General features: G+C 39.2%; 1 protein-coding gene across 1 annotated transcript; it reads right to left on the bottom strand.

Moving 5' to 3' along the window:
• Nucleotides 1-35261: 35261 nt before the first annotated feature.
• TLL1 (tolloid like 1) lies at nt 35262-240015 on the bottom strand. The gene is made up of 22 exons (XM_007067044.4): nt 239118-240015; nt 238253-238866; nt 150244-150354; nt 144070-144150; nt 140614-140766; nt 138419-138536; nt 123212-123390; nt 118166-118271; nt 115090-115214; nt 102863-102978; nt 95548-95650; nt 93710-93826; nt 92269-92414; nt 86045-86240; nt 84839-84964; nt 80202-80362; nt 77122-77302; nt 66213-66338; nt 65147-65274; nt 57515-57728; nt 49617-49867; nt 35262-46184 (listed from the first exon to the last, which is right to left on the bottom strand). The coding sequence occupies exons 2-22, from the start codon at nt 238407-238409 to the stop codon at nt 46050-46052; spliced, it is 3030 nt and encodes a 1009-aa protein (XP_007067106.1). The 5' UTR covers nt 238410-238866; nt 239118-240015; the 3' UTR covers nt 35262-46049.
• Nucleotides 240016-268940: the final 28925 nt, after the last annotated feature.

Genomic DNA, 268940 nt, shown 5'->3' with positions numbered 1-268940 from the left:
GCCCTCTTCAGCTACAGCATTGCACAGAGAGCTCATATTCAGATGGTTATCTAACATGACCCTAAACTCCTTTTTAGGGTCACTGAATTCCAGGATACTCTATCCCATCTTGAATGACCTACACTCTTTGTTCATAAATATATTACATGGCATTTAGATTCATTAAAACACATATTGCTAAATGAGCCCCCCTTACAAGCAATCCAGACTGTAAATCCAGACCTTATTATTACTGGTCATTATTTGCCAATGCACCATTTTTTTTGTCATCTGCAAAATTTACCAGTAATTATTTTATATTTTTTTCCAGATCATAGATAAAGATATTGAATAGCATTGAAACAAAACAGAACCCTGTGAGACCCCACTAGAAACACTCCAGTATGGTGATGATTCCCCATTTAAAATTATTTTTTAGATGTATTGGTCAGCCAGTTTTTAATCCATTTAATATGGGTTATATTGTTTTTATATGGTGTTAACTTTAAAAACAAATCACTGGCATAGAATCATAGAAGATCAGGGTTGGAAGAGACCTCAGGAGATCATCTAGTCCACCCCCATGCTCAAAGCAGGATCAACCCCAACTAAATCATCCCAATCAAGGCTTTCTCAAGCTGGGTCTTAAAAACCATTAAGGATGGAGATTCCACCACCTCCCTAGGTAACCCATTCCAGTGTTTCACCACCCTCCTAGTGAAAAAGTTTTTCCTAATATCCAACCTAGATCTCCCCCACTGAAACTTGAGACCATTGCTCCTTATTCTGTCATCTGTCACCACTGAGAACAGCCTAGCTCCATCCTCTTTGGAATCCCTCTTTCAGGTAGTTGAAGGCTGCTGTCAAATCCCCCCTCACTCTTCTCGTCCACAGACTAAATAAGCCCAGTTCCCTGAGTTTCTCCTCATAAGTCATGTGCTCCAGCCCCTTGTTACCCGGGGTTCTTTCAACCCAAAACTCTCGGTAACTTTTACTCTATGAGAGGTGGTGTCAGGAAATAAATCAGGGGAGACACGGCCGTCCGACTGATAGATGGCTGGCACAAATAGGACAACACAAGCGTGCTTTCACTTAAAGCTGCACTTTACTTAGTCTCAAGCACTTACACACATGTCTGCAACAGGTTAGTAAAACACCCCCAACCCTTGATAATTACCAAAGCTGATCATGGCTCTCAAGTGGCACAACAGCAGCCCATCTGCTGCTGGGGACTGCAAGATGTATCCAGAGGGAGAGTCCAGAAGAGTCCAACTACCTCAAACTTTCCCCCCTTATTTGTACATTAGTAATAGAATGACATGTCCCTTAAAGAAAACTTGTTAAGCAAGCAGTTCCAATGGTCAAGCAAGAGGTTCCTTCTGATTATTGATTAACCAGATGTGGGTTTGTCCCAGAGTTTGCAGCCTTGAGATCCTGTTAGACACATTCCTGAGGAAACATCCTGCTCTTCTAAGATGCATGTATCAGCAACTTCAACACAATTCTTATGAGGAAGGACGCAGGGTTAAGCTGCCCTATCTGTGGCACCCAAAACCCCCTCCCCTCCTGCCTTGGTCAAGTTGAGGCTGCGGCATGGCCAATTTACAGCATGCTGACTTGGCTGCTTTTAGCAATAAGCAATGGTTGGTTTCAGGCACTTTACTGGTTTGCTGACATCTCCCTGTACACCCTAATCATTTTTGTTGCCCTCCGCTGGACTCTCTCCAATTTGCCTACTTCCTTTCTGTAGCGGGGGCCCAAAACTAGATGCAATACTCCAGATGTGGCCTCACCAGTGCCAAATAGAGGGGAATAATCACTTCCCTCAATTTGTTGGCAATACTCCTACTAATGCTGCCCAATATGCCATTAGACTTCTTGGCAACAAGGGGACACTGTTGACTCATATCCAGCTTCTCATCCACTGTAATCCTCAGGTCCTTTTCTGCAGAACTGCCGCTTAGCCAGTTGGTCCCCAGCCTGTAGCAGTGCATGGGATACTTCCACCCTAAGTGCAGGACTCTGCACTTGTCCTTGTTGAACCTCATCAGATTTCTTTTGGCCCAATCCTCCAATTTGTCTAGGTTACTTTGGACCCTATCTCTACCCTCCAGAGTATGTACCTCTCCCCGCAGCATAGTGTCATCCGCAAACTTGCTGAGGATGCAATTCATCCCATCATCCAGATCATTAATGAAGATGTTGAACAAAACCGACTCCAGGACCGATCCCAGGGCATTCCACTTGATAATGGCTGCCAACTAGACATCGAGCCATCGATCACTACCCGTTGAGCCCCACTATCTAGCCAGCTGTCTATCCACCTTATCGTCCTTTCACCCAATCCATACTTCTTAAACTTGCTGGCAAGAATACAGTGGGAGACCGTATCAAAAGCTTTGCTGAAGTCAAGGTGTATCACATCCACTGCTTTCCCCATATTCACAGAGCCAGTTATCTCATCACAGAAGGCAATCAGGTGTGTCAGTCATGACTTACCCTTCGTGAATCCATGTTGACTTTTCCTGATCACCTTCTTCTTCTCCAAGTGCTTCAAAATGGATTCCTCGAGGAACTGCTCCATGATTTTTCTGGGGACTGAGGTGAGGCTGACCGGTCTATAGTTCCCTGGATACTCCTCCTTCCCATTTTAAAAGATGGGCACTACATTAGCCTTTTTCCAGTCATCTGGGACTTTCCCCAGTCGCCATGAGTTTTCAAAGATAATGGCCAATGGCTCAGGAATCACATCAGCCAACTCCCTCAGCATCCTCGGATGCATTGCATCCGGTCCCATGCAGGGCTAAGTCAAATACCTTACAGAAACCTAAGTATATTATAGTCACATAGTTATCTTTATCAAACTGGAATTTCACTGAAAAACAATATCAAGTTTGTTTGAAAAGACGCATTTCTCCATAAATCTATGTGGACTAGTATTAATTATGCTACCATCCTTTAATCTTTTACACATTCTGTCCCATATCAGCCTATGATATTCTTTTAATACTCTTGTGTGTACACTATCTGGTTCTCATGATTTTAAAATGTTTAATAGTTGCTGTTTAGCATCCTCCTGTTGTTACTGATGGAAAAGAAAGTATTTCTGAATCACTGGATGATCTGACTACACCATCCTGATTCTTTCCAAATACAGAATAGAAATATTTATAGACTTCTTGTCCCTTTTCTGCATGGTAATTGACAATTTTACCATCCTTATCTAGTATCAGACCTACAGGATTTTTATAGTAGATTAGTATTTCATTAGTTCCCAGATATTAAAATAATTCATTGTCCTTAATCTTACTGGCCATATACTTTCATTGATGCCTTTAGCTTATCAATTCTCTGCATTTCCGAATTGGCAATTTGTACTCATGACTATCAACTATGCCTTTTTTACATTTGTTATATATATATATATATTTTAAATAATTGCTGTATTCTCTTCCCTTCTTTGCCAAAATATTCTATTCATTTTTAATAGACGACTTCTTATATGATTGCTGAATTGTGTTTTTATTTTCCCCTGGAATCTAATAAAACACTCTTAATCAATTTCCAATTATCACTCACATTTTTGTTTAAACATTTCCTCCTATTTAGTTTTACTAATGATTGTTTTCAGATTTGGGAAATTGGCCCTTTTAAAATATCTAGTATCTCTATTATGGGTTGGAGTATATTCTGTTTGCACATAAGAAATGAAACTAGGCCATGATTAAGGCTATGGTTTAGTCACGGGTAGTTTTAAAAGTCATGGACAGGTCACGTGCAATAAACAAAAATTCATGGCCCGTGACCTGTCCATGACTTTTACTAAAAGTACCTGTGTTTAAATGGGAGGGGGCACTGTATGTGTGTGTGGGGGCTTCTGCTGGAGGGCATGTCATGGGGGGCAATGCTGGGGGAGGGGTGCCTGGGGCCATCGGCTCTAGCTGCCGGGGCCCACAGACTGCAGCTGCTCCAGCTGTCTGGGAGGGGATTGCTGCCCAGAGCCATGGTTGCTCCGGCCAACTGGCTGGGGACCACTGCCCAGGGCTGTGGATGCTCTCGTCAGGGACCGCTGCCTGGGGACACAGACCGCGGCTGCTCTGGCCAGCCGGCTGGGAACTGCTGCCCGGGGCTGTGGACTGCGGCTGCTCCAGCCATCCAGGAACTGCTGCCCCGCCCCCCTTTATTTTCAGAATGTTTTGTCCACTCTTCTGAATGTCACAAGCTCTGAATGTAAAAAAAGAAAAAAGAAAACATGAATTCAGTTGCAGAGAGAATCTAGAGAAATAGTGAGCATGTATCTTCTTAGCTGATACCTTTTTAAACAACCTTTCAGTACATTAAGTTGTTAGCATGCTTTCTTTCATATTAGACTGGACAGAACATTACTTTGTGGGATTTTAATGAGTCTTGGATTTTAGCTTGAAAAATTATTGAGATTTGGCATCAGCATGCTATTCAGGGCCAGCTCCACATTCTGAAAACTGCCAAAATTCGGGGTGTTTGGATCTGTGGGGTTTGTTTGAGCCAACATTGAATGAAGACTTGGTATTTTCTACAGTAACATTCACAACTGGAGGTAAGCAGATATCAGCATGAATACTCCATAGTATATACTAAGTCAGAGTGATTTACAGGCCTGAAAAATTAGGCTTTCAGTTTTTGCACTGAACTAAAGGAGAAGCTCCTGTAGTTGACACCAAGAAACACTTGTCTCTTTTGCACTCAGCTCCTCATAAAATGACAAGGTATAAAGACAAGGCTGAATCTTTCAGGAAGATCTCAGTCCATGGGAGGGAGTTACATCTCTAACTAAACAGTTCAGGATTCCAGTGTGACCCTGATAAAATGTCATGAAAATAATTAACGGTGTAATATGTGTCTTTTAAAATTAAACTTTCAATCATGTTTAATTCCTGTGTAATCCTGGTATTTAGACATGAATTCGTGAAATTATCTTTAGAAATACAAATGCAGATTTTCATTACAAATTATCTTATTACATATAGTTTATAGTGATAGAAATTCATGCACTATGTTTTCCTTTGTTTACATGTAAATTGATCACCATGCTTAGCCTATTTAAGTATCACTAAATCTCTGTTCTATTAGCTGGAATTCTTCATGATGACCTTCCTTCTAATAACACCTCTAACTATGACATATTCTGAGGGCATGTCTACACTTGCCATTTCAAGTGGAAAAAGTCCCTTTTTTGCACAAAAACCGTGGGAGCGTCTACACTTGTCAATGACTGTTTGGGGTGAAACTCAGAAGTTTCACCGCAACAAGAAAACCACCTCAACGAGAGGTGTGCAGCCATTACCGGTGATGCTTTTGCAGTGATATGCAAGTGTAGACACGTTCTTCCTGTTTACACAGCTTTTAGCCTCCTGAAAATATCCCCACAGTGCCTAGGTGACCACTCTGGCCAGCAGCTCTGCTGCTCTGATGCCAGGTAAACAGACACTCCCCCTGTAAAGCCCCAGGAACTTTGAAACGCCCCTTCCTGTTTTCTTGGCAAGTGCTCACTTATCCGGCCAGGTGACAATGCCTGCTCCATAGAGCTAACGATCCCCTGCTTGGAGCAATGCTGAGCTACTGGCAGGGGTGAAAGTAAAATGTGTCTCTTACTGGTATGGGGGGCCTAGGGTGGAAGGGGTGGAGGCGGGGCGGGAGGGTGAGTGTCTCCCAGCCAGCCCACTTGTGCCGCCCGGGACTCCAGCCCGGGCCCTTTAAAATCGCAAGCCCTGAGGTAGCTGCTCCTTTTGCCCCCACTCCCGTTGGCAGCCCGGGGCGGGGAGGGGGGCAAAAGGGGCAGGGATGTTAAAGTAATTCTGCAGCAGTGCTTTAAGCAGAGTCCTTTTGCCACAGTAGCGTTTTAAAGGACCCTGCTTATAGCGCTGCCACGGCAGTGCTTTAATGTCGCTGCCCCTTTTGCACCCCTCTTCAGCGGCCCTGCCAGTAGGGACCCAGCAAGGCCGCCGACAGGGGGGCGCAAAAAGAGCAGCAATGTTAAAGCTGCCATGGCAGCACTTTAAAGTCAGTAGTACGGGCCAGTACAGGAGGCCACTTTTTACCGGTACGCTGTACCGGCCCATACCGCCTTACTTTCACCCCTGGCTACTGGAGCTAACCAGCGTTTGGGGAGAGGAGACTGTGCAGGGACCCAGGATGCCCTGTGATCATCCCTCACTTCCCACAAGACCCATTATCAAAATGGAGAGAGCTGCACCGTGAGATAAGCTGCCCTCAGTGCACTGCTCTCATCCAGGATGGAAGTGCTGCAAATGTAAACACCCTCTGACGCCTGTGGAAGCAAGTGAGTACACAAACCAGCTTTTCTTTCACAGGCTCACTATCACCGTTGAAACTGACAGCACAAAAACTCTGCAAGTGTAGACATAGCCTAAGTCATTTGTTGCCAAAGAGTTTAATTAAACTTTCTGAGGTCAACAAGAAATATGTAATTTAACACCCGACATCAGCTCAGATTTCTAGGTTTCAAAGTTCTCACCATCAAGCATACATTCAGTACTTTAACTTGAAAGTTAAGATTCAGACTCTTCAACATCAAAGGCAAATACTTCAGAGAGCTTTTAGTTTGTCACATATGCTCTGGCTGACACAGCTAGAACAAAGACTTTTTTCTTGCTTTTCTAGCTCACCTGAATTTGTTTGAATACTGCAATTCAGTAACAACAATCTTCCTCTCTTAAGCACCCCAGCTGTCTCTTCTATTTTACTCTAGCTTTTGCTATTTCTTATGTTCACACAGAGAAGTTAGATAATATACTATACTCTGGCTGAAAGGTTGCAAGGTAACACTACTTTATTTCTTACAATTCAGAGTGATAAGACACAAGACCCCCAAAACAAAGAGACACACACTCTACCTTACTGTAGGCTGTCAGTCTGCAAAACGACTGCTGTTTACACAATTCCCTACAAAGCCCCCTGACTGCAAGCAGGACCAGGAAAAAAGCCCTGAGAATTTAAAGTGATAGATCATAAATTTTAACATGGTTTTCAACACAATTAACTATTCCTTGCCCATTTCCATTTATGATCTTGAATAGTCAGCAAAGCCATTTAGCGAATGCTAGGTCAAAGTGAATGTGTCACATAACATACCTTGTTAGCATAACATTTTATTCAGTAACTTTTTCTGGTAGACATGTGGTCCCCTGTGTTACACAGTCTGCACTTACAAGCGTGAGGCTGGCATGGGCACTACTCAGAAAAGAGATCTCAGCTAAAAGTCACACAACTAGATTCACCAAAGCTCACTAGAGGGATGACATACAGTGAAAAGGGGCATAAGTGACAGGGACAGCATTCACTAAAGTTAGGCTTGGAAGGACTAGATTTGTATTGGTAAATGTTAGTCAGTTTCACCACACACACAAACCAACAAAAAAATATTTCCATCGACAATAAGAGAAATTTACAGATAGGCAATGAAGAAAAATGCTGCATGAGAACTTATTAGAGTTGATGTAAGGATATCTACTTCATATATTTTTGACATGTGATATTGACAATTCGTGTCTTAATAGCATAAAGTTTTAACTTTTTGAATCGCAACATCTGTCATTAAATAACTCGTCTGACTCTCCCATTGTTTGTTCCGCCAATAATTTCCCACAACTATAAAAATTTAAATTTCATTTTAAAAAATCTACAAAAGTGCTTAAAAATATTATCAGTCAAAAATCATAAAACAATACAATTCTGCCAAGCCTAACTAAAGTATTGATGAAACTGTAGGCCTATTAAAGCATTGTGCTTGTTGAAGCAATTGTCTGCATTCTTCACTCCCGTAAGTATGTTTTCTCCCTCTGACATACACTGCTGTTTTTACACTAAATAACATCTTAGCACATGAACAGAGTAGAATTTTAACATAAAGTGATGTTCAGAGCCACGTTCTGGCTTCAGATACATGTGCATCGCATTCTCTGACTTCACTGAGAGCCGTGTATGTATCCAAAGCCAGAATATAATCCTCTCTCTTTTTAGGTCTGAATATATTACTCAGACTGGACATCTCTTATTGAGAGAGCTCTGTACTGGGTGATGAATCTCCAATTGGATATTTTAAGCCCTAAAAATTGATAGGGAAATATCCTAAACACTAGTCTAACCCAGCATGATTGTACAAGGGCAGCAAGGAAGATTCTATAGGGTCTTCCCTTATACATTTTCTTAGCCTGCCATAATCTCAGTGAGAAATGCAGGCTGCATTAGGATAATGCCAAAACCGGTTGCCTCTGCAAGAGGAGTGTGTGTCATATACAATGGCTCGTGGTTCCTCCATCCTCTCTTGCCTCCAATCCCCACATGCAAAACAGGGCTGAAGCTAAGCTCCTAAATTCTGGAGGAATGGCGTTCTGGTCTATGTTGAATACCAGATGAGAGGACTCAGCTAATGGAGTTGATTCAGCTGGTTCTAGGGGCAACACTGTACACTAGCCCTATTCCTATTCCCCCTCCTCTTTGCCAGGACCCATCTGGTTCTCCCCCTCCTCAGCACCTTGCTCTGTCCTGGATACTGAAGCTCTACTTCATATCAGGTTATCAACTGTGCAGGACACCTAAGTTGTGCAGAAGTAAAGTTCTCATGTAGCTGAACCCCTGTTTACTGAAAAGTTTTGGATGACGGCAGATACCATCAGATAAACAGGGTTCACCTGCACCAGCCTTGAAACAGAGCAACTGTGCAAGCTTCTCTGTGGTATGGTAGTTGCACTAACTGCTCTAGAAGCTGGGAAGCCAGAGTCAAAGTCCCATCTCTGCCAATATCTCACTGCATGTCCAAGCTTCTTAATCACTTTATGCATCAGTTATATCAACTTTGGTAAAGCACTTGAAGTTCTTTAGATGAAACACTATCAAAACTGAAAGTATTATAATAAGAACGTCTTAAGTAGATTAGAATATATAGCGGGAGAAGCTGGAGCAGGAAGCTACATTACAAGGAAACATCTTAGACTGCGCATTGATTAAATAACTTGCCTGTCATTAGTAAAAGAAATACCTCTTTGTGTTTGGTACTGAATCCTTCTGGTACAGGTCAAATATGATTTTCTTTAGGACATTATTTTCTGTCACTGAACAGAACATTTCTGCTTGAGAAAATCCATCTCCCTGCTGTGTATCATTTCTATTTCCACAAATAAAAAGAACATTTCTTATCCTGGTTAAATGTTCTTACTACAAGATTATGTGTTCTTAACAGCCTGTACTGCATGTTATTGATTCATCAAGAACTATGCCTACCTTCTACTGTGGGAGTCATTTTTTAAAAAGCAGAATTTCTCTCTGGTAAAAAGCATACAGTGCAGGTTTTTGACTGTATTTTCCACCTCCTTGTTTCCTTATTTCTGCTGTTTAATAAGAAAAAGGTTGAGATGCTGTTTCTCATTTATTTTGTTATTAGGCTACCCCCCTCCCCTCCTCACCTCACCCCACGTGCAAGCTCCACAAACAGCATTTTTCTCCAGAGAATGGAATTTAATAGGCAAAAAGTACTCAGTGCCACTGCTGAGCCCCACACACATAGAATGGCTTGTGTTTAGACAATATCACTCTTATCAATTAGCACTTTGACAATTAGCCAAGAGCAGGGTGCAGGCCCCCTGCAGCAGCTGATGCAAAACTTTCAATTAAATCTTTCTATTTCCCACAGCCCAGTGATGAATTAGTTATTCACTCCGAGAATGCCGGTGGCAGCAGTGATAGAAACAAAGATATGGATTAGATTTTAGTAATGAAAAGATTAGTCTGAAAGGGAAACCTATCAGGGAACAACAAAACAGGACAGCCCACAAACTTCTTGAGATGCAGGGCTGGCTCCAAGGTATAGGCTGCCCTGGGCAAATTAGAAAACACTGGGTTTGATTTACAAACCACCTTACATCTACTCATGGCTAGATGCGGGCCTTTAGAGTACTGTGCTCTTGCAAGTCCAAGTTTCTGTATGTATATATATAGTGGAGTGTACACAAAGTAGGTGCACATTTTCTGACTGAAAATCAGGCCTTATTTTATATATAAAGTATATATAATACATAATCTGTACCTGTAAGCCCTTGCTGTCATTCACACACTAAACATATTCTGCAATTATGGTAGAGCTAGTTTTGGTCCCTTAGACAGAACCAGGCTGATGTTTGTTGTCAAGGCCTTTGACCATTTTAATCCCAAAGACATAAATGGTTAGTAAGGACAAGAGCACCTTTGAATGTTTGAAGAGCACCTAGCATAGCTCAGGCTCCTAGGTGCTTTGGTAATACAAATAAAGACATAATAATAATTGTTTATTTTAGAGAAGGTCAGGTACATGTATTATAGGGGGAATTACTGCACAATCTCTTCTTTTCCTCACAAATGCGAGAGTGATGGAGCCCTTAGGTATAAATAAGTAGGAATGGCCAATCCAATCAGGGTCCATCTGAGTTCACTCCCTTTGTCATAGGATTTCACTCAGCACTGCTGGCAGCCATTTCACTACGTCTGTGCTCATGAGAGGCAGCATCACAAGTTAGCGCTGGGTAGAAAACGAAAAAAAAACCTCTTGAAAAACAATCCTCAGAACTTGTAAAAAATATCACAAAATGAATATGAAAGTGTCATTTAAAGGTGATTTTTGAAAGTCTGGGAGAAGTTTGAAGTAGAGGAGGCTGTGTGTAGTGAAAGGCACTCCTGCCAAAAGGTACTCAAGGTGAATAGCATTTGAAGGGGGGGAAAGGAGAAAATAAAGATAAATAATTTAGCATTCTGAGTGAGGGAGTTATTGGATATTTTTGTTTCTTTGTTTTCTGTACAACTTGAGACTTCTGGGTTTGTCGGGTATTGACCGATTCTTTTTCCGCTACCCAGAATGCACAGGTTCACAGACTCTGGAGCTGAAGAAGTATGTTGTTTATTTGCTGCTCCAGTGAGTGATCAGTCCACTGAAACAGGGCACAGCACAGGGTTAAACACAAGCACACACCCACATTCAGATGTGTGCCTTAAATACAGTGTGACAAAGTTATTCACTATATATTGTATAAACACTTTTCTGCCTAACACCAAGCTTAGTTTGCTAACTCAGTTGTTTACCCGATCAGGTTGCTGACCCAATTCACCAGGCTGTTCTCTTTCCTTGCCAGAGAAGCACACATCTTTTCACATGTTCCCAAACACAAAATATACATTCTACATATCACATCCTACACGGGGCTGTTCTGATTGCAACAAACCTGAATATTACAACAAGGAGCCCATCTGCAAACAGTTTGTATGGAACCTTCCACATTTTTCCTGTATGGTAGTTAGAATTTTTAATTTCAGATAAAAAGAAAAGGAGTACTAGTGGCACCTTAGAGACTAACCAATTTATTTGAGCATAAGCTTTCGTAAGCTACAGCTCACTTCATCGGATGCTCAAATAAATTAGTTAGTCTCTAAGGTGCCACTAGTACTCTTTTTCTTTTTGCAAATACAGACTAACATGGCTGCTACTCTGAAACCCTTAATTTCAGATGAAATTTTACAACAATTAGATGACTCCACCAATTTAGCTGGTCTAGAGTGAACACAGAGAATGAGTAGGGGAGGGGAGAGCATAAGTCTAGATAGTCCCAGGAATACATCTTTGATCATTCGCATCACATGCATGTCTCTCATAAAGGGAAAGTATTGAGAAGCATTCAATGAAGGTTACAAAGATCAGAGTAAATGCAAGGAAGGAAGGTCTTACTGTTAAGGCACTGGAGTAGAACTTGATCCTTGTGTGCACCTGGGCACATCACTCACCTCTCTCTGGCGCTCAGTCCGGTATCTGTAAAATGAGCATAAAACTTCCTTGCAACCACTCTTTGTCCATCATGGCTATTTAGCCTCTAAGCTTCTCAGACAGGGACCATTTTTTACTATGCATTTGTACAGTACTTAGCATAATGGAGCCCCAATATCTGTAAGAGTCTCTAGAATCTGGCATCATCACTGGAAGCCAATTAAATAATAATAATAAATGCATCTTCTTTTTGCTTATGAAGCTCTTCTCTTTTCATAAAGATTGATTTTACTCATTCTTTTCATTCAGGCAACCACAAATTAGTGGGCTCACTCATTTTATCCCCCGAGTTTACCATCCCAGCTTTCATGCCTGTCTGTCTCCCGGTCCTATACTGAGAAAACTTCTCTTCAGATTGAAAAGAACAATTTCCAGAGTCATCAGTGCCATTGTTAAGTCAGAAGCGTCACTGCAGAAGGTTCTTCCCATCCCCCAGCACTGGAGGGTCATTTACTGAACTACACAAATCCCCGGTGAAAAATTTGAGGCATGCCAAAAGAATGTTTGCTCTCTTAGCTGGAGATGCAGAATGGCTGCTTTCCTCTTAAAAGCACTCAGGGAAGTGACGCTGTCCATGCAGAATCCAAGAAGCATATTTGGGAAAAAATCTCACATTGTAATTTATATAACTCAAAAAACAACCCATGCACTTTATTACTTAAAACATTTGTTTTTGATTAAGACTACAATAATAAAAATGTAATTAATCCTCATCTAGCTTTCTTGAAATGCTTCAACCTCAACATTAGCAAAAGAATTGCCAAGTAAAATGGGAAACAGCAGGTGGCATTTTAGAGCATGATTTTAATACAATCTTGCATATATACAGGCATGCTATAGTGAAATGGTAATCATGGGCCATTTAGCAGGATAAAGCAATAACTTACTCCCTGTATTCTATCCTAGCTCAGCTAACTCAACAAGCCACTTACCTCAGCGACCAGAAAGAAGCGTGCTATCAGGATAGCTTTGTCATTTCAATTTTTCATACAGTGAGGGTGTGTGTTCTGTATCTCGATACAGTCTAATCTCCCCAGTCTCCTGCCCTATACATTAGTTTGTAGCAAATCCCTGTATATCAAAAATGTCAAACATAATGAAAAAGCGGGGGGGGGGGGGAACACTAAAGAGAAAATTAGCCACAGACTCTCTTAACGGTTTCCATTCTCCCAGGCTTTGTAGGCTCTTTTGGTCACCAACCAAACTCAAGTAAAAGCTAGTGGTAAGAATTCTTCTCTGTCAGTTATTGTTATTCTGTCCTACTTTAAGCGTTTTTATATTGCTGGAATAAAAAGACCAAGGGTTATTGTTCAGATAAAAAAAATCAAACAAAAATCAGGAAGTGCCAAATAGACTAGTCAAATAATAAGAGGCAGCAATACTTGTTGCTGCATTTGTTCCATTTCAAAATGCTTTACAGCATATTGGTAGCTTGGGGAAATTCTCTTCCCTCCGGAAGGCAGCAGGACTGCCTAGGCAAAAATCAATCTCTCTGAATTGGTGAAGAAATATATAAACACTATGAAAGGTCTATGTATTCAAGAAGAGATCTCTGTCTACCTAGGTATGTTTACACTGTTGAGAGAGAACTGGGTTTGACATAATCTGCAGCCATCTTCTGCATTTAACCCCCCACTTAAGCTGGAAGCAAGGACACCACAGAGTCAGGAGAAAAATCTGGCCTTGCTTAGGCAGAAAAAACAGCTGCAAGCTGCAGTTTTTCTGACTGGGATAGATAAAGTGAAAGAACAGATTCATGAGAAGGAGGGGAAATGTGGAAAACTGACCTTGATTCTGGTTGTCTGTGTTTATAAGTTTTTTTGCTGAACCCGCTCTGCTGATAAGGAGAATAATGAACTGTTACTGGCTGTTGCTAGGGAAATTGTTAGCCTATTAGGGGCTATTTTGAGTTATGTGCTTTGTTCAGAGAAATTCTATAATGAGTTTAATTAGAAAGTGTGCTTTGAAGCAGTCCGAAGGAACTTTTCTTTGGGCAAGAAACTGACACCTATACTCCCCAGCAGCTGGACAGAAGGAGGGCCTCCAGGAAGCCTGGCTGTTGATCACTCTAAACCATCTCAGACTTTGGGTAATTATAAATATTTGGGGTGCTCTGAACCTACTGCTACAGAATATATGTGTGTGTGCGCTTGAGATCTAATAAAAGAGGTGTTTTTAGGTAAAAGCCCTGTGTTTGTACCAATCATTTATCAGACAGAGGAGCTGTGTTCCCATTGATTTATTCCTGACACCATATGGAGAGAAACTGTTAAGTTCCCACTGCTTTGGGTCCAGGAAACACGAGGTAACAATACAATGCCCAGCACCCTGGCATGTGAGCATCTAAAAATGGCTTTGTTTCACTAAAACTCTGAAGAATATCGTTAACATTAAGCATGAGCTTCTGTCCATCCCTATTCAGGAAACCATTTAAGCACATGCATAACTTTAAGCACATGCCTGAGTCCCATTGGAGTTCTAAAGGTCCACCTCTACTTAAGAGGTGTAGTTAAAGTTGTAAACCCATTCATTAATTTAAAGCAACATTATTAGATTATTGATTGTAGTTATCCAAGAAATTCCCCAACAACCCTAACTGTGAACCTGAATTCCCCTTCTCTGTCTGTATGTAGGGATATTGCTATTTTATAAGTATAGTAACAGTTTTAGAACCTGGTCCTACCATTAACATTAAATGAAAATGTAACATTCTATTCACATCCCACAGTAAATTGCAGTGATTGCTATACTCTGCCACCTGGCGATTCAGATTTGAAATCTCCCTTCCAATCTCTGTTGGAATTTGGATTAGAGGTTTGGATTTGAGCTTCCAATTTTGACCTTTGACTAGTTCTAATATGAAGGTAAAAAATGTGTAGTTTGGCCAAAGTCATCATTTTGTAACAAAACAGCAAATTATATCAGGCTTTCCTGAGAACTACTTTAAATGCAGGGTAAAAATGAGCCTAAATAATTATAAAAGTATGCTACATATATTGATTATGGGAAATTACCATCAAATGATTGGATCTGGCACACACTACATGTGATTCACCCTACCTGTTCACTTTAGATGAGTTTCAAGTAATTCTAATGATAAGAGATTTATTAGGGACTTTATTTTTTTTTTTACTCTGTGTGTGTGTGTGTGTGAGAGAGAGAGAGAGAGAGATGTACTGTAAATCATTTTATTAAAACTTGTGGCATATTTACTTCATCAGCAACATACTCTGTTTATTCTTCCAATCCTAGTCTGTTTTAAATATGACTATGACTACTGAACTGATTCATTGCCTGATGCATGTGCCATCTGGTCTCTGGGCATGAAGAAAGAACATACACGTTTAGGGACACACACTGCCCTACATCCATGTGTACAATTCCCACTGACCTCCATGACAGTTCTTGCACTGGATGCAGGGCAGTTATAAGTCTTGGGAGTCATTATCCCATACAGATTGTGGAGTGAAAATATATTCACAAAGCAGTGTAATTTTAAGCCTGTAGAAGTTGAATTTTGTACTCTATAAAATACGATGGTAAAAAGTACTATATTAGATCAAGTTTGTACAACTACCAACTGAAGAGGGTGCCCTCTTTTGGATCACAGGTGATGCTTCGTGTATTTGAAATGGCTGGGGGCTCATGGATCTTAACTGAGCTGAAACAGTTTGGATAGAAAGCTCTTTTGTGCCACCTTGTCTAGGAAATCCTCAAATAATTTTTGAAACTCTTCCCCTTCTACAGAAATAAAAACTACATATGATGAGCAAGAAATAGATGACCTAACCAACTAAAAGGCATGCTTTCTGGCTCTTGCCTGTGCACTTGGCTGGCTAAGTAATAAAGAAACCGTCCACTTGCAGTGATTTGTATTTTGTAATGTTGAAAAGCCTTCAGCTCAGAGCGTATGAGAAGAAAGTCGAGTTTAATTCACTGCAGTTAGTTATTGTTCAGGATAATTGCTGCAGTGGAATAGCACCTTTGGGATGTGTGTGTGGAGGTAGCTGCCTGATCCTCGCTAGGAATGCAACTTCCCATCTTGTATATTACAGTTAAGAGGAGGAAAAAGCTCTTAAAAGTCCAGATCTGTGAAATCTTAATTGTAAAAGAATCATTCTGAATGAAAGCAACAACCAGACATTGTTAAACAGGATCTCCACTACAGGTTTGGTCAATACTCATTGCATTGCAGTATTTTCTGTTTTTATTTGAAAAGATCAAAGGACAATTTTGCCTAATGACTACATCCACGAACCCTGCAAACTCAGTATTCCATTCGACTGCGGAGCTTTTGGCACTGAACCTTACCCTGGCACTGTCTCTATGTCGGCAAAGGAACCTACACTTTAGTACCTGTTGTTTAGCTGGAAGCAAATGGTTCCCCAAGACAAGCCTCCCAGTTTATCTGGAAGAAAAAAAAAAAAAAAAAAAAAAAAGCATGGCCTGGACTGCCTTTGGCCCCACTTAGCAGCTGTCTTGAGATACTATTAACAGCTTTCTGTGCTTCAAATGTACAGTAATGTAGGTGCATTAGTAACAACTGAGAGAGCATGGAGGGACTCTGTGGGTAATCTAACATCATCCCCTTTTAAGCAGTATAGGCAATCACTTTATGTGACTGTGTGAGATCAGAACATCCCAGTGTGGAGGCTACTGAGCTAACTGAAGAAAACAAATCAGCCTATGAAAGAGAGAGGAATTTCGAGAGAAATACTGGCCATGGCCACTAATGCCCTGGGATAGCTGGAGGAAGAACTAAGTTATATGCCTGTGAAGGAGCAGATGCAAAGGCTTTAGGTAGATTTGGAAAGGTACTAAAGGAGGACAGGAGGCATGTCAGAGATGGTCATGTAAAATACTATACAGGTTTGGCAGGTGTGTATGCAAAATGGACTCTCATCTTTTCAAGTCAGGAACCTCAACTCACGGCAGAATTCAGGAAACATTTTGGGACTACCTCTTCTCATTCCAAGCTCCCCTTTCTGCATTAACATACTAGAGGTGCTACAAATCTATCTATCCAGTATTTATATGCTGTTTATCCTGCCAGAAGACTCAGACAAACAGGATTTCTGTCAAGTGCACAATATAAACAGAATAGACGAGATGGTCTAGGACCTCACCACCTGCAGAGCTCAATGCGAAACTAATACCTTTGACGTAGCTTGCCCCCCACAATAAGTTCTTTCCCCTTTCACATAGACACACACACACATACTAATTCCAAGCTACCTGATAAACTACTCAAGCCACTTCTCTTACAGGCTGGAAAGAAAGAAAGACAGAGAGAGATTGTTACTGTTATTTATGCTTTTAATACCTGGGAGGTGCTTATATACTGGAGTGATGGAGACCACATAAATAGATAGATGGCTGGATGCCTGGGGAGAATTTGGGGTGAAAATCAAAGAAACCCAGAGAGGAGTGGGGGGAAACGGGTTATTTGAGAAGCCAGGTGGGAAATCAAAGCAGATGATTTTCTCAAAGGCAGGAAGCCCATTAGTTTGAACTTGTCATCAGGATGAACAGTTTGCCACAGCGGTAGCACGTGCATGGAGAAAACAGGATTTGGAATGAAGCAGCAAGTGTTTTCTTGTATCTTAGTTCCCTGCCTCAGGGAGAAGAGAGCTCATTTGGAACACACACTTTCCTACAAAGAAAGCAGATTCTGGAATTTCCACCAAACCTCTTCAGCCTTAAAGTAACTATTTTTAATGCATATCTCATAAATGCAATTTATTTCTCAAACAAAAGGAAGCACCTTTCATTCCAGTTCTGTCATCCTCCATTCATTTGCACACACTTTTAGAGTGGTTAGTCTAAGACAGACAAAGGTATAGGTGTTCATCTACTTGCCTAATAGTAGCTTCACTGATACTATGATTTTTATTTCTTTTGACATACTTATTCTTTCGCAGCACGTAGAGACATGAAGCAGAGCTCCTACCTTCCTTCAGCTAGATTCCCCATCACTGCACTATTTCTATACAGCTCTGTATACTACAAATCTTCTAATGTTAGATTAGCTTTGAAAATATTCATGACTACAAAGATAAGGATATCTTTGCGCCTTTCTGTTTTCAATACAGATGCAATGGCTTAAATGTAAAAATTTTTAAAGGAAAAATGCATCATTCTATGATATACTCACACAGCAGTGTCTTTTCATACAAAACAGTTTCTCATCATGGATTAGGGTGACCAGATGTCCTGATTTTACAGGGACAGTCCCAATTTTGGGGGCTTTTTCTTATAGGCTCCTATTACCCCCCCAACCCCTGTCCCGATTTTTCACACTTGCTGTCTGGTCACCCTAGCATGGGTAGAGCATGATTTAGCTGTCATCATGAGATAGCCACTTCTTTTGAGGAAGAAAGAGCAATAGTGACATCTAGTGCAGTAGTGCTGCATGGCAGGGTTTGGAATTTTCTTCCAGGTTTTTATTTATTCTATAGTGGAGGCAAAAGTTAGGGCAGGAAACTTGTCAAGATCCAAACTGCACCAGCAGTGCAGATTAAAAGATCTGATCCAGAATTAAACTGCTAAGTGATACATTGGGAAATTATCCCAGATTTTTAAATCTCTCCTCTTCCATTAGAAGAATGAAGTGACTATTAAAAAAAAATATTATGCCTGAATATGTCATGATTTCCTAGCAATGGTGCAAAGACTGAAAAGATTCGTTGATTCCAAGGCCAAAAGGGACTGTTGTGATCATCTAGTCCGACCCCCTGTATAAGTTCTCTTGGGTCAGAGAACTTCCCCAAAAGGTGCTGAGATCTCTCACTGGATAGCCCTCAATTCCACAAGTGATAATTGTAAACTTTCCAATGAACTGTTAATCCTAGTCGGATGGTATTATTGAAGATGGCCCTTTCTGAAGGGTATCTTTGTAATAAAAGGGTGTCTAAACCAAAACCTCCTTAACAATGGATGGGGGAACAAAAGTATCAAAGCTCTCCAAGTTTTTAAGAGCAAGGAAAGGTACACTCCATCTCTACCCCAACAGAAAGGACAGGCAGTGGTGGAGTCTTCAGGACCCTTTCCCTTCCCCCAGACCCTGCCTGCAGAAGAGGAAGCATTGTCTTGTGATTACAGCCATTGTAACGCTTCACTGTAGGCATTACTTACATTGATGGGAGGGGTTCAGCTGTGTGCATAGTTAATTGACCTCCCCAAGAGGCTGCAGCTAAGTTGATGGAAGAATTCTTCCATCCACCTTGTGCTGTCTACATGGGGATTTAGGTCAGTTTAACTACACCACTAATAGGGGGTGTGTGAATTTTTCAGGCCCCTGATTGACGTACTTAAATTGACCTAATTTTCTAGTGTAGCCCAGGTGTAAAAGTCAGAAGTTCTGTATTGAATTCCTTGCTCTGCTACAGGCTCCCTGAATGATCCTGGGCGAGTGACTTAATCTCTCTGTACCTCAATTCCACACCTGTAAAATGGAGAGTGCTTCCTCCGACACCTTTTGGCTTGTCTAGTTAGATTGAGGTCTGCTCTACATCTAAAACTTCTATTGACTTAGTTATGTTGCTCAGGGATGTGAAAAATTCACACTGCTTGGAGTAGGGTGACCAGACGTCCCGATAAAATTGGGATTGTCCCGATATTTAGTTGTTTGTCCTGATATTTTGCTTCGGCGGCACTCCGGCTTTTTTTTTTTTGCTGGGGCGGCAAAAAACCTAGAGCTGGCCCTGGTGGCAGAGCAAGCCTGTGGCTGGCCCCCCCATGTGTCCTGATACTTTGTTCTTGTCATCTGGTCACCCTACCTTGGAGACATAGTTAAGCTGATCTCAGCCCAAGTATAAACACTGCTAAGTCAACAGAAGACTTCCTCCATCGACCTACCTTCCACACCTCAATGGAGTGGATTTACTACAGTGACAGAAAAACTCCTTGTCACTACAGCAAGTGTCGGCACCACGGCGCTGTAGTGTAACACCGTAGCTGTCCACTGTAGCGTCTATAACGTAGATAAGCCCTGAAGCTCTTTGGGACGGGGACTGTCTCTTACAACAGCATCTAGCACAGTGGAGCCCTGCTCTCAGCTGGGGCCTCTAGGCACAACTGTTATACAAATAACAACAACAACATAGAAATTTCACAGCCCCAGCAAGGGGAGCAGGAAAACATTTATGGAAGTGTCACCCAAGGGGAGGCAGAATTCCCTGTCAAGCACCTCGTGCTAGTGTGGTGTGGAGTCGAGAATGCACTACTGCATGTAGAGCTGGAAGTTGTTGTAGCAGCCACGGGTAGCAGTGCTTCACTTCAGGGGATTGGGATGCAGCCTAGGGAGTCTCTCTTTAGCACTGGGGTTCTGCAGGGAGAAAGGGAAAGGCAGCGCTCACCTCTCCTCCTCCCCATTCCCAGCAGGTGTCATCTTTTCATTAGCAGAGCACCACTTCCACCCCCATACCCCCCAATTCAGTCTCCACTATATTTAAACCTTTCACTGCCACAACTTATGCACCTTCTACCTAGTCACCCAGTATACATAATCCTGGCAGTGTCAGAGCACAGGCATAACCTTCCCTCCTCCATTCACTCCCCAGAAGATCAGCACACTGGCCCTGGGTCACTGGCCATTTGAAAAGACACTCTTGTTAACCTCCAGGATTGGTGTGTGCTAAACACCACTAGGAAGCTAGGATGCTCAGGTGTCTCATGATGTAAGGGAGTATTTTCCCGCACATATGTTTTGTGAGGGTATTAAATATTAAGGTCATACAATTTCTACTAACTTTAATTGGGAGTTTTAATAGTCACCCTACAACTGATAGAGCTAGAACCAATGCTGTGAACTAGCTGAAATGTTGTAGTCCCAGTTTGCTATTAAGTATTTATCTATAATTCTATAAGGAAGAGGGTTTTATTTGTTTTATTTTGGTTAATTATTTTATTTCAAAAGTACAAGCTAGAAAAGAAAATGATCTGCTTTCAAAGTGAGGGTGCTAGCTAATTCATTACCTCCTTTTTTCATCTGGTATTTTTGTAATTTGAGATTGACAGTGTAAAACTTTTTAGAAGTGTCACAGACCTTCCTTGTTCACCCTTAGCTGTGAAGTGACTCCCTCTCCCAGCAAAGTCTGAGAGGTTGTCCAAATCCCAGGCTGTTGCTGTTGGCATTGCAAGCAGGTCCTGTCTCCATGTTCAACATGCACTACAACTGCCACCATGACAAGTGTCACACAGCATTCAGGAACAAAAATACTGAAAATAATAATAAATTAGCTGTCACTGATGCTTTAAGGGTTAATCTTTTGTGACATGCCAGGTACAGAGAAGCACTTTGGCAAACCACATATCCCTGCAGGGGCAACACAGTTGTTTAAGCATTGCTCATTTGCTGCCACCCAACAAACTTTGAAAGGGGAAAGCGTGAATTGAAAGCTTTGTAGGTGTGTGGAAAGTGTGGATGGAAAAGAGCAAGACAGAACGGAGCAGACTGAAAGAGTGAGGGAGTGATATGACAAAGATAAAGAGAAAATAAGGATTGTGAGAAAATCACGGAAGGGAGGAACAAATACAAACCAGGTAAAGAAAGACAGGAAAAGAAGGGGAGAGAGGAAATGATCATTTAATATTACAGGGAAAATATACCGGAGAAAGTAGGAGGAAAAAAAGACACCAAAATATACAGTAGAAGATAAGAAAATATAATAAAACACTAGAAATGGAGGAGAGATACAAGGAGTGAAAAAGGAAGGGAGACATAGTAAATCTCATTGTTTAATGCCAAAAAATATTACATTGAAATGTTCAGAAATGTTATATACCGATGGTGAGATGTTCACCCTGGCTCCAGTCCCTGTACACTGCTATGAAGGGCCAGAGAAGGGTAAGGAGGGCCCAAAAGCCCTGGTTGTGAGCAATAGAGTGTTCCCTGGCAAAGCAGAGAGAGCTGAAAGGCTGCTTCCAAGGAACCCCTGACAAGCATGCCTGGGTCAAAGGGGAAATGTTGAGCTGAAAATAAAAGTGTAAAATGATTCTGAAAAGGAGGAGAAAATCCCCTTTGAAAAGTAATAAATTAAAACACATTTTAAAAGGATGTATTTTGCGTGTCGTGCGGGAAGGGGAAGGAAGGGAACCAGACTTTGACCTTGATAAATACTGATGGGTATATTAATGCCAAGAATAATGTAGTGTAAAAGCATTTATGGTCAATGCTGTATTTCTCTTTCATGCTGCTGCTTCTGCAATCTGTATGCTGCCGGAATAGGAGTGGCTGTGAAAATTTCTAAAAATTCACCTTTGGGGCTGAAACTTTCCAGCACAAATATGAGATTTTTTAAATTAAAGTTTGAACAAAAATGTTCAGTCATTTTTTAAAGCAGGGAGTGTGAAGAACATGCTTGCTCCATTTTAACAGAAATATTTGTGATTTTTTTGAAGTGCTTTAATGACAACATGGTAGAAAGCTGAAATTTTGAAGAGCGACTGGAAAGATTGGAAGTGTTTAACTTAGGGAGGAGATGAATTAATGGAAGACTGAAAGAAGTCTACAAATAAATGGGAAGGTAAATGAGGAGTTTCTACATTCTGTTTCATAATTCAAGAACAAGCTGATATTCAGGAGAATTAGCTTTGAAAACTCCCATGTAAATAGGACTGAAGAGCTAAATAAAGGGATCATGTGACTGTCTGATTTTTTAATATTCTGACAAGTTTGTCACCCTAGTTATAAAAATCTGTGCCCCAAGCAAAATTAAAAGCAGGCTCTGTTTAACAGCACAACAAGTAGTAAATCATAGGACAGCTATAACAAACCCAGGGTATGTGTTTCCCTAAATTGTATGCAAGGTACCATGCACACATGCTTGCCAGCTGGTCAATAACCTCTCTCCTCAACCAGAACCTTACTGCTTAATGGAATTCTAAATTAAATCCTCAGCATCCTCTCGCTGATTTCACCATAGCAGCCGCCTTTCACTGCTCGTGACTCGTTAAATCTGCTCACAGCAGGAAGCAAGGCAGGCAGACATAGAAACCTTTGCACAGGCCCCTCGATGTTTAACGAGTGTGAAGCTTTCACTTTTTTCCTTTTTATAATTGATTGTTTAAAGCTTTCACTTTTAAATCCTGCTGTGCCTGAGATTGTGACAGTTTTTAAAATGTGGGTTTCTCTTGTCGAGTGTGGTATGCGCTAATGGTTCAAGTTATACATGACTGCTTCACACAACACACAACCTCTTCCCCTCCTTGATACTTTTTTCAGTTTCCTTTGATGTCACTGTGATCCCCTTTGCCAACCATGCTCACAATCTGGGCTCATATTTTACGAGACACTTTCTTCCTCCCACTTCCAGGCTTTTGTCATATGCTGTTGTATTCTTCTGCTACATCTGTCAGGTTGATGCTTTCATCTCCATCCCTGCCGCCAACCCTTTACCCACATCTTGGACATCTCCTGCCACAACTACAACTTCCTTAATCTTTCTGGTTTCCTTACATCTCATTTTAACCTCTCCAGTGTACAAAGACACACAGACTTACATAGCTAAATTCCATCTTCCTTTCTCATCACTGTGATCGTATAACTCTTTCCAATAACTTCCCTTTCACTTTCTGCGTCAAATTCAAGGGTCTCATTTTCTCCTTAAAGGCTCTGTGCATATCTGTCCCACCTCACAGCAAAAATGCAATGAAACCCTCACCTTCCCTCAGTTTTGGATGGGGGTTGCTTCACTTCCAGTACTGTCCAGGAATGTGGGAGCATTGTGGGACTTTGTGCCCAATCACCTCTTTTTAAGGCTGTAACACTTTCACCACTTGAGTGTTATACAGCAATTAACAGTGTTTCATGACAGTCTGTATCAACAGTTCCACTATTTGTGGACTCTTAGCTGATAAAGGTGCCTTCCTGCTTCAGGGTGTGATGTAGTGTCAAGCCCCACTGTATGCCAACATGATTTTATTTTCCTGAGGACCAAACATTACTCCAGAATAAGCCCATTTTGCCAGGACAACTCTCTTACATGACATTGGGCAAACTGCTCAAGGCTATTGCACGCTAAAGGAGGCTATAGCTGTGTTGACAAAGGCAAGCTGGAGGTACTCTGAATACAAGAACTGCATGCAGTGCAGCTCTGCAACTAGGGATGTGCTATCATTGCTTCCATTATGAAACACATTTATTGGGAACATAATACATTGTATGGGTAGTGTACCAGGATGGAACTTGGCATTAAAATTATGGGCTGGGGGTCTAAATTGTTGTGCCAAATTTCAAAAAGACTATTTTGGCCCTTTTGAGTTAAACAACAGTAAAGACCGTATATATCTAATACCTTCAGATGGCTGGTTCTTACATGCTCACTGTCTTTTTTTTGTTTTTTTTTTTTAATGGCTATTTTTCAGGACATTAGCTTACAATGAGGAGTTGCATTTCTGAATTAATGCAAGTTGTGTCATTTAAAAATGTACTTTACTCTGCATGTGTACCCATCTGATTTCTAATCAAATCTTATAAAGGCTTTTCTGCACAGACAATTCCTCTGATCTCTCTGATTCTCAGACATACAGGATCTTGGCTTAGACAACACATCACACTCTGCCTGCTACTCTGACCTGCCCTTATACAGAATGTGGGGTGTCAGAGAATTGATTGCATAGGGTAACATTTTGAAAAAATGCATAAGTGGCCTGGGAGGCTAAGCCTCACTGCTAGTAGAGAGGATTTAGGCTCTTGACTCATGTAAGCATTTTTGAATTTTTTTTACTCACAATACTTCGCAGGAAGGATTTGATGTGGCTGTGTATTTCAATGATTTACTGCTCGGAGTTTTTGGAAATTCCAAAATATTTACCTCTCCTCTTGTAACAAATGCATATCCCCCGAGAGTGTCGCTGTGGTCCCAGTGCTGCATGCGCTGGCCATTTGGAACTTTGCTGTGGTTGCTGGGCTAAAACCTCAGACGCTTTTGCTGCAGAAGCTTACCACTTAAGCTAAAGGCAAAGCTCAGTTAGATGTCTGAGGTTTATGAAACCTAGTCAAGCAGTTCTGATTCTAACCAGTAGTATGTACACCACCAGCTCATTTACTACAGGTTACTGCATATCTACTGCAACTGTGCAGGTAGGGGATGATTTGAAAAGATCCTAGATTCACAGGCATGATGCATGTATTTAAAATGATCCAGCCAACACCTAAGGTAAGTAGTTAGTGCAAGTCCCTATTTTACAAGTGTGCTTGAGTTTTCATTGCAGCCTAGCATTAAGAACAGAGACCAAACCCCCCAAATTCAACGCTGAAAAAATAAACCCTGAATTCATTTAATCTTTGATTAAACAAACACCTTAGTCAAACTAGCCCTAATCTCCTTCCTTAGATATTTTTAAGGTCAGGCTTGACAAAGCCCTGGCTGGGATGATTTAGTTGGGAATTGGTCCTGCTTTGAGCAGGGGGTTGGACTAGATGACCTCCTGAGATCCCTTCCAACCCTGAGATTCTATGATTCTATGACTGTGGGGGCGGGGGGGAATACTGTACTTTCAGATAGCTTTGCACCAATGGAAAAATCAGGCCCTTGGTTTTAAGAGGTACTTAATTATCGGTAGAGCCATTCACAGTCATTATATATATGAGGAAAGTGTCTTGTATACTTTGGATATAAGCAAGGGACAACTTCTCTATTTATTGCATTGTATTATATTTATTTATTTAAGAGCTGTTATTTGCTTTCAGTTCTCATTTATAAATCAATCTAAAGTTCTGATCTGAGTATGGTCATGAATCTGAGTAAGCCTTGGGATAAGCAGTTGTTTGTGTCTGAAGAAGGAAGAGAAATTTCTATTGAGCGTAAATGAAGATAGTTTGTTAAAGTAATGTAAAAGTGTGTACACATAACAGTATGCATTCATTCAACCTTTGGGCTCCCCGCCATTCCCTATCCTGCTTTTACACGCAGACAGAGAAACCCTGCTCATTTATAATAATCCCATTCTCCAACATAAAAAAGAAAACTCATTTAATTAACACTGAAGAGAAAAGGTGCCTGCGATGCAGAAACAGGATGAGAAATAGAGAGAGAACTTTTCAAAAGCAGCTTTTGAATTTTGGCTTACAATTTTACACATCTTGTTCTCTTGTTCCTTTACACATGAAAAGCACAAAACATGGGACAAAAATTTCCACATGCAAAAACTTGGACATGAAAAATTGTGAGTACAGTTTAAAAGCTGGTTTAAGGTCCTTTGCAAGATTGGGTGAGAAATGTATGTCGGGTTTACACAAACCACACACGACAAGCTGTGGACACCTAGGACTTCATGGTTACCACGCATCCATTTGGAATTTCATAGCAACAGCAGGAATATAAATCTGAACCTTCTGCTCCAACAGCACACGCTCTGCTACCATAACTAAACGAGAATCTTTATGTTGTAAGTAATATGATACACAACTCAAATTGTAATTGTATCCAGTAGAGCGCAGTAGTAAAAATGCACCTTAGCCAATCACTGTCGAATTATGCAGTGTTTTCCCTTTGGATTGCAAATTATTTTGGAATTTTTCCTTATCTTTTTTTCCTTCCCTGCAACTAAGTTGCTACATTTGAAGTGGCATTCACACCATCACAGAACACAGCTTTTAAAGGCCTTTATTATTTTTAAAGCAGTATTCATACCTTGACTTGGAGTGCCTTCGTTAAGGCCTTTTTGTGATATTGAAGAGTTAAACTATGGCTTTGTCCCAAGCAAGGGGCATGGTGTTGCTACACTGTCCCTGGAGCAGCTGAAGGAGGCGATTGTGATGTGGAACATCACAATTAGAGCTGGGTGAAATTTTTCATGCAAAATCTTTTTTTCAGTGAAAAAAAAAATACAGATTTGGGTAGGCTTCACTGAAGTGTTTAGAGAAAAATGAAAAAAAATCTGAAAAAAATCATGTTTGCAATGAAATGCTTCAATCTCAAATAACTTTTTTATTGTAATTTCACTGCAGTTTTGTACCAAAAAAAAAAGTGTTAAACTCTCCCAAATGAAACATAATATTTTGTTCTGGGTCAAACACATTTTTTTTCAACTTTTTCTGGAAAAAAATCAAAATCTTTGTTTCAGATCAATCCAAAACTAATTTAAAAAAATCAGTTTGGCCGTCAAACTGAAAAATAAGTTATTTGCACAGCTCAAATCACAGTGTTCCTCCGTGTCTCCTGGCTGTTGCAGGGAGAGTATGAATGGCACAGGGTACATACCCAATGCAGCAGATAGTGCCTGAGGCGCTCTCACAGCTCCAACTCTGGACATGGAGCCTGAAGGGAGTCAGGATGCCGCCCACTCTACCCATCTGTGAAAAAAGGAGGGAAATATGAGCTCTGCTGAGACTCTCCTGCATTGCTATCTGCAATGTGGGGAGCTGGTGTAGAGGGTGTCTTATGCCCCATTTCCACCATGCTTGTGGGTCACCATTTGGCTCTAAATCTTCAAATAATAAAAATCCTTCTTTACATTAATACTGCTAAAGCTGTATTAAAGTAACATGGAAACTAGTTGACAGTCTCTGATGTTAGGCTTCCATGTACTGTACCCTCAGAACAGATGGCTAGCACCCCAGCGAAATTCAGATTTGACACTTCAGCCAATGCTTACTTTTGAAATCTAATTATCAGGGGGCCACATTCCATTTTCAGTTATACCCAAGTACCTTTTGACTTCAGTGGGTTTGCACAGACCTAGCAAAGCCAAACTGGTTTCAGTATATTCCAAGGAAGTTCCCTTCACTGTGTGAACATTCAGTATCTGGTGCTGGGGAAAAATGGAGCTAGATTTCTCTTTCTGTATTGCAAATAAGTGATGCCTAAAAATTGGGTGGGAGGGGGGAATTCTGCCCTCCATTACTACAATGCAACTGAGTTGAAAGGAATTGGAATTTGGCCAGTGATACTAATTTTTAAATAAATACCAAGTAGATTATCTAAATTTCATAATCTCCAGACATAGGAGCCTCCAACAACTTTAATATTTCCCCAATTACAATATGCAATGTTGAAAATATTACGACAAAACTGTTCAACTGCAATGGGGCCCAGAGAATTTTGGAATAGGGTTTAAACCATTTCAGATAATAAATCAACAACAACAATTCCCTTTTCAATTCTACCCATCTGCTGTTTGTTATGGCACCAGGTACTGTACTCAGCTAACATAGTGCACACCACCATGGCAAAAAACAGCCAGGAGAACTATAAAGAAATCTGTACAACCACTTTCAGTTCTTTCAGTCCCTTCTTACTACCTTGTATTTGGGCTGAGAGGAATTTGGGTGACCTCAAATCCCCAGTAATCTCAGCTAGAAACATTTGAAAGTGTTAATTAAATTTATGAGACTCAATTTTAATTAACTTAGTTCAAACAGACTGTTTGATTCCTTTTTCCCAATGTCCCTTCTTTCTCCACTACACCTGTGGGAGATGATCACTGTATTAGCGATTCTTAATCCAGCTGGCTTTACCAACTGATCCCCAATGTGTCTAGTGTAAAGCTGGCTGAGCCACTGTCCTAGCAACTTGCTCTGCTTTCCTGAAATACCCTTGATTAACTCCCCGCCGCAACCCATAGAAAACAATTAGGCACGAACAGCAGGGCATTCAGGCCACTTGGACATCATCCAGCACAGCTTCACATCTAGAATGGGGAAGCAGTCACCATATTAATCTGAAGACTAGCTATCTCAAAGATTATAACAAGATGCTTGTTTAACTGAAGACTTCAAGAAAAATTGGAGGTTACAGAAATTGGAGGGGTGTGTGTGTGTGTTTGAATTGGGTAAACTGTATTCTTTCATCACTGAGGAAGAAATGCATTCCAAAGTTATTTAAACACATTCATCTTAAGCCTGAAGTGATTATTTATGGATTTGTAATAGCATTACACACAGGATTATGAGTTAACTGATGGGAGGACTGCAAATTTCCAAGTTCTTCTGTTAAAAAACATTTCATCTATTCCTTCACCACTCACCAAAGTGGCATTTATATGTTAAACGACTTCAGACCTGATCCTGCAGTCCTCACTCAGTTAAAAATCCCTGAGTTTATAAACCCACATTGCGGCATGCCTACCTGTTTAACTGATACGCAAGTATAAATATCAAGCAGAAACATCTCAAAACTGCCTTCAAGTCTGATCACAAAGGTATTCATTCCACACATGAGCCCAAACTACCTCCTTGAAATGCATGGCTCTCATTGGCTCCCTATGGGAGCAAGAGGGAGCCCCAGATCACTAACAAGGAAAAGTCCAAATCTCAATTAACAGTTTTATGCTATTTGCAGACTATGGCGAGCCTTTACTGAGGGATTTTTTTCTTTAACTTGGGTGATGATTTAGGAGAGTGACCAATGAGATCAAATCCTCATGCAGAGGTAATTGTCACTTTCTATGTTGTATTGCTTTAAACTCTTAACAAAATTGAAACTGGTGCTTCATGAAAGCAAATCTCAGTAAAGATGTTCTCTTTCCAGCCCACTCCACTTAATAAAATGGGAAATGACTGGCACTAAAAGAATAACTAGAAGTATGTGTTTGGGAGATTTAAGAAATATTTCTTGGAATTAGTTTACAAGTCAGTAGTGGGTTTGTTTTGGCTTATTTGGCTTTTACAATTTATTCTATTGTGTTGCTGGAGTACGATCAGCTAATTATGAAACCCCTGAAGAATTACATATCTGTGGTTTGTGTTTTAATCCAAGCTTTCTGCACACACAGTACAGTGCTCTAAAAACTATTCCAAACTAAAGCCCAGCACAGGCAAACAAGGTGAGTCCATCGTGATTTAAAAGGTTGAGTGAGTCAGGTGGTGAAAAAATGTCCAAACATTTTAGTTCCCGCAGAGCTTCAGCAATAGTCTATACTGCATCCAAGAGTCTGAAAGCAAAACATTAGCTTCCTATTCAGTCCCTTTCAAAGTTCTTAAGTATACCTCGTGCTTTTTGGAAAGACAGGATAAATGAAAGAAAATTGGGAATAAGTACAAATAACATCTCTAACAATAAATACAACACAACACAATAAATAGAAGGGTTTATCCTTGCTTATAAGTTATATCCAAAGCAGGCAAGATACATTCCTCATACATATAATGTCTGTGGATGGCTCTGTAGATCATTAAGTACCTCTTAAAACAAAAATGAAGTGTGCAAAGAGAAGAGAGACACCTAAAAAAACCCAAGACCCTTGTTTTGAATTTTGAAATACACACTTTACAAGAAAGGGGTGTGGGCTAGTGGTTACATGAGGTCAGGAAACTTGGGTACTATACTGCTCTCTGCCACTGCCTTGCTGCTTCACCTTGAAATAATCCCAACCTCTCTGTGCCTCGGGGCATATGACAGACCCCTCTCAGGGTTTCGCTAGGCTTAATGAACTAATAGTAAAACACAGATCCTCAGACAAAAATCTTATAGAAACATAAACTGTAGTTACAATTGTGCACATGGTTGAGCTTGACAGACTAAGATACGGAAGCATAGAAATGTAGGGCTGGAATGGACCTTGAGAGGTCATCTAGGCCATCCCCCTGAGCTGAGGCAGGACCAATTAAACCTAGATCATCTGTGACAAGTGGTTGTCCAACCTGTTCTTAAAATCCTCCAATGATGGGGATTCCAAAACCTCCCTTGGAAGCCTATTCAAGTGCTTAACTACCTTATAGTTAGAAAGTTTTTCCTAATAGCTAACCTAAATCTCCTTTGCTGCAGTTTAAGCCTATTGCTTTTTGTCCTCCTTCAGCAGATATAGAGAACTATTGCTCCCTGTCCTCTTTATAACAGCCCTTAACATATTTAAAGTCTATCAGGTCCCCCACTCGCTCTTCTTTTCATAAGACTAAATATGCCCAGTATTTTCAGCCTTCTCTTATAGATCATGTTTTCTAAACCTTTTATCATTTTTGTTGCTCTCCTCTGAACTCGCTGTTTAGCTACATCTTTCTTGAAGCGTGGTGCCCACAGTAATCCAGCAGAGGCCTCACCGCTGCAGAGTACAGCAGGGCAATTGCCACTTATGTGTTAAGTAACTACTCCTGCTAATACATCCCAGAATATTAGCCTTTTTAGGAACTGTATCACATTGTTGACTCTCATTCAATCTGTGAGCCAGCAGGACTATTGCCTAGCCAGGTACCATCTTGTAGCTGGGCATTTAATTTTTTCTTCCTGAGTATAGTATTTTGTATTTCTCTTTAGTGAATTTCATCTTGTTGATATCAGACCAATTCTCCAATTTGTTCTGAATTCTTAACTTGTCCTCCAGTGTGCTTGAGACCCTTCCTAACTTGGTGTCATCCACAAATTGTATAGGCATACCCTGCACTCTTTTATCCACGTCATCAATGAAAACATTGAATAGTACTGGAACCAGGACAGACCGTTGCAGGACCCCACTAGATACTTGCCCCCAGTTTAACAGTGAACTATTAATAACTACTCTTTACATATGGTCTTTCAAGCAGACCAATTATGCACCCATTGTCTAGTAATTTAATCTAGACCACATTTCCCTAGTTTGCTTATGAAAATGTCCTATGGGACTGTGTCAAAAGCCTTTACTAAAATCAAGATAAAGCATGTCTTCAGTTTCCCCCCGTTCCACTAGTACAGTAATTCTGTCAAAGAATGCAGGGCTGGAAGGGCATCTCAAGAGGTCATCATCATCTTCCTTTGCTAAGGCAGGATTAGGCCTGCATCTGAAACCTTATGGTTGTCAGCTCTTCAGAGAAGAAATGTCTTTTCCTTTTTGGTCAAAATGTTAAAGCCCTGCTTTCCTTCTTGTGTATATGCCAATATATATTCTTGTGCATTTTGTCATGAGCATTTTCAAAAGTTTTCTTTGTTGTTTATATTTTTAACGAAAATTAGATCAGATATATGCACATGCAGGTCAAGTGCTGTGCCTTCTGGGGACTGTGAGGGTGACCTAACTTGGATTTTCAAGAGGGTTGTGAGGAATCATGTATCCTTTCCAAATTCTCAGTATTGCTCCATCTTTCTGTTTCTTTGCAGCTGGTTTGTGAAGTTCTGTTTGATACAACTAAAGTAACACTAACTTAGCTTGCATCTGTTCTGCTGCAAGTATAGGAACATGTTCTCAGATAATTTATCTGAATTTTTATTTGCTGTGTAAAATCAATTCTTTTAATCAGAAATTCCCAGTAATGTTTTAATGGAAGCTATGCAGACAGGACTCTGGAGTGTGATCAAGCACTGCTATGGGAAAACAATTTTTTTTTCTGGTTTGTATGCTACATGCTAAAAGAAATCACTGGCTGATGGGAGGGGAGTCTGGGTTCACTGGAAGGCTGTTTGCTATGCAGGATCTAAATCCACAAATACTGTATGTTTCTTTACAGACCAGCCAGGCCAGCAAAAACAGAAACCCACTAGTTGTTGCCTTCACCAGCAGTGGAGTTATCTTACCAAACAAGAGATCTTATACAATACAATGAATGGTTGTCTAATATAATATGCCCTGGAGCTCTTTGAAAGGATAAGTGGAGATATTAATGTCAGATGGTGTGGGTGCACAAAAGCTCACTGGTAATCAGGGACTTCGACAAGGGGCATTCTTGTAGCAGATGGCAGTGTAGGATGTTTAAGAGGCCACAGGAGGGTGCTGGTGGATATTAAGAAGATGTGGAGAGCACTCCAACCAGGATGTCAAGAAGAGTGTGGCCAACAAGGCTGTGGCTAGGAAGGCAGTTTTGACCACAAATTAAGGCCCAGGGCTCTTTCAGAAGAGGAGACAATGGAGGTCCAGACTGTCCATGGAGAAAACGTCCGTGGGAAAGGAGTATTGGACCCCACTCATGCTGTCAGTGAGGTGGCAAGAGTTCAGAAATTGTTGTGCTATGATGTAATTTGTGCACTGGATTGTGTGCTTTGCATTTGAAAACTGTTTTATTCCAATAGCTTCTCCTTATCCTGCTCCAGGACACACAGTGGATGGGTTCTTTCAGATTTGGTTATGGGATAGGAGGTGGTGGAGAGTTAGTTCATTTACACAAAAGAAAAAAGTTCTCAGAATGCAAATGTATCTCTATTAAGATTACAATTTACTCTTAGCCTGTAAATGACTTGGCATCTATTTCCTTTGATAGTTAAAGATTACACTGAATGTCAGAGATGTGTTATTAGTCGATTCGTGGTGTTGAAAAACAAGCCAATGAACAGTAATGAACCCTTTTAATTCAGGAAGGAAATTGGGTTATAAACTGTAAGGATCAAATTCTGGCCTATACAACTCCTTTGGACTTCTGTGTAGCACCTCATCTTGACAGCTGTCCAAAAGACTATGAAAACTGATTTCCTCATGATCCCCAGGCAAATAGAATGATTGACAGGTAGATAAATAAAGAACTAGAGTTCTGAGAAATATGGACTAGACTATCTGAATTACAGGCATCGAGAAACACAGAAGAAGGCCCATTCCTAGCCTGGCTGAAATAGTAATAAATCCTTAGATTAAATAAACATCAGAAGGAAGGGAGAAGAGTAAATTATTCTAAATCATAGTGTTCCCCAAACTCTGATTAGGAACCAGTAGTCTTCAGGCAAGAGCACAGATCTTCTCTAAAATTGGGCTTCAGTAAAATTAGAACAGAGAAGGGTAGGCTGCCAATGAGAAAAATATTTGTTTCTTGGTTCTGAAGATAATAAGGTGGTCTAACAAATAAATTGCACGTGGGAAAAAAAGGATGATGTGCTCAGAGTACTGAGACACATTCCTTAAATGAAGCCCCTTGGGCATAAAAAGTCCTCAGTCCCTAGATGAATATTTATGAATTCATTTAGATTTCTCTGAATATGTACAAAAATACTTTTCCATTCACAGTAGCTTTGAAGACTAAGAAGTGTGGTAGGGAAAGGCATAAAAGGACTTCTTTTTGAGCACCTTCAAAGAAAAATTAACCACAAAACAACATTCTATTGTTGAGTTTTCATAGAATAGAGATCACAATGACCATAGAACATCTGTGGAAGGTACTGCTGCATTTTTCACTGGCATATACTTCAGTCATGACATAATGATTGCATGTAGAAAAATCCACAATGTCCAAGATACGGTATTTCCAAAGGCAGTTTTATATTTTAAGTAAAGATTTCTAAGGGAGTCTAATTATCCTGGTGTCTACAGTATGTTTCACAACTGATTTTGTTTGCTTGCTTTTGTTTGTTTTGGTTTGATTTAACCATGTCTGTTTTTCCTCAATAAATTTGAGGAATAATAACTATACTGTTGTGTGGAAGCATTTCAGGTAATTATTTTTTGAATTTTCTATTGTTAATACTAACACCCTGCTATACTTCTAGTAAATATAAATTTAATTTCATATTTGTAGATTATATTTTCTTTTTAAGGGACACCCAGCAAGAAGAACAAAAATCAAAGTTGAGCATGATCCCTGGGGTAAGTCCACCACATTTTCTGTAATAATTTTTGATGTATATTTGTTTACAATGTAGAGGAGTAAGATAGTTAAAATGGTTTTCTTCAGTGATAGTGCAAATAGCTGAAGCTACACCTCTACTCCATATTTGTAACCACTGAGCTTCCATTATCACCCATCAGGACCTCTGCTGTGTGTGTGTATACAGGATAGGGTTGTTGTCCTGGATCCAGATGAGAAAGAGATCAGGGGGAAAAACTCCAGGCCTATGGTGCTTGCACTTAATCACACACCTCTCAAATGGATGACATATGGAATGGTGCCCTGGCATGGGCCATGAGTGTCTGTGATATATTGATGTCTCTATATTATCATCGAGGGAAATCTGAATTCACTGGATTTAGAACAAAAGCAAATAAGTATATGATGTTAAAGCCTGACTTTTGAATTCTGGCAGGCTTTGCCATCCGTCCACCAAAGACTACAAGATTTAGAAAAAGGTAATGGATAATGAATGTCTCATGAGTAGAAAAGGGAAGAATAATGTACTAATTTCCCAGAAAACGTCTGCAAAATTATTTTCTCACTGTCTGAATGTCTATGGAAATATGGGAAGGGAGCCCATTAGTGTGCTAGAGGGAGCATGGTTGAGTGGACTGACAACAGGACTTTACTTGCCTTGTCTAAGATCAGTCCTGTCAAATTGTTTCAAGCTGTGAGGAGGCTTGATGATGCGGACAAAAGCTGTGTGGTGGTTTAAGATGCCCTCCACATTCATTTGATTTGTTACTTGAGCCATACCATAAACCAGAATGCCAGCAGTGAAAGGTTGGCACATTGTGAACACATTGTACCAGTTAGCCCAGAAAAGAATTATTTAGTTTTTACATGTATATGATGCATCTATCTATAATCTCCAGGTGGATTTAAAACAGTTAAAAACAGTTCAGGGCATCAGTGAACCAGTGCTACAGTAACTACTGCACAAATAGGTCTCCCCAACCCCTTACTGCTTCAGACACACACATCCCCCCACCCAAAAAACAGTCCAGGTAAACAGATTGGTATGATCTGCAGTTCAAGAAAACTGAGTTTTCTTAGGAGCAAAATAAAGAGTTGTGACCTACCCCTGCCTCACCCTTCAAAACAAACATATCTGAGGACTATCGGATCAGATGTCTCAGATAATCTCAACTATCCAGGCAGGGAATGAAGAGAGAGAGAGAGAGAGAGAGAGAGGCAGATGGTCTTTAAAGTGCACTGGAACCAGACCATAAAAGGAATTTATAGATCAACTTCTTGAATTATTGATTTACGCCCTGATCCTACAAACAAATACTTAACTATAAGCATGTGAGTAGCTCCAGGAAGTACTCTTTCTTAAAGTGAAACATGTGCAATAAGAGTTTGCAAGGGCAGAGCCTTAATGGAGAATGAAGTGCTGCTGCTGTTGTTTTTTTAAAAAAAGTTAAATAAAAACCATTGTACTGAAAGTTCCCAGGCATGTAAAAGCAGAACAGAGGCAATTCTCAAAATTTCAATGTGATCTTAATGAAATAAGATGAGGCAGCTAATTGCATTAAAACTAACTCATGTTTGGTGAATCTGTCCCAGAATACCCTCCCCAAAACACAGATACTTTGTTTCAGACATTAAGGCAATACACAGAAGCAGCAAAGCCAAAAAAAAAAAAAAAAAACCCACCATGCTACCTACCATAATTTTGTTCAAAGATTTAATCACTTAGTTGGTATGAACAAGATCTCATTTCCCCAAGCCCACTTTTGCAGAATTAAATACAGCTGTATGGAGAAGATCATTTCACTCAAAGGTGATTTCTATTTCTAATAGGATTTCTAATAGGAAAATAAAAGTAAGTTAAAAATGATAAATGCTTTTCTGCGCAGATGTGTAGTTCAGCAAAGATATATGACAAAATACAAACTAAGCAAGGGTGGGGATGTAGTTTGGAGAATACTCTAGTTCCTTGACAAAAGTGTATTATTTGTGCCAAAGGTTCATTTCATTAAGTACCTCTGATGTGATGAGTTTAACTGCAAACTCGCGTCTGATTTTCACAACTTTTTTTTTTAATGTAAAGAAAGAAAACAGGAAACTAAAACAACAAATATTAAGTATTCCCAAGTCACAAGTATTTGAACCAGGAGTATTTAACATGGGTCTATAAGAGGCATATACATCGCTTCTTTCTGGATGTACAGCAGACAGTAAGGGTGATGGCAGTAGTGAACATTTTTCATTTGAACGCTATTTCCAGAGACCATTTCACTTGAAACAATCCATCTCGCTTAGGATGCACACAGCTGTTCTTCATTCAACAGCTTCACCACCACAAGGGATTTTCGAACAACCATTGGGATATTTTCCATGATCATACAGCAATGAAAAGCATGAACAAAAAGAAAAAAGACTTTCTCTTGTCTTCCAGAATTGATGACACCACCACATTTAATCACCGCTCTTTCATTCTTCAGCTTTTTCTCTCTCTCTCAACAGTGCTTCTTGTTTTCAAATTCTGCTTTGACGTGTTCAGCCTCAAGTGTTTTTTTTAAAAGATAGATCAAGACAAATCCAAATAATTTACAACAGCAAAATATGAGACTCGAAAGCTGTTTTTCTTGCCACTTGCTCTTTTTCAAGGTAATTTGTTTTCAAATTTCAGATAAAAGTACTGAATTTGTATCTTCCCTAGTCAGCCTCTTTCAGTAGATGGAATATATATATATATATATCATATTCAAGAAAGGGAATACTGGCAAATTCTTTCACTGTATATTTCATTTTAAATAAATGAGGCTCTTTATAGCAAACACTCTGAGGTCTGTTTTAAATGACCACTCAAAAGAGGGACAGATAAAACATTGCTTGTCTAATACAGCAGGTCACTCATAAGCAAGATACTGGGATCTGGCCAAGAAGCAGTAAATGCAAGTTGGGGGGAGTGGTACAAAGGTGGCTTACTGCACTCCCAGCTCATAGTGCCACTCTGTGCCGGTCATTACCAACTGTTCTAACTTGGGCTGGCTTCCAGAGGCTTGAAAGGGCAGTTACAACAGCCTAGCAGAGGGATACCCTGCCCAGACTCTTTTCTCCCCATCCACAAACCCTGCAGCGGCTACAGGGAATGGGGTGGGGATCGGAGTCATTAGGGTGAGCCTATCACAGGAGCTTCCACTGGGGGATCCTCTGACATCTGGTTATGGTGGCTGTTGGTCTACCAAGAATGAGCAGGGTGGCACAAAGTTATCTTAACAGTAAACATTGGAGGATCTGGCCTAATATGTGTTAGGGGAAACTTTGATGTTGTCTCTTAAGACAGGATGATGCCTAATAAAGTTTCACTGCATTTTAAATGATATCAAACATTAATCTCTCTGTATCTTGTAATTATGTAAAGAAAACATTCTTATATGACTAATAAAGCAAGTCATTATTTATTATCTGGGTATGCATTTTCCTGCTTTAAGTATAATCTGAATGCTACTTTAGCTAAAGATCCACTTTGACAGTCAAAGCAAGATTTACTAACTGCTGATTATCCATATGAAAAGGTGATAACTGTCACCAGAACAGCTTAACATTTGAAATTTGATAAATAAGTAAGAATGCCATTTATTCAAAATTATACAAACAAAAAGCACCAAACCTTTACTGGTCATGACATATGCTTCAGGGATATCTGAAAAACTAATGCTTTTTAAAAAGTGTGCATCTGAAGGGTGTCTAATTCCAGAAGTAACACTATAATAGTGACTCGCAAAGTGAATGCAAAGTGTATGATTCTGTGTCTTTCATGGTATACATCAACATATCTAAGAATTATGCACTTTATGAAGTCACTTTAATGTATAACTCTGCTCTACAAATGACTCTTCTAGGATAGAAAAAATAAAAACCCTTAAGAGACATAGAATACCTACTTTGTTATTAATAGTACACTAGATTATATATTAACAATATTTCCTGAAATTTGCTTCTAGACACTACTTTACAGCACAACACTGTTTCCCTTAGTATGCCTCATGCTAGTCCAAAGAGTTCTGACAAATAAGTTAAGGTAGAAGTCCCTTTCACAACGTCTAGCATTTCTTCTATTCTTCTCACATACATTTTTTAAAAAATCAAAGATACTCTTAATTTGTCTAATGCATTTTGAAGTCTTTTCTTAGTTTTTACTCATTGTAAATTCTCAGTCAGGGTTTCCAGTTTAACATCATTGGCCTTTGTGTGGTACAACATCCCTTCCTCAAATTTCAGAGTTTCATGCTTCTGACAGTTCTGTGATACCCAAGTGTTGGATCCACCTATAACCCCCACTGCCACAGCAAACTGAAGAAATGGTGTGTGTGTGTGGGGGGGGGGATAGTTAAATAAACACAGAATTAAAAATAAATTACAAGACTGCGTGGCAGATTCTGCAGTTTTCAGAAAAATGCACTGATAATTAAGAAATGTTAACTGAAAGTGTGATAAACTTTGAATAGAAATGAATAAAAATAACCTTATATTGAGTAATTTGGTCTATAACATGTTATTAGTGGGCAGCATTTGATGCTACACCTCGCATATTGTTGTCTAGTAACAGAACTTAGGCAAAATCTGTACCATTGGGGATAAGGGTTCCATTAACTGATGAACTGGAACAGAAGGATGGACCAATGTGGGAGCTGTGAATGGATATAAAGTGTTTGAATAACTGATAGTGTTTCATGTGTACAAAGCACTCCAAAGATTTCACTTACCTTGGACTACATTACTCACAGGCAATTTCAGGATCTTTTCTTTGAGAATAAAAATAGTGTTAAAATTTCTCACAAGGCTTTCTATGCTTTACAGATAAATATCATACAAATGTATACTTAAAATGTGGAGACTTTAAAGGGTAAATTTTCAGTGACTAATAGTGGGAGGCAACAACCTCCAATTATTAATAGGTATTGTACAGTTATGTTACCACACACTAAGCTAAATATGTACTCATAAAATTTCCCCAATATAAAGGTTCTCTTCACATCATGAGAAAGGTCTTTTAGCTGTACAGCTAAAGCCCATTTCTGAAGGATTTATGAGTTCAGATTAGCATGTTAATGACCATTTTATGTGCCATTAGAGTCAATCTGATGATCAAATGCATGATTTGGACATCCTTTTTAAGTCCCCACATTTGAAAGTTGGGCCCATGGTGTTGCAGTCCAAAGGAAGTCACAGGGTGAAATAGTGCTCTGATAGTACAGCAGCACTCTTACAGCACCATGTTCTCCTTAAAGTCCCATCATGTAAGCTAGAGTACAGCCATCTATATACTCTGAGGCAGACTACTGGCAGTAGCTGAGAGTAGGGAGAAGGGCTGCCTCAGCAACCCATTCCTCTCTCCAGCACCCACCACCTCTCTTAGCAGAGTCCCTACACAGCCACAGCACTGAAAATGAAGGTGATGTAAAACAGTAACTTTGCACGGCTGTCCCAAACACTCAACAGGTTAGCAAAAATTTTAAATCAAGTTTAGCAGGTTCAACCATTTTTTTCTTTTACCTGGAGAATGTCATTTTTAAGGTAGGCATAGTACACTGTAATGTTCCTAGCCTGAAGTGGCTACTGAAAATCATATCGCTTTTAAAGTTTGGCCCTTAACTTAACCCTATGATGCTGAGGTGACTTGCAACCACTTGCTGTACTACAGGATTTGGGTTTTTTTTATTCTCAGTACTAAGATGGTTGAAATCTTAAAAGCTGTATTGTGTTCTCTTTAAAATACCTTATGCAAAAGAGTCTTTTTTTAAAGGGAGTCAGAATTTTCCTACAGAGCTCAACATGGCTTTATGATTAAGGCGGAGACTGGGGAAAGGAATTCTATTCATGGCTCTACCTTAAATGTACTATGTGGCCTTGAGCAAGTCAGAAAGAGCCAAATTAATACAAAAATGTGTCCTTTAATTTAGAATGCCTCAGGTTTTGGATCCCCAAATTGAGACACTGAAGGCCTGATTTCCAGAGGTGCTGATAACCTGGATATCCCTTTGACTTCACCTCCTTATGCCTGTTTTCTCATTTGTAAAATGGGGCAAATAAGACTTATCTCCCTTATGGGGATCTTCTGAAGCTTAAGTTCGTTAATTTGTAAAGCATGTGAAGAGTCAAAAATGAAAAGTGCTATATGAATTTAATCCTGCACCACTCAATAAATGGAAGCTTTGCCATTAAATTGATCAGGTGCAGGATTGAGCCCTATAAGTCCAAACTATTACTATTGTCATTATTTAATATACTAACAGCTTGATAACTAGAGCTGGGCAGAGAAAGACAATTCTGATTCCCAGAAGATTTTGTTATTCAAAATCTGGTTTCATGATGATTAGGAACAAAACGTACTTAGTGGGTCAGGAGAGCTAAAGAGTAAGGTATTTAATTTCCCTTTTGCTTCAGTCTTCATTAAAAAGGTTACTTGTGACTAAATGCTGAATATGAGAACATAAGAACGGCCATACTGGGTCAGACCAAAGGTCCATCTAGCCCAGTATCCTGTCTTCTGACAGTGGCCAATGCCAGGTGCCCCAGAGGGAATGAACAGAACAGGTAATCATCAAGTGATCCATCCCTTGTCGCCCATTCCCAGCTTCTGGCAAACACAGGCTAGGGACACTATCCCTGCCCATCCTGGCTAATAGCCATTGATTGACCTATCCTCCATGAACACAATGAATATTAACAACAAAGGGTAAGGAACATAAGCCAGAATAGAGAAAGAACAGGTTAAAGAATATTTAGCTAAATTAGATGTATTCGGGTCAGCAGGGCTGGATGACGTTCATCCTACAGTTCGTAAGAACCAAACTGAAACAATCTTGGACCCATAAGAGACAATCTTTGAGAATTCATGGAGGAGAATGATGTCCCAGGGGACTTGAAAAGGGCATAGTTTAAGCATCTTTAAAAGGGGAGACTAAATGGACACAGGGAATTAAAGATCAGTCAGCCTAACCTGCATACCTGGAAAGATACTGGAACACAATTACATAATCAATTTGTAAGCATCTACAGGTTAAGAGGATGACAAGTAACAACTAACATGAATTTGTCAAGAACAAATCTCGCCAACCTAACCTAATTTCCTTCTTTGACGGGGTTACTGACTTTGATTACCTTAATTACAACATGCATAAGAACATCTGTGTTACTTCAACTATCTCTATATATATTTGTCCCATGAGCTAAAATTGAGATTTCTAAGGGGAAAAACTGAAGAATTGCATTATGGCATTAGTTATGCTAGTAAGCAAAAGGTAAGTCAGGATAAGCCATTTTTCTTTTCTTTTTCTTTTGCACATGGGTTGGGTTGCAAGAACTTAGCTCACCATACAATTCACTGACTTGAAAACAGATCACTTTTATGTTGTCTAGAGTTCAGATGTAGTTTCAGGGATGACAAAGAGTAGTGACTACCCTACACATCTAGCTAATTCCATAAGCCTTCTTTAGCATAGATGGAAGCAATATAGTACAAAGCATTCTAATGCATATGAAAGATTAATTGGAGGATTAGCACATCTGTTACACAAGTGTTGGTTTTAAACTGTACATGCCTTCACTCAGCCTCTGTGAAATAAAATACTTATAATGTAATTCAGCCAAATTCCATTCATCATTGCATCACTGCAACCCCATAGGCTTTGAAAAAAGCCAATGGTGTTGCCAGGGTAAACAGAGGGAAGAACTTAGCCCACTAAGATCTCTTTCTTTTTATAAATTAACTATGTATCTCTTCATTCTGGTGTAATTATATTTTTAATCCTCTGTTCAGTTTTTTTGCTCCTGTCATTGCAATAACTTTTTTATGTTCAGATTTCATTCTTCACATTTATATCTAATTAATTTTACAAGCATCTAAATGAAAAACAGCAGTGATGCTTTAATTTCAGCCAATTACTAACTTATGAAATCACATGTCTTCATTACCTTACTCCGCCACCCTTACTCATGGGGCTTGATCCAACATCACTGAAGTCAATGGAACAGTTACCATTGAGTGCAGTGGACATTTGATCAGTATTGTCTGTACCCAGCTCTCTGGAGCAGGGTCTATGCTATTTGTTTGTACAGTGCCAAGTACAGTGGGATCCTAACCCCAATATGGGATCCATAAATCCTACCACAACAAAAATATTAATAAATAATAACAACAACAACAGAAGGGCTGGGTGACCACTCTCAAACTGTGGCCACACTCAAATTGTAATGAGAAGGTGTGGCACAGGGACTACAGGGCCAATATATAATGCTTCATCTTGAGCTGAACAGAAATCGGTCAGTTCAAGAGTTAGCATGGCTTTTATTTTATAAGGTCAACAGCAATTTCCTCCATTTTATAAAAATTAAGCTTGGCCCTTGCTCTCCTGAAAAATTGCCAATGTAGCCCTCCAGTGCAACAAAGTTTGCACTCAATTATTTTAATTATTTAAGCTTAAAAAATTTCAGCTTTTTTAAATACAAAACCAAAGTTATAGTAATGTTAAACATCTGATCTGGCTGTCACCCCACGCGTAGGTCACCATACAGTAGTTAGCCGTTTCATGGTTCTCAGAACAATGTGGAATTATTCACCAAATGTGTAATAATACAAGGACAAATTGAGGACAGAATAACTACCTCACCCCAGACTAACCTCACTTTTGTTAGTTTCTGTGAGATCTTGAAGACCGACGTAATAAAATAGGTTGAATTTAATTGCCACTGGTTGTGTATTATATATATAATAAATTAAGAGGTGAAAACCTTCCAGGGATATACTCCCCCTGCTTATTTGGATATAGTGTTAACTTGACCAATTATAATTCTTTTACAGGAGGACAGGGCCAAGGCCCAAAGCCTAAGTGTTTGGGCTCTATTTAGGAAGAGCAAGGAGGGGCTAGGGAAGTGAAATTACTGCCCTAACTCCAATGTCCAATGTACTCCAATGTCAAGAACCATAACAGCCCTCTTTCCCCTCCTACACACACAGTTGCTATTCCAGTATGTGTTTCAGCCCCTCTGTGCCAAGTATGCACAGAGATGGAGCTACTGGATATGTGGAAACATAGCTCCTGGGGCTGCTCCAAGACTGTACCCCAGCCCTTGCATATTGCAGCTTTCTGGATGGACCCATCTGAGTTTGCTCACTTCTCTCCTCAACTTGCCCAGTCTAAGCTGTCTTCCTCAGAATGGAGGTGACTGACCACCCCAATTGCCCACTGGAGATTCAGACATGAAGGAGCCCCTCCCTACATAAACTGGGATGAGCCTACCAAATAATCATCCTCATCATGGGCCAAATTCTGTGGTCAGAAGAAACTTCACCAAGTGGGAAAATGTATAGCATGTTGGGGGAGGAAGAAAGGATTGAAATTCTCCTGTGTGGTTAGGGCAAATGTTGTTCAGTTTGCACTACACTGAACTTAGTAAGAAAATATTGTGATGGGACCAGAGGGCAAAAGTTAATAAGGGAAAAAAGATTACATGCAATGATGTGGTGTGAAAAGAGCCCAGCAACCCTGCCCTTTATCCCCTCCTCAAACCCTTCTTCTACCCCTTTAAATATGTTATTTTAATAAAATGTTTTCTTAAGCCATTCCAGAATAGAACAAGCTATGCCAGTATATTGTGCATTGAAGTTAAAGCATAGTTTTCTGCTGCGTTAAGTTTTATGACAGGAGTTTGTACGGAAAGATTTTGGAGCAACTCTGCTCCACTCTGCCAGTTTATGTTGTTCATTTCTTCTTGTGCAAGTACCCTGAAAAACGATCCATAGAAAAGTAAAGCCATGCAATATTAGAAAAGTACAATTATATCCAAAGGAGGAATAAAAATGATTCATTCTTTGAACTTCACTTGTGAGAGTTTTTTGGAAGGGAAAAGGGAGATACAGCAACATAAATCAGTGGTTAATACAGCCAAAGACGCCTACACATGTGTTTAGTTTTTATTTTTGTAAAAAAACCAAAAAAAAAAAAAAAACCCACCAGATTTATTAGTGCCAATGAATGTTCATGGTAAGGTAACAGGAACTAAGCTAATCTGGGTAGCAACTTACATCAAAGGATATCAAGATAATATTTCTTGTAAGTGAACCATAACATTTCATTTTAATTCTGTTCTTGCTGACTAGAAGTCCCACTTACCTGCCTATGAAACCTTTAAAGAAAAGTTGCTACAGTAAAGCAGGGTTCTGGTAGAACTTGGCACAATTTAACCGTTCATCCATACAACACCTCTCACCTGTCTGGAGCACTCATTCATACATACTGACATAATGCATATACATCATGACTAAAGCCATGTATGGCCTAAAGCACATAGAATAGTTCATTCTAAAAGTAACATATTTCTACATCAAAAGCAGGTCACTGTATTTACAGCAGATGATCTAAGCTCTGCAGATGGGTTTTTGCTTGAAGATCTTTTCGTTGACATACATTAAAATGTTCAAGTTGTCAAATTATTTATCAAATTAAAGATGTATCTACAGGAAGATCTGTTTGATCATGTGCAAGAATTCTAAGGCAATAGTAGTAGTTGTTCCACAGGACTAGTGCTGCCATTGCAATGATCTCGTCATACGCGTATTAAGTCTTTATTCTTCAGATGCAGCCAGGCATAGTGAGACATTCATGATCTGCAGGTTGTTGGCTCAAACGTCTAAAACGTCTTCATTGTGTGTTTAATGTTCATGGAATAGCACCAAAGAAATTCTCTTTCAACAACAAATCCTGTTTGTTTTTTGCCATTATAGAAATTCTTATTTCCAGAAAACAAATTATATTGTTCTGTCAATGGGTTGAGAAACGTTTCTTTTGGATACTACTTTCAGCTTTGTTTCTGATTAGCTAAAACGGATAATTAGCTCATTCATAAAATGTTCCAAGGAAATACGAGTTAGCAGCAGTTATGATTTTACTACTGAAAATGAAATCAGTAATTGGAGTTTCAGATGATTCTTTTCATGATTATTTCTGTTTCCCAGTGGATAAAGATTGATTTACAACAGGTCTGTTAAACATTAACTCAGTCTCTTATCGGGCTCAGTGCAAAATAAGAGCACATCATCAGTTATACCTTACTTAACCAATACACTTGACATTTTCAATTACTTACTATCCAAATTCTGAGTGTACTAATAATGGCGATGAATAAAATGTTTCAGACTTTTCAATATGCTGGTAAAACGAAATCAATTACGTTTCAGGAGATGTGATTTTCCAGTTTCAAAATATTGGTAAACTAACAGGAGAGATGAATCCCTACAAAAGTACAGACCAACTCAGAAGACTTTCCCATTTCATATCTCCTTTTATGGTCTTTGCATGCACTGTATCCTTGATACAAAGCCAAAGCAATTTCAATAAGATATAAGGACAGTTTTCTGAGTGTGTGACCTGAAGGAGCATTTTTTCTCCTGGACCAGATAATTTTCAGAAGGAAGAACAGTCTGCAAGGTCACTTCCACTGAATTTAAGTGATTGAATCTGCAAGCATCTATACAAACATCAAGCTGGAAACAAAAGCTTTTATAGTTTCCCTGGAAGCATGCAATGCTTTTTCACCAGCTTTGCAGAGACAGTCAAGCATGGAGCCCACATGTCATCACCATGTCCATTCCATTGGGATGGGTGAAAGTTTCATTGTGAACTAAAATGTTTCTGATCATATACATTTTGCTTCCAACTGAACCTCTTATATAAAACATTTGTGCTAATAATGTCAGTAAAAAAATACGGCTTCCTTCCTCTCCATCACACTAACTCTCTCTCTTTCTTATTTTCTGGCATAGAGGTTCTTGCGTTATTTTTTGGTGTGAACACTATCTTGATATTTTATACTTCTGTATCGTATATGAAATCCTTTCTTGCTGATTGTATCATCAGTATGAAAATGGAGTAAAACGGCATCCCCAGCTGAATAAATTTCTTCTGGTGGCTAGGATAAATAAGTACATAAATAAAGTTATTTTTTCACCTTTGACTCTATTAGTTCTTTTTCAGTTAAGATATTTTCTTATATGGATTATTTTATTCCTCTTTAAGCAGTATAATTTAATAGCACCATTCACAGTGGATAGAACCAATACCACCATTCAAGGTGGATGAAACACCTTTACACAGGCAGCCCTTGGTCTTAGTCTAGGTCTTAGTCTAACATTATAAAACAATGGAGCAACACATTTCAGAGACTCATACAGCATTTTTCCAGAACAACATAGTGAAAAATGTAATAGGACTATACATACTGGAACAGACCCATAGTCTATCTTGTTCAGTAGCCTGTCTTTAACAGTGGTCAGAACCAGATGCTTTAGAGGAAGATGGAAGAAACCCCACAGTAGCCAGAGGTGATATAATCTCCACTCCAAGAAGACTCATCCTAGCCCCCAAGAGGATAACCCTGAAGTATGAGGTTTTAACCTTTTTTTAGTATTAACTATTATAACTGGATATTCTTGTTATCCGTCCAGTCCCTCTTTGAATCTTAAATTCCTGGCATAAATGACATCATGTGGCAATGAGTTCCACAGCCTAGCTATGTTTTGTGTAAAAAAGTATTTCCGTTATCAGTTTTGAATTTGCCACCTTTCCATTCTATTGACCATTTCCTTGATTTAGTATTAGGAGGCTGGCAGAACTGAAGCTCCCAATATATCTTCTCTATACCACTGATCATTTTATGTACTTTTATCATGTCTCATTTTATTCATCTCCTTTTCAAAAGTAAACAATCCCAATCTTTTTCATTACTCTTCACGTGAAAGTTTTTCCATGCCTCAAATCATTCTCATCACCTTTCCTGGACTCCTTCTATTCTGCTGGTCACCCTTTATGGGGTGACCAGTAATATACACAGTATTCCACATGAAGATTAAATACTGGTTTATATAATGGCATTATGTAATTTTCTGTATTATTCTCTACCCCATTCTTATGGCAGCCTAACATTTTGTTTCCTTTTCTCACTGCAGTTGCACCATGATCAGAGGCCTTTGTTGAGCTGTCCACAATGATGTTCAGGTCCTTTTTCCTAAGATGATACTGTAATATAGAACACTAAGGGTATTAGTAGATTGTGTTTTTTCCTCCAATGTTATTACTTTCCATTACTTTGCATCAGTACTGAATTTCATCTGCTATCATGTTTCCCATTCACCTAATTTGAGTAGGTCTCTCTGAAGTCTACTCTGGATAGACTAACCTATATAATGAAATTATAACAATTCAATACATCAAAACACAGTGGCCTAAATTCTGCTTTCCACTGTACTGGTACAAATCCAGAGTAACCTCACTGAAATCAGAGGGGATAGTCTGGAATTATACTGCCATAATGGACAGCAGAATATAGTCTAATTTGGATGCTCTGCTAAAAATCCATCCTAGTACAGTAAAGTCTAGAAAAGCCAGACAGCAACTAAATTGTGTAATGTAGACATGACAAACTAGTATTGCTGTCCTCAAGAAAACTAGCCATGGGTAAATTTTAAAAGGTTAAAACATTCAGTGCAGTTAGAATGCTTGTTTGGAGTGGATCCAAACTTTTATATGCCTACTCTTTCTATCTCCACAATGGCTCCTACTTACCACAATTAACATGACTACCCCTATCTTCTGATGATCCCATTGCTTAGCACCGCAGCTCTATTGGGATCTGGTTTATACTGAATTCAAATTTTGCCCCGCTTGGGGCTGTGCTCCCAGAGTGCCTGCAGTGCCCTTGACTGCATAAGATTTGTAATTATTGGTGGTCACACTAGCACTGCAAGGAGATCAACAACATGTGTCTAACTGTAAATGCAGACAATAGGGACAAGTGAGCAGAAGGCTGGGACCTACTAGAGGGTCATAGCTTAGGAAGGATTCTATTATCTATAGGAACATTGCAGCATAGGGAAGTGAGCTTCAGGTGTGTTGGGAGTCCAAAAGAAGAGTTAGAGTCCTCTGCAACCTGCATAAAAGGTTTGAAGCTAGGTCAACAGGTCTAGGCCATTTTTTTTTCTGAACCTCCTCTCCCCTTATTAAAGGGTGGTCTGTTTAATATAAACTAAATATAAAATCTGGAGCATGCCACTTGAAAAATATTTAAGATTTTTATTAATGTAGCCTGTGCTGTTCCTTGTACTGACAGGTCAGTTATACAAATGATGGACAACACCACATCTGGAGCTTATATACTACACTATGATGTGTAAATCAGATGGATCAGACAGTATCATTTTTATAGCAGGTAATAGCAAGAAGGATGAGATGAGTGAATTGCTTTAGAGAAAGCTAAAACAGTCAGAATATTCACCCATGTCATAAAACTATGAATTGTGTCACCCGGAGGGTGGAACAGGGCTCTGTTCTGCCACCTTTATTCATATTTTGGGTCTACTGGCAAAGGTACTGAGGTACTGCTTAGTGTAGAATGTCAGAATTGGGCCCCAGTAGTATTTTTGTTGTTTTGAGAGTTAGTTAGGGTTCTATCATTCTCTCCTTTCCTTTCCCTCAAGCCTAATATGCTTTAAAAGGGGTTGATTTGGCTCTGTTCAGAGCAAGTCAGCCTGAGGTGAGACATCTGGATCCTCATACTTCTTAGGGCTAGACTATTCTTGGTCCCAACATGGCCATACAGGGGAGTAAATGCTCCCTACCACCTCATGTCTGATCTTGTCAAATATTGGCTCTACGTGCAGTGAGACAAACAGAACAAGAAGCAAGAGCTGTACACCAGATACTTACCTTCTTCTCCTGTTAGGAAATGGGTGAAGCCCTGACTCCCCTTTCCTCAACACACTGGGCCTGCAGAGCTAGGCCAATTGAAAGGGAGACATAAGATGCACCCTTTTAGGGTGGCAGTAAGTTATCTTCTCCCAGGAGCCACAATTCCTTTTCAGAGATCCTACTTGGGTGGCACAGCTATGGAAAGCCTCCTACTTAAGCTAAAATTATTCTCTCATTCTAGGCCTATATTTCTTTAGAATCAGATTAGAAATTAGAAAGGAACAAGAGAACAAATCACATGACAGATGTTAGTCACATTGCTTAATGCAGTACTACAAAGTGCCCAGATACTTAAGTGACGAGTGCTATATATAGAACAGACTAAACAATTTTACTTTCAACTTCATATGCACTAGCATAATGATGCCATAATCTGGCTACAAAGACTACAGAATACTTATTGACTGAAAATATTTCAATGGAATATTTTTTGAAATCATAGAAACATGTCTATTGTTCCAAGATTTTGGTAAAATATTTTATTTATTTTTGACAAAACCTACAGTTTGGAGAAAACTACCTGACAGTGACCCTGTAAAAAATTTTATTTTGTAGCTTTTCTGTCCATAAATGTAAGCTTCAGTTACTGATTACTTACCCCTGATCCACAAAATCGACCAAGTCTCACACCTGTTGTATCATGGCCATCAAAGAGTTCAACATAGTCATAACCACAATCTGCCTCTTCTTCCACCTCAAATGTCTGAAATGTTAACTCTACTCGGTAGGCACGCTCTGATACTAACAACCATTCACAGTCCATCTGAACTGGGTAGTTGTTGTCACCAAACTGAGCATGAGAGTACAGATCTCTGGGCTTCATTTCAGCTTTCAGTCGACCACCACACTCTGCATGAAGGAAACAAAAAAAGAATAAGGAAAAGCTTTCTTCAGTACAGCTCATCATTCCCTTTTCCTGTAAGGTTAGCCTTGCTCAGGATGAGTAGTTCCTTACCCCACAGATAGATCTATGGAAGTTAATGGGACTACTTTGCAGAATGAGGTACTACTCTGAATAAGGGTGGCAGAACCTGGCCCATAATTTAAAATTTATTTTTTAAAAGTCATATGGATCTAATTCTGCTTACTGTCCCTAAGTAGTAATTTACAACTTTAATGGAACTTCTTGCCTATAAGGTACTAAAAGAGAGCAAGGAAACCCTTGTGCCCTGCTAAGGCCTAAATGTGGAACTGAATGTGCAGTGAAGAATCAAAATGAGAGTCCAACAAATTTAAATTGTAATAAAATGCTGCAGAATTCATTCCTTTCATCTTTTTATATCCTTAGATACATCATTTCCCATTATGTAAATAATTTTTAACAAAAGAGGACAGCAAATTTGCAGAGAATGTAAATGAACTGTGTGATATCCTTCAATATATATATTTGAGATGCACATAAGGGCAGCCAAATCAAGCTTTATGCTGGGGCATTACATACTGTATGTCAATATTTTCATAATATATCTATCTATACGAGTTAGTAAATTTCTAATTATATGGTTTACGATACATTTTGTTTTACAGATTCACTCAGGTGTAGCTCGTCAAAAAAAATTCCGAGTTTAAAAATATGTATATTACAACATTTTATAGAAAAAACTGTTTTGAATAATTTCACTTCATGAAAAGGAATGTTTAGACTGGGCTACAAACAGTTTGCTTGACAGAAGCAGCTATTATTGTATATTTGAAGAACAAAACATTAACTATTTTACTTCTTCTGTTCTAAACATTTTAACTAGTTTGCATTAATAAATATTTGCTCTTCGTTATACATTTTCATTGTGTTTAGCTTTCTATACTACATCAGTGAATTAGAGTTAAAGTTAAAGGCACTATTTAAAAGCAGCTAAGAACACATGTAAAACTATATTTTGAAAAAACACTGCATTGTTGTTTAGATTTCTAGGGGAGGTTTGGCTGGGATCTTTTAATTTTAACACCTATGGAGATTTCAATTAAAATAGATCACTTATTTTTACAGGTTCATCTGCTCCTTATTTCTCACCAGGCCAAATTCTTCTGCTTATGACATTCATTTCTATAGTAACTATACCAAAATCTATAAGGAGTTCAGTGGCACCTTAAAGACTAACAGATTTATTTGGTCATAAGCTTTTGTGGGTAAAAAACCACTTCTTCAGATGAGATTCCTTGTTGTTTTTGTGGAGTAACACGGCTACCCCAATACTTTATACCGAAATCTGTTTATGTTAGGCTCCTCTGCAGTGGCATTATATTTTATGATGAGCTAAAACAAATCCCAGAATCCAAACACATCTGAGCTCTGGAGGAGGGAGGAGCTGGTCATGAACTCTGTGGATCAGGCCCAACTTTAACAACAACAAATTGTGATGTCATATACTGAAGATTCTGAATTCAGGTAGGAAATAATAATAGGAACACATAGATGCTAAAACTGCACTTTATCGTATTCATGAAAATGTATCTATTAAGAATCAAGACAAGCAAAACAGAAAATATTATATAATATGTAAGTGGAATGATTCTATTAAACTTCATTTATAGCTCAGCATAGAATTTTAAATTCTTCTAGACAAGCATGTACCATTTTCTGACAAAAACAGAAATCCCCCCATAGCTGATTCACAGGATACCTTCATGAGGTTTCATACATGTGTACTTGTGTGCATTTTTCGCACTTCACAACTGCGCATTATCAAAGCTACAGATGAGATGCCTCACCTGGGTTCAGTTTACTGTTTATTCTAATTTACTGGCTACTTCACTTTTTGGTGAATTCAGTTAAGTTTTTGCTTTTGACTGGAATAAGAGGGTAGGTTGTAAGAGGGTTTACACATTTAAGGCATAGAACAGCTGTAAAAAAGGAATACTTTTAATCAACTGTATGTACTGTTTCCCCATATATGCTATGGTTTCTATGAGTTTAAAAGAAATCTCCATCCATATTACCAGCTGCAAAAATTTTAAAGCAAGAATTTCTCACATTTATAAAAAGAGAACCAATTTAAAAAATAGAGAGGAATTTTTCACAAGATCTTAAGTCCACTTTTCCAAAGTGACTGAAGCACTTAGGAACCTAAATCTCATTAGAAATCAATGGGATTTAGGGTCTAAAGTGCTTATATCACTTTTGAAAATGCACACCACCCCCCCGGTCAGCCTTTGAGATGGGGAGGCTTTGTTAGGGCCATTAGGGGAAAGAAAACACTTGGTTCCTGTAAGGATTGACCCTTTCTTGTTTCCTCCCCTTCCCATGGGCACTCAGCCTCCTTGTGAGCTTGAGGAGGGTAGGAAGGGGGGCTCCTTGACAGGCTGGATGCAAGGCCACAGCATAAGCCTATTGGCTCCCATGCACACAAGCGAAGGGCTTATAAACCCTTCTCCCTGCCCAGGGCACAATTCTGCACACTGATCGAAATACCCGCCCCCACTCACTGTGAGCATCATCCTAGTCACCTTTTTAGCCAGATTGGCCTGGGCAGTGTGGGTTTTTTTGCCTTCCTCTCAGCATCCCAGGAACCAGTCAATAGGTTGCACTGCAAAATTCATGTTGCAGCTCAGCAGGTGCCCAGTGCAGCTACTTGCTCAATGGAGGGTCCAGTTCCCCGATAAACTGGAATTGGAAGTGCACTACTAGAAGGCTTGTCCTAAAAAAGGTGGGGAACGGAACCAGGACTCCTAATGTCTGGGACAGCGAGGAGACAACCCCGCTTATATGAGAGAAGATGGTGGGTCCCAGCAATGGTGCTGGGACCAAGCTCACAGCGTGGAGGGTTGCCTGCAGCCCTCCCCTAGGTGGTATGGGTTACAGAAGGAAGAATGACCTGCACCAAAGGAGTTATTGCTGGATAGTTCCCAAGTGTGTTATTCAGTAAAACTGCAGCCTAGTGTCATTCCTGGTGTCTTGTCTTTCTTCTTGTGCCATCGAGGACAATGGGAGTTATACTATTCGGACACTGAGGTGCTTTTGAAAACTTTACTCTAGGACTCATCTATGTTATGTCAAAACTGTGGTAGAGAAACTGATTTTAAAAGTTGTTTAAAATGTGTTCAGGCTAATGTTTGTTCTAGAGTATGGAATTCACAACCATTTAAAAACAATGTTTAATCTCCTGGCAGATACATGCTTTTTAAAACATGCTTCTAAATAGTTTACACCCCTTTATTATGGGCAGGAATACATTAATTTTACATTATGAGTACATTAATTTTAGTTAAATACTAATTTTTAATCTGTGCTGCAGACATGCATTTTTAGTCTCAGGAAATTAATATTTTAAATCCACTGGAATTGTTTAAGAAATTTAACATATTCAGCTCCCAAAATATTCATCACTTCCCAAGTCTGATAAATGCAAACAAACAAAAAAAATCACACAACCGAAAAAAACCACCAACCACCAAAAAAACCAACTATGATTGGAAACCTTGCATCAATTCACAGGATCTTGGGAACTGGAAATTGAATATGAGTCAACAATGTGATGTAGTTTCAAAAAAGACTAATATCATTCAGAGATATACTAATAGGAGTGTTATATGTAAGGCATGGGAGGTAGTTGTCCCACTCTACTTTGCACTGGTAAAGCTTCACCCAGAGTACTGTGTCCAATTCTGTGTGCCACACTTGAGCAAAGATATGGATAAATTAGAGAGAGTCCAGAGGAGAGCGACAAAAATGATAAGAGGTTCAGAAAACCTGACCTATGAGAAAAGGTTAACACAACTGGGCATGTTTAGTCTTCGGAAATGAAGACTGAGTGGGAGGCCTGATAACAATCTTCAAATATGTTAAGGGCTAGTATAAAGAGTACAGTGATCAGTTGTTCTCTATTTCTACGGAAGGTAGGACTAGACACTCGTCTGTTAGATATTAGGGAAAACTTTCTAACTATAAGGGTAGTTGAGCTCTGGAATAGGTTTCCAAAATGGGCTGTGGAATTCCCATCAGTGGAGATTTTTAAGAACAGGTTGGACAAACACCTTTCCGGGATGGTCTGGGTTTACTTGCTCCTGCATAGGGGTTTGGACTAGATGAACTCTCAAGGTCCCTTCCACACCTACATTTCTATGATTCTATAATTGTCCAGAAAATCTGGAACGGAATACAAAGTTTAGTGGCATGATTCCGAATTCAGCTTTGGATTCCATATCAGGCTGCTCATTCTGGGATTACTAGGCTCATTCTGGCCTTGTGCCAGGAACTGTAAAGCCAGAAAATTGTGTCCAGTACAAGGAGAGAGGGGAATGGCTCCTTGAGCTCTTTCTGCCTGTCCTTGCAGTCATGTAGGGTTAGGTGTAATGCCGACAGATCCCGGTCATCGGCAGGTGAGATTAAACGAGGGACCTCTGGAGCTTAGTGCGTGAGCTTCTACCGCATGAGCTAAAAGCCAACTGGCTGTTAGCAAAGGCTGTAGAGAAGACTCATTTTATCTCTCTCTCTAAGTGGTCTCGATGCCACTAGATGGGACACAACACCACACCCAGAAGGTGTGTGGGTTACATAGGCACAAGCTTTTCACTACCACCCCTAATCTCACCCATGGAATCTAGCCTTTTAAAATGACATATTATGTATTACATTATGGAAGCAATAACATGAAGAAAAATAATATATGCTTTGAAAACTTTGATTATATATTCAAAATGCAATGTATATATGCAATGATTATATATTTGATTATATATTCATAAATGCAATGTCCATTCATTTGTGTCCATTCACAAAACTCCCACTAAAATTAATGGTTATGCTTTCATCAAGACTGCAGGATAAAGTCCTTATTCTGTACAAACTGTACATACAAACTGTATCCCTATGCTATCAATTGCTAGGCTCCTCAGTTACCTTAATGGACATTTTGTGAAACATTTTCCTTCAAAAATTCACTTTGAATCATACATGAGCAAAAATGCACATTTTTTCTCCTTCATTCTTAAAAAAGAATCAAGCAGATTTTGTTTTTCAACATTCTGAAGGAAAACACTGTACCTGTGCTGAGATATCATACACAAAGTTTCCACATTAAGTGGAACTTATAAACCTCTTCAAATAGACATTTATAAGGGAAATACCAGCAAGTCATTAACTGTACAAAATGACTAGGGGGCTGGGGCACATGACTTATAAGGAGAGGTTCAGGAAACTGGGCTTATTTAGTCTGCAGAAGAGAAGAGTGAGGGGGGATTTATTAGCAGCCTTCAACTACCTGAAGGGATGTTCCAAAGAGGATGGAGCTCGGCTATTCTCAGTGGTGGCAGATGACAGAACAAGGAGTAATGGTCTCAAGTTGCACTGGGGAGGTCTAGGTTGGATATTAGAAAAAAAACTATTTCACTAGGAGGGTGGTGAAGCACTGGAATGGGTTACCTTGGGAGGATCTCCATCCATAGAGGTTTTTAAGGTCCGGCTTGACAAAGCCCTGGCTGGGATGATTTAATTGGGATTGGTCCTGCTTTGAGCAGGGGATTGGACTAGATGACCTCCCGAGGTCTCTTCCAACCCTAATCTTCTATGATTCTGTGAGTTTATGTAGCAGTGTAACTGGTAACACTTAGAAATACTGCGGGCATAGATTTTAATTTCCTTTATGTAATGACTACTGCAATTGTGTAAATGGAAAGAAACTACATAAATCAGTAGTATTACAACACCCATCTTTACCAATAGTTTTGTTTTTTAATTATTTACTGTAAAATTGTAGTAAGGACCAATCAAACCTTTTATATATAATTTTGTGAAAATCATAATGGTCATTCTGAGGTAGAGAAGACTGGAGAGGGTAATACAAGTGATCTTGTAGGATTTGGAAAGGATGAAGTAAAGCACATGATAATGTTTTCAGTCCCTCTTAAGAGTTAAAATGTACATGTGACACATGTGGTTGTAGATGTACAATTGCAGCTGATACAAAGGGAGATAAGGAAGGGCCTGATCCAGCAAACACATCGTGAGTGTACTACTAAGTGTTTGCAAACCAGGTCTCATAACACGAAAGAGAAGTACACTGAATGTCAGGGTAAACAACTCTTTCATTTTCCAGCATCAGAACACAAATGGTGAGAAAGAGCCCAGGTTCTGATGTCCGGTGACTCTGCCAAAAGGAGAAATTAATCACACAAAGTATCAAGGATTATTTCTCTACAAAAATGCAAGGGGAAAAAACCTAATTTGAATTTTAATATTAATTTATAATGATTTGATAGTTGCACATGCACTTTTATGTTGCATGTGATGTTTTAGATAATGTTAAACTACATGGATAAAATATAGACTACTCATTCTTATAATCAAGATTAGGGATTTGTGTGCATCAGCAAAGCCTCAGTATGCTGGAAGTCATATTTATATAATATCCGCTTTAATATGCAGTTTGAAAAATAATCCCTGAGTAAGAATTGATTGTGGTAAATGAAGAAATATTATTTCTACTGTAGAGATTGGGGAAATATTATTCTATTCTACTCTGTAACATAGGTGCTGGAACTAGGGCTACTGCCACAACCCCTGGCTTGAAGTGGTTTCCATTATATATGGGATTTACAGCTTGGTTCAGTGGCTCTCAGAACCCCCACTATATAAATTGTTCCAGCACCCCTGCTCTCTAATATTTTTGAATGGCTTCTCTTCCCTTTCCAAATAACGTCTTGGAGGTTAACATTTTTAGAGTCACCACTAGGGGTCATTGTAAACCAAGCAACTTCAGAAAAATAATGTTTGTAACATGGAAAATGTCCTAAGCAACCGATTAATGGAATTTCAGAACATATTTTGAATGACAATAATTTCTATCAAGGACCAAAAGTAACTGCTAAGCCTGAAGGAGACTTTTTAAAACCTTGTTTATTTTAGCAAGACTGTCAGTTTTGTTTTGCTTACTTTTACCTTTGCTTACCATTCTTTTTTTACTGTAGACGAAATAGTGTTACCTGTTAACACAAATTCCCATGTTTTATTTAAAATCGTAGAAGACAAAAATCAGAGACTATTTTGGTACACAGCACACTACATTACAATAGGTCCACTGGAAATGAAATTAGAGGCCGTTGAATCTTTTATAAGTATAGTCAGCTATGGCATCAATTATAAGAATACAAATTTCTTGAAAACCTGTTTCCCAAATCTGCTGAATTTAAAAAGGAATCATAGCTTTCCTCAGGAAAGAATTCAGCATTGCCTTCCTTTTGGCTTTTACTAGATCTTTTTTCAAAGTAACTGATTACTTTTTAATGACTGTCCAGCAACAACATTAAGGTTAAAAAAGAAAAAAACCTTTCAAAAACAAAACAAAAAAAGTAATAAGATCGCAAAAAAGAGTTAATTCTAGAATCCTGGCAATATTTCCTTTCATCTCTGAGTTTAGATTTCATCTACTGCCTCGAAGGATTTGTTCAGCTTTATTGGTAGCACTGATTTATCTACTAAACAATTCTGCTCATAGAACATGAAAATCCTGAATGTCTCCATCAAGGAAAAATGATCAGTAAATAACATCCTGATTTCCTAACCTGTAGAGTGTGTGGCTTGGAAGCCTTTTCTTTGTACTGATGCATCAGAAACAAACCGGAGGAACATTTTATTTCCAGTAGCAACAAGAGGATCTGGTATCTTATTGCCACATAAACGTCCCAGAATTGGTGACTTTTCTGTTTCTCCATCAAACACTTCCAAGTGGTCATAAGCACATTCCTGATGTTGTTCAATCTCAAACTCATTAAAGGTCTGAAAAGAAAGCAAAATAGTGTGTTAAGAAGGACTCCAATACATATTATATCTTATACATATGTCATAAATATAAAGGGAAGGGTAAACCCCTTTAAAATCCCTCCTGGCCAGAGGAAAAATCCTCTCACCTGTAAAGGGTTAAGAAGCTAAAGGTAACCTCGCTGGCACCTGACCAAAATGACCAATGAGGAGACAAGATACTTTCAAAAGCTGGGGGGAGGGAGAGAAACAAAGGGTCTGTGTCTGTCTTTATGCTGCTTTTGCCGGGGATAGACCAGGAATGCAGTCTTAGAACTTTTAGTAAGTAATCTAGCTAGGTATGTGTTAGATTATGATTTCTTTAAATGGCTGAGAAAAGAATTGTGCTGAATAGAATAACTATTTCTGTCTATGTGTCTTTTTTGTAACTTAAGGTTTTGCCTAGAGGGATTCTCTATGTTTTGAATCTAACTACCCTGTAAGGTATTTACCATCCTGATTTTACAGAGGCGATTTCTTTACTTCTACTTACTTCTATTTCTATTAAAAGTCTTCTTGTAAGAAAACTGAATGCTTTTTTCATTGTTCTCAGTTCCAAGGGTTTGGGTCTGTGGTCACCTATGCAAATTGGTGAGGCTTTTTACCAAACCTTTCCCAGGAAGTGGGGTGCAAGGGTTGGGAGGATTTTGGGGGGAAAGACGTGTCCAAACTACGTTTCCCAGTAAACCCAGTTAGAGTTTGGTGGTGGCAGTGGATATTCCAAGGATAAAGGATAAAATTAATTTGTACCTTGGGGAAGTTTTAACCTAAGCTGGTAAAAGTAAGCTTAGGAGGTTTTCATGCAGGTCCCCACATCTGTACCCTAGAGTTCAGAGTGGGGGAGGAACCTTGACAACATAACAAACATTTACTTTATATAGGTTTCCAGCATACAGCCTGCATGCAATTGAGACAGCACATGTAATTTTGTTGCGGTTATAAGCTTGGACCTTTGAATGACAGACGCACTCTAAGGAAGAAGAGTAATAATAAAGACAGTGAATTTTAACGTTGGCAGGGCACTGCTTCACCTGAAAGGGACTAGGAGGACACTTGTGTCCAATGAATATCAATGGCAGAACAGAGCAAATCTGGAATATCATAGCCATTCCATTGAATTCATACAATTAGTTCCCAGGATTATTCCAAATCTCACAGATCATCCAAAACCAGCCAGAAAGTAGGAAATCTCTTGGTTCCTTTTATAACTGTGGCCCTGCAATATCTCTGAGATGTTGTGCTTTTATATATGTGCTTCTTCAATACACTTTAAACCAATGAAAACGACATTTCCACATGACCCTTGTAGGTAAAACATATACAGCACGGTCCTTTGAAAATTATGCCATACAAACCAATTTTTTATAACTACAATATTGGTTATATTTAAGGCTTCACTCAGCAAATTAAAATAATCTTTCTCGAGGAAATCAGTCTAAGAAAGCTGCAAAAAAGGTTTTTGAGTGAATTTGTAAATAAATCCCAACACAACTCACTTTTACTTGTCACCAACTCTCAAAGAGAGAGGAAAGTTGCAGAAGTTATCTTAAAGGTCACAAGTATTACTTACTTTCAGGTCCGTTGTATATTTCTTCTCCACACAGCAACATTTATTTAAGTGTTTATCTGAGCTCCTAGAGACTCAACTCTCCTCAATGCCCTGGAGAGTGGAGTCCAGTTGTCCAAGATTTTAAAAAGTGACTAGTGATTTTCAGTCCCTCAATTTTAGGGTACCCAGCTGAAGACACTTTGAAGGTGTCTGATTCCCTGAGTCTGGCCCCTACCCTCTGAAAATCAGGCCCTTTAAACTGTCTGAAGATTGGGGCACCCAAAAATCACAAGTCACTTTTTACAATCTTAAACTTATTTGTCCACAGAACAGGTAGCTCACAGGTAGTGGGAGTTTCTGAACCATATCATCAGAACCTAATCTTAAGGGACCACTTCCAGGAGCAAGGGATAGTTCAGTCTCCGGATCCTTCTTGTCTTCTCCACGGAGACTGCCACCTAGTGTTCCAACTCATGACAAGTGTGCTATTTATGTGATATATGGATGCTTCTCTATTCAGGAGTGGACTGAGATCACCAAGCTTATTACAAATGGGACATCAAACAGCCATGAGATATAACTTCTGGTCACTGTTGAACTGAGCTAGATTTGAACGAGAAGCCTAATGATGAAAGGTCATAGAGAATTATGTATAAGCACTGAGAGGCTGAAATACTTCTAGGCTTCTCTGAACATTTTCACAATTAACCTTAAATTGAAAGCTCATTCAGTGGAATTTATTTATTATTATTAATTAGTAATTTTATGGTTCTCAAGTTACTTTTTGTTAATACAATAAAATATCACAAAAGCACTCTAGGAATTAATGCTCCTAACTGTATGCAGTGTATTTCCAGCAAAGCAAGCTAAAAGATTAAGAAGCAATATTTAAAAGGAATAAAAGCAAACAGTCTAACTCTGAGCACACATAATAACTGATCATTCTGTCTGGTACACCAAAGCAAGTCTAATCTACTGAATCCCCGATGGAAGTCAGCCAATATAAAATGTGATGGCACTTTATATTACCAGCTGTCCTAAAGGAATTGCATATAGCTAAAGCATTGATGTTTTGGCAAATGAGAAAGAATACTCAGAATATCAGTTTTAGTTCACAAAGAACTGGAGAGTGAAAAGATAGTACTGAACGGACACAGATTCATTTTATAGGAAAAGCTGACATTTATATGAGCGGAAAGAAATCATTGATGCAATAAAAACAGGAGTGCAGCAATCCCCATTGCCACTCTAAAATTTCAATCAACCATCCTATCTTCAGACAGCCAGGTATGTGTTGTCATTGGGCCCTAAACAATATTTGATTAATTACAAAAACAAACAAACAGACAAAAACCACTGAGAGGCTGTAAGAGCTGGTTAAATATACAATTCAGTGAATCCACTGTGAATATCAATGGGAGTTCTATATGTGCTGTAAGAGCAGTCTATAGTTCTGAGTTTGATTTTTAATTTTTTGTTTTGTTTTTCAAAGGAAAATCACACTGTATTTTTTTCAGTTCTGCAATCTGAAAGGTCAGTAGTTCAGAAGCACTCCTTACAATCAATAATCTGTGAAAGCTATTATTTTAAATGTTTGAATTACAATTAGGATTTATGAGAACTAGAGGATTTAAGAAAAAGCAAATATTATATGTTAAACTATTTCAAACATTCAAACATTTCAAGAAATATTAAACAAATTAGAAATTGGCTTAAAGTTTTATCCATAGCATCCCCACATTTCGAGGGACACAAAGAATTTGCTTTTCAGCTGCCTTTACTATTAAGCTTGGTAATACAATTTTGAAATAAAAGAACTTTAAATACTCTTTGCATAATTTAAATCAGATGAATCATAATTTCTATCAAGATGAATAGAGATTAACAAGCATGTGGACAAGGAGGATCCAGTGGCTATAGTGTACTTAGATTTTCAGAAAGCCTTTGACAAGGTCCTTCACCAGAGGCTCTTAAGCAAAGTAAGCTGTCATGGGATAAGAGGGAAGGTCTTCTTGTGGATTGGTAACTGGTTAAAAGATAGGAAACAAAGGGTAGGAATAAATGGTCAGTTTTCAGAATGGAGAGAGGTAAATATTGTGTCCCCCAGGGGTCTGTACTGGAACCAGTCCTGTTCAACATATTAATAAATGATCTGGAGAAAGGGGTAAACAGTGAGGTGGCAAAATTTGCAGATGATACAAATCTATCAAGATAGTTAAGTCCCAGGCAGACTGCAAAGAGCTACAAAAGGATCTCTCAAAACTGGGTCACTGGGCAACAAAATGGCAGATGAAATTCAATGTTGATAAATGCAAAGTAATACACATTGGAAAACGTAATCCCAACCATACATATAAAATAATGTCGTCTAAATTAACTGTTACCACTCAAGAAAGAGATCTTGGAGTCACTGTGGATAATTTTCTGAAAACATCCACTCAATGTGCAGCAGCAGTCAAAAGAGCAAACAGAATGTTGGGAATCATTAAGAAAGGGATAGATAATAAGACAGAAAATATCATATTGCCTCTCTATAAATCCATGGTACGCTCACATCTTGAATACTGTGTGCAGATGTGGTAGCCCCATCTCAAAAAAGATACATTGGAATTGGAAAAAGTTCAGAAAAGGGCAACAAAAATTATTAGGGGTATGGAATGGCTTCCGTATAAGGAGAGATTAATAAAACTGGGAATTTTCAGCCTGGAAAAGAGATGACTAAGAACAGATATGATAGAGGTCTGTAAAATCATGACTGGTATGGAGAAAGTAGATAAGGAAGTGTTATTTACTCCTCATAACACAAGAACTAGGGGTCACCAAATGAAATTAATAGGCAGCAGGTTTAAAACAAACAAAAGGAAATACTTCTTCACACAACGCACAGTCAACCTCTGGAACTCTTTGTCACAGGATGTTGTGAAGGCCTAGTTCAAAAAAGAACTAGATACATTCATGGTGGATAGGTCCATCAATGGCTATTAGCCAGGATGGGCAGGGATGGTGTCCCTAGCCTCTGTTTGCTAGAAGCTGGGAATGAGCAACAGGGGATGGATCACTTGATGATTACATGTTCTGTTCATTCCCTCTGGGGCACCTTGAATTGGCCACTATTGGAAGACAGGATACTGGGCTAGATGGACCTTTGGTCTGATCCAGTATGGCCATTCTTATGAACTTTTAGGGGAATAGGCTGAGCAAAATTATTGCAGTTTTCTTTATCTCATTATTTTTTCTGTTATCTATATGCATTTCCAGGCATTTGTTTAAAAATCATCTTTATATATGCAATAGGGTGTTCCTCAAATTAAGCTTCACCTAGACTAATTTCCAAGTGTCAAGTGAGTTTTTAAAATCTCTCTCTCTCTCTCTCTCTCTGTGCCATATGTAGACAGTTTCAAAAGCATTTTTTTTCATCTGGACATCTAGTTTAAAAATTCCACAGTGCACTTCCATTGTTTCCTGGAACCCTTGATTACACAGAATTCTTCACTTTACTGTTACCAGGAAAAGACTTTGCAATGATTTATCAAAACTAAGAGCACTCACAGGAAAAGATTAGATACACTGAACTTCAAAAATAATGCACAGCTTCAGGACTCATATCTTTTCTGTTCATTAGGGCATAGTAAAAGTAGGAATGAACTTGAACTTAGTTTGGAAGCAAAATAGGAAATATTTATAAAATGGAAGTGTTGCATTAGTCTTGTTGGTATACGGGTCAAATACAAAATGAGTGATAAGCAGCTAACAAGACTGTGAACAAAATAATATAGTGTGTTATCTTCCCATACAAACATTTAGCACAGCTGGGAATTTCTAGCTGTGAAAAGTTTTGCTAATGAGTGTTATACTTGTCCACTATACTTGATGGTGAGATTTTCAAAAGAGCTTAAGGAAGTTAGGTGCGCCACTCTCATTAACTTTCAGTGGTTGCTGAACACTTCATTAGATAAATAAAGAATCCTGTTTTGTTTGATTAACAGAGTTTCACTATGCAGATCAGAATGGCTGTTAACCCTTTAGCTCTGTGATTTGTTCAAGGATGGAAGACAACATTTTTGAAAACAGCTAAGTGATTTAGGGGCCTAAACCCCATTTTCAAAAGTGATTAGGACCAGATTTTCAATAGTATTTAGGCACCCAAATATGCCGGTAGTACAGCCTAGTGGGATTCTCAAAAGCTCCTAGGCAGGTTAGGCACATAACTCTCACTGACATTCAACTCTCTCTTCCACTGACTTTCACTTTTGAAACTGGGCCTCTGGGGTGCTTTTGAAAATGTTTACCCAGATTCTATTTCAAATGAAAAAGGAACAGTTGATAAAGATTTAAGAATGGTTTCTTCTGGAAGACAGAAAACTAAAATTCAGCAAGGAAATCCAAATGCAAGTGCTTTCCTGCTGAGTTTACAGGCACTCAAAGTGCTTTTATAAAAATCCGTCTGTGCCTCTGGCTAGATAAGATATACACAAAATAAAAGTTGTTCATATGGGAGAAGTTCACTTGTTGGGAATGAGCCAGCACAGGCCCACCCTCCCTCTCCATTCAACTTGAACACTCACTGAACCCAGTGAATGGGCCGAGCATTCATCCCCTCTTTGCATGTAGAGTTTAAGCATTTAGAGCCAGATCCACAAAGGGACAGAGGCATTGCTTCTTTATGCCAGGGAAAAGGGTTGGAGCAGCATAAAGAGGTCCTAAGAGTTCAGTAACTGACTGAAGAACAATTCTCCTGGCACTAACACTGCAGAAGATGGCTGTAAGTACCTGAGTATCGTTTCACAAGCCTTACATATAGGGGACATCCCAAGGGTTGGAAGGGCATGTTGGGTTGGGGCCACAGCATGCAGAGCTGAGGAGATGCTGGGCAGTGCTATTCCCAGAGGGCAGTCCAGGGAATCTGCCATAACTTAAACAGGCCCCACGGCTGTTTCACCAGAGTCCTCTTCAGCGCCTGGAGCAGCTCAAGGTCAGGAGGGCACAAAGTTGGCTTAGGCTGTGTCTACATTGTATTCTGAGGTATGATTGCAGCACAGGTAGACATACCCACACTAGCTCAACCTGCACTAGCACAGCTAAAAATAGCAGTGTAGACACAAGGGCACGGGCTTCAGCACAGGCTAGTAGCACGAGTATGTGCCCAAGGGATATGTACCCAGGTATTTATATAGCCCACTCTGAAGCATCTGCTGCCATGTCTTCACTGTTATTTTTAGCCATGCTAGAATGGGGTAATGCTAGCGCAAGTATGTCTATCTGAGCTGCAATCAGACCTCAAATTGCAGTGTAGACACACCCTTAAATGCATCCCATCTCTCAAGCTCAGTGCTGTACAATAATAATGTGGGGAAATCTTAAAAAAGCTGAGAACCAAAGTGCAGAAACCTTGTATAGTGAATCTGGAATGTCCATGTGAATTATGTACATGAAAGTGTCCCAAGCCCCTGAACCAATTATATATAATCAGACAAAAATAATACTCCAAACCAATATTTGAGATAAAAGAAATCAGACTTTTTGAATTTTCATTTAAGTATTATGGAACACTTACTTAACACTCTTAAAATAATTCTTCACTGAAGGTTAAACTTCATATTAATCTTTGTTTTAAAACGTTGATATCTTTACAACACATTTTAGTAAATATTCATTATTTTAAAAATAATGGTTTTTATTTTAAAAGTCAGTGGATTCTTACTAACTAGTGTAACATAAAGGGCATATTTTTTGGCTGCCAATTGATCAGTGAACATAGATCAATCTTATTTTCATATAGTGGCCTGTGAAAGTAGCTGGTCAGCTCAGGAGGAAATTTGGTTAAAAAAAAAAAACTTAAATAACTTACTAATTTGACTCTGTGACCAGGAGTGGCACTGATTTCCCATGTGCATTCCTTCCTACTTGGGTATTTGTCTGGCCAGTTAGGACTTGTGATGACTCCAGTCGGACTGTGGATCTTCTGTTCACACTCAGCTGTGCCAACAATGATAGCATCAGTTAGTTTAGAAATCTATGTTAAGATGTAGTCGGAAAAGCAGACTTTTTTATCAACTGATTCATTGAAAGGAAAGCTAGCTAATTACCTCCTCAGTATCCAGTATCATGTTCATCACCTTTGGCAAATACATCATGGAGATTAATCTAGCACTGCTTGTTTACTGATTGACCATTACATTTACAGTGTTGTTTACAATGGATCACATAAACCTTCTATAAACAAACTATATATATGAATGATATGCCTAAACCTTTTATCTAAATGAAGTCAATATTTTGCTATTCCCTCTACTAAGCCTTCCCCACAAATAAAATTAAGTAGAAAAACCCAGAATGGAATTCCTGCCTGAAAATTTCATATTTTGCTTTTCTGCCCTCCCGCTAAAGCAGGCATTAAAGGCATTGAACCTTGATTCTGGTTGGTAAACCACGATTAATAGAAAGAGAGAGATACTGTTGTTGGCAAAAGACTGAGAATGAATTATGAATATCTACAGAGAAATGTCTGACTATACAAGGTCTTCTTTGTCCTAATGGAATTAGTATAAGTGCCTCTCATTAAATAAAAACTAACATTTAAATCTAAATAAAGCAAGGATAAAATGATAAAACTACTCCACCTTCTTAAGTACTTTCCCTTCAAGAATCTCAAAAGACTTTATAAACATCAGGGAATTAAGCCTCACAACACTCTCTGAAGGAAGGTAAGGGCTTGTCTAAATGGCACCACAGTACAGACTAGAGGGATGTGATTTGTAGAGTGCTCTAACTGTCCCATGTAGACCCTGCTGGTTTGCATTAAAAGGTATCTCCCTTTTCTACATGATGATAACTTTCTACAGAGTTGAAGAAAACTTTCTAAAAGACAGCCGGGTCGCCTCTACTACCCGCTGTTCAAATGCCCTAACCCTTACCTTCCTTGCAGTCATGTTTATTTTCATGTAGTACAAATCCATTGCGGCACTGACAGACATAGCTTCCTATAGTGTTGATGCATTCATGCTGGCAGCCACCGTTGTCCTTAGAACACTCGTCCTTGTCTAAGGGATACACAACATGGTTCTGTGAGCATCACATCTATAGCTTGTATAATGTAGACAACATTTTTATATTAATGTTTAAGTCCAGAAAAGGGTAAACTAAGGCACAGACCTTATTCTTCTCAGTATGGCAATTTAATTGTACCTTAGTTCTACCCATTCATTGTTCAGCCTGCAACCTTGCACCATGGCACTATTCTTTTAGTAAATTCCCATGGAAAGTGAGGTCTATTTCTCAAGAGAGAGAAAAAAGTTTCAAGAAAATAAAGGATATAGAACAAATGGCTAATATTACTTTTTCAGCTAGTTTTATTGATATAGATTTCATAAAGTATCTCTTCAGTGGCTACAGTTCCATGCACAACAAGGAGTTTTACTATCTGGACAAACACGTAAGGTATTCCCACCTCACACCAGTTCTACAACGTACGCAGATTGGATGTTCAGGCCAAACAAGGTTTCAAGCTCTGCACATGTTGATATTAAAAATAATTTACTCAGCATAAACTTTTATCAATTAGTTGTTTTGTTCCAGCGGAGCGAAAAATGTGCTTTGATTTTAATGAATCTGGACATTACAAAACATCTCAAAAAGGAAAATACATTGTTAAAAAGCAAAGAAAAGAAACGGATGTTAATTATTTCAGGGAGATCTGCCATATAGCATGCAGTCCTGTTTATTAACAAGTAATCCTCTCTAAAAGAGCTTTTAGTGTGTTAGAAATCAACCAGACGGTAGGGGAGAAAATATGAGCTACATTACACAGCCACCAAATTCACTGCAGGGAAAAAAGCCAAACTAGATTAACAGGCAGTCATTACAGCAAAAGGCATCAGCTGCCACCATTCTGTGTCATTTGGCTGTTGTCATTTTAGGTGGGGCTGATCCATTAAATCAAAACTGGCAGAGTGTTCCTGACATACATTTATAAAGCCATATCACACCGACCTCTGTCGTTTCAACATGCAAAAAAATGAGAACAAATTATGGTCATATCAGAAGTCAGACTGTTTCAGAACTGGAATGCAGAGCATGCATCTCATTTACTCTCAGATTTCCTAAGACATACGAAAGGGAGTGTTATTTCTTAACAAAATTAATATGCAACATTTCAGACCGTGTTTGGTTCAGTAGGAATTTCTACAAAAACACAAGCTGTCATATATAATTTAAGCTTCTTGTTACTATTTTACTCATATTGTATTACTTATCCCTACCTTTGTTGAAGCACATATATAGTAATACAGCAAAATGAATCTTTATCGTCTAAGTACTTACACATACCTGAGCTTTACCTGCCAAAATGTATGTGAAGCTTGACTTGTTGACTTGCAGGCTCTTCAATAAATTCTATTTGTACTTACAATACATTGCTGTACAGCAACATCATGATGATATATATTCATAGCAAAATCCTGCAAGTCAAAACCAAGTTTCCACTGCATTTTCATTTGTACTATAAATCTCAAATCTGTTTGCACTGAGAGTACGTGGGAGCTTCCTGCAGATGTGAACAGATTTGAATGTGGAGGAATAGTTTAAAAGTAAACACACTTCACAGAAGCGGTTTATATTTGTGATCATTTAGGAAAGCATAAAAACTCAGAAGGATACTTCTTGCAGGCTTTCTAATAGGAACACAAAGTCAACATCATGCATTATTTAATTTCAAGCAAAAGTTTTAATCTCTCATCTTTTCAAAAGCAAGCACTACCACATACTCCCTATTGCAAACTTAGAAGGATGACAAGCAAATGAGAAATTAGAATGCAACTGACAATAACAGAAACTCATTAGCATTTCCTCTCCTATATAACCGAGCGAAAAGAATGGAAGGTAAGCTCAAATGCTTTCATGAAAGGTAACAAACAGGGACATTCTAGTAAAGTTTTGTAATAAATAAAATAAAGGCCCTTTCCAGTTCCCCATCTACCAAATTATCTGAAACAGAAAAGTCTACCTCACATTAAATAAATATGTATTATTCTGAAGAATAATCGCAAAAAGGACGTGTGCATAAAGAAATGGGCCTATGATGGATCCTTTCAAAGATCAGCTCTGTAAAAAACAATAATCAAAAGGTAGAAGAGATAAGCCCAGTGACACTAGCATGGAAATAATTAATTGCACACTTAAAGAAGGATGCAGTTGTTGAACAAACCTGACAGATGTTGAATAAATCAGTATGGATTTTTCCATCAGATCTGTAGCTCAGTTTCAAAATTAGTCTGTATTAGTTACAGAAACAAATATTTTGCTTAGTAAAAACAAAATCATTTGTTGCGCTGACAGATTGAAATCAGTCTCCCAGTTTTGAATGGATGCTTTCTTCCTTTTTGTTTGTTTCAATACTCAGCATAGGGAAAGATCCATTCTCAACAAAATGTTAGATTTTAACAATTTAAAGGACATATGGTCGTACCTCTGAGACCCCCAGAGGCCACCAGTCTGTGAATAATACGTACTCGGCCTGAGGGGGAAACCTGTATCAAGTCCTTGCATGATTCAAAAACAAAAATTTTCTCTTTGCAGGCAGTTTTCTTGTCTGTGGAAAAAAATGTACCAGGATAGTGCCAGAGGTGAGTGTGTGCTCCAACATGAATCTGCTCAAGGGTAGAAACATTTAAGCTTTTCTTTTTAACTGCTCACTGAATCATAACCCACCAAAAAAAAAAAAAAAAAGACCCCTGTAATATTCATTCTTATCATGCATCAGACACAGTGACTGTTTTAAATGAGCATGCAAAATATCATATTTATTTAAAACCACAAAAATAACTCTAGAGCACATGATAAATGGAAGCAGTTTAACAACAGGTTGCTACCAGTGATTAATCATTCTATTGTTTAAGAGCCTTATTTAAAGAAATGATTATAGCAGCTCCCATGACCATCACCTTTCCTACAGAGAAAATCAAACATTGTTTTTTTCTGAAGCAAGGCCATGTTGAATGATTCAGTAGCCTATTTTTCCTTGTGTGCCCACAGCAGCTTGCAATAGGTTGCCCAATTATTCACATGAAGGGCACGAAACTTGTAATAGGAAGTTTTATGCTTAAAAACTTAATATTTAATTTTAAAAAAATTCCAAAAAATATCAGTTACCTGTAGCCCCAAGATGGTTTTAAATTATCCCTTCCCCCTCCTCAAGACACGACATTACATCTCTACAACATCTGTTCTGCTACTTATAGAAAATCGCCTTGAAACATCCCTCAAGTCACAGCACATGAATACACTCACACACAAGCATTCCTCGCTAAATTTGTGCGCCCTGGAACACGAGGAAAATTTGGATGCTGATTGGCTAGTGAAGAGATAAGAATTTATTATTAGAAAAAATGGATGTATGAATGGAATTCAGTGGTTGACTCAGTCTCTCTGATCCCCTAAAATGTATACTTTTCTATGACCATGTTAAACTTGGTGCATAAACCTTTGTTTTCAGAACTCTCCACTCACATTTTGTTATGCATCTACAAACACTTATTAACCATGGCAATCATGCAAGATTATCCTTTTATCTTGTGTTTCTGAGATTCCCAGACTCCAAAGCCAGACGGGACCATTGTAATCATATAGTTTGATCTCCTACATAACACAGGACAAAGAACTTCCCCAAATAATTCCTAGAGAATATCTTTTAGAAAAACATCCAATCTTGATTTAAAAATTGTCAGTGATGGAGATTCCACTAAGATCCTTGGTAAATTGTTTAAATGGTTAATTATTCTCACTATTAAAAATTTACACTTTATTTCCGGTCTGAATTTGGGTAGCTTCAACTTCCAGCCATTGGATCATTCTATACCCTTCTGGGCTAGATTGAAGAGCCAATTATTAAATATTTGTTCCCCATTTAGATACTAACAAACAGTAATCAAGTCACCCTTACTTAACATTCTCTTTTTTGTTACGCAAATAGATTGAGCTCTTTGATTCTGTCACTGTAAGGTATGTTTTCTAATCCTTTAATCATTCATGTAGCTCTTCTCTGAACCCTCTCCAATTTATCAGCATTCTTCTTGCATTGTGGGCACCAGAACCATACACTATTCCAGCAGCAGTCACAACCGTGCCAAATATAGGGGTAAAATAAACTCTCTGCCCCTACTAGAGTTCCTGTTTATGCATCCTAGGATTGCATTACCTCTTTTGGCCACAGCGTGACACTGGAAGTTCATATTCAGCTGATTATCTACCATGACCTCCAAATCTTTTTCCGAGTCACTGCTTCCCAGGATAGAGTCCCCCATCCTGTAAGTATGGCCTACATTCTTTGTTCCTAGATGTCTACACTTACATTTAGCCATAATCAAAGTCTTGTTTGCTTGAGACCAATTTACCAAGCAATCTGGATTGCTCTGAATCAGTGACCTGTCCTCTTATTTATTTACCACGTCCCCAATTTTTATGTCACCTGCAAACTTTATCAGTGATGGTTTTATATTTTCTTCCAAGTCATTGATACAAATGTTAAATAGCATATGGCGAACAATCAATCACTGTGGGACCCACTGGAAACATACCCACTCAGTGATAATTGCCCATTTACTATTATATTTTGTGACCTATCAGCCAGTTTTTAATCCATTTAATCTGTGCCATATTAATTTTATATTGTTTTTATTTTTAAAATCAAAATGTCACGTGGTACCAAGTCGAACACCTTAGAGAAATCTAAATATATTATTACCTTTATCGGCCAAACTGACAATCTCATAAAAAAAGGATATCAAGTCAGGTTGACAGGACTGATTTTCCATAAACCCATGTTGATTTGCATTAATTACATTACCTTCCCTTAATTCTTCATTAATTGAGTCCCAAATTAGCCACTCCATTATCTTACCCACAACTGATGTCAGGCTGGCATGCCTATAATTACCTGTCATCCCATTTACCCTTTTTTAAAACTGGCAGTTGAGACCTGACTGTAAGATGCTGAAAGGCTTGTACTGGCACAATTCACTGTGTCTGGGTTTTTGGATCAGTATCGGCTTAGCAAGAATTGTTTGTGGGATGTGATTGTCATAATTTTGTCCACCAAATTTGACTACATGAGATGTCTTATATAGAAACAGTCAATTTGTTGCTTGGCAATTCATAGGAACATCCTACTGGATCAGACTAATAGGCCATGTAGTCCTGTATTCTGTCTCCACTACTGTCCAGGATCAGCTGCTAAAGAGGAAGGTACAACAAAACCCCATAGTAGTCAGTTGTGGGATAAGCTGCCCCCAAGGAAATTTTCCTACCAAAGTCCAATAGTTAGAAATGGGTTTATGCCTTAAATAATGAGTGCTTACATCCCTTCCAAAACTTTTTCAAAAATATATTTACTAGTCTAACTGGATAACTCCACATAAATGTCTAATTTTTTTTAACTCTGCTCAGCTTTCAGTTATCAGTTAATATGTCATGGCAATAAGTTCCATCATCTAATCATGCATTGTGCAAACAAGTTTTTTTTTTTTATTATTTGCTTTGAATTTGCCATCTTTCAAATTCATTGAATGTCCCCTTGTTCTTGCATTTTAAAAAGGGAATAGAAGCTCCGGATCTACTTTCCCCAAACAATTCATTATTTTGTGTACCTTCATCATGATCCTTCTCATTCATCTCCTCTCTAAGGTAACCTGTCCCAATCTTTTCAGACCTAGAAGGTGTTGTGCAGTGTTGCTTTTCCACTTTGCTCATTCCTGGAGGGGAAGAACTCAAAGAAGGTGGCTGTGGATACTTACATATCTTCACCTAAGCATTCCATTAGATCCCATATATTTGTGAAGTGCTTGATGAGAACAAATGGAATGGTGGTATCACTGGAATGCTTATGTTTGAAAAGAAGGCATAATGCTGTGTATCTGCCCATTATGTAGTATTGTTCAGCTAAGACTGTTGAAATCATTCCAGGCACGACTGAGGTGTTGTTCCTGGGTAAGACTAAGTGTTCTGCGGAACCTATTGGCAGTATGTGCATGCCTGTTATTCTGACAGAATGATTAATACCTGTCAGACACAAACAAAAGTGTGTGTGTGTGTGTGTGTGTGTGTGTGTGTGTGTGTGTGGAGGGTCACACTCAAATATTTCTGATGGAGCTCAGTGTTTCCAGCTTGTATGGAAAGTTTCCTCAGACATAAACCTACCCCAGTCATACTAGACTTTGTCAACTCTAAGGTAGACTACTGTAATGTGCTTCTAATTGGACTTCCTTCAAATTTGTTCCATTGACGGGAAATGTTACAGAATATAGTTGCTTGTTTGTTCCTTCAGTTAGCACCTGGGAGTCTCTTACACCCAACTTCTAGCCAAAGGACACAATTAAAGTTGTAATATTAGACTATAAAAACCTTCATAATTTAGGTTGTCTCTTGCCCTGTACTCAACATTTACAATCCGTTGGGGTGGGGTCCACTCACAGAATTTAGGCTCAGCCAGTAATGAGCTAGAAGATAGGCAAAATTTTCATGGCTGAGGACTCCTGGTTATAAGAACATAAGAATGGCCATACTGGGTCAGACCAAAGGTCCATCAAGCCCAGTATCCTGTCTTCTGACAGTGACCAATGGCAGGTGCCCCAAAGGGAATGAACAGACAGGTTATCATCAGCTGATCCATGCCCTGTCACCCAATCCCAGCTTCTGGCAAACAGAGGCTAGGGACACCATGGACCTATCTTCCATGAATCTATCTAGCTCCCTTTTGAACCTTGTTATAGTATTGGCCTTCACAACACCCTCTGGCAAGGAGTTCCAGAGGTTAACAGTGCGTTCCGTGAAAAAATACTTTCTTGTGTTTGTTTTAAACCTGCTACCTATTAATTTTATTTGGTGGCCCCTTGTTCTTGTATTATGAGAAGGAGTAAATAACACTTCCTTATTTACTTTCTCTATACCACTCATGATTTTATAGACCTCTATCATATCTCCCCTTAGTTGCCTCTTTTCCAAGCTGAAAAGTCCTAGTCTTATTAATCTCTCCTCATATGGAAGCCGTTCCATATCCCTAATCATTTTTTTTGCCCTTTTCTGAACTTTTTCCAATTCCAATATATCTTTTTTGAGATGGGGCGACCACATCTGCACGCAGTATTCAAGGTGAGGGTGTACCATGGATTTATATAGAGGCAATATGATATTTTCTGTCTGATTATCTATCCTTTTCTTGATGATTCCCAACATTCTGTTTGCTTTTTTGACTGCCGCTGCACAGTCTTTGGCTAGCTGTTCTTCAAATTCTTTTTTGGTCTTTCTAATTATATTTTTACACTTCATTTGCCAGAGTTTATGCTCTTTTCCATTTTCCTCATTAGGATTTATCTTCCACTTTTTAAAGGATGCCTTTTTGCCTCTCTCTGCTTCTTTTACTTTGTTGTTTAACCACGGTGGCTGTTTTTTGATTCTCTTATTATGTTTTTTAAATTGGGGTATACATTTAAGTAGAGCATCTATATGGTGTCTTTAAAAAGTTTCCACGTAGCTTGCAGGGATTTTACTTTCGGTATTGTATCTTGGTTGTGGAATTCCCTCGCAAAGGAGTCCCAAAATAATCCCTTGGATATCTATAAGAATGTTATATAGGATGGTACCCTTTTTCTTTTTTAAATGTCTTGGCTCTCGCCCCCGTTTTGTTAATCTACTATCTTCTTGCTTAGCATTGTATGCACCTTTTGCTGGTGGGTGGATTGCCATACAGATATTGGGTTTGCCCTTTTGCTAGATTTTTGTGATGATGACGGGCAGTATAATTAGAATGGTGAAGTTTTTAAGAGGTTTTATTGATTCTATTATGATTTTAGTGCAATGCTTAAAGGCCTTCCAATACAACTTTTAAACTGAAAAATAATAATAAATACATGCCTAAATTCTCTAATCTATACATTGTTTAATTGTAAACTTTGCTAAATATAGTCTTGTATTTTTCATAAGGCATAATTAAATGAGGAATTAATGAAGAACATAGGGTCAGGCCAAATGATGATCTAATGTCAACTTTCAGAAGTCAAAATATATGTGCTGAAGATTTCAATACATATACTGCCCTCAATGCCTGGATCAAGAGCACATGTTGTCTATAATGATGGATTTCTAAATCTTACTCCTTTTTTTAGCAGTAATGAGAGAAGAGGGTGACTAACTGCTAGTGCACTGATAAAGAAAAAACCAAGCTTCTTTTATCTACTTTCAAACTCATTTGAGCATCTTGGATTCAAAAGTTTGACTTAGACTAAAAGATTAGAAGGTGGGTGTTCTGTGATAAAAGGAACAAAAGCAAGTCACATAGAAGAAAACAACTAAATGAAAAAGGATGGGGAAAATGGAACAGAATGGCAAACAGGGTGAAAAGTAAATACAGACAGACTGTGAAAAATGAGCAGGGAGCAGAATGGAAAAGAATTCCAATGAAAAATAAATGCATACTATACAGTGAATATGGAATACCCATGTGGGCCATCCAGTTCTTTTGAAGGGTCAGAGAGAGAGAGAGAGAGGGAGAGAGAGAGAGAGAGCTTTCTATCCCCACTATGCAAAACAGGTTTCCCTTTAACCAGAAAAACATTTTGGTTCAGGTTCATCCCTAGTATAAATTCCCTGACTTTAGTGAATTTAATCCAGAGATAAATTTAGCCCTTTAAAAGAATTGTGAGTTTAAATTACCAGGAAAAAATGGTTTGTGAACTAAGTTAGCTTTCAAAACAGAGACCAAAGAAAAATAATAAATAAATAAATTGTCACAGAGGTTGACAAGCCCATCCTTTGAACCCCATGAACAACAACCCTGGTCTCTCCCCACCACACACAGTTGTTCTGAGTTCTTTTTAGTACAAACTATGACTACTAATAGGGTTAACATTCTTTAAACAATTCATCAACACTTAAAATGCAGAAAAAGAGATTGCTTGTTAAACCGACTCTATATTCAATATGTTCATCATCCATAACTTTTGGGCTACAGCTAATAAGCAGATTACAGTGAATACCAGGGCTATTTTTGCTATATAGCACCCCTATAAAGGTATCAAAATAATAGGGCTTAACTCAGAAATATGTATACTGTGTACTAATATGTATACTGTGATCTGAAAATGTAGGACTAGATCATGCTAGCCACTAGCCCTTATTTACAGGATAATACACACTGCCTTTAATGGGTAACCCTTCAGCATGTAAATAAGGACCATTCACTCAAGGGTTCGCAGGATGGGACCCATACGTTTCATGTGCATAGATATTTAGGTACAAATACATAGTTAACCTTTAAAGCTTTATGACAATAATCTAAAATGGCATTTTACAAGGAAAAGTAACCTTCTGTGACCTTAAAAATGTCATTTACATAAACCAGAAACTGATCTCAATGTCTCTGCCTGCAGAAATGTGATTATCAGCAAATACAATATGTTTAAAGGTTTCAGGAAGTAAAACACGTGTTAATATCTTTGTCTGATATATGGGAAATATAATTTACTTTGCTCTTTCCTCACTGCTAGAATAAACCATCTGAGAAGCCATAAAAGAAAACATCAGACTTCCTTTTGAGGCTGCTAAACTTTAAACTTCTTGTCTATGTACATTATAGCTTCTGACAGATATTTTTCCCACTTTGTAAAAGATCTAAGCAACATCACTTACATAATATGCTGGACCATGCTGTTTAACTTTGCTACAAAATGTATCATGCATGCGTCAGTTACTGAAACTATCCAGAGCAGAAACTGCATTTACTTAGGCTTTTACAATATAACATTTAGCCAAAAGCACAATAATAAAGTAAGCTAGTAAAACATTTGTTACATACTAAACTTAAGTATATTTCTAGCTCTCAAGAACTTTAAATTCTTATCAGAAAATGAGAGGGTAAAATTCAACTCCTAGATATAGTAACTGATATTTTTAATTATACAAGAGTGCACAAGAAGAATTCTAGTACTATTAACAGAATGTCTCCTGCCACATGGAAACCTGGTTATAACAGAGTCCTAAGTGGGTGATTACTAGGGCTGTGATCCTCAAAACATTCGCGTACATGCTTTACTCATATGAATAGTCCTGGTATTCATTAAAGTCAACTATGCACATCCTCAGTTGGTGTAAAATGTCATAGCTCCATAGAAGTCAATGGAACTATGACAATTTATTCCAATTCTGATTTGCCACATGGAAGCTACCCATGTACTTAAAGATAAGCATGTTCCTAGATGTATGCAGAATCAGGGCCTGTTCTTCCACAAACCTTTAAAACATTCTAAATCAGGCAAGAAAGATTCTACAGTATTTAACAAATAACTAGCAAGAGACACATCATAAATAATGCAATTTAATAAGAAAAAGAGGTATCGAAAGCAAAACACAAATGTACTTATATTTTGTAACATATTATTTACATCACATTATGACAGGGATTGTAAACAAAGAAAGAAAGAAAGAAACTGGAGTAACAGAAGTCTGTTACGGTAAATTTTGGGCACATTCTGAGGTTTCCCTTCTCTTTTACCTACTAGCCTGTATATATCTGTAGAATATGGGTCTGGATTGTTAGGGAAAAACCCCCTCCTATTTCACAGATTTCCCACAATATACATATATTTCAATTCAAGATAACTATTGTTATATTTTATTAACTTATTAAATTGAACCGAAAATTAAAACTGTAATCAAAAGGAGATAGGCCTTTCACATTCATCACCTGTGCAATGAAGAACACAACCTGTGAAAAAGATTCACTGCATCTAGATATTCTATACTCAGAAGTATCCACAGTACAGGAGTGATTTTTAATACCTGAAAAGAAGTGAGCCTTGAAGCCTTTCTTTGAGACTGTGTTGTCAGATCTGAACTCAATTCTCATATTGTTGTATTGTGATGTGATAACTTCAGGCACTTCTGTACCACAAAATTTACCATGCAGTTTAGAGTCAGAAGAAAGGCCACTACGAAGCTCCACGTAATCATATTTGCAAACCTAGGAAAGCGAAAGATTTTTGTATTAGCCAAAAATAGATCAAAATTCCATATAAATGCCTCTACACTTAAAATGTAATATCTTCTGTTGATTTATGTTACAAAGTTAATATTTTATTGACTTTTCAATATTTAATATTTTTGCATCTTTTCTGATACTCCTTTATAAATGTTTGTTGATTTTGTTTTAATATAATTTTAAACACTACAACATATTTAAGTTCTTAAATTATATGTTTTAAGACAAAGTTCATGCATGAATATGGAGTATCTAAATTTTCTACATTTTAAAGTGTTTAATAGCTCAGCCATTTAAATTAAAAATGAAAAACTCTGAAGACATGAGACAATGTTCACTTTGAAGAATAAAGCCATCTCTGAATCATAAACATTTATGGGGTATGTATGTTTGTGGGTTTGGTTTTAACACCCTATAACCTAAAATATATTACCTTGAATACAGAAATTCTGCAAGCCAAGTCTTTCCCGTTCTAAATTTAAGACCACATTATTTTCTTATGAAAGTATAAATCTGCATTGTTAATAGTGTCACTTCCTTCTCAACAGTGGCACTGATATAAATTAGAGGACTAATTTGTGTCATTTTCATTAGGAGGTTTAAAAAAATTACCCCTTATGCAAGGCCTACAACCCAGGATAATACTTTCAGTGCATAATCCCATGTCTATATAAAACCTTCCACCCCAAAAACTTCTAAGCTTCTTAGGCTCAACTATCAATCATTTAATCAAAAATTTTCCAGTTGTATGCAATTAATAGTTTAAGAGAAAACAGTGGCCGGGGGATTCATACAAGGCTTAGATTGTGCATGAAATGAAAGCATGAGTTTTATAAATCACAATCTTTATTTTTTTAAACTACACAAAAATATTATTTTGGCTTTTGTTGCTATCTTTTTATGGACTATAAAAATGATTTCCAATGATATGATTTTTTGCTATAATGGAGGGAAAGGTTTAAAGTGCTTATAACTACTGGAATCACTTTCACATGTTACCGCTGTGGAATGCAGCTAATACATAATAACTCCACTTAAATAATATTAAGAGTCTTGCTTAATGTAACAGGCACAAGGAAATACTGAGTTACAACTGGACGTCTACTTTAACTCACCTGTGTTAAATTCTCATCTTGATACCTGGGATTTTCACATGCTAAGCCTATCAGCATGACTTAAGGTGAATTTTAATGCTTTTGTGGGTTTAAATTAGACATGTAATATTATTTGAATGTAGGCTTAGTGATATAATTTCCATTATATGGCAGTATATAAAACATTAATAGAAGTACAAGTATATTAAAATTGTATTGATTAGCAAAGATGTATACAAATATATCCAGCTAATTTAAAATTATTTATTCAGCAAAAACGATTTCATGGTTAACTAAGTCTCAAAATAAATAAGTATTTAAATCATTTCTAACATGTGGACTTTTAGTACCCATTTTATGTCTGTATTTTTAGACACTATATAAAATGTATTAGTGGCCTGATATACTATAAGAGTTTCTTCTGGATAACAAAAGTATTGAAATTCACAACTTCTGTTAGTACTATCTATCTAACATCTATTTTTAGCAACACAAGAGAGGAGAATGGTCTTATGATCAAAACACAGGGCTGAGAGTTAGGAGATCGACAATGTTTCCCCACAATCTGCCAGTCATATATCCTGTGTGACCTTGGACAACTGACTCAGTTTCCTCATCTGAAAAATGGAGACAAAAATTAGAGCTGGCTAGAAAACAAAGAAGTTTTTGAGGAAAAAAAGTTTCCTTCATTTATTTTTCTTCTAATAATGACATTGCTTTATTTCATAGAGATTTATGAGGTTTTAGTTATTAATGTGGGGGGGACATGATAAAAGTCTTCAAGTAAGTAGAAGGTTGTTATAAAATGGAGGAAGATAATTTTTTCTCCTTATCCACAGAGGACCAGATGAGAAATAATGGGCTTAAATTGCAGCAAGGGAGGCTTAGGTTGGACATTAGGAAACACCTCCTGTCAGGGTAGTTAAGCACTCGAACAAATTACATAGAGAGACTGTGGAATCTCCATCATCAGAGGGTTTTAAGAACAGATTAGACAAATGCCATGTTCTATGGGTATTATCAAGACCATTTAGAGATGATCTAGCCAATAGCTAGTCCTACCTCAGCGCAGACTAGATGACCTATTGAGGTCCCTTCCAGTCCTACATTTCAATGATTCTATGTCTGTAGACTAGACCATCTAAGACTGACATGCTGTATAATTAACTATCTGAAGCCAAGGAACTTAAAAAATAAAAACAAAAAATCATAGAGTTCATTCCACGATCCAAGTAGGAAGTTTATTTTGATATTCAGACTACATGCTTTTTCTTTACTTATTTCATTCCATTGCTCCTTATTATACTTCCTGTTCCACTCCAAAAGTTACTTTCCTTTCTTAGGATTCTCACCTTGAAATGGTTATAGATGGCTATAATGCTCCATTACTCCTCATTTAACCAAGTTATATATACTCAATACTTTTATTCTCTACACATAATTCAGTTCCTCCAGATTTTTGTCTTGTCTTGAATTCTCTCCAATTAATGGCTCATCCATTTGTTTTGTTTTAGTTTGTTTACAAAAAACCCAGCTGAAGTTCAGCAAAGGCATTTCTTTTAATACATATACATTATGATATTCATATCTTTAAAAGAGAGCAAGCCACGCTATGTATGTTTTGAAAGACTCTAGAAACAGTCCCAAACTCAAAGTCAATGAAAACAAGAAGTTCCATGGAAATTGCCAGTATTTGAAGCAGTGATGTTGTATGAGACAATTGCTATTTTTGAACAATCCTGCAACGGTTGACTAGTTTGTATAATTTTCAGTTCATGGTTACTTACTTCATTCCCTTCTAATTCAAAAAACTCAAACTTCATTGAAATTCTGTATTGAGTAGGAGCAACCACCTGCCACACACAGTTTTTGTTTGGAGGATATTCTTTGGGCCATCCTGGTGTGGTTATAGTCCCATTTAGCTTTGTCAGAAGTCCCCCACAAGCCGCTGTAATGTAAAATAAAAGGAAGAGCCTCACTGATTTGCAGACTCCCCTGAAACCACATTTTGTTATTAACAGAAACATATTAAGTAAGAGATTCAGGCCTCTCAGACATTATATGTATTACAGTAGCACCCAGAGATACCAATCATGATCGGGGCTCCATTGTACTATGATATGAACACAAAGAAAGAATAGTCCTTGACTTCAACATCTTACAATCTAATTTAAGACATTTGAGTGCACTGAAACACTACACAACACTTTATCACATTCACCCTTTTTTCTCTCACCCAGTTCCATATACCATAGAATCATAGAATCACAGAATATCAGGGTTGGAAGGGACCTCAGGAGGTCATCTAGTCCAACCCCCTGCTCAAAGCAGGACCAATCCCCAATTAAATCATCCCAGCCAGGGCTTTGTCAAGCCTGACCTTAAAAACTTCCAAGGAAGGAGATTCTACCACCTCCCTAGGTAACGCATTCCAGTGTTTCACCACCCTCCTAGTGAAAAAGTTTTTCCTAATATCCAACCTAAATCTCCCCCACTGTAACTTGAGACCATTACTCCTTGTCCTGTCCTCTTCTACCACTGAGAATAGTCTAGAACCATCCTCTCTGGAACCACCTCTCAGGTAGTTGAAAGCAGCTATCAAATCCCACCTCATTCTTCTCTTCTGCAGACTAAACAATCCCAGTTCCCTCAGCCTCTCCTCATAACTCATGTGTTCCAGACCCCTAATCATTTTTGTTGCCCTTCGCTGGACTCTCTCCAATTTATCCACATCCTTCTTGTAGTGTGGGGCCCAAAACTGGACACAGTACTCCAGATGAGGCCTCACCAATGTCGAATAGAGGGGAACGATCACGTCCCTCAATCTGCTCGCCATGCCCCTACTTATACATCCCAAAATGCCATTGGCCTTCTTGGCAACAAGGGCACACTGCTGACTCATATCCAGCTTCTCGTCCACTGTCACCCCTAGGTCCTTTTCCGCAGAACTGCTGCCTAGCCATTCGGTCCCTAGTCTGTAGCTGTGCATTGGGTTCTTCCGTCCTAAGTGCAGGACCCTGCACTTATCCTTATTGAACCTCATTAGATTTCAGTGTACCCCCACAATCCTCTCAGCTCCTGTCTCTTCATCTGTATTTCCCAGGCTCCATGGGATGCATCACTCTCTGCTTCCCTCACCCCTTCTCCTGAACACACTTTGTCCCTGATGCAGAATCTGAAAGGATGAAAGATTTCAGCTGTCCTTTCAGCATAGGTTATATAAATGTGCCTTCTCCTTACCAAAGGGTCACTTCCCCCAGGGATATTAATGATCTGAATGATGGGATGGATTGCACCCTCAGGATGTTCGCAGATGACACTAAGCTGGGGGGAGAGGTAGATACACTGGAGGGTAGGGATAGGGTCCAGAGTGACCTAGACAAATTGGAGGATTGGGCCAAAAGAAATCTGATGAGGTTCAACAAGGACAAGTGCAGAGTCCTGCACTTTGGATGGAAGAATCCCAAGCACTGCTACAGGCTGGGGACCAACTGGCTAAGTCTTTTCTGCAGAAAAGGACCTGGGAATTACAGTGGACGAGAAGCTAAATATGAGTCAACAGTGTACCCTTGTTGCCAAGAAGGCTAACGGCATACTGGGATGTGTTAAAGTAGGAGTATTGCCAACAGATGGAGGGAAAAAGAAAAGGAGTACTTGTGGCACCTTAAAGACTAACCAGTGATTATTCCCCTCTATTCAGCAACAGTATGGCCACATCTGGAGTATTGCATCGAGTTTTGGGCCCCTTGCTATAGAAAGAATGTGGACAAATTGGAGAGAGTCCAGCAGAGGGCAACAACGATTTGGGGGATGGGGCAACAACAATTAGGGGGATTTATGAGGAGAGGCTGAGGAAACTGGGCTTATTTAGTCTGAAGAAAAGAAGAGTGATGGGGATTTGATAGCAGCCTTCAATTACCTGAAGGGGGGTTCCAAAGAGGATGGAGCTAGGCTGTTCTCAGTGGTGGCAGATGACAGAATAAGGAACAATGGTCTCAAGTTGCAGTGGGGGAAGTCTAAGTTGGATATTAGGAAAAACTATTTAGCTAGGAGGGTGGTAAAGCACTGGAATGCTAGGGAAGTGGTGGAATCTGCATCCTTAGAGGTTTTTAAGGCCTGGCTTGACAAAGCCCTGCATGGTATGATTTAGTTGGGGCTGGTTCTGCTGTGAGCATGGGGTGGACTAGATGACCTCCTGAGGTCTCTTCCAACCCTAATCTATGATTCTACGGTGCCCAGGTATTATTCATGTACAAAGGTTACTTTTGTTAAAAATGCAGTTGTTCAAATAATATGGTGAAAAATTCAGAACATATCTGGGAATAAATTATCCAAATTCTGTTCTGCAGTCTCTCAGTCTTGGCAACATACTGAATACAGACAGTTTCATTGCTTCACCTTTTTTCAGAAGAATTTCTGCTAATCTCATTAGTCATTAATTATTCTCCCATTAAAAAAATTCAATCACCCAACCAGGCAGCAGAACTTTACTATATGACCAAACATACACCACAAATAGCAAGGAGTAACTCAATTTTCAGCCTGAGGGCCAAACTCCTATTTCAAAAAAGTCAACTCAAAGGGCATGAGCAATATTTTGGAGGCAGATTCTTTACCTTGCTTCACTCAATTTGTGAAACTCAGGCATTGCTAAGGGACCAGAAACCACCTATATGTACCTCCACCCCGCAACCCAGCATGAGGGTATAGAACCAGCGTGGTGCAGAAGGTGAGTTGAAAGCTGGATGTTGGCTGGAACATACTGCACTCTGGTTATTTCCATCTGGTTTATAGAGCTTTGGGGACCATGGCCAGTTGGCACAAGCGATACAGATCCCTAAGCTGCTCTAACAAGAATGAGGGAGCTGTAAGTGGCTGTTCATCCTCAAGTTCTCCTTTCTTTCCCCTCTCCTGGATTACCCTGCTTGGCTGTGTCGGGAAGGAGGCAATGGAGTAGCCAGAATTAGTCTCCTACCTTCTCTGAAATACAGTCAGAGGGGAAGTTGTTGAACAGGTACATCATGGAAAGGACAGCAGCTCTCATCGGAGCTGCTCCTGGCTCTGTACGGGAGCACTGGGAGGTAGTTTCTCCTGAACTGTCTGTTTAAGGGGGTTTTCTGCAAGACCCTCCTCTCTTCCCTAGTCTTTACTGATTGAGATAGGCACCCAGACAAAAAAACCCCCATTTTTTTACAATTGGATTGGGATACACCTATTCTGGCTTCCAGTATGAGTCGGCAGACAAGCCCTGCATCTCCATGCAGGATCCTGGAACCAGACAATGAGCTATGCATGTTCTCAGTATGCATGTCAATGAGCTATGCATACTGAGAATGTCTCATGCATTTCTAATACTATCTTTAAAATAAAGCTCAAGGAAACTAAATACAAAATACATAATGAAGGTTACTGTCATAATTCTGGTTTAATCCCACAATATCGTAGAATTCAGAGATAATACCTACTAACTATATCTAAACAGAACCACGTAACTGGGCAATGTTCTCAGACCACTAACAATACTTAGGCAAAATAGATTAAATAAGGATGGTCTAAAATGTCTCATGTCTGAATTTACTGGTATTTGTGAATTAGCATATGATTATCGCTATTTGAATGACCGCAGTACTGAGCTTCATTTAGTGTGCATATATTCAGTGTTATGGGCAACGAGATATCTTAATCCAATCCTAGTTTTGCAATATCTTCCATGTAAGGGCCTTTTTGATTTCTTCAGACGATTATAAAATCTAGTTTCTTTGCTTTTAATAAAAAGCTTTGATATCCGATTATACTTCAAACATGACTTTTTTAAATGAAATGATAAGTAAAAGGACACTTTAAAATAACAGTAGAAACCCATTGCAAATCATTAAATTTTGGCAAATGAGAGAGCAAGTCAACAAATGTAGTTATAAAAACAAGGATAACATATCACAAACTGGTATTTCATTCATTTGACAAGTGAAGCTTAGTTTTAATTACAATACATTGTAGCAATGTATATTTATGTATGTAGTAAATTTATGTCAGATAATTTTATAAGAATAATGAAGTCTTTGAAATATGAGATCTCACTGTGTTGCTATGCTGTTAAATCCTTCCTAATACACACACAGAAAATGCTCTTTTCTGAAGGCAAATTATGTAGTGTATGGATCAGTGAAGTGTGAATTAACAAGGTTCTACTGTATATAATTTTCCAGTTGACTAACAATAAAACTTGAACGGGATAAATTAGTAATTAATACTAAAATGAATAAAGACTATTATAGACAGACATTGTACAGTGGAGGATATTTTTCAAGCTATATGCCAATACCTATACTCACTAATGCATAAGCTTTAGTACACAAAACATGGCTTTATAAAATGACATACCTTATAAGTTTTAGGACTTCTTTAAATTAGCAGCATACTGTACCTTCACAACTCTTTTTGTCAGGCCCAAGTTCATAGCCAGGATCACAAGCACACTGATAACTGCCCAAGGTATTCACGCACCGCTGTTCACAGCCCCCCTTGTCAGGTTTGGCACATTCATCTTCCTCTATGAAGACATAAAAGAATGGAAAAGGCATTAATTAAAAGTCTTTATCGTCCTCATCTCTAATTGTTGAACAGATTGATATTACCTGCAGCAAGTGGTGTGCATGCCATTGAACTTGTCTGTATAGCACATCATCTCTACTGACTGGAGCATTTTTAAAATCTTAAAGACCTGAAACCGGGTCAATAAAAACTTTATGTTCTTCTTTTTCACTACAATAGCAACTGACAGCTACAGACCTAATTTATAAGCACTTTGTGGCCAGTATACAATGATTTAGGCAGCAGCAATCCAAAGGTTGTGTAAAGTACTGAGAGAATGATTGGAAATCCTCAGCAGGGTCACTTGAAGGGCACTTTTATCTCCAACAGAATGAATTTGTACATTATCCTGAATTCATACTCAAAACCAGATTAACAGAATCCTCAAATCCCAGTTTTCATTCTACTGATATTAAAGGAAACAAGATGCATCAGAAAAAACGGAATACGGCATTATCTTTGCTAGCCATGAAACATGCTCATAATATTCATGCTCAAATACGCCTGAGATGTAGTATTTAGCATTTCCTTGCACAGTGGCAAATATGAAGAATATTCTCATTTGAAATAAACACTGACAATTATCTTCTCCTCCCCCATATCTGTACAGAGTGAAAACTGATGGTAAGGGCAGATCATCACTAGCCCTTTGTGGCTGGGCAAGGGAATAAGGGGTAGTAGGTTACCTGTACCATGGGTTCCAGAGGGGAATCCAGGTCCACACAGCTTCTACATCCACACCCTGTGCATTTGTAGTCATTTACATGTGTGCACAGTGAGTGTAAAAACACTGCCATTTTGATTGGTTAACATTTTACACCCAGTTTGCCTAGGTACTGATGACTGAATAAGAAAGAGGAAGTGAAAGGTAGTGGAAAATCAGGCACCTCGACTCTAATCAGAACAGAAACTAAAATAATATTAATTTTTTATTCTACCAATATTACATCCTTAATGTTCTTTGTAACAGAGCAGACAAACATTGTAATTCTTCTATATTTCAATACTATATGAGAGTCAATCCCCATATAATACATACCTTTAAAAAAGTTAGCAGCAAACCCTGCTTTGTTAACTGTTCCATCAGAAACAAACTTCATCCACAGGGTATTAGAGGTAGATCTAATATCTTCTGGCTTATCATAGCCACAGAAATGGCCAATCAAACGACTATTTTCACTGGTTCCATCTCGGACTTCTAAGTAGTCATAGGCACAGTTGTCATGTCTTTCGATCTGTAAATATACAACAGTGCTCTGTTTAACCATGGACTAACACATAGCTAAATAAAATTCCTTTGTGTTAAATGGAATAGAAAATGTTCTTTCCTTTGGAAGTCCATATCTATTGTCAAAAAGAGTATAACAACTGATGGGAGAAAAAAGAAAGGTTCTTTATAGGTCTGCGTGTTACTACACTCACTTTCATGAACAGAAGCAAAATCTGTTGAGATGTTGAAAAGATACAATAGCTTAATTGCAAAAAAAAATTCTGTCTAAATAGCTACAAAGCAAGGCCCCATGTACTGCACCGTAAGCTTGATCTAAACTCTATGAAAGACCTGGTTTCTGCACAATTTAATGCAGAAGACTAGCGATGCAGTGGCAGTTTTTGACAAATGAAGTTTAAATTTTATTGAACTGAATATAAAAATGAACTATAATCAGGAAAGTATTATTTTTGTGTTCTTTAATTTGATGTTAAATTCAATTTATTTTATGCTGTCTCTTCATTTTCACTGTGGTGCAAAATTCTGCATTACTGCATTCACCCTGCATAACTACATTCTAGAATTTGATGTGGGAAGCTAGACGTATTGGCAGTGAATAGAGTTTTAGGCACCTAGACGGTGTGGGAGGCAGACTGGAATTACCCACATTTGCTGCTAAAAGGGTGAGCAGTGAAATAATTAATAGTAAAATGTCATCATTACATCTCTGAAGCTGTTAAGTTTCCTGTTTCACTTGGGAGACTCCTGATTTCAGGTGACATCTCTTGACTATTCCAGGCAGCTGACTGAACCTTTGCCATATAATGGGAGAACCCTAGCTGGACTAGAAATACGTGGGTAGAGCATCTCATCCACACATCCTGCCAGAAGACCTCAAAGCATAGAGACTATTTTGTGTAGGTCTTAGGTTAGAATGCTTCACACTCCTTACCTAGTAGTGTGTGGAGCACCAGTCAGAGTGGGAGTTGCAGCAGAAGGTAAAGCAGCAGCAGGACCTGGAGATGAGCCTTACGATCTTATATCTCAAGAACTGCAGTTATTAGATCTCAGATAGACTCCCAAAGAGAGAGAGAGAGACAATCTTCCCCCTAATGCAACCAGAATTCTTACGGCTGCTTTACCTTAGATTACCCCATGGTTTTAGAATTATGGAATACATGGAATCCTGCCTACAAATAAATTAACTAAATCCAGGAGAATAAAATTATATCTCTGAGAAAACCGGTTATACAAATAAATGGCAGGATTTCTGTTTTAAAAGGAAATTTCTTAGATAAGGAGAAGGCTGAAATCAAATCTATTAACAGAACCACGCTTTTAAAAAAATACAAGCAAACTAAATCTCATCCCCAAATGGAATTTTTTGTAATATGGAATTAAACCTATTAATATATTCTATGACAGTTTTGCTGTTCATTCATTGGTTGCTGAAATACTATACCTGCTGTGTATTATGAGCAGAACTAAGAAGCTTTTGCTTAGTACTTTAGGATTTCTGATTCTTTTATGCTCAGTTTTGTTTATTTCATTTTTTTTTAAGAAAAAAAATTGTCCCTCTTGTACAAAACTTGTCCATTTTCTTATCTAAGGCTCCAATATGGCATACACTTAAACATACATGTAATTTTCCCAGTGCAAGCAGTCCCATAAAAATGAGTGGGATTACTCACATGAGTAATGCTACAGGGGCTTTTGTGTTTCCAAGCTCAGGGCCTTAATTAATTACGAGATCCATCTAAACATTTTGATCATGAGTAGCATCAGAACCAGAGTTAGGATGGTGAGTAAGAAATATCATAACAACCTGGGGCACAATTATCACTGTACTGACTTCAGTAGGAGTTTCAAGTGCACAACTAATGTTGTGGTCATGCACATGTCTATCTGCGCACCAGTTTTTCAGAGGTTTAGAGGGTAAATTTTAAATGTACTTCACATTCCAATTTTTTGTTCAAGTTATTAAATTGAGAATTTTTTAATGTTAACAATTATAATCTGCAATTCTGCTAGCATTATTGTATTAACAGCAATAGAGTAAAAAGCTATTGCATTCAGACATAGGGGCTACTGCCTTGTTTCAAAGCCCATTAAAATCAATAAAGGGTCTAACTGTATTATTTTTTGTCCACAGTTCATTTTTACAGGAACATAAGGTCATTCAGAAATTCAATTTTTTTCTATGATAGAGGAACATTATTCCACTCTATAGGGGAGTTTGGAAAATATTTTTATGGGCCAAATTCAGCTCTAAATTATATGTTCCCAACTCTCATTGAAGTAAAACACAAGAATTTCCTTTCGGAGCATCACCTTTCATTTTTGGCAGAGGAAGAAAGATAAAAATCTATTTTGGGCAGTGGTAAGTTGCTAAACATCTAAGATTATAAAAATCAACCAACTTATAAAGTGTTATTGATTTACACCAAACATTCAAGTAAGGTGATCATTTGACTAATTTATTTTTAGTTCAATACCACTGCAAGTGGTTCCAATACTAATAATCTTCAGAGATTAACCTGAAATATAAACCAGAAGATAAATATAGTGTTTTTGGACAAGCAATAAGTAACTTTAAAACCCTTTGGCAACAAATAAAAAGAACTGATTTGAACTGTGTTTTCCTTATCTGAGTCTCATATTTTAGGACATTATGGTGTTGTGTTATCTGGCAGCGCAGCTATGCAAAGACCTGCTATGCTAAACTGCAAAAGTCTGCTATGCTTCCCAGTATAGAGTTTGATCCAACACCTATTTAAAGTAATGGAATGACTCTCACTGGGCCCATAAACCTTGTTTATTGGAGGGGTCAAATGTCATTCTTTCAGATGACATGTGGGTGAAAAACATGCAAATTGTTAGTAAATAAATAAAACATATTTTAATTTTTACAGCAAAAAAATGTAGCTGTGTTGGTAGCATCAGCAGCTGAAGGTTCCCGAAGAAAGTCAGGGCAGCATGACAGAACGAGGATGAAGGAAAGCCAGAGAAACCCTCTCGACGGAGGCAGCAGCAGTGGCCAGAATGGAGTCTCCAGGTTCAGGTGAGATTGCTTGAAGTGGCCATGGGGACCCAGAGAAAGTGGTTGGATATGGTCCAAAAGAGGTTACGACAGGTGGGAACTTGGCAGGACACTGACCCATCCTCCCAAACCAACCTATTCTATATTATCTCTTCCTCTCATGCTTAAATAGTGTCTCACAAGATGAGTTAGAGGAGGGTTCTTACCAGATCTAATAGTCTGGTGAGACAAGCAGGTCTCATCTTTATGAGCCACAGCTCAAGTCCAATTCACCTTTCTCACATTTGGGGATGCACAGAACTCCAACTTTCCTTCCCCATCTGGAGGTAACACGACTGGCAGAGCAGTCTAGATTCTTATTTTCAAAATTTTTACTGTCTCAGACAGTTTCTCAGAATTTATTTTTCAGTCCCAGAATAGTCAATAGCCTAGTGGTAGGGCTCTCACCTTGGATGTTGAAAATTCAGGTCCAAATCTTTGCTCTGCATGATTTGGACTAGCAACTTGGGACTCCCACATTGCAAGGTGAGTGCCCTACCACTGGGCTATAAAGTCTCTCTCTCTCTCTCTTCTGTCCCAATGAATAATTATTTATATAAAGTAGAATACCTCCAGCTGGAGAGACACAGAGAGATTGCGAGAGAGACTGATTAAGTGGAGTTAAGGATGCTAATATTTATGCTGCTCTGCCTAAACATCACATAGTCCAATTCCTCTATCAGTGAGCTAAAGAAGAGCAGGTAATCCTACACTCTGCAGAAGCTGCAATGCCCACAGCAGGCAAAACAAGATGACTCAGTGATAAAGTCTGAAGTTCTTGGCTTTTCTGGGGGTTTAATTATAGACTTGAGGTTATTTATAAAATTATTTCATTGCATTGTGTGCAATCAGAATTTCTGAAACATAAAAGCACCTTTCAAAGGACAATCAAATAATTTTCTCACAAACACACTGTAGTAACTTCTGTCTGCCCTTTACTATTTTTGGACACAAGGACTTCTGATTTTTAAATCACTTTTATGTTTTGCTGGGCAATGCACCAAGTATATAGAAATAAAGTGACACATTTGAACTCATATTTGAGATCATTTTGCTATCGTATTGTTAACTATTTAAGGATATTTGATACCTTTTGTCATTAACAACAGAACATTCCAAAATTTTCTTTTATGGATACATATGTTGACTACAATAAACCCTTAACGCTCATGAATTAATACATTTGGGGGGAGTGGATTACAGCTCAGCCATAAGTATATCCAATATTGATTACATTTCTTTTTTTTATTTTATCTATTTCTTTGAAATCTTTTCCAAACACTTGCTATCTCTTGAGTTTTCAGCACAAGAGGAGGTAAAGCAAAAGAAGGAGTGACACCAAGTTATCAGTGGCTTAGTAAACTTTGCTGCCAATATAAGCTTAAAGTTGGACATTGCTTGTTTCATTTATATGCAGCAAAGAGATAATCTAATTTTTTGCTATTTCAGAGAAGACAAACTGATTCCTCATAGGTATTAATAAATATCAGAACCACTGCTCTATATTTTTGTTAGTATAGCTATTGCAGGAAGGCATTCCTTGTCCATTAAACAAAGTAATCTTGTTTAACGTCAGATTTCATAGAGCTGTCCTAATCAATCCTGATCCATTATAACAGACTCTCTGTATTTTGATATAGAAAGGGATTGTTAAGAACTACAGAATTACTAAAAATACTGTCCATTTAAAACAATTTTCAACTCTGAGCCAGGACAGTGAAAGCCTAACTAGCATTCAAAATGATCCTTGGGCAGCGGAAGAGCTCATGCCTTATGTGGTATGGGACATTAATTTAGGACTGACAAAAAGGTACGAGACTGCAGGTAACACCTATGAAAATCTTTTCTAATGTTTATAATATATGGTCATTACTGATGGTAAATGTTGCCACTCAGGCCTGATCTTTTGATAATTCCATGCCAGAACTTCCACTGATTTTCAAGGGTCATACATCACTTAACGGTTGCAAGACCAGGAACAACAGAGATGAAAGAGACAGATGCACAAGGGACTTGGGCACTGCAATGCTAAGAGTCACTTGTAGGCAAATAGGAAATCAAAGGAATACCACTGAGATCCACAAAACCTGAGTTAGGCACCTAAGCTCCCTATAAAATAAATGGAGGGAGATAGAGACCGAAGAATCCAGTCCACAAAGGCCAGCACAATGGGCTGGGAGCCACCTAAAATAGCCCGTGGGAAATGTAGATTGCAGTGGAACCAAAACTGGAATGTAGTCACCTAAATGCAAGGCTTAGGCACCTAAGTATCTTTGTTAATCTGAGCCATGGTTCCTAAATTCATACTCTAGTGAAATATTTAAACAAAAATTGTAGACAGAATGAGTATTACTAAACTTAGCTGTGAACTTCAAACCAGCACATATAGTATATATAATGGGTTGTATGAAATATCAATTGCCTGTGTTAGGGACAAGCTTGCTGGCCTGTAACATTCAATAAAAATGTTTATAGATATCCACTACAGATATGTTAAATTTGAAAAATATGGGCTTTAAGACCATTTTAAGAATCTGGCTTTTTAAAAAATACAGTACTTGTTTCTGCATAATAAAAACAGAAAATAGTGGTTTCTTTCCAGAAAGGCATTCCTTTTTTGTAGCAATTAGATTGAGAAAAGAAATAACAGCTCTATTATTTAATAGAATCCTAAAGCAGTCTTGCAAAACAGGATTATGCATTTGTCAAAAGAAACTATTGTCAGTATTTAACACATTCCAATTCAAATAGCACAGATAACATAAAACCCCTTTAATCGTCTTGAAAATTTCTGCAACAGGAAAGGTCCCAAGGAAAGGAAACTTCAGCAGTAGACTTTTTTTTCTTTTCTTTTTTTTGTTGGGGGGGGGGGGGGGAGATTTCTTTGTTTCTTCATTGGTTTAATGAGGATTCCCTTAAATGGCACTGTCAGTTATCCACTAGATGGTTTGCTGAATCAGTTAAATGGCTTTACCTCAAATGCCTGAAAGGTTAATCCGACATTGTAGTTCTCTGACACTGTTATTTTCCACACACATTCCTTCATTGGTCTGTAGTCATCAGGATAATTAGGAGACTGTATCTGGCCTTCGTTTTTGTGGATCTCACCTCCACAGATTGCTGATGAAAGCATAAAACTCAATCTAAGTATATTTTCAGGACTGACATTTTCCCCTCTTCTTGAACTGTCATATTTTGTGTGGTGATGAAATTATACAAGAAAAAAATGTACACACTTTAAAAAGGTCAAATTGCTGAAAACAAGCTTGGTTGTATAAACTACTGCACATTTTCAGTTTTCACAGAGTATTTAATGTTTTTAATAATGCAGTACCTTTAACACTGGAGAAGACTCCAGAATCATTGACATTTATGATTTGTGACTGCTTTAAAAGGCATTAAAATCGTCACAAAATAATATCACTTTTTATATGCTTTTCGGGTTATGTAAAATATACTTCCCATCAATAACCATGTCCATATGTAGTTTATTAGCCTCAGTAAAACAGAATATTGAGACAGAAACTTCATCCTCTACATCTATGAATTTTTACCTACAAACTACGCTCTGAGCCTGGAAACACATACATTTTGAGTTCAGTGAAACAACTCACATGAGTAAGGTTACTCAAATGTGTAAGTGTTTTCAGGATTGGGGCCTACCCTCATATACTAAACATCTGTGGGCTCCATTTAAATCACACTCTTTTCTACTCAACAGTGTTAAACTGGGCTACACTGATTTTCAAGAAGGTGTCTGTTAACGTTCTCCTTTACGTAAACTACAATACATGCAGGAATAGAACCAGATTTTGCGAAAGAAGGTGGGGAAGTATGGAACTAAAAGTATAGAACAAAACATTAAATACATTTTCTCTTCGACGCTGCCTCTTAAACAAGGTATCCAACAAGAAATGTGCAAAACTCCCCGCTCCCGAAACTTCCCATGAGAAAAAGATAGCCACATTAAATTTCCAAAGTGTCATTAACGAAATCACTCAACACACCTGAACTAAAGGAAAATGGAAATTTCCCTGTGTTTGGTAAGCTCTGTGCAGAAATGTAGGTATGTGCTAAAGAACAGATCTCAAAAATCTACTGAGAACGTTTAAGAGAGTTTCCAACTCCCATTTAATTGAGAATTTAAAAATGTGCATGATATACTTATGATCACCATTACTGATGCTATTAGAAAGGATGACGTCTGTAATGTGATCATATCAGTAATTTCAAAATTACACATCTATGAAGCTGATGGCCCATACCAAAACTGTTTTCTTAAAAAGTAAGAAACTAATTTCAGAGGAAGTTAATTTAACTCTTTATCAATGCCCACATTTGTCAAGATATTAATGTGTTTCTTGTTCATCTTTATCCATCTGCTTAAGTCATCTTTAATATTCACAGGGACTTGCCTTCATAAACTGCTGCAAAACCTTTTCCTACCCAATTGCTGCTGCTGCGGAACTCTATCCACATTCGGCTGTCAGTAGATGTGAGTACTTCTGGCAGTTTGTCACCACAGAACCTGCCTAAAAACAAGCAACGAATAAGCATACTTTATGTGCTCTTTCCGGCCCAAATCCTACAAGCACTTATGTGTGGGTTTAACTTTATAAACAGGCTTGGAAGGATTCAATTTTTATCAATAAATGCTGATTTCACCATACACACAAATCAACAAAAATATTTCCATTGATAATAATAGATATGTACAGATAGGAAAAGTAAGAAAAAATGTTCCTTGAGAACTCATTAGAGTTTGATTTAACAATATTTACTTTGTACATTTTGACATGTGATGTTGACAAGGTTTAATGGTTATAAATGTTTTACTTTTTAAATCTCAACAGCTACTGTCATTAAATAATTATTGCCTGACCCCACCCCATACTTTCCAACCATGACAATTTAAATTCAATAAAAATGCTTTAAAATACATTGTAGAGAGATAGAGAGATTTTATTATAATTTTGTTGGTGCTATTTTTCACAATTCCCAGGCTCCTTTAGTACTATGAGACCACACGTAAAAATCTCAGAGGGATTGAGGGGCAAGAGGGTGTTCCTCTTTCTAACCACAATGAGTCAAATGATATCATACTTTAAGCCTGTCACTGATCTAGAATTGAGCATTATGCATCCGGGACTTCATACTGGAATAATGTCAGCAAAAGTCAAGGAAGAATTCCAATTTTGTGGGAGAAAAAATGCTAATGCTTCTCAGTATATATATATATATATATATTTAACTTTAAAAATGACAGCTTTTTGAAGTAGATGGGATTAGTAGGTAGACTGCAGGTATGGAGGACAAAGACACATAATATATCTAATTTATCATATGGATCTGCACTTTATCACATGGACATGAATACCACTACTCTATTTGTGGAAGCATGCAATATATTTCTCAAATTCCACAGAATAGCTCGGGCCTAAATTTTATTAGTTAAAAAGGCCAAAAATATATAATCTCCGTTTTTTTCCAGTTTAACAACTCTGTTGCTGTTTGCCTACACTCTACTGAAATACAGCCTGAAGCAATAAATACCCGTGCCCACCCTTTTCTTGAAAAAGGATGTTCATGCTACACACCCTACATATCCCAGCATGCCACGGCCTGAGCGTGGCGTGATGGAGTTTCAAATCTTCCCAGCTACACCTCTATCTTTTTTAAAGAAAAGGGTGTCTCATGGGCTGCATTATTGACTTGCAAGAAGATATTGGTGTGTTGAATGTCCATTACCCAAACTGAAAGTTCTCCTCTCATAACCGCAACAGAAAACTAGAGCCCAAGCTGATGAGTAGAACTTTACAGCTGGTGTTCTAGTCACAGCACGTCAATTACCAATTATGCACACTGGCAGAGCCTGTGCCACTGACTACTTCCTCAAAAAATTATTATTAAAGTTCTACCATCAAATCTAAAGCAACCTCGTTTTTTAAACACAGAAATACCGCATGGGCAGTTATTTTAAGTACACACATACTCATTTGTCATGCTCAGATTCAAGCATCTGCTTAATAACGTCTTGCTCCACTGAGATGAAAGTTTATTTCCTTTTTTGTTTCTTTGTATTTGTTTGTTTTCTGAAGGGGGAATTTTTATTTATTTTATTTATTTATATTTCCTGAGAATTTTGCAGTTTTTCAAAGACTTGCAAAGTTATTGTGAATAGCAAACAAGGAGTTCAATTTCTGTATGCAAACTATACATTGAACAAGAGCGGAGTGGGGAAACAGTTTCATACCAAGCAGAGGTGATTTTCTCCAGTAGCCATCTCTTACTTCAATATAGTCATACCAGCAGAGACTGCTCTTGTACAGGTCCATTGTAGTAAAGTTTAAAACAATCTGCAATGCAGAGGAGAATAGCATGCCATATAATTCACTTTGTTGTAGTTAGCACTAGAATATAGACCGCCCAATCAATATGCTGTGAAACCGAAGTCATAGTGATCACCCTTAAAGTCTCGCCAATTGCCTAGATAGTTAAATAGCTACTCCTTTGGCAGCATCCAAGTTATTTCCTATAGTAAGTATAAGAGAACCCTACAGGTTCTGCTATAACTTTGTGTAAGGTAAACTGGCAGGCTTAAGGTTGACCACTTTAGCTTAACAGTTCCGGGGTGTTTTTACTAAGAAATCCGAATGTGAAAGTGACAATACAGTAAAATATTGTTCTAACATCATCACATGACATTACTGGATGTTACTTCATCCCAAGCCGTGCTCCATTCAGGACTTTGGGTCATTTCTAACATCCCTGGGTATAAATGTTATTTATGGACATAAAATCACCACTGTTCTCTTTCCCTTACTACTTTGAGAACTTGCCCTACATTCCAAAAAATATGGGGTGTGCATTCAGTGTGATGGCGTGCCCTGTGTTGGAAACAAGACCATTTAAAAAAAAACTGGATACACTGTTACTTTTCGAACAAACCCTAAATAAACGTATAGCAATATCAGAATTTGGTGTATACATGAAACTTCAGAACTTGCAGTCTCTGACTCACGCTGAAAAGAACTGAGTACATCCATAAATACACGCACATTTTTTTAGTTAATGACACAAGCATTGCTGGAGGAGTGTTCAGAATAATGCATTAGAGCATCCCATTTTCTCCAGACTTATTATAGCCGATACTATCATAGCATGTAGCTTTTCAACTGGAATAGAGTTAATTGAGGCCACACATTCACAATGGCCACAGGTTGGTTCCTAGCTCACTAGCACTGCCTTAGCAATCTGGCCCACTCTATGTGAAGCTAAGTATATCTCTCTTGTAGTGGTGACATTGCTGTAAAATAATGGCTGTAAACATGTAAAGCATTAGGAGCTTTAAAATACATATTACTGTAATCCATTGCCAAGGTCAAAGTTGATACATTTTGGTTTCACTTGGAACTTATTTTTGTATCCTGAAATTAACGTACTTTGTAAGGGGGATAAAGGCAAGACAAGGGTAACAATGATTCTTACAACCAGGTCAGATTTAAGAGAAGGTCAGCAAAACAAGAAGATAAAGCATCACTCATTTCAAGTTCAGTCTGTAAAACAGTTTCTAGAATTCATAGGCTTTCATTAGCTTTCATTTTCCTTCTTTGCCCTTATTCCCTTTTTGAATCTAGGAAGTTTGGTTCTGAAAATTCAAACTAACCCTGGAAACAGCTCTGCATATGGTTAACTCTTCATGATTTCAGTGGAAGTTACACTACATGTAAATAAGGGTAAAATTGGACCTAGTGGACAATGGGGAAAGCAGCACACTTTACTTTCTTGCAAAAGTGTTTTGTTGAAGAGATCAAAAGTCTTTTAAAAACAATTCCTCACTGTACATTACCAAATATTCAATAAAAAGACTGATCCGAAGCATACTTGCACTACAACAGAAAACGTCATTACAGACCCTGTGCTACAGACCATTTTTGCATGTGTCATGTGACTTTAATACTGAGTACTCAAATTTTAAATATGCTGCTAGAGAGGAAACATTTACTACTGTGCACTAATTTAGATTTCACACTACTACAAAATATTCCCATGGCAGCCACGTACCAGCTGCATTTGTCATTTAAAACTGTCAGGGAATCTCTCTTACTCCAACTGTGATAAGAAAAAAATAACACTTTAATCTGAACAATGGGCCCAAATAGTCACTTAAAGGTTTATTTTCATTGCTTCAAGGTGTAGTATATGTCCCTTTTTGAACATACAATACAGTATTTATCCACAAATCACAATCTTTCCCAGGCAACTTGATCTTGTAATAGAAGATAAACAATTAGATATTGTAGGTAAACTAATACACAGCTTAAATATAAGTGGCTGAGAGCAACTGAATACCAAGAAAAGGAAAGAAGTTTCAAGTAAAGAAAAAAATAGTTTCTTCCTTATTTTGAATAGCTCAACTTAAAAGTTAGGCAATATTGGGAAAAAAGTTAGACGGACACTCATTTAAAACACTGGATAAACCTCCCCAAGAAAATGAAACAATGGGATTAAACAAAATCAAGACTAAGTGCACAGGCGCACAATCTAGCCATCTTTTAATGGCTAGATTGTGCCTTTAACACAGCCCTGCATAGGGGTGGTTCAGAGCACCAGGGTAAGCATCAGAAACACTTTCCCAGAGCCCCCTGGTGTGCTACAGGGAACTTGAACTGCCATGCCCCCTTAATGAGTGCAGCAGTGCTTTGTGCAGCTGTCCAGCTTTGCTGGCTGGCAGTTTGGGATGGAGGGGGAAAACAGCGCATGCTTCTGCCTGCTCCCTATCCACTTAGGAATATTATAAGCTCTGTGGAAAGCATCTTGAAAAGAGACCTGTACCCCTTTAAGTGCAACAAATCTGATCAGTCCTTACTTGATCTGTGTGTCCCTTTCCCCTTACTATATGGGACAGCCAGAATCTAGCATTAAATTACTCAATCGGCAAGCAAAGAATTAATGTTTTCAGTATAAATTTGATACATTGGAAAACATAAAATATTTAGGTCTTATTTCATCATCTCACAAATTAACAGTTGTAAGAATTCTGGGTCATACGGTAGAACCTCAAAGTTACAAACACTTCGGGAATGGAGGTTGTTCATAACTCTGAAATGCCCATAACTCTGAACAGAAAGTTATGGTTGTTTTCACAAGTTTACAAATGAATACAGCTTTGAAACTTTACTATGCAAAAGAAAAATGCTGCTTTCCCTTTGTTTTTTTAGTAGTTTACGTTTAACACAGTACTGTATTGTATTTTCTGCTGCTGCCTGATTGAGTACTTCTGGTTCCAAATGAGTTTTGTTGCTGACCTGTCAGTTCGTAACTCTGGTGTTTGTAACTCTGAGGTTCTACTGTAGTTATTTCAGAAGCTAAGATCTGTAATAATGGAATATTAATCAAATTATATCCTAGGCTTAATACCTGAGCCGAGGGATCAGAACTGAATACTATAAAATCAGTCACAATTATTCCTGAATCTGCAGTACGTTTTTCTTTATTACTCTAGTAGTTAACATCTTTTTAGAGAAATGTATTAATTATTTGCATTGGAAGGTATAAAGTTTTAGGTAATATTTTATCTATTTTTTCATACTTCAGCTATCTATTTTTTATATATTGAATCGCCTTTCCTTTTTTTACTTCAAAAATAAAAGTAAATATAGTCTTAAAGGAAAACTAGTTCTAACAATCTCTTTTCATTAGGTCAGAGGTGGGCAAACTATGGCCCGCAGGCCACATCCGGCCCTCAGGACCATCCTGTCCAGCCCTTGAGCTCCGGACCGGGGAGGCTAGCTCTGGCCTCTCCCCCATTGTCCCCCGTTCCCCGCAGCCATGCCGCCGCATGGGCAGCAGGGCTACGAGCTCCTGCCGCTCTGAGTGGCATGGTAAGGGCACAGCAGTGAGAGAGTTGGGTAGGGGATTCCGGGGGGCAGTCAGGGGACAGGGAGCGGTTGGATGGGGTGGAGGTTCTGGGGCGCTCGGGGTCGGGGAACAGGGGGGGTTGGATAGGGCGTGGGAGTCCTTGGGAGGCTGTCGGGGAGGGATGGAAAGGGGTCGGGGCAGTCAGGGGACATCAACATGAATATATTTAAGGTTCCATTTTGCAACTCTGCAGAAATCCGTAGAGCTGGAGACAAGGCAGAACAACAGTTCAAGGGGACAGGATGACTGAAAGTCTCCAGAGAAAGACAATCAATGAACATTTGTCAGCACAATTAAGAAATTATTGGTTACGTAAGCAAAGTCAGTCATGCCATTGCAGCCTCAAATAGAATAAAATATATCACACCTCTTACTTGCTGAGACAAGAAAGAACAAAACACATTGTGGAAACAGAGCTATTCTATATATTTCTCCAACGATTTTTTTTAAATTGAATATTACTTTTGTAATAACTGAAGATTAGTTGTCCTATTTAAGCATCCATATAAAGGCTAAAGGAAAAATAGAGAGTAATATTACATATTCAAAGGGCCAGATCCAGAAAACAATGGTACAGGTTAGCCCCCTATGCTAACTAAATCCTCAGAGACAGAAAGCAGGGGTTCACCCTTCAGATGGCAGTGTTTCTTACCGATACCACACTTGCAACCTCATCCCTCATAATTTCCTACCACCAATGACCTCATAGAGGGTTTGTGCTAGCATAAATCAGTGTGGATTCTGAAATGAAGATAGGGAAAAAGTAACATCCCACCAAAATTCCCACCAGACTATGTTGAAACAATATACTGTTCAGTCCAAAGAAACCAGAGCGTGAGAAGCCAGGAAGTTTGGAGTTAAGACTTCTTAGTCCATCATTAGGTCACATCTTATTTTAGGGGCAAATGAGTATGCATGCAAAATCCCCAAACAGATGGCACTTAACATTATTGTACAGTTTATTTCAGTGTTTAAAAGCAAAGGAAGTAAAATACAAACACAATTATGTCTCAATTGTTCCTTCATAGGGAATGCAAGGAATAAGAGACTGATATTCTACCATCATCCATAGATTTTTCATGAAATGGACCTAAATATCTGTTTCTGAGGCATTGAGTTGTGTACGTCAATTAATTCTTAGACCCTGATTCTGCCAACCCTTGCTCACATTAAGTACCTTACTCTATAAGTATTCCCATTTATTTCAAGTGTTCTGGGCCAAGGTGTTCGAAGCACCGCAGGCCGGCAGAGGTACTCTGGAAAACGAGACCCACACACAGCTAAGCAGTGAGTTATTGGCTTTATTGAAGGTTAGTGACACACCCGCAACGGGGACTCCAAGCGTTGCTGTCACGGAGGTGGAGAACCCAGCACACCGGAGCTTTGCCTGGGACGGAGTCCGGCGAAGGAGTGACCAACGAGCCATAATAAGCAATACACACAAACAGCTCATGAATATAGAATTAGGTACTTCCCTGAAGGGGCTTTCCGCGAACTGGCAAAGGGCCATACAGAACTGGCCTAAGGCCGGTTATAGCTGGTTATCCATGTCCTACAGTGACCGGGCGGCCTTGAGAAAGCGGAAGTTCCCTAGCTAGGCCATAACAAAGTCTTCCACAGTCCCTTACATCAAGTAAGGTACAACAGAGTGAAATGAGGCAGAAATGAATCCTTTGATTTTAATACATGGAACACTTACACAAAATGTGTATATTCTGCTCTCAGCTGCTACAGAAATCAATGGATATTGTTTCAGAGCCTCAGGGTGGAGTTGAGACTGATAAATACTATATGTCATATCAAAGTATATTTAGGGAATCATGCTCTGTTCTTCATCTGTTTTTTGTCTTCTTACACTGTAAGATCTTCAGGACAGGGGCTCTCTCTTACTATGAGTTTGTACAATGTCTAGCATAATGGGCCCCAATCCTAGTTGGGGTCTTAGGGCACAACAACATTATAAATATATTATAATAAACCTACGGTCCTTAGATCCATTCATATGAAATTGCATATGTGCTAGAAATCCTCAGGAAGAACCACTTTCTAAGTTAAACAAAACAGCAACAATTAACCCTAAAACTTTACATATTTATTTATTTTACTGGAGAAAAGAAAATAACGTTGGACATTACATTTTTGTGACAGTAGCATTAACTGTGTTGCAGTGCAGGTAGTGGGGATGTAAAATTATCCCTCCAGATGTATTTGCTTTCTTCGTGCAAACCTTCTCCTATTCAGCCGTTTCTATTTGCCACTCCCTACCAGCCTGCAGTGCCACCATCAGCCTCCAAGCATTTGAGGCTGCTTATTTTTCATCCTGTTTCATGTGCCTGCCAACAGTAGGACTAACACATTCCAAAAGGCTTTGCTTTTATTCATAACAATGGCAACAGCTCTCACAGCCCTCTGGGATCTATCAGTGCATCAGAAAACAAACATGTTCATTAGGCTGCAGAGCCACAGACCTTGAGAGAACTAAGAATATAGTAATTTTGTTTTGAGAGAAGGAAGCCTAATACTGAGTGGGAGAGCACAGCATGGTCTGAATGCAATATCTGGTGGAATATGGTGGCTTTTGGGGGTTTCTGACTCTAGTATGAAGGGTGTTTCTTGGTTCTTATAACTCTCTCTTCAAAACTGTATCAGTTTGCTTAATATTGCCCTCCTAATACCTTTTCCATCTCTTTAAAATGTACTTGTGTATTTCCTTCTGCACATTTTGTCTGTGGGAAAACTCTCCCTTCATCCCACTGAATCTGTTTACTTGGAGGGAGGTCAATATCCTAGTAAATAAATGAGAACAAAATATGGTAAAAGTGGGAATGCCCTAGAAAAGACGAGCAGGCTTGTGCCTTCAATATCACAGAACCTTTGTGAAAGGAAGCCTCATTTCCTTCCCCTACTTAGTACCAGCCCAATAATTTTCTCGGTCCATTTTTTTCTAAAATGTACACCCAGGCTGAGAACTTGGACTCTGCTTCAGCCTCATGCAAACTTTCACAATGAAACTTAAGCTCCCAAAATCAAGGTATACAAATTCTCCACTAGAACAACACCAGAGAACGCTTACAATGATACATTTAAAACTCTTGTAGTTTCTTCTTACTTTCTATTGTATTATATTCAATTTACAAATATAAGCCCACTGACTGCATTAAAAGTGCTGGTATTGGGTAGGCCGCACAGTCAATCTAGGTTCTCCCATGCTGTACAACCAGTGTGCCTCAGCCCCATCCTGGAAGGATCATCCATGCAGATGAGAAGGTATTTGAAACTCCATGCCCATTAAACTCATCTGCCTCTAGGCTGAAGCTGTCAATGGGGGCACAAGTTTTGATGGGTTTTTGTGATATGAACATCTACCTACTAAGAAGTGGACTAAAGCCATGAACTTATTTCACTTAAACAATCATCAGATGGCAACAACTTTGAGCATCTAATAACATGGGCCAAAGTCAAATCAATTGCCTACAGTTCAAAATCTGTAACATATTCACTCAAGGGATTGAATCAGTACCTGATATTATGCAAACTTTTAAAAAAAGTAAAAAGAAAGGCTAAATAATCAGGGAAGAGTATCTTTTAGAAAAGGAATGCTTGTATTTATTTTAAGGGACAGAGGTGGTGAAATAATGGTTAAGTACCTTCTCCCCTGGGGTAACAGAGATTCGCCATATACAGTGTGTGTAGGAAGGATAACCATTTGGAAATCCTGGAGAGGAAAAGTTGCCTGTAGATTCTTGCAGTGTTTCTCCACATGCTGTAAAGGAACAGAACATGGTAAAAACAGAGAAATTCATGTGTCTTATAAATATAAGGCACACAGGAAGAAGTGTCTCCTTTACAATATTTATTTAGAATTGATTTGATTCAGTACAGAGGCAGAATGAAAAGTAGTCTAGTGATGTTATGATTTAGTCAAAAGCAATGATTTAAACCAGTCTGCTCTGCATTTTGGTTTTATACACCGTTTTTTCTTTCCATGAACCCTTTCACTTATGCGCTGTGCAACTGACAAAACCAAAATTGCAAGAGTCTTAAAAAATGTTATGGCTGACAATCACATGGCAAAATTATTTGCCTTTATTTTGACTTCATTTTGGTACAACTTTCTGAATTTGCATGCAGTATCCACACCCATACCAACATTATCTAAGAAGAACTAAAAGAAAAACACAGTGCTTAAGTGATTGACATATGAGAAATTAATCAGCGGTTTCATTTAATAATTTATATTGTCCGGCATTAAGGCTAAATATGAACTGATGTCATTCATTCATATTAGAACAGAAAACCTAAATCCTAAATTCAACAAAATCTCTTGCACAAAAATGATTTGTGGAGGTACAGTAATAATAAAGAGAAACAAATGTAAAGACCCATAATACCAAAAGCTTTGATATTCTATATTACAAAAGCCTTTATCTTACCTGTCAATCATGCTGCTAGCTGCTGGGTTACTGATTAATAATTCTTTCTCCCCACTGAGCTATATCATCACAAGCTGCTGCCATTCTCTACCATAAAAGCTGATTCAAGTAGGATTCCTACAGTCAGTCATCTTTGTGACCTTCAATCAACACGTTGTTTCACCTACTGATTTTGTAGGTGTGATCGGAGAGATGTGAACTTGAGAATATTACCCAGTGACTGACAGTGTAATCAGATCTGCAATACTTTTAAATTACAGGGCTATAGCTGCCAGCAGGTGAACCACTGTATCATCAAAATCTCAATGAATTATAAATGATCTGGAAAAACCTTTAGATAAGAGGGTACAAAGGAGACTCTATTTTAAAGACAGACAATGCAGCTATAAAGTTAGATGCTGCCTTGTTAAAATGTGTCCAAGATGTAATCTGAAAACTGCATTGTAACAGCAGGTTTAAACTCCATTCAAAGTAGTAAGCATGACTTCTGAACATTTAATAGTGAGTGTGATAAAGGTGGGGGGAGGAAAGGACTCTCATTCCTTCAAAAATCTTCAAGGTCAAAGTGGCATAATATTGTGTCCTTTAGGAAACAAATAGAGAAAAATCTCTTACTGCTTTTATTTTTAAAATATGTTTCTTTTTTTTAAAATTTACAATTATGTATAATTACATACACAGAAAAGCTACTTAAATGTTAAATAATTACTTCTGTACAAGTCCTTTTTAGAGAAAATTCTCTACCATAATTAACAAGAGTTTACTTTAACGCAGCATAAGTGAAAGTTCAGATAAATTGCAGAGTACTGTACTGGATTTCCCTAGTGCTGACTGATATGAAACCAAAGCTTTGCCTACAGGGTTTAAAAGAAGCCTCAGGACACAATAATATTGCTTGACACGCAATGAAGCAGAACCAGAGTGGTAGCATGGTTCTGCCCATGAGATCTGTGTGGAATTCAGGAAATCCACTGGATCCAAAGGTACTGCACACTATCTTCAGAAGCCCTGCTCGTGCTCCTCCACCACTTTCACCTCCCCACCAGTGTGGTTTTGATGGGATTACACTGCCAAGGCTTCTCCTTTTAGTTGCTTCATCTTGAACCTCTCTTGAAGAGAGGAAGTGGTGTTCTTACATGTCATGGAGAGGATGTATGTAACGCAGATCGGGCTGCCTTTCATATCAATCTACCTAGGTAGGTATACGGCCCCCATCACCATAGGAGCTAAACTTCTTTTCAGCAGATCACCCATGAGGCCCGTGGGAGGATAACATATATACCACATCTCCCACCCATTCCCCCCACAACCATACACTCCTCAAACTTCTCTCACCAGCTGCGAAACCTAATCCTGTTAAGAGCTCCCTTGGTAGGATGGAGCTACAGGGGTCTCCTCCTCTTCCACACATACAAGAGATCGGTATGGAAGAATCGAGGCCTTTGCTTAAAAATAACCTTTCATGGTAAATTACCAAACCATGTATTATTTACCCGAGAGACACAAACAACTATCTTCAAATAACAATGCATTTCCCAGAGACCCTGAACTGCTGTAGTCTCCCCTGCTTCATTCCTATACATTTAGGATGTCTGTTGTTAACCTACAATATAGTTATCATTCCAATAATAACTGCATAACAAGTTTATTGTAACTAAAAATACCTAAGCAATACATTTAACTAATACAGTAACATATAAATATTCATTATCATTACAGTCCATACATTGAGGCTGAGTTAGTAACAATATTGCAACTTGTAAGGGGTGTTTGTTTACACACAACCTTAACTCTGAACCACAAAACATAATTTAAAAAATCATTCAATAATTCAGTATATATCTATAGATAGATGTATACACATTACCATATAACATATATAAGATGACTGAAGTGCATAAGGTATATAATGGAAGGCAGTTAGGAACTCCACAGTGTATCAAAAATAGAGGGGGACACTGAAGTAACATAGGGAATCATCAGAGTTTAGCAGCCCAGTAAAGCACACATAGCTAAGATATGGAGATTTACTCTATTCAGATCCTTAAATTACATTGTTATAAAATCAACCTCATCCAGTTAAACACCACAGCTCCTAAAATTTCATTTAAAGAATTTCAGCATCTACCTGGCTGAGCTATGAAATAGGTTTGGTTTTTTTTTTTAAAGCACCTCTCTGAAAAGAGCTAATAGTAAAATTTCAGATCCCAGATTTGGTGGTTGATTCTCCAGTGTGGTGAAGTCACTTCAGCTGAATGTAAATGGATCAAAGTGATCTCAAAGTGGCTCAAGTTTGCTCCTGAAGAATTTCTCCTGTAGCTTTAAATTACACCCAGGCCAGGTGCCTGACAATCACGGAATCCCATAACGGGACAAACCAAAAGCTCCAAAACTTTGGATAGAGTGAGGGGAGAGTTTAAAATCAGATCTTTTCTAATAAAATTTTATATAATTGATGTTTTAAAATACTCTCCTGTGTCATAATATTTGACAATATTTACTGTTTAAGTTAAACATCCCTTGTCAGCCAAGAAAAAAAGATTGTAGATTAACCTCTTCTACTTGTTAATCAAAGTCATATATTCATGTGATTTGATCATTTTGCTTTACTTTATTCTGAAAGCTGAATTAGTTTAATGATTTATTTGTTAATTTGCTATTGTAACATGAACAAATTGAGCCCCAAGTAGAACAAAGTGGCCAACGGCAACTTTCATCTCTAAAGACAATGTTCACTCGGATTAAACTAGAATAGGATGACATACTCCATATTAAAAATAAGAGCAGATAGAATCTACTCCATATGTCACACAAATCAGACACAGACTTTGAGTCCCTGGACAGTTGCCAATGCTGCCTTTGACTGGGCAATATTTGGGCATCCCCCTTGTTTAAAAGCACATTTCTTTTCAATGGTTCAGTGGTTCTTGAAGCAGTTAGTTAAAATTCCATCACAAGAGAATTCAGAGGGTTTCTTTCCATAATTGGACTGCTAACAATTACATTATTTGTGATTAGGCTTATGAAATGCTTCACTATAAACTATTTCACTGACCATTGCAGTCCATGAGTAATGGGCTCCACTATTAAAAAGAAATGTGACCATATGATACAATTAAATGTATGGTGACTTATTTATATTTCCTAAGAGCCAATTTTGGTATTTTTCATGCCAGAATAAACTAATTACTACCTCTATGTTACACACATTTGTTTTTAGAAAGATCACTTTTACTCCTTTATTAAAGGTTAACATAGCTGGTATTTCCTCTATTGCCTGGCTTCTCTAAATGTTATGCCCTATTTCAATTTTATTAGGTTAGGCATGTAGTAGAAACAAAACTGCAGTCCTTCCAGTATGGAATGGCAATCTGTTTATTTTACAGCTCAAGTAGTTTGCACTTCTAACACCCCTTATAGAAACCAAGGGAGTTCTCGGGGGGGGGGGTGGGGGGAATGTGTGAGAAGAGGGAAATTATTTCTGCCTCTTCCTTATGAAGATCAGCAATTTTTACAGATAGCAAACAGATAAAAGGATATGGAAACAGTCACGTGTGTCACACCATACACACATATAAAGCAGTGAAATTTGTCAACATTTCATTAACTATATAGCATGGGTTAGCAAAACCCTAGCATGTCTGCAAAATTTTGCTGACCTGATCTGCTCCCTCCCTGATTAAGAGTCAAACTGAAATTTGAAAGTTACAAGGCCCCTAATATTTACAAATACGTGAAGCATATCACCACAATAAAAGATGCCTTTAAAATACTTGCAAAAGATAAATACTATATCTTTAAACTAAAAAAAACCAAACCATAATCGGTATTTGCTACATACAAGTGTTTGAGATGCTGCAGTATCTTCTTTTACAGTTATGGGGGAAATACTAAAAAGATTCTCAGTATCACTGTATGGTAAATGTGTGTAAATGATAACTGATTTAATGGTGACTCTGCTCTGATTTAATGGTGGCTTACTTGTATAAAAATGTTAAGGAAGTATTTTAGTTTCCTGCACTGAAGCTGGACTGGAGAATAGTATTGGTGCTGTACATATGTATTTCAGGTTGCAAAACCAAAAGCTCAAAAATTGGGAAATGCCTAAATTAATTCAAGTGCATGCATTATGATACAGCCTTTAATTACATGATCACATAATATTTTTTCCACAGACCACTGCCTCATTCAGTTCGTAAGATGGACTGTTTTTACTGAACGGGTAGCTATTCAATATTTTTTTTTTATCCTTCTATCCTTTTATCATTCTGTGTGTGGCCCCCGTGGACTTATTTGGCACACACCGTTTAAACAATGCACTGAATACAGAATTATTAGTTTCCTTGTGGGTTTTTCTATGGCATTTATCATCACAGTATATGAGTGGTTCAAACAGTAATGAATTTACCTCACAGGGGTGTTGTAAAGGTAAAGTGGTATTAAGTATCACCAGTTTATGGGTGTGGATCTGAAGCACATGAAATTAAGGCTACAATTGTCAAGCATCCACTAATTTTGGGCTGCAAACCTTATATGCCTACGGCACAATTTTTCTTAGTACTTAACATTTTATATGTTCAAAACACAGCTCCTATTGACACCAGTTGCAGCTGTGAGTGCTCAGCACTTTTGCAAATCAGACTCCAGGTGTCTCAAGTTGGGCATGAAGAAAATAAGGAGCATAGAATTAGTGGCCAACTATTTCTGACCAAACAGAGGTCTGGGCCAGGCCCCAGGAGCAGCAGGGTCTTCCTCAGCAACAGCAGGAATGGGAAAGGGAGAAGTTGCGGCCCGCTCTCCCTCCCAAGCCTCTGAAGCCTCTCTTCCCCCTCCCTGGACCAATTATACAGTGTAGAAGAAGCAAAGCTGGACTTTCCAGGGATTAAATCTAGGAACAGCAGAGACCATTTCAGCAGCAGCAGGACAGGAAAGAAACTGGACCTCCCCCTCAAGAACTTCACAGTCCCAGTACACCAATGATGTGATGAGACTGCTTTTCACAATTTAAACTCTGGTTGTTTGGCAAAACTTCTCTCCTCCTGCCTCTTTCCTTCCTAAACTCTCTACTGCCAGCCTTGCTCCACCTGCTCCTCTCCATATTTACCCCTCCTTCCTTTCCCCCTTTTTTCCTACTCATCTGTCTTTTGCTTTGTACCTATCAATGTCCATCTTCTCCTTCATTTATTTTTCCTACTCCTTTTTTTCTTAATCATATATGTGTAAAATTTCAAAGACTCAGAGTCTGCACACGTGGGCCAAAATGCTGGAAGAGTATTTTCTGTTTACTTAATATTAAGAAGTAACCGTGCCAAATCAGTAGCTGTTTTCTCCTTGACACAGGTCACAAAAACCACAATCCAAACTAAAAAGTACAAACGATCAAACTCCTATCTTATAAATCTTATAGTCCTGGCACCTTCACACCTGGTGAAAACAGGACATATCATTTTATCACCCAGTCTCTCCAAAGTTGAAATATGTGTCTCATCCTGTAAAAACTTTCTAGGGTAATGACACTAACTAAACACCAGTGAAGCTGTTTTCCCACAGGCTAGAGAAGCTGGAGAAACAGGAATATTCACCCAGCAACTCTTCAGGTGCTTTATTCTAAATAACCCTCAGTACAGAGTACTGATCATGGTCAGGATTCCACACAAGTATTTGTAATCCCTCAGAAGCAATAGATGGCTTCCTGGATAGCCTCTGATTATAGGACTAATTGGAGATTTGGAAGTGGAAATATCAGGATGAATACAGTCAAGTACATAAGAATTCCTTTAAAAAGCCCCAAATTGAATATATTCCATAAAAATCATGTCATTCAAATGATTATCTTCTGTGTCTACGTTTTATTTTATTAAAATTAATGTAATTAAAACATAGAAGTAGAAAACTATGCAAATATTCACACTATTAATAACACTGTTGTTCTACCACAAGCAAACATTGTGATTAGCATTTTCCAACCCATACAGGTAATATAGCATAGCTATGAAATACAACAAACATCAGAAGTTTCACAGCCTGCTATATTAACATGATCCCATCTTGTTTCACATGCAACAGAAAGCTTAATATGTCTCTATTAACTCTTAATATTCCTTACCGTCTGCAGTGAAATATATTTTAATCACAATAGTGTACCAGTTTCTGAAGGTTGTTTTGTTTATTATTGGATGTTAATTTTGGAAATCTTTGCTGTATGTTTTGCAATTTAAGCATTTTTTCATTTTCAATATTTTACTAATGGAGGACATTTACCATTTTATATTAAATAATAATATTTTACATTTAGAGCTAATCCTGTGGTTTTACTCACATGAGCATTCTTACTCATTGTGATAGGACTAACTCATGCAAGTAAACCAGATCCTTATACAACAACCTTCGTCCCAAAATTTGCCAAAGTGTTTCACAAAAAAGGGACATACTCCTGCATCTCTTACTCATTCAACTAGTCCCATTCATTCCAATGAGTGTATTAGTCTGTCAGTGCTGCAAATAATAGCTACTATTTTTCAAAGCATATTGAAAACAGAAGCATTGTATGATATTGTAAAGCCAGACTCCTGCAGACCCAAAGATCACTGCAGAACAAAACACCGACAATATCTATGGCCAGTTATGAATAATCATCATGGCGAACATAAAAACTTCTTTTCCCTGAACATTTGTTTTGAGGTTAGTTTTAGTTTTCAATCTATTTTCCAAATAGATTGAAAAAAACAAATGCATGCCTAGGGTGTCATTCAGATGTACTACATATTGTCAGAATATAATGAGGTGTTTACTTCATTCATTTTGATCACACAAATACTGACTGAACGCACAGCGTTCTTGGCTCTACTGACTCTCTTCATCTTCAAGAATTTCGCTGGTGCCTGTAGGTGTATATCATTCCTAAGTGCTTGTAAGACAAAAAGACTCTCTTCCCCCGTGCATATTTTACTCTTTGACGATTTATTGAGTAGTGCATAATGTATTTATGCAAGTATCTTATTTATTAAAATCTATTTATATTGTAAAAAATTACAAATAACATTTTAAAAATTGCTCCTAAAGGGTTTTTCAGGCTGTTGAAATGATTTTAAAAGGAAATTATAGAAGATGGTTTCCTTGGTCACCCTACAACTCTGTACAGTGTACATGGAAGAACTTCTTAATTCACCAAATCAATGTATAACTGTTAGCCAACCTGTCATTATGCAAGGCACTGCATTTAGCCGTATGGAGTGGAAATCTATCAACTGCATGAAAAAACTGTACAGATACAGACAGACATCATCCTCCTTTCCAAATGCAAACAGATGGACATCGTACCAAAAGGACTGAAGGTAAAAAATCCATTACAATCTACATACCATACAGACTATGCTGACAGCTTGTGCCACAAGCTCTCAAAGAAACTGCGGAATCACCTGATCAACATCCTCTACAGCAAACAGGGAAAGATTAAGAATGAGCTCTCAAAAATGGATACTCTCATAAAAAACCAACCTTCCACACAAACTTCCTCGTGACTGGACTTTACTAAAACTAGACAAGCCATTTACAACGCACACTTTGCTTCTCTACAAAAGAAAAAGGACACTAAACTTTCTAAACTACTACATGCCACAAGGGGCTACAGCAATGGTTCCCTCAACCCACCCACCAATATTGTTAACCTATCCAACTATACTCTCAGCCCAGCAAAAGCAGCTGTCCTATCTCGGGGCCTCTCCTTCTGCCCCTGCACCCCCATGAACATGATACGGTTCTGTGGTGACCTGGAATCCTATTTTCGACGTCTCCGACTCAAGGAATATTTCCAACATACCTCTGAACAACATACTAATCCACAGAGACCTCCCTACCAACACTACAAAAAGAAGGATTCTAGGTGGACTCCTCCTGAAGGTCGAAACAGCAGACTGGACTTCTACATAGAGTGCTTCCGCCGATGTGCACGGGCTTAAATTGTGGAAAAGCTGCATTACTTGCCCCATAACCTCAGCCGTGCGGAACACAATGTCATCCACAGCCTCAGAAACAACTCTGACATCATAATCAAAAAGGCTGACAAAGAAGGTGCTGTTGTCATCATGAATAGGTCGGAATATGAACAAGAGGCTGCTCGGCAGCTCTCCAACACCACTTTCTACAAGCTATTACCCTATGATCCCACTGAGAGTTACCAAAAGCAACTACAGCATTTGCTCAAGAAACTCCCTGAAAAAGCACAAGATCAAATCCGCACAGACACACCCCTGGAACCCCGACCTGGGATATTCTATCTACTACCCAAGATCCATAAACCTGGAAATCCTGGGCGCCCCATCATCTCAGGCATTGGCACTCTGACAGCAGGATTGTTTGGCTATGTAGACTCCCTCCTCAGGCCCTACGCTACCAGCACTCCCAACTACCTTCGAGACACCACTGACTTCCTGAGGAAACTTAATCCATCGGTGATCTTCCTGATAACACCATCCTGGCCACTATGGATGTAGAAGCCCTCTACACCAACATTCCACACAAAGATGGACTACAAGCCGTCAAGAACACTATCCCCGATAATGGCACGGCTAACCTGGTGGCTGAACTTTGTGACTTTGTCCTTACCCATAACTATTTTACATTTGGGGACAATGTATACCTTCAGATCAGCGGCACTGCTATGGGTACCCGCATGGCCCCACAGCATGCCAACATTTTTATGGCTGATTTAGAACAACGCTTCCTCAGCTCTCGTCCCCTAACGCCCCTACTTTACTTGCGCTATATTGATGACATCTTCATCATCTGGACCCATGGAAAAGAAGTCCTTGAGGAATTCCACCATGATTTCAACAATTTCCATCCCATCATCAACCTCAGCCTGGTCCAGTCCACACAAGAGATCCACTTCCTGGACACTACAGTGCTAATAAACAATGATCACATAAACACCACCCGATACTGGAAACCTACTGACCGCTATTCCTACCTACATGCCTCCAGCTTTCACCCTGACCACACCACACGATCCATCGTCTACAGCCAAGCTCTGCAATACAACCGCATTTGCTCCAACCCCTCAGACAGAGACAAACACCTACAAGATCTCTATCAAGCATTCTTACAACTACAATACCCACCTGCGGAAGTGAAGAAACAGATTGATAGAGCCAGAAGAGTACCCAGAAGTCACCTACTACAGGACAGGCCTAACAAAGAAAATAACAGAACGCCACTAGCTGTCACCTTCAGCCCCCAACTAAAACCCCTCCAATGCATTATTAAGGATCTACAACCTATCCTGAAGGATGACCCAACACTCTCACAAATCTTGGGAGACAGGCCAGTCCTTGCCTACAGACAGCCCCCAAGCTGAAGCAAATACTCACCAACAACCACATACCACACAACAGAACCACTAACCCAGGAACCTATCCTTCCAACAAAGCCCGTTGCCAACTGTGCCCACATATCTATTCTGGGGACACCATCACAGGGCCTAATAACATCAGCCACACTATCAGAGGCTCGTTCACCTGCACATCCACCAATGTGATATATGCCATCATGTGCCAGCAATGCCCCTCTGCCATGTACATTGGTCAAACTGGACAGTCTCTACGTAAAAGAGTAAATGGACACAAATCAGATGTCAAGAATTATAACATTCATAAACCAGTCGGAGAACACTTCAATCTCTCTGGTCACGCGATTACAGACATGAAAGTCGCTATTTTACAACAAAAAAACTTCAAATCCAGACTCCAGCGAGAAACTGCTGAATTGGAATTCATTTGCAAATTGGATACAATTAACTTATGCTTGAATAGAGACTGGGAGTGGCTTAGTCATTATGCAAGGTAGCCTATTTCCCCTTGTTTTTTCCTACTCCCCCCGCCCCCCAGACGTTCTTGTTAAACCCTGGATTTGTGCTGGAAATGGCCCATCTTGATTATCATACACATTGTAAGGAGAGTGGTCCTTTAGATAAGCTATTACCAGCAGGAGAGTGAGTTTGTGTGTGGGGGGGGGTGAAAACCTGGATTTGTGCTGGAAATGGCCCAACTTGATTATCATACACATTATAAGGAGAGTGATCACTTTAGATAAGCCATTACCAGCAGGAGAGTGGGGTGGGAGGAGGTATTTTTTCATGCTTTGTGTGTATATAATAAGATCTTCTAAACATTCCACAGTATGTATCCGATGAAGTGAGCTGTATCTCACGAAAGCTTATGCTCAAATAAATTGGTTAGTCTCTAAGGTGCCACAAGTACTCCTTTTCTTTTTGCGAATACAGACTAACACGGCTGTTACTCTGAAACCTGTTAGCCAACTGATAACTCTCATGCCACTTACTTTGTGTTGTGTGCATACACACATCCTTTGCCAGATTCTGATCTCACTGACACTAATGTAAATCTCAAGCAATCCACTGGCTCAATCCTGAGTCCTTTTGTGGCTCAAGTGGTACAAAGTGGCCATATAACTGGCTTCAACAATCAGGTGGGAATTCTCCCAGCCATCATGTCCTTCCTAGCCCACTATATGGGGCATGGTGAGAGCATGCTGCACTCTGGCAAATTCTGGCAGGTAGATGGCCATTGTGGTAACCCTGAGGCTGCTCTAAATTACACTAAATTTTGAACTGGCCCCAGCCAAACCCATAATTGGGAAATCACAGCCTGCTCTCCCATCTCTGACACACACCACAGTGGTAAAGGACTGAGCCCCTTGGCTTAAACTGAGTTGCTCAGATTTACATCAGTGTCTGAGAGATCAGACTATAACTCTACTTCAAAACTGTTTTAAAAGAATTGGTATAACTAGGCTGATGGTATTCAAACACTGACTATAATAGACATGTAACTGTATCTGATCTTATCAGTGCACCTATAATTCACTTAATTTGTAGTTTTAAATTGCACATTTTCATATTCTGAATAGGCAAAATGTGTCTACAAGATATAACTTACTGCAGGGGTGTAATATGTTTATTGATTAAAAATGTCATTTCTGCACTCCATTCATACTTATGTGCACACAAAAATGTTGAGAATGATCCTTTGGAGGACACTCAGATTCCAATGTCGTGTTACACTACAAATCGCTATAATCTATCTAAGTATATCTCGGGTTTTAAATTACAAAATGTAAATAAGAACTGACAAAGTATTATGTTATTTTTTCTAGTCACTGAAAAACTAACGCAAGCAAGAATGGAACTGTCACATGAGTAAATTCAGTTTCAGGCAGTTTATCTACACGTAAAAGCTTTGCATTCCACAGTCCTCACCTGCAACATTTTTATGATCTGATTCTTGACCTGTACACATCACTTGCCAGCATGGAAATGGATTAGTAAACAGACTACTGAAAAGATTTATTATTTCTCTTCAACAACATAGTGAAGCATGCTTGTGTGTGTGTGTGTGTGTGTGTGTGTTTTTATGGTGAAATACCTGGACATCTGTACAGCTTTCTTGCCTGTGCAATATCTCCTTTACTTAGACGAGTACGCTGACCAATGGCAGGTCGTATACCATTATCATCACGGGAAGGAAGAATGGTATCCAGAAACATACCCCTAAAAAAAAAAAAACCCAATAAAAATAGACTCATAAAACCTTAGCAATTTTTAATAAAACTGTCCTTGTTTTTATATTATATAATATTTATTTTATAAATAATAAACACATTTGGCATAATTAAAAAGGTAAAATGCAAAATATGAAACAAACAAAAGCAAAGAAAAAGAAAAATTCCCCAAGTTTAAAAAATGGCTTAAACAGTAGCAATGATATTAGAAAATAGTCTTGCTTTAATGCAAACTGGCAACTACTTTTGTATTCTGAATAGATAATAACAACCCAGAAATTTCCTATTCAAATTTAAATTCAATGAAAAAGATTGTTGGGACCTAGCACTTGTCACACTGAAGACAGGATCTGTTGTTTGCTTAGCCTGTTTTGTCTGCCTGGCAAGGAGGACACGCAAATTCGTGAAGCATTCCATATTTAAAAAACACAAACAATTACACATTGCCTTGTTGTGAAATTCTTCCTCCGAAGTCCCTGTTCTGAATGAAGTTTCAAGGAGGTGTTAAAGGTCTTACTTACAGCCATGAAAAGCAGGGTGATTCAGAATTAAGGTTGCCAATGCATCTTTAATTCATGCAACTGTGCTAAGCTATTTCAATGTAAGGGTATGTAGTAAGAGCATTCTTCTGTTATGTGTTAGACCCCTGAGCTATCCTGCCGCTGCTAAGACATGAATGGTGAGCCAAATTCTGCTTTCGATTACAAATCCATGCTAACTCATTTGATTTCAGCAGAATTACTCCAAATGACTCTGATGTACCAGAGAACAAGATTAGGTATTAATCTTATCTCAGAATGTCCTTGGTTTGATGGATTTACATCTGATTTTTTAAAAACCTGATTTTTCATGAGTTAATTTTGGTAGTATTAAATTAATATTAGGAGCAATATGAACAAAGAAATATGTTCCATTAGCATGCTACAGAGTCTGAAAACCTTTGAATTCTGATGTCATGTCACTGGGCTTCTTACACATTTTGCTAGATTTTCTTTCTTATTTTTGATACTCATTTATACTTGTAGCACATACACGGAAAGCTAAAATCTTGTATTACCATTTATCAGTATTGACTGCATAATGTGGTTTCATAATACATAATAATAATAGTGTTAAGGCAGAAATCTGAGCCTAGGAATAGAGGTTGCTTTTTAAAGTACACTAGATTGGCCATTTTGAATGTCTGGCCTATATCCTGCTGTCATTGCACACATAAAACTCCCGATGACATCACTGGAATTATTCCATAAAGACAGACTGTAGGAAATACTTCTATTTCAAATATTAGAAGAAACAGTTCAAAGTACTAACTGACCACCTGAATAACTATTTCTAGGAACAAAGCAGGATTTTTGTAAAACAAAACAGCAACTTTAACGAGAAACAATTTTATTTTTCCACTGGTATAACCTGAAAATGACCAACCAAGTGAATTTAAAATTTTAAATTCCTCTTTTGCGGTCCCCAGCACCACCTTAAAAAGGCTTATGGAAACAACAAGCCCTTGATAGTCTTAATACTTATCTATATGTTGTGGCTATTACTTCATGAAGTTTTGTGGTCTTTGTTGACCTGGTCCTGGTGACTAAAGGAAATACTAGTTACTAACAGATGGTAAAGTTCCACACTGAATAGGACTCCCCCTCTGAACATAATCAATGGCAACCCTTATTGGCCTTAAGGACTTCTGTAAGTGATACAAAACACTCTCTTCTGCCTAGGGGTAGAATATGATTCCCTATACCACTCTCAGTTTCTGCCAGACTGGAGCATCTGAGACTAGGATCAGAAACCAAATCTTCATGTGGTAGTAATTACAGAGCACTAAGACTATGGTTATTCTTTTCTATTCTATATAAGTTCTTATGCCACCCTCCTCAACGTAGTATCTGAGCACCTTCTAGTAGTGCATTAAATAACATCTGTCATGTGTGTTTCATTCCCACACTCATCTTCTTCCTGGAGGAGGATTGTGTGTGAAGTGTTCTGTTTTGGTAGGCTGGTTTTTTTTAATGTACATGCTGCTATGTGCTTATATTAGAGAAGGCAACTGAGGCATACAGCGGATACACAATTTGCCCAAGTTCACACAAAGTCTGGGATGGAAAAGGGACTTGAACCTGAATCCTCCTCCACAGACTTTACCCTTGTGGGTTCCATTAGCATTACACTGATAACCTTTTCATAGGGTGGTTAGTGGCTGAGCTACAGGGTATGAAATATAATCAGCACTATGGGTGTCAGACCCTTTCCCACACTCAAATTTCATAGACGGGCTGTGCAAGGACAACCGGCAGTGGAGCAGCAATGTGGGAGCTCCCAATGTGGGAAAAATGGGATTCTTGATTGTGTGGCTCTAATGTCACTAACACCATGAGCAGCACAGAATGAGCTGCAGTCTCTAGTCTAGTCCTGCCCTTTCCCATGGCCCTGGTTTGTGGGGTACCTTTTCCAGACTTACATCTCACTCTCTGCACCCACAGAGGTACACAAATTACATAGACTTTATGTACTGACATGAATTTCACTCTAAGAGAAAGGAACACATACCTAAATATTTCATGTGCTTGATTCTTCTAAATTTAACTTTTTGCAGCATATGAGGTTTTACAAAATAATAGACAACTATTATGAAATGAGGTTTCCAGGTTATCTTTACATTAAATCTAAATTAAAATAAGATTAAAAGGCTGTTTTGAAATTGAATATTATGAGGGGACATTAAGCGATGTCTTTCTAAAAAAATAATCAAATTATCCTATATAGTTGGATTTAAAGAAAACCAACAAGCTGTGTTTTGACTTCTGTTGGAACACTCTCTGCGGAAGGAATACAATATTTTAAAGCTGTTCTGGAAATGCCATTGTTAAATCTATGGTTCCTAGTTTTCACACACAGGAATGGAATTAAAAGTCAAAAGGTATAACCTGAGACTCCAACCTTGAGAAGGTGTTCCTGGCATAGTGCATAATGCTGTCAAAATCATATGGTTCCCCAAGGGAGTTCACCTCTCCAGGCTCCATCTTCAGGAAGTTGTATTCCTGACCTACAAATGAGTCATAAGCAAAGTCTCAGATGAATCTTTTGATAATTGGGAAGGGGTAAAAGAGCTACAATGCCATTCACAGAAACTCATGGATCTTAGTGAATCTAGCGCTTCAGAGTAGTTAATTTCTTTTATTAACTGGATGAATGGAGGAAGATCCATGCACCTAGAACACCCGCTACTAACTTTATTCTACTATACATATAAATTAGCTGTTTCATTCACCTGTGCACTGTAAGTGAATAAGACACAGAACACCAACTCGTGATAAACTTGGAGGCCACAACATTCATTAACTTAGCCATCAATGATAGAAGAAAAAAATACACCCCACCACAAACAGTTCAGCAGATAGCTGTTCAGTGGGGATTCCACAGGCTGGCTACCAAAGTGACTTCGCTTAAGTAGAGGCTACCCTTTCAGTCCCCATCTACCACAACAGCTATTTGCGCCAACTTCCAGCTACCCCTCCCACCCTAACCTCATGCAACTGTTAGGGGCACATGTAAGGGATGCCCGGATCTGTGTAAGAAATAGAGGTTCACTTCGAGTCCTTCAAGCAACCACCAGTCCCGGCCCAAAGCCACTGGTCCTTGTCAGTATACAAGTATGCAAACTGGCTTTTGCTCAAACCCAGATCCACTGGACTCCTGCCAAAAGTTGTGACCTACATTAACAAACAATACTGGCCAAACTTCCCGGATACTAACAGAAAATCAAAAACACCCTCACTGCACATGCCAATTTCCTCTTGATGGAAATGCCTTTCTGACTCCAATTACCGATGACTAAGCCCAAAGTGTCTGACAAGAAGGGACATTAGAAGCTTCAGCTAGGAACTAAGGAGGAAGGTGGAAGCTTACAAGGCGAAGGGTGGGTGGCCTGAGAATGGCAGGCCCAACCCAGGAGGAAGGTACATACTGTACCCATTCACATGCAGGTCCAGGTGGCAACAAGTTCTCCCTGTGACATGAATCCACCAATCACAGGCAAAGCCTGAAGGAGGACAAGGAGCAGTTACTGCACCCAACCCCTTTTAGCACACATAGGAGTCCAGGATGCAGCACAAGGAAGCAGGGAAGAGCACACGTGCAATGTGTGGACTCAAAGGGTAGCGGGAGGAGTCTGAACTTCTCTCAATCCTTCAGAATAAGATCCATGAGAAGTGTCTGTTCCCTGCCAGTCCTGCTCAAAGTCCCATTCTAAGGAGTATGGTGGGACTCTTAACAGCTTCATTGCACCACTAATTAAAAAATGTAAATATTACTTTACGACCAAGAAATCATACAATGGCTTTTTCAGGGTACAAACTTTAACTCTTAGCCTATATCAGTTGCATGTAATGTAACACTTAAAACATAACGAGACTGACTTAGTTTAAAGAGATTTTCGAAACTGCATGTTATGTTGTGTGTGTTTAAGAGCTGTGTAATTTAGTTTCTTGTTTTACCCAAGCCATCTGGTAAAATAAGGCACTAAAAGCAAAATAAAACACTGCTGCACAAACACTGAGCAATTGGTTAACAAATGAAACAAAAGCACTCTTAAGATGAAAGCAGAAAAACCCCATATACTGAAAAATAAGTTCTCTTTATTTTATCCTGTTAGGCTATTTATTTTGTAGGACTCTAAAATATCCTATATCTGTTTAATCTGTACCTTCATATTTCTTTTGAGACTTGAGCCGTTATTATAATTCCATTCTGGAAATGTTTAAAAGGGATTTAAGTTGGCTAAGTGTGACACCCTCTCCCCCAGTGAAAATCCTAAAAAGCTAGGATTGCCAAGTTATAGCACCCTTCTTAGACCACACAGGATGTTTCCACTGACAGCAACAGATTGTTTCTATCATCAAAAGAACTCAACTCCAACTGTAAAGGAAACACTCTAAAGACTACACATCTCCCTCACAGTACAATGCAAAACTTTAATTACAACCTCATACTTCCCCCACAAACACGTAACACATTGCACATTGTCAATCCTGTATATGTGAAAAAGTTGCTGAGGATGTATTTATTATTTGTGTTTATTATGTATGTATTATTATTCAAATGTAATCAAAAATTATGTGCATGTGTGAAAAAGTTAGGGAGTAATCATACGTTATCAAGTCATCAGTGCATGAGCAATCAAGACAAAGTTAGGTAAGGTATGGACCTTCCTTGAGCAAGCCAACATTTGCACTTCTAGTACAAACCTTTGCTTAAGGAATATGGCCCAGATCCTCAAAGATAATTATGTGCCTAATGCCCATTCAAATCAATGAGAGTTAGATGCCTATATACCTATATGCTTATTACTGTGAGTAGTGCCAATGATTTTAGTAGGCAGGTTTTGCTGACTGGCACAATCTGATTAGTGATTGTCAACCTATATTATAAAAGGGGATAGACAGCCTCAGGGGGGAAGGAGAGCGAGAAAGAAACTGACAATGCAAGTTTGTTCTGCCTCAACCTGTTGTCAGGAGACGGAAACTAACAATCTGATCTTGCTATAAGGCAAATTAAAGGAAGAAATATTGCTAAAATATTATGTATTAGGCATAAAAGAAGTGACAACAAAATTAGATTAGATCATAGCTGTCATCTGTTGTCTCTTGCAGAATGCTCTGCTGTTGTGACTGGAATAGCTAATAAATAAATATAACCCTTTGCTCTTGCATAGTATTTTTCATCTGTAGATCTCCACATGCTTTCCAAAGCAGCTAAGTATCATTACTTCCATTTTACAAATGATGATACTTAGGCAGAGTGAGATGAAGTAACTTGGCCAAAGTCACCCAGCTCAGAGACAGAACCAGGAATAAACACAGGCATCCTGATTCCAAGGCATGGGCCCTAGCCTTTAGATTACATTGCTTCTCATGCTCAGCATGACAGTCCACATTTGATAATAAAAATGAAAATTGCTAATAAACCAATTTAAATTGCTTGTGAACTATAATCTATATTTTACCAAAAGCCATTTTTATCTCCTAGAAGTTTAAACATAATTTTGTATTTCAAAATTGTTACTGTGCCATGAAGAACTCACCTGAACTAAATATGAGTAATTTGTAAGAATAAATGCATCTGCAGCAACATAAGGTCTAGGCTTCTAGAATCAAGCACAGTATTTGCATGCTAGCAGAAACAGCGATTTTTATTCTTCTCAGGGACGCTCTTCTGTCCTTGTCTCTGTGGGCCAAAATCAGCTTCTGTAGCCCAACTCTGGTTCCAACAAGAACAGGTCAGACAAGCATTGCAAAGAATGGTTGATAAGAATAAAACTGTCAATTGTATGGGCCAGATTGTAAACCTGATTTGTTAATGCATTTAAATATGGGTGTATAAATGGCTAGTCAGATAACCACATATCAATTTGCATACCAATATTGGTTTTTATGTATACAATCATCATTACTGTGCATGCAAATTTGATGCAAAATTGCAAAGGCATATTTCCACGTCAACATGGGCTTCTGAAATTTTGAAAATCACGCCTTTAGCATCTAAAACATCAACTTTGAAATACAGAGTCTCTGGAATCATAGGTTTATATCTTGACAAGATAATCTCAACCTGCCTACTTCACAGTTCGGTAAACTGAGTATCATACAAGTCAAGACTTCCCGGGTGAGTGTCATTAGCTTCTTATTAAAAATTAAATTTCTAGCCTTTATGGTTATGACGAAAACCTTCCAATTGTGAACCAAGTGTAAACCAATGAAGTGGCGTCTTGCTTAGTCTGCATAGACAGTTTCAGTGCTGCTACTGCTTGGAAGTGTTATCAGGCACCTGAAGCTGTTGTGGGAGGCAGCTGCTACCACTTTTAAGAAGCAGGGTTGTCAAGCAGGAGCCTACTACTTCTTCCTCCTGAAGTAGAAGGCTTTGCAGGATGATCATGGTACATAGTCATGTGTGTGCCACTGCAGCAGAGGGTTTGTGGACTTGTACGTGTGTGGGAAAGGGATGAGATCATATATTTATTTAATGAATGGGTAGGGAGAATGCTGTCCAGCAAGACTTTATTGTTGAGCAAAACAGCCTTAATTATTTTATTTAGGAGTATGGGAAGTGGCCCAGCACTCATTTATTGGAGGCAGCATGAATTAAGTTAGCCGGTGTTATTTGAGTGGGCAGCACTAATTAGAAGAACTGAGTTCACCCAACAGACCCACGCCCAGTAGTATACAATCAGTAGGAGAACATATAGTAGGGGGTGTGGCTTGGTGCAGGTGAGGCTTAGGCACCAGTATAGTTCAACATGGTGAATAGGCTTCGACCCAGGGCAAGTAAGCATTGGATGGAGCTGGCTGGAAAGGTTCTCCTCCATGGAAAATGTTGACTTTTCATTGAAAAAAACAAACATTTTCTGACTGAAAACAGAAAACTTTTGATTTTTGATGAAAACTCAAATGTTCCCATATAAAGCAGACACTTGTCACAAAAAATGTTATTTAGACAAAAACTAAATTTTCTGTCAAAAAACAATTTCTGTTAATGTTTAGTTCATTTTCCAAGCCTTGTCACAATTGTACTTATCTTTAACATGAAACCACAGTCCTGCCTCCACTGTATGAACATGAAAGGTCCCATGGCTCTTTTCATAAGACTAGTGGTTTTCCCTGAAGTCCCTCCAGGTTGCTTAACTGGCTATTTGGCTGTTTCTCTCCACTCCAGTGGTATACTTCATACTTTAGTGGTACTGTATAAACTGTATACAGTTTGAATCATTTTGGGGTCCCTCCAGATAAAAAGAATGGTGTAAATGTAAAAATGTTAATTTTGGCTAGTTTATTAGAATGGTGAATTTTCTAAGAACACTCAGAATCTCAATTGCAATTATTTGAATTGAAAAGACGCATTTTAAAAATGTAAAAATTGTTACAATCTTCAATAAAACAAAAATAAACAGTGAAATAATATAACCTAAGAACCCTAAGCAAATTGTCTCACCTGGCTGGATGTTTTCTCTAATGATGGTTACATGGTCATCTCGGTCTGGCCGTGTGTGTTCATGCCAAAAGCCTATCACATGCCCTAGTTCATGAACAACAATTCCAAATTTATCACAGTTCTTGCCAATAGATATAGCCTGAGGACCATTCCCCCTTCGACCCACATAAGAACAGCACCTGCAATAAAAATGTCAATAGAGATTAAAACTTTCAAGAAAACGACTTAAAAATAAAATTTTGCTAGAGGGTAATTTAAAAAAAAAATCAATACAGTACATTACATGACAATGCTACAACAAGCTGAAGTTAGTATTTACAGTAGTTAATACAGAGTATTATTATATATAACTATTAGAATGAATTTCTTTATCCAAGGTGCCACTTGTGACCCAATGGGACTGTGATTTGTGTCCCTGGAGTCATTCTGAAAAACAAAGGAGATTTATACACCAAAACAAACAAATAAAATAAAATGGCTGTGATTAAAATCCATCTTTTTGCGGTGTTGTGCTGCATCTGTGCTGTCTTTCATATGAGAGTAGCACATATAACACCACCAGATGTGCTGGGGATGTGATTGGCCCTCTACTGCTCTGCTTGGGAATGGAGCACCTACTGCAGCCGTCTCTGGATCATTAGGAAGTGCTGCCGTCAGCTTTTTCAAATTCCTCTCCCTCATTCCCTGAATAAGGATCCATGAAGAAACATCTTCCCCCCCTTCTCCCCCGTAGAGGAGACAGTCCACACCAAAAACCCTCCACATCTTCATCCTTTCTGGCTTGGAGAGAGAAGTTGCCCTCACTTAAGAACTAATGGACGGGGAATGTTCCACTTCAGTACGCAAAGAGCAAAACCTATTTTAAAATCTAAAAATGCTTTCTATGACAAATAAATAAAAAATAAAAAAAGAACAAAAGTAAAGTCTCCATGACTAACCATACTGGACTTGAATCTTCTCTCATGTAGTCTCCTCTCAATAGTAAAACACTAGTTTTCATACCACTGTAACTCCATTGATTTCACTGGGACTATTCATATACTTAAAGTTAATCATGTACCTAAGTGCTTTGATGATTGGTGCCTAAATCACATCAGAAATTGAATTAGAAAACTATTGTGTCTACATCTATTTTCCCAAACCTTTCACCTGGCCCCACAGACTTGTGTCTCCATAAAATCCCTCAACTCTAAAAATACACGATTCCCCCTCTATAGCATTCCTGTTGTATTTCTGACTCATTCCAGAACCACCAAATGGTCTGAGGCCGAACAAAATTTTCTTTCTAATAAGAACACAAAAGCTATGAGTTCGGTTCCAAAATCTCAACCTTTCAACGAGACTTAGATAGCTGTGGGGGCGAGGAGAAGAAGCAGCAGGGAGCAGAGGTAGATTCCTGCTGTGTCTATCTCTGTTGTACTTTGTACCAACACTCATCCAGATTTCATAGTCACTCAACTCTGGTTGGCTACTAAGTAAATCTTTCATTTTTAATCTGAAAATTCAAGCTACTTCGTTAATTATGGTTGCAGAGTTTTAGAATATTAAATGTTAATGATACCATAAACCTTTGAAGATTTACCTAACATCTCACAGAACAAAACACAGAAGAGAGATGAATACTTTGTAGATAATCCTGAAATGGAGTGAAATGAGGTTTAGAATCCCATGACACTCCTGTGCTTGAGTAAACAGGAATGCCATCTCTCCCCCTCGCTGAGATTTTTCTGGGTATATGTGACAGATAATGTGGCCCACAAAAGTAATCTTTCAATACTGGGAGATTGTAGTCCAGAAATAAATGGTCTACTTGTTCTCCCTCTCCCTTCTTCTTGGATAAGAGTCTTCATCCAGAAGAGTCATATTTTTCTGAGGAGTGGTAAAAAAAAAAAAAAAAAAAAAAGCCAGCTTCACAACTGCTCTCATTTTTCATTCCTTTTTTTCTGTGCTTTCATGATTCCAATGTAAACTAATGGAGCTGGTATGCCCTTTTCAGCATCCATACTCAGCAGTTTTCTGAGATGTCTGCTCTTTTGGAAGGTCTGGAAAAATGTAGTCTGCTCACTATGACAGGAAAAGGAAAGAATGGAGACTAAAGCAAAACCTATAGGGATGGAGAGATATTTGGGATCAAATGGTTGGCTGAGATTTCTGACACACATCTGTCTCTATCACTTTATCTACTGCGTACAATATAGCAAAAATAGTAAGAGGTGAATATGACTCCATCACAAGCTCTTTAATGACCTTAAAATAAAAAAAAGTATCCTACAAAAAGTGAAAACATGGATGAATTGCTAAGGAGCAGTTCAGAGGAATAGCACAAGGATGTAGAGGAAAAAACAGAAAGGCTAAGGCACAAAATGAATTACACCTAGCAAGGGACATAAAAGGCAATAAGAAGAGGTTCTTCAAATGTATTAGGAACAAAAGAAAGATGAAAGAAAGTGTACTTCTTCTACTTAGTGGGGAAGGAGAGCTAATAACTGATGATATGAAGAAGGCTGAGATGTTTAAGGCCTATTTTGCTTCAGTCTTCATTAAAAAGGTTAATGGTGACCAGATATCCGACACAATTAATATTAACAAAAAGGGATTTGATGAAATTCATCCAAGGGTACTTAAGGAACTACCTGAAACAATCTCAGAACTGTTAGCAATTACGTTTGAAAACTCATGGAGGATGGATAAGGTTATAAAGAACAGGGGAAGGGCAAACAAAGTACCTATCTTTACGAAGGAGAAGAAAGAGGACCTAGGAAATTAGAGGCCACTCCACTTAACTTGAATACCTGGAAAGATACTGGAACCAATTATTAAATTATCAATTTGTAATCATCTAGAGGATAATAGAGTTACAAGGAATAGCCAGCATGGATTTGTCAAGAGCAAATCTGTAAAACTAACCTAATTTCCTTCTTTAATGCAGTAGATATGATATATCTTGATTTTAGTAAATCTTTTGACAATGTCCCACATGACATTCTCATAAGCAAACTAGGAAAATATGGTCTAAATGGAATTATTATAAGGTGGAGGCACAACTTGTTGAAAGACCGCACTCCAAGAATAGTTATCAATGATTCACTGTCAAACTGGGAAGGCATATCTAGTGGAGTGCTGAAGGAGTCTGTCTTGTCAATATTTTCATTAATAACTTGGATAATAGAGTGGAGAATACGCTGACATTAGTGGCTGACACCAAGCAGGGAGGGGGCCGCGAGCACTTTGGAGGACAGGATTAGAATTGGAAAGGCATTTGACAAATTGGAGAACTAGTCTGAAATGAACAAGATGAAATTCAGTATAGACAAATGCAAAGTACTACACGGAGGAAGGAAAAATCAAATGCACAACCAGAAAATGGGAAATAACTGGCTAGGCTAGGCTACTACTGAAAAGGATTTGGAGTTCTAGTAGATCACAAATTCAATGAGAGTCAACAATGTGACAGGTTTCAGAGTAGCAGCCAAATGTGACAGAATTTCATAAAAGGTTAATATCATTCTGGAGTGTATTAACAGGAGTGTCATTTGTAAGATATGGGATGTAACTGTTTTGCTCTAATCGGCACTGGTAAGGCCTCAATTAGAGTACTCTGTCCAATTCTGGGCACTGCACATTAGGAAAGATGTGGACACATTGGAGAGAGTCCAGAAGAGAGCAACAAAAATGATAAAAAGTTTAGAAAACCTGACCTATAAAGAGAGGGTAAAAACTGGGCATGGTTAGTTTTGAGAAAAAAAGACTGAAGACCTGATAATAGTCTCCAAATATATTAAGGGCTGTTATAAAGAGGACAGTGATCCATTGTTCTCCATGTCCACTGAAGGTAGGATAAGAAGTAATGGGCCAAGAGAGATGTAAATAAGATATTAGGGAAAAGTTTCTAACTATAAGAGTAGTTAAACACTGGAATACATGTCCAAGGGAGATTGTGGAATCCCAATCACTGAAGGTTTTTAAGAACATCTTAGACAAACACCTGTCAGGGATGGTCTAGGTACACTTGGTCCTGCCTCTTTGTGGACAGCTGGACTAAATAACCTTTTGAGGTCACTCCTAGCCCCACATTTCTATTATTCTAATCCTGCAGGCCCTCCTTGAAGAGTCTGGAAACCTACAGAAACAGCTGGAAGCAAATCAGGTGGTTATCTCCTCCTGTTTGCTGTACAGGAGCCACAGTCCGGTGGCACCTTAAAGACTAACAGATTTATTTGGGCATAAGCTTTTGTGGGTAAAAAACCCACGTCTTCAGACGCATGGAGTGAAAATTACAGGTACTCGCACAGATACAGACAGATATTTATGCCTGTCTTTTCATACTGCTAAATTCAGTGCCTTGCATGGTACCAAGTACTGAATTTAGCTGTATGAAAAAACTCGCACAGATACAGACAGATATTTTTGCCTGTATCTGTAATTTTCACTCCATGCATCTGAAGAAGTGGGGTTTTTACCCACAAAAGCTTATGCCCAAATAAATCTGTTAGTCTTTAAGGTGCCACCAAACTGTGGCTCCTGTATAGCAAATAGGAGAAGATAACCACCTGATCATCATATACAGACTAATATGGCTACCCCTCTGATAGCTAGAAGCAAGAAGAGAGAAGAGGTACCAGCATAATGTGAGCAACTCCTCTCTGTAACCCTCAAGTGATCTATACACCACTGTTTTCAAAATGCAATCTAAGGAAAAAATAAACTAAAAATAATTTATAATTTATCCAAGATGCTACCATATTACTGCCAGAGCTCTGTTACTGGAGGGTTACATGACTCTGTTAACTCAATCGCAGATGAGCCTCAACAATGGGTAACTGAGACTGCATATTTAGAGGGGAAACATTTTTAAATAGAATAAAACACATGGATTGGCTATTTTAGTTTGAGCCAATTCCCTTGTATTTACAAAGAAGGCTACAGCACCTTCAGTCAGTATTATACCAGCCTATTTTGTGTCTTATATCCCACTGTCAATTACTTTTTCAAATCATGAGGCAATAGCATAGTCCTAGAAAATTCAGCCACAGGCAGTACTCTTCACTGTTTTTCTTCTGCTGCTTCTTCTTTATTCTGACTGTCTCAAACAGAAACATAGAACCTTTCAAGATTCTGCTCTATTAGTTCCAAAAGCTAGGCAATGGGATTTGAAAAAAACCTAAAACATCCATCACAGCACATAGAATCACATAAAATGTTTGATATGTAAACAAATACTAATTATTTGCCTTTGAATAACAGTAGTGTAAAATATTGTCCGAGGGAGCTTTGGGTTTTATATCACAAAATGAGGTCGCTTTTTACAGTATATTCCTTGATTTTGTGAAATTTTACTGCTATTCCCATTAAAGCGAGACAATGTGGGCAAGATTTTCAAAAGTAAACAGTAATTTTGGGTGCTCAACTTGAGATACTGTAAAGGTGTCCTGGCTTCAGAAGGTGAATGGACAGGCCTTTCTGAAAATCAGGCACCCTCGGGCATCTCAAGTTGAGCAGCCAAATTATGTTAAAAACAGAGTATCAGCCTATTTTTAAAAAATTGGCAATTACTTAACTTTGATTACTAAATGGAGTTCAAGCACTTCACACAGATTGCAGACTAGCTCTTTGATTCTCTTTCTACTTCAAAGAAGAACAGCCATCAACAGTAAACACTGCGTCTTAAAATAACAGTAGTAGTATAGAATCCTCGGGGAGTGGGGGGGTCATTAGGATTTACTGCATCGAGCGCCCTGCCATGCACACATCAGATTTATCCAATTAAGTTACAACATTCTGATCACTCAGACAACAAAATGGAGTCAAAGGGTCAAGAATATTACAAAGTTATACATCAAAAGGCACTGATTTGCAAGACCTTTGTTGTGACCACACTTTTACGTGCGCTTGGCACAAGGCCCAGGCATCTCTCTACAGTATGAGCACTTGTCATCCTTCTCAAACTCAGCCAACAGGCAGACTTTAAAGCTCCTGATCTCTTTAATCTTTATTGCACCAGACAGCAGTTGAAGATGGTAACTATTTATGAATCTCTAATTCCATGTAATCAGGCTAGCTGATCAATAATGGTGAGCAAAGAGAAACAACTGGCAGAGAGAAAGTGCAGTGATCACTACCGCTATTCTTTGAAAAATAAGGGCCCTTTGAGCCCCACAGAGCTGCCATAAAATGTGTCTTAAAATTGATGAGTGGGAAGGGGAAACCTCCGGGATCATAGTCTCAGTTTTTTGGCGGGTTAAACAGCTGCACACTACAGAATGTGATACTTTAAAGCACCCTATTGAATGATAATAGCAGTTCACCATGACATTAACTGCATGGTGCTGTGGATGAAAATGATGCAGAACTCCACAAACCCACTCAGATTACACCCTTTACTCTGGTTACATAGAGAGGAAAACAATCTGTAATTCACAAGAGAACTCAATATGAAGCAATTTTGTTAATCACTTTACTGGTGAAAGCACACCCCTTCCATTCACAATCCAAAATGCCTCTAGGTAAAGTGGAAATTGGATTGGCACTCATACAGAAATAAAGTTAGCAATAGTGGTCTGCCTTGGACATTTTCACCAGGAATGAAATTGTACGGAAAATTATTGTTAGCAGTTTTCTTCCGCCTTCATATATAATTCTTGGTAAAAGGCTTGTAGTCAAAACCACATTATTTTCCTTACATTCTAATTTTGGACTATATATATATATAAATATACACAATCTTTTGTTCCATTTGTAGTAGCTTACTCATTTATTCCCAGACTAGGCTCTAAAATGGCACATGAATACAGAAGGCCAATATTTGTTCTAATCTGATGAATTTATCCCTTTTGGTCCTTTCCACAAATTGTCCACAAATAGATCATGATTTTTACTGATTTTTACTGATTTTTACTGATTTGTTTGATATTCAAAACTATTCTCTGAATAGTTTACTAGAAATAATTTCAAATTGCTAAATGTTCGCAAACTGTTTAGAGTGGGCATTCATTCAATTACTCAATATTCAGAAATGCCACCCACCCTCCTCAACTGGTGGGGGAACTTGATGTTCCTGGCAGAGAAGGACGACAGCCTCAACAGTGAGGGAGGGAGTCACTCACTGAGGGACACCAAGTAATTCCTCCTCACCATCCTTGGTGTCTCTGGCACTCATTGGGCAGATAGGTGGGGGGTGGGAAGAGTGCTAATTGGCCAGCATTCCGAAGCTCATAAAATTTAACTTGGAGCAGGTGCCTGCACAGCTCCATTCCAGCAGAGAAAGGGTTATTTACCATCAATTTTAAGACACATTTTATGGCAGCTGCTGCCAATAGTATGCAAAGGAAGACAGGTAAGACCAATGGCCTGCAGATAACTGATGCAGATAATGAGTCAGGGGACGAGGAGAACAGGTGAGCAGGACTTCGGTGGTGGTGGGTCAGAGGAGTGCATTCCTCCCGGATGGGATCCTAAATTCTTTATACAGGAGGTCCATGGGTCCAAGTTTGGGGAAAGTGAGGGTCCAAGCGTCAGGAAGGTGTGTGGGTGGTGGCTCCTAGTCAGGCATTCTTCACCCATCTGGCATCAGGTTCTTCTGGAGTGTACAACTCCCACCATTGTCAGAATGACAAGGGAAATGAAAGGACATTTTAAAGTGTGGGAAAGATTTCTGGAAGAGTTTAATGGGATTTCAATATGACGTTTGGACTGGTTGCTCAAGACTGAACTGCAGATACAATCTGACATCTTGGGAGGCACAGGTTTACTTTCAAGGAAGGTGGTGTGCACAGAAGTGGCCAGAAAGCTGGGTGGCTCTGGCCATTACAAGAGACATTACCTTCCTCAAGGTTTTTCCTATAATGCTGGTAGTCACTTTTTGGGGAGAAAGCTTTTAAAACAGAAAGTGCGTTTCTGGTGCAAAAAACAATCTGTGGTCCATATTGTAAATATACAATTGGCTAAGACTGCTCAAGTAATGAAGCTGGTGAGGGCCTTCATTTTATACCTGAGCCTGAATGTCTACACTGTCATTAAACACCACCTTAGCCCAAGGTTCGTGAGCCCTCATCAGCTGTCATGAGCAAACTGTGGGTGTCTAACTGCAATGTAGACATACCCGCAGCGCCTGTGAGCCAGCCTTAGAGAATTCATGATGACATTTAGGGCTCAGGAAGGGCTTCATCATGGGTGGGCCATACCTACACACCAGATGGTGCAATATGGGGTGTCTTTGACCCACTGCAGGTTGGCTTTCTCCACTATATCTGGAGAAATAGCAGGCCTGTCCTACTCAAGTAGGCTGGCAGGTTTCCCAGATCCAGGCAGGCTTTGTTTTACCACTGAAGCTCTTAGAAGGGTGGTACAGGAGGGGTTGGCACTAGAGGGACAACATTACCTATAACAGTGAAAATCCAGTCTTATTAAAGGCTTTAGGATGGGTCTGCAGCTGTGAGAGGGAGGCCATTTTATTTAGGGTGGTATTCATTTTTGCCCTCTTTGGCACTTTTAAAGTGAGGGAATTGGTGCTTTTGGCAACTGCGGGAAGGTTCCAGGGAGCATTGAACTTAACAGAGTACGAAAATCGACAGGAACAGTGGTCCTGGCAGTTAAGGTCCTCAAAAAGAACAGAAGGGCATATGTGGTGTTGAAGGAATGTGCAGACAAACACTTGTGCCCTGTAAAGGCAGTGAAAGCCTTACTAAAAATCCAGAGCCTGCAGCCAGGCCTGCTGTCCACACACAGTGATGGCAGCTTCCTAACAAGATACCAATTTCCTGCGCTACTGAGGAAAAACCTTGCGCTACTACGTTCTTGACCTAGGTATATTTGGTACTCATTCTTTCAGGACTGGGACAGTGACATCAATGTCTGCAGGGGCTTTGGTCCATGGAAAGTAGAGGTGAAAGGGCACAGGAAATCAAGGTGTTACAGGACGTATGTCTGCACCTAGGAAAAGAGTAAAAAGCAACTAATCCCATAAGCTTTTTTGTTTCAGAGGATACCCAGAGCATACTCAATATTCAGATCTGAAGCACTCTGTAGAAGAGGGCAGCCAGGATGGCCGGCAGATCTCAGCTAGTCTTCAGGTCTGAAGCTTTTTGCGTCCAGTGGTTCGGCAGAAGAGGCATGCAGTGGGATCAGCTCATGTCACTTCTACTCTCATTGTTGAACAAAGCAGACCCCCTCACATCTTGACTATCCACCTCGGAGAATAATCTCAAGGGCTGCACAGGAGTCAATTTAAGGGATAGAATCCAGAGGGATGTTAGCTGGGTTAGGCAATTGTGGCCAGCGGTTATGTTAGTATGATCAGAAAAGCCCACAAGATGGGTTTGGCAGGGAGCTGCAGATGCAGCCTGCATGGACAAGGCAAAGAAGAAAGTGAATAGAGAGGTCACTAGCATATTCCTGGAGACAGGGGGTTCAGTGATACAGCACAGGGATATCTATTACAAAAGTCCTGAATTTTTCAGAGATTATGGGCACATCTGTCAGACGGAAGCACTGACAAATGGTTGTGGAATGTGAGGGCCTGGATTGGGTGGTGATCAAGATGGCACTCCCTGTTCCCAGTGGGGTTAAAGGATAAAATGAACAGTTCCTAGAGGTAAAAACCTGGGATTTTGGTGAAGGCCCTTTGTCTTACAGGATATGGTCAGACTTTGTGGCCCTTGTCGGTTGAGGTCCTCACCCTTCTGCACCCTCTGTCCCCCTCAGAGTGAGCTGAGTCCTGGGAGGTAGGCTGAGGAGAGACTACCCCGAGTTATGGACCCTAGAGTAGGAGTTCTGTAACACCTGCCAGGTATAGGAGCATATGGGTGATGGGTGGGTAGAGCCCCTCCCCTCTGTTTAGCTTTAACAAAAGTTACAGCCTGCCGGATAAAATCCATCAATGTGTCTGTCCTCATTTCACCGCTAAGTCTACATCAATTTGCTACTTAAGCTGTACAGCTAGCCACCTTCAGTAAGTCATATGCTGTTGTTTCTCTTCCTGGACTGGATGATTTAACTTTTATAAACTACTTCTGCTTTAGCCAGAAGTTAATTTCATTTCTTGATTAGACAAATCTTTGCTACAGGTTCAAAATTTGATTTCCTGTTAATATTCAGACTATACCAACAAAACTTTGTACTCTCACACAAACTTCCAAGAAGCAAACAAAAAGTGGTACAAACATGACTGAATTAGAATGTGATTCACAGCTCACAAAAACCTTCAGTAACACTCCTCCTCCTCCCCGCTCCCCACTACTTACCCAGTTCTACTCATGCTTATGACTTGAAGGGTTATGAACGGTGAACGACCAGAGCTTCACTATGACCTAGCTTCTTCATGCATGACTGTGGTAGCCATTACTAACATTTAGAGACGTTTTAATATGATTATTTTAATATAAATATTACTTTTTTTAACTCCATGAAAGAACTGTATCACCTGTTTAAATAGCCAGTCATTTCTACATGCAAGAAATAAAGCTACTAAAACAAAACTTTAAAGCATAAGTATATTTTTAAAGACAGAATATGACCTTTATCCATTTTTTTAAAAAGTCCAGTCTGTAATGTCTAGCATGTAAACATGGCATTTGGTTCAAACAGCTTGTGACCATTTAGAAGCTGTACAGATTAGAGCATATGAAACTCATGACATGAGTTTTCTTTACTTCAAACAACTTTTTCAAACATCCATACTGAACAAAATCAACAGTGACTGCTCTAAATCACATGAAGTCTGCCATAAGAAAGTAGTTAAGTGTGCAGGTAAATAATAAAAATTGCCACGAAGATCAAAGGCATGTTGCAGCGTGAAAACACTGTGACTTATTGTTCCTTTTCAGACTCACCACATACAAAACAGACTTGCTCTTTTTCTCAGTGATATTTATTGTGAGCATGAGATTAAGTGCCACTTAGGACAGCTGAGCCCTTTTTTGGCTTCCCATGCAGCATAATATAGTGACTGAATCTCCAAGCAGTTTCCACATACCACCCAGGAACCATAAGCAGCAATTCTTTAAAGAATATTACAGATTGTAATTACCAACTAGCGGTTTACACAACATGGCACTCTTTCAATCTGTTTAGAGATAAAAATTTTACATACCACAACCCAGTAACTACATCCATATTTATTATTTATCCAGTGGCCAAGAATAACAATGTACATTGCTTTGGTAACAATCATAAACCCTATACTATAAATCGTTATTTTCCAATGCTCATACTGCAGTACAAATGACCGCCATCCACTAACTATGGAATCTCAACTCACCAATGTTTGCCTTTTCAACTGTAATAGATGATGAAACAATACCTGGGTCCCATCTCAAACACTGTGTTAATTAAATGAGACATGATGAGGATGAACCACAGTTCAAAATTGAAGCTAATAAAATGAATAATATGAGTAGAGGAAATTGCTACAAGCCTTCTGATGAGGAGATACCTGATCCATAGGTAATCAAAACCAAAAAGGTTGTGAATGGGCAAACAGTAATGAAAGCTTTGAACTACCCAGATATTAAAAAATAGAGAACATAAATGGAGATGAAGTTGAGGAGCTTCTAAGTAATAATTACAAGAGTACAATGTTTATTTTATTTTAATATAAGTGAGCAAAAAAAGAATATGGATGATGACTATCCACAAAGCACATTTTGAAGTAAGTGAAAGAATGGTGGAAAGAGGTGGATGAGAAATGGGTTATAGGGAAAGGACTAAAAGGAAAATTGCCTGTATTAACAAATTCATACATGACCACACACTATTAGCATTAATTACAACAGAAACAAACAAAGGCCAATATGGAGAAGCAGAAGATGAAAAGAGTAATCAAAAGTGGGAAATGAAACCATGCAGTTTTCTTCCCTTTGATACAATCTCTCACTTGGTAACTGTACCATCTATGTTAGTGATCATATTGTTCATAATGATATGCCATCTCAAAAAATTCTGAGCTGAATTTCAGAGATTCTGAGGAACTGCAGTTCCCACAGAAATCAATGTGCATTATATGTGCTCCCTACTTCTGAAAACCAGGCCATTTATGATTAAACAGAGATTAGAGAAGCAATGGATCAGTTGATGTGTAGATAAGATTAGCATAGCAGAGTGCTATACCTCAATATATAAATTAACATTTTTCTGTTTGTTTCCTCATGAAATTCATTATCATGCCATTTTGGGAAGATACTACAGATTTTCTAAACAGAAAGGATCAGACTCAGAAATAGCTTAGCACTTCGCCCCAAAGACTGCCTTTTGAGAAATAAGAAGGAACATGTTCAGATATGCCGTAAGAAACCTCTGTAAAAATATATGCAAAAATAAATTCAACTACCATCTTTATGGAGATGACATACAGAACTATGTGCCTACTCCAGACCTGTCTCCTTCCATCCAAACCAAAATCTCAGCCTGTCTCTCTGACAACTCTTCATGGATGTCTAACCACCAGCTCAAGATCAACATGCTAAAACAGACCTCTTAATTTTCCCTTCCCCCAAGCTCCCCCTACCACCTCCCTTCTTGATTACTGTGGACAACAGCACCATCTCGCCTGTCACTAGGGCCATCATCTGGGTATTATCTTTGACTCAGACCTCTCTCTCTAGGTCCTCATATCCACGCTATGTCTAAATCTTGCCAATTCTTTCTGAATAAATCTCCAAAATACAGCCTTTCCTATCCATCCACACAGCAAAAACTCACTCAGGCTCTCATCCTCTCTCATCTTGACTACTGCAATATCCTTCTCTCTGGCCTTCAAAAATGCAATCTTGCCCCACTCATTCAGAATGCTGCTGCAAAGAGTATTTTCCTAGCCCCTTCCTTTGACCATCTTCTGTTGGCTCACCCTCCTCTGTTGCATCAAACATTAGCTACTTGTCTTCACTTTCAAGGTCCTTCATGGCCTATCCACACCCTACCTATCATCTCTCATTCACTGTAAGATGTCAACCATCACCTCTGATCAGCCCATGATAACAACATCCATCATCCACTTGTTAAATTTCCAAACAAGCACTTTTGAGCGTTGTCTCCTGCTGCCCCTCATGCTGGGAGGAGCACCCTCCCAAATATTCATTCCAAAGAAAAAAAATGTCTTAATACTCTCCTTTGCCTACAAAAATTTTGACAACAGGTCACTGGCGTGATGCCACTGCTTAGGACACTGACCAATACTGTTTCATTGTTTCCTTGTATTCCCCTGTCTATTTGTACCTATCTGTTGTCTTTTGTCTTATTCTTGGGGTTTGTCTGCATGGTGATTTAGTGTGTGACAAGCCAGGGTGTGAATCTGCAGCGTATTAGCTTGTCATGCACTAAATCGCTGTGTAGACGAGCCCTTGCATTATAAGCTCTCTGGGGAAGCTCTCTATTCTGTGTTTGTACAGCACATCACACAACAGGGTCCTGGTCGATGACTAGGGCTTTCTAGATGCTTCAGTAATACAAAAAATAAATAATGATAACAATTTGCTGACAAATCAACACAGCAGAGTGCCATGGGAAAGAACCAAGGTAAGTTCCTGATGTGTCAGTCGTGGAGTGAAGAGTGAATACAAATGGCTTGGTGTCTCTTTTGACTCGATCCTTTCCACAGAAAATCCTGTGCCAGACATACTACCAAAGTTGTTTGTACATACCAGTCCTTATTTATCCAACGAGTCTACGCTCTTATTTATCTGGCGAGGTGACAACCATATTAAGTAACTTATGTTTCAGGAACATAAGAATCATTAATTGTCATTTCCTCCTTCTTCAGAGCTTCTTCAGCACTTTTAGATAGCTCAGAATGCAGCAGCACTTTTGCTCATTCATTTAAATAATTGTAGGCACGTAACACTCTCCCTGCAGTCTTTATAATTATCTGCTGATACCTGCTTTATAAATATCTGCTGACTAGCTCTTAGCTCCATTTCCAAAAGTACTACGTTAACATGCACTGGGGAACTTTCAGTGCACGCCACCAGGATCTACATGACCAGTTAGTGGACAACAAGCTAGTGTGCATTAGAATTTACACCCCAGATGGTGCAGACTAAGGCAACATGTAGACAAGCCCTAAGTATAAGACAAGAGACAACAGATGGATAAGGACAGACGGAGATTACAAGGAAACAATAAGACAATATTGGTCAGCCTGATCGGCTGTGTTTTAGCACACCAGCAGCCTAACTGTTGTTTTCTTCTTCTTCTTCTTCTTCTTTTTTTTTGTAGACTCCACATCAAAGGATCATTTTAAGGATGATAATGAGTTAATCTGCAGGTGTTTACAGGGGAAATCAGCCCCGGGTGACGTTAATATGGCATATGCAGTAAGGTCATTGACTGATTTGTAAAATCCAGAATTCTTGTTCAGAAAACAACTGGAATAATTATCAACGGCATTTGTGAGAAGCATTTCAGGATGGAGTGAGGTAACTGGTCACAACGATCAGTAATAAGACCTGTTTTGTTCACTGTGTTACATCAGTGACCTGGAAGAAGGAATGTGCTGAAAAGTCATGAGGTTTGCTGTTCAAACAAAACTAAAGTAAGGACAATCAATACAAAGAAAGAGTTAATATTTTGGATGATTAAGCTAGACTAGGAGAGTGAAAAAGTAAGTGTATTATGTAACTCACCATAGAGACAAGTGAAATTAATAAAGCTAAGAATAAATAAATAAACCCTATACACTAAAAGTATGAGAAATATCCACCTATATCTGCATTTTTCTCCATTTTATTATATACCCTATGTATCGCTAATATACATTATGTGCTCACACACGCACACATATATTGTACAGTGTATTCTTTATATCTCAGTATAAGTCAAGTTTACCTAGTGCTGTTGTATCTGTGTCAGTCCCAGGATATTAGAGAGACAAGGTGGTTGAGGTAATATCTTTTATTGGACCAACTTCTGCTGATGAAAGAGACCACCTCACCTATTTTGTCTCTCTAATTTTATCTAGTGTCACATACAAGAAAAGAGGCATAAACTTAAAATCCTTCCTGCGCACCATGTGGATTTTCTCAAGAGCCAAAAGTATAGACTGATAGTTATTAGAGAGCCAATTAGAATGTGTGCAGGATTCAGACACTGAATGCATAGCTTTTCCTGTAGATGTTAAATTGAGAAAAAACTGACAAAGAACTTCAACAAATTGCTGTTTACTTCTTGGTACTCAAAGATATACAGTACAAATACCCATTAACACATGTACCTACTTACCCACAAGGTCTGTATGTAAATACAATATAACTTTCTTCATCACTTCGTTCAATGAATGTAACACATGTGTACTTTTCCCAGTGCCGCATAGCCTGTTTGAACATTGCTCGCTGGCTGCCTGGAAGAATTGTGTAACATGAAATAAAAAAGGTTTTCAAAATGGCATCCTTCTTCTTGGCATTACATTTTAATCTTAGTATGACACAGTGCTGCAAAAACACTTGCAGTTGTTTTAAAATGTGAGAAAACGTTTACCTCAGGTTTTGAAAGGTAAGTGAAGAAGGCACTGGTTTTCAAATAATTTGTCCTGTAAACATATCTGCAATTTCAAAGTCCATGCACAAAGGGCCACATTTTTAAAAATCAGAAGCAAAGTTATATGTCCATAAACAGACAAGTGTGTTTAATTAACTACACAGTGAAACAAAGTGTGCACCTGAGAGATCTGTACCTTTAAATGTAGGTGTATGAGCCCATTTTTTAATCTTTATGTGGATGGAATTTAGACTGTTTTCTAACAATTTGTCCACAGCCTGTGATAACAATTTGGAATCTTGGACTATGTTCTCTTTTTTCCTTTGCGTGCATGTGTGCGAGAGAGAGAGAGAGAAAATTTAGTGATCATGAAAAATACCAGACTAATATGCCTGGAGAGGGACAGTTGATGAGTGGGATTATCAAAAGCTTTCAGCATTAGCTTATCTCCACACCCATTGAAATCAATGGAAGTTTTACCATTGAGTTCATTAGAGACACAGTTAGGCCAGCTTCTGAAAATCCCACCCTTTGTCTCTAGGACCAGACCAGAGAACAGAAACCACCTGGGCAGCAGCTGTGCTAGTTTCCTTGTACTCTTCCAATATGTTCAAATCCTGACCTGAAGGAATCATCTCAAGGGCGAGAGGAGGCAATTCATTCTCTATACCATTACATACTTAGCTATACCATTACATACAAAACTGACAACAAGGTTGCAAATTAGTGTTGGTTGTGGTAGTAGTTTTTGTGATACAGAGACTTATCCAATGGGAAGATTTTTGAGACTAACATAAAAACTGAAGACCTATCACATGGCAATAATCTTTGGCCACTACCAAACTAGGTTGGATTCAAGTCAATGACCTAAAGATGAAAGATCACTGCTTTCCCTGTCTCTCCATCCTCCCACCTACCTTATTTTTCTTAAACACACACAAGCGTTTTGGAATTTACCTTTCAGTGTAAGAAACTTGTAATGTGTGTAACATTTCACATTACTTATTACACTTAGTTGTTCAGCACTCTTTAATAAATGCCATTCCTAAAACAAAGGTCATGTTCAGTATAATGCAGTGTAAACATCCAAACTGGAAGTCTGACCTTCAGCTGTGAGCTTTGGGGAAATATTTTTGAATATTTTTTTAATCTTTCTTGACTACATTTCTTTTCCCAAGCTCTTTCAGTTTTCTGTATCCCCTTGAGGCACAATTAGCAAGATGTTATTGCACAGCACTGCTGGCTCTATATTTATCTCTATCTTTTTCAATCCTTTTTTCTCCACTCCTTTTTTTTTTTAAATGTCCTTCTTCCTCCCCATTAGTATTTATCTGTTTGCAGCTTTACAGGGTGATATTTATTTTAGGCTTTTATAACACTGTATTTAAAAATGATTAAATTATTTTAAAATTATTTCCATTAATTAGATACAATCTTCCCTCGTATATTTTAAAGTTCCATGGTTATTTCAAATAACATTTTATGTGCTCATCTACAAAGTACATTAAAGAATTACAGAACAGATGAATTGGGCCCAGTTTGTTCAATGAAGTCAATTGAACAAGATTCACCTTACTACCAGTTAAGCCACTTATAGCCTTGTACTGAATATGCCACAATAGTTTTGAGCCAGATTTAAATGTATCCTGCTACAAATAAATAGCAAGAAATTAGACAATGAAAACAAACAAACATTCTCACCTCCTCTGAAACATCAGAGCCTAATTTTATATATAAATTGCCAGATTGCCTTTGGGAACAATTTTTTAATGTATCGATAAACATTTACAAAAAAGTTTTACTTAGGGCCTCACCCAAAGCCAAAAGACATCAATAAGAGTCTTCCCATTGATTCCAATTGGCTTTACATTTGGCTCTTCATGAACCTGTTTTTTTTTTTTAAAAAAAAGACATTCATCCTTCTTCTCCCTTTGTCTTACCAGTGAAATTTCCACCTATAAAATACGGAATGACACCCCCTGGCCATATTCTTTCTGTTCGTGACGTAGCAGCTCTGGGAAATCGGTTTTTCTCATTTTTCTCTGAGAATTTTACAGTTGATCTTCCCTTAGAAGAATTGTTTTGCTCAAAACCTGTAATGATATTTTAAAAAACAGTATATGAGACAAAAAGAGATCACAAATGAAAACTTTTGTTTTCTGCAAGGCCAAAGCTCCATGTTTTCATTATGCACTCTAATAACAGAACATAGCTTTTTACACAACAATTCAGCTTTTCAATGAGACGTACAAACAATAATCTATTTGTTAGAAGTGCTTGAAATGGAAAGACTCAATCTTCAGTATCATAATTTACATGCAATGGGGCAAAGAGGTACTTTAACACCTTAAAGAGACATTACTAACATGATTACTTCTAGACTCTCCAATTAAAAAATATATCATTTTTCTAAAACTGCTTCCTCTAAGTAATATGCCTTGACTTTTTTTTTAAAATACCTTTTAAAAATTGGGGGGGGGGGGGTTCTTTCCCATTGATGATGTTTAGAAGAGTCTGTTTGGCAGAGGCAATACCACCAAATGTATTCAGGCTCTATCTGGGCAAAGGTCTGCTTTTAGTATTAGCTACTTTCAGAGATAACCATATTATTGCAGGGCCTGGGAAAGAGCAACCGCATGCATTGCTGTAGTGAAGCAATTGTAGTTGACTTCATGTCTTTTGCGGCACTTTGTGCATGGTCCATTTAACTTTTTTACTGATGGCCGGTCACACTGGAAGATTAACTCTTTCAGTTGTAGTTAGTTATCTTAGGAGCTAATTGTAATAGCAATGGACATAAAATTTTCAGATGTAAATAGGATTGTCAAGTACTCGAGGACATAGAAAATATATTCTTCGGAAACTAACTGTTTGGGATTCTATGGACATACACTATATATGCCTTAAATTGTCTTGAGAAAAAGATCCTTACACCTTGAAAGGTATGGTGATATAAAAAATATCTATTGTTTTGAGAAAGATTACCAGAGCCAACAATAATCTCTCTCAAATAGGTAGAAAGTTAGGGTGGGATTCAAAAGGGAGATTTAGGCACTGTAATGCTCAGCATTTCAGCACCTAACTTTTAGGCGCCCTGCCACCTGTGAAATCCAAAAACCTGAGTTAGGCACCCACACTCCCTGTACACTGCATGGACAGAAATTGTTGTCTAAAAATAGGATTCACAGAAGCCAGCAAGCTGAGTGAAGAGCTGTCTAAGCTCTGCCCCTCAAGGGGACTTAGGCATTTAGCTCCAGGACACGATGGAGGAATCTTATCTCCACTCCAGGAGTTAGGCACGAAAGCCAGATCAGTCCTTTGTCAAAAACGAAAAACAAACAAACAAAAAATGTTGTAATCTTGCATGAACAATAAAAGAAAATAGAAATAAGGAAACAGAGGTTAAGAATGGACAAAGCATAAACTCACAAGTGGCCTTGTAAATAACAAGTAGTTAACAGATAAAGAAACAAGAAGAGTAATCAGTGATAAGCTTGCAGCTGCTGCCCACTTATAAAACTGGTATAGCATTCTGTAGGAGACCTGGATTCAATTCCCTGCTCTGACTAATGTGGAGCAAGGATTTGGACTTGGGTCCTCCAACTCCTAGGACAGTGCCCTAATCACTTGGCTATGTCTTTCTCAGTCATTTCTATTGAGACTGTCTACTATGTATAAATACTTGTATATTCATTGGCACAAAAGGGACTAGAATCTGGGTCTCCCAAATGGGTGCCCTAATGCCCAGATTAAAGAGTCTCTCTCTCTCTCGCTCTCTTTCTCTGGTCCAATTTAATTATTATTATAATCTTTACTATTATTATGAAGATGAATGCAAAGACTTTCATACAATATAATTACTTGTTTCCCTTTTCTGGAGCAATTTATAAACGTATAAATATCATGGTGGCAGGTTAAAATGGACCTTTAGCAAAAGCTGATCTGTCTTATTCAATAGTGCCCAATTCTGCCACCTTCACTCCTGCTGAATAGTACATTTCTCTGTGAGCAGTCCCACTAAAACGTACTGAACATAAAGTAACAGTCTGTTAACTGGTATCCCAGACAAGCGAGGGATATGACAGAGAGACCAGGAAGGATGTCAGGTCAGGACAGAAGCAACTGTGGATGAAAGGTAAGAGGCCAAGGGTCTTGGTACAGATCCGTAAGTTAGCAAAGAAGATACAAAAAGAATAAGGAAAGGTGCAAGAGCCATGAAAAAGGGGAGAAAAGTTTCAGAAGCCTGGGCAGAAAAGTAAGATTACTTATAGATTAACTCACTGTACAGTTTAAGCAACATCATAGACCACACAGGAAGTTGTTGGGCTTAGGAAAATGTTCTATGTCCAGAACAGCTATATCTATGTTCAGCAAATATCACTTTAAATTTTACATCAGTCTTTTGATATTAAAATAATGAATGTGTAACTGAGAATTATTATACAATCTACGACACAGGTAATTATTAAAATGTAAATCAAACTTGGAATCCCAGACAAGTCATATGTACTTCTTCAGTACTGAATCATTTGATGATGATGTGTGGGTGGCTTACATGACAATATGGTCATTTTTACCAGTGCTTATTCTTCCAACCAGCTTTGTTCCAATTAGATGAAGGTAGACAGTTACGCAAAACTAATGTGCCTAGTTCTCAGATCAAGCATGCAGTTATATACCACCACATATCGGTAATGTCAGATACTACGCTGTGGCTACTTTTGCAAGATATGGAGTGACGCACTCCCACATGCTGAATTGTGTTTAAAACTGAGCTTTACATTTTCCTGCAGACGCTGGGGTTTAATGGCACCAGAGTTAAGTCATGTTGCACCAAACTTAGTGAATAAACTTAACTCAGTATTAATGAAGATGCCATAGATACTGACCACTGAATTCTACAGAAATTTACAACATTTAAAAAATGTTTTCATGAGATGAAACACATCATAAATGTTTCACATGCAGTATGACTCATCACAGTATCCCATTCCCTACAAAACCAGCATAGGCCATTAGCAATTTATTGCAGCTATCCATTCATGCATAACACATACACAAAGAGTACTGTAATCTTAATGAAAATACATCCCAACTGCATTCATTACTGTGAATACTCTTGGTAATGAACACCTAGCAATTTTTTAACAATTTAAAATAAAATTTAAAATAATGTATTTTAGGATTTTAGCTTCCAGTATGAACTTTTCTAGCTTATATGAAATATGAGCTCTCTGACAAAGCATAGATAGGAAAAGAGATAATCTCTTCATTACTCTTGTTTTAATAGTTTACAGTACTGCTGATACAGACTGGGTTTAAGGTGTTAAAGTACTGTCATTAATGTTAACTGTACATCACATCAGGCAGTCTGCTAATTCAAACAGTGAAAATACCAGAGCCAAATCTTCTTATCCTGTCTATAAGCTGATAGAGGGCACCTCGTTTTTTTGATGTCCCATGCTCACCAAAGCCACCTTTAAAAAGAAAAAGGAAATATTATGGAAGTTAAACACAGAACATTACACATATAGCAAATATCTTATGGAGCGAGATTAGGAATTACTCTGTAGGATATGCAATGAATCTTTAAGGAAGTTTAAAATTCTTTAATGACCTACATACAAATTCTCCAAGCATTTTTGACAATGAAACAAAAACACATTTGTAGCTGAAAGATTTTCTAACATGCATTCCAGAACACAAGCCAACGTGTCTTTGTTATTCAGACAAGTCATGACAATTACATCATCTAATTATTATTTGAAGCTTTTTTCTTCTCAGTGACCTTGACATCCTTAGTGCCATATTGATTGACAGCTGGATACCCTACTTTCACAGAAATTTCCTGAATGTATACCACTATGTTCCCATATCTAAGGGGGGGGGAGGGGGAGAGGAAGGATGTTAAGACCCCAAAAGCAAACAAACAAACAAAACAGCATGATTTTAAAAAGTAATACGATTGATTTTATCCCAAAAGCGTTGCGGTTCTTTGTTAACTTGCAAATGGATCTTTAAAGCACAGTCAGTCACATAAGGGCTGCTAACCTATCAAATACCAAAGTATAGTAACATGACCTCTGAGGCATTCCTGTGGAGCTCCAATAATCAACGAGTGAGAGGGAAGCAGAAAAGCTAACCATCCAAAGAGGCAGCTGGAGTTTCATTGTCTGAATATTTACCATCACACTTACAGGCATGCATCAGATTAATTTAAACCACATATGCCATCTATAGCAGTCTGCTGACTATTTCGGTTTCATAGTGGTTCTGTTACTTTAGTTATTATTGCATATCTCCTTTAAAAAACATTAGTAAGCAAGAAAAAAGAATGCTGGCAGTATTGTGGCATGCAACGAATAACCAGAATGTCTGAAGAGGTTTTAGAGAACTTTATAGAATTCCTATAAGTGATTTTTTTAAACAAAGTAATATTTGCTGTGAAATATCAGTGTTTTCAAGCTACTGCAGCAGGAGGAGGTGGCTAAGAATAAAGGATTGCAGAAGTCATGATTAGCCATACTAGTTCCAACCAATAATTTCCTCAAATTCCCTTTTCCTCTTACCTTTTTTTTTTTTTTTACAACAATTTCTGCAACATTAAAGGGTGTATTTACTAAACGGCAGTTCAAAAGGCAGATTACAGACTAGACAATGCCATAAAAGGCAAGTAAGTTAGCATGCTTACTCAGTGAATAATAATGTGCCTAATTATTTGGATTACACTGTCATATACTTGCTGGATCCCTTGAGAAAAATTTTCCAAATTTTTAAAAACATTTTAGGAAGATGAGGTAATACTTCAATACATTCCTTCCCAAGGAATTATTTGGTTAGCTATAGTATATGCCATGCCATATACATGCATTTCACATTATTAATGCAATTATCTCATGTTAGCATTTATTTTGCAAAATTACATATGGAGTAAAAAAATCCAGACAATTGGGGGTGTGGGGGGGAAGGAGGGAAATCTTTAGAAAACAGGCAAATGTGAAAGAGATAACAGTAATAGAGAGGAATCCATGACCTTATTGATACAGGAAGCTATTATTTCTTTATTATCTATAGTTATTACAACAAAAATATGGAGTAAGGTAGTACACCAGTAGTGGTAATCTAATAGCACAAACTTTGTATTCGGTTTGGTGTACAAAAGAAATTAAATACGAATATCTTAAAATAGCTAACCTGACTTATTTTATATGACTAATGCATACACTATAGAGCGTAAACCTCAAGCCACAAGCTAACCAAAAGTGAATTTAAAAAATCTACATGTTTTAAGTGTGGGGGCAGGGAAATAGTATTTTTGGCAGTTACGTAAAAACTATCTACATAATAGCTCTTTGTTGTTTATTAAATTATTATTACTTATACAGCACAGTGTATAAATGTTGCTTTACAGGCCAACAAAATGACAGGGCCTTGCCCTGAGGAGCTCATAAGGTAATTGTCTGAACCTGCAAATCTATGTAGATAATCCTTACGCAACTGAGTAGTCCCACTGCTTGAGTCAGAGTTTGGAAGATCAGGCCCTGCACTATTATTTACAACGCAAAAGCCAAACCCTGCAAACACCAGTCTAGCTATTATACTCCCCCGTGGCTAGTTTTTCCCACATTATATCACATTGTCTTCAATAGAAATGTACATAGGAACAAATATACACAATTACACAAGTAACTATTTGCATAATCAGGACTGAAATTATAATTATTTTATTTAATTGTGACAAAAATCTGTATATAAGGCTTTTTTAAAAGATTTTTTAAATTGCACTGGTAAACAATAGCAAAATTTTAAAGAATAAATATAGTTTGAGTTCAGAGATTTTAGTTTAAACAAGCAATTTCATTTTTTCTATTTAATAACTGTTTGCACTTTCTTTTCTCAGCTGCTTGGTCATGTCACTCTAACAACCAGATGGTAGAGGAACGAAAAGGTAGACACAAAGGTTCTGATTCAGCAAAGGACTTAAACATGCACTTAACCTTCAGCACATGCTTTTTGTAGGTTCATAGATCCTACAGCCAGATAGGACCATTGTGATCATCTAGTGTGATCTCCTGTATTGCACAGGCCATGGACCCTCCCCAAAATAATTCCTAGAGCAGAGCTTTTAGAAAAACATCCAATCTTGATTCAAAAATTGTCAATCTTGGAGTATCCACCATGGCCATTGGTAAACTGTTCCAATTGTTAATTACGCTCACTGTTAAAAATTTACACCTTTTTTCCAGTCTGAATTTGTCTGCCTTCAACTTCCAGCCATTGGATTATGTTATATTTTTCTCTACTAGATTGAAGAGCCCATTATTAAATATTTCTTCCCCAAATAATACTAATAGACTAATCAAGTCACCCCTTAACCTTCTCTTTGCTAAACGAAATAGATTGAACTCCTTGAGTATCAATATAAAAGTATGTTTTCTAATCCTGTAATCATTCTGGTGGCTGTTCTCTAAACCCTCTCCAATTTATCAACATCTGTTTTGAATTGTGGACACATTATTTCAGCAGCGGTCATACCAGTGCCCAAAACAGAGGTAAAATAATCTCCGCAATCTTATTTGAGATTTCCCTGTTTATGCATGCCAGGATTGCATTATCTCTTTTGGCCACAGTGTCACACTGGGAACTCCTGTTCAGCTGATTATCCACCATGACCCCCAAAATCTTTTTTAGAATTACTCATTCCCAGGATAGAGTCCCCCATCTTTTATGTATGGCCTACATTCTTTGTTCCCAGTTGTATATGTTTATATTTAACTGTATTAAAATGTGTATTGCTTGCTTGCACCCAGTTTACCTAGTAATCTAGATTGTTCTGACTCAGGGACCTATCCACTTACGACCCCCCCAATTCTTGGTTATCCGTAAACTTTATCAGTGATGATTTTATCTTTTCTTCCAGGTGGTTGAAAAAAATGTTAAATAGCGTAGGTCCAAGAACCGATCCCTGCGGGACCCCACTGGAAACACATCAAGCCGATGATAATTCTCCAATTGCAATTATATTTTGAATCCTGCCAGTTAGCCAGTTTTAATCTATTTAATGTGTGCCATGTTAATTTTATATCAGTCTAGTTTTTAATCAAAATGTAATGCAGTACCAAGTCAAATAACTTACAGAAGTCCAAGTATAATATATCAACACTATTATATTTATCAACCAAATTTGTAATCTCATCAAAAAAGATATCAAGATATTGCAGTGAGTGGCAGTTAAGCACACATTTAAGTGTTTTGCTAAATATGGGCCAAAGTGCCATTATATTATATACACGTAATAATCTGAATTTAGAAAAATCATGTATTTATAATGTAAAATGAGACCAACTTTTTCAAGTTTAATACTCCAAATCTGTCAAAACAAAAGTGCATGTTTTAAAATGATCACTTAGGGCCCAGTCCAGCTCCCACTAACTGTACCAGGAGTTGAATCAGTGCTTTATAGGAATAATAGAAATAGAACCAGGACCTAATCTCCCAATGGGGACTACCGGAGGATTATGGTTGACAAAATCTGGTCCTTAACATGGTACCACAATCTGTCCCTGAAAAGAATACTCCGACTTGTCTGTAATAATGCACATACCTCAACATAGGGAGGAAAAGAAAAGGAAACAGTAGAACATTAAATATGAGAAGAAACAGCTTCAAAAATTATCTTGCATCTGTCCGGCAATCACCAGAAAGATCTTTGTCACTTTCAAAGACATCATCAGAGGTATTAAAACAAAAGTCTTCAGGTCAAATAAATCACTCAACTACAGTACTTTAAAGGGAAATTACTGACCTTGCTCTCTATATTTTGTCAGCAAAACCAGGACCTGAAATACTTCAAAGCCCATTAAAATGATTTGTTTGAGAAAATGTTAATAAGAGTCAGTGAATTTTTTCAATCCAATCTTGATCTAGAAAAGATCAAAAATGATCCTGCCTTGAACAAACAGGTGGCTTAAGAAGAAAGTAAAAGAAAATGCCAGGATAATATACAGATATTCTAATTATTGTAGTTACAAAGAAGAGTAAATCCATGAAAAAAATATTTTAAACATATTTATAAGAAAAAATTAACAATTAAAATGGCCATCTTCATCTGAACTCGCCCTTTCCTTTAAATCATTCCTCAAGACACATTTCTGTTGCAACATCTATAAAAAAAACCCACCAAATTAATATTGGCAAAGTTAGACGGTCAGATGGGGGAAACTGAATTTACATATATATTTTAAAAAGTAAATGTATTTTAAAAAAATTTGTTTGCATATATCACTTTTCTACACCCTTCATATGTCTCTTGTCTTTTAAATCCCATTTTCCACAAGCTAGCCCAAATCCTACTAGAGAAGACTGCAAGACTGGGGCCTACAGCTATGCAGCAGGAACTTAGTTTTCCTATGTTCATGTACTATGCCTAACACAACAGAGAGCTAAGCCTGACTGCAGCTTCTTGTACTTCTGCATTATAAATACCTATACACATAAATACATACATAAATAATAGCAGACATATATATATATATATATATACTCATACTTGTCTAGTAAATATTTATTTGGCTATCTCTAAGACCAGTCTTGCAGTCTAACATTGAAACAAATAAAGAATTTAACAAATAATCAAGCCCCATGGTATTTTGACAAATTCCTGGAGTCTTCCATGGAATGAACATTCTAGGATGCAACTCATACAGGAAATCACATTTCTCTATTGAAAATTCCATATGGGCAAGATTGTAACCATATGCTCTGCCCTGAACAAGGCACAACATGTAGTGGTGTATCTCCTGCAGCAGCCTAAGGGCTTGTCTACACCTGCATTTTATAGCGCTCTAACTTGCTGGCTCAGGGGTGTGAAAAATCACCCCCCCTGAGTGCAGCAAGTCTGAGCGCTTTAAAGCGCTAGTGTGGACAGGCTCCGAGCCCTGGGAGCCGCGCTCCCAGAGCTTGGAGCTCATCCCCTTGTGGAGGTGGATTACCAGGAGCACTGGGAGAGCTGTCTCCCAGGGCTCGCGCACGACCACACTCGCACTTCAAAGCGCTGCCATGGGAGCGCTCCCGCGGCAGCGCTTTGAAGTTTCCAGTGTAGCCCTGCCCTAAGAGGGAGACTGTGATTCACTGAGGAAAATCTCCCTTCCAGTTTCACATCAGTATACATTCCCCAGCAGGTCAGTGCCATTGTGCTAGATGGCATGTGAAGCGGGAAAGTCAAGACTTCACCCATTCCTGAACCCGTCCTGCCCTCTGCATGGGGCCTTACTCCTCCTTACTTTCGTATGCTGCCATGATTTGGCCCCAGCTGAACACTAAACTTTATTTTTATGTTCCAGAGAAGACTTTTCATTAGAAATACCAAGAATAAAATCAAAATTCTATTACTTTTCATTGCCTTTTAGAAAGCAAACCTGTAATGATTAAACAACTTAATAAAGTTTAAAACCAATATTACCCCTAGATGATACCATGTTTTGTAGGTTTAAAGTGAGGGTTATGTTCTGTGAATGAATAAATAAATATAGGTTAAAGAAAATTTAAAAGTCACACATTTAACATCATACCTGTGTTATGTCCAAGTCTTTCATTTGAATGCTGCGTAAGGTCAATTGTCCTGTCAATTTGAAAGATTTTTAAGTCTTCATCATCTAAGGCAATATCTCCCCAAAAGACAGCTTTAAATAAAAGAGAGCTGAATTTAATTAAAGCATTTACTTAAACATTAAAACCAATCTGAAGAATACATTGCCATGTCACAGCTCACGAAAAGATTTTTACCCAGATTTTATAATGTTGACTAGCTCATAAAAACCTAGGGAACATGCATTCTAATCCATTCCAATATTCCCTCATTTACCTTTAATATCCCTTTAGCTTTATTTATTTATTCTATGGACATTTTAATTTTGCTGTTGAATTGAATACATGCAATCATACAAACATGACAGTAATCTTCAACAAATCCTTCTATTTTTCCCTCTATAAGCACAATAAAAAAAAATAAAACAGTGAATTAAAGTCATCGTTTTTTTAATATGAAGTCCATCAAAACAGGAGTTTCACAAAGATACAGCCCATAACATAATATAGCCTGGAAAATGAAGCCAGAAAACACTATTTTGTCTTTAATATGTTTAGTGCATACTTTATAACGTAAAAAGAAAAGGAGGACTTGTGGCACCTTAGAGACTAACTCCTTTTCTTTTTGCGAATACAGACTAGCACAGCTGCTACTCTGAAACCTGACTTTATAATGTGTTATATATACTCATCAGATTGTTTATCTGTTTCACAAAGACAAAGAGTTTTCTTTCCCATTATCCTCCCGCTTGACCTATACGTTTCCTTTACATGGTTTAATCCACATTTTGTGTTCTCTCGCTACTTTGGCTTTCATAAATTTATGGTCTCCTAGTTTTCTTCCTACCCCTCTGTTAGTTTCTGGTTAGGCGGCTCTTCCCTTCTACTTTTTCCTGTCCTCAGTAGCATTCTCTCAGGTGTTTGTTCTTGGTCTCCTCTTCTTTCCTCTGTACACTTATATGAGCTCATATATCTTAAACTGTCACCCCTTGCTGATCCAAACCAAAGGGCCAGGATCTTTGAACAGCTAATGGTGAAAAAGCTAGATGTGTGCTCATCTGTCTTTAGCCCCATCTCTCCCTCTCTTCAGGATGAAATATCAGAAAAAACAGATGCAAAACTGATGTCCAACTCAAGCTTATGGCAAAAGCTAAACTCAGCAGGCCAGACCCTCACCTAGTATGTATGAAATCAATAGAGCTTTGCCAATTTGCACTAGCTGAAGTTTTGTTTATGATCTTTCCCACAAATTCTTCCTTCTCTCAGCCTCCACCATCTCTGACAATAACTCCATTATCCACCCTGTGACCCAGGCAAACAGCCTGTGTCATGTTCAACTCTTCCCTCTCCTCTTGCCCCATATACACTGTGTTACCAATTTCAGTAGGTTGTTCCTTTATATAGTTTCCACAGTAAATCATTCCCTCTCTTTCCCTACAACTAAAACCCTTGTCCACACTCCATCTACTGCAGTACTTCACCTCTGGTGTCCCTATATGTTCATTCAAATCCATGCAAAGCGTTTTTGTTAACGCCTTCGTTTCCTATCACTCTAACCATGTGACTCCCCTAGAGGAAACCCTTACTGGCTTTTACTTGCTCTAAAGATTATATTTTCTTTTGTTTATTGCTGTTTGTGTTATCTGTTATTTAATCAATTTTGCATCACAGAAGTTATCATTTGTAGGGTGTCTTTGCTGGGGAACTCCTGTGTAGTGCATACCCATTCCCTATATCCACAGCACTCACTCTTGAACCCAAGGCTACTAGGAAAAACATATCACATTGAAAATAACTTCACTTTTTTTTGTAAATGGAATGGCCACATAGAGTAACCATCATAATTTGATATACATGCTACAAAGGCTGAGTACTTTACATATTAAAAAATTACTAAAAATCAGTAACAAATAAATAATAAAGGGCAGAGAGGCAGATAATACCAAGTTGGAGGTGAAATAACTCCAGAGTTATAAACCATTTTTAGTACTTGGTTCAAAATTAGGAGCTGAAGTACCAGCCTCATCTTGCCAGTTTTGTAAGCATAGTAAATTGCTTCCTTTATTTTTTAGGGAAAAAATGCCAGAATACCTACACTACGGGGTGCAAATGAACTCATTCATTTTAAAACAAAATATTTTAGAACCTTATGAGTAATGTATTTTTAAAGTTTTATTTATTACATAAAATAGCAGCCTTCTGGAAATAGTGTGTGTATTCGAGGGCATTCCAAACACCTTTGAACTATTCAGTCACTCTCTCTATCTATGTATACTTTGAACGTCTTCTTCCTTAGAGGCACTGATTCAGCAGAAACATTATCCCTTCCAGTTCATATAGTAGTACATATAACGGACAGCCATCATTTTACCAGTGACCTGTTTCCTGTGAGTGGGATTCACTATTGCAGGCTCTGTGTTACCAATGGGAAACTGAAGCACAAAGAGATTATGTGATTCGCTCAGGGCTGCGTAGGAGGTCTATGGTAGAGCCAGGAATGACACCCAGACCTCGTAAGCCCCTGTACAGTACCACTAGACCATCCTTCCTTTCTAATAATATGAAGGGTTAATATTATGAAGGGGTCTTCATCAATGGAATGAGTTACAGAAAATGATTTATAAAGACAAATTTCTTTGCTGATACTTAGTAACCCTTAATGTACAGTAGTTACAAGGTGTATCTGTATCTAGACTAAGGTATGGAAAGAAAACCAAAGACAAATGGAGCTGTGGAAAAGGAGATAACAAAGAAAACTATAGGTGAGAAGCAGCCTCTCTTGAGACCTGATATACCTCAATAGTGGAGAGAAGCTCAGAAGGCTGCAGACCCAGGCCTCCGCTTTTCTGGGGGACCTCTGATGCTTGTCTATACACTAAACACAAGGGAGATTTTGATCATATTTGTGCTAACACTAAAAAGAAAAGAAAAAAATCATGTATGCCCCCTGATGATACTAATTTTGTCCCAGTTTCTTAAGCTTTCACAGCTCATATTTAATTTTTTTCAGACTTTCAGTTGCTGGTGACAAGGGTGCTAACTGGCAGCAATAATTGCCACCTGGTAATGACAGCAATGCACAGTACTTGTTTAGCATTGTTCTATGAGACGTCTGGCTGACAATTTCCAAGCAGAGCAGCAAAAAGGAAAGCTAAATTATAAAGAGAGAAAATTGTAAGCAAGTTACTCTAACTTACTATTTCTCTACTGGTACTGTTTCAGAAAATCATCTTTCAAAGACACTGAGCAACCCTCTCAAAAAATGATAACCAAAGTGAAGATATGGATATGAATTTGTTCCTGCCAGAAAGAGCAGAAGAAAAGGCACATGTTTCTGAATTCCAGGACACTTTTCCTATCACCTCCCTATACAGAAGGCAGAGAGAATAGTAGTGATAAAGAGGATAACTTTGCCATTAGCATAGCACAAGATCCAGCCTTGTTTGATAATGGAGGAGTTTCATACCCTGTGTATTGATAAAGGTCTGTTCAATATTCAGAATTTCAGTGACAAATTTATAGCTTCCAAATGGGAGTACAAACTTAAGAAATGGGGTTCCTCACCTTGTTTTTGAATGAAAACTACCAAATGTTATCAGAGGCATAGGTTGATTATTGTACTCTAAATCCACAGGAGCAGTATTGTTTTGCCTGCAAAGGCTTTTCATCACCTAACAATCTTAGCACCTTCATGACCCCAGACATTTCTGACTGGAAAAAAGCAGGAGAAGACTTGTTCTCATCAAACAGCATGGAACATTGCATTGCCATAGTTGCATGACTACCACAGTAGCAAGGCAAGAATCACACAGACAGGGAGATGGTACAGTTGCTTCTAATGCAAACTGCTTTCTGGAAGGAAGTTTTAACGCACATTGTGACAGTTGTTGAGCTTCTCACTGAACACAGTTTAGCATTTAGAGGAAGGGAGGAAGTTATCATCAGCTCGCCTCTGAATGGAAATTATGTAAGTATTCTTGAAGCCATTGCTGAATTTGACCCATTTCTAAGTGAGCATATCAAATGCTATAGAAACAAAGGGAAAGGTCACCTGCCCTACATGTTGAAAACCATCTGTGATGACTTTACTGAGCTAATGGGATGTAAGGTTTGTGAATTCATTGTAAATCAAGTCAAACAGGCAAAATACTTCTCTTTGACAGTAGATTCAGCTCCTGATATAGCTCATGTTGATTAGTTACCTATCATTTTACAATATTGCTTACATGGTATGAGCACTTCGAGGGGTTTACACCAATTGAAAGCCACACAAGAAAGTCACTTTTCCAGACTGTGAAGTCTTTATTGGACAAAAACAACACTGCTATTGAAAACTGCAGCAGTCAGTCATACAATAATGCAAGTAACATGTATGGAAAGTATGAAGGTCTTCAAGTTCAGATCAAAAGACTAAACCCAGTAGCTGTGTATGTGACATGCACAGCTCATTCTCTGGAACTCACAGCACTGATTCTTGCAATCAAACTTTTTAGTTTTCTCCAGAAACGTTTTTTTATGTGTCTCATCACCCAGGCAATGACAGCTTCTGTGTAACAATCTTACCTCGAGTGAACAAGGAGCTCTCCTGGTCCGAAAAAGCCCTGTCCGATATGAGATGCTGTCATGCTGAATCTTGTAAAACAGTTGTAGTGAACTATGAGGGAATTCAACACTGTTTGAAAGAAGGAATGGACAACGCCAAGGAAAACCATGAAACTCAAAGTTAAGCACAACTGTTACACAAGAAAACGTGCCAAATGAAAACTGCATTTATGAGTATTGTGGGGAATGTGACACTAGAAAGCTTCAAAAGCCAGGTCAGGATTGTGTTGTTGCTGTTGATCTGCCAACTTCCTTGGAAGAGTTTGTCACAAGCTTACAGTCTCAGTTCGATTATTTTGAGGTGATAGTAAAAAAAAAATTGGGAAGTGATGTTGATGAGTCCAACCATGAAGAATACAAATGTACTGTAAAGCAAAAATGACACTATATTTTGAGGAAGAAGGAAATTTGAGGTTAAGTGTTGTATCTTATTCTTGACAAGCTAAATTCAGAAGTAAAAACAAGGGCATATTGTAAGGAAGCCATACCCTGTGGATAGTTCAGCACATCTCTTGATCAAGTACAAAGTGAAGAGGAGATAAAAAGATTCACTCAGGCACAGCTTAACACTTACCTAAATGAGCCAGAACCTGAGATTTTCACCAAAACGTATACATTTTCAGGATTTATAAGATATTGTGACATGCAGGATAAGAGTACTACTTGAATCATCACATTTTTGCATGACAAAGATCTAGGGGATGTCTTCCTGAATATTTTCATTGCATTGAAATTGTATTTGACTGTAACCATTGCTAACTGTGAAGCAGAGTGAGCATTCTTTAAGCTTGCTTTAATAAAAAATAATTTTCGGTCAACTATAGTAGAAACAAAGCTTAATGCTCTTGCTATCATGTCAATCTACTGGGAATTCCTTCACACACTTTTTGAGGATACAGTAACATTTGCAGCACTTAAGCTCGCAAGATGCCGGTTTAAACACACAGCATTTCATTTGACTCGTAACGTTTAATGTTTATCCAATTAGTATATAACCTGTTCATTGCCACTGATTTTCTTTTGTTGTTTATTCAGTAATAAACATGACTTGTTGATTGTCAGCAGCTGGGGTACCTTTTTGCTTTCATTAATAACATGTTCACAACAAAAAAGGGGCCTCTGAAAAACATTAGTCCCAGGTCTCTAATCTGGTTAATGCGATCCTGTCGGATTGTCCATCCTTTGATGCTTCTTTTAAAGTATAAAGGGAGCAACTCCCTGATAATTGCCTTTTTCTGACAAAAAGGTTGGGACTGTCATGAACAGAAGGCATAATCCTTCCAGTAATTTTTGAACAAAACTGCAATGGGAGTTTTGCTCAGCGATCAGTGAAACATATCCCTTAGTTAGCAAAACTAAACAGAATATTGCCACCATGAATTTCTGGAATTTTATGCAAGAGTAGAAGTACCAGTGCTGAATGCATATCCCTCCCCCAGTTTTAAAATTCTTAGGGACCAAAAATATTTCAAGAATGCAATTCAGGTGCTGTCTTCTCGTAGAATGCCTCCCTTGATTTTAGTAAGAGTAAGCAGAGGACTCCTTGCGTGTATGAGGTTGGAAATTGTGTGGTGAGGAGATAAACAGTTAAGAATTCTTTTGACTCTCCTTTTGCAACTACTGGCAGGACTGACTTGTTTGGATATGTGTGTCTATTACTCCCTGTAAAGATAACCGTCTCTTGATAATTTTGCTCCAAGAAATGAGCAAGAATCAGATCATTTAGTGCTTCAAAACAAAAAACAAAAACTGTGGAACAAAGCCTGCGAAATGACCAAAACAATACTGGAAGACTTGGAGGTATTTGTATCGGGAGGCAATCTCAAATTAATCTAATTTCTTATCTTGTATACCATTTTGTTAACAACAACAAAAAAGGAATCCTACACTTGCTGTTTACAATTTATTCTCTTCATTTGAAAATGTTAACACTGAAATGAATTTAGAGAAAGTACTGTAAGTTTTTTGTATCTGAAACAACAGTCACAACAGAAAAAAAGTACTTCAGCTATCACATTATAAACTATCACATTATAAACAACCTTTTCATGGAATCAGCATCCATGAGTCCATCAAAACTCCCATGGAAAGAGCTATTGGATCTGTTTATGTAAAAGTTAATAGAGAGCAGATCCTGACTAGTTCTAGTGCAATATGTATTTTTAATGTATTTAGTGTCATATTTAGCCAATATTCACATTGGAACTGAAAGTTTATGCACAATGTACATAAACCTTATTGATGGAGACCACTCACACAAACCCTGATAGATTCATTGATGAGGACAAGCCCACACAAAATCTCCAGTGGGAGCTACAATTTTCTGTCACAGTGGAGAAGCGTTCATGCACACAGGGTTCATGCTGTTGCACTTTTGCATCCCTACAAATCTGCATTCTCACCCAATCAATCAAGTCTCAAAGAACCCTAGAAAATTAATACACAAAAAGCAGTGAAGCAGTTAGCATTGCTACACACACACACACACATATACAACTACCTGACTTGAACCGACAAAAGCGAAGAAATGAGACATTAAGCCACCTAATGATACATATACTCTTTTCCTCTATCCATAGGCACACACACCTTAATAGCACAACAACTACCACATACCACAACCTTAATTTTGTCCCCCTAGGATGCCAGCCTCTTATTATCTCCTTTTACTACTGTATTGCACACATCTCTTTACCAACTTACCTTCCCTCAACATGACCAACTAGTACATCAAATAGCCACAACAAATATCTAGCGTTGGGGCAGGGAGGGGGCAGGCGTTATTTAGTAAAGGGATTTGTAAAGAAGAAAAAAAGGGGGGAAGAGTTAAGGCTGGAATGTGTGGTAGAAACCACACATAGTTCCCAACAAAATTTTGTGCATTGACAAGCATGCGCACACGCACACACACACACAAATCAATATTTATACTAAACAAAGACTGGATGTTTTTCTAAAAGATATGCTGCAGTTCAATCACAAGTTATAGGTTTGGAGTAGAAGTGATTGGTGAAATGCTATGGGCTATGTTATGCAGGAAGTGAGACTACATAAACATGACAACCCCACCGCCAGCATTAAGATCTATGAACATGTAAGCAAACTTAATATTTAATGTAAACTGAATACCAACAATTATCTGACGTGAAACTTGTTTGGTGTTCATACTAATGTTTTTGCAATTCATTACCTATTAAATAAAAAGATAAATCTAAATGTTCACAGCCATTTTGTAATAAGAAAAATATATTAGAGACAGTACTAATATTGACATGAGTAAAAGCATAGATGAGAAAAGGTTGTTGGCATTTGACCCTAAAACACATTAGTTAACACCAAACTAACTATACTTAGTGACACTGCAATTGACTTACTTAGGTACCAAGGACAGTTGTCTGGCTATGCTGAAAGAATGACAGGAGACATCAGATATGGGTTTAATCAGGCTGCAACTTTATTATTAGATGTCTGGGACTAACCTGGCAGATAAAATGTGTAGTGTAGGTGCAAAACTTATGTCCTCCAGCAGATCCACTGCCGGGACCCTCCATTCCAGACAATTTTTTGTGGGGGGGCTTCCACCAGCTCCCCCCCCCTTTTCATCCAGGTCCCTCAACCAATTCCCTTGCCGGGACCTTAAAAATTACAGCCAATTCTGGGGGGGGTGGGTTCCACCAGCTTTCCCCCCTGTCCCCCAACCCTTTTCATCCAGGTCCCTCCAGCAATTTCCTTGAGGACAAAGTCACAAAGTTCAGCCACCAGGTTAGCCGTGACATTATCAGAGATACTGTTTCTGACAGCTTGTAGTCCATCTTTGTGTGGAATGTTGGTGGAGAGGGCTTCTACATCCATAGTGGCCAGGATGGTGTTTTCTGGAAGATCACCGATGGATTGTAGTTTCCTCAGGAAGTCAGTGGTGTCTTGAAGATATAGCTAGGAGTGCTGGTAGTGTAGGGCCTGAGGAGGGAGTCTACACAGCCAGACAATCCTGCTGTCAGGGTGCCAATGCCTGAGATGATGGGGTGCCCAGTATTTCGGGTTTATGGAACTTGGGTAGCAAATAGAATACCCCTGCTAGGGGTTCTAGGGGTGTGTCTGTGCAGATTTGCTCTTGTGCTTTTTCAGGGAGTTTCTTAAGCAGATGGTGGAGTTTCTTTTGGTAACTCTCAGTGGGATCAGAGGGTAATGGCTTGTAGAATGTGGTGTTGGAGAGCTGCCTACCAGCCTCTTGTTCATATTCCGACCTATTCATAATGACGACAGCATCTCCTTTGTCCACCTTTTTGATTATGATGTCAGAGTTGTTTCTGAAGCTTTGGACAGCACTGTGTTCTGCACGGCTGAGGTTATGGGGCAAGTGATACTGCTCTTCCACAATTTCAGCCCGTGCACATCGACAGAAGCACTCTATGTAGAAGTCCAGTCTGTTGTTTCGACCTTCAGGAGGAGTCCACCCAGAATCCTTCTTTTTGTAGTGTTGGTAGGAAGGTCTCTGTGGGTTAGTAATGTTGTTCAGAGGTGTGCTGGAAATATTCCTTGAGTCAGAGATGTCTAAAATAGGATTCTAGGTGACCACAGAACTGTATCATGCTCGTGGAGGTGGAGGGGCAGAAGGAGAGGCCCTGAGACAGGACAGATTCTTCTGTCGGGCTAAGAGTATAGCTGGATAGATTAACAATATTGCTAGGTGTCACAGCTAACCTGGTGTCTGAACTTTGTGTTTTGTCCTCACCCATAACTATTTTACATTTGGGGACAATGTATACCTTCAAATCAGTGGCACTGCTATGGGTACCCGCATGGCCCCACAGTATGCCAACATTTTTATGGCTACTTAGAACAACACTTCCTCAGCTCTCGTCCCCTAAAGCCCCTACTCTACTTGCGCTATATTGATGACATCTTCATCATCTGGACCCATGGAAAAGAAGTCCTTGAGGAATTCCACCATGATTTCAACAATTTCCATCCCACCATCAACCTCAACCTGGACCAGTCCACACAAGAGATCCACTTCCTGGACACTACAGTGCTAATAAGCAATGGTCACATAAACACCACCTCATACCGGAAACCTACTGACCTCTATACTTACCTACATGCCTCCAGCTTTCATCCAGACCACATCACACAATCCATTGTCTACAGCCAAGCTCTCAGATACAACCACATTTGCTCCAACCCCTCAGACAGACACAAACACCTACAAGATCTCTATCAAGCATTCTTACAACTACAATACCTACCTGCTGAAGTGAAACAGATTGACAGAGCCAGAAGAGTACCCAGAAGTCACCTACTACAGGACAGACCCAACAAAGAAAGTAACAGAATGCCACCAGCCGTCACCTTCAGCCCCCAACTAAAACCTCTCCAACGCATCATCAAGGATCTACAATCTATCCTGAAGGATGACCCATCACTCTCACAGATCTTGGGAGACAGGCCAATCCTTGCTTATAGACAGCCCCCCAACCTGAAGCAATACTTTCCAGCAACCACACACCACACAACAGAACCACTAACCCAGGAACCTATCCTTGCAACAAAGCCTATTGTCAACTGTGTCCACCATCATAGGGCCTAATCACATCAGCCACACTATCAGAGGCTCGTTCACCTGCACATCTACCAATGTGACATATGCCATCATGTGCCAGCAGTGCCCCTCTGCCATGTACATTGGCCAAACCGGACAGTCTCTACGTAAAAGAATAAATGGACACACATCAGACATCAAGAATTATAACATTCAAAAACCAGTCGGAGAACACTTCAATCTCTCTGGTCACTTGATTACAGACCTAAAAGTCGCAATATTACAACAAAAAAACTTCAAAAACAGATTCCAATGAGAGACTGCTGATTTGGAATTAATTTGCAAACTGGACAGCATTAAATTAGGATTGAATAAAGACTGGTAGTGGATGTGTCATTACACAAAGTAAAACTATTTCCCCATGTTTATTTCCCCCCCTCACTGTTCCTCACACGTTATTGTCAACTGCTGGAAATGGCCCATCTTGATTATCACTACAAAAGGTTTTTTTTCTCTCCTGCTGGTAATAGCTCACCTAACTGATCACTCTCGTTAGTGTGTGCTTGGTAACACCCATTATTTCATGTTCTCTGTGTATATAAAATCGTCCTTCTGTATTTTCCACTGCATGCATCCGATGAAGTGGGCTGTAGCCCACGAAAGCTTATGTTCAAATACATTTGTTAGTCTCTAAGGTGCCACAAGTACTCCTGTTCTTTTAACGGTACTTAGTGACATGGCAGTTGACCTACTTAGCTACTAAGGACAGCTCTAAGAGGGTTGGGTTGTAGTATTTCACTGTGATCCAACAAATATTTTTGCAAATGTAGACATTAGTTTGATTTCTGTATGTGTTAACCAAACTTTCCACTCAGGTGGAAAAATGCTCCTATTTGGAAAGCTATTCTTAAAACGGGGTTACAAACTCTGGAATTGCAGCATAATGGAGGCATCAGCAATTCTTTCTCAAATTAGGCTATAAACAAATTACGTGGACAGTACTGAAAACAGGTGCACAAATTGAAAAGTAAAACTATGACACGTTCTGAAAAAACATGCAGAATTTTGAGAAGGGAGATTATTCCTAAATATTTTGTAGAAATGACAACGTTAGGCTTGAGGAAATTTTAGAAGATGACAACATTCTTAAAGACAAAACCCTGAACTTTGTTGTGGTGGCAGAAGGCACAAGGAGCTACGCTCTCATCCTCTTCACAGCAGCCGTGGAAGACTGTAGCGTAACATTAAAGAGTGCTTTGTTGAGGGGCTAGCTACCACCCTCGGCCACAAAGAGAATTATCTGCTGTTTTAGGGATGTAGTGAGGCCCCTAGTTCTCTACTGCATACTGGGCCAGATCTGACAAAGTTTTAAGCACAGTCAACTCCCAACAGCGGGAGTGGAGGGTACTCTGCATCTTGTAGCATTGGGCCTACTAACTAAACAGCAGGGGTACACAGGAGTTCAAAAGAGCAGTAGGGTCCACCCCTACCTAGTCCTCATGAGCCATCTTACCCAGTAGCACCTGCTCTACAGTACACTCTCCCCATTGTGATTCTGACCGGTAAAAGGAAGATTTTGACCCAAGTGTGCAAAACTGATTCTAACTCATTCCAGAATATGACATTCACTGATTATATTTATCTTGCACCCTGGTTTAAAGTCACACACTATGTGGGAACATGTCCCTTCAGTTCTGCACTTAACTTATCTCAAGAATCTTAAGAGATGTTCTACGCAAATTAAATAACAAGAAAGAGAGAGAGAGAGAGAGAGAAAAGAAAAATTGCAATTCACATGGAGGCCTATGATATCAAATTGACTTTTTAGTTCTCAGGACAAAGTCTGGGGTGGAGGAGGATTTGGATGTTTTCTTTTTGTATTTTGTATACAATACCTATTGTGACTAATTTTTATTTTTATTTTGAAGATTTTATTTAATAAACATGAATAAAGGGAAAGTAGAACACGCATTAAAAACAATAATTAATCCTCCTAAATGTTCGTATTACTTAAAGTCAGTAAGGAAGAAGTTTAAATATTAAAATGAACAAAACCAAATGAGCATAATAAGCCACAACAATATTAATATTTGATCTGAATTTTAAAAATTGTTTATAAATCCATTCAAACTACAAATGTTTCAAATTGGAACTTCAGTGGTGGCAAAACAATGAATTTTCTTAGCTAATGGATATCGATTTTATGGCTTGGCCTTCAATAGGCTGACTTTCCTTGCAGTACTATTGATTGGGAATATCAGGAAAGGTTATACAAAAATCTGAAGTGGAGTCAAAGCTATTTTAGTTCTTAAAATTACTGGATTCAGGATCAAATCTGTAATTTTCCCATCAAGAGTGCAATGCATGGTAAAATCCATTAAAACAGTACTTCTGTATATCTGTGAAAAAAAGCCAAACAGCCTGGTAAAATTAGTGTTTTAACCCTGCACTTCCAATTGCACATAATGCATTCTAAGATATATTACTCACAGTTACTAATATGCAGTCATTAATGCCAAGACAAAGCATTCTAAAACCATGTGTCGGACCCCCCAAAACTATGGTTTAAAAAATGAAGCTTAAAATCACATTGTTTTTCACCTGCCTTCTGACTTTTTTTCATCTTTAGGTGGAAGCTGCCCACCCCCAATTTGTATGTGATCATCTTAGGGTCAACATTCAGCCTTAAGTACAAATGCAAATCTGCAGAGCTCCTTGTTCACTATTTGGAGTGTCCTCTACTCTCTCTCTCCTTTTCCCTGAGGTCCAGGGAGCTGCCATTTTGCAGCTGCAATTTTCTTTCTGCCCTAAATAGGACAGTCACCTGCCTCACTCATTCTCTCTCATAGTCTCATGTTCCCTACCCACACCCTATACTTACCCCCGTATTTTCCTCCCTTTTCCCTCCCAGTCTCCTATCTACTGTTCTGCCATGACACATTCCCCTACACCTCCATCTATCTGTCTCCTGCTCCACATATTCTCCTGTCTCACCGTTTTTTAACTTATTTACTAACACATATCCCTCCCTCCTGCCCATACCCTCTAATTCGGGGGTTCTCAAACTGGGGGTCAGGACCCCTCAGGGGGTCGCGAGGTTATTACATGGGGGGTTGCGAGCGGTCAGCCTCCACCCCAAACCCCGCTTTGCACAGAGCATTTATAATGGTGTTAAATATATTAAAAAGTGTTTTTAATTTATAAGGGGTGTCGCACTCAGAGGCTTGCTATGTGAAAGGGGTCACCAGTAAAAAAGTTTGAGAGTCCCTACTCTAATTCTCTGCAGTTCTACAGTCCCCTGCCTGGCCCTCACATAGTTACTAAAGGGCCACCATTTTATCTGAGAACCACCTAACTTCTGCACCACTGGAAAAATGGGAAGTGATGGCCACCTTTGCTTGGGGCAACCTCACTTTAATTAGAATAGATTAAATGACCATGGTAGTCCTGTTGCTGAGGCTTCAATCTCACTGAGAGCAGTGCATGTTGGTGGCCATTCTGGGTAAGTTCAAACTTCAAAAACTTAAAAGTAGGAATCAGAAATTCACGAAAACCCTTAAAATTACCACAGACATTGTGAGACTTGGCAATACTGAAGATGATATGGTAGTGAAGGCCCAGATCAGTTCTCTTTTGCAGAAAGATCAGTGAAGACAGGAAATCTCCATGCAGAAGGCCTCAAAGAAATCCCCCATAACTTGTCACCCCATTATGATACCTGTGGTTTGCCTGCCCCATGGAACAGTTGATGTGGTCTGTCCCCAAACCTCATAAATCTACGCAAGGCTGGATCTGTCCATGAAGACACTGTGTGTCTTGCTTCCAATCACCCATTAGAGCAATACTTCCAGAGTCTTCCACTGACCACAGCTTCCCCCAGGACTTCCACAAATCAAGCTGGGGGGAAGCAGGAAAAATAGTACTGTATTATCTTTTTGGACTAATTTCCATAGGGCCATAGAGGGAGCAATGTACACTCCCCTTATCCTTGTCCCCAGGCTCAGCACACCCTGGGCTTCATAGTCTGCCCCAGTATAGATTCCAGCCACACGGAAAGGCCTCTACAAGTTTCCAGAATGGTGTCACAGTGTTAGCAGCTGAGACCTCTACTTGGAAGGGGGGCATCTGTGCACAGAGGGTCAACTCTGTGTACAGATCCAGGAGGGAATTTTTTTTTTGTAGACATTGCACTAGACATAAAAATATCTGAGACCCATAAGTATGGACACAGCCATATGTTAATAACTGACTACAATGGTCCTGGCTAACTAAAACTTTAACGAATACAAATCCTTCCACAGCTATATGTGTCAAAAGAAATCAAAGTGTATTCTACATTGCTATTGAAATGTAATGTGCTAAAAAGACTCTTTCCTATGTCTTCAAGAAACTTAATATTTTTGGATTTTCCCTCCTCTTCTTTTTAAACTACTGTTGATTGGAATAAAAAAACAAATAAAAAATTAAGTATTGTTAGAGCAGATAAAATTTACAAAATCTACAGAAGTAGATAAAAGTACAACTGGCACTATGTTGAGGTGAGAAGACATCATGTTCTTGTAACTCTTGATACCTCAAGGGAATGAGCAAGAACAACAGCTATACCAAAGTTCCTCTACATCTAAATATTAAACCACGAGGATTTCTGTGGAAGGGACAGAATTTGGAGGCAAGGCCATGGTGTATAAGAAAAGCAACAAATAAAGTGGAGTGAGAATTAAAAATTATTTTAAATACAAAAGAGTTAGAGTTAAATATAACTAATAAAAATGATAATAGAAAATGGCAAGTTCTAAATACAAAAAAGGCAAAAGCTGAAAGTTTTTTTATGTCTGGGGTTAAACATTATTAAAATACAGATACTTGAATACACAAAATCACAGTATTGTATGTCAGTTAAGGCTGGACAAAAGGTTATGTATCTAACCAAAACCTCAATAAGCAAGCAAATTTAAAGTGATCCTTGTCCTCCTTCACTCAGCGATACGCATTTCACTAATAACACAGCTCTATACCCAACTCATCCCAGCCTTAACTCTGCTCCAGTAGGGATGCCAACTTTCCCCAAAATTCCCACCATCAAACATTATTGCCTTCGTTCCTACAAGTCTTCACATTTGCGGAAGAGGTGCTGGAAGACTAGTTACAGTTGTGGTGCATTGTCTGTGGTGTAAGGTGATGGTTCTATCATTAAAATGTGTTTCTTGCTTGAGGATTAAGAGTATGTACTGCTAGATGCCCTAACTTTTCATTTCTTTGTTTCTGTGGTTAGGCATGCTTTGTGTTAGTATGTTATGTGCAGACCATCCTAAGTGATGCACAATGTTGTATTAATGTCCCACTTCTTATTTTTTTAAATTAAGGAGGTCTCTGACCCTCTCTTGCTCTCAGATTACTTACACACAAAAAAGCAGGTTCTTTGTGAAAGTGCCCAGCCAGCACAGGAGTTCCACTTACACAAAGAGGCATTTTCATGAGAACCTGCTCTCTATGAAAGTAGCCACTGCTTTGGTGAAGATCTTCCTCTATGGCACAATACAGATGCTGATGGTACACAAAAATCCATTTATTTCCACTGTGTTAGCCCCAGTTTCATATGAACACATGTAACAACAGTATTGTATTGCTCTTCTAAAGTCACTGAAGGAAAGCTGATTAAACAAGATTTTTCCCATGACAAAAGTTGTATTCTGAATACAAGTTTTCATAAACCATTTTCTCAAAAAAATTATTGAAATGTTCATTTTTGTCCAATCTTTCATTTTTCTTTAGTCAACTAGAAAAGAACAGGATCTTCAAAAAGCAAAAGCTACACTGATGAAACAAGGATCTTAGTTAAAGCATTTGGCTGGAACGAATGCTCTGCTCTTGAATCATCTGAACAGTTTTGTGAAGAACAGGATGTTCAACAAAAAACAAGCTACTGCGTCAAAGATTCTGTTGTTCATTCAAAGGTTCAGCCAATTCAGGCTGAATATTTTCACTAAGAACCTGGTCTTCAAAAAAGTTTTCATTCCTTTCTCAAAGATCTTCAGCACAACACAAATGTCCCAGGACTAGCAAAATCCAGTATACATCACTGTGGTAACTGCCAATTTTGGATTCAAGGAACATCAGTGGGAGCATGTGACAAAAAGCAGTGTTGTATTCCTCATCTAAACTGTTCAAAAAGACTTCTGCACGCCACATTGGAGAATGGAAGTAGCTAACGTAATTCTTATTCTTTATCACTAGCCATTGCACATAAGGATTTGGTTATGATGAAAACTGAACAAATTATCAAAATAATTACATAAATCAAGAGAGAATCCCACCTCTGCCTGCTAACTTTCACTTTGTACACATGTATGACTTCCCACTTTCTTCTGCTTTTAAACTAGAAGGGTCCAAAAGTCTTGAGACTCACAATGTGAACTTTTCTTAAGGACAATTTTTAACTGATTGGAAGTGAGAAACCTGCAGATTTTCTTGAAAAGTTTCCAAAAATCCATATTGTGTGGTGAACATTTGGGGCATTTACATTGCATTTTCACACAAAAAGAGGGAGTTGAATGTGCAGTTTAAGTGAAAACACTACCCAGCCTTAACTATGGCATCATTCCTACTCCTCCATAAAACACACAAACACCTCAGATGGGAAATCACTGTGACATTTCACTCCATATTCTTTATGAAAACATGCTTATGATATGAATATGACATAACTGAGATGTACTTTATTCAAGATGGGTCTTGTAAGATATCATTGAAAAGGTTATAATTTATTGAACTTGATTATCCAATTTGTATGCCTGTATCTTTTCTGTATCTCAATTTAGGAATATTGACTAAGTATCTGTATTTCCACATCAACTTTGGGTGACGCCCACTGCTAACACTTCAGGTACAACAATGGAAAAGCCAGACAGGGCTGATGGCCCATTAGCGAGGACAGTGCACTGTGAAAAGACTTGGCCTTCCTGTGGTTGCTTCATACTGCCACTGACTCGTGGATGCTGTGATACCACAAAATCAAGGGGTGTTGTCACCTGATAATAAACATTACCTGGGACTTCTTGTAACTTTCCACTGGAAGGGAACGGGGGGTTAAGTTTGGGAAACAAAGGATTCCCGCCTTATGTAAATCCTATTTAAGAATGGGGAGGAAGGCAAATGGGGCTCCTCTTCTCCATGGCCTGTTTGCCCAAGAAGAAAGACTACTAAAGGCAACTGAAGGGAAAGCCGGGGGAGCCAAGACTGAGATGGATCCAGTCTGAAAAGAAATATAACTGGAACTCTGAACCACAGAAACTCTGCAACCAGCCTAAAATAACATTTAGGGTGAGAATTTACATTTTGTAACTTGTTTCTTAAGTATATTGAGCTTAGCTTGCATGTTTTGCTTTATTTGGCCAGTAATCTGCTTTGTTCCATCTGTTATCTCTTATATTCACTTAAAATTCACCTTTCATGGTTAATAAACTTATTTCTTGTTTATAATATAACCCAGTTTATGTAATTTCTAACTGGGGGGACAAGAAGGGAGGAGGTGAATTTCATAAAACCTTTGGGTTTGCACCCCTCAAAGTGTTGGGGCAAGACCCTAAGGCTGAATCTTTCCAGAGCGGATCTCTGTCTCTTTGTGCAGCTGGGTGTAGCTCTGCCTGTGTGCTTGGCTGGAAGAGGCTTGTGAGCCTAACCCAGCAAGGCCGGGTAAAGGGGATCCAGGCTGGCAGAATAGGCTGACTCAGTGGCATCCCAGAACATCAGGTGACACCCCAAAGGGCCCAAACCCGTCAAAATCACATTTAGCTTCAGTTTCCAAACTGATTCAAGACACCCACCCAATGTAAACCAATCAGGTGTGTATAAAAATATCCATATTAATGAGGCTACAGAAACACATTGCTAGTGTACTGTTTATGTAAAAATGGACGGAGAGCTACAACAAAAGCAACAGTACAGTGAAAAAAAATTCTGTAATTTTTCTCAAATATGTCCACCAGCTATCTTAGGTGTAAAAATATCATGACTGTAAGAGTTAATTTCATCATAGCACAGTGCCCCAATTGGTCCCATATAATAGACATGCTACAATAAATCATATTTTTATTTGCTTTTGAAAGCTCACATTCTTGGAAACACTTTTAGGGCCAGATTCTGCAAAGTTATCATCTGAGTAAATTTACCTTTGTGAGTGAGACCTGACTCCATGGAGAAAAGTCCTAGCCTTTAAAATGTAATCATTTTTTAAATCACTTTTTCTGACAATGAAATCCAAAATTAGATCCATGTCTTCAAAAATAAGCTGCAAATAAAAGAATGAAAAAATCCACAGCAGAAACAAACCTTTGTGTTTTTCATTTGCCACCTACATAAAACAGCTGCTGTAGCTAGAAGACAGACAGAGCAGCTGTTGCAAGCTCCACTAAAGATGCAAGTCACAGATATTTTTCTTTCGTCCAGAAAAAAGACAGTAATTTCACCAACTCAATCAAGCTGACTGTCAAAGCAACTGCTATTACTCTATGCAAGGATAAGGGTTAAATAGAAAGTTCTAATTTTTGTTAAGAAATATTTTGTTGTTACACCATTGTTAATCAGCTATAATATGCTGGAGCTGTGTAATGTGGGGGGAATCTGCGTGGAGTGTAAATTCAGGCAAACAATTCTTTTAATCCAAAACCAATTTATTATTTAGCATTTTAAGAATCCCTTTTAACTGTACTTTTCTCATCACACAACAATTGGATCAAAAATCTGAAGTGTGGGTGAAATCTGTTCATAATATAGAGTACACAGTATCATGCGCAAAAATTGCATTTTATCTTTTTATGATCATTACGAAGATTGTTCCTTCCAACCTATTCATGCTTACTGCATACTATCCCTATGCAAGCTTATATTATCCAATATGACGTGAGGCCTTCTAAACCTATTATTTACTGAGATTTATAATACAATTGTGACTACATATGAAACACATTCTGTAATTTATCACCACATGATTGTAAGTTCTTAAATTGCAGTGCTTTATTTAATGCTTTAACTATCTCAAATGAAGCACAGTCTTGTTTTCCTGCCTCCATAAACTCAGCACTATTACTGAAGATGCTCCTTTTGCTTGGCAACTTTCCAGGTTTATCTTTCTTCAACCTGTGGAGGTTGAGCAGGCTACTGAGAGCTGTAAATCAACCTTAATGGTGGAGCTGAATTAGGCCTAAAAGGTCAGTGCTGCAGCAAACACTGAAACATTAATAGGCAGAGTAGCGGCAAAGTGGGGATTTCCAAGAGGAAGAAGGTTTAGTGTCTGTACGCTGACAGGTCACAAGTGTAGAAACACTAATCAAGTAATTGAAACTGTGATATAGAATGGATACCACGGGAACAAAGTGATCTGAAGTGGAAATTGTGAAAAGCTCATTTTTGAACAAAGACCAGCAGAGCAACATTTGTATCAAAAGTGCGTGCTCGTTCTTCTATCTCTAGGAAAAGGCATAGGAGTTCAAACAGCAGCTGAAAGAACTAGAAAGAACCAAGGAAATCGAATTAAATGAAACACAAAGAAAGGAGCTATGAAGGACACCACAAACTCAGACGATGGATGAGAGTTATGGAGCGACAAGAAAGGAGGTGAAAGAATGTGGCAGCTAGGAAGGGTAGTAACCAAGCAGAATGAAAACATCTATGGAGCATTTCATTCTAATCCCCAACAATGAGCATTCTACTCTTGAGGAGGAAGAGCAGAAGCAGACTGAGAATTAACCAAATATATGCCAGATCATTACCAAGATGACAGACAGAGAGCAGACAGGAATGAAAGGGAACCACCAGCAAGAAAAAAAAGGCAAGTAATCCCCATTGGGGGTGATAATCCTTCATTCTGCAGAACCCTGACCGACACTTCTGTAGCCCAGATTAAAAAAAGATGGTGTGCTGCATCCCTTGGGCCAGGATTTACATCACAATAAGGGCATAAAATATACTGAAGGCTCATGGGGAATTCTCACGGATTGTAATCCACATGGAAACAAAGCACTCCGATGAAGGAAAATTTGATACAGAGTCACTTCAGGGCTCCATGCAATGCACTTTAGGGCTCTACCATTGCCAGGTATGACAGAAGAAAAGAGAAGACTGAAAGACCATCTGATGGATTCAAGCATTTTGGATCACAGGGCAGAAGAATGCCTTTTGTGAAAAGAGACAAGGGTGCGACAGTGGTCAGACAATTAAATACATTATTGCAGTGAGACACTGCAGCAGACAAGGCCAAGATAATTTTGGTCTCCACAAACAAAACATTGCATCACAGAGCAGGGAGGTAATGTTATTATATGGCTTTCATCCCACTTCACCTAATAACACGTTTAGTTCTAATGCCCTCATTGCCAAATTATAAGACGTTCAGAGAATAGCAAAATCCATTTCCCAGGAGTACTGGGATTTCACTTGAGGAAAGATTAGGCGCTAACTATGTTTAGTTTAGCAAAGCAGCAACTGAGATGAGAACATAACAGTTTTGGCCACAATAAGGTATATTTAATTTCCCAGGCTTGTGTTCAAGTGTGGAGTGGAAATTATTAGCCCTAATGTGTTGAAGGAAAAGGTTGATATTTGTCCATTTTTAATGTATTTTCAAGTAATTTGTGGTACATGCACCTAGAGTTTCTGAGGAGCACATTTTGGAAATCAAAACAAAAAATATAAGTACTTGAAGGTTGTAAAACAATGAAGAGAGAGGTGGTTATTTAGAGTGATACGAGGAAGCAAAACTAGGGATGGCCATGGGATGAAATTAAGTCAAGGAAAATGTAGACAGAGGAGCAAGAAAAACTTTTTGACAGCAAGTTCTGCAAGTATTAGATTGGGGAATAGCCTCAACAGTAGTAGTGGAACACCTATCACCTAGAATATTCAAAGCCATATTGAATAAAGTATTAGAAAATGTACTGTAGGGGACAATTGTACACTGGCAGGGGATGTATTAGAACAGGGGTTCTCACCCTGGCAATCACAACTTCCTGGGAAGTTACAAACAGGTATCAGGGATCACAAACGTCATGGCCTTCCCATATTGCTAAATGGGAAGGGGTTATTGGTATGGAAAAGAGGGTTGTGGTATAGAAAGTGTTGAGATCCACTATACAAGATGACTTAATACATCTTTGCCATGTTTAATTTTTATGTTTATGAAAATGACAGAGAACAACATTTTAAAAAAATAAAACTTGGCACTAGAACTTAATAATGAGCAAAATTAATACTAAAAAGAAAAGGAGTACTTGTGGCACCTTAGAGACTAACCAATTTATCTGAGCATAAGCTTTATGTGAGCTCACGAAAGCTTATGCTCAAATAAATTGGTTAGTCTCTAAGGTGCCACAAGTACTCCTTTTCTTTTTGCGAATACACACTAACACGGCTGTTACTCTGAAACCTAAAATTAATACTGTAGCTCATCAGCATCAACCCAGACTGAAGTCCCTTTTTTTAACCTTTTTACATTCACAGATAAATGATAGATAATTTATTTAATTTTCTCTCAGAGATATTCCTAGAAGCAAACTAAAGCAGTATTTCTAAAATAGAAGATCCCTAAATAACCATTAAATGATACCAAAGAATATTACAGAAAGTCACACAGCAGAGAATGGAAAGTGTCTATTTGGGGGATAATGTGGCATTCAGGATCACGGTTCTCTTCATGCCACATGGAGTAACTGTTGCCCCATTTTATACTGCATTAAAGTTGGACATAGAGAATTATTCAATTAAATCTAAAGAAAACCTTGTTAGGCTTCAGAAATTATTTCATTATCAGCTAAAACTTCCTGCTTCAGTAACTTTTGTCGTGTCCCTCATTTAAGTCACCTTATCCTACCACATGGCTCTGGAGAAAGGACAAGGAAAAGGCCCTCATTTTTCATAATGCCTTTTATTTTTATTTTTTTGGGGGTGGGGGAAGTGGGCACTGGTTCTGGGCTTACGACGACAGGTTCTGAACCTTGGATCATGGCAATTTTTTATCCCCATCTATATATTTAGCAAATGTCTCCAACTCTGTTTTCTTCTAACTAAGGCACAATTCTGGTTTCTACAATAAAGAGGATGAAGCATGAAAACTGTACTTTGCATCATCCAGATCATGTTATGATTTAAAACAGCAATTATAAGTCTCCCTTTTTTGCTGGCCCATTCCTAACTACTGATGTTTTCAACATTTGCAATTTAAGTGTTTTCCATGGAGACTCTGCACAGCTGCTGACTGTGTTTTGGATATGGCAATAAAACAGAAATTGCAAAGAAATTCAGACTATTCAGTCAGGCAACAGTAAATGAACAATTGCTGGTCTGAACAATCACTGCCACTTTTTAATGTCCAATAATGAGCTAACTACCACGGCTAGAAATGAGTACTGTACATACATTAACTTTTCAATGGTATATAGCATTTTTTCTAGCCATGATGGTTCATGAAATCAGACTTTCTATCACATAATTCTGGCATCTTGTCTTCCCTGCCACAGACTCTTCAATTTTGACCTTATTTTAGTTTTTGCTCTCTCAAGAATCACTGCACTTACTGTCGAACCAATGCTATGTATTATCTGAAAGCTTTGGAATTACAGTTTTCAAAGGGTATTAAGCAATAACCTCTTATGAAAATACTGGAGTAAGCAGGTGGAGTTTCCACCCTGCTCTAAGAAGAATGCATACATGCTTATGCACAGTGCAAGTTTACCCCCACCCTGGGATTAGGCTTTGCTGGGAACTCAAGTGACACTAACAGAACATAAACTTCAGCCTAAACTTCCGTATTGAGGTTGGTTGTTCTACAGTTTCCCTGCAAGACCTCATCTGTCCCAGACCCTCGACACACCAAGCCCTCCTATCTTTTGGTTGGTGCTAACAAGCTACACCTGGCACATGACTCAGAATTAGTTATGCTATATTTTATGCGGATATAAAACTCCTGACTAGAGGGTGACTTAGACACGTTCAGGCTGGAAATAAGACATACATTTTGAACAGGAAAGGCAATTAACCTGTGAAACAGCTTAACAAGGGTTTTGGTGAATTCTTCATCACTGGCAATTTTGAAAATTGTATGTTTTTTCTAAAAAATATGTTATAGTTCAAACAAGAATTATTCTGGACAATTTCTCTGACCTGTGTTATACAGGAAGTCAGACTAGATTACCATAATTGTCCCTTCTGGCCTTAGAATTGATGAATTTATGAACAGAGAAGCCTTGAATTCTTATGTAGGGTCTTAAAGTCTGCCGCCTTGTTACAACTGACTAAAATCTGGCTGAATTGAAATGAGGCTGCAACGGAAAGCCATATGATAATCTAAATAGCCTGATTTTACTTTTACTTCACCGATTTTTATTGAGATATATTTGCTGTGTCCATGTTAACTATGTAAAAGTTCAGGAATTTCATAAAACTTAAAAGAAAGCAAATACTTTCCCCACTGCTACAGTTCCCACTCTCAAAGTCCGAGTCTCTCACTGATCCTGTTTTCATAAGGAATTCTTGTTTGTATGTTGGAGAAACTACAGTGGGCCAAACAAAATATTGGATTCTATCTTTTTCACCAACTGTGCTATCTTCTCTGCTTGCCTTCATCAGGCCATGATAGTTCCTTTTGAACTACTTACAACAGGGTTTCTCAAACTTTTCCATGGTGTGGAGTACATCTTACTATGAACATTGTCACATACCCCACTTCCCATCCCACTCATGATACGTACCACTTCCCCTCTGATTCAAAATTGCATAACATCCCTATATCAGCTACAACTGTCGTTTGCATGGGTACAAGGAACAGTAATATTAAGAAAGTATTTAACATGTTTTAGCTGTGTGGCAGGGTCACCATTAACCAGGCACCACGCTGTGGCCAGAGATGTTCCCCCCTCTACTCCCTCTCTTCAGAGTCCCTAAGAATCAGCATATAGTCTTTCTCGGGGCTATCACCAGCCTTCCCTTGAAACTGGATCAGAAGTCCAAAGTAATTCAACACGGTCCTTAGTGCCCCAAACACAAGATCCATCATAACAGCACCACAGATCATACGCCCATCTCCAAAACACTTATTGTCCACAGAGACCTTATTCCTCTTAGCAGAAGTCTAACCTTCTGGCTCATGCTGCCTTCTTCTGTCTGCCCCACCTGCAGCTTTCTTTTGCCTTTTATAATGGCATCACCTATTCCTCTCAGTTTAGTCTCACTCATAATCAGGGCTGGCTTAGCTTTAGGCTCTCTAGCCCTGGGGTAAGCCACCCTGTTACAAGTTGTCTTTTAATACACTTTAGCAACTGAAAACCAGGAAAAGATCCAAACGTGATGTGACCAGGCAGCTCGCCGTGGACCACTAGCAAGTTCTCTATGAAACACCAAAGGTTCGTCTTATGGTGCTGCAACTGTGATGACCTCAAATGGCCCCTCAAGATTTTTCTGGAACGGGAACCACAGGAGAGGTACAAATATTAAGCTTTCCTTTATGGTTGGATATTTTATACAGTTAACATTCAGTAACAGAACAAATGGACCACAAGAAATATTTTATTAAATAAGTTGACATCTACCCTTTAGGATCCAGTATTTCAAAACTACCAATGCTAATACTACTTTGGAAGTTGTGTAAACTTTCAGAAAAATATTTCTTTCCTAGATTACGGCTGGTTGGCATCCCAAATATGGCTTCATTCTTTTAAGAGCAATTCTTCACTACTTACATAGGGGGAGGAGGAAGGTGGTAAGGGAATGTAAAATGTCAAGTAAATTAAAAACAAATGATCAAACAAGAAGATTCTTGCCCACAGAAAACACATATAGGTACATTGTAAGCTCCTTGAAGAGAGCCACTGTTCTTATTGTGCATATAATGCATTATGCAAGCCCAGATGCAATGTCCAAATGGTATTATATGGCTAATCATATAATATCTGAAGGCATAGTGCTGTAAATATTTGGATGAACACTAAACACATGCTAAACACATGGAAAATATTTTTCACAAAAAACACAGACCTTGTACACCCATCTCTATCTTGCCAATAAAATAATATAAATAGGTCAATCTAGGGCTCTCTCTAAGGTTAAAATCTTACTCAATGTTACTCAGAACCATGGTAAATTTTAAATAATTTAATATCAAAAGCAGTCTCACAGCTGTGAACTCCAAGGTGTGTTCAACACAAAGCACCAACTAACTTTAAATGATCAAAAATACATGACAGCTAATAAAAAGGAATCAGTTTAAAGAGTGCCTGAAGAAGCTAGGCCTGCCTGAGTCCCCATCACAGGATGGGCTTTAGGTAAGCTAGACATCCATGTAGACTGTTTTAATATCCTTTTCTCTAAATGCTTTATTCCTATTGTTCAAATTAAACACTTCTGTTTTTAAAAGGCCATCTGGTCAAAGGGAAGAACCACAGGTGCTGAACCAAGTCAGATGTGCTGAATAAGTATGGTCAATAAACAGGGTGGTATAGCCCAGAGCCCAGTCTAAAAGTGGAAAAATAGTGGAATTGCACTCCAGGATAGGTAAAGGCACAAGGGGACCAGGGAAGGGTGGTACCTTCAGAGACCAGACCAGTATCGGGGCAGAGCAAGCCCTACAACTGTAATGAGGTTTTTCAGCTTAATTTGTTGTAAAAACCTTTATATCATATCACATTTTGAAATAGCTACCATTTAGCAAGATGAAGACCATCTAAAGTTACAAAGTAGTTTACTTGAATCATTCAGTTTGTTATCTATGAGTAGCCTGTTTTCACTGTAAAGTGTTCTTTTGTTTTGTTTTTCACTTTCAAAATTTAGTACATAATTCAGTTTAGGAACTCACAAAACTCTTCCCCAGTGTTTAAGCAGAGAGCTCAAACAGATCTAAAGAGTTTATCCAAAATATAAGTCAGCTTTAAATGGGCACCATTATTATGGGGTTTCAAAATGTAGACCATACATTATTTGGAAAATGTTTGTGTGACAAACAGCTCTTATTCTCAGTATTCAGTTAAAAAAAAAAGCCTAAAGAAGATACTACTCAAATTACACATGTGCCTTTGCAGACACATACATTTTTCTTAAAAAATTCAACAATAAACCTCAGTACTGCATTCAATATTATATTTAAAGGAGAAAGTATTCTTTATAGTCAGGGCCCTCTGATTTCCCCAGTTCTGCACCCACAGAATAGCCTGCAAAAGCCCTGCAGAATACCAAATTCTCTCATCAGCTTGGAAATACATCCGAACTCAGAGAGGACACCTGATGGGTCCAGAATTAAGTTTTGGGAATTGTTCCAGCAGCATTCCCTGTGACTTTTGCACCTCTCCACACCAATTTACTCAGGAGAGAGGTGAACAAGCAAGGGAAAGAAAAAGGAATCATATATTTCCTCCTAGTCCCAAGAGAAAGATTTCTGGGAAACAGGAAGGAGGAGCAGAAGAAACTGTGTGCTTGGTCCCGCCACAGCAGAACAAGTATACCAGAACCAGGCAGAGGAGAGGAGAGAAGCAGATGCATGTACCTTCTTCACAAAAGGGACAATAGAGAGAAGGAGCTATCGTGACTTCCTGGAACAAAGACTGAAGAGCCATTTAAAAGAAAAACCGTGAAGGGGCACTTCTCTATCCCAGCTGCTAATTCTCCCTACTCCTGTAATAAGCACCCCAACTGCCTCAATCTGACCTCCAGTACCTCTTAGGGTTAGTCTAGACAAGAACAAAGAGTGTGTTTTTTTTTAAAAAAAACTCATTAACCAACATATTTTACCTAACAAGGTGTATGTTAACAAGCGATAGCTGATCAAGGAGAACCTTAGCCTCATGTTAATTAACATGTTTATAAAAAAGTTTATCCTAATCCAGATAGACCTGTAGCTGCCAAACCTGCCACTAATTGTCAACAGACATGGCTCTCCCCACACCCACCATAACGGCAGCTCACTTCTATTTAGCTTGCATTCATTAGGTTGAGCTTTTACCTCTTGACAGTAAAGCTTAATCCTTTTCTCCCAGTTTTACATGAAGTTTTCAGTCTCCTAAGGAGTAATAAATAGAATAGCATTTAAGAAAAATACACAATGGAAACAGAATATCCCCTTGTGATCTCTGTCACATCCATTTTCAAATACCCTCTTGATCTGGCAATGAGTGTGCTCTCTCAAACATGCCTTTAAAATCATCATGATTCTGAAGAAATGATCTTGTCACCTTTGTGACCATCTTCTCCTTTACAGCCTCCTAGATTATCTTCTGTCTGGTTTTTGTCCCATTTATAGTACTCAGACTCCTCTTTTCCAGGTAGTTAATGACCTATTTCTTCCTCTAACCACAATACCTCTCTTATCTTATCCCCTTGAGCTCAATGTGGCTTTTGTTGATTGCTTTATCCTCCTTGAGTGATTGGAGCAAGAAGCTGGTGTCTCCAACATTTTTCTTTCAAGGTCAGAACCTTATATTTCTAATCACTCCTATTTAATTATTGGTTGAGACCTTACATCTTCTCTTCATCACCCCTGCTATGGTGTTGTTTGAGGTCTTTGTTCCCTAGTCCATTTCTTTTTCCCTCTGAGACGCCTCACTGTTAACTTCAACTTTGTATCATTTCTGTGTAGATGGCTCCAACTCAGCATCTATTGGCATATAACCTGAACACTTCATCTCTCCTTTGGATGACTGTCTGGACAGTTTCAGCTTCTATCTACCCTGCAACTCACTGTCACTGACTGCTTCAATCACTGAAATCTGCTTTGTTCTAAGAGTCTGACTTCACTATGACACTTCTTATCTTACACCTGATTATTATTATTTTGTACTCAGATTTTTCTAAAATGTAGCCCCTTTTTAAAATATTAAGCTAAACAGTGCCATTCAGGTATAGACGTGTGGATGCAATGCAGAGCCACATCATCACCCGGAAAGCTCGGGTGCTCAGGGCCGTTGCAGCTGCTTAGCTCACACCGCAGGCTTCTTCTCCTAGTGCACCTGGCTGGCTCTGTGAGCTGCTATTGTGGGAGAGCAACATAATGACCCTACCTCCTCTTCACCGCCTTGGGTGATGTGCAGCCCTGGGGCACACAGAGGGAACAGTCCCTGTACTCCTGAGTATGAGGATTACAATTTACCCGGGCCTTTGCATGGAGTGTAGAAGCAGGAAAGAGGGGGGCAAGGCTTCTTTAGACCCACGGCTTTACACATCCACACTAGGGTAATCTAGCCTATGGTCTTAAAGCCTTCCCTTTTAGTTTATATTTGACTTGGTCTGTATAAAGCCTTCTGTATACAGTATGGACACTACTGCATCATATCATCTAACGAAAACATAAGAACATGTCACTAGCAGAACTAGGCAAAATATTTTCAAAGGAAGAGTTGCCCACCTTGTAACTTTTAGCCCAGTGGTAAGGGCATTCATCGGGGATGTGGGAGACCAGCTCTGGACCAGGGATTTGAATCCAGGCTCCCCCTATCATGTGAGAGGCTATAGCGGGGTGGGCAAACTACAGCCCAGGGGCCACATCCAGCCCTTCAGATGTTTTAATCTGGCCCTTGAGCTCCCGCCAGGGAGTGGGATCCGGGGCTTGCCCCGGTCCAGCGCTCCAGCTGGGGCATGGGGTTGAGGGCTTGGCCATTTCCATGGGTGCCGTGGCTCCATACGGCTCCTGGAAGCAGTGGCATGTCCCCCCTCCAGCTCCTACGCATAGGGGCAGCCAGGGGGTTCCGCACACTGCCTCCGGCCCAAGTGCTACCTCCGCAGCTCCCATTGGCCAGGAGCCGCAGCCAATTGGAGCTGCAGGGGTGATGCCTGTGGACCGAGCAGCACACAGAGGCACCTGACCGCGCCTCTGCATAGGAACCAGAGGGGGGACATGCCACTGCTTTTGGGAGCTGCTTGAGGTAAGCGCCACCCGGAGTCTGCACCCCAACTCCCTCCCGTGCCCCAACCTCCTGCCCCAGCCCTCATCCCCCTCCCACCTTCCGAACCCCTCCATCTCAGCCCAGAGCATCCTCCTGCACCCCCAACCCCTTATCCCCAGCCCCACCCCAGAGCTCGCACCCTCAGCCTGAGCCCTCCCCCTCCACCCGGAGCCTGCACCCCGACTCCCTCCCATGCCCCAACCTTCTGCCCCAGTCTGGAGCTCCCTCCCGCACCCTGAACTCCCCATTACTGGCCCCACCCCAGAGCCCGCATGCCCAGCTGGAGCCCTCACCCTCTCCCACACACCAACCCCCAATTTCATGAGCGTTCATGGCCCACCATACAATTTCCGTACCCAGATGTGGCCCTTGGGCCAAAAAGTTTGCTCACCCCTGGACTGTAGGCTACTGTGGGGTGTGTCTCTCTCTATTTCTCCTGTAAAAGCTGTTCCACTTTGTATAAATAATTAAATATTAATTGGAGCAGAGCTATAGAGTCACCCTCACTCTCTCCCTGGCTCAATGACTGTGACATATTTCATTCAAGCCAAAACGGACTTTTTCGATTGGCCAAAAATTTTCTGAATTTTCAGATTCAGTTTTACACAAACCAATTTTTTTTAACTGCCACCAACCTGAAAAATCAGTTATTTAATCTGCTCTACTCACTAAAGAGTTACAAAAATAATGTTTTCTTAAGAGTGCACAATCCAGTGTTTTTAATTCCAGCCCAGACGTACAAAAATAACAGATTATATTCAACAGATTATATTCTTTTCCATTTAGCAAATTGATATTTCCCTTTCTCTATGTTTTGAATAGAACTGAAATTAACAGGATTAGTTTGTTTTGTTTTACTTTATCTTATTGATTTTTTCTTTTATACAACTCCAAAAACACAAATACTGAGTTGTTGCAAACATGAATTATGAAACACTGCCAACAATAACCTAATCCATAAACTAATACACCTGTTATTTTTTCCAAATTGGTTTCCAGTTTTTCCTCAGCTAATCTATGCCTATAATACAATATAATATCAACGTCTCCGACTCAAAGAATATTTCCAACACACCTCTGAAAAACATACTAACCCAGAGAATCCTTCCTACCAACACTACAAAAAGAAGGATTCTGCGTGGACTCCTCCTGAAGGTCGAAACAACAGACTGGACTTCTACATAGAGTGCTTCCGTCGACATGCACGGGCTGAAATTGTGGAAAAGCTGCATCACTTGTCCCATAACCTCAGCCGTGCAGAACACAATACCATCCACAGCCTCAGAAACAACTCTGACATCATAATTAAAAAGGCTGACAAAGGAGGTGCTGTTGTCATCATGAATATGTTGGAATATGAACAAGAGGCTGCTAGGCAGCCCTCTAACTCCACATTCTACAGGCCATTATCCTCTGATCCCACTGAAGATTACCAAAAGAAACTACACCATCTGCTCAAGAAACTCCCTGAAAAAGCACAGAAACAGATCTGTGCAGATACATGCCTAGAACCCCGAGCAGAGGTATTCTGTTTGCTACCCAAGATCTATAAACCTGGAAATCCTGGAAGCTCCATCATCTCAGGCATTGGCACCCTAACAGCAGGATTGTCTGGCTATGTGAACTCTCTCCGCAGGCCCTAAGCTACCAGCACTCCCAGCTATCTTCGAGACACCACGGACTTCCTGAGAAAATTACAATCCATCGGTGATCTTCCTGAAAACACCATCCTAGCCACTATGGATGTAGAAGCCCTCTACACCAACATTCCACACAAAGATGGACTACAAGCTGTCAGAAACAGTATCCCCAATAATGTCACGGCTAACCTGCTGGCTGAACTTTGTGACTTTGTCCTCACCCACAGCTATTTCACATTTGGGGACAATATTTACCTTCAAGTCAGCAGCACTGCTATGGCTACCCGCATGGCCCAACAGTTTGCTAACATTTTTATGGCCGACTCAGAACAATTCTTCCTTAGCTCTCATCCCCTAATGCCCCTACTCTATTTGCGCTACATTGATGACATCTTCATCATCTGGACCCATGGAAAAGAAGCCCTTGAGGAATTCACCATGATTTCAACAATTTCCATCCCACCTTCAACATTAACCTAGACCAATCCACACAAGGAGTCCATTTCCTGGACACTACTGTGCTAATAAGCGATTGTCACATAAACACCACCCTATACCGGAAACCTACTGACCTCTATACTTACCTACATGCCTCCAGCTTCCATCCAGGACACATCACACGATCCATTGTCTACAGCCAAGCTCTCACATACAACCACATTTGCTCCAACCCGTCAGACAGACACAAACACCTACAGGATCTCTATCAAGTGTTCTTAAAACTACAATACCCACCTGCTGAAGTGAAGAAACACATTGACAGAGCCAGAAGAGTACCCAGAAGTCACCTACTACAGGACAGGCCCAACAAAGAAAATAACAGAACGCCACTAGCCGTCACCTTCAGCCCCCAACTAAAACCGCTCCAGCGCATCATCAAAGATTTACAACCTATCCTGAAAAATGATCCCTCACTCTCACAGATCTTGGGAGACAGACCAGTCCTCACTTACAGACAGCCCCCCAACCTGAAGCAAATACTCTCCAGCAACCACACACCACACAACAAAAACACTAACCCAGGAACCTATCCTTGCAACAAAGCCCAATGTCAACTGTGTCCACATATTTATTCAAGTGACACCATCATAGGACCTAATCACATTAGCCACGCCATCAGGGGCTCGTTCACCTGCACATCTACCAATGTGATATATGCCGTCATAGACCAGCAATGCCCCTCTGCCATGAACATTGGCCAAAAAGGACAGTCTCTATGCAAAGGAATAAATGGACACAAATCTGACATCAGGAATCATAACATTCAAAAACCAGTAGGAGAAAACTTCAACCTCTCTGGCCACTCAGTAAAAGATCTAAGGGTGGCAATTTTGCAACAGAAAAGCTTCAAAAACAGACTCCAACGAAAAGCTGCTGAGCTTGAATTTATATGCAAACTAGATACCATTAACTTGAGTTTGAATCGAGACTGGGAGTGGCTGGGTCATTACACATATTGAATCTATTTCCCTAAGTTAAGTATCCTCACACCTTCTTGTCAACTGTCTAAATGGGCCATCTTGATTATCACTACAAAAGTTTTTTTTCCTCCTGCTGATAATAGCTCATCTTAACTAATTAGCCTCGTACAGTTTGTATGGCAACTTCCACCTTCTCTGTATGTATATATCTTCTTACCCTATGTTCCATTCTATGCATCCAATTGAGTGGGCTGTAACCCACGAAAGCTTATGCTCTAATAAATTTGTTAGTCTCTAAGGTGCCACAAGTACTCCTGTTCTTTTTGTGGACACAGACTAACACGGCTGCTACTATGAAACCTATAATATCAAAGTTAACGAAAGTTCAATGACACGTCCAATCAAAAATGTACTTTTGACAGAATAACCCAATTGTCAAATCTTCCAGTGAGTTAGCTGTTTTTAACAAAACAGCTCTTAGGATTTAGGTCTGTAGTTTTGTTAGTTTGGGTTTTAGTGGTTTTTATTAATTTCCTTACACTGGACTGTTAGACTTTCAAAAAATAGATAGTAATTTGAATTTAGAGAAGTTTTTCCATCAGATTTTACAAGTTTCAAGGCTGGATGAGTTGTTGCTCTAAAATACCTTGACAGCGTTACTTTAACTCATTAAGCTCATAGTAAAACCCTTGTGTGAAGTACATATCTATTGTTTCAAAATGTTTACTAAGCACATTTAACTGATAACATACTTCGTGCCATGTTCCCATCTGCAATGTGTTAATGGGTAAAGTCCTAATTCACAGCAAGATGCAGCCAGTTGATGCTAAAACTACAGGCTAATGTAATGAAGAGAAAGGAATTCTTTCATGAAGACATAATGATAACAGGGGTTTAGCTTATCAGTACTAATCAGATAACTTTAAATTCAGAGATAAATGTATTTTCCACTGCATGCATCCGATGAAGTGAGCTATAGCCCACAAAAGCTTATGCTCAAATAAATTCGTTAGTCTCTAAGGTGCCACAAGTACTCCTGTTCTTTTAGCATTTTTTAAGATATCAGAATCTCCAGTTTAAGATAAGATTGTGTTAAACTGATTTTGGCTTTCAATTTGTTAGCTACTGTCCAGTTTTATTACAGAAACTAAAGGCTTTTCTATACCCACTTAAAGCAATTACCTGTACATTAGTAGCATTATACAAAATTGATTGCATCAAGATAGATTAAAACCTGGCTAGCTGACACATGAAGATATAGCTGATACAGTAATCACTGAATCTGTCTGAGCCCAAAGCTACTCAACATTTTTATCAAAGAACTGGAAGAAAATATAAAATCATTGCTGATAAAATTTGAAAATGACACAAGATTGGTGGAGAAGTAACTAATGATGAGGACCGTTTATGAATGCAAAGTAATCTGAATTGCCTGGTAAACTGGGTCCAATGAATTTTAACATAGCCAAAAGTAGGTCACACTTATAGAAAGGCAGAGGTAACATGGAAATCAGTGCCTCTGAAAAGAACTTAGGGGTAACTGGTAAACAAAGAAGTGAACATGAGTACTCAGTGTAATGCTGTGGCCAAAAGAGCCAACATAAACCTTACATGTATATAAAGGGGGCAGAGTAGAAGCACAGAGGTTACATTATCTCTGCATATAACACAAGTGAGACCACTACTAGAATAACATGTCCTGTTCTGACGTCTACACTTTCAAAATGATGTTGGAAAACTTGAAGGGGTTCCTAGAAGAGCTACAAGAATGATTTAATATGCTGCAATGTGAGACTTAAGGAGTTCAGTTTATTTAGCTTATCAAATCACATTCATGAAGAAAAGCTATCTAATACTTGAGAGCTCTTTAATCTAGCAGATGAAGGCCAATGGATAGAAATTGAAGTTAGAAATATTCAGAGATGAAAGAAAGGGGCAAATTTATGAAAGCAAAGGTAATTAACCATTGGAATCACTTACCAAAGGATGTAGTGGACTCTCCAAGATTTGATTCTTTAAATCAAGACTGAAGGTCTTCCTAAAAGATAGTTCACCCATAACAGATTGAGTTTGATGCAGAAATAACTGGGTAAAATTCAGGCGGTCAGGCTAGAATTCCAGGGAGGAGCCAGCTCCGGAGACAAGAGAAATTCTCAAGCCATCAGGAGCAGATACAGTAGCACATGAATGAATGAATAAATAAATAATGGGACTATATGGCATTCACAGATCATCACGTCATTCATTCTACTTGTACATTGTATTTAGAGCTTCTATTTTTCAGAGTTTGTTAATTTCATTTTGGGGGGATTATTTTTAGCTACTAATTTTTGAGTTTTATGTGGCTGTCCAAACATTGGAATTTTGGGGCACTCTCTTTTTGTATACTGTAATGTGTATACCATACTATTCATTAGAGTAGTTTATACTGTAATGAGTCATCTCTTTGTAACATTCCCCAATGTGCCTTAACATAGTACTGTTGCAAACAGCACTACATTAAAGTGCATTAGGGAACATTTAATGCACACCAGCAGGGTCAACAAAGACCAATAAATGTGCAAACTTTAGTGCGTGTTAGAAATAACACCCCATAGTGTACACTAGTGCTCCACGTAGCCAAACCCTTAGTTACAAGCTACCATTTCCAGTGTTTATTGGATAAATGCAGATTTTTTGTGTGTGTGTCTCAGGGATATTTTATTGGTGTTTATTGATTAAAATAAAAAAATCAGAAGCCCTAGTTATATCCCGTTCTCCGACCCTGTGTCTTTCCAGTCTACTTAGATTGTAAGTTCTTTGGGGATGGAACTATCTGTTTTTAGTTATGATCTTATACACATCATCTAAAATCTTACACAACAGGCAGATGAAGGCACATCTCTTAGATTGTATGGCTGATGCAATTAGTTTCATGGCTCACATTCTTAGTTTAAAGTGGTAGACTGGAAATCTGACCTGTCTTATTCCCATCACACTCTACGTGTTTGTGTGGGTAGAGTGGATAATGTGAGAACAACAAGTAATTTATCTGAAAATGTGTGGGTTTTGTTTTGTTTTTTTTTGTATCTTGAAGACTGGAGAGATGTGGGGAGGGCAAAAGATACAGAAATACAGTTTCTTCTAGTGATGGGAACTATGCAGCACTTCAGACACATCTTTAATTAATGATCCCTATAATTTACAATGGGGTAAATTCGGGCAGGGGAAGGAGGAGAGAGAACACCTCACATTTCCATAAGAGCTAAGGGCCCAAAGTGTATCATTGACATGAGAGCTGTTAAGGCATCACGGGAGGAGCTGGATTCTAGGTGCACTATGTTTTTTGGGAAATCGGGCAGGTTGGGAGAAGGGCCAGGTGTTTTGCCACTGTGCAGATCTGGTCATTCTTCATGCCATTCCCCACCCCCAAAAGCCTTATCCTCATGGTTCAGCAGAAGTAGTACCTCCTCTACCTTTTTCTGGCCACTCTGAGTTGTGTACTTCTAGAGCCTCAAACTAACTCTGATAATTTGTAAGTTATTTTCAGACAAATGTAAAATATTTACTAAAAGTAATCCATACGACTTGTATCTAAGCAAACAAAAAAAAAGGTTAAAAACAGGGAAGAGGGTCTTTGCTGGTGTGGCAGGGTCACAAAGGCATGGTAAAAATTGTCCTTTCTATGTCCTAGTTGCACTACTGCAACCTGCTGGAATCCAAGTAGCACCAGTCTCAAATTACTAAGTGAAGAGAAACAAGTTGCATTATTCATCAGACCCATCAAGCCAACAATGACCAAAGACTCTCTTAAAAAAGTACGGTGGTAAAACTTCAGTCAGGAAATATCTTATATCTTTTACTTAATATAGGCAAAACACAAACCAGAGCAAGCATGCAAGATGACATTGTCCCTGTAAGGTGACTCAGTCACCACACTAAGACAGACAGAACTACCCTTGTCTCACCGCTTAGTGTGAGGCAGATAAAGAATTCACCAGAGGAAAAAGAGCATTCAATGGAGCTAAAAGTTTGCTTTCTCTTGGTTATTAACTGCAGCCTGACATCTACGGAAAGGGCTCAGCCTCACCATTAGTCAGTAGTGGATGCGGCAACCAGGCCTCAAAAATAGGAAGCGTAATAAATCTCACAAGAAAACCTGTTACGAAGATTCTATGTCCATTTTTTTATAACAGAGTTTTGGCATAAGTTAGAATGAGGTCCAAGAAACATCTATACTGCTCGGTACTTATCCATTCCAAACCTTTGAAATATCTGTCATTTGCCCATTGTTAATATTTTTGCAGCAGAAGGTGCTACAATATATAATCATGTAATCAAAAAAGAGAATAAATTACTAAAATACATTGTCATATTTTCTAATGTATGGTATACTCAACTGTTTTGAGCTATGGAAAATTCCTCTGCACAAATACATGTTTTTTCCTATAGGCCTAAGATAAGGACATTAGACAGTTTTTAAGGTCAATGCAAGTAAAAACGTGTAACAAGATCTGATTGTGTGGAAGTGTTTAGAAAAGCAAATGTCTCTTGGACATAATCAGCAGACATATGAACAATTTGATCTGTTCACTCTTCTTTTTCCCCTCTTCCTATTCGCTCTGTCAAAGTAGTTTGTGAGTGAAATAAATGGAGCTTTTAAGGAATGGCATCTCTGGTATTTCTGCCCTGGTGCACCAGTATGGTTTTGAGGTCATTCTGTATTTTCATAATCAATTAAGATGACCATTAACATACACAGCACTGCATTTGTATACACTGAGATTGTTAGTGCATCACTAGGCAAATTATTTACAAAAAATGCAACTCCCAGAAAGGGCCATATACTTCAACAGAAAAATACTGTAACAGGGCAAAAATTCCATGTCAGCACTCAGCAGGAATATGGGAAGCACATGGCTAAGACTGCCTCTGCCTTGTCAGTGAATAAAAAAAAATAAGAAAGCAAGTCCTTGACAAATTAATTATGTCATCAGGAAGAAACAAGAAAAAATTGAAATCAGGTTTTAAATGTAATAATGTTTAGTAGTAAACACCTACCAAAAGTAATTGGTTCCCTCCCCCCCGTAAATATTAGCTAATTTATACTGATTTCTTTCCCAGCATACATATACATTTCTCACTTGCTGCTCCTTTAGAGTCAGCTTCACCACTCCTACATTACACAAATACCTTCTGAGCTGGACAGTCTTTAGATTAACATTATGGCAATTTTCTCTAAGAAAGTAATAGTTTGTCCTTTGGGTGTCAGTGCCTAGAATCTATTACTTTGAAAGCATTTTTAAAAATCATCATTGGATTAGTTTTGGAACAGGAAAATTAGTTTAAACTTGTTTTTAATACATATGCTATCTTGTGTCAGGTCTGGATCCCAAGTGTAACAAAAGTATAACTTATGAAATTCTGACATTTCAAAAAAGCGCTTTAATGCTACATTTCAAACACATACTGTTTTAATTTGTGAGAATACCACTTTATGGTATGCATTTCAAATCGTTAGAAACTTGAAGCAATGTGTACTGAAATCAGTTATTAAACTACAAACTATCATTTTTGGCACTTCATCAAATGCCATATAATGATATAGTAATATGATTTACTATATTGTTCTATATTTCTTTTCTGCTATTTCCATTCTATATTATTCGTTTAAGTACAAAATGGGCAGATTAAATCTGAACATCAACAACTAGAGGTAAATTGACTACAAAATTATAGTGCTGCACAAGCCTAGTTGGAAAGAACACAGTCACCACTGAAATGTAAATTAAATATTAAAACCATTCAAAATTTTAATACTGATGCTTCCTAAATATCACCCCATTTTTTCCCCAATGTTCCCCACATTAGATAATTTTTCCACATCTTTTTCCTCACATGATTGTTTTTGGGGGGTTTTCCCAACAAAAGCTTGTTCAAATGTGCCAGCGTTTAGAACACATTTAATTATTTTTTTCCTGTGCACACTTTCATATTTCTGTATACAATTTTAATACAAATAACTATTAGTAGGAAGCATGAATGAACAGGAGTGTGTGACATTTCCAACTAAGTGGCAGGATGCAGACTACCAGGAAGAGATAACTAAGTCAATGGTGAGTGCTTGCAAAATATAAGCAAGTTTGGCAGAACCCAATATTGTACTGCAGTCGGGAAACTAGATAACAAAAGGTTGGCAATGTGCATTCTGCTCTTTAATAGAAAAGATGATATCTGATAAGCAAACAGCCAAATATCCACATCATGTCTTTCCTAACAATAACATGGACAGGAATACCTGGCAGTGCTAAAATTTCATGGTTATTTTGTTTGGAAAAAAATCTACTTTGAACATTTGTACACTACGATGAACTTTTGTTTATCCAAAGTTATAAAAACTACCCCCACCCCTCATAAAAGCCAGCATAACTCATTAACAAATTACTTTTTTAACAGTATTACTTAGTTAAAACTGTTTGCAGTGCTGTTGAAGCCATGTTGGTCCCTGGATATTAGAGAAACAAGGTGGGTGAAGTAATAGCTTTTATTGGACCAACTTCGGTCGGTGAGAGAGACAAGCTTTCCAGCTACACAGAATTCTTTTTCACATCTGGGAAAGGTACTCAGAGTGTCACAGTTAAATGAAAGTTTTGGTTAAAACTGACATATATAGCTCTATTGCTATCCATCTCTTCCTCTTAATATTTAATTAGTGTCCCTTGTTAAAAATGACATGGGTTTATGAATAATACTTTTAATTTTCTCTTCCTGCCAATAAAATTAAAAGGATCTATTCAATGAGCAGGTACAAGAACACTTCTGGCAATGCGTATTGTTCCATTTAACTTTAATTCAAACTTGTTTTCTATGTGAATTTTAAATAATCCTGTTAGTATACTTGCACCTACATGCTGATGAAGAATCCTCCCCCCCCACCACAAAGTTTTCCCCAAAAATATTACAAAAGAAAAATAAGTGGGTTTATAGGGTGAAGTTAGGTGCGTAAGTTCCGTATACAATGAATGGGGAGAGGTAGGTGCCTAAGAATTGGATCCATAAAAGCCAGCATGCTAGGTGGGGAACTGCCTCAGCTAGCCAATGGAAATGCCAGCAAGAGGGGTATGTCTCCGAGATAGACAGCTAAGTCTGGGCTGCAGGGAGGTGCCTATCTCTGCTAGCAATCCGCAAACAGGAAGCCACCACCAGGAGTCAGGTGCCTTAGACACCTAACATGCTTTTTGAGGGAATGATTTAGGCACCTGCCTCGTTCCACATAAAATGGTCAGAGGTGGTGGTGGGGCCAGTGCCCAATTTATAACTTGCTGACAGTGATTAGAGCACTCACCTGGCATATGGGAAACCCAGGTTCAATTCCCCCTTCTCTGCCGGAAGAGGGTCTCCCACCTTGTAGGAGAGTGCTCAAACCACTGAGCTAGGGGATATTCTCATGTGGGACTCCCACTCTCTCTCTTGTTGAAGCTTGTCCATCGTGGATGAATCATGAAAGAGTGGTTGGCACAGAGGGACTGGACCCAGGATCTCTCACCTCCCAGGTGAGTGTGCTCACCCCTGGATTTCATTCTGGGTGTTTTAATTAATTTTAAAAGTTACCTCTTCATACATACATTCCAGGAAAGTGAAATTTATTTTTCTTTTCCCCTCCAAACTTATTGACAATTTGACAATCACCACCACCAACAAAAAGATGGTTTTACCAATTACCTCTTCTCTGTGATTTCACAAGACTCTTTCTGTAAAGCAGGACACACCAGTATATCCCTCAGATTGATCAGTTCCAGCCTGACTTCTCTAATCTACCACAATGATGTGCAGCCTCCCTCCTCTGGGGAACCACTAGCCCAGAGCCACTCTCTTATATGTGAGCTTTCCAGACTACCAAGATGGCATCTATCATGATATGGGTCCAAAAAAGTGTAACCTTTCGAAAGGTTTTCATTATAAAGCCACCAGTTCAGTGGTCTTTTTACATCGGATGATGACTGCTGAGTTTAGCTCTTTGCATAGCACACTTACTATTATTAAGAGGATAAAGCTGGTGTTAGATCCCAGCAGCAAATCACAATACAAAGGAGGTTTATGCAGAACTTTAATGATAATTTTATTTTCCGATAGAAACATTAGCATGTTAGCTAAAGGTGTCAAAGCTGCTTTTTCATATAGGCAAGAGGGAGGCATCCAGGAGACAGTGACACAATGCATGATGCTGCAGTTCCAGTGACCTTGGGAAATACCATCCGATTCTCTTAGCTATCTTTAGAAAACTTATATTGCTTATTGATGTTTTTGGCCACAGCTAAATTGAGCATCAGGAGACTTTCAGCAGTTTTTGACCATATTCTGGATGGTGGAATGGATTTTTCATAATTGTATGCATGTAAAAAGAACAGGAGATGCTTTTCTTTCAACTTTTCCATATGTTAATGGACCTGCAGGGCACTGGAAACAACTTTAACCTCCACCTACATGAGATTATTTTGGGGAAAGTTCTTGGGTCTCATTCTAAATCTCCGATTCCTTACTAAAGTCTCCCTCATTCCACACATAAGAGGGAGGTAGGGAGGAAGGAGCTGTGTGAGCATTTTTCTTTTTTACTTGAGGAAAGATACACTTACCGGAGGATTGATGGTGAGGTGATCGATGCATCGGTGGTCGATTTAGCGGGTCTAGTGAAGACCCGCTAAATCAACCGCCGATTGCTCTCCCATCAACTCCTGTACTCCACCTGATCGAGAAGAGTAAGGGGAGTCGACAGGAGAGCGTCTCCTGTCAATGTTGCACAGTGTGGACCCTGCTTAAGTAGATCTAAGCTACGTCAATTTGAGTTACGCTAGTCACATAACTCAAATTGCGTAGCTTAGATCGACATTTCCCTTTAGTGCAGACAAGGCTCTAGATACCACTGAGGAGGGATGTTCAGAGCACCTGAAGAGTTCCTCTTAACATGCTGGATCCATGGCTTAGTATGCTGGGCAAGCTTTAAAGACTGAGTCTAATCATCCAATAATCCCTTCAAGGATTCATAATTCTCCTCAAATGCTGATGGAGAAATTAGCACTGTCTAGCAATCCTCATCTAGATCTATCAAAGAATCATCCTGAATTGGAAAGCAGGCTAGGTGCTTGCTGGGAAATGGAGACAATGAGGAACAGACTTTCAACTGATATTGGCAAATGTGCATATGCAGTGAAGAACAAGTATACAATGGAAGTCTGGCAGACCAAAGAGTGAAAAGAAGCGGTGCACCTCTGGCTTTTTTCTTCTTCCTAGAATCCATTTTTCAATTTTAGAACTAAAATGAACTTCAAAGGCAGAAATGAATAGAATCAGCAAATAGCTGATAAAAGGTACTTAAAAGAGAAAGAGTGAAGAACAACAGATTCAATGCCTTGGATATAACTACTTCCACTTACCTGTAAGGAATCAAATAAAACAGGAGGACTACTGCAGATAAGTCAATGAAGTCAAAAAAGAATGTGGGGGGGGGGGGGGCAGGGAAGGAGGGAGAGAACAAAACAAGCAATACAACTGCTGTGACCTGAACTATAAGTGGGGCAGCTCGAATCAGGCTGATGATGTGTGAGAAGTTGCTAATGCTAATGCCACAGCTGGCTATGAAGTCCCAGAAATCTAGGTGAATAAATGTCAGTTTAAAGTGTAACAAGCTTACACTGATCAAGAAATTAATACTGCATTGTCATACAATTCACAGAAGTCATGTCTCAGAAGATGCTGTCCTATATAAGGATGACTCAGAACAATAAGATCTATGTATTTCCAATATGCACATCAATATGGTACTACGTGAGTATTTTTATATCATATGGGCTATAAGATCTACATATAACTCTGAATTTCAACATTTCATTTGAACTCAGCAGTTTCCATATATGTAGGAATAATAAAAGAATAGATGTTATAAATAATTTCAAACTTCTAAATATATGTATTAGCCTTCGGTCTGAGATAAGTGTATCTCATATAATAAGCATATAATAAATTTCAGGCTAAAAGAATGAAGTTTAGAAGGAATTCAAACCTTGGGTTTAATATATGAAAACTATATATCAACTTTAACTAAGAGCACAAACATGACTATGTAATTACAGAAAACAGTGTAAAAGCATTAAGATCAAATTCAGAGATAATGTACAAGGTGGTATAAGTTAGCTCCTTGATAATAAGGCCTGGTCTGCATGGGAAAATTTTATACCAATTATATACCAGTTATACCAATAGTTTTCCAGGTATAGCTACATCGGTATAACGCCCTCCTCTTCCCAACCCATGCAGCAACCCTTAGTCCTATGTACACCTACTCTACCAGTGAACAAAGGAATCTAGGGCCTTGTCTACACTGGTAAGTTTCTGCGCAGTAAAGCAGCTTTCTGTGTTGTAACCCCCGAGGTGTACACACTGCCACGCCACTTAGTGCGCAGAAACTGCACAGTTGCAGCGCTATAAAAAAACCATCCCGACAAGAAGGGTACAGCTTTCTGTGCCAGGGGTACAGCGGCGTGGTGCCAGTTGATTACAGCACTACGATTGGCCTCCGGGAGGTGTCCCACAATGCCTGTTCTCGCCTCTCTGGTCATCAGTTTGAACTCTACTGCCCTGCCCTCAGGTGACCAACTGTGATCCCCACCCCTTAAATTCCCTGGGAATTTTGAAAGTCCCCTTCTATTTGCTCAATGATGCATGCAGTGGTCTCAGTGCATCTTTCCAGGTGGCCATGCCTGCTCCATGCACCAGGCGATCCCCCGCTTGGAGCAATGCCGAGTTGCTGGACCTCATCAGCATTTGGGGAAAGGAGGCTGTGCAGCCCCAGCTGCGCTCCAGCCATTGGAATTATACCACCTATGGACAGATTTCATGATGCATGACAGAAAGGGGCCATGACCAGGACACACTTCAGTGCAGGGTCAAAGTGAAGCAGCTGCGCAACGCCTATCACAAGGCATGGGAGGGAAACCACCACTCCTCCCGCTGCCAGTTCTACAAAGAGCTGGACACGATACTCGGTGGCGACCCCACCTCCACTGCAAAGACCACTGTGGCTACTTTGGTGGCTCCCATGCCAGTCGAGAGTGGACCAAGCCAGGAGGAGGAAACCTTGGATGAGGATATGGAGGGGGGGCCCAGAGGCAGAGGACGACTCTGAGGTCAGAGATGCATGCAGCCCGGAGCTCTTCTCTACCCTGGAGGAGCCTAGCCAGTCACAGCAGTCGGATCTTGGCTAAGCACAAACAGGAGAGGAGGCCCCTGGTAAGTGGCTTTGATTCTGGAAATTGCTGAAGCGAGTTGTTGGGGGCAGGAGGGTTGCAGAAAGCAGGCTTGTGTCTGTATGATGTGTATACCACCACATGCCTAGTCTGAGCGGTGGAACAGGGTGTTGATAGACTCTCTCGCTTCCTGGGAGTCTCTCTCAGAGATCTCCAGGAAACTCTCATGGAGATACTGGGCAATCCGCTGCTGCAGGTTCTTTGGCAGAGGTGCTTTGTTTCTTGGCCCATTAAGGGTAACTTTCCCACGCCACTCTGTCGTCACTTTGTTATTGCCAGCTGAACAGCTGCGCAGAATTAGAAAGCAGCCACGAAGAACTAAAGAGGACTTTCTGCATGAGGTCATGATGCACTTTGCGACTGAAAAACAAAAATTGAAGGAGTGGCAGGACAGTGAGAAGAGGGACCGAAAGGAGAATGTGGCGCACCAGAACGAAGTCACGGAGCAGCTCTTCAACATTATGCAGTGCCTCCTGGACCCATCTATACCTGCGGCATTCCACTCCTGCCCCGTCACAGTCCAGCACTGCGGACTCTGACTATCCACTAAACTCAATACCCACCCTTCTACAGTTTAGCCCTGCTGAAGTACAGTACCCGCTGCATTGTACTCCAAAGGAGAAGGTTGAATATGATACCTGGACCTACACAAATCTTTAGCCATCCCAGGACCCCACCTCCTCCTGGGACCTTCCCTTCCCCAATCCCCCGCACTGCTGACGTGTTTTTTTGTCTGTCTCTCTCCTCCGGTTGTTGTTTTTTAATAAAAGAATTGTTTTGGTTTGAAAGCAATCTTTGTTCTATTAATTGAAAGAAAACAGAGCCCTGCAAAGCAACAAGCAATTTTCTTACACCTTCATAGTGCATCATCTGCACCAATCACAATCACCTCCTAGAATTACAAGCACTGCACTCCCGAGCATAACAACAAATATTAGTTGCTTTCAGCTTCAAATTGCTGCCTCAAGGCATCCCTGATTCTTACGGCCCCATGCTGGGCCCCTCTAATAGCCCTGGTCTCTGGCTGTTCAAATTCAGCCTCCAGGTGCTGAGCCTCAGTGGTCCAGCCCTGAGTGAAGCGTTCACCCTTCCCTTCACAAATATTATGGAGAGTACAACACACTGCTATAAGCATAGGAATATTGTAATCGGCCAGGTCCAGTCCCCCATATAGGCAGTGCCAGCGGGCCTTTAAACAGCCAAAAGCACACTCAACAGTCATTCTGCACTTCCTTAGCCTGTTGTTGAACCGCTCCTTGCTGCTATTAAGGTGCTCTGTGTATGGCTTTATAAGGCATGGCATTAAGGGGTAGGCAGGGTCTCCCAGGATCACAATGGGCATTTTGACTTCCCCTATGGTGATCTTCTGGTCCGGGAAGAAAGCCCCTGCTTGCAGCTTCCTGAACAGGCCAGTGTTCCAAAAGATGCGTGCGTCATGCACCACCTTTCCGAACGAGCCAGCGTTAATGTCCGTGAAACGCCCACGATGATCCACAAGTGCCTGGAGAATCACTGAGAAATATCCCTTGCGATTAATGTACTCGGTGGCTCGGTGGTCTGGTGCCAGAATTGGAATATGCATGCCATCTATTGCCCTTCCGCAGTTAGGGAAGCCCTTTGCGCAAAGCCATCCACAATGTCATACACGTTGCCCAGAGTCACAGTCTTTCAGAGAAGGATGCGATTAATGGCCCTGCACACTTCTGTCAACAGTGTAGACATACCTGCCAGTGTAGACATACCTTAAGTTACTACAACTCAAGCTCAGTGGAGCTGGAAGAAGGTGATAGTTATAATAGTCGCTATATACTTTGATGTGCAACTATATTCAAGCAGAGTATGAGAAGGAACATCATCCATTGGTTTCAGTAGGGCTTAAGAGTCAGGAATATAGGGTTGTATTTCTAACTGGTCTTGGGTAATTTGCAGTGTTGTTGCAGCTGTTTTGGTCCCACCCACTATGTTTCACTAATATCTCTTATTGGACCAATTCTTGTTGGTGAGGAGGCAAGTTTTCAAGCTACACAGAGCTCTTCTTCAGGTCTGGTCTTGGATAAATCATTTAACTTATTTTGTGTCGCAATTTACATTTTTGGAAAAAAAACAGTCAACACTTCAGAGGAGCACTGTAAGGCGTAATATAAATATTTATAAGATGTTTGAGATCCTCAAATGAAAAGCAATATCCTGTATAACTTTAAATTTGGGTTATTATATTACACTAATTCTCAACTGGTACAACTTCAATGAGATTCAATTTGGATAAGCAGCAACTTAACCTAGATGCTGAATTGCTAATTTGCCTACATATAAGGAAATAAGCAATCACACTCTTCCATTAGTGAAAGTAGTATTATCAAATGACACATACTTGTAGGTGAGAACAATTTAGCGTGCATTGAAACTACCTCCTGAATTGCAGTACTTCAAAGCAAAGCTTGAAAAAAATTAGCATATAAGTTATGTTGGCTCCTGAACAGTATTCCCAAATTAAGTGTAAAATCCAGAAGCTGAAATACATAATCCTCTTACATCTTTATTAATCCATTTGATTCAGAACAATGAGGTTACAACTTAGCTTATTCCTTAAAGACAACCACTAGGAAAAAGTTCATGTTTGACAAATAAAAAGCAACTTCATTAAAACCACGTTTTCTACCAGGAGGAAAGTGAAACCCATTTGAAACACTGTCTTGGGGAGATAGGCTTAGTAACATTTATTTAATCAACACTGTTAAACAAACTTGTTTAACAATTCTTCCCTCAACAACATCTATTGTGAGAATCCTTAACTCAACAATGTTGTAAAACACTGAACAGAAACTAGTGAAGATAAAAGTGTAAACAAACTAATACATAAGTGGCAAAAGTGCTAATGAAATGAACTCATTTACAGAACTGGTAACACATGAAACTCAGAAATGCCACACTTTCATCCGCAGCACCTTAAAGCAACAGGATGTACTTAGCACTATGGTATTAAGGGGATTTGAAGCAGCAAGACCCTTAAACCAAATCTGTTTAAATTGTAGGCAGTCATACAAAAACAAAAAACAAAAGAAACAGAACACACAGTCATAAAGGCAAGCTTAAAAATAATCAAAATAGAATGCAATAAGACATGTTCAGAAGCAACCTCAAAACTTGTATGCTCTGGGCTACGTTTCCAAAGGGATGGCAGAGACTCTAAGTGGTTTATTCTCCCTTTGATATGTGTGATTAAGTCCCATTAATGTCAACGGAGGTTAGGCACACAAATGAAGGGGGAAAATAGCCCCTTAACACAACTGCCGGTTACACCCATGCTGCCCTGGGATTAACAGAGAATGAGCACTGTGATGGAGGCAGCAGCTGTGAGAAGAGAACTGCGAAAAATATATGCATCAGAGAAAAATGACAGTTCCCAGAACATGAGTAAAGCTCACCATGTCATTGGGACTTAATCACACTATTAAAGTGTGAGCAGAGGAAGTGAAGTGGCCCCTAACACAAATAGTATGCTAACCAGCAAAAGGTAAAAAGAGACTGAAAAATAAATTCTGGTTGTATAGCAAACAATGAACTGTGCAAGTTTCCATCATTTCAAACTCAGTGGTGTAACCTTTTCTTTGAAAAAATGACAGCTCCAAAATGAGTCAAGTAACTGGAGTTAAAACAATGATCAGTTCTGTAATAAATAACTGGCAACATTTCCACCAATTAGTCTTTAAGAGACCTTTGATTATTTTACATGAAAGAAAAAAATATTTCATAGATACTAGGCTAAATTAATTAAAAGGGAAAACAGAATATATTTGCTTGTAAAAATGTTGACAGATTTCTCTGATACTCAGTTCCTAAACAAATGAAACTCTAGAAACTGCATATGTGGATTTACCTACATACAAACACAGAAGAACAGATTATCAGAGTCCAGCATGCGGGCCAGAGAAAAAAGTTGCCCTCAAAACTTCATGGGTAAATGTATCTACAAGTACAACAGCGTTTTGCAAACTGGGGGTCCCAACCCAAAAGGTGGTCTCAAGCCTCTTGAAGAGGAGTCGCAGTATTGCCACCCTTACTTCTATGCTGCCTTCAGAGCTGGGTGACCGGAGAGCGGCAGCTGCTGGCCAGGCACCCGGGTCTGCAGGCAGTGCCACCGCCAGCAGCAGCACAGCAGGAAGGGTGGCAATGCCATACTACGTCACCTTACTTCTGCGCTGCCGCTGGCGGCGGCACTGCCTGCAGAGCTGGGTGGCTGTAGAGCAGAGGCTGCTGGCTGGGAATCCAGCTCTGAAAGCTGCGCTGCTCCTGTTGGAGGAGCTGCCTTCAGAGCTCAGCACCCATCCAGCAGCCGCCATGTTCCAGCTACCCGGTTCTGAAGGCAGTGCAGAAGTAAGAGTGACACTCCTCCACACACAATAGCTTTGCAACCTCCTTCTGGGTCGGGCTCCCCAGTTTGGGAAATGTTGACTTAAGGGCTTTACATGTTTGTATTTTACAGTTTTTCAATACATATTCATGCTTTGTTACAACACCATGAAATTTAAGATTTAAATATCTGAAATCTTAAAGTTCAAGATTTTTAAAATGCTATGACCATGAAATTTAAGAAAATGGACTGTGAATTCAGTAGGGCCCTACTCATCATGCAGCCCATTCTCCAATAAGCATTTCAAGCTTATCACTCAGTGGATACTTTGCCAGTATACGGCGTGCACCAATAGCCTCACATAAAGGACCAACTTTTCCTCATAGATTGCCTCTTCCATGCAGGTAGAAAAATAAATGTACATAAATCCTGGGGAAGGCACACATACAGAACACCAGAGTTACCAACTGTCTAACTATTATTCTGAGAAAAGATTTTTGCCCTAAAATGAAACACTTAAAACAATCTATCCATGAGCACTTTTCATTGAATAGATCCATATATATGTGCCTCACTGGGCATTTTGCCTGTGTAAGGATTTACAGACCCTATGGATAAATGTCATCCTCATTTATTTACTTTCAGATTTTAAATAAATTATTTTAATTTCTATTTCATTATTCATCGCAAAGCAGTTCATGTGTAGATAACAGCATGCTTTTATATTTATGAATATATATGATAGACACTTTACAAAACTATTCAAGAGAATTCCTTACTTGCTTTCTTTGAAGTAGGGGATGTTTCTACTGGTGGTGGTGTTTTGGTGGTTGTTTTGTTTTAATGGTTTGAGGACTATGGAACACATTGTATATATACAAAAATAATGAAGCTGGCGTAATTCACCATAGCTACTCTGACTTCAATGGATTATTATAGCACCTGATAATCTAGCCCTGGATCTTTGACAAGGGTTGCCTGAAGCTTGATTGAACAGGTCTCAAATATACGATGTACCCAGGGCCGTCCCTAGCTATTCTGGGGTCCTACGCTGTCCCCCCACGGGGGGGGGGGGGGGGGAGGCAGGACTCTGCGGGGGAGGAGGGGTTGGGGGAAGGGGGGAACCGCCCCCCAGCACTCACCCGCACGGCTCAGGCCAGAACACTGCATTTCCTGCCGCCGGTGAGTGCAGGCCCAGCCCTGCTGCAGTCCTCAGGGGTGGGAAGGGAAAGGGCTGGGGTGGAGCAGGGTGGGGGCTTTGGGGAAGGGGCAGGGCGGGGGCAGAGCAGGGGCAGGAAGAGGTAAGGATGGGGCAGAGCAGAGGTAGAGGCCATGGGGAAGAGGCGGGGCAGGGGTAGGGGCTGGAGCAGTTGCATACGGGTAAGGACGGCCCTGGATGTACTGATGACTGTGTGACGTTTATCTTTATCTGACATAACTCACTATACTAATATATCAATATAGGCCTTGATCCAGCAACATCAGGGCACAAGAACAGTCCCACTGAACTCAAGGTGAAATTCTGGCTCCACTGAAGTCAATAGGAGTTTTGTAGTTGATTTTAGTGGAATTAGGATTTCACCCTCACAGTTACTCATGCACTAAGTGTTTACAGGATCAAGGCCTATTTTAGTTTATTAACAACATGCAATATGAGTTCAAGGGAATTATTCATGTTCATGAAGTTATGTTCATAGCATTTGCAGAGCTTACTTTAGTAACAAAGATAATGTGGCTAAATCTGGTAGTCAAAGAATGTAAGAAAAATGCCTGTTAGTATTATTCAGTTACATCAGCCTGGGATCTCAATCATAATAAAATTAATTTCACTGAAAACAGCTTTTCAGATCAAATAATGATGTAAGTTAATGGAAACTTTTAAAAATATCTTATCTTTATGTGCCCCTATTCGTAAGATTAGCAGCAAAAGGACTTCTGATTTGAAGTACTTGTTTGTTTGTTTTTTCAATTAAACTGGGTCAAATCTTGTTCATAACAAATAAGAGTCTTCACTGTAAAAACTAGGCAAAGTAGCTTAGTGAGAGCTAACCCTGTGCAATTTAAAAGAATTAAATCTATTCCTAATGCATACAGAATATTACTTTTAATTTAAAACATGTGACCTTAGCTTTTATAACATATGAAAGGTTTTAATGTATTTTAATGTTATGTCAACCTCTAAAATAAATGTGTGATAGAAACAAGTTGCTCTTTAGACAATTTCTCTCCAACCAGCTATAACTCATTCAGATTAGTTCATGTTCCACATAGTCTTTACCACGTGCAGGTTGCCTCCTACCCTATTGAGAAGTCATTGTATTGAGGTACTATGCTCAACTGCCTGTAACTCACACAACACTCCAGTTTGGTAAATATGTTCTCACAACATCCCAGTTTTATGAGACACTTTTTATCAAAACACAGACTTTGATCCCACCTAATACTAAACTAATTTAAATCCCAGTAAAACTACAATCTGTGTTAGCCTATTCCCTTTTCTGCTAAACAAGGTCATCTCAATGGAGGCATTCACTCATTTTCTCTTGATTTCTTCTGAAAAAATTGGATTACTTGTTTGCAGCTGATGATCTGATGAGCTTGAATATTTTTTAAAAGCATGTTCAGGAGTTGAATGTCACAAAATCACACTAATGTCATTTGTTTAATGTAGTCTTTTGGATCATATATGATAAAACTGAGAAACTTTATGCAATTTAACAAATTGCTTTCAGTAATTTAACTTCAGATCATGTATGAAGCAAATTTACTATTGTGTATATCTGTTTAGTAAGAAAATTTTAATAGATATAATAATTACAAAAGTCCTTATTCAGGTTTTTTGGAACTCCTGGGGGCTAATCCTCTCTCCAGATCCTTAGCACACATGAACATAACTTCAATATAGAAGAAGGAATCACTATTTGGGCACTGTTTTAAGTGGTTTTCAATGGAAAACATCTCTAGTTTAAGTACAGAAATGTATTTTGCATACAGTGGATTGTACTTAAATACAGATGGCACAGGCAAGATGGACAATATATTTCCTTATATTCACTTCTTCAGAAAAATCCTACTGTTCTGTGAAGTATTCTAGACATAACGACTATACACCATTCTATGTTTGTACTGCATTATTTTGTTGTGTGGTATTCGCTTGGACCTCTCGTTTGGCATAGTTCACATAAAGTTAAGTGACAAGTTTCCAAATCCAAATTGAAAAATATCAGATTTTCTGGACACTTTTCCTCCCTTCTTTCTGCAGCTTCCACCTTTCAGCCTATACTCCCAGGCTAGCTACTTCTTCCACTACAAAGCATTAAACAGGCTCCTGTTTGGGAAGGATAATTTCTGAAGGTAAGAGAAAGAGATGTAATTCAATACAAGAGCTTTTAGCCTTGTCTACATGAGAAAGTTGTACCAATTTAACTAAATAGGTTTAGAAACTTGTTTAGTTAATAAATTGATCCAAAGCCCTTGTTTAGAGAGATTCATTTGGTATTAAGTTTAAAACGTAACGTAATCAATATAAGGCTCTCGAACCAAAATAAGGGTCTATAGAAGATGGTTGCATTGATTTAACTAAATTGATCTTTAAACAAATATAGTTAAATCAGTACAATTTTTGCATGCAGACGAGGCCTTTGTATAGATGTGATGTCTTATAATGTATGTATAGGATGACCAAATCCCGATTTTGGGGGCTTTTTCTTATATAGGCACCTATTACCCCCCCACACCCCCTGTCCCGATTTTTTACACTTGCTGTCTGGTCACTCTATGTGACTATGTATGTAGAGCTTCAAGTATAGCATGAGAAGAGAATACAGTAAGGACCATGCACCTTAAATGAGTTTCAGGTTAGGTAGACTAACTGGGCTTTGCCTGACCTCTCTCTCTTAACCAGCTTCCCCTATATTAACCGCTGTCAGGGCTGCTACACTTGCATGACAGAAAAGAACAGACTTTTTACTAGGCAGTGTGCAGACTAAGGGAAAAAGCATGATCTTTCAATCATGTAGCAATGTATGTGAAAACTTAGATGAGGCACTGCCAGGTAAACTAAGATTTTTCCCATGTCTAGACAAAAACAAATAAAGTCTTCATTCCACCAGAGATTTTTAAATTGAAAATCCAAAAAGGACCTTTCCTTTGCCCATGTCATTAAGCAAAATAAACAAAAGCATGTCTTTATGCAGCCAAAATTCAAGTGCAAGTACTCTACAAAGAAGCCTTTTCCAGTAGCATTTCTCCTTTCCCACACGAGGGTCTGGTTCTTAATGCAGCTTCTCAGTGCATACTCCTCTTACAATGCCTTTAGAGGAGAACATAATTCACTAAGGCTGGGCCCCACCTTCCCTCATGGGCAGGTGCCTGACAATCTTTGCACTGGGGGCACAGCTGTGGTTCTCCCTCTCTTCTGAAAGAGAGTTAACACTGTCCGTGCCGACGGCTCCACAACCCTAAAATGCAATCTGAATGAGTCTTCACATCCTTTCATATGTAATTTCCCCTCCTTTTTTAAACTCATAAACACCTATTTTTTCCCTATCCCTTTATATTCATACATCTTCCCTGTTTTTTGCATGTAATCTGAAGGATGACTTCTTTAACCTGTCAGTTTTCCCCAAACTGTTTCTCTTTTTTCCTCCCCTATTCTCTTCCTCTCTTGTTTTCTGTTTTTTTAATCTCCCATATTTTCTCTCTCTGCTTTAATTCTTTATTTTCTCTCATTTCTGCTCGTCTTTACACTCCCTAGCTACTCTCTCTACCTCCTCCATTCTTGTTTGCTCTATTTTCTCTCCTTTTTCATGCATTATGACACACCATGACACCTTGTTTGCATTATACTCAAGAGCAACCAACATCAAGATCCCCCAAAGTCAGAGAGGAAAGAGGCCACTACAAAAAATACATCAACCCAAATCACAGAGCAGATCTGAAATATGACCCAGCACCTCAGACTTATATTCAAATACTTCATCGAGTGACTATTCCATACTACAAGGATGCCTGTTATTACAGGACTATACTTCTCCTGCGTGGAATGCCTCTCCTCCAGAGATCATCAAACAGGATTCACCACAGTTATGTTTTAGCATTTCGTTCCTCCCTTCTCTCCTTTAGGGAAAAATGAATACCAAAATAATCTCAATATAAGAGCTATCATTTTTCTTGTTAGTTTTTTCTATAGTATCCATCACACATGTCTCAGTGTTTTGGAATTATAGCAAAATCTCCTCCTTTTTTTGGTTTAGCGAAAAGAGGGAAGATTATTTAATGGTGAGAACTTAGAGCAACTAGTACATAAATGACCAATCTTGCATATTGACAGACTCCAATGGAGCTTGATGTATTTTTGTACAAGCATTCCCTTTCACTCCCATCAACCAGATTATTTAAGTTCCATTACTGAGATAGCTCAGTGATATCATTCTACTAACATTCTCCTATTTTCAGTAGAAAAATTGCTCTTCTTGCAGTCTCCTCATTGTCATTCACAGTTAGATAAAAAGGGCCCAAAATATTCCTGAAAAAACCCTCCAAAATGTCTGTTTGCTTTTGTGCCATTTCATCTATACAGCACGTATGCAGACCAATATCCATGCACCACAAAGGGCCAAATTCCAAGTAGTACTTAGTTCCTGATAAACACCCTGTGACAGGTTCAGTCACAGAGACCCCCTTGGGACTGTCACCTGATGTGCTAAGACTACCTCTGAGCTCATTTTCTATGCCAGTTTGGGCCTTCAGAACCCTGTCTTGTTGAGCCAGATGCGCTAATCTGCTGCAACACAGACCCAGGGTCTGAACCACGTCCCCAAAGCTGCAGACTTTACTGAAAATGGCTTAGCAAGTGCTCCTGTCTCTAGCACCCAGACACCCAGCTCCCAATGGGATCCAAACCCCAAATAAATCCATTTTACTCTGTATAAAGCTTATACAGGGTAAACTCATAAATTGTCCGCCCTCTGTAACACTGATAGAGAGATATGCACAGCTGTTTGCTCCCCCAGGTATGAATTGCTTACTCTGGGTTTATTAACAAACAAAAGTGATTTTATTAAGTATAAAAAGTAGGATTTAAGTGGTTTCAAGTAATAACAAAGTTACCAAGCAAAATAAAACAAAACACGCAAGTCTAAGCCTAATATAGTAGGGAACTGAATACAGGTAAAGCTCACCCTCAGAGATGTCCCAATAAGCTTCTTTCACACACTAGACTCCTTCCTAGTCTGGGCCCAATCCTTTTCAGACCAACCTTGTGGCTTATGGCATGGGTCCAACAATCACTCACACCCCCGTAGTTACATACCTTTGTTCCAGTTTTTTCAGGCATCTCTTTGGGGTGGAGAGGCCATCTCTTATCCAGCTGAAGACAAAATGGAGAGGCTTCCAGGGCCTTTTATATTCTCTCTTATGGGTGGAAACCCCTTTGTTCTTCTGTGCAAAATCACAGCAACAAGATGGAGTTTTTAGCCACCTGGGCAAGTCACATGTCCATGAATGATTCAGCTTTTTGCAGGCCGATGCCACTGTTTACACGTTAGTCTGAACTTTCCCAGGAAAGCTCAAATGTGGATTGGCGTCTCTCAAAGTCCATTGTCATTTAAGTGTTTCTTGATTGGGCACTTACTCAGAACAGTCCTTTCTCACAAAGCTAACCAAATGCTTTACTGATGCTACTTAGAATCAAAATCATTGAGATACAAGTACATAGCCAATATTCATAACTTCAAATACAAAAATGATATACACATACAGACAGCATAATCATAACCAGCAAATTACAACCTTTCTGTAGACACCTTACTTGACCTCTTTTGTACAGGACTTGGTGCAACTATAGGACCTTGGTTGCAACAATGATCTATACGGTCACAGTTCATGTCAATAACATCACACACCCACAGTTGCCACTGGCATCAGTCATAGTTTTAAGCAATCAGCAGGTCTCAGGATTTGGCTTTGACATTCTAAGCCAGTGGTTTTCAACTGTTTTTCATTTGCGAACCCCTAAAAAAATGTTAAGGGAGGTGTAGACCCCTTTGGAAATTCAACAGACCCCTATCATACAAGTCTTACACTGACAAGAGAATTCAACTATAAAGGCTTGGCCTGATGTGACACAGCATGAGAAAAGACGGTGAACTGTGAGCTTCTATGGTAACGACAACACTTCCAGGTTTGACCTGTAGATGGGGATATTCACATACTTTTGATTGATCAGAAAAACTGAATATGCCTTTTCTGGGATCATAGTCACCTTTTGCGGACCCCTTAGACATAGTCTGTGGACCCCCAGGAGTCTGCAGACCACACATTGAAAACCATTGTTCTAAACTCTTCAATACTAATATAACTGGATAAATACCTCCAACCTTATTACTAGGCCAACCAAATTCTCAAATTCTAACTTCATTTTTACATAAGCAAACTCCAGTTTACTTCACTGAGAGTTTACCTGAGTAAAGGCCAAGTAAAAGCTAAGTAAGGAACTCAGGATCTGGCCCATTTATTTTACACATTGCATAGATATGCATGGCACTTCACAGACAAATTAAAGACACAATCCTTGCCCTGAACAGCTTAAAATATGGATGACAACAGACTAAAGAGAAAAAGCAGGAAGGATTACCCAGTAATATATTATGAAGTTATTAGTTTTCAAATTGCACGTATCACAGACGTGGGCAAACTACAGCTCGCGGGCCACATCCAGCCCGCGGGACTGTCCTGCCCTGGCGCTCCCGATCGGGGAGGCTAGCCCCCAGCCCCTCCCCTGCTGTCCCCCATCCCCCACAGCCTCAGCTCGCTGTGCCGCCAGCGCTCTGGCCCGCCGCTCCTGCCAGGGAGCGCCGCGGCGTAGCTGCGAGCTCCTGCCACTCTGAGCGGCATGGTAAGGTGTCGGGGAGCGGGGGAGTTGGATAAGGGGCAGGGGGTTCCAGGGGGCAGTCAGGGGACAGGGAGCAGTTGGTTGGGGCGGGGTGGTCACGGGGTGGGAAGCAGGGGGGGTTCGATAGGGGGTGGGGTCCCAGGGGCGGTTAGGGGCAGGGGTCCCAGGAGGGGGCAGTCAGGGGACAGGGAGCAGAGGGAGTTCAATGGGTTGGAGGTTCTGGGAGGGGGGCAGTCAGGGGGCAGGAAGTGGGAGGGGACGGACAGGGGCAGGGGACAGGCTGTTTGCGGAGGCACAGCCTTCCCTACCCGGCCCTCCATACAGTTTTGCAACCCCGATGTGGCCCTTAGGCCAAAAAGTTTGCCCACCCCGATGTATCACGTTGTTTCCTGATGTGTCTGTATGTGTTTTTGGTAGGTTGGTTGGTTGGTTAAGCTGGAATGGGAAAGGGGTTCAGTGTTGAAGCGATAATTGTCCGAAGTGGGTTCTCAGAAAAGATTTGAAGACTACATAGTGTATGGGATTCAGGAAGCCATTTCAGGCATAAGGAATGCATTAGCAAACGACCAGAGTCACTTGAAAAGAGACAGAGAATGATGCAGGTAGAGAAAGGAACCTTGAACTTCATTCAAAAGTAATAAACAAACACATAATAAATAGCAAAGGTCAACATTTGAAAGAGTACTCTTTTGAGCTCATGAAACTAACTGAAGAGCTATAATTAACATCAAATTCACAGGAACACATTTTCTTACTGCAAAACTTTTATTTGTCTTTGATTGTCTATGCTAGAACACACAGCTCTTGAACCCATATAACAAAAACACTGTTCATTCTTTGCCATAGTATCTGAAAAATATGCATCAGGCTTTCCCAAGGTGCTATATCTGTGGACAGCAGTGGCAAGGTCGCTGAAGTGTTTTGGCATAGAATATACAGTAACAATGCATTCTTTCACAGCACTTTGCTTTTTAACCCAGAGCTAGTGTTGGAATGCAGCCACCAGAACTGTAATAATACTTTCAACTTATAGGGCCAAATTTTCAAAATCAGTTTCTAATGCTACATGTGAAAATTTGTGAATATAATTCTTTGTGTGTGTAAACACTTCCATTTATATATGCAACAGGCCTGTACATACGAGTTGGGTACTTGCTGCTGGTGTCTATATAATTTTTCATGCCCCAATGTCCATCTATAAATGCAAGATTTTCATGTGCAAAACTTGCAGACACACATTCAAATGGAGAGTTGAGGTTAGCTCTAAATTTGGCCTATACAATGCATTTATTTGAAGATTTTAAACCACTGGAGTCCTGATTCCCATTCCCCCACTTGAGCCATTAAACAACACTCCCACACTTTAGTAGATTCTTCTTCTTAGCATACTCCTTCACCTGATAGTAGACCCACTGTTGCTGCATATCTTTTTGAACTTCTTGGGCTCAACCTGGCCATAAGTGCACTGCTACCTATAGCAGCTGTCAGTCTCTAAGTATAGGAACACAGATATACCTAGCAACCAGTAAAAAATACCTTGGGAGATATTAAATATGTGCCTAATGATTTATACTGCAGACCAGTGCAAATCTACTAGGTTACCACACACTGTGATACTGAACACTATGAATTTTCAAAGGGGTTAGCACAAAGATATTTAGCACAAGTGTTCTGACAATTATCATTCAACGGAAGAAATTCAAAAGGCCAAATTCTGGCTTCATAGAACTCAATGGCAAGACTTCCAATGACTTTTATGGGGCTAGGATTTGACATAGAGTGTTCAATGGATCTCAGACTAGTGCTTCTATTTGTTTGATGTATTTGTCTTGTATTAGCACACAAAGCTGCAATAAAGCTAACTTGCTAACTTTTAAACAAGGGGCTCCCTAAAGAATTTCTACCTTAGTTGGCAATGGTAAAATTATCTTCCCCCGATACTCCAAAAGCCATCATTTTCATACTTTTCCTTCATTAAGAAAATAATCTATCAATTCCATTCATTCCTCCTCTCCAGCAACTCATGGAGTTTCTGCTCTAGGAAACTCATCTACTTTGCAGAAAGAAAAGGAGTACTTGTGGCACCTTAGAGACTAACCGATTTATTTGAGCATAAGCTTTCGTGAGCTACAGCTCACTTCGTCGGATGCATAAAGTGGAAAATACAGTGAGGAGATTTATATACACACAGACCATGAAAAAATGGGTGTTCATCATACACATTATAAGGAGAGCGATCACTTAAGATGAGCTATTACCAGCAGGAGAGTGCGGTGGGGGGAGAGAAAACCTTTTGAAGTGATAACCAAGGTGGGCCATTACCAGCACATTTCCAGGAGTTAACAAGAACGTCTGAGGAACAGTGAGGGGGGGGAGGAATAAACAAGGGGGAAATAGTTTTACTTTGTATAATGACTCAACCATTCCCAGTCTCTATTCAAGCCTAAGTTAATTGTATCCAATTTGCAAATAAATCCAATTCAGCAGTCTCTCGTCGGAGTCTGTTTTCGAAGTTTTTTTGTTGAAGAATAGTCACTTTTAGGTCAGAAATCGAGTGACCAGAGAGATTGAAGTGTCCTCCGACTGGTTTATGAATGTTATAATTCTTGACATCTGATTTGTGTCCATTTATTCTTTTACGTAGAGACTGTCCAGTGTGACCAATGTACATGGCAGAGGGGCATTGCTGGCACATGATGGCATATATCACATTGATAGATGTGCAGGTGAACGAGCCTCTGATAGTGTGGCTAATGCGATTAGGCCCTACGATGGTGTCCCCTGAATAGATATGTGGACACAGTTGGCAAGGGGCTTTGTTGCAAGGATAGGTTCCTGGGTTAGTGGTTCTGTTGTGTGGTGTGTGGTTGCTGGTGAGTATTTGCTTCAGGTTGGGGGGCTGTCTGTAGGCAAGAACTGGCCTGTCTCCCAAGATTTGTGAGAGTGATGGGTCGTCTTTCAGGATAGGTTGTAGACCTTGATAATGCGTTGGAGAGGTTTTAGTTGGGGGCTGAAGGTGATGGCTAATGGCATTCTGTTATTTTCTTTGTTGGTCCTGTCCTGTAGTAGGGGACTTCTGGGTACTCTTCTGGCTCTGTCAATCTGTTTCTTCACTTCAGCAGGTGGGTATTGTAGGTGTTTGTCTCTGTCTGAGGGGTTGGAGCGAATGCGGTTGTATCGCAGAGCTTGGCTGTAGACAATGGATCGTGTGGCGTGGTCTGGGTGAAAGCTGGAGGCATGTAGGTAGGAATAGCGGTCAGTAGGTTTCCGGTATAGGGTGGTGTTTATGTGACCATCGTTTATTAGCACTGTAGTGTCCAGGAAGTGGATCTCTTGTGTGGACTGGTCCAGGCTGAGGTTGATGGTGGGATGGAAATTGTTGAAATCATGGTGGAATTCCTCAAGGGCTTCTTTTCCATGGGTCCAGATGATGAAGATGTCATCAATGTAGTGCAAGTAAAGTAGGGGCATTAGAGGACAAGAGCTGAGGAAGCGTTGTTCTAAGTCAGCCATAAAAATGTTGTCATACTGTGGGGCCATGCGGGTACCCATAGCTGTGCCGCTGATTTGAAGGTATACATTGTCCCCAAATGTGAAATAGTTATGGGTGAGGACAAAGTCACAAAGTTCAGCCACCAGGTTTGCCGTGACATTATCGGGGATAGTGTTCCTGACGGCTTGTAGTCCATCTTTGTGTGGAATGTTGGTGTAGAGGGCTTCTACATCCATAGTGGCCAGGATGGTGTTTTCAGGAAGATCACCGATGGATTGTAGTTTCCTCAGGAAGTCAGTGATGTCTCGAAGACAGCTGGGAGTGCTGGTAGCGAAGGGCCTGAGGAGGGAGTCTACATAGCCAGACAATCCTGCTGTCCTACTTTGCAGAGGCTCCTCACAGTCAAATGCAGTAATAGTAGTAGATGGGTCACCCAGCAACCTCTGCTAGAAGCAATGATGGCAAATGGGCAGACCTGCAGGCAGTGCTGGCAGCAGTGGTGGTAAGCAGACCCTCCTGCACCATGACAGAGTGGCATGATTAGTTGCGTGGGGAGTGGGTCCTCCTGGTTATGGGAGAGATGTGCAGTTGGGGAATGAGATTCCTTGGTTCTTGATGTAAGTGAGCCTTCCATCACAACTGGTAGTGAGGAAGTGAGTGAGGGATCAAGTGGGAGAGCAAGTTCCCCCTGCCCAATATGCTGGTTTTGGTGGGGCAATGGATCTCCCCTGAAAGGCAGGAGAAAGTCTAAAAAGAGCAGGATTCCAGACTACTTCCCAATCATCATCAGGAATCCCTCCACGTAGATGATGATTCTCTTTCATGGATTGTCCATTTCAAGTTATCTGTGGGTCCTCTGATGGCTGATAAGGCCTATTCTGGAGCTGCTGACTCTGCAACATTGCAGACGTGTTTCTGAGCAGGGCAGGTGAACCTGGAGTATTGGTTCGGGCCATAGCATGCTCTGTCACTTCCATTTTTCCATTACACGTAGTTTCATCTGATTCTTGAAGTGCTGAGTTCCCTGCCTCAAGCAGTTCCTCCACTGTTGTCAGTCCTGAGTTATACTTTCCCATGAGTTGATGTCAATGTTGCATTTCCTCATATTAGCCTTGAGGAAATCCCTGTAGTATTATTTCTGTCCTCCTCTGGCATGTTTGCCTTGCCTGAGTTGAGAGTATAAGACTTGTTTTGGCAGTCTGGAATCGGGCATCCGGACAACATGGCCTTCCCAGTGAAGTTGATGATAAATAATCATGCTCAATAATATTGGCTTATGAGAGGACGCTGATGTTAATGCGTCTAATCATCCCATTTGATTTGGAGAATCTTATGCATACAACATTGATGATATTTCTCCAGCGCTGTAAGATATCTCCTGTACGTTGTCCATGTTTCATCCCCATACAGAAGGTGGATAATCACAACAGTTGTGTAGACCATGCGTTTGGTTTTGGTTCTGATGTCGCAATCTTCAAACAACCTCTTTCTCAGACAACCAAAAAGCTCGGCTTGCACATTTGAGCCAGTACTGGATTTTTTCATCAATATCAGCTGTCTGAGAGGTGGCTTCCAAGATATGGGAAATGCACAATTTTCTCTAGAGGGTTATTGTGGAGCTGTATTGCTAGTGCTGGGAATTGTGCACCAGGCGCTTGCTGATGGAGGACCTTTGTCTTTCTGTCTGATGTTAAGTATCAGTCCCATTTTCTGATATACTTCAGCAAAGACGTTGATGACTGCCTGAAGATCTATTTCCAAGTGAGCACACACTTCAGCGTCATCTGCATACTGAAGCTCGACGGCTGAAGTCAGTGATGTTTTGATTCTGTATCGGAAGCAGCCAAGGTTGAATAGCTTGCCATCCATTCAGTAGATTAGCTGCACTTCTGCTAGGATCTTAGCATCTCTAAGTTCATCTCCCAATATAGATGGTCCAAACTCCAGCTCCAATCTCAGATATCACAGATGGGTGTGTGTAACAGGGTTCACACACCATTGGGGGTGCCAGGAGGCTGGGTCTGGGGATCAGCGCTCTTCTGGTCTAGCGTCTCCTTCCAGCTCTCCCTCCTCCATGGATCTCTCAATCTCCATGACTCAGGGTGCTCTTTCTTTGTGACTCAGCCCTCTGTCCAGGTCACTGTACAGTCCTCTTCTGGGGTACCAAAGTCCCACAGCACAAACTCTTCAGATGCTGTCTTGGACAGTCCTCCATGCCAATTCTAAGTCTGTGCTACTCTCCCAGGGAAATCCTGACCCGCCCAATCCTCCAGGTTCCAGCCCAAGGACCCAGCAGCAGCTATAATGATATATCGTTGTTATAGTTAAAAATAAAAGTTTGAGGATATCTTTAAGCTCCCTAACCTCTTTCTGCAAAAGTGAAGCACAGCTGCATGTTCTTCACAAACCCGAGATCAAATTACATCAGTTCATATCTGTTTACATTTTCAAGGTCATCTTTGCAAGGAAAAGAGCTAAAACCTGGAGTTTTTTTAAATTAAAGTTGAGATTCTGACTGATGGGGATCTAAGGCTGGGTTTGTTAACAAGCAGCTAGCATGAGCCCAAACAAACTCTCTACAGCTCATCTGAGCAGGTAGTAGCATTGGAATATAAAAAAATGATAGTATGACAAGAAGCTTATCCATGTTTGTACAATATTAACTGTAATAGCTGGACACCTGATGAAAAGTTTTTCCTTTATACTGTATTCACTTCTTGGTGTGTCCAACAACTTTTATAAAAGGAACAATCATGATATTAAATGATACCAAATTTAGACCTATATCCTGTTATCATTCCACATATGGAACTATTGCTGAAGGAAGTAGCCATTTTGCTTAAAAATCAATGCTTGTGCATAAATTCAACCATTAAGTCTCCTTACGACAGCCAAGCGAATTCTCAGTATGCCAAAAGTATACATCACAAGAACAGGTGAAAAAATTATGAGGGACCTTGTGACTGGGATAACTTCATAACACATACATCCACTAGCATACCCTGTTCTATTTACCTCCCAATACTTCAGTTAAAACTTTGCATTTATTTAATCTGATAACTTGTCTATTTCTCCCTTAAAGACAACAAAATATATTTTAGAATTATATAGTGCCTTTCAACACTAGAGAGCACTTTTAGAAACTAAATTTACACACTTCATTTTACTTATATAGAGAATTTCAATTTGATTATGTTCTTTTCCCTTTCACATTTGCTTTCTGTGAATATCCTAGAATTTGAGATTTACTAGTATGAATACTGCTGAAAAGCAAATTTTAAAACTCAATATTCATTGACACCAGATGTAGAATTGTATGCATATCTATTTTTCAGATAAATACTACAGTGTTGGGTTAGTTGTATAAATTATTCAACCAGAGAAACAAAACAATACCCCATGACTTACATAATTAACCATCTTTGTATAAACTGTGAACGTTGTAATGAACTGTATACAAACAATCTGCAGAATCAGGATTGTTTGATGAAGAAATTGCAAATTCTTTTGAATAACTGATTAAATTTTAGAATTTTTTGATCTGTTCATGGGCATTTCTGCAACAGAAAATAATTTAAATTTGTCAAACAAATTATCGGTTGCAATTTGCTCAGGTTTTGTTGAGACACATTTACTCTTTTTATTTGAACATTTTATTTTAAAATAATTAATTTGGATAGTTCTGGGTTAGTCACTGGGAGAGCTATGAGAAAGGGAAGACAAAGATATGCTTAGATATGCTTTTAGCATCTCCAACAGAGCTACAATAGCCTCCATTCTGGGGCTAAAGGGAAAAAAAAGAATGGAAGACTCTGACAAAGAGGCAATCCTGGAGATCTGCGGCCCAAACCAAGGTCCTTTGAAATCACTGACAGTCTTTCCATTGACTTCTATTGGTACTAAAGAAGATATTGTAGAACTAAAGTGTAGCTAGAACCCCCCCAAAAAAGCAGATAAAAAATGTCAAGAATGAGTAAGGTGAAATAGAGGCAAAGTATTTTTATAAGCTCCAAGAATAAGGCATCCCTGACAGTGCCGGTTGTGTCGACGGGGTGAAATCCATCAGAAACAGGGCAATCACCCCAACCCTCACTTTAATCTGCAGGCAGAATTTTAAGAAGGATCTTTCTTAGAGCCCACGCCACTGAAAAGAGAAGAGAAACAGACTAAGGACTATCTGAATGTGTTTGCTTGGAATGGAACTTTTACAATTTTGAAAACTACACTAACCAATATAAAGAAATGCCGATAACTCTACAAAGCTATAATATGTAAGTATGGGCTGTAAAATGGGCCATTATGGTTTTATGTAGTGTTTGTTTTTCTGATAGAAAGCAAAGGTCAAATCCACGCTACAGAAATCTTAATACTGTAGCTCAGGATTCACAAGTCAGGGTTTAATCTTTTGGTGTCTGGGAACAGGCTTTTACTAACAATCCTCCTGTGTCTGAGACAAAATGAAAGGTTCATGATCACCTATTTCAGACTACGTGTGCCCAAAATCCACAATTATATCTACATAACGTGTACTCTTGAGAGAGATGTTTGTTATAAACTGCTGGGCCAACAAAAACTTTCAGGGACTATTCAGGAATGTGGTGAGCACAAGTGCTTTCACTATCTGTCAAGGTTCCTTCCCCACTCTGAACTCTAGAGTACAGATGTGGGGACCTGCATGAAAAACCCCCTAAGCTTATTTTTACCAGCTTAGGTTAAAACTTCCCCAAGGTACAAACTATTTTACCTTTTGTCCTGGACTTTTTTGCTCCCACCACCAAGCATCTAACAAATATAACAGGGAAAGAGCCCACTTGGAAACGTCTTTCCCTTCAAAATCCCTCCAAGCCCTACACCCCCTTTCCTGGGGAAATCCTCACCAATTAGCATAGGTGAACACAGACCCAAACCCTTGGATCTTAAGAACAATGAAAAAACAATCAGATTCTTAAAAGAAGAATTTTAATTGAAGAAAAAGTAAAAGAATCACCTCTGTAAAATCAGGATGGTAAATACCTTACAGGGTAATCAGATTCAAAACATAGAGAATCCCTCTAGGCTAAACCTTAAGTTACAAAAAGACACAAAAACAGGAATATACATTCCATTCAGCACAACTTATTTTATCAGCCATTTAAACAAAACAGAATCTAACGCATATCTAACTAGATTCTTACTGACTTTTTACAGGAGTTCTGACCTGCATTCCTGCTCTGGTCCCAGCAAAAAAAACACACAGACAGAGAGAACCCTTTGTTTTCTCCCCCCCCCCAGCTTTGAAAGTATCTTGTCTCCTCATTGGTCATTTTGGTGAGGTGCCAGTGAGGTTATCTTAGCTTCTTAACCCTTTACAGGTGAAAGGGTTTTTCCTCTGGCCAGGAGGGATTGAAAGGGTTTACCCTTCCCTTTATATTTATGACACTATCAAATAAAAGATTTCCCCAAATCTCATGCTACTAAATATAAAGTCAATGACCAATTATTTTTAGATTTTGGAGTTCCATGCCAAAGCAGAATGTAGAGAACTTCTAGGATTAATTAAAGACTTTTGCTGAATATTTTAGCATCATTGTTTAGAAAGCACAAGCACATGGATGAATAAAAAGTCCCAGTCTGCTGTAGTTAAATGAGTGAGCGAGTTAGAGAGACTGTTTAAAGCTACATTGTAAAGACAAGGTATCTTCTTCAAAAGTGACAGAATGTAACTGTTCCTTTATCTAAGTTCTAAAACTCTGTCTGGAAAAAAAGATCAATCAGCAGTCAAGAAAGCTTTTGTCAGAGGAAATAGACAAAGGACAAATTTCTATACTTAGTAAAGCTAAGCGTATTGTACCAGAAAATTGGGTCATGGAATTTGCAATAAAAATTCTACGAGAATGAAAGCTAAAATCCATGCAAAGAATTCTAACAGTAAAGTCCTAGATGACGGATACAACACAAACTACTATTGTTTCAGTGTTGTAAAGCAATCATAAACTGTTTCTATCTTAGTGCAGTGCTCTACTCTTTAAAATGGTTATTACATGGCCCCCAATAGGTTTTGTGAGTGCATAGTCTGACACTTGTACACACAAGTGTTTGTTGAAATTGGCCTTGCTACTGCAGGTTTTTGCCACTTTAAAGTGGACACACAAGTGCATACAAGCACAATTCTGCATGCACACAAATGGAGGTTGCCCTTTGAAAATGTATGCCTAAATACAAAATGTTGTGCTTTGGAAAGACAAAGTAGAAATGAATACACATCCACTGTGCCTGTAAAATCCATGTTAGTGACTGCAACTTGGACACTTGATTGGCATGAGCTCATACCTGTTTGCTTATGCAACTCTGGGATTTTGCAGGCACACCTCTACTGCACTTTGCCTTGAAAATTTGTCCCATAAAATAATATATCAATACATTTACTGAACAATTTTCATTTTGCTGTTATTAGACGGTCATGTTTTATGTTTGAGTTAATATAGCTAACAGCTCATCTGTCCCTTGCAGTCAATTTGGTCTTGTCCAAACTGCTATGAATCAAAGCTCCAAGCCAGATTTTGCCATTGGATGTTAATTCTTCTCCCACTGACTTTGCACATTGCCATCTGAGGGCAGAATTTGGACCTTGAGCAGTATATGGGATGTTAGCTGGTGTAGCTACTAATACAAAACCTGTAAGACTGCTTTCTATGTAAGAAATGGTTTAGACGCAGCATATTTATGACACCAAATAATTTATACAACATCCTTGTAATTTTTATCCAGCATTTACACTATTTATTTGCAATTCACTCCTGTATGGCTTGTTTGATTATCAAATGAGTTCCTATATCACAAGCAAATTTTTTTTGAGTACAGTATTTGGAACAAAAGAAAGACATACTTTGTTTCCAGGAAAAATATGCATGATACATACAACAGTGAGCTTTTAAAGCAAGTCTTCTTCAAACTGTAAAGTGTCCCCCAGGCAGATTTTTACTACTCTTATTTTAATAATGTTAGGCTATTTTAAAAGCAATGAAAAGTTGGCAAACAATTCTGCAAGATTTTATCAAGAACATATAGTGACAGTAAATTCTCATTTTTCATTTATACTATCAAATTCCAGAAAATCTCCACAATGAAAGCTCAAGTTCATGCACTTCTATTATCTACAGATTATTTATCAACCATCTCTACAATAACATATACTGTAGCTACAAGTCCCAACAGTCTCTAAATTTAATTGTCCATTTCTGAGAATAGAGCCCTAATGGAACCCATACAAACAGGATGAAGTCTCCCTTTGTAATAAAGTATGTTATTCATTTCAACAGCATGAATGAAAGACAATTTTACTAGCAAGACATGCTGATGTGTTGATTCAGTAAATGTCCCCATTCTGATCTGAATTGATCAAAAACATGGACATGATTACACATAAATGTAAGAAAGAAAATGAATTCAAGTAACACACATATATTAAAATCAGATTTTTAGAGCCATCAAAATTCTTGAAATTCTAATCTTAACTTCCCTGTTGAACACAACTGTCATAGCTCCTGCTAGCGTTATTCACTCAAGCAGTTCTACTTAGATCTATTTTTATCTCAACTACATCAAGTGTAAGTGTAAGTCTGCACTCTTACACTGGTGTAAATTAGATCTGTACCTGGCTCATTGACTGCAGTGGGACTGCTCACCTGAGTATGGCCAGGAAAATCTGGACTCCCAAATCTAAGGCCTTGTCTACACTACTGAGAAAATTCAATCGAAGCTACGCAATTTGAGTTACGTGAAGGGCGTAACTCAAATCGACGTAGCTTAGATCTACTTACTGTGGGGTTCACACTACACGACACTCTCCCGTTGACTCCCCTTACTCTTCTCGATCCAGTGGAGTACAGGAGTCGACGAGAGAGTGATCCGCAGTCGATTTAGCGGATCTTCACTTGACCCGCTAAATCGACCGCTGATGCATCGATCACGGCTTGTCGATCCCCCCAGTAAGTGTAGACAAGCCCTAAGATAACCTAATGCATTGAGAATTCCCAATAAGGATTCATCATCTACTAGAGCTATTATATCCAGGGAAGTTCTAGTGATATTTAAATCTTATGTTAATGTTTATTGTATTTAATGTTATAATTATTGCTTTATCCACAATTCTCCATGGAGCAACGTTCTTATGCACTAATTACTATGCTTACAGTTTTCAACTTAACTTGAGCATTTACTTACTTATTTATTGCTAGATTTACAAGTGTTCCTTATCAACATTTCTTTGCAACATGTCTTCAGCATGTATAATGTCTAATAAAATGTAATACTTTATTATCACTGGATCAAAAAAGATCATTCCCCAAGTCAATATACAAATATCACATATGTACAGGAGATATACCTACCCACTTCAGATTTGATTTATTGTGTCTCTACTGAAAAGTTACTGTTACCTTTATAGGCCAGTTAGAAAATCTTTGTGAAATTATGTAATATAGTTCTTTGTGAAGTAAAGGAATAACAAAAACATTAAAAGTACACACAATGAAACATATATATGTGGTATATCCATGGACATAAGATGTCATACAAGGAGTTCAACATGATTGGATACATATCACTGCAACTAAACAATATGACTATAGCTGATTTCACTCAAACACAATGGGCCAAGATTCAAAAGCACAGCTACTCCTCCCTGCAAATTCATTTGTAACTTAAGCATCCAATATTGGATACAAATCCACTTTTCAAAAGTCATAGCACTGGAAGAATGTAAATATTTAGGCAAAATTTTGCTCTGAGAGCCCAATGGCTAACACTTCTGCAACCAAGGGCAGAATATATTTCTTAGCTAATTTTTCCTCCTTTCTGCCATAAGATACACCCACTTTTCACACAGGAATTCATGCAGTTCATGAGAAAAGAGAGGTGGCAAATGCTTCCCAGATATAAAACAAACAATCGATGCATAACAAAAAACAGACACAGAATCTGGCACCACATCTGTAATTATTTAGCATGGTCCCGCCATGCTTTAAAGGAAATCCAGTTTTAACATGATGATTCCCTAGACATCATCTGTTCAGACAGCGTTGCTAAACAAATGAAACAACAGAAGCACCAAATAATTAATATTACTGTCTACCAAATTCAGCCCTTGCGTAATCAGGGGCGGTCCGCACTGAAGACAAACGAAGTTACACAAACATCCAGTGAGGCTGAATTCAGCCCTGTTTGTCCATGTAGAATTACCCTTGGTTCTTCAAGAAGCTACCAACATGAATAAAATAACTATTTTGTCTTTATGACCCTATACTGCAGATGCTTTAAAGCTGCATTTTGTGCGTTATCTGATCTTTCCCAGTTGTTACATACTTGGCAATTTATTTCCACGTCCACAGCTGAAAGCATACTTTATTCTTATTCTTCCCTGAATAGATCCCTGAACTGTACAATGTATTATGAGCTTCAGCGCTTTAAAAACTATATTCTTAAAATATTTAAGATCAGTCAGTTTTCCATTATCTTTTACGTATAACCAACCAAAATGACAACATACTTTCTTAAACTAGTGACCATACAGACTTGCAATCTTAAAATGCCATTACTTTCTCCAGTAATGTAATTGAGCTTCTCTTCTTCCAAACACACTTACCTAAACTTATACATGTTGCACAAGCCCTTTACAATGGGACTTTTGGGACCCCTAAGCAGTCAGGTGATTTTTTTCACCAACTAAGAAAAATTTATGGCTGAAGTTTAATTGCGGACAGTGCCAATATTGCCACGTGAACTGTGCCCATCAACATTCCTCCAATTTATGAGCTAAATCCCACATATTTGTCACCTCTCAAAGCTAGGGACGAATTAAAAACAAGTTTCACACAGCTACCAAGTTCTGTGCAGTTCCATATGCAACATTTCTCAATGGTAAGAAAAACAGTGGGAGCAGGTGTGGGGGAAGCAGGAGTCTATTCCCCACACTCTTCAGAAGCAGGGGGATTTGTAGCCAGGGGGAAAGAGGGAAGCCAGTGGGCAAGCAGCCATTGGAGGGAGTTAGGGCAGGGCTGTCAGGGTGGAGAAGCTAGGATTTCGGGAGCAGTGGGAGTTGCCAATCTCAATCAATAAAAATCACGAGTCAGGCCCCAAAAGTCATGGGATTGGTTTAAAAAAAATCAAGCACTTTAAACTATAATAGATTTGGGATTCTTTTTTATTTGGCAATAGGTTTGAGTCCTAGGGGTGCACACCCATTTCCCATTTTCAAGTCCCCCACCCCGCAATCATGAGGGCTAGGAATTTCCTTTATTGTTAAATGAAAGCTGATATTTTAATGCAATCTCTTAATTACAGGAGCTGGGGCTGTAAGAAATATACCCAAACTTGTGAGACTCACAATAAAATTACAAGAGTTGGCAACAAATTACAAGAGTTTGCAACCATTTGCCTTTACAGTCTAAAGAGTTGGGTTTCGGGGGGGGGTCAGTGGAAACAGATTGGAAGGGGCCATTTTGGAGCCTCCCCCATTCTGACCCTGTACTCCCCATTTCATCCCACTCTCCATCCCAATTGCTTCATCTTCAAGCTGGCAACGCACAGCAACTGCCATCTCCTCCTCCCCTAGTTCCATGTTCCAGCTTGGCCAGGCGCCAGCAAGGCAAGCAGGGAAAGAGAACTAGAGGGGCTGCCTAACTGTGTGAAATCTGGTGCTAATAGCCTGAGCTATGGGCTCCATGCAGAGCCCCACTGTGGGGCGCTGACAGCCCTGGCTGTTGGCTTTGCATGGAGCCGAGGGTGTCAGCACCTGGCACTGAGGCTCACAGCTGTGAGCTCTGTGTGGTGCTAACAGGTGATATATGTAACACACTGTCCACACAGATACTGCGTCGCCCTAACTACATCGACCTAAGTCACCTAAGTGCTACAGCTCTCATGGAGGGGAAGTTATGAAGTTCTTGTAGTGGGGGACTTACATCTGCGGGAGCAACCCTGTAATGTACACGTGGCCCATGTCTCCTTCAAGGGATAAAGCAGAGACGTAAGTCAACCACGGATCTCCTGCCTCCAGTGAAGCAGGAGTTCCTTTCTCTTTGTGTCTTTAGAATCCACTGAGTCAGGAAAACTTACTCAAGAACTCAGCTCAGCCCCAAATTACTCCCACTAGAGAGGAAAGTTAGTGGGGAAACTCTGTGAGAGGAATCATTTTCCTGACTCGGTGGGGCCGACTTCTCAAGTCTTTTTTGCAATATAGTCAAATTCAAAATATTCAAGTTGACAGTGTCCTTTGAACCAAATGTTTGGCTCTGTGGCTTTTCTTTGATGTGCAACTAAGATTTATTTGCCACTAATGTTTTATTTGTTTCCTCATACATGTTAGGAAAAGAGTGCTAGATAGAGATAATAAAAGGACAGAGAATGGGAGAAAAAAAAATCTATGCATGAGGCAGTGGGGAAAAAAAGAAATATATGGCATCAATACTTCCTAATATTGTGCCTCTTATTTACCTGTTTCACAACACTACATTATTCTTACAGTGCATGCAATTTTTACCACACAATTTTTATTATGTATAATGTAACTAAAATTAAAACATCAGTATACATACTAGTTATCAGAATAAAACAATCAAAACAGCAATTTAATTATCTATTTTAAAGCAAAGATTGTTTTAAATGTATTCAATATATCTGTCATGTTTTATAAAACATTTCATGCTATTTTGCATAGCACTAGAGCAATGTCTCCAATATAAAAATACTGTTCCTTGCAGGTAGGAAAAAATGTACAGTGAGACTTAAAACAAGAACTACTTTTACTCCAGAGGAAATAAGTGGTGGATTTGTATTAATTGCAAATTCCACCCTCGCACTACACCCTGAACCCCTCTCACAAAAACACATACAAGTATGTATAAGGAGACATATGAGACCCCACAACCCTGCAGTGTGAAGGAGGAAGTTGCCTTTCCCACTGCAGGCCGAGTCCTGCTCTCCCAGAAAGTGAAGCCTGCATTCAGTACCCTCCAGACCCAGAAGAGCACCAAGCAGGGGATCCTCCAGAACTGCAGGATTTGTCCCAAAGCACTGTATGGAGCACAACTGTCAGAATGCAGCTAAAAGGAGTAATTTAGCAAACTTGCCAGCCAAGCAGGAAAGTGTTCCCTTTCTTCTGCCATTCATTGACATCTACAAGGAAACTGACACAGGAAGTCAGACTTCCAGATAATAGCAGTGTTCCTAGTGATGTACCTTGGCTCTGATTTAGAACAGTTCCTCTATGCTCAACCTCACTCCAAATCTCCTTTTTATTCCACTCCCTGTGGTGAAAGGGTAAGTGTTCTGTGTTAATAGTGACACAAGTATTTTAAATCAGTTTGCATCTGTGTTCTATATAAAAGCTCCCCAGCAAAATAACTAATACTACTATCCCCTCTTCCTTACTCAGACAAGCAATATTAATTTTAATTAATTGTTTCATATATACTAGTGATTTGGGGATTCATTTAGCATCAAATGAATGTAATGGCAAAATTTCCAGGAGATCAGGCCCTGAGTCTTGAATAATCAAATATTCTAGTTCGAGGTGAGATTTTCCTTCTGCAATGTTAATGTATTTTGCAAATTCACAAACCACAGGAGAACTGGTTTCAAAGGAGATAAGAGAAGAATTTGGAGCTGACAAGCAGCAGCACTGTGGGTCACATGCACCCCAGTATAACTCTATGGATTTCCAATAAAGTTGTATGAAGAGTGAATTTTGCTCTGTAGTTAAGGCAGTCAATCAGTGGGTCAGATTCTCCAGGGTCAAATTCTGCTTCCATTAAAATCAATGACAGAGTTTTCATTAACTTAATTGGGAGCAGGACGGGGCCCCAATGGGATTGCGCTGGTGTAACAGAGAGGAGAATTTGGTGCACTGTCTTGAGCGTCTGCGGTGGGCAGCAGCATATAGACAGGCAGACACACATTTGTTTGACTATGTTAATATTTTTAAGTGAATTTAAAAGGTGATGAAATCACTTCAGTTTTGTAAGGAGTTCACTTACTTACTAATGCTTACTGAAGACGCTACCTACACCAGCAGGAGAGCGTCTCACATTGGTGAGGTACTCCACTTCCCCAAGAGTCAGTGGTTATGTCAATGAGAGAAGCCTTCCCGTCAACATAGTGCTGTCTATACTGGGAGAGTAATTTGGTATCATACGATTTTTCACACCCCTGAGCAACTTAGTTATATTAAGTTGGTAGTATAGGCCAAGCCTAAGAGTGGTGGTGGAAGGGCTCCTCCTCCTCTCCCATAGAGACAGTGGTAGTGGTAAGGAACCTCCTTCTCCTCCAAGGAATGGCAGGTAGGGCCCCTTCCTCTCAGGAATGAAAGAGCACCAAGCAGGGGATCCTCCAGTACTGGTCCTCCAGTATTAACCCCATGCGCTGGGGTGGATGGACCAGTTCCACATCACTTCTGGGTTCACAGCTCTCAGAGCTGATATCTGAGGTTGTCTGCAAACTCTGGCAAATGATACTTCACTGATTAAACTCAGGTCATGTTTGCACATTTTTCCTCAATACCATGAGGGCTAGGAACTTACACTTCTTCAAAAAAAAGCTAAGATTCTGATGTAATCACATGAGTCTAGGAGCCGTGACACTAGGTGTGGACCTATAGTGATATTCCTTAACCCAGCCCTGGGATGCATGCATTCTGTATGTGAACCTCCCAACGATATCCATGGAATGAGTGGAAAATATGCAGTACTAAGCCATACTAAAGACAAAAGATCCATAGCGTTCACTGGAAAGGACATTTGATATATTTGTATTTAATTGCCATGCTATAAAGAACCACAGTAGAAACACAAATTCCTATCTTTATTTTGATTTTGTTTCATCAAAATTACAACCTTAACTTACAAAGTGAATAACAGAAAATGACTCAATCTCCACTTAAAATGGAAAGTGAAACTTCTCATTTTTGATAACTAGGACCAAATATCATTAGCAAAAAATAAAACAAACCCCCACACAACACCATTCTAACTTTGCACATCAGCCTGGTTTAACAAAGAAATTTGAATATCAAAGATATTGTCTGTTTCATATGTCCAGTTTGTAAAAGTACATAGCCAGTCCCCAACATAGACTCCTTCCCTGTCAAATAGGCAAGAAGAAACAGATTCTGAAGGTGGCAGAAGAGGATGTTGCCCTGTGCTCTTCCCTGCCCCCTGGGGGAGCTAAAAGCACCACATTGGAGCACAGACAGCAGGAACAAGACGGTGCCTCCCTGACATCCAGGACAGAAGTGAGTGGCAAAATGACTAAAAGAAATTAGAAAATATTAGTACATACCAGTGGAAGAAAGTTGTTGTTTTTCTTTAATATTTGCATGTGGCATCTTAAATCTTGTGTCGATTTTTGCTGATTTCTACAGTAACAACTTCTTCCTCTCATTTTTTGAAGATAAGGGAGCAGTTCTCTGCCAGTGTAAACTGGCAGAGCTCCACTGAAGTCAATGAAGATGTGCAACGATGCACCAGCCAAGAATGTGGCTTAGAGATGTTTCTTTCTACATTCAGCAATTTCTTTTTCTCTAACAACAGTTTCACATATAACTCAATGTTTTGCGTGTGGTTTTTTGTTTGTTTTCCCTCGTGGCCTTTAAACTCAGCCTTTTCATGTTCAGGAAAGACGCAAAAAAGGTTTACATTTATAAGCAAGTCTTTCCAAATAATTCAGGAAACCTTTGGAGTTCCTGTGCATACCCAGGCCCAGTAGGACTATCTGAAAAGTCAGCATAAACACGCTATCCATGACTGAGAGTTTTGTATCATGCCCCAAAAGTAATCTAATGGGGATTTTTAATTTATATATGGAAAAACTAAGGAAAAGAAGAACCTAATCAAATTTAATTCATCCAAACTAAGAATTCATCATTATTTTCAATGGGCCCTATGCACAGATGACTGAAATCATTTTAAAACAGTTTGCATTTTTCTCTAAGACAGAGCTATCTCTCTCCTGTAATCCACATATGTGGCATCTCAGGATCTGAGCTCCCCTCCATAACTGCAGAGGTTCCAATATTGTAAGCCAGGTTTTCATACTTTCATAGATTCCAAGCCAGAACAGACCACTGACCACTAGTCTGACCTCCTGTATGCCACAGGCCATAAAACTTTCCCAAAATAGCTCCTAGAGCATATCCTTTTTTAAAATCAAGATTGGATGTTTTGCTAAATGTCAGGGATGGAGAATCTACCATGACCCTTGGTAAGTTGTTCCCGTGGTTAATTACGCTCACTGTTAAAAATGTACTCCTTATTTCCTGTCTGAATTTGTCTAGCTTCAGGAGCCAGCTGTTAGATCATGTTATACCTTTTTCTGTTAGATTGAAGAGCTTGTTATTCAATATTTGTTCCCCATGTAAGTACTTATAGACTAATCAAGTCGCGCCTTAATTTTCTCTTTGTTCAGCAAAATAGATTGAGCTGCTTGAGTCTATCACTATAAGGCACGATTTCCAATCCTTTAATCATTCGCATGGCTCTTGTCTGAACCCTCTCCAATTTATCAACATCTTTCTTGAATTGTGGACACCACAAATGGACACAGTATTCTAGCAGTTGTCACACCAGTGCCAAATAGAGAAGTGAAATAACCTCTCTACTGCCCTTTGCAATTCCCCTGTTTCTGCATCCAATGACTGCATGTGCCCTTTTGGCCACACCATCACACTGGGATCTCACATTCCGCTAATTTTCCACCATAATCCCCCAAAATCTTTTTCAGAGTAACTCCTTCCCAGAAAAGAGTCCCCTATCTTGTAAGTATGTTCCTAGATGTCTCCATTTATAATTAGCCATATTAAAATGCATATTTTTGCACGCACCAAGTGATCCAGATCTCTGTCCTCTTCATTATCTACCACTCCCCCAATTTTTGTGTCATCTTCACACTTTATGAGTGATGATTTCACGTTTTCTTCCAGGTCATTAATGAAAATGTTAAATAGTGGATGGTGAAGAACCAATGCCCATAGGACTGTCTCGAAACACACCCATTCTATGATGATTACCATTTACAATTTCATTTGAGACCTATCAGTTAGCCAGTTTTTAATCCATTTAATGTGTGCCATGTTAATTTTATATCTAAGTTTTTAATCAAAATGTTTTGCAATAATGGGTTATGTGACTGTGGTTCAAGCACCATATATGGTTGACTGTAACTAATATTCAATTCAGCTATTACCAACATTATGGAGCAAAATGTTCAAAACGGTCTCCACTCAGTCTCTGATTCTGCACTTACAATTGTGTGTGTAGAAATGTTACACCCCCAAGAAGCCTGCACACACAAAAACTATAAGCACAGGCTTATAGGCCTATTTTTTAAAATTAGCCCACAAAATAAGAACATAGTATATCAGAGTACCCATAAGTGCTAGGAAGCAGAGCCCACTGCTTCTTCCATGCAGGGTAAATCCTCAACCCACAAGAACAATGTAATACAATTCCATTAGGAGATTGATTAAGAGAATTTCTTTCACCCAGGCCTCCTCCCGCTAAGCCATTTTCATGTATGATGTATAAATTCCTTCCTAATAAGGATCATAGGATATGATTATAGCTAACAAAGCACTTGTAAGAAAACGTAACAGAAAGAAAAGCTGAAGTTTAAGAACCCTAAAACAGACTATCTGACTAAAAATAGGATTTTGAAGTGGGTGAACTATCACATATGAATTACATTCTCCATATTCTTCTCCATCTTATCATTTTGTTAATCCTTTTTTTTTTTACCATAACTGCACATGTGTTGTCATGGAGCTGTCTACAGTGATGCCCAAGTCCCTTTCCTGAGATGATACTGTTAATTTAGAACTCTAAGACACATGAGTAGTTTACTTTTCCCCGCTAATGTGCATTACTTTACATTTATCAACAATAAACTCCATTGGCAATCAAGTTGTCCATTCACCCTCTGAAGCTCCTCACAGGCCCCTCTGGTCCTGCCCAACCTAAATAACCCGGTGTCACCTGCAGATTTTATTACTTCGCTCATACGCCTCTCCTCAGATCATTAGTAAATTGCTACTAAACCACATGGGATGTAGTAAAATCTTGAGACTGACCGTTAACCTTTTGCATGATGAAAATTGTCCATTTCAATCCTACACTTCATTTTCTCTCTCTTAGACAGTTTTTGATTCACGACAACACTTTGCCTCTGACCCATGGCTATTTAGCTTCATTAGTAGCCTCTTGTCTGGGACCCTGTCAAAGGCTTTTTGGAAGTCTAAATAAATCATTTAACTAGTTCTCCTTTATCCACTATTTTACTGACATGTTCAAAGAATTCTAAGAGACTAGCAAAGTGCAATTTTCCATTACAGAAACAATGATGGTTAGACCCTATCATAACATGATCTCTCATGTGTTTTGTTACTCTACTTTTAATTACTGTTTCAACCAATTGGCAGGTACAGATGCAGGGATTATTAGTCTATAAATTCTCCAGATCATCCCTTTTTAAAATAAGGTACAAGATTTGCTATCCTCTGCTTACCAGAAAAGTGGCTGGGCAGGGTGTGTTTTGGGTATTTGAGGGATAGCAAGATTTTGATATGGTCTGTAATGTGTTTTTGCTATTTGATGACAGTGCCAGGGGATGGCCTTTTGGTTTCATAAAGATTGTTTCACTCTATCTTTAAATTATGGCAAAGGGATCTGGAAACTGGGATAGGCCTTCTTTTATGTGACTTTATTTAAATTACAGTAAAGATATAAGACTCCATTTGTTTGGAATGTAGGTTTGTGAAGAATCACCCAAGGTGCTTACTCAGGACCAGATTTCAGTAGAACTCTTTGTGGAATAAGATACTAATCAGCATGAGTACAGATATCAGAATCTGGCCCTCAGAAGTCATGGTAGCAGTAGTAGTTGTTTTCTTAGTCCTTACTCAGGCAAAAGCATCTCTCTGTAATGGTTTTCACACCACACTCATCATCATATCATATGAGTTATAACTAAATAAAGACTCCAGGATTTGGTCCACTATGGATTTGTCTTGAATATCCGTGTGTTTTAGAAAAAGAATAAAACTTCCTGAGGAGAGTAAGGTATATAACACTTAGACACTGGTACCAAAAAGCATAAAAATCACAGAACAAAATACTGAGTGTCTGTAATAGGATAGCAACATTGAAACACATCATCCTCTCAGCAGGTATTGATCCCTTGGAGAAAGGGTTATGGGGATTCTCCAGTTAATAAAAGTAAAAAATCCTAACATATCCGTTTGTCCTCCAGTATCCTGCACTTTGACTAGGAACATACATAATGGATTATGTTAATTATAGAAATATTCATCAACAAATAAATTATTGGTTTAATCAACTAGGCCAGTATGTGAATAAAAATCCTCCTATAAATAAAAGTGAGCCAAAGAATAAAATTAAAGTATCAACTGTGAGAAAGAAACAAATTTTATTTGATGGGTGCCTGTGAAAATGTATGCAAATTTGTTATAAATGCAATAAGGGAATTTTACCAGATGGCAAAATTGGGCAGTTGATCATCATCATGTTCTCACACCCACTGAGTTGTTCTAAAACTACTTTTTATGAAACCAAATATAATTGGCTTGTGTTAGTAAACTGCTAAAACAAACCTTGATATTATGTAAGGACCATCTGAAATTCCTTTCATCGCTTATTTGAGGATATCATATGGGAATACGCAGAAGCCATGCAACTTGGACATTATTCTTGACATTATTGTACCTTATTCAAAATTGTGCTTCTTTGTTCTATTAATTCATTTGCAATGGACGTGAGGAATTCCTGCCTGTTCAGACTGACACAAAATTCCCATTGATTTTACTGAAGGACTTGGTCCATATAATTATTCACTTTTGAGCACCCAAAAATTAGAGAGGTACCTGACATCTTAAAAATATTCTCTTAGTGATCTCATGTCATTAAATTCATGTTTTTGTTAAAAGATGTTATAAGAATGTATTACTTTTAATATGGGCCATGTGGTCCATTTGTGTTATTCCTTATGTATATTATTCTAATTCACTGTCCATGCCTCACCCTGTCTTCCATAATCTGGTATTTTAAACTACAAGGTAAGGCTGCAATCCTGTAAAGAGAACTACCAAAGTGGAGACCCATTAGTTCCATCAGGGTGCAGGGATCCATCTGTGCCATATCAGGGCCTAAATGTACGTTAAATCCACAGAGGATAGCAGCTTTTTAAAGCCTCAGATTTTTGCTCTCAATTGCAATGAACATTTATTTTCAAAATGAACATGTTATTGCTTAATGTTGGAGTTCTTGAGGATTCCTTGCTGATTAGACAACACATTCAGTGCTTATTATTCCTCACTACATTTTTAAAAGCACAGAAATTGTCAATAACATGTCAGAATAGTGACCAAATGAATCTTTGAACCCTGAGGAGATGTGAAAATACAGACATTCTGTCACATTTTAGGACAGACAGTTATAATCATGGTGTACCAGAGGTAAAACTTTTTCCCTGGGGTAGTGTCTTTTTCTTTAAGTCTGATTTATATCTATTTTTAAATTATCTCCCCCCCCCCCCCCCCCAAATATAAATGTTTCTTAGACAATAGCTTTTAAAAATCTGTAGATCTGTTTCAAGCAACACAGGAATTGTAGGTAAGAGCATTTAGATATTTACATGATTTGGAAAACATCTAAAAACAGATGTTGAAACCTTATGAAATAAAATTGTTTGTAACATAAATTTATAGTCATTGGTGCTAACACAAACATTTTAAAATCAATTATGTATTCAATTATTGGTCCTGCTGTCAAAAGATTTCATCTTAACAATGTAAAGTCTGCAGAGTGGCTGGTTAAAAAAAACAACATACACTGTGCATCCCTTAGGCATCATTTTTCACATACCTCAAGAAAAGAAGATTCCTGGAGCTATTTTAGAGCAAAATTGATTTTTGGCTCTTTTAATCCTGACAATTTGTGTTTTTAAATATTGAAGGGAAAAAACCACAAGCCTGCATTTTGGTGTCTAATCACTCTTTGAGAGCTTGTGCACGTATGTCAAAGGCATATGGCTCAGATCCAGGCATTCACATGGTTTAAATCTGCAAACTCCTACCCATGCACATAGTCCTACTGAAACAAACAGGATGATTTGTATGAGTAAGCATGGTAAATGTAGGAAAAATCATAATCAAACTGTTCTCCGTGGAACACTGGTGGTCCACAGAGCACAAGATGGTGGCCCTGAGCACCTCCAAAATCTGGCTGGTCACATACTACTGTCTCCTCCTCCTGGTTTCCAAATGTTTTTACAGTTGCCCAGTCTCTTCATTGCAAAGAAAGGTTGGCAGGCCTATAAAAGCAGGTGAAACAAAGATGAAGAGCCAGCCTAGCTGCTTGTACTAGGAGGAGACAATGTTACATAAGAGGTGGTGAGGAAACAGGAGCAATCCCTGGAAGTAGAGCTGCTAGCCACAAGCAAGAAAGGGAAATCCCGGGAGCAGGGTGGAAGGGAATGGAATATTTTGACAGTTTGTCAAGGGGAGCAAGGGGAGAAGAGGACAAGGTGGTTGAGCAGTATGAACTGAGAGAAAGCAACAAAGGAAAGGGAAGCCTGTGCAGAGGGAAAGGAGGAGCAGGCAACAGTGAAGTTTGTAGAGGAAAACAGTGGGAGAGGAAGGGACAGAACAGATCAGATGGGAGGTGGAGATGAAATGAAGAGCTAACTTTCTTCACAAAGAACAAAAGCTTAAAAGAAAAGAGAGCTAAAAATACCAAAATACTTTTCTAGTGTTACTTTTCTATGTAAGCAGTTGCTATAGTTGCAAAAGAGTTGTAATGCTAATGTAAATGGAGGTTGTCTGTGATCAAGAATGGAAGGGGAGGAAATCTGTACAATCCTGAACAGAAGGAGGAGAACTATACAGTTGTATATGGGAGGAGACAGACCCATAAGACACACTGTCAAATGTGGTCCATACTATGAAAAAAAATTGAGAACCTGTGGCTTAGATTTTTTCTTTTTCTTTTTGAATTTGGTAAAAGCAGCTAGATCGTTAAGACTCAAGCAGACAGGAAACAATTTTGCTCTTTGAATACTCCGAGAATGTTCTCCCCACCCTCGACAGGTTTAAAACAATGTCTGCTACAGTGTCCCTTCCAAGAAGTGCAAATTCACTATAACGTTGCACAAATTATTATAAATCTTATTTTTCATTGGTTTATAACTAGTGATATGACATCACTTATTTCAGTGGAATCCCTCTTGATTTACAGTGGCATAAGCACATTCAGAATCAAGACCCAGTGGAAAGTGATCTGAATGCGAAACTAAGGCATAGTCTACACTACAGTTTGGTCGACATAAGGCAGCTTACGTTGACCTAATTATGTCAGTGTCTACACTACAGCCTTATCCCACCAATGTAAGTGCTCCTACTATACTGACATAGTAACTCCACCTTCATGACAGGTGTAGGGCTTATGTCGGTGTAGTTAGGGCAAGGCAATGTCTGTGTAAACACTGAGTTACTTACATCTGCAGTTAGTTCTCCTGTCAATTTCAGGGCTCCAGCAGAGCCCTGAAATTGACAAGAAAGCTGGGCAGTCAGAGCCCAGCTGCCCTCCCCTCCCCTGGAGAGCTGGGTGGCTGGACCCAGCTCCTGGCTGGGAGCCAGGGCGAGAAGCCTGGGTGGTTAGACCCTGCTCCCAGCTGGGAGCCAGGGCGAGAAGCCCAGGCGGCTGGACCCTGCTCTTGGTGAGGAACAAGAAGGCAAGAAGCCCTGGGTAGCTTCTTCCCTGCCCCTACTCCCACCTGGAAACATTGTCTGTTTTGTCAATTTCACGGCTCCAGCATGAAATTGAGCCTGAAATTGACAAGACTGCCTGGCTCCTGGTGGGAAGCAGGTGGGGGGGAATGGGAGGGACCAAGACGCCCCGATGGCTGGATCCCACTCCCTACAGGGAACAGGGAGGCAAGAAGCCCCGGGCAGTTTCCTCCACTCCTGGCAGGGAACAGGGAGCCAGGGGGCGGGGAAAAGTCTGCCGGGAGCCTGGAAGCCTATGGGGCAGCTGGGCTCCCAGTAGGGAGCTGCCAACGGAGCTGAGGGACCAGGCTCTCAGATCCCCACACTGCCCCTCTTAGGTTGGTGGAAGCGCTCCTGGTGAGGATGCGCACCACCGACCCAAGGAGGGTAGTGTGGACCGCAGTGGCTATAAATTGACCTAATATAGGTCAATTTAAGTTGTTAGTGTAGACTCGCCCTAAGTCTTCTGCATGACAGAGTGGACATGTAGCTGAAATGTAAAACGCTTTTTTCAACCTAGCTTTCCCAAAATATTACTACCAACAAAATCCTATTAACTCAGGGATGGGGGGTGGGGAGGAGCGAGAGACTGATGTTCACACATATATATAAATTGCTGGATTCCACAGTGATGGGCATGGTATAATAGAAAGACAGAATGCTGAACTGCAGGAACAAATCTGATTTAAAATGAAGTTTGTTAATCAATCAAAGTGAGTCCAGATCAAAGCTGAGAAGCTATGCAAGGGAGCTTACTACTGTTCTGCTGCCTATCTTGTATCTGTCCTCTGGAAAAATAAAGGACTTCAGACTCGAATTCTGTCCATCTGGCATATATTATGAGCATTAAATTCTCTAAATAAAGTGATTAAATAGTGCATAGGACTGATCTCATCATTTCCAGCAACACTTACGTATATAGAGAAAGAGCTTCGCCATATAAATTACATAACAGATTCAAACGTGTAATAAGTTTCTTTAAAAGACTTCCCAATTACCCAAGAGCATAATAGTGTGTTTACAGTACATGAAAAAGAAAGACATGTATGCCAGAATACAAGGCACAGCCCAACAACAGCCTTCCAGCCAGCATACATTTCATAATCTCAAAAAACAACTTTTGCAAAAGGTGTTGTTATGACATCAATAGACAAGAACTAGACTGCGGAGTTACAGATGACACGTTATAATAATAATCCTATTATTTTGTGTTTTTCATTCTTCTCATGCTCCAAGCACTTTCCAAAAACACTATATAATCAAGCTTCACAACTCAGTGAGGTAAGAAGTATTATCATCCCCATTTTCCAGATTTTTTAAAAATGGAAAAAAGAAATCAAGTGACTTGTTTAAGACCTCAAAGGAGTCAGCACTGGAAACAGTAATCAGGATTCTTGATTCTCCTGCTCCGATCACTAGACTGTCCCCGCTCCCCCCCATCCCCACCTGCTCTACACACACTATTTTTAACCAGCCACTCTCAACCTCATTTACTCCCCAAAACTACCCATCTGTAAAAATGATTATTGTTCTTATTCTCTGAAGATAATTATTCCATGCTATTTTCATTAGCAAAACAAAAGAAAACACCCTCTTGGGTGCCCAAAATCAAAGCAAGATATACATGCACTGACTGTGTGTCTCAGCACAAACCAGCAGATTTTATCTGGTGTGTTTATTATAAGCTGGTTTTGGCTGCTTTTTAAATATGCTGCTGCTATAATAATCAGCCAAAAGAAAACAATAGCAACAAACAGGACTCCTGAGAAAAAACTTTTAAATAAATGTCCAGATGTGACGAGGTGGACAGTGCCTCTTTATTGCTGACTACTGGACTTTGTTTCTGGAGTAACAGACCATTTATACAAAGCTTCTTATTCTAAGATGTCCATTCTTAGATTCTTCATAGCACCTTTACAGGATTAATGCTGCTATTGTAATGAAGACTGTCTCAGTATTTCAAGTTTCAGAGTAGCAGCCGTGTTAGTCTGTATCCGTAAAAAGAAAAGGAGTATTTGTGGCACCTGGGAGACTAACAAATTTATGCATCCGATGAAGTGAGCTGTAGCTCACGAAAGCTTATACTCTAATAAATTTGTTAGTCTCTAAGGTGCCACAAATACTTCAGTATTTCAACTTTCAACTAACTAGATCTGGAAGCTGAACCTAGACGGCCCAACTGGAGTTTACCGTGTTAAGCACTGCGGGCAGCATGTTCCTCTCCGGTGGAGAAACAAGGAAACATGTGCGGCATCAGAAGCACAGAAACTGTGCTACATCACATCCCACTGTTTCAGCATGCAGGGTGCTTGTCAGAAGGGGAAGCGACATGAATCAAAATGCATGCATAGGCTACAGGTCAGTAGAGAAACACACTAGAAACCACACAAATCACAAGCTTAACATGGCCTCCTTACAGCACCATGCTCCACTCATAGCCCAGCATCCCTTTTCCCCAGGCCCACCTGCCATTGAGTCCACTTCTGGTAGGGTTCTCCAGGTGATCTCAACAAAGTAATGCTATGCTTTCCTTGCACACAATATCTGAAGTTTGGGCTGTAAATGCACGTGAGCTAACAGTCACCAACATGACTTCTCCCTACCAACCCAGGCCCTTTCCACACGTCTGCAGAAATTGTGATGTGTGGATTTCTGCTTTCATTAAGTTGGAGTGATGTGTCATAGTGCAGAGGTACTTTCTGTGTGGGGTATTTTTCCTCTTTCTATAGCCTGTTTCTGTAGTTTTTCACCACACAAGCCATGGAAGCATATGAACCTAGCTAGTAGTGTCTTCAGTGCATCCCATTCTTCCTGCTTCCCTGGAAAGAAATCACATCTGCAAGAAGATTCACATTCACACAAGTACCTCAAAACAAAACCAAAAACCATTGACCTCTCACTAGTGGGTTTCCAGTACATTTTGCTAGACCCTTCCTTAAGAGTATATCCCCCCCTCCTGATATTTTTGATACTGTAGTAAGAAGAAAACCTACTAAAAGACGGGGGGGGGGGGGGGGGGGGGGGGGAGGATTAACTTCAACAGACCTATGACAATTTACGCCAGCTGAGAATCTGCCTCATGGTGTGCACTGGATCATGAAATTATGGACATTTTCCTATATATTCTTATGAAAACACAGTGAGCAGCTAGCCATAAAATGACAGCACGATGATAGCGGCTGACTGGGAGAAAAGCAGAATGGAAATGCCCACTTTTATATTTTAAATCGAACATGCAGCTAAGCTTATGTTTTGGTGCAGAAACGTAAGTTTTATGTGACAAGTTAAGCTTCTGTAATCAGCACGTCTTCCAGCTGAAAGGCTATTGTAAAGTGCTCTTATTTATTTCATGTTCCTCTTCTCCTCCCTTTGCTCTTGTTTTACAAAAGGAACTCCCAAATACTGAATTCATCCTCCACATTCTCACAAATTACAACCAGTAATGTTACTCTGCTAGCTCTCCTAAACCTGCTATTTAATTTCTGAATATTTGGAGTATGTTACTCTGTAACATGGTAGTTGTTTTATGGTGTTTCTTCATGTAGAAAAGTGAGCGGAAATCCATGGGACATAATTGTCCTCTTCATAAACATTTATATAAAATAATTGTGTACTCTTAGTTATAGTCACTGAAAGTCTAGCAAAAAAAGCTAACATCTACCTTAATTATATCTAACGTACATACTTAGTTTGCAATTTATACATTTCCTGGATGAGGTTATCTTATTTTGTTCTGTTGCTTCACCCATGGCACATCCACACAAACCTGGATGTAAAAGTTAAGTCTCATAGTTCCATGCTCAAAGCCTGATTCTGGCACCCTTCCTTACATTGGGTGGAACTTTACTATGGAAGTAGTCCAACTGACTTCAATAAAATTACCACTCAACAGGAAAAAGGACCAAGAGAGAATAAAAGTTTAGGATATAATCCTAAATGGTGCTGAGCATCCATAATTCCTATTAACTTCAGTGGGTACTCAGCAATGGGTAATCAGACTATCATAGTGTTTAGGGAAGCTCAAAGACAAAAATTTTCAGTGTAACTTTTTCAGGGGTATCGGTCTCATTTTGATACATGGAGAATTACTCATGTATACACGATTGGAAAAGAACCCTCAAAGATATGGTACAAATCCAATATAAAATGGTATTTATGTTGCATTTGGGTTTTCACAAAGTTACTGTACATTCAAAAACTAAAGGGGCTATTCAGTGTGTAGAGAAATATGGAGGTGATTCAGTTTAAGATTAATGGAAACTATACACATGTAAGTCTATCATGCATCTATCTATGTATCTTAGTAGTTACATGGTTCTCATCACTATTATCTGAGCACCTAAAGGAGAGTAAGATCCTAAGTAGGAGCAAGGCTCATTTTTAATCATTATAATGACTGAATGTATATTTATGGCTGATTTTACATGAAATATTAAATTGGACCCAAATAGTCACCTTCTTTCTGCCTTCTCAAAAGTAAAACAAAATGGAACAAAATAGAGAGCTGACACATTTAACATATTCCAGCTGCCTTTCAGCCACAACTCCTTTTTTCCCCTACCTATGACACTTATTTAAAACTCACACATGCATAATTTTACAAAATGAAACAAAAAGCACACAAAAAAACCAAGTATTTCACTTCACTAAGTGTAGACAAAAAGATTTCTTATGAAATAAAAAATGAATGAAATCTCACTTAAAACCTGTCCCAGAAAACATCAAAAGAGTTCAGATCAACTGTGGTCAGAATGTAGGTAACTGTCTTTTTTATACAAAGTTTCTTGCATGTTTTTAATTGGAGTAAATTAAGATTTGTTTGCAGCTGATTCTACTGTTTTTGAACTTGTACATTCCTCAGCTCTAAGCAAAGAATATTAGCAATGCACACCTCAGAAAGGAATAGTTTTGTGATTAGAAAAACATAGTGTCTGCATATTTGGCATATATATTCACCACATTCTCCTCAAATTCAGCAAACCCACATACACACAGAGAACACAACCTTTGGCTGAACTAGGTTTCAGGATACCGAATAACTAATTAATGCAAAGGAGACAGCTACAAAACTAAAGCACTTATTTTATACCCAGGCTGATGTGAATCAACAACCATGACTTAGAATAAGTGTCCATAACAAAATTTGCAAGTAACAAGGTACAGTCTTTCATTTAAAAAAAGAACAGGAGTACTTGTGGCACCTTAGAGACTAACTAATTTATTAGAGCATAAGCTTTCGTGGGCTATAGCCCACTTCATTGGATGCTGTAGCCCACAAAAGCTTATGCTCTAATAAATTGGTTAGTCTCTAAGGTGCCACAAGTACTCCTGTTCTTTTTGCGGATACAGACTAACAGGGCTGCTACTCTGTAAGTAACTTGTGAGCTTGCTCCTGGTTCCAATGAAGTCAATGGGAGTTTTGCAATCAACTTTAATGGAAGTCACCCAGTCAACAAATACTATAGAAAACCAGGTCTTCCCTTTGCAAACGGAAATTACAAGAAGTCTAATTGGGAATAAAGAAAGGAGTTTCAGAGTAACAGCCGTGTTAGTCTGTATTTGCAAAAAGAAAAGGAGGACTTGTGGCACCTTAGAGACTAACCAATTTATTTGAGCATGAGCTTTCCTGAGCTACAGCTCACTTATTTCTAGAGACAGATCAGTAGACAGACAGCCCAGATTTCTATTTGGCTGTGGCTATCAACCTGACTACATTGAACCACAACAAATACTAGTCAACTATATAATTAATACAACCAAGGAATGTCATTTAAATGTAGTAATCCCCTCACCCACCCCCCTTCACTCTCCTCTCCGTCTGTGTAAGCACTAGCATAAATACTCATAGGGAAACCAGTCTGAAGAGACCATCCAATGGACCATCAAAGTCAATCCACAAAAAGAGCTGCTCTTTAACTAAAAGCCCGGCACAATTGTGATGGAAAGCCGGGAGACACTTTCGACTGGTAGCCGAGGATGGGGAAAGAGAGGCCGCCCATTGGAGGTGGCTCTTTAGTGCAAGACCGAGAGAATTACAAGGGAAGTGTATTGCTCCGAGTAATCGCTCAACGTGAGTGCTGGCCGTTAACAATGGAAGAAAGAGAGAATGGGTCAAGAAACAGGTTGAAAGAAAAGAGAGACAGCCAGACAGGCTGCTGAAAGGAAGAGGGGGCCACAGGAACTCTCCTCACGTGGTGGCAGCCTACAGCATGCGCGAGCAGGAGCAGCAGCAGCAGCCGGGAGGGCTAGCTCCAGCTACCCCGGGCGCTCAAGCAGAAGCCAACAAACCTACAGCACGGTATGTGGGGCCTGATCCTGCCTTTCTGGACGGCCAACATTCCTCCTGCCTTCAAAGGGTAGTTTTGGTTGTGCAAGGAAGGCAGGGCGAGGCACGTTAGAGCTAATCTCACTGGAATCATCCACTTTCCATATTTAAAGTGGCCTTGAAACTTCCAAGTTCTCTCAGCTGTTCCCAAATCGAGTGGCTGCCGATGGGAAGCAGCAACAATATTGCGCTGTAAATAAAAATAAGCGGCGGGGGGGGGGGGGGTGTTTGCACTTAGCGATCAGCCTTGTGGACCAGTTATTCTGATAGCGCTGCAATAAGGAATGAGGTTGTGCCCAGTAGCCTCTCTACAGGTTTCCTTTCTACCCACCCCAAGACTGCAGTGATTGGAAACACCTCCTGGAGAGCAGGGGAAATGAGCCCAGTTCTGGGATTCAAGGCTTTCTAATAAATCATGGCGGGGGAAGAAGCATATGCTAAAAAGTGCACTCAAAGCACTTTGTCGTCCAAGCACCGTTGTAAAGTGCAAGGAAAGTGGAAACTCTAAGCCCCGAGAAAGCAGGTCCATAGAAATCCCACCGAGTGACACAGCAAAGCCCTTGAGCCCAACTCCACTTGCTGCTACTGCCCAGACTTCCCCTTGGCCTCGCCTCCCAAAGAGGAGGAAGCAGGTGAGCTCCCAGCCTCCCACACAGATCGGAAAGAAAAAAGAGACCAAGTCACCACCTGGGGGGGGTTAACAGTGTTAGCCTTGGAAGTCACTTACCGGCTTTACAGGGATCCTTATAATCTATCGCTTCAGCTTTATCTTCTTCATTGAAATCGTAAGTGTAGTCATAATCAAGGCCAGAGCAGGAGGAGAGCTTCCCCCAGGCAGTCAACCCAGCCAGCCACAACGCCACCCTCCAGCAAAGCATTGTCATCCTCTACCACAGAGGTGGGCAAGGGGGCAGAGAGGAGCTAGGACTGAGCTGCTGTCCACGCTGGACCGATACAGGAAGGCAAGGGATGGAGGGGAAATTTCTCTTCTCCTCCGCTGAGATGCTGTGGTCTCTAGGTGTCCCCAGTCATATGGACATACCATAGAGAAGGAGAATGTTGCTTCCCCTTCTCCACCCCCTCCCCTTGCAGGGGAGAAGTTGCCGGGTGGGTGGGCGCGGGGGGGGGGGGGAGGGATGTAGTCTGACTAGGGATCTCGCCTGTCAGGGCGTCTTCTCGCCTCTGTCACCCCCCAGCCAAACTTTCCACCGCTGCTGCCAGGGCTCCGGGGCCGGGGCAAGTAGGATCCTTTCCGCCGGCTGCCTGCTCCCGAGCGCTCCGCTGATCCCGTTGCTGCTGCAGCTGCTGCGGGAAGATGGATCCGGTGTGCACATCGGCAAACTGCCACCGGGCGAAAGAGAGAGAGAGAGAGAAGAGGGGTGCTAACAACAATTTCCACTACAGCAGACCTCAGAGCCCTTCACAGTGATGGGTAGAAGCAGCAGCACTGAGGGGAACAGAGAGAAAAAGTGCAAGGGCTTCCCCCTTTCCCCCCTTTGCTCTGTGTCTCTGGTCTCCCCCCCCCCCCACCCCCTCCCTCCCAGCTTATAAAAACCTTACAGGCAACTAACAATCGTCAGCATCCTGCTTACTTATTCATACAGTCAGGGTCAGGATCCGGGCTGCTTCTGATCTGCTCTCTTGATAGTCTTATGAAAACACATACGCACTCACTGTATGCCTCTCTCTCCATATAGCTGTCTCTACAGATAAGCAACGCATGGTATTTCTTTCTTTTTTTTAAAGAGGGGGGAAATCTTGCGGGAATCAGATGAAACACCACGCGGGCCAACTCTCAGCAGCGAAGGAGACTCGGGAGAATCCGTGAGGATGAAATGAGGATGAGAAATCCCTGCACTCTTTCCCCCCGTCTCTAAAGAAGTGCCTGTGTGTTTCTCCCTCTGCTGCTACCGCGCAGCGTTAGCCCCGTGAGTGGGGGTGGGGGGAGTTTAAGCGTCCATAGTTTGTTTAAATACGGGCAGGAGATATAAAAGGTCCATTGATCTCCAAAGTTCAGCCAAGGAGCTGGGGAAGCAGTTCCAAAATGAAAGTAACATAAAAATAAAAAGGCAAATGCAACGTAAAATTACAGATTGCAACAGGCAACGCTGAGACCTTGCAGTCCGGCTTTGCTTTTTTCACGTGGATCTGAAGGAGAGTTGTAAAGGTTTATTTTCAAAAGTTCCCGTAGAAGCAGCAGCGCCAGCTCGCTCTCTTCCTCCCTTGGCTTCAATGCTCGACTTTGTATAATTCAGCCTGAGCATTCAGTCACTCGCAGGCAGTGAGGGTGAGTTGTTGGTGCGTTGTTGTTTTCCTTAAAGCCAGACCGAACGGATCAACACGGAAAGCCTCCTTTCAGCCGGCCAACCTGAAGAAGGAAAACGTGCTGCTGGAATAAAACTAAAGCGATAAAAATACCATGTGTCTATTTAACTCCCCCTCTGAGACAGAGTGATTCCGATCCTGCAGTCACGCCTCAAACTGTAAACTAAGGTGAGATTTTTTTTTCCCTAACAAACTCCTCCTCCTTTTACAAATTTCCATGGAAAGGAGGGTGGTAGAAAGGAGGGGTAGGTAGCTGGGAGTTTCTGCTGTTCAAATCTCGTTATGGTGTCACATTTAACACCGGCTTTTGAAAGGGCTGTGAAGATGCTGTCTTTATTTTACATCAGAGCCCTCAAAAGGCTGGTATGTCCTAACAACTTCCCCCAGGCAAGAGATAGTCCCTTATTCCTTAGCATGTGAACAAGATGCATGCATCTGCTCCTGTGCGGTGCAGACAGGGACACAGTCATCGTAAATAAAATCAGATTGGACTGAACATTTATTCGTGCTTGCTTCATTTTCTTACACTTCAGTACTATAGCAAATGCTGTTTCTCAAGGTTTAGTGTTTGTAAAGTTAGATGTGTGATCTACCTTTAAGCTGTGGCTGCTGCTGATTAGAGCTGTATGAGAGGAAGGTATGCAATGTTATTATAGCCCTGTTGGTCCCAGGATATTTGGGAGACAAGGTGGGTGAGATAATAGCTTTTATTGGACCAGCTTCCAGTTGGTGAGAGAGACCAGCTTTATACAGAGCTCTTCTTCAGGTGGTGGAAGTTTGGAGAAGAGGAGCAGGAGACACAAATGTGAGACTGGGAGTTGTGATTCTGATAGCCAAATCTGGATTAATTAAAAGAGCCCCTTGTCTTCACTGCAGTTATTAATGTATTTTCTGTGACTACATAATCCTGGCTACTAAAAAAGAAAAGAATAGTCACATCTAGCTGTCCGCTATCCAGTTTATGTCAATCTATTTTATCTGAGCCCATCAGTGTGAGATTCATTTATTCCTCAAAAATGAATGGTGGGTGTTGCTCTGGTGCAGTGCTATAGATAGATACCCTGCCCCCCACAGTTAATGCAATTAAAACTGGGAAGGAGTTGGAAATGGTAGCTTGCTGCCCTATACCACATTCAGTGTCAAACATCAATTAACGTCAATATTTTCAGAAGCATTCATTAATTTTGTATACCTCAATTTCAGGGGACCCCACTTAAGAAATTGTGTGCCTTATTTTCAGAGGCGACGAGGATCGACAGCTCCCTCTGGCTTCATCTGGTCTCAAATTGGTCAACCCAAAGTTGAGACCTCAACATGAGTAAACATTGCTAAAAATTTGGCTGCAATATTTCTTAAAAGGTAATTTGCCAGCACTTCAGTTTACTGTGGGTTACAGAAGCCTGCGAACAGCATGTTACATCAGCTCACAAACAAGCCTGAAAAACTTAGCAGCTATTTTTCTCCTTTCAGCATAGTTTCCATGACCAGCCCTCCTAACAGTTAACAGTTCTGAATACAGGCACATCAACTCACAAAGAGGAATCAGAAAACGTTTCTATTAAAACCATCAAAGAAATGCTAAAATATAGTGACTTGCCTTTATCCCTGTGATATTTTGGACTGGTGGGCTGTATCTATTAACAAATACAGTATTCTACAGAGGGGGTTTGTGTGCCTTGATCAGAACAAAAACCTAACTTCTACTATTTTATATTATACTGTATAATATTTGTTCTAAAATGTGACTAGTCACTTTTTTAGTTCACAAATTGGACTTCAGTAATCTTGTCCCTAAGAAAAACAGATTTTGTTTATTGTCCTGTTAATCAAACCTAGTTCTGTATACAAATATAAATAGATATACCTACCTTTGAAACATTGATTTTCTTTGTAAGTGCTGTGGATCCCAAACACAAAACAGAACTTGTCTTAAACCTATACAACACATGTACGGACACACCCATGTATCAGTAGAGTGTTCGTAATCTTGGTATTTGCCTGTTCTTCTGTAGCCATGGGAAAACAGTGTACAGTATGTGATCCCAAATGTGCCAATCTTCTCAGTGAGATGATTATTAGACTGTCTCGCGCTCTGCCAGTGGGAGATTAACTCTCTCAGCAAGGTACGCACTGACGTCACCCTTAGCCTCCAGCCGACAATCTGCCCCTGACCTCAGCGTCACCAGAAACATCAGAACAGCACTAGCCACTAACAGGCTTGAGGACAGCTTGCCTGGTAGAATTCTAACCAAGATAAGAAAGAGACCCAGGCATACACCTGTGCCAAAGACATAGAAATAGATCCTCTGTGCTTGTCACAGTAGATGGGGATAAAATGTAAATGTATGATGTGTGCAGATCAAGTAAATGTGATTTACAGGTTCAGGACAAGATCTGCTTTGTGTTTGTTATCCATAACAACTACAGATTAAATTAATGATTCCGATTTAAATGTAAAGCTCTTGCCATTTATAACAGTTCATAGCACTTAGATATCACAGTGATGGGTATTCTAGAAAAACGTAAGATAGAGAAATAATAAATGTATACTACTACTTGCATCAATCACTTTAGAAAATCCTTAATCATTAATAGAAATTATTTTCACGGTTTACTTAAATCATTTGATTACGTCATCATTTCCTAATAAAAACTTTCAGAAGTGTAATCTTCCCCATATTCAATATAGCTTGTTTGTGGCTGCACAATTTAAAAAGCACCACTTTAAACGGGGGGGAGGGGGGCGGGAATATCACACATATATCTCTACCACTCCAAAATGCTCACAGTTCTGACAATCCATGTGACAACACAATCAATCAATCAAAATCCATCCTACAGCCGTTTCCAAAGAAACCAATACATAGCCAAAGAGACAGACCGCATAAGCTGGAAGGAAACCAACCAAAGGAACACAACAGCAGTGGCAACAACAAAAACCCCAACCTGCAGCATTTCCACTTTTCTCCAAAATGTTGAATATGTTATAAACCAAACAGTACTGAAAATGCTACAGTGTAAATGATATACAGAATAGGTGGTGGTGGCATACTTCTTTCATCCTGTCTCAGTGTAATTCACTGTAGCAGGGCTATCGAGGTTCTCTTCCACCACAAAAAGTATTAACAAAAAAACCCAAAATAAACTAACAAAACCAAAAGAAACTCACCAAACATGGAACTGAAAAGATAACCCTGAAACATTACTGCTCAATCATTTTTGTCACACACACCCCTCCTCCTTTGTCTGTGTGTCTGCTGCTTAGGCCTCACTTCTGCACTGAGCTCTGAGAGTATGTTTATACTGCAGCTGGGCACACGTTTCTCGGTGAGGACACACACACACTATCTCTGCTCAAGCTAAGGGTAGCACAACAGTGGCTTGGGCCAGTTGCCCAAGTACATACCCAGGGTTGGGGAGGGGTTGTACTCAGGAAGGTGCTCACACTAAAACTGGCTCACACGACAACTAAAGTGTTCACACTACAACTGGCTACACTGCTATTTTTAGTGTGCTAGCTCCAGCAGAGCAAGCATGTCTCTCTCTCCCCGAACTGGGTATGTGTTCCCCTGCATATCTGCAGAGCACAGTACAGTCCTATTGAAATCAATGGGATTACTTACAGTATAAAGTTAAGCACATGCCTAAGCCACGGAAGGATTGGGGCCATAAATCATGAACTCCTTGGGGCAGAGACTTTGGCCGGATTTTCAAAGGAGCCTAAGAGAGTGAATTCAATGAAAGTTCTCTCTCTCTCTCTACATCACAGGCAGGAGTAGAATTCAATTCTCTAGGGTAGCATTTAACTGTTTTAACCATGAGATTGTCCTTTCTCTTCCTTCCTCATTTCTACACACCTTCCAACTTCTGCAACAAATAAAGCACTGAATCAGGGAGGGGTCCTATGGAAAAAATAGTATGTGATAATGTAATTAAACACTATCTTCATGCATACGAACAAGGGGACCAAATTATGGTTGCACAGGCAACTTTTAGATCCATCACACAGATCTCTGCCACCTGAAGCAATGGAGTAACTGATAGCAGTAGTAGTCTGTCATCCTTCATGTGGACCAGCACCAGAAGAGGATGAGATGCTTTGCCAGAGGGTTTCACAGATATTTGCTGACAGCAGAGGAATGGTGACATTCAGGAATCTTGGGTTTCATTCCACGCTCTGGAATGGAGTGTAATCTATTGGACACAGACTCTTCTGCCCATTCCCTCTTTTGCCCTCTCCCTGTCCTGTCTCTTCCCCACCCCTGGCTCCTCAGCCCAGCCCATTCTCCTCACCTAGTCACTCCCAATCTCCACTAAAAAGTCTGATCCTAGTTCTTGCCCAGCAAGTCCTAGTCTCACCACCTCCACACTCCCATTCTCAGTCTCCTTGTCCAGCCATTCCCAGTTCCACCCTGACCCCACCACCTAGCTCCTTGTCCACAGCCTCTGTGCCTAGCAACCCCATCACCCTGGATCCTCACTGGCTCCCAATTCCAATCTCCCTGTCCAGGCTCCCTCCCCAATCTCAGTGTCCTTACACCCCCCCACTCCTTATCCCAATCTCTTTGCTCAGTCAGTGCCAATTCTTGCCACGCACCTCAGTTCTTCATCGGATCCATCTCCCCTCCCCCTTCACCTCTTCCTCCCTGCCCAATTGTTTTTCAGTGTCAGTTTCCTTGCCCAGCACAGCACAGGCTCCCACCACACCCCAGCTCCCAGTTTCCCTCTCCTCTTCCCACCACCTTCCAGTCCCAGTTTAATACATGCCCCCCCAGGCTCCTTGTCCCAGTCTAGTCTCCATACCCCTTCTGCCAGTCCAGCTCTTGTCCCCTCTATATTCAAATCAGACAGCTTCCTCTTCCAGGCTGTCTAGGCCCAACAGGTGGGTCACTGAGAGCACAGGAGAGAGTCTCCCTGTTCTCAACGAAGGTCCCTGGACCTACCCCTTGCATGGCCAACTATCCAGATCTACAACGGCAGGGAAAATCCTGCTCATCCCTGAGCTGGAGCACACCCAGTGCAGATGGAATCTGCAAGGAATTTAGCCCCTAAAATCTAAGAAGTTTCTACTGAGCATGTGCAACAGATTTTTCAAAGATTTATAACTTGACCAAATTTGGGCCTATTTTCATAGGGATGGCAAAAGGCGCATCCCTGACAGAAAGGCCACCCGCATGCCAAATGTCAAGTCCCTGTTCCAATACATGGTGGAGCTACAGCTGTTTGAAGAAAAGGTCACTCATTTCTAACATGGGCAAAACTACATCTTTTTCCCTGACCTCATTCTAAGAAATAGCTGGACCACATTGGCTGATATTAAAAAAAAAATCAGTCTGAGGGAGACACCCAGCATGGAAAATTTCAGCCCAACTGCTTAAAGTTCAGCAAAGTTATAAGAAAGTAAAAACAAAGTCTAATAATAGGAAGTGTCAGGCAACCTTAATAATGGGCAGTGCTCCCAGCTATACCTAAAATATGATGATTGTATCCTCTCTTCATTTCTTATATAAAATGTAAAAATAAACACAAAATTAGCTGTAAAACTTGTGTGGATGGTAAAACAAGCAAATAAGCATAAAACAGATTGTTTAGTACAAATATCTAAATCAGAAACCGCTGTTCTCTGGTGTTTGGTCAGCATCCCTGACTCTCCTCAGGGAATAAATCAATTTGCAGCAGCTGTGGACAGCTATTTAGATCCAGGGCCAGAAGAGCTTAATTGGGAAGCAATGTTCAAAGTTAAAGGGGTCAGATTATCTTAAGTATACGCTTGTCTGGAGCACACTCACAGATCTGTATTCTGAGTTTTAGGAGACAAATTGCCATCCTTTTAGTTAATAAACAGTGGGCATAAATGACAATTTTTGCTGATTTGTTGTCCTTCATTAGGTTTTCTGACTCTGAAAGGAAATGTAGATTGCCAGATAAAGAATCAAATCTAAATATTTGCTCAGTGAATTTAATACACTTAACAGTGGTTACTAGTAGACTTATATTATTTTAACCTCTGACACATAGCACACTCAGGCTGATTCCTGCTTACCTTATTCATGAAGCCTATAGAACTATTTGTGAAAATATGTAAAGCAAGCAAGATTTGGCCCTCAACCTTTACCTAGTCCTGTTGCCTCTTAAATCAATAGCAAAATGTCCACTGACTTCAACAGGACCCAGACAGGACACCATATTAGCTATTTTGGATTTTGAGTTTGTAAACTTTTCATTTCTTTGGGAATACAATGAATGTTTTTCCATTTTGGAATAGTCCTAAGTTATATCTATAAAAATGGTGCTATGTCTATTGTTCACTTTTACAGTCACAGCACTGTGGTCCTTTTAAAAAGTTGAAGACTTTCATTTTAATGTTGAAAAAATGGCTTCTGTAATAAGTTTTTAGTTACAATTCTAGACTATTCAGTACTAATAGCATCCTTTCCACAAAATTATTAATACTGAGACAACAGCTTAACCCTTTGGCAAAAAAATCAATCTTGACTAAGTCTGAACTGAACAAATGTTTAGTTAGTATACTTAATTATATGTCACCTTCAAGCAATTACTGTAGAATCTACAATATTTCAAATAGTCCAAAGGAGTTGAATTGGAATTATCTATTTCTCGAGTAATCATTGAAATCTTAATTGCCCGCAAGCAACAGAATGCTTTAAACCAACTTCATATTCAGTCATGTTACTATATATGAATCATAGACTGAGAGTGGATGCTGAATTTAGGCTGAGTTTGCCACAGAACAAATGTGTGCAATCCCAAGCACACTGACAGCACTCAGTAAATAAACAAACAACAACAACAATTGTAGGGCGAAAGCATCCTGTGTCTGTTTCAGCCTCAGTAGGCTAGATTCTGCCGCTCTCACTTACATAGAGTAGCATCAACAGAAGTGGTTCCACTGATTTCACTTTCAGAGTAGCAGCCGTGTTAGTCTGTATTTACAAAAAGAAAAGGAGTACTTGTGGCACCTTAGAGACTAAGTGAGCTGTAGCTCACGAAAGCTTATGCTCAAGTAAATTGGTTAGTCTCTAAGGTGCCACAAGTCCTCCTTTTCTTTTTACTGATTTCACTGAGGCTTTTTGTGAAAAGTGATGCTCAAAGTGAGTGAGGGTGGCAGAATCTGGCCTACCGAGGTTGTACCTGATTTTTTAACTCTTATTTATTGCCTATCAGGGTTCTACTGAGTGACAACAGCATGCCCTCAAATAATAGGTGTGAAAAGAACATTGGTTTAAGTAGGTATGTTTTGAATTCTGTGCACTCCAGATCTATAATTAAACATTGTTACGGGAATGACGAGTAAATGTACAGGATTAATTCTTCCCTTCAGTATTCAGCATATTGTCGAAATATCAATTTCAAAAAATCAAACCTAGTGGCTAACCTTTTACGGGATAAAACCCACAATGGGCCTGATCTCACAAGGTACTGAGCACTCCCAACTTCCAGTTACTTCCTGGTTGCTGAGGATGCTCAGCATCTTGCAGAATTGGATCAGCAGTTTTGAGCGGAATGCAGTTCAGATGAGAACCTCTAACTTGATTTGCATGATCAACCTTTTGGATATTAAAATAGGCTATCACCAAATTCATTGATAAATATTCTAAAGCAAATTGGTGTACACAAGGAAGCTTGCCAAGAGGTTTCACGTCTGGAATCAACATAATTGGAGATATTCAAGGCAAAACTAGGAAAGGAAGAAAGTTATGAAAATAATCCTGCAGTGGTGCCTGGGGACAGGAAGATATCCTCTCCAACTCTAGTATCTATGAATGAAGATGAGAACTTCAATATAAATAGGGTAGCTAATTTCTAATTAGTCCGTCTGAACAAATACAATGGACTGTTAAAACTCCAGATCACCAGTAATAAATAAAGCACATCACCACCCCCAGAACTTGGAAGACTCTACCAGTTGTCTTATGGTAAAGGTTGAGAAAATTAGATACATACTTTATCAATGACCACAGTGTCATCTGTTGTGTGTCTTGTTCTGCTGGCAGCAACAACATTTATATAAAGTTTGCTACACTGCAATCTCTTTCTTCTCTCACATACAATAGAAATTACCTAGACATACATTTGACTAATAAGGTACATGAGGCCTTTTGGGCTCAGAACACAGAGCTCTGATGATTTTGTTCCAGAAAAACATCATATAAATGGTGTGACTTAGGGTACGTCTAGTCTAAAAACAATAGAGAGGCACAGCTGCAGCACTGTGTCGCTGTAGCGCTGCAATGTAGACACTACAATGATGGAAAGGGTTCTTCCATTGCTGTAGTAAATCCACCTCTCTGAGAGATTGTAGCTAAATTGGTGGAAGAATTGACCTCGAGCTGTCTACACCGGGGCTGAGGTCGGCTTAACTACGTCTCTCAGGGGTAGGAATTTTCCCTCCCCTGAGCAACGTAGCTAGGTGTAGCTAGGTTTCTAGTGTAGATCAACTCCAGGACATCTTTTTCTGATGTACAATACTGTAAAAATCATGAATGTCTATGGCAAAATTAATTTAAATGTTATCCATAGAATCCAGCTGCTCTACAGTATTACTTGTACTGTGTGTATTATTCTCCTTTATTATTATGGGCCTCTTTCCTAGGGTGTGCTGTATAAAGCTTCTTTTATGAGACACTAGTGTGCCAAGTGCTAATAATTAATAACCTGCATCTGAAGATTTAGGCATTATACTGTAACTCAGAGATAGATTTTTTTTCAATCATCAAAGCAATAGTTTTGTGCTATATACCCAACCACCAATGAATATCTGATGTAAACTATACATATAATAACATACACACATAAAATATGTATAGTATATACACATATTGCAGAGCCCAATTATTCTATTACTTCAGTGGCCTTCCACTTTGAGCAGCTGCAGAACTAGGTCCATACAGTTTATGAAAAATATATTTTTGAAATATTTCTTTTTTACCTTCCTATGAAACTACACATTGGAGGATAGTAGAGGTGTCAAAGAAATATGGATGATTGATGGCAAAGAAATACCAATACTATAACTGACCCAAACCAAAATCTGATTTCCAGACCCATCCAGGATTCAAATCCTGACCTGGACACACATTTCACATCTAGTCTGTATCTCCATAATGTGTTGAACTGGAGCCACAAATCAGAACCTAGGGCTTTGTGAAATTTGGGTCAAGATCTAAAATTGGCATTTGAGTTTATCATTTTGTAAAACGTTACCACAACAATCAGGAGCAGCTTTTTAACTATATTTATACTGAAATGCAATAGAAACAAAAGGATTGTGATGTTTTGATTACTCGGGCATGTTAAAAAATTCACTTTTTATACTTTCCAACAAGTAGAAAGCACTAGCTTCATGTTTGATTCATCCTGCCACAGTGCAATCTGTGATTTCTGCGGATACTGCATTTACAACAGCAACAGTCATGAGTTGCCAGTAACAATTTACAGGACAGGCTACATGTAAATGTTCTAAAGCACAACTTCAAACAGCAAATAAAGGACAAATTCTAACATAAAATCCCAAATTTCAAATAGGTTTCCTAAATGAAATACATAACAGTGGGAATTGACAGAAATCTTCCTGCTTTTAGGGGATAAGCTTATCAAACTCTGACACTTTGGAGTCACAAGAATCATCCTCAACTTGTGAAAATATGTCATATTCCCCTTCCCCCCCCCCCAATATATTTATCTGTGTATATGCAGGCAGATATGCAGAGGTCCGCTATTTTTTCTCTTCTCTCACCTCCCTTCAGAAATCCGAGTCTTCTGTTCATTCATTTTCATTCTGATACTTAAAAGAAAGAATACGGTGAATTGGGCCAGAATATATTTACTGAAAGCAGCATCTGACATTTTGATATTCAATAAATTCAGAAAAGGATAGCTTGGTGTATTGAGAGGATTTCCCCACCCGTACTCCAAATTCTGTTTTCCTCAATTAAAAAAAAAGACCACTTTAGTTTCATTCTCAACCTCTTGTATATTTGTATCTGTTTCTATCTAGTACTTATATAGCCCCCATCACTACAGTGACTGAGTGTCTGTTTCCCTAGGATATTAGAAAAGCAAGTTAAGTCTGTTATTAAAATGACAACCTTGTAGTAGGGAAAATACGGGATTTGTTTTTAAAGTAGTGAAGAAATACAGAAACTCTCTCTTTTGAGAGCCTTAGCTGGGATTGTGTTTTAATATCAATACCTTATAAAGTAAATGGTTAGAAATGGAATTGATCAAATATTGTATAGAGGAAGTCCAAACGTGCTACTCAGATACCCTGCTCTAAAACTGCAGCAACAGCAGTGCCTCTGAGTGACATGATCCTAAGAGAGACATCTGCATATATGAACCAAATGTATTATTCATTTACAGTAGTGTGTGTCACTGGTTACTAAAAATGACATTATATGATATATGGAATCTGACCAAATCTTTAGTTAATATCCTGATTAAATGCAGCAGCAAAGAAAATCTCTCTCCTCTGTGCCAATTTGAGAGATTTCCTGCAGTTGATCTACTGCATATATTTGTTAAAAATCAGATGCCTTTTCCCAAGACTTCAGGCTAATATTCTGCATACTCAAGGTTTCATCTAGAACCAGTGCCACCAGGATACAGGAAACTGTATGGCCCTAATGTGCTGTCCTAATTTACGTGCTTTCCAAAGGATTACTCTCAGTTTGCAAATGATTGCATTCAAGCTGCTTTGCACAGATTGGGTATGGCAGCCTTGTCCTTGCTGGCAGATTGATTTTTTGACATCCTGCGACCCCTAGTGAAAGCCAAAGGTTGTCAACAGCAGCAGGCTCTTCGCCTCCAGCCTCTGCTCCTATTGTACCTGCCTGGGGACTTCTCAGGGCGCTGGCAAGCACAGTGAGGTCCTTGCAATGCATTAACTATTTCCAGGACACAAGCTGGAGAAGACAAAAATGTACCAGTAGTAAAGTTACTGAATAGCTACTAGAAAATAATATCATTAATATGCTGCCTCTAGTCTTATTAAAAATGGTTTTATTATATTGCAACAGTAGAAAAAAAAGTTTATGAAGCAATGTTGTCAGTGAAGAAGAAGTGTGAGGAACAAAATCCACTCTTTACGTTAACATTAATAAAGGAAGCTGTAGGTTACACTTCAGCAATCATATCTATGTAACTAGGTCTGTGCACAAAATAATGCCTACGCCTTTTCAATAAGGCCTTAATCTTCATTAGGAAGACCAGAAAAGTGTTTACTTGGGAGTGTAACAAAAAAACTCAGACCATAAATTCATTTTACTGCATCCTAGATTGGAGGTCAGTTTTTCCACCAGTATGCTCCCGTCCAATTCCATCTACATTAATGGAGTTACATCTGCTTATGACAGAGGCTTCTGGTTCAAAAATATACATGAATGGCTGAAAATTTAAGCCATAAAAGACAGAAAAGTAAAAATGAGATTTCCCTTAGCAACCCAACTTGGTCATAGTGCATATATTTAGCATTTTTTGTTAGGTACACTGTTACGCTTTGATTTAGCATGTATATACATATACAACCATGGGTGCTGAAACCATGGGGGAGAGGGATAGTTATTCTTCTCTACCTCTCAGCCAGGAATATTGATCTGAAGCCTTTGGGAAAATGGGGTCTTGGATGAAGGAGGAGAGAGCCAGTTGGATATGCCTTTAAAGAAGACATGCCCTGTGAGATCTTTAAGACCCTGCAAAACTCCAGGTGACATAATTGTACTATGGTCACGCATTTTGGTCCCATGAAGTAAAAATGAACAGGATTGTATTGTAATGTTTTTGTGTACTATATAAATAATAATTTGGAAAATGTATGTTGATTAATCTAAGTCACATTTTCAATATTCTGATTGGCAGATTAGAAAAAACACTGCTGGTGTGTTGCTAATTTCCAGGTAAGGAGACTCTACACTACAAATCTACCTTTCATTGAGAGATTAGTTGTAGATCTAACATCTTTTATTATTAAATGGGTATTATTTGGGATTTTTTTTCTTTTATCTTGTTCAGAATTTTGGCCTTCCTTATTAATTATGTGGAAATTTCTATAGGCCTTTTTCTGTAGGGCACAGAAACCATAGAGCAGCAAATCCATTATCATTCTGTATGGGGGAGAGAGACAAACCATGAAAAGGCTGTAAAACTGGACTCTGCATACTTCCTTAGTGCTATTGAGCCAGGTTCTAGCTTGATACCCTCTGCTGCAGCATGCAGGGAGGATAGATGGGAAGCTGGCGAATGGGCAAAGTTGCCCATGGCTACCTAAATTCACTTTCAAAAACGCCTTCACAGAGTAGGGAATAGTAGACAAGTACATTACTACAATCCCATGAGCTGCAGCAGCCCTGTCAGATGTAGTATGCTATTTCTGTTGTTGACTTAGGTGGAACATTCCATCCCACCTGGTCCAAGCATAGGACTCCTGCAGAAATCCCATTTACTCAGTCTATATTTAAGAGACCAAATATGGCACATACCAATTACTGAATTACCTGTTAATATCTGCCTAAGAAAATCTGAACTGATGAAAGTCAATGAAGAATGATATTATTTTTAATGTATCTGATTTTGTTCCAAAAGATTTGATCAAATCAACCAGTGATTCACTTAAGTAAAAAGTCCTGATGTATATAGGACCAGATTTTAGCAAAATAATCTAGATTATCATGAGGCTGTCTTGTGCCATGCAAGCATCCTGAAATATTTTAAGGATTGCAGCAACATCACCATGTTAAGGCAGGATGACAGTGCATTGCAACTTGATAATGTTGTGTTGTGTTGTCATATAGATCTTTACTTTGCTCTGGTTGTGACATCACAAATTTGGCCTGGAGTTTGTCCCCGGTGCTGTCCAATAACATTATTAATGAAGACCAAGTGCTATTTATAGCCCATTTAAGAAAAGAACATAGGGAGGTAAACAGAGCAAGAAGCATTCTACAGTAATGGCTTTAACATTTATTTAGAGTAGAAATGCCATTATGATCTGCAAGTGCCAAACCACTAACCTACAGGGACACATCAGAGTTTTGACTGGCTCAGGACCAAAATTCTGAGGTGCATTGTATTTTAATTCATCCATGGGTTTCACCCTTGACATTTATTTGAATATAAATTACACTTCAATATATTGTACATTTATGTGAAGATACATCTTCTTTAGAAAAAATTGTTTTTAAAGATTTGTTTAAACCATTATGCTGTTTTTCATTTTCCTCTCTTTGATAAATGTGTCTATAAGATGCGGCGAGCTGTACAGATTTATTTTTAGGTTGTCTCAAAACGTACTTAGAAGCTCCTATTGGTACAGTAGACTGCGGAGTTTTCTGTAACTCTGCAGCTGCAGAACCTTGCCTCTCCTGTACATTTGCCCTTGGGCTGTAGAATAAACAAAACAAGTATTTATAGCCATCCCCATATAGACAGATCTGATCACTGAAAAAGGAGGCAAGAAATTACATGCCACTTTCTGTAGCTATCTGGAGTTGTTTCTAATATTATTGTCAAGAAGATTGAGGTCATCTAGCCTATCATAATCTCCTCTTCTTCTGTACATCACTGGTTAGGACTAGGAGAAGATTACTGTTTTAAGTGTTTAGTTTAAGAGTTATTTTTACATTTAATTGAATTTATTTCCTTTATCTGACCAATTTAGAAACATCTTCCACTTAAATTACACTGTATTGCTACTGTTGACGTAGAGTCACCAAACAGGAAAGTCAGAGGTACCACCTATAATGGGATTCTGTCCAATTGCAATATTTTAAGGAGCCATTGAATGCTTCCATGATTTCAAAAGATGCTTACACATTGATCTTGCATTAATAGATATTAGAGATGTAGAAGACCACCATTAGGTTGTCTAGTACATCCATCTGCCAGAGCAGGCTTATACCACAATGTCCGTTTCTAGCAGTTTATTGGGATTTTAAAAAGTAGACTGACTAAAGCACTAACCATTTTACAATAGGAAACAATTGTGCACCTAGAGGATAGACTATAGAACTTAATAAACCTTTTCCTTATCTTTTTTTTTAATTCTTTACATCCAGGAATCCTTACTCAGGGCCACACTGTTACTTTTAAGCCATGTCCTGAACTAGGGAGTGCAGTGTGGCTGTGCTGCAGCAGGGGATGGCATTCCTCCTAGATCTCCCAGTTTGCACACAGCACCATCACTCTTTCATTTGCGCAGAATACACTCCCCTCCGTGCTCAGCTAGCTTTGCAGGCCAGTGCCGCACATGGGACCTCACCCTCATTTTGAGGCCTCTTTTCAAACCAAGATGGGGTGTTTTTCTAAAAGATATACTTTAGTTCAGACAGGAATTAATTCAAGGACTGACTATTGCCTCACTTGCATCTCAGACCAGTGTAACTTGGGAGAAAATCTCCCTTTGGAGCAGGCACTCCCTCTTACTATGTGTTTGTGCAGTTCCAAACACAGTGGGAACCCCATCTCAGTTGGTTAGGCTCCCGTGTAATAAAAACAATAACAGATGCCAGAAAGATTATTCCTTATTTATACCAAATGTGAGAGAGGAGAATTAAACTTGGTGGCTTCACTTCACTGGTGGTTAAACAGATTTGTAAAATAAGAGGGAGTCAGGAACACCCACAGGACTCAATTACAATGAGAAGATTATAATTGGGCCAGGTGTGAAAGATGTGTGTGAAATGTGATACTGGTTATATCTGGGAGCTGTTTATTTTGTTTTGTTTAAATTCCTTTACAGATCAAAGTATGCTAGATAAAGTTTCCTTTTAAACCATTTGAAAAGGAAGTTCTTCTCAAGTGTAGTTTGATAGGTAGTGAATACTACAGCAGGAAACGTGTGTACACAAAACAAATTCTTAAAACAAGTTAGCAAACGTAATTATAAAGTCATTTACTTTGGACTGTGCTTTGTGTTTTTCTGTAACAATGAGTGTTGAAGACTAACTTATTATGGTTAGTAAATGTATTTGTTTGATAGCTAGGAAAACGCTATACACACATTACATACAAAAACATTGAAAGAACATAAAAATTGCAAAGTCAAGCACTCAAAAGTTAGCAAATGCCAGAATTACGTTTCTTTGAACAATTCAGGCCCCATGTGCATATGCATTATGATACAGTCTGTGACAGGATTCAGTCTTTTAATTATATGATCACATACTACTTTTTCTCCGCAAGACTCCTGCCTCATTCCGTGAACAGGATAGACAGTGCTCATTTAACAAGCAGCTATTCAAGATTTTGTTGTTTTCTCCCCATTGTGAAATATGTGGCCAAGGCCTTATTTACTACTCAAACTATTCAGACCCCATCTGGAGACAGTATTATTAATTTCCTGGTGGTCTTTTCTGTGGCACTCAGATAATATAGTGACCGAGTGCTTCATAAACATTAATGAAATTACTTTCAGACTACTCTATGAGGAGAGGGGTTATTATTCCCATTTTACCGATGGGTAACTGAGGCCTAGAGAGATTCATGTCAAAAGTGTCTATTAACTTAGGGTGCCCAATTTTAGATGCCTAAGGTGTGAGTTTTTTGAGACTATAGCATATTATATCACTTTATTTGTTCACAGCGCAGCTCTTATCTTCAGTTGCAACTGAGAGTGGAAATCAGGTCCCAGGTGTCTGAAGTCAGGCACCCAGAAAATAAGGATCAAATCAAGGTTACTTGTGAAATGCTTGGTTTAAGTGATTTACCCAGCATCACATAGGAACTCTGTAGCAGAGGCAGAGAAAGAATACAGTTATCCAGGGCAGGATTCAATTGCCTTAACAGGAGACCTTCCTTTCTCTTCCTGCAATCCCTGTTTTATTCATTACACATCCTCCAACTTCAGCAACAAATAAGACAGTGATCCCGCAAACCACAATCTCATTCATTTCATAACTCTGAGTCATTCCATGAGCCCTGCTCATCCTGTGCACTGAACTAGGCAAGGTCCCATGAAAGAATAGTATGTGGTCGGGTAATGAAAGTCTATTATAATGCATATGCACAAGTGAGCTGAATTAAGGTTGCAGCCTTAATTCTGCCATTTCCTAACTTTTGAGTGACTGACTTTGCACCCTTAATGTTCTTTAATGTTGTTTTTGTCATTTTCCTAAGTTTTTAACTGAGCAAATTGAAAAAACAAATTCCAGCATGTGGAAAAATATTCAGTCCCACCTGGTACAGGAGTAGGGTTACAACCTTTTATTCCACAGCACAGACCTCTGCCTATTGAGCTAAGAAAGTAACTGATAGCAATAGGAGGTTGTCATCTATGTGGACCAGAATTAGAGGGAGATGAGGAACATATTTTGTCAGTGGGATTTACAGCTATTTGCTTTTAGCAGAGGAATGGTGAGACTCAGGGATTTTGGGTCTAGTCCAGGCTCCAAGGGGAATTCATCCTAATGGTAAAAGGCCCTTCCAGGCCCGACTTCCAAATCCTGCCCACTTCTTCCCTGGTCCATTAAGAGTCTCCTTTTTCCGGCCCCCATCTCTCTCCCCAGGTCCCCCTATGACTCCACGTCCCAGTTCCCTACCCCCAACTTCTCATTCTAACCGCTTGTCCCACTGTCTCCCCTCACCACCATAGAGGCATGGCTCTTCCCTCCCAAGGGCTGTCTAAGTTACATCCGAGACCTCGGCAATCCCTGGAGGATCCCAGAAATAGGAGGGCCTCACATTGGTTTAAATCCCCCTTTCCCAGAACTGTGAATTTTGTGCTGCACCTCTAAGAAATGAAGCACAGAATCTCACCCTGTGTCTTATTTTAAATTGCAGTAAAACACCATGCAAGATTATGGGGCTTTATTAACTTAATTCTCTCCCTGTTGATGAATCATTTTATTTCTGATGTACAGAAACAAAATTACAAGGGGCTGATCCTCTGCCAAGCAGCCAGCCTGAGTAGCTAAGGTGGACAACTTAATGGAAGAAAGATTTCAGAGAGGTAACCATGTTAGTCTATATCAGCAAAAACGAGGAGTCCTTGTGGCACCTTAGAGACTAAACAAATTTATTTGGGCATAAGCTTTCATGGGCTAGAACCTACTTCAGATGCATGGAGTGAAAATGCATCTGATGAAGTGGGTTACAGCCCACAAAAGCTTATGCCCAAATAAATTTGTTAGTGTCTAAAGTGCCACAAGGACTCCTTGTTTTTTATGGAAGAAAGAGGAATCTGCACTTCCAGGCTGCAGGGCTCCTTTGTGGAGGCTACTTCAGTCCATTTAATTATAAAGGAGCTGTGGGTGCTCAGCACCACTGGAAATCAGTCACTTGTTTAGGTCCTAAATATAGATTTATAAATAGATATATTAATATAAGCACTTACTGTATCTTTCGTCACTCATGACTGAAAGTTTTGGCCTAAGGAGTGAGTGAGTTTGTTTTGGGGGAAAGGATGTTATTGTTTTGCACTCCTCTAGCAATTTCTGCCAAAGGATCTTAAAATATTTTGCAAATATTATCTAATTAAGCCTCACAACAGTCCCGTGAATACATATAGAGATAATTTCACTTACTACTAACCGGCAGTCACATCTAGGATGGAACTAACAATGCCCAGTGACTCGATGCAACAGTTTAGAGCAGATAGTGAAGAAGAATGACATATACAATAGAAACTTCAGGGGGAAGGTAGGATGCAATTACCTGAGTTTTCTTAGGACACCGGGATTAGCAATCCTGTTCTTATGAAAAGCATCATACAATATTTCATGCCCACTTGTTGTCAAAGCTTCAGTTTTACATCTCATCCAAAATATATTGGGTCATCTTGTCCTCTGCATTCTGGCCCCTTTAAGAAGTGAAGCAAACTGACTTGAGATCAGTCAGAATGTTCTCAGTATGGCCGAGCTCTCAGTGGGTGTGTAGCCACTATAGCCAGCCTTTGCACCAGCCTCCCCACTCTGCTCAGCTCAGGGAATGTATAGGAACAGGCAGGGGCATGGTCAGGGAGCACTGAGCTCTGGCTATGCACAGCTGGTGTATTATTTTTTTCAGATATCCCCGACAGCCAACTCCTGATTTTAATTTGCCTTTTCAATGGTATATTACACAAATACACGCACCTACGTACAGGTTTCAGAGTAACAGCCGTGTTAGTCTGTATTCGCAAAAAGAAAAGGAGTACTTGTGGCATCTTAGAGACTAACCAATTTATTTGAGCATAAGCTTTCGTGAGCTACAGCTCACTTCATCGGATGCATACGTATATATTGTATTGTAATGATTATTTAATATTATGACTTTATGTCACACATTCTGTAAATATCTTATTGAAAGATCCCATCTATTTAAATGTATGTTAAAATATGATGAAATCAGTTGCAGATATGATGGACAAGAGGGTATCCTTATAAAAATCAGGCTACATTCAGCCTCGGCATAAGAATGCCCAGCTTCATTCAGCCAGGGCTAAATATAGCCCATTATCTGGGCTTGTCCAAAAACTAAAAGATACTGGGGTAATGACATCAATGGAATTTTTCAAGCAGGGGGGGGATTTGGCATAAGATGGGTTAAGAATTGCCAACTTTGCCACAGCCATTTCTGCTAAATGATTTTTCCATGCTGCAAGGTCTGAATAAAACTTCTAAACAATACGTGGCTTCCACTGCTTTTTCTGATGCAAACAGGCTGAGTCTGAGGAAGTGTACTTTTCCACTAATTGAAGATTAAGTCTAAAAAATGGTGGAAGCAGCTTCAAATGAATACCTAGAAATTACATGATAAAATAATAGTTTAATAAGTTATGGTCAGGCATTTATAAAGGAGGAAGGGGACTGTCATGTTAGATGGATAATAATTTAAATAAGTTTGAGGGGGAGTGAAGAAATGAGGGTATATCCATGTTATCCTGTCCAGTTTGTGTATTTTGTGTTATTAGTCTGCACTGTAATTGATTATTTGTTGTACTGTAGTTCTATTTGGATGTTTATTTTGACAAACTTTTAAAATGTTTAGAAAATTATTAGAATTCAGATACTTGTATTTAAATTAACAACATGGAGGTTTCTCTATAAAGTTTCAGGGCTGGATATTGTGGTAGTGTGACTAGATACCAGATGTGCAAAGAAGATTAGTACAAATAAAAACTTCAGGGAACGCTGAAAATTAGCATGATTTGGCTTTTGAAGAGGTTATTATCAAAGGTTTGAAAGCTATAATTGGATAGAGGTGAGCATTTTTGTTTAGCAAAGTCTTAGATAATACAGTAGAGAATGGAACAAGTTATGTACAGTCCAACAATTCTGCATAAGCATCAAATAATTTCTTCCAATTTTGGATGAAATCTAGCAGTTATTGTAAATTGAATCAGGGTGCTGAACTTGAACCACTGTAAGAGGTTGAACAGCAGTAACTACTGAATATATCTCAATAGCAATATCCCAATCAAGAGAAATGTTCACCAGTTTTGGAGAATATAAAATATTTTGGTGGAAAAAAGCATGATAAAACCAAGAAGAATCAATACGTCCTAACATTCTGGTTTTCCCCTAGGAGAGACCTAAGAAAAGTAAGCTGTATTGTAGCAAATGTAGAACATAAGTTTTCAACACAAATATCTGTCAAGTCCACTGTCAAGTCAATAATAAAATGCAAAAACCAATTCTGAACTTGCACCCAAGTCCTGCATGTGCACGGAGATGCTGAAGAATTGGGGCCATTGGGCATTTTTTAATTTTCATACTGCCTCCACTGTTCAGCAATAAGACAGTAAGGGAGGCAGTATCTTTTGTACACTTCTCCACATAGGTCAATGACTGGGAAAAGATGGGACTGTAATGCACTGAGGTTTTTCAGAAGACTTTTACGTATAGTACAATCAGTCTCTTTCTCTAGGGTCTTTCCTTTTGTAGAGCATATTACAAAAATCCCTATTGGTGATCCTGTCAGTATCCTTTACTTTTCTCTATATGCAGATGTACATTAATACATAAAAGACTTGAGATCATAGGACTCTGGAAAATGTCAAAAATGGATCACACATCACAGATCTATAAACTACAAAGGCATTTTATAAAGCCAGCTGTACAATAGAAACTCCTTCCTTTAGCATTGTATATCACAGTTTTTCATATATCTATGCATCCTAAACGTTTTCAATTTCAAAGCATGAGTATATCCTGATCCCACCAAATGAGATACTATTGTAGTTTTATCATATACTGTGGATTGGTATTTCTTATCAGTAAACATCAGAGTTGTCGATTAGTTCCTGCTAGTGCAGTGAAGTGTTTTGCCTGATTTCTTTTAGACTAGCTTGTTATGTCAGATAGCTTCTGTTTTGTTTTCTGTTGCCACAAACTTTACTGAAGAACAATACAGCAATTTGAATAAAGGGCTATATATCAGGATAAATTTGATCCACACAGGAATAGTAGGCAGAGTTCTCAAGGAGAGTGTGGGATCACAGCCCATTTCGTCTTTTGTTTTCAAGTGTGGGTGGTAGCCAAAAGGTAATCAGTTGAATGTCTTTTCCTGCACACCGCAGGTTGCATTGTGTATGATCATTTAATTCCCAGCAAGTTCATAAAACTTGAATTTCAAAATGGACTTACTTTATGGGAAGAATACAGGACATTTTCTTACACGGCACAAAGCAATTTATCCATAAATACATGGTTACTAAAGGGTGCAAAGCTGTGTAAAGCGCTCTAGAAAGGAACTAATAAGGAATTCAGTCAGGGGCCCAGTTCTGCAAGGTGAAAGAAGTAGAAGTTGATGGCATGCAACTTACCGACAGTGCTCAGCACAATGTAGGATTTGGCCTCTCTTTTAAATGACTGTTCATTAGAGTCTAAGTACCATTATAAAATATTGTTAAGTACTGTTTTGCCAGTTGCATTGAACGGTGTTGCATGTGTGTGCACTACTACCCTCTACTGGAGTGAACGTCTGAGCTGCACAAGTGTATCAATTTGTAATTGTTTTGTCCTCTAGAAGAAATCCCAAACACCATTCCTAGTAACAGATTTTTAGACAGTATGCTCTTTGGAGGAGGGATTATGTATTCCTTTGAATTATGTACAGCACCAAGCACACTGCCAGCCTTCAATAAATAACAGCAGTGACAACACATATCCACCTGTAATATGAATGGAGAAGGGGAAAGAACCAGCCAGTCAGTTAAAGCTTGCAAGAAAAATATTAGAGTAGATGAAAAAGCAGAATGAGTTAATGCAAGCCAAGGGATTTAGATGAAGAGGATTTTATTAATATTTCAAGATAAAAAGAGAGAGAAACATGTATTAAATGTATAAGAGGACATAAAATAAATAATTTTGAATACTGACCTACTGAATGGCTTAAAAATGTAACAAAAATATATCGAAAAGTAATGAGGACCTTGTAAATATTCTGTAATTTAATATAAAAATGGAAAAGTAGATAATCAATAAAATTAGAAGTTATAAAGTTTACAATAAGGGAAGCTAAAGACATCAGGGAAAAAGATCTATAGCTAGCAAGGCGAACATCAAGGAGGTTTTTTAAAAATATATCAGGAACAAAAGAGTTCCTAACAGTGGCATATGCCCATTACTAGATAGAGACAGTAAAAATTTTTAAAATGATACAGAAAATCTCTGTTCTGTGTTTGGAAAGAAGCAGGATGATGTACTAACATCTCATGAGGATCAGGAAGTACTTTTCAGTCCATTAATAACTAAGGAAGATGTTAAACATCTACTAGAGATTAATATTTTAAAATCAGCAGGCCTGGATGACTTGCACTCAAAAGTTCCAAAAGAGTAGGCTGAGGAGATTTTTGGCCCACTGATGTTAATTTTTAATAACATTTGGAACACTGTGGAAATTCCAGAAGACTGGAAGAGTGCTAATATTTTGCCAGTGTTCAAGAAGGGCAAGTGAGGTGACTTGGGTAACAATAGGCCTGTTAATCTAACATCAATCCTGGGAACGTCTGACAGGTTATGGAAAATAGGTCTCATCAGAACACTCCTGATTTCAGTTTTACAAGTCTGGTGGGTAAAGATAACTGCATAGATATAACATGCCCGGTACTGCACAACATTCTGATTTAAAAATTAGCACTACACAATATCAATAAAGCTCAAATTAAATTGATTCAGAACTCACTAACTGGCAGATTCCAAAAAAGTAGTTGTCAATGGGGAATCCTTAATAAATGAGGGTGTTTCTAGTGGGCATTCTAGTGGGTGTTTCTAGTGTTTCCACGGGCATTGGTACTCGGCCCAATGCTATTCAATAGTTTCATCAATGATCTGAAACTAAATATAAAATCATTGCTGATTGAATTTGCAGATGACACAAAGACTGGTGGAATGGTAAATAACTATGAGAACAGGAAAGTAACAGCAATCTAGACTGCTTGATAAACTGGGTCAGTTGAAACAAGATGCATTTAATACAGCCAAATGCAAGATCATACATCTAGGAACAAGGGATGCAGGACACATCTACAGACTAGATGGACCATGGCTCTGATGCAGTATGACAATTCCTATGTTGCTAACAAAACATAACCCTCTTTGTGTAAGCCTTCTCTCAAATTTTGTCTATTCTTTGGACTTTTCTGCAGCATCTCAGCCCCAGTTCCCATTACCCAAACATGGGGATATGTCAATCCTTCTTACATTCCTAGACTGGAGAGAACTGGACACATTTGACATAACCTATGTGTTAATTAGCACAAACATTTCTGCATCCAAATGCAGGTGTCTAGCACTTGAGTTTAAAATTGCTTAAAAAGGAGCCCTGCATTCTTATAAAAGGTCTTAGACTGACAACCTATTACAGATCATCTTTAGCAAGCCACCTATTCTGGTTTAAGCAACCACTTTAAAATATCCCCAAGTGGCGACCAGTGCATTTTAATTTAACATTTTAAACATACCTCAATGTGTATGGAGTTTATAAAAAAAAAATGCTCCAACTAAATCTTATACCTACTTCAGAGATACAATCTTGGACCTTCAGCTACAGAAACATAGGCTTCTACCACCTGAGATGAAGGAGAATCTCTGTTCACTTTTGCTTTTAGTACTTTTACCCTGTTGGTAAGCCAACCAGTAGAGGGCAGTGGTATGCATACAGTTCACCAAACCCTTCCACATCCAAACAGGCTATAATGTCTTCTGAAGGAAGGGGAGGCAGGAGTCTTCACACCTCACAAATCCCCATATCTTTGGAAGCAGCCAGTTGGCCCCAATGCACGGGGGACCACTGCAATGAGTCCTACTGCAGCCTGGGGCCTGCAACACCTCAGACTGCACTGATCAGTCATGAGGCTGAACATCTGGGAAAGCCCAACAGTATGGTTATCACGCTGTGGAACAGACTCCCAAGGGAAGTAATGGAAATTCCATCATTTGAGTCATTTAAAATTAGACTGGACAAAAAAACAATCAAGAATATACTACAGGAAACGATCCCGGCAGAGGATGACATAAGTCTTTCCCATCTCTGTGATTCACATAGCAGAGACCTATTGTTATGTTTTCTAAACATTAAAAGCAAAACATGCTCTTTCAATTGGGATGGTTTTTATTTTAGATAAAAGTAAAAACACCAAAGAAAGAAAGAACAAATCTTCATATGAGAGTGAGTGCGCGCATGCTCACAGGTGAGCACAGGGTGCGCCGCCTTTACCTCAAAGTCTTTTACAACTGTGCAAGATGGATACATTAAATCAAGGCATTTAAATCACTAATTTTAAATCTTTGGATTTTTTAAAATCATTGATTTATATCAGGTTGAGCCTTTGCAAAACTAAGCTGAAAATTTTTGCTATTGCCATGTTAGATTAAAATGTATCAAATTAAATTATGTGTGCTTTCATTAAATACCACTACTGGTATCTTACTAATTTTACAGAACTGTTATAAATAAATAAATAAATAAAAGAATTCATCCCCTCCCCTGAAAACAAAGGCCCTGATCCTAAAAACACGTAAGTAGGTAACTTTTAGAATGTGAATCATCCCCCTTTACTTCATTGAGACCATTCATGTTCCTAAAGTAAAACATATGCGTAAGTGTTTATTGCATCTGGGGCTAAAAATGTAGTTGTGTTAAAAACTTTCCTCTTAGTGGCATAAAATCTCTGTCACTTCAAAACAAAATTGATTCAGTGGTAACAGCGAAACGTTACATAGACTTTCAATACATTACCAAATTTAATGTGAAATTCTGTAACCCAGCCAAAACTTTCAAATATAGGACCCTAAAATTAGGTTCCTAGGTCCATATTTGTAAACGTATTTAGGTGCTTGAAGATGCAGATAGGTACGTTGAAATCCCTGGCAGTTGGGTGCCTATGTGCTTTTGAAAATCCCACTAGGTGCCTATCTGAATCTTTAGGCATCTTATAGAAGCATAGAATTGTAGGACTGGAAGGGACCCCAGGACTCAAGGCAGGACTAAGTATTACCTAAACCATCCCTGACAGGTATTTGTCTAACCTGTTCTTAAAATTATCCAATAATGGAGATTCTTCTAAATACCTTTAAAAATCTGGACCCTGATCACATATTCAGGCACCTAAGCATGGGATTCTAAAAAGCATCTATGTGACTTAGAAGCGCAAGTCCTACTGACTTCAAACGTCAAAACTCAATGGAGGAGTATAGCCCGGTCAAAGCACTTCAGCTTTCTCGAGTTGTAGAAGTCAGAAGTTGGTGTTAATTACAAACATAGATACCTATTTGCTTATCTATTTTGTGTTTGCGTTTGTGTTGTTCTCACAATAAGGATGTTAATGAGACCTTGGACTTGTCTGTTTCACCATAGATGAGTGTTTTAAATGAGTGTTTTAAGTGTTTTCTTAGTAGAAAAAAAAATCAATGCAAAATTTGAAATTCTATTAACAATTAGGAAACTATTTAAGGAAACACGTACAAAACCTCCACTTTAGGAGCTTAAGGCTATAAAATAGGAATAAGGTGAAGAATTAGCAACATGTAGATATAAAAACCCCCTTTGAAATGGGCTCCCCAAAACAAAGGGCAGTGAATGCTGCTTATTAGCAACCTCTTGGCTCCCAGAGAAAAATTGCTAACAACATAAAAGGCTCATGCCTGAGACAGCAGTGTGGGGAAGCCCTGCAGCCAGGGACTTGTCACCCACACAGCAGGTCATGCAGGAGTCCCAGTGCTGCAGACTGGAGGCTGGGAGAGTAAGCTTCAGGCAGTGCAACAGCAGGGAGGTGGGGCTGCTGCCCAGGGGCCAGAGTTTTCCATGGGCCTGCACTGTACATGACGCTGCAGTCACTGTATTGTGCCCAGCCCTGGGAGCAGAGGTCCAGGCTCAGCATGTCTGAACTGTTCCTTCTCTGGCTGCAGCGCCACAAACCTGCCTGCAGCTGGGGCTTTCTATGGGCCCCTAATCCCCTGCAAGGGGATTAGGGGCCCATAGGGCTGCACAGGAAAAAAAATTGTCAGGAGGGAGCATGACAGTAGCTAATATCCAAAACCCATTAAAGTTAAAATGAATGGAATGGGATCAATTCCCAGCAAAATGTTGCTAATAACCAACAGTTGTCAATGTCAGGATACCTAATAAGTGACATTCGCTGTAAAGTAATGAGTTTCCCTTGCAATAGACCTCTTTTCTCTCCAAAAATATATCCATAATTTCAGTCTTCAACCTATCATACCCCAAAATAAATTCATTAACTGTCCCTGAGCCCATCCTTTTTCACTAAAGAGATCTACCTATTCTCTCTGTACCTCTCAACTGGTGCCTTTGCTCCGTGATGGGATGTTAGATGGGGTGGGATCTGAGTTACTACAGAGAATTCTTTCCTGGGTATCTGGCTGGTGAATCTTGCCCATATGCTCAGGGTTTAGCTGATTGCCATATTTGGGGTTGAGAAGGAATTTTCCTCCAGGGCAGATTGGAAGAGGCCCTGGAGGTTTTTTGCCTTCCTCTGTAGTATGGGTCACGGGTCACTTGCTGGAGGATTCTTTGCTCCTTGAGGTCTTTAAACCACAATTTGAGGACTTCAGTAGCTCAGACATAGGTGAGAGGTTTTTCGCAGGAGTGGGTGGGTGAGATTCTGTGGCCTGCGTTGTGCAGGAGGTCAGACTAGATGATCATAATGGTCCCTTCTGACCTTAATATCTATGAATCTATGAATCTAATCTAAGGCAGGTAGGCTGATCCAATGCTTCTGTTCCAGGACTGGTCTGTGTCCTCTCCCGACCCCTACACCCCCTCGCAGATCCTACTTCTCCTCTAGGGATGTCACTAGTTCCAGGTCTTCCTCAGTGTTTTCCTAGGTTACAAAACATTTCTGACAGAAAATGCAGATTCAATGACATTTAAGTGTTCCATGGGAATATCTGGATTCCATTGAAATTTGACATGGAATTGTCAAAATGCTTTGTTTCAAGAAGGTCAAAATATTTTGTTTTGATTACATATTAGAATTCATAATATAGCTACATAAAAGTCAAAATAGAAAAGTCAAAATGAAAGATTTTGACCTTATTGAAACAGTAGTTCAAACAACATTTTTGGAATATTTAATTTCATTAAAAATTCTGAGATTGATTTTTCTTATCCCAATTTGAGACAAAACCAAATTTCAAAATCTTAAAATTTCCAATGGGACAGAAATTCTATTTTCCATCCAACTATAATCACCTGGTAACAGCATGATTATGGAATGTATGGGAGGGTATCCCATGAGTTTCTATGTACAGGGAGACCTTATCAATTTTTGATTCCACTTACTAATACAGAACTCTTTGTGTTGTGCCCTATGGTAAGCCTGAAAACCCTCTAGACATTTTCCTTTGCTTTTTGGCTAATATCTAGAAAAACAAGATTAAAAAAACTATTTTAAAGAAATATCACAATTATGCAATATTGTCAATTTACAAACACACTACTCTCCCATCTGTCGCCTTTCCACTAGGAAGGCATCAGCTACTCTTGCTAGTTTCATTTTCACTCCTTTCACTCAAATTACGGAATTTATTGGCAAAATGAAACCCACCAGTATTACATACGCTCCATTTTATAGACATGGGTTTCAGGTATTGGAATGTATTATTGCTTTTGATGAAGGTTAGTCCTCATGAAAATCAAAATTTAGGAAGTACCAGGGTCATAAATCACTATTAATATTGTGTTCATATTATATTCCTTAATGCCTTTCAGCCCAAACAAATCAAAAGTTGTCTTTCAATGAATTTCTATACCTACAGTACTTTTATTTTTAAAAGAATTATTTCACCTACCATTGAAATGGAACATGTCTTGGCTGTGTGATGAGGCAGGCCCACTGCTGGCGCTGCCTAGTGGTTAGGTCACTGGACACTCACTCTCCCCCTTCTACAGCATCCTTGCCAGCAGTCGTTATGGTGGTGTGGTGGTTCCTCTTTGGCAAACAGTATATCTGCCCTCCAGCCAGGTCACTAGTTGAGTCCAGGGTGAGAAAGCCCAGCAAAATATGTAAGTCCTCAAAAAAGAAAGTCTTCAGCTCACCTCCAGGCCCCTGTGTGGACAGCCTCGCCGCAGGGTTTACAATGTCTCTATTCCGTCTTATCTCCAGGGAAAGAGGGGTTGTGCTGACCATGCAGGGGTTGGTTGGTTGGGGAGCCCAGCCCGTCCTTCTCAAGGAGTTCTTCAACCCAGGCTTCTACACTAGGCAGGGATAGCAAACACTCTGGAATGCTTTGGGGCATTTCCTACCATTTAAAATGTCCAAGTCAAGGGTATAAGAACATAAGAACAGCCATACCAGGTCAGACCAAAGGTCCATCTAGCCCAGTATCATGTCTTCAGACAGTAGACAGTGCCAGGTGCCCCAGAGGGAATGCACAGAACAGGTAATCATCTAGTGATCCATCCCCTGTCCCCCATTCCAAGCTTCTGGCAAACAGAGGCTAGGGACATCATCTCTTCCCATCCTGGCTAATAGCCATTGATGGACCTATCCTCCATGAACTTATCTAGTTCTTTTTTGAACCCTGTTATATTCTTGGCCTTCACAACATCCTCTGGCAAAGAGTTCAACCGGTTGACTGTGTGTTGTGTGAAGAAATACCTCCTTTTGTTTGTTTTAAAACTGCTGCCTATTAATTCCATTTGGTGACCCCTAGTTCTTATGTAATGAGAAGGAGTAAATAATGCTTCCCCTATTTACTTTCTCCACACCCATAATGGTCAAAGTCTTACAAATGATCCAGCATAAGATGTAGTACAGAGTTCCCTAATCCTAGAGAAAAGCTAGTCCCTGCTCTGGGGCCTGGATGCTTCCAGATTTTCCCCTGCAGGTTAGACTCCTGCTGTACCCCTATTCAGGAGCTCTCAAGATAGATCTCTCCTCTCCTACACCCTCACCCTCAAGTTGTCTGGTTCCCTTTGAAGCTCCTCTTCTAGATGGAGGAGGCTCTGCAGGTGCGGTGGAGTAGAGCCATCTGGGCCCAGAACTGCTCCTTAATCCCTTCTGTTCCAGTGGGGTTTATATACCCCATCACAGGCCGGAACATGGCAGCCATTTAATACAGCCATTTAATGCAGAATTTCACAAAAGATGCACAATAAAGAATATCATGTCCAACTGAAACTGCAAAAGAGTTTAGATAGGTAGAACTAATTCCTCAGATTGGAATGTAGTTACTAACATATTTGTAGAGGAGACCTGGTACAAGGTATCATCTTTGCATCTCCTAGAATTGTTCCAAATTGAATGGCTTCTTAACTGCTACAAGAAAATTGATGCAAGAGTGATTTCACGGATTTATTTCCCCAGCTCCCATGGCTATGATATTAGCAATATGCCCTAAATAACTGAAATTAAACAAAGATAGGTACCAGTTTAGAATTCTTGTGCCACCAATACATGTATTTCATTACTATGCTTGCATAAGGAAATTCCAGTTTGTCAACCACATTTAGCTGGTATTTAAACAGAACATTGAGATTAGACTAGACTGAAAAGATTGCTGTGAAACTACAGTTTAAGCATGAAAAACAAAAATTAAGCTCTAAGCAATCATTACCACCTGGTGTCCAGTTTGCTTTATAAAAGGTCAAGTTTCAACACCAGCAAATTTTAAGCCAAAGTTTAAAAGTCT

Source organism: Chelonia mydas, chromosome 4 (genome assembly GCF_015237465.2).
Source record: "Chelonia mydas isolate rCheMyd1 chromosome 4, rCheMyd1.pri.v2, whole genome shotgun sequence".
NCBI lineage: Eukaryota > Metazoa > Chordata > Testudines > Cheloniidae > Chelonia > Chelonia mydas.
The sequence above is the reverse complement of the archived record's forward strand: the minus strand, read 5'-3'. Positions and strand labels throughout refer to the sequence as shown.

What these genes read in the sequence shown, in the direction of transcription:
- TLL1 (XM_007067044.4), bottom strand. Translation starts at nt 238,409, where the DNA reads ATGACAATGCTTTGCTGGAGGGTGGCGTTGTGGCTGGCTGGGTTGACT. An exon ending in TAAGGATCCCTGTAAAGCCG is followed by an intron (nt 150,355 to 238,252) that starts GTAAGTGACTTC and finishes TTTTATTTAAAG; the next exon opens with CTGTCTTTTGGGGAGATATT. An exon ending in CTGGTCACAGAGTCAAATTA is followed by an intron (nt 57,729 to 65,146) that starts GTAAGTTATTTA and finishes CTTTCTTTTCAG; the next exon opens with ACCTTTAATGAGTTTGAGAT.